Here is a 288,358-nt window from a genome sequence, read left to right as displayed (position 1 = left end):
GACTTCTATATCAAATTTCAGCCAGATGGACCAGCCAGCCCGAGCCGCCTGCACGTCCGACCCCCACCAGTCTAGTCAATAACTCAACTCTCTCCCAACACAATTTCCTTCCCAGTTCACAACTTACATTTTTTTAATTCACAAGGGAAAAATTTGGACTCAAAAGACTAAACACTGTAGTACTGTAGAGCCCTTTTATTTCCTGTCCTGTCCCAAGGGGTCACCCTGTTCTGTCCCTAGGGGTCACCCTGTCCTGTCCCTAGTGGTCACCCTGTCCTGTCCCTAGGGGTCACCCTGTCCTGTCCCTAGTGGTCACCCTGTCCTGTCCCTAGGGGTCACCCTGTCCTGTCCCTAGGGGTCACCCCGTCCTGCCCCTAGGGGTCACCCCATCCTGCCCCTAGGGGTCACCCTGTCCTGTCCCTAGAGGTCACCCCGTCCTGCCCCTAGGGGTCACCCCGTCCTGCCCCTAGGGGTCACCCTGTCCTGTCCCTAGAGGTCACCCGTCCTGCCCCTAGTGGTCCACCACCCTGCAGCACCCCAACACACTCCACTCAGATTTAGGATCTTAGTGAAACATTCATTATTGGTTTTGGATGTGTTAGGTCAAGGCCAGAGTGACAACACCCAGGACGGCAGACCCCCAGGGCCAGGACTGAGCAGCCAAGCAGGGCCAGGACGGCAGACCCCCAGGGCCAGGACGGCAGACCCCCAGGGCCAGGACGGCAGACCCCCAGGGCCAGGACTGAGCAGCCCAGCAGGGCCAGGACGGCAGACCCCCAGGGCCAGGACGGCAGACCCCCAGGGCCAGGACTGAGCAGCCCAGCAGGGCCAGGACGGCAGACCCCCAGGGCCAGGACGGCAGACCCCCAGGACCAGGACTGAGCAGCCCAGCAGCTAGGGATTGCCTAAATAGGTATCTCCCCTGACGTGGGCATGTTTTCAATACAGACTCCATAAGTTGTACTGTATTCCATATAAGGCATCCAGACCTTATGAAAGTTGCCCAGTAAACACTTAATCTTGTAATAAATCAAATCCAGTGATACATACCTTGACATTGTGGGAGGATAACCAACCTTCCAGTTCATGGCAATGCATTTCTTAGCCGCTATAAATGCTTAGTTACACAGTTTCTTCAGATAAGTCTCCAGTATCAACATTTCCAAGCAAACAAAAACCGGGAGAATCTGTAGACATGCTGAGATAAAAGAACATTCTCTATGCCAGAATTCAGCCAGCCTCCACAAGACCATAACATATGCAAATATGTCCCCTTTTGTGTTTTACATATCCAGCAGAGGAATTACATTTTTGAGTGCATGTAATTCTGTATACTTCTGGCCCTTCTTTGCACACTGTGTTAACAAACCTCCAAATGAGCTTCAATGCCATACAACACTCTTTCCGTGGCCTCCAACTGCTCTTAAATACAAGTAAAACTAAATGCATGCTCTTTAACCGATCGCTGCCCGCAACTACCCGCCCGTCTAGCATCACTACTCTGGACGGTTCTGACTTAGAATATGTGGACAACTACAAATACCTAGGTGTCTGGTTAGACTGTAAACTCTCCTGCCAGACTCACATTAATCTAGAATCGGCTTCCTATTTTGCAACAAAGCATCCTTCACTCATGCTGCCAAACCTACCCTAGTAAAACTGACTATCCTACCGATCCTTGACTTCGGCGATGTCATTTACAAAATAGCCTCCAACACTCTACTCAAATTGGATGTAGTCTATCACAGTGCCATCCGCTTTGTCACGAAAGCCCCATATACTACCCACCACTGCAACCTGTATGCTCTCACTGGCTGGCCCTCGCTTCAATTTCGTCGCCAAACCCACTGGCTCCAGGTCATCTATAAGTTTTTGCTAGGTAAAACCCTGCCTTATCTCAGCTCACTGGTCACCATAACAACACCCACCTGTAGCACGCACTCCAGCAGGTATATCTCACTGGTCATCCCCAAAGCCAACTCCTCCTTTGGCCGCCTTTCCATCCAGTTCTCTGCTGCCAATGACTGGAACTAATTGCAAAAATCACTGAAGCTGGAGACTTATATCTCCCTCACTAACTTTAAGCGTCAGCTGTCAGAGCAGCTCACAGATCACTGCACCTGTACATAGCCCATCGGTAAATAGCCCATCCAACTACCTCATCCCCATATTGTTATTGCTATATTGTTTTTTTTTCTCCTTTGCACAACAATATCTCTACTTGCACATTCATCTCCTCCACATCTATCACACCTGTGTTTAATTGCTAAATTGTAATTAATTTGCCACAATGACCTATTTATTGCCTAATCTTACTACATTTGCATACACTGTATATATACTTTTCTATTGTGTTATTGACTATACGTTTGTTTTTCCCATGTGTAACTCTATGTTGTTTGTGTCGCACTGCTTTGCTTTATCTTGGCCAGGTCGCAGTTGTAAATGAGAACTTGTTCTCAACTGGCCTACCTGGTTAAATAAAGAACTTGTTCTCAACTAGCCTACCTGGTTAAATAAATAAATATCTATTTACCTTTCTCTCCACTTCCTTACATTTTTCACCACACCCATCCATCATGTTTTCAGTGTTTCTCACTCCTGTCAACAGCAGAGAACCAGGTGTCTCTGAGGAGGTATACCCACCATTCCACTCCTCTAGTCCCTCCTCTATGGTCTTCTCCAGCCCCCCCCCCCCCCCCCCCCGTCTCCCCGTCTCCCACAGGAAGTTCCCGACCTTGAGTGCCCTTGGCTCCAGATTGAATCCACCCATAGAGAGAGAGAGACAGAGAGAGAGAGACAGAGAGAGAGAGACAGAGAGAGACAGAGAGAGAGAGAGAGAGAGAGAGAGAGAGAGAGAGACAGAGAGAGAGAGACAGAGAGAGACAGAGAGAGACAGAGACAGAGACAGAGAGAGACAGAGACAGAGAGAGAGAGAGAGAGAGAGAGAGAGAGAGAGAGAGAGAGAGAGAGAGAGAGAGAGAGAGACACAGAGAGAGAGAGAGAGACAGAGACAGAGAGAGAGAGAGAGAGACAGAGAGAGACAGAGAGAGAGAGACAGAGAGAGAGAGAGACAGAGAGAGACAGAGAGAGAGAGACCAAATAAAAAGAGAGCGACAGAGAGAGAGAGAAAACAATTATCAGATCAATCCATCAATCAATCCCTCCTCTCTCAATGCCACCTCCCTACATCGCTGCTTTCACACTCACTTTGCTGTATCACATTGAGAACCACCCATCAATAGAGATGTATGTGATAAACCAGCAAACGCCACAATGAATGATAATGTTGAGGATCATAATCAATTAAATGAAATGAAAGTGCTGAAACTAAATGAAATCCTGTTGATGATGAGCAGACTTGATCAGCTATCTAGTTTTCAACTGGAAGTCAGAGTTTGTGGGGAAAGTTTGTGCGCTTCTCTAAACAGAGATATATGTCTCCATTATCAGTCCGGTTCTCAGTGCATTTAGTCACTGTCTCCATTATCAGTCCGGTTCTCAGTGCATTTAGTCACTGTCTCCATTATCAGTCCGGTTCTCAGTGCATTTAGTCACTGTCTCCATTATCAGTCTGGTTCTCAGTGCATTTAGTCACTGTCTCCAGTATCAGTCCGGTTCTCAGTGCATTTAGTCACTGTCTCCATTATCAGTCCGGTTCTCAGTGCATTTAGTCACTGTCTCCATTATCAGTCCGGTTCTCAGTGCATTTAGTCACTGTCTCCATTATCAGTCCGGTTCTCAGTGCATTTAGTCACTGTCTCCATTATCAGTCCGGTTCTCAGTGCATTTAGTCACTGTCTCCATTATCAGTCCGGTTCTCAGTGCGTTTAGTCACTGTCTCCATTATCAGTCCGGTTCTCAGTGCGTTTAGTCACTGTCTCCATTATCAGTCCGGTTCTCAGTGCGTTTAGTCACTGTCTCCATTATCAGTCCGGTTCTCAGTGCATCTTGACGCACAGTGCCTTTAAACCTTATATTTAGAAACATAAAAAACACTTTGTTTCATTTGTTTAAAAACCAAGCATAGCCTCCCCTCCTCTTGTCATGCCCAATGCATTCGCCAAATAGTCAAGACTATCGATAAAAGGTTTGGCTCTAGAGACCGCTTTGAAATAAATCGTTTATCACCGAAGATTTATTAAAAGATCAAATTTGGCAGCAGTGAGCGGACATCCCATTTAAAAAAAAAATCTATGTAGGCTATTACATTACTTTATCCAGCTCCTGTAATTATTTTAGATGTGTGAAACAGCCCTTCGTGTGGGCTATATGCCCATCATGTGACCAGAGATGAGGTGGTGACACTCGTATTTAGAAACTTTTCCGGGAACAATTTCATGTCGACATGCTTTTGTATTCTTTACATTCCACGCAGGCCTGCAGTGCTGCATTCTGGTTATCCTAGTTATCCATCCCCATTTCCCTCTCGTCCAGTTACTAAAGACACGCTCCTTCAAACACAGCCTGTCCTATAATGCCATATCAACCGTTGGCCTAGGCTATATATTGCTTATTGAGAACGTGTCTCTATTTAATCAATCCACAATGGACTAGGAGTTGATGACAATGCAAAGACCGTCAATAACCTTGAGACAGTTGCATGCAGTGAGCTATTAATAAGCCATGGAAGGATTGGCTAGTGAGTGGACATGCCCTCGTCACGGGTACAAATGGTTTATTTGTCAAAACCCAGCCCTTTTGTGAGGCTGCAGCTATTGCACTCAGTCCATGTGTTCTACACGTCAGCACTTACGACACATAGCCAGAGACTACTAAACATAGACTACTGACATAATTAAACTGAAAATATGCTCTTCTGATCTTTTGAAATACAATTTATTAGTTGTTTAATGGTTCTTTGTGATGGTGTATAACACTCGAAGTGGTCTTGAGTGGTGTTTTGTGTTCATAAACACAACCAAATGATTATTTTTACGATAGCATATATGAAATGTATTTATTATTAGACTGTTAGAATGTATTGGCTCAGAACGGGATTGCTCCATGCCAAGCTTTTCTACTGTTAAGAGTCGGAGTAGAGAAACAGTACATTACGTATGACTCCTGGTCAAAATGTAGCTCCAGTTAAAATAAGGGCCATATGCATTTCAGATCAAATAACAAACCAATGTTCATCTCCCAGGACAAAGGATCTACCTACAGCAACCTAAATGTCCATGAATGTTTCATGTGTGTTTCGACATGCACCCAAATAAATACAGTTGGTTCACAGTTGGTTGTGAACTTTTAACCTGCAGTATCCTGATCTGTTCTGGTGTGGATGGACAAAATCAACGTTCGCCGGTGTAGTTACCATGTCAGTCACACACTCCACATACACTACAACACTGTTTGAGTTTGTGTAGACATTTTAAATAAACGTGGATGACATTTAGACTGCTGTGTTTCCCCTCTTATGGTAGACTAGGTACACACACTGGGAAACAGGCCCAATGTCTGTGACCATGAGGACGGTCTCTTTCAGGCCCGCCAGCCCAGCCACCTGTCTATTGGTAATTAATGATAATGCATTCACGTGGCCATATTTACCAACTGCCAAGACACTTGATTGTTGAGCTATCATAGGCTCTCATTTACATGGTGTGTGTGTGTGTGTGTGTGTGTGTGTGTGTGTGTGTGTGTGTGTGTGTGTGTGTGTGTGTGTGTGTGTGTGTGTGTGTGTGTGTGTGTGTGTGTGTGTGTGTGTGTGTGTGTGTGTGTGTGTGTGTGTGTGTGTGTGTGTGTGTGTGTGTGTGTGTGTGTGTGTGTGTGTGTGTGTGTGTGTGTTTATATCCCTAGCTCCCCACTAATCACACAGAGCAGAGCAGGCAACAGCAATACCTTTCTCGCATGTGCCTCTCTCTGCTCTCTTTCTGCTCTCTCTTTATCTCTCTACTCTCTCTCTCTGCTCTCTCTCTCGCTTTCTACTCTCTCTATCTGCTCTCTCTCTCTCTGCTCTCTCTGCTCTCTCTCTGCTCTCTCTCTCTCTGCTCTCTCTGCTCTCTCTCTATCTGCTCTCTCGCTCTGCTCTCTCTCTGCTCTCTCTCTCTCTCTGCTCTCTCTCTGCTCTCTCTCTCTGCTCTCTCTGCTCTCTCTCTCTCTGCTCTCTCTCTCTTTCTGCCTCTCCGCCTCTCTGCTTCTCTGCTCTCTCGCTCTCTGCTTTCTGCTCTCTCTCTTCTTTCGCTCATCCCTCACATTCATCACAAAGCACCATTAAGTGGGCACTCAATAGCCCACTCAGAGTTAACACACGAAAATGAGGAAAACGAGGGACACGGAAAGAAAGAATGGAACCGGATGAGGCTCTGTTGAGTTTCCAGTATCGCTGTAGTAGAATCTAGGTCTGATCTAATATGTCTGCTTCAGTCTTTATGTTAGAAAGGTCCTCCCTCTTAAACACACTGTATGGGCAAGGAAATGGCCCTCTTCCTTTCCTCCCCACCTCCTCCCCTTCTACCCCCAGCCCCACATCAGGAGTGTTCTACAGTACCCAACTCTCCTCCTACTCCAGAGATCTTCCATAGACATGGTGCTCCATGCTGGCTCAATCACCAGGAGAGAAAACACAGACAGGATCCATCACAGGATCAATCCCACTGATGATCTCAACACAGGAGTTTAGGGCTGTCCACTCAGACAAACCCCTGGGGGGCTACACACACACACACACACACACACACACACACACACACACACACACACACACACACACACACACACACACACACACACACACACACACACACACACACACACACACACACACACACACACACACACACACACACACACACACACACACACACAGATGCACTAAAGACATAATGCGTCTTTGACCTCATTGTTATCATCTCTGGCCCAGTGGTGTGGAGCGGTGGAGGGGAGATGAGGGGAGGTGGAGAGGTGGAGAGGTGGATGTGAGGAGAGGAGAGGAGAGGAGAGGAGAGGAGAGGAGAGGAGAGGAGAGGAGAGGAGAGGAGAGGAGAGGAGAGGAGAGGAGAGGAGAGGAGACAGGAAAAGAGGATGGGAGGTGGATGGGAGGAGAGGAGAGGAGAGAAGACAGGAGGAGAGGAGGGGAGGTGGATGGGAGGAGAGGAGAGGAGAGGGGAGAGGAGAGGAGGGGAGATGGAGAGGTGGATGGGAGGAGAGGAGAGAAGACAGGAGGAGGGGAGGTGGATGGGAGGAGAGGAGAGAAGGCAGGAGGAGAGGAGAGAAGACAGGAGGAGGGGAGGTGGATGGGAAGAGAGGAGAGGAGAGAAGAGAGGAGGAGAGGAGGAGATGTGGATGGAAGGAGAGAAGAGAAGACAGGAAGAGAGGAGGGGAGGTGGATGGGAGGAGGGGAGAGGAGGGGAGGTGGAGAGGTGGATGGGAGGAGAGGAGAGAAGACAGGAGGAGAGGAGGGGAGATGGATGGGAGGAGAGGAGAGAAGACAGGAGGAGAGGAGGGGAGGTGGAGAGGTGGATGGGAGGAGAGGAGAAGAGGTGGAGAGGAGCAGTGGAGGGGAGAGGAGAGGAGAGGAGGGGAGATGGATGGGAGGAGAGGAGAGAAGACAGGAGGAGAGGAGGGGAGGTGGAGAGGTGAGAGGAGTAGAGGAGAGAAGTGGAGGGGTGAGGAGGAGCGGGTAGATGGAGGGGAGGTGGAGGGGAGAGGAGGAAAGGAGAGGGGAGGGGACGAGAGAAGAGGAGGAAAGGTGGAAAGGAGAGGTGGAGGGGAGAGGAGGAGAGGGGAAGAGAGCAGAAGGGAGAGGTGGAAAGGAGAGATGGATGGGAGGGGAGGGGAGCAGAGGGGAGAGGGGAGAGGTGGAGGGGTGATGAGAGAGGAGAACTTTGAGCCAGGAGGGATTGACATGCATATTATTCATGTTAGCTCTCAGTGTACTATTAAGGGACAGTCGTGCTGCTCTGTTCTGGGTCAATTGTAATTTTCCTAAATTCCTCTTTGCAGCACCAGACCACATGATTGGACAGTAGTCCAGGTGTGACAAAACTAGGACCTGTCTTGTTGATAGTGTTGTTAAGAAGTAAGAAGTAAGAAGGCAGAGCAGCACTTTATTATGGACAGACTTCTCCCCATCTTAGCTGTCACGGATTCCCCCGGTGCTGTTGGTCTTTCCGTGCACCAGTTCCGGAGGTCTACGTCACCGGACTCTAGGCGTCACTGAACTGTTTCATTACGCACACCTGGTTCCCATTCCCCTGATTAGTAATTGTATATATGTGCCCTCTGTTCACCATGGTCTTGTGGATTATTGTTCCATGTCCGTTGGTCTTGTGAGTAACTGTGCTTTGTTGTTTCGGCTTTCGTGCTGCGTGTTTTGTGTACTCGTTATTACGGGTCTCGTCCCGTGTATTGTGTACTCATTATTACGGGTCTTGTCCCGTGTATTGTGTACTCATTATTACGGGTCTCGTCCCGTGTTTTGTGTACTCATTATTACGGGTCTCGTTCCGTGTATTGTGTACTCATTATTACGGGTCTCGTTCCGTGTATTGTGTACTCATTATGACGGGTCTCGTTCCGTGTATTGTGTACTCATTATTACGGGTCTCGTTCCGTGTATTGTGTACTCATTATTACGGGTCTCGTCCCGTGTTTTGTGTACTCATTATTACGGGTCTCGTTCCGTGTATTGTGTACTCATTATTACGGGTCTCGTTCCGTGTATTGTGTACTCATTATGACGGGTCTCGTTCCGTGTATTGTGTACTCATTATTACGGGTCTCGTCCCGTGTATCGTGTACTCATTATTACGGGTCTCGTCCCGTGTATTGTGTACTCATTATGACGGGTCTCGTTCCGTGTATCGTGTACTCATTATTACGGGTCTCGTCCCGTGTTTTGTGTACTCATTATTACGGGTCTCGTTCCGTGTATTGTGTACTCATTATTACGGGTCCCGTGTATTGTGTACTCATTATTACGGGTCTCGTCCCGTGTTTTGTGTACTCATTATTACGGGTCTCGTTCCGTGTATTGTGTACTCATTATTACGGGTCCCGTGTATTGTGTACTCATTATTACGGGTCTCGTTCCGTGTATTGTGTACTCATTATTACGGGTCTCGTTCCGTGTATTGTGTACTCATTATTACGGGTCCCGTGTATTGTGTACTCATTATTACGGGTCTCGTTCCGTGTATTGTGTACTCATTATTACGGGTCTCGTCCCGTGTATTGTGTACTCATTATGATGGGTCTCGTTCCGTGTATTGTGTACTCATTATTACGGGTCCCGTGTATTGTGTACTCATTATTACGGGTCTCGTTCCGTGTATTGTGTACTCATTATTACTGGTCTCGTTCCGTGTATTGTGTACTCATTATTACGGGTCCCGTGTATTGTGTACTCATTATTACGGGTCCCGTGTATTGTGTACTCATTATTACGGGTCTCGTCCCGTGTATTGTGTACTCATTATGACGGGTCTCGTTCCGTGTATCGTGTACTCATTATTACGGGTCTCGTCCCGTGTTTTGTGTACTCATTATTACGGGTCTCGTTCCGTGTATTGTGTACTCATTATTACGGGTCCCGTGTATTGTGTACTCATTATTACGGGTCTCGTTCCGTGTATTGTGTACTCATTATTACGGGTCTCATCCCGTGTATTGTGTACTCATTATTACGGGTCTCGTCCCGTGTTTTGTGTACTCATTATGACGGGTCTCGTTCCGTGTATTGTGTAAACATTATTACGGGTCTCGTCCCGTGTATCGTGTACTCATTATTACGGGTCTCGTCCCGTGTATTGTGTACTCATTATGACGGGTCTCGTTCCGTGTATCGTGTACTCATTATTACGGGTCTCGTCCCGTGTTTTGTGTACTCATTATTACGGGTCTCGTTCCGTGTATTGTGTACTCATTATTACGGGTCCCGTGTATTGTGTACTCATTATTACAGGTTTCGTTCCGTGTATTGTGTACTCATTATTACGGGTCTCGTTCCGTGTATTGTGTACTCATTATTACTGGTCCCGTGTATTGTGTACTCATTATTACGGGTCCCGTGTATTGTGTACTCATTATTACGGGTCTCGTCCCGTGTATTGTGTACTCATTATTACAGGTTTCGTTCCGTGTATTGTGTACTCATTATTACGGGTCTCGTTCCGTGTATTGTGTACTCATTATTACGGGTCTCGTTCCGTGTATTGTGTACTCATTATGACGGGTCTCGTTCCGTGTATTGTGTACTCATTATTACGGGTCTCGTCCCGTGTATCGTGTACTCATTATTACGGGTCTCGTCCCGTGTATTGTGTACTCATTATGACGGGTCTCGTTCCGTGTATCGTGTACTCATTATTACGGGTCTCGTCCCGTGTTTTGTGTACTCATTATTACGGGTCTCGTTCCGTGTATTGTGTACTCATTATTACGGGTCCCGTGTATTGTGTACTCATTATTACGGGTCTCGTCCCATGTTTTGTGTACTCATTATTACGGGTCTCGTTCCGTGTATTGTGTACTCATTATTACGGGTCCCGTGTATTGTGTACTCATTATTACGGGTCTCGTTCCGTGTATTGTGTACTCATTATTACGGGTCTCGTTCCGTGTATTGTGTACTCATTATTACGGGTCCCGTGTATTGTGTACTCATTATTACGGGTCTCGTTCCGTGTATTGTGTACTCATTATTACGGGTCTCGTCCCGTGTATTGTGTACTCATTATGATGGGTCTCGTTCCGTGTATTGTGTACTCATTATTACGGGTCCCGTGTATTGTGTACTCATTATTACGGGTCTCGTTCCGTGTATTGTGTACTCATTATTACTGGTCTCGTTCCGTGTATTGTGTACTCATTATTACGGGTCCCGTGTATTGTGTACTCATTATTACGGGTCCTGTGTATTGTGTACTCATTATTACGGGTCTCGTCCCGTGTATTGTGTACTCATTATGACGGGTCTCGTTCCGTGTATCGTGTACTCATTATTACGGGTCTCGTCCCGTGTTTTGTGTACTCATTATTACGGGTCTCGTTCCGTGTATTGTGTACTCATTATTACGGGTCCCGTGTATTGTGTACTCATTATTACGGGTCTCGTTCCGTGTATTGTGTACTCATTATTACGGGTCTCATCCCGTGTATTGTGTACTCATTATTACGGGTCTCGTCCCGTGTTTTGTGTACTCATTATGACGGGTCTCGTTCCGTGTATTGTGTAAACATTATTACGGGTCTCGTCCCGTGTATCGTGTACTCATTATTACGGGTCTCGTCCCGTGTATTGTGTACTCATTATGACGGGTCTCGTTCCGTGTATCGTGTACTCATTATTACGGGTCTCGTCCCGTGTTTTGTGTACTCATTATTACGGGTCTCGTTCCGTGTATTGTGTACTCATTATTACGGGTCCCGTGTATTGTGTACTCATTATTACAGGTTTCGTTCCGTGTATTGTGTACTCATTATTACGGGTCTCGTTCCGTGTATTGTGTACTCATTATTACAGGTCTCGTCCCGTGTATTGTTGTGTACTTGTTATTACGGGTCTCGTCCAGTGTATTTATTAGAGGTTTAACCTCGCGCCTGTTTATACAACGTGACATTAGCTACTGTTGTATCAATATGTTTTGACCATGACAGTTTACAATACAGGATAACTCCAAGCAGTTTAGTCTCCTCAACTTGCTCATTTTCAACATTATTCACTACAAGATTTAGTTGAGGTTTAGGGTTTAGTGAATGATTTGTCCCAAATATAAGGCTTTTAGTTTTTTAAATATTTAGGACTAAATGATTTGTTGCCTCCCATGCACATGAATCAAAACAAACAATACCTCACAATGATGTGGTGCAAAGAACTGAACTAAATAGTGTGTGATCATGACATACAGGTGTGTGAACAGGTGATCAGAATTCAGGTGATTGGGATCTGGAGAGTGAGCTGTGTTCAGGGGATCTATGTGTTTGAGAGTGAGTTGGAAGCAGACGTTACATGTAGAGGAATTACTTTTGCTTCCCTCCAGGCCTGAGGGAACACACTTTCCTGTAGGCATAGATCAGGGATGGGCAACTGCCCTCCTTTTATAGGCCCACAGACCAATTTCATGTATTTAAAAAATAAAATAAAACTTACTGTTGAGAGTTAGAATAGTAGAATAGACCAGATAGAATTATCCACTACCCTCTACCCCAATCAACTGAGGAAAACACTGTACATCAGGGATGGGCAACTGGCGGCCAAACTTACTGTTGAGAATTAGAATAGTAGAATAGACCAGGTAGAATTTCACAATGTGGTTGTGCATCAGCAGTTTTTCTCTTGTTATGTCAGTCACTGACAGTCACTCAATTAGCCCATGTCAGCTAAATATTTTGTTGATTGGGAAGTTAGTCTAGCCAGCTATCTAAACCTGTAGTAAGCATGGTGGAATTACGGTGGTGGTGCCCATTGATCATCCGTTATCATATTCAAAACTGCTAACATTTGCCTCCACCCCATGGCAAAATGTGTAGAATTGCAGCAAAATTGCTTTAAAATGGCAACTTGTTCTCTACGCACCATTTTTCATCCAAGTTGTCAGATCCAGGTGACTTGTAATTGTTAGACAACAATTCATTTTTCACCTCTTCCACACTCACTCATGGAATTCAAAGTTACAATGATTGTCTTTCATAATTTGGTCAGTTATGCATGGATGTGTAGGTTCAGAATTTGTTGTTGCCATGTCATGCCTAAGTTTACTAATCTTCCCAATAAAAAAAATATTTAAAAGTTGGGTTTTGATGAATGAGCAATCTGATTCAATGGAGGATGGAGTCGAGTTTGCCATTTTGGCCAAAATTTCCTATAAGGAGCTCCAAAGCTTTTTACTATCATTCTTTATATCATTATCTTTGTTTCATAGTACAGATTCTAATTATTTTTGTTTAGTTTAGTCACATGATTTCTCAATCTACGGTATAAACGGCTGTGCAGACAGACATAGTTGCCATTCCTTTTGCTTCATTTCTCTCAACCATAAAATTGTTCAATTCCTCACCAATCCACAGGGATTTAACAGTTTTTACAGTCATTGTCTTAATGGGTGTGTGCTTATTACAGTAGCAACTGGAATAAACCATTTTATAAATGTGTCAAGTGTAACATAATTTCGCTCCTCATTACACACCACAGACCAACAAATATTCTTTACATCATCAACATAGAATCACTACAGAACTTATTGAATGACCTCTTATACACTATATTAGGCCCAGCCTTTGGAACTTTGGTTTTCCTAGACTTGGCTACTATATTATGATCTCTACATCTAATGGATTGGGATACTGCTTTAGTGCAGATTTCTGCAGAATTAGTCAAAATGTGATCGTTGATTTCATTCCTATGCTGTTTGTAAACACCCTGGTAGATTGACTGATAACCTGAACCAGTTTGAAGTTTTCTCTTGAGGGGGCAGCTTGATGAAAGCCAGTCAAAATTTAGGTCACCCAGAAAATATACCTCTCTGTATCTGCTCTACCAAGCAAAAAGACAGCAACTGATCATAGTGTGGAACTGAGAAAAATGGCTTTTATTTCCCTTGGTTTCACAGTAACTTTATGCAGTTACTGCTAACATGACCCCCATTTTCTCCAAAACACAACACAATAGAGGCAGGATACTTGTCCACATGATTAAGCATGTTCTTAATGTAGCATAAATGACATTGCTCATTTGGTCGAAAATGAGTTAGTTACTTCCTTTTTGCTTGGTAGGGCAGCGTTGATATCACATCCATTATCAAGCATTATCAAGCAGTCATACTGACTGTTAGCACTTGGTGGTCCATAGAAGCTTCCCACCAGAATGGGATTTAGGTGAGGCAGATGAACCTGTAGCCATATTACTTCAACAGTATTTAACATGAGATCCTCTAATCTTTACAGGAATGTGGTTCTGAATATAAACAGCAACACCTCCACTATTGGTCTCTGCTGAAGATGTTGAACCCATGTATTGTATCATCAAAGGTATTATCTAAGTTTGTTTCAGAGATAGTCAGTATATGAATGTCATCTGTTATTAGTGAAGTATCGATTTCATCAACCTTGTTTTTAGGCTACATATGTTAATGTTGACTATTTTTATTGCTTTACTGGAAGGCTTAGAGGTAGATAGGACAGTGATATTTATGTTTGAGTTGATAGTGTAGGGTGAACTGCACACAGTGGGCTTCCTACCAGGGCAAACCACCTCAGTGCTAGTAATGTAACTCAGGTTCATAGGCTCATGATTACTGCATACAATAGATGTAGGATAGACAGGGGCATTCAGGGCAGTTAAAAGGACATAAATTAAGTTACTTACATTATGACTGCCAACGCAGGGGAAGGGGAAGGGAGAGGAGAGAGGTGGAAGGGAGAGATATGGGGAGGAGAGGGGGAGAGAATGGAGTGTTGATTTACTGGAATCTGCATCTCTCTCCCTTGTGTCCTTGTTCCTCTAGTGGATGTGTATACTGAGAGAGAGCTGAAGAAGAGGGGGTGAGAGAAGAGGATGCAGGAAGGGCTTTGTGTGTGTGTGTGTGTGTGTGTGTGTGTGTGTGTGTGTGTGTGTGTGTGTGTGTGTGTGTGTGTGTGTGTGTGTGTGTGTGTGTGTGTGTGTGTGTGTGTGTGTGTGTGTGTGTGTGTGTGTGTGTGTGTGTGTGTGTGTGCTAAAAGGAACTGATACAGGTGCAGATAGAACTCCATCACGTTAGAAGGAAGGAGGTGGAAAGAAAGGAGAGAGAGTAAGGCCATGAATACTGACCCACCCAATCAGGCTGTCTTTAAATAAAAAATGTATTCATTAACTTGGTTATATTGTCTCCTGACTAATGACAACAGTTGAAAATGCAGTAGGAGGTTCCTGGGATCTAATTGGTTATATCGTAGTCACATGATAAATCAGAAGCTCATATAGCCTACAGTCGAGGAGTGCGTTTATTGTCATGAATCTTGCCCTGGAGGCAGCACTAAGCAATTTCCCTTTAGATGGTCCAGCTTTAAAATAACAATTGTCTATGGTAAAAATTCATGAAAATCAAAATGTGCTTTTTGGTCGTAATTTAAGGTTAGGCATTAGGGTTAGCAGTGTGGCTAGGGTTACGGTTTGGGTTAGGTTTAAATTCAGATGTTATTATTTTAGTGACCACTCTGCAGAGCTGCCTCCGGGGCAAGATTCATGACAATAAATGCCAAGCTGCTCGGGCAGCCCACAATTTGCGCACAAACACAGGCTGGAAATGTGAAATAGCAGAGTTGTCGAGTTGCGGCTGTCATTGAGAAGCATCTAAATTATCCCTAGGCCTATCGCAACATTTCAAAGCTTAATTGTGGGATAAACACAAGAGTCACATATATTATGAATGATCCTTTCAAATTATTTAAGTGTGAAGTATATTGTAGTTTATTTTTCCTGTGAAGTGTAGTTAATTTTTCTTGGCTACACAAACTCCTTTCGTTCGAGTTCTCGAACGCAAACACATTATGACCGTTCTGATTGGTCCCAGAAACCAATGGGTTTGGCCAGAGCCAGAACACACGTGGGTAAAGTGGCATTTTAAACATTGGTCATTAGCTTTGATACTCTGATTGGTTAGAGATGATCCAATCGCTGATTACTTTGTTTTGTACAACACATTTTGTCAGTCTCGGACTGAAGTATGTAGCGAACATAGAGCAGTGGAATAATTCATTTAAAATCGTCAGGCAATAGTTTATTCCCATTAGTAGGCTACACCAGGACTAATCTCTTGACACTAGCGGAGAGCAGCGACCATATCCCCGGTGAGTGCACATATTCACTGTCTTTCTCATTGGGTGACTCAGTGCTACTGGAACGTTAGGACAATCATTTCCTCCTCTGGTCTAGATGGACATCATATTGCATAATATGCATCTCTCTTTTTCATAGGTCTAGATTAGATGGCTTTGTTCAAGCCTAGGACGTTTATATTGCTCTTTGTCAGTATCAGCAGACTAGGCCTAGCCAGTCATTTTTATAGTATGCCTATTATTAAAGATTCTGATAATATCTCCAGACATGTAAAGTGTTATAGAATTACTTGAAATGTGTTTATAAAAGGCACATTTTTATCGTGGATCCCCCCCAATATCCTCAAGTGTAGGAAATGTAAAAGGTGTAGTTTATTTGAGGTGTAAAAAGGCTTCTCAGATCTGCTAAGAGTCACGAATATTAGAACCGAGCATGGAAAAACGGTATTTTCATTACTCAGACCCCAGGTCTTGGAATTCCCTCCAAGTCAACCTAAAACTACAGGACCTGGTGTCCCTGGATGAGTTCAAAGGACAAATGGATGAACAGGTTGTTGAGATATGTAGACGTTTCTATTTGTCACTAGTTTGTGTTCCTTTATGTCGGAAAGCATGTTGTTTTACTGATGTTGTTTTATTATTTCACACACACACACACACACACACACACACACACACACACACACACACACACACACACACACACAGACTTTGTTTTGTGTTGTGTTTGTGCTGTTGTCGGTGTCTTCTGTCTGTGTTCCGTCCGTTTTGTCTTACATAGTTGTCTTTATTATCCCAGCCCCCGTCCACACGAGGCCTTTTGGCTCTTACCAGGCCGTCATTGTAAATAATAATTTATTCTTAATTGATTTGCCTGGTTAAAGTAACTTTCATGAAGAATATTTTGTGTTTTAGTAGTGCATCTGGCGGTTCAACTCTGCTGAAATCGTGATGCAGAGGCCCATTCTCTCCAGGGAGGGTTCGGTATGTAAAACACTCCCTTCTAGATGTGCTTGGTGGCACCACTTCAAAGTTTACCATAAAATCAGGTGACAGCGCATCTTATTTGGCAATGGTGTGTGCCAATATATTTAGCATGATGCTTCCTTGACTAGACTACTGACACTAAACAAAATTCAAAAGGCAGTAAGGCACATTTCCGCATATGACCAAATGAAACATGTTTGCTTACCGTTTCATACACATTTGTGCTTTTACAAAGAACAAAAATACATGTAGGCTATGAGGACTATACAGTACATTTCTATGTGTAGCTACATCCATCATAACAAGAAATAGATGACAATGGTGGTCATGCCAACTCCTACTTTTCCCCAACTGCTGTGACTGATTGGTGGTTCGAAGTTCAATGGTTGTGAGGTCTAATCCCACATGTGGCAGATATCTTTATTTTCTCAAATCATTTATTTACAATATTCATTCCACTCTGAAAAGTGAAAGCATACCTGTGAGAGGGGTCGCCCTGGTAGTTGTTGTAGGTTTTTATGCAGTACCCAAGACCAGTCTGTGCATTAATTTGACCATTGAAAACAGAGATACTGCAATGCAGGTTGCATTGAATTGAGCCCTTAATCTTAATTTAAGGTGATGATTGCACCTGTCTTCCCAACAAAATACCGCAATAAATGTGAGTCCACATTTCAAAGATTTTGGAGGATTTGAATTTACACCGCAAGTAGCAATAGATATCAGAAACTTGGCACCTTACCACTGTCAAATCAAATAAAAATTATTTATATAGCCCTTCTTACATCAGCTGATATATCAAAGTGCTGTACAGAAACCCAGCCTAAAACCCCAAACAGTGAGCTAACTGTCCAGAGACATACTTACTACTGTGAGCTAACTGTCCAGAGACATACTTACCACTGTGAGCTAACTGTCCAGAGACATACTTACCACTGTGAGCTAACTTTCCAGAGACATACTTACCACTGTGAGCTAACTGTCCAGAGACATACTTACCACTGTGAGCTAACTGTCCAGAGACATACTTACCACTGTGAGCTAACTGTCCAGAGACATACTTACCACTGTGAGCTAACTGTCCAGAGACATACTTACCACTGTGAGCTAACTGTCCAGAGACATACTTACCACTGTGAGCTAACTGTCCAGAGACATACTTACCACTGTGAGCTAACTGTCCAGAGACATACTTACCACTGTGAGCTAACTGTCCAGAGACATACTTACCACTGTGAGCTAACTGTCCAGAGACATACTTACCACTGTGAGCTAACTGTCCAGAGACATACTTACCACTGTGAGCTAACTGTCCAGAGACATACTTACCACTGTGAGCTAACTGTCCAGAGACATACTTACCACTGTGAGCTAACTGTCCAGAGACAGACTTGCTTGCAATGCACATCCTTCTATTATCAGAGAGTGCCAGTGGACTTTCTGGTATATATGCTTTAGTGAGAAAGTGTTGGAATCAGGTACAACTACATTTACCCACCCCCAAAATGAGCATTTATGAGCAACCCCCCCCCCCCACCCACAACTTCTCACCTGAATACATTATTTGAACGTTTTGAAGTGGGGTTGGGCAAAGGCTGAAATTGGGGTTGAGGTTTTAAGTAACAGTTTTAATAAAAATAAAGACATGTCTGTGGAGACATGCAGAGACCCCTAAAGGTTATATAAGACCTCGGCACATGACGGAGTTGTAGCAGCATGAATCAGACAACGGAGTTGTAGCAGCATGAATCAGACAACGGAGTTGTAGCAGCATGAATCAGACAACGGAGTTGTATGATAAAGTAAAATGAGATTAGATAATATAAAATGATATCAGATGAGTTTTATTGTTTAATGTAAAAAGTATTGAAACAGAAGCCCTGTAATGATCTGACACTGGGAAATATACTTTATAATGACTAAAACCAAATCAAAACTTTGTTGAAATAATAATGGACCTACATTCATACAGTATCTTGATTGTGTCCAGCTCACTAATAATCACCCAAATGAACGCTAGACAGTCAGGGACCATTTAAAATTCTAAAAACGATGGATAGAGGACACATTTTTGCACATTTTCAGTGTTGAAGATGGAATGTGTCCCCCGGTGCAAAATGAGTTTGACACCCTTGATGTGGTGTGTCAGAGTGAGCTGAGACCTAGATTCAAATAGTATTTGTAATCTTTCAAATACTTAAACTGTGCTTGATTTAAGCTTGTCTGTCGTAATGCAAACACTGGAATAGTCTTAGCAATCCAGGCAAGTTCAATCAAATGCAATCCAGGCAAGTTCAATCAAATGCAATCCAGGCAAGTTCAATCAAATGCAATCCAGGCAAGTTCAATCAAATGCAATCCAGGCAAGTTCAATTAAAGTAATTGAATGAAAACAGATATATTTGGACCCAGGTCTGAGTTGAGCATTAACGCTGGCGTACTGATGGCTCTTTCTCAGTCTGGCAGGGTTCTGTATTATTGATCAGCAGGAAATGTGAGAGTCTCTCCTCCATTCTGTCTGTAAAGGGCACAACACACACACACACACACACACACACACACAGTCACGCACATGCATGCATGCCTGCACCAGCCTTACACAGTCAAGGGATATATCAGCCACTTCAAATACCTTGATATGCAGTGCTTGACTTGGACTGAAATAGGTGCCAGTACTGTTTACATTAAGGTGCAGGAGCTCCACAATACTTTTGAACTAATATTCTACAAGAGGAACAGGGGTTCAAGCAGTAGATAATGTGAGGTGCTGGTAGTCAGCGTCGGTGAGCTCCTGTCCAAGTCAAACACTGTTGATATGGTTCGCCTGAGAAATCTGTTCTGTTTGATACTCATGAAACGGAGGTGGATAGGCAAGTGTCTCCAGATTGAACTGTAAGAGCTACATGCGTTCCTTCCCCTCTCCCCTTCCTCCCTCCTTCCCCTCCTCTCCTACTAAGCCTCGGAGGGTATGTCTTCTCATAACTTTGAGGTAAGAGAGAGAGGGGGATGAAGAGAAAAGGAGAGGGAGATGAAGAGAAAAGGAGAGCGGGAGGGAAAAGACAAAGAGACCTTGAGAGGGACCCCAAGGTTTAGTTCTGACACGTTGCAGATAAATAGGATGCTATAAGTAGATTTATAATAGAACCTGATGGTGAAAGACTTAAAGGCTGTATTCTTGTGGTCGTTTATAGATATTGAACGCAAAGGTAAAGAAAATAGAGATTATCCCTCTTTCTCCCCTCCGTGTTTGACATTTACATGTCAATACTCTCCTATAACAAAAATCTGTCTGACATAAGCCAGAAATAGTAGGCCTATTTCTGCTCCACATTCACAGAGAGAAATAGTATCCCTATTTCTGCTCCACATTCACAGAGAGAAATAGTAAGCCTATTTCTGCTCCACATTCACAGAGAAATAGTAGGCCTATTTCTGCTCCACATTCACAGAAAGAAATAGTAGGCCTATTTCCAGTCCTGTAAAAATACTTTTAAGTACTTTAAAATACTTTTACTTCACTACATTCCTTAAGAAAATAAGGTACTTTTTACTCTATACATTTGCCCTGATACCAAAAAGTACTTGTTACATTTTGAATGCTTAGCAGGACAGGAAAATGGTCAAATTTATGCATTTATCAAGAAAACATCCCTGGTCATCCCTACTGCCTCTGATCTGGTGGACTTACTAAACACACATGCTTCATTTGTAAATTAGGTCTGAGTGTTGGAGTGTGCCCCTGGCTATCTGTAAGTAAACAGAAAATAGTGCTGTCTGGTTTGCTTAATATAAGCAATTTGATATTATTTATACTTTTACTTTTGATTCCACTGCTGTTTTTCTATCTTTTATTGTATATTTAAAACCAAATACTTTTTAACTTTTACTCAAGTAACATTTTACTGGGTGACTTTCACTTTTACTTGAGTCATTTTCTATTAAGGTATCTTTACTGAAGCATGACAATACGACACTTTTTCCACCACTGCCTAGTTCTGTTCAACATTCATCGAGAGAAACAGTAGGCGCTAAGGCAACATGAAGGAGAAGAGGTGAGCCTGTAAAAGAATAAAGCCTTGCTGCTCGTCGTCATTCTGCCTTGTTCTGTTCTGGTGCCTCCATCTCACTGTGACTTGTGAGGAGTGTGGCATGTTGTGTGATGCTATAATTAGAGAGAGAGAGAGAGAGAGACAACTCCTGGACACATTGTCTTTGCCTCTCCTCCCTCATCATCCTCCTCATTTCCCCTCTCCTTTTCACATCGCTACTTGTTCTTGTGATGTCTTGCCCTCTCTCTTCACCTCGCCTGTTCTATTTCTGTCCTTTTTTTTGTCTCACTTCTCTTTCTCATTCTTTATTTTTGTCTCTCACAAAGTCAAATGTAAACGTTTGAGCATCTGTGGTAAAATGGTGGCTAAGTAGTTTTGCTAACATGTCATTAAATCTAAGAATGAGACACATACATACATACATACATACATACATACATACATACATACATACATGCAACGCTTCCACCTCCTTATGCCTTGCTCTGTCTGTCTGTGTGGTCATTCCTAGCATCACTCTGTCTGTCTGTGTGGTCATTCCTAGCATCACTCTGTCTGTCTGTGTGGTCATTCCTAGCATTACTCTGTCTGTCTGTGTGGTCATTCCTAGCATCACTCTGTCTGTCTGTGTGGTCATTCCTAGCATCACTCTGTCTGTGTGGTCATTCCTAGCATCACTCTGCTGGCTACATCCTAGGCACTGCTGTTCAGATTCCGCTGCTGTTCAGATTCCGCTGCTGTTCAGATTCCGCTGCTGTTTTCTATCTTTTATTGTTTGGCTGTTCATGTCTCTGTTACAGTTAATTGGCCACTGGTCTCATGGTTGCTTGGCAGGCAGACACACCGCTTGTTGACTTTGTCTGGTATGTGGTGTGTCCACCTGTCAGACATACCTTCACTAGCCTGATCCCATATGTTTGTGCTGCTGTCATTGTTTGGCATGACACCAAATGACAAGGAGTAGGCATGATAACACAAACATGCTGGCACCCAGGCTAGACCCATGCTAGTATGGAGTGATAGCTGTTCCACTGCCACCCATTCTGTATGATATGATAACACAGACGGATATGCCTCTCAGTTCTAATGATATCCTGTGGAGCCCTGTCATTAATACCATGCTCCCTCCCTCCCAGACAATAAAGGTATTCATGTGTGTGTGGGCAGCAAGCGGAGGCTGCAGCTCATATCCATGAATGATTCAAGGCATTCTGCTTTTAATTTGCTCGTTTATTTCCGTTAGTGTTGATCAAAAAGCGCTCCGGCACAAACAAAGCTGTCAGGCAGAAGGGTCGGAGAGTAATATAATGCCACTCCTCTGAAATGGCATCTCCAAACAATACACAAGCAACTGTTGATAAGAAAAATGACATGTCAGACATTTTCATGGGGTGGGTTTGGTTCATAAGGGTCAGGAAGAGGCAGGGAGACAGAAATGGAAAACACACATTACCAACTGGGCACACACTAGTTGACGCAATGTTATTTCAATGAAGTTGAACCAATGTGAAATAGACTTCTGTGGCCAGTGGGTCCACTTATCCCCTCCCTCCTCTCCCACCTGGCTTTGTGTCCGTCTATATAATCATCAGTTATACTGTCACATTCCTGTCACCCAACTAGCTACCCTTATATACAACAAGGCCCTGAAATGCTCATTGTTGAATAATGTGTCACAGAATTTTCTCCAACTCAGTTTACAGGAGATTACTAGAGGAGCAAACTGAATAGAGGACAATAGTCAGTCATCTTGAGATATACTGCCATTGTACTGCCATTGTACTGCCGCCTGGACTGGCTGGATATCCTTACTCTTACAGCTGATGTTTCCTCCTTTTTTCAGATGATTCATACAGACGGCAGGATACTCATCGAGCCAATTATATGCACCTTATGTCAGGACACTCAGCAGTGCTCTGCAGTATTGGGGACCTCATTTCAACAGACCTCATTTCAACAGACCTCATTTCAACAGACCTCATTTCAACAGACCTCATTTCAACAGACCTCATTTCAACAGACCTCATCGCAACAGACCTCATTTCAACAGACCTCATTTCAACAGACCTCATTTCAACAGACCTCATTTCAACAGACCTCATTTCAACAGACCTCATTTCAACAGACCTCATTTCAACAGACCTCATTTCAACAGACCTCATTTCAACAGACCTCATTTCAACAGACCTCATTTCAAGAGACCTCATCGCAACCTGTGTATTTTAGATTTAATGTAAGCAGTAGCCTGCTGCTGAAACGAGCTTATAACCCAGAAAGGTGTGTGTGTGTGCTCTCCAGGATCAGCGTCTCATTGTGTGTGTGCCAGCGTAGCAGGGCCGTGATGCTGTAGGGGATTCCGGTCCCACACTGACGCAACCATCCCGTTATCGTTACCGCCACCGCCGTTACCTGGATACCTACCGGTATGTAGGCTACCTACGTATATCCTGTCTGCACCCCACCAGATCCCTTTATTTTCCTCCTAATGATATCCGCCTTAGTTCCCCATCCCACTCTGACAAGAAGAGGAGCCTGACCCAATGCTCTTCTCGACATCGTCCATACCGACCACTTATCACAGGCATTTTGATGATTTTGTACATTACAATTAGCTCCACGATACTCTTTGTCTCTGTCTCCCCCTCTCTCTATGTCTCTCTCTCTCGCGCTCTGTCTCGCTCTCTCATATATATATATGACCCATTTTCTGTCTATGTACCAGACAGTGTAATAGATCTCAGTGTACACAGTACAGTATCGCTTCTCAGAGATTTTCCATTCATGTCAGACTCCCTACTAAACCCTATGGGGGGTTGTGTTCCTCAGTGGACTGGCAGGTCTATCATTGACTATGTCAATTCATCTGTCCTAAAATAAATAATTAAAACAGATCCAACGTACGTCCCCTCCGACCACTAATGTGTTTTAAAGTGATTGCACAGTCAGCTCTCTGGTCTCATTTCTCTGACTGGTCCATCACATGGTGTCTGTTCACATGACTGTCACTCCCGTTGGAGCAGAGTTCAGGCCACATCTCAGTAAGAATGGAGTGTCAAGAATGCTACATTCGGTATATACTGTACTCTCACCACATTCCTCACAGAGCATACTTGTCTTTGTCTATAGGTCCCTGAAGAAAGACACACCTTCCTCCACAACATCTTTACCACCCATGATCCATTGATCAATAGCACAGCTAGCCAACCATAACACTAGGGACATAATATAATACCCAGAATGGTTTAATGGCAGCCGAGCAATAACTGTCAACAGCAAGGCAGCGGTAGCAGGGAATGATGGAACCCGGGTGGGCGCCGAGGGAGATGAATTACAGTTGGGGAGTGTTCAAAACATTAAGAACACCTGCTCTTTCCATGACAGACCGACCAGGTGAAAGATATGATCCCTTACTGATGTCCCCTGTTAAATCCACTTCAGTCAGTGTAGATGAAGGGGAGGAGACAGGTTAAAGAAGGATTTTTAAGCCTTGAGACAATTAAGGCATGGATTATGTATGTGTGCCATTCAGAGAGTGAATGGGCAAGACAAAATATTTAAGTGCCTTTGAACGGGGTATGGTAGTAGGTGCCAGTCGCACCAGTTTGAGTGTGTCAAGAACTGCAACGCTGCTGGGTTTTCACTCTCCACAGTTTCCTGTGTGTGGTCACCCACCCAAAGGACATCCAGCCATCTTGACACAACTGTGGGAAGCATTAGAGTCAACATGGGCCAGCATTCCTGTGGAGCTCTTTCAACAACTTGTAGAGTCCATCCCCTGACAAATTGAAGCTGTTCTGAGGGAAAAAGGGGGTGCAACTCAATATTAGGAAGGTGTTCCTACTGTTTTGTTAGGGCTCCTGAGTGGCGTAGCGGTCTGAGGCATTGCATCTCAGTGCAAGAAGCATCACTACAGTCCCTTGTTCGAAGCCGTTTCACATCCGGCCTTGATTGGAAGTCCCATAGGGCGGCGCCCAGCGTCGTCCGGGGTAGGCCGGCATTGTAAATAAGAATGTCTTCTAAACTGACTTGCCTAGTTAAATAATATATCCTACATGTTGTTCTACAGTCGTGTTGTGGTTATAATGAATGTGACATTGGCTGTGTCCCTAACAATGATGTATACAAAAACTATGTTTTAAGTGAAATATTTACTTTTGTCTGAACGTGAAAAGGTAAAAGATAATTTGACCTATGCACAAGGCTTTTCAGCATAAGCAGCTCGACTACTGCTAGAGTACTGTAGCTATATTGATCTACTGCACTTCAATGTCACGCCTACTCTCGGTCCCTCTCTCCAGCGCTCGATGTCGCCGGTCTACTAACCACCGGCCGAGGCAACAATCATTACGCACACATGCGCCCTGTCATTACGCGCACCTGGTCATCATTATCTCCTTGATTCCTCTTTTATTTAGCCCTCAGTAGACAGCAGTCACTAGGTAGAATTGTCTTCTCTCATGTTATGTACGCTTCTCATGTTCTGTTCATCTGCATTGATTCTTTATTAAACTCATCTTCTGCACCGGCTTCCTGGCGTATTACATTACAAACAGACATACTCACATTGGGTTGGTTGATTTTTGGATTAAAACCTTCTCTCAAACCACCTAATACATACTCTTAGTGTAGGATTACCCCATTCATTAATGTACTTGGTAATGTGAACATGTTTTTTCATGTTTGAACCCTAATCAAATCATTGTATTTGTCACATGCGCCGAATACAACAGGTGTAGTAGACCTTACCATGAAATGCTTCCTTACAAGCCCTGAACCAACAATACACTTATTTTTCTTAAAACTGCAAAGTTAAAAAAAATAGAAAAGTAACAAATAATTAAAGAGCAGCAGTAAAGTAACAGTAGCGAGGCTTTAAATACAACCCATCCAATGTGAGTACGTCTGTTGTTGAAGTGCAGTCGATCGATAAAGCTAATGGCCTAATGGAATGTACTGTAATATGGGATGATGCAGACTTCAGCCCATGTGTTATTGTCAGTTAGTCTAATGTAGTGAACAGTGTTACAAGTTAATGTTGCAGACTGTATAACAGTACTTTTATTAGTCATGTATGGGATACACTGTCCAACAAAATGCTGACTTGCACTCTTCTGGACAATGCAACAACGATAAGAAATGATGAAAGATAACAACACCAACATAAAGTAAATGGCTCAGTACAATATAATAATATAATAAACAGTACAATATAATAAACATTTTAGCATAAGTATAATACAGGACGGCACAATTTATAGTCCAATATTTACACATGTTTTGGCAAAGGGGGGATTGCGGGGCAAGTGTTTTAAATTGTGCAGTATTTAGCAATTCTAATAAGAGTCTGGTAGCAGCTGTTGTGATGTGCAGGTCTACAATTTTGTTTCTGGTGTCCTTTGACAGCTCTTTGGTCTTGGCCATAGTGGAGTTTGGAGTGTGACTGTTTGAGGTTGTGGACAGGTGTCTTTTATACTGATAACAAGTTCAAACACGTGCCATTAATACAGGTAACGAGTGGAGGACAGAGGAGCCTCTTAAAGAAGAAGTTACAGGTCTGTGAGAGCCAGAAATCTTGCTTGTTTGTAGGTGACCAAATACTTATTTTCCACCATAATTTGCAAATAAATTCATTAAAAATCCTACAATGTGATTTTCTGTTTTTTTTCTTCTCATTTTGTCTGTCATAGTTAAAGTGTACCTATGATGAAAATTACAGGCCTCTCTCATCTTTTTAAGTGGGAGAACTTGCACAATTGGTGGCTGACTAAATACTTTTTTGCCCCACTGTAGGTTAGGTATGAGATCATTGCTTGGTTTTTAAAAAGTTTCAGTGTTGCAGGTAATTATGGTGACAGTCTATCATAGAGATGGGCAACTCTAGACCTTGGAAATGCAATTAGTTTAATCAGGTGAGTTAGCTGCGGCTGGGGAAACACTGTGACACCAATCAGGCCCCTGAGCGCCATGATGAGGATAACCAGATTGACATGGAACAGACTCAACACAATATGGAACAGACTCAACGCAATCTGCAGCTTGATCTGATACATGACTCTCCTGGAGTTACCCTCTTGTAGGTTTTCTCCAACCCTAATCTAGAGCATCTGATTCTAATAACTAGCTGGCTGATAAGCTACAGGAGGGTCTCCAGGATATCTGAACCTCCAGCTAGTCCCCCCACCCGTTACTCTAGTAACCTAGTCTCTCCCTCTACTATAGCTGTCTTTGGTGATTGGACTCAGAGGGATGTAACCTAGTCTCTCCCTCTACTATAGCTGTCTTTGGTGATTGGACTGAGAGGGATGTAACCTCTGTCTCTCTACTATAGCTGTCTTTTTTTTTTTATCATTTTGTTTTATCAAAGGGGTGGATCAGCTTAATATTGCAGAAAGAATGTTGCTTCCATCAATATAATTGTCTGCATCATTTCCAATCCCCCATATATTTTGGGGGTAAATATATATATATATATATATATATATATATATATATCCATACACGCATGCATACATACTTTTTTAAAAGAATATACCTTTATTATTATTCCCCGCAAACCCTACCACCGATCCCCAATTGGAGGAAACTAATAAACACTTCTGCTTTTACCTTCAATTTATACATCTTATACACATCTTACAGACACAGTCTACTTTATAATAGTTATCTCTTGTTTGTTCTTAGTCCTTCCTCTATTTCTGATGTCCATCCAGTTTGATTTCTATTTGTAACGGTGCTATTTCATAAAAGTTCCGAACCTATATACACTTTACAGATCCCGTATGTTTTACATTGGTTATCTTGTTATTAGTCCCACCCTTCAGCTCCATTCAATCCCTCCCATCTATCTCTTAACGTCATCCATTTGGGATTTCTATTTGCCATATATTATTTAACTGCTGTGATGCTTCACAAAAGAACTGAACCTTTCTATTCTCATAGCTTCTACAGATTGTAAATTAAAAATAAACAATTTTGCTAAAATAATTATTATATTATTGATTGACTATGGCTTTTCAAATCACCCAGTATTGCTATCTGTGGCGTTAGTTCTAGGTAAATGTTGCAATTCTTCAGCCATTCCTGGACCTGTGACCAAAAAAGAGCTACATATGGACAATACCAAAATAAATGATCTAATGACTCTGCCTCCTCACAGCAGAATCTGCAGAGCTGGGAAGATTGTATCCCCCATATATATAACATTCTATTAGTTGCAAGAATTTTGTATAGTCATTTAAATTGAAAAATTAGAAGTTTTCAATCCGGCGTTGTTTTGTGTATCAATTCATAAACCATGTGCCATGGAATGGGTACATCGAAAATCTCTTCCCAACTATTTTGCAATTTATATGGCACAGCTGTCAGTTTTTTGGTCCTTAAATTAAATTTATATATGTTTTTATTTATCACACTTTTCTTTTAAGTATAACTTTTGTATGACTGATGCCTTTAGTGAGACTTTAGCTGTCTTTGTATTTACATCCCTCTCAGTCCAATCACCAGACGGCTTGCAGCTACCACATTTAACAATGTGTGATTCATTTACCATTACGTCATCATCTACGATAAAGTGAATAATCTTTGTTTCATATTCTTGTTTGTGTTAAGGAAGTGGATAGTACTGATGACTGTATTACACAGTGGTGGAAAAAGTACCTTAATAGAAAATGACTCAAGTGAAAGTCACCCAGTAAAATACTACTTGAGTAAAAGTATTTGGTTTTAAATATACTTAAGGATAGAAAGTAAATGTAATTGCTAAAATATACTTAAGTATCAAAAGTAAAAGTACAAATCATTTCAAATTCCTTATATTAAGCAAACCAGGTGGCGTTTTGTTTTTTTATTTACGGAAAGTCACTCAGACATAATTGTCACGTCTGCTCCTGCTCCTCCCCTCCGGCGTATGACATCGCCAGAGTACTAACCAGTGGTTCCGGAGGAGGTATGGAACAATGTGCACGTGAGACTCCAGCGCGCCATCCATTGTCAGCAGGCAGAAAGACTGTCATCGCAGTGAGATCCCTGTGTTCTATCCTGGGGATCGTGTCTGGCTCTCTACCAGGAACCTCCCCCTCTGCCTGCCCAGCAAGAAACTGAGCACCCGGTTTGTGGGGCCGTTCAAGGTTCTCCGGAGGGTCAATGAGGTGACATACAGGTTACAATTACCCAGTCACTACCGTATCTCACCCTCTTTTCATGTCTCCCTTCTCAGGCTGGTGGTTCCTGGTCCCCTAGCTGATGCTGTCCCCCACGACACACCTCCATCCCCCCTGGACATTGAGGGGGGTCCAGCGTACGCTGTCAGATCCCTACTGGACTCCAGATGTCGTGGGGGTCGGCTCCAGTATCTGGTGGACTGGGAGGGGTATGGCCCAGAGGAGCGGTGTTGGGTTCTGGTGGAGGACATTCTGGACCCCAACATCATCCGTGATTTCCACCTTCGCCGCCCGGACCGACCCGCTCCTCATCCTCGGGGTAGTCCCCCTGTTCGGCGTCTTCCTGTGGCTATTTTCAGGTCTCTGCAGAGATGTTCAATCGGGTTCAAGTCCGGGCTCTGGCTGGGCCACTCAAGGACATTCAGAGACTTGTCCCGAAGCCACTCCTGTGTTGTCTTGGCTGTGTGCTTAGGGTCGTTGTCCTGTTGGAAGGTGAACCTTCACCTCAGTCTGAGGTCCTGAGCGCTCTGGAGCAGGTTTTCATCAAGGATCTCTCTTTACTTTGCTCCGTTCATCTTTTCCTCGATCCTGACTAGTCTCCCAGTCCCTGCCGCTGAAAAACATCCCCACAGCATGACACCACCATGCTTCACCGTAGGGAGGTGCCAGGTTTTCTCCAGATGTGATTCTTGGCATTTAGGCCAAATAGTTCAATCTTGGTTTCATCAGACCAGAGAATCTTGTTTCTCAAGTGGGCTGTCATGTGCCTTTTACAGAGGAGTCGCTTCCATCTGGCCACTCTACTATAAAGGCTTCATTGGTGGAGTGCTGCAGAGATGGTTGTCCTTCTGGAAGGTTCTCCCACTCTTGTTTTCCACCTCATTCTCTCTCTCTGCCTTTCTCTTTTTTCCCCCGCTCTTATTTTCTCTCTCTCTCTCTCTTCAACAGTAATGGAGCTGTGTTTCCTTCACACACAAAATTAGAGTTAATTTCCTGAGATGAGTCGGTTTTCGTGGGTCTCTCTGACATTCTCACAGATGAGCTGACAGCTTGTAAGAAAGAGAGAGACGAGAGAGGGAGATGGAGAGATATACAGTACCAGTCAAAAGTTTGGACACACCTACTCATTCAAGGGGTTTTCTTCATTTTTACTATTTTCTACATTGTAGAATAATAGTGAAGACATCAAAACTATGAAATAACACGTATGGAATCATGTAGTAACAAAAAAAGTGTTAATCAAATCAAAATATATTTTATATCTGAGATTCTACAATGTAGCCACCCTTTGCCCTGATGACAGCTTTGTACACTCTTGGCATTCTCTCAACCAGCATTTCAATTAACAGGTGTGCCTTAGAAAAGGGTCTGAATATTTATATAAATTAAATAGTACCCGCAAAACACCAGTCTCAACATCAACAGTGAAGAAGCGAATCCGGGATGCTGGCCTTCCAGGCAGAGTTCCTCTGTCCAGTGTCTGTGTTCTTTTGGCCATCTTAATCTTTTCTTTTTATTGGCCAGTCTGAGATATGTCTTTTTCTTTGCAACTCTGCCTAGAAGGCCAGCATCCCGGAGTTGCCTCTTCACTGTTGACGTTGAGACTGGTGTTTTGCGGATACTATTTAATGAAGCTGCCAGTTGAGGACTTGTGAGGCGTCTGTTTCTCAAACTAGACACTCTAATGTACTTGCCCTCTTTCTCAGTTGTGCACCAGGGCCTTCCACTCCTCTTTCTATTATGGTTAGAGCCAGTGTGTGCTGTTCTGTGAAGGGAGTAGTACACAGTGTTGTACGAGATCTTCAGTTTCTTGGCAATTTCTCGCATGGAATAGCCTTAATTTCTCAGAACAAGTATAGACTGACGAGTTTCAGAAGAAAGTTCTTTGTTTCTGGCCATTTTGAGCCTGTAATCAAACCCACAAATGCTGATGCTCCAGATACTCAACTAGTCTATAGAAGGCCAGTTTTATTGCTTCTTTAACCAGAACAACACTTTTCAGCTGTGCTAACATAATTGCAAAGGGTTTTCTAATGATCAATTAGTCTTTTAAAATGATAAACTTGGATTAGCTAACACAACGTGCCATTGGAACACAGGAGTGATGGTTGCTGATAATGGGCCTCTGTACGCCTATGTACTGTAGATATTCCATTAAAAATCAGCTGTTTCCAGCTACTATTGTTAATGTTGTAAATAACTATGTCAACACTGTATTTCTGATCAATTTGATGTTATTTTTATGAACAAAAAAATTGCTTTTCTTTCAAAAACAAGGAAATTACTAAGTGACCCCAAACTTTTGAACGGTAGTGTATGTATACATGAGAGAGAGAGCCAAAAGCCTGAGATACTGATAAAATTGGGAGAGAAAAGGTGTGAAGGTGTAGATAAGGTAAAGTCCGTGAAGGAGAGAGCGAGACAAGGATAGAAAGAACCAGTGTGGAAGAAAGAGAGACAGCCCAGTGGTCACATACTGGTTGAATCAACGTTATTTCCACGTCATTTCAATGAATTTAAGTTGAACCAAAGTAGAATTGACATCTGTGCCCAGTGGGAGGGTTCGGAGGATAGAAAAGCATGATATATAGAGTGAGAAATAAGGAGAGGGGTAGAGGGAAGATCTGATGAGGTGCCAGATCTGGGTGTGTGATTGGATAAAACTATCAGCAGGTGTGAACGCAATCAGAGTCGTTGGCGCTCAGCCCCACAATATGGCGTGTTGATCTGTCAAACTCTCTCTTTCTCTCACCTATCTGTCTGTCATTCTCTATCTCTCTTGCTCTCTCTCTTCCTCCTCCTCTCTCTTCGTCCTCCCCTCTCTAAATAAATGAACAGATAAATCTAGGTTGTATTTACAATGTTGTTAGTGCTCCACTTATTACCCTTTTCTCATGGCAACGGGCCACAAATCTTGCTGTTCTGATTGCACACTAGTATATTTCGCCCAACAGATATAGCAGTTTATCAATGTTTGATTTGTTTTCAAATTCTCAGTGGGTTTGTGTGATCTGAGAGACAGGCTCTCTCTCTCTCGCTGTCCCTCTCTCTCTTCTCTCTGTGCATGTATTTCTCTCTCTGTAATGTCTAAATGTAAATTCTACTTGTTTGTAATGTATTTTTAGTTCTGTGTTGGACCCCAGGAAGATTAGCTGATGTTATGGCGTAAGCTAATGGGGATCCGAATACAAATTCAAATGAAATTATTTAATGGTTCCTCCTATATATCTATCGTTTCCTGTAGCTACCATCCTTAACACGCCAAACCTGTCAATCTCATGTCTGTAACTCCCATGACCCTGAGATGGTTATCAGCCATGCAGCTAAAGTGGTTGTGGTGGGTGGTGCAGTAACTGGGTCGTGCAGTAACTATGGTAACTGCACACTTCCACACTACAAGATGAGTGACAGAAAATGGAGACTGTAGACTTAAGAAATTACCTCACTTGACCCTGGAGATCATGTGGCTTTCTGTCACTCTGTGGCCAGACAAGCTGGTAGCTAGTCTGTGGGTCTGGACAGTCTAGCTACTAGCCTTCCTCTTCTCTCCTGGGCACCAGGGTTAGTGTAATTAATGGGGCTTGATGGAGAGAAGGAGGGGCGTGAGCTGTTCTCCATCTATCCCAAGGAGAGAAAGCATTTGGGGAATGTGCCCCATGGAGTTTCTCCTGAATCATTATACAGAGGGTCTCTATTTAACCCTGAGTTAGAGCTGAAGGAATAGAGGCCCCACGCGCCTCTCTTCCTCTCCTCCCTCCTCTCCCTCCTCCCTCTCTCCTTGCCCTAACCTCCCTTCTCTCCCTCTCCTCGCCCTCTCCTCCCATCATCTCTCATCTCCCTCCTCCCTCTCTCCTCTCATCTCCCTCCTCCCTCTCTCCTTGTTGCCCTCTCCTCCCATCGCCTCTCCTCTCCTCCATCTCTCTTTTGGAGATGGCGTGATGAGAGGAAGGCTCTGTGTTTCTCATTTTCCCAGTCCTAACCCTTCCACAACCTTGGTTCTAGGATTGATGAACATTCATTTGTTCTCCTCTCATCTCCTCCACTCTATTCAGTGACACAGGCCTCTTAATGAGAGAGAGAGAGACTCAGTAAGACCAAAATGATGGTGTTCCAAAAAAGGTCCAGTCGCCGGGACCACAAATACAAATTCCATCTAGACATCGTTGCCCTAGAGCACACAAAAAACTATACATACCTTGGCCTAAATATCAGCGCCACAGGTAACTTCCACAAAGCTGTGAAAAATCTGAGCGACAAGGCAAGAAGGGCATTCTATACCATCAAAAGGAACATCAAATTCAACATACCAATTAGGGTCTGGCTAAAAATACTTGAATCAGTTATAGAACCCATGGCCCTTTATGGTTGTGAGGTCTGGGGTCCAACCAAGAATTCACAAAATGGGACAAACACCAAATTGAGAGACTGCATGAAGAATTTGCAAAAATATCCTCTGTGTACAACGTAGAACACCAAATGATGCATGCAGAGCAGAATTAGGCCGATACCCGCTAATTATCAAAATCCAGAAAAGAGCCGTTAAATTCTACAACCACCTAAAAGGAAGCGATTCCCAAACCTTCCATAACAAAGCCATCACCTACAGAGAGATGAACCTGGAGAAGAGTCTCCTAAGCAAGCTGGTCCTGGGGCTCTGTTCACAAACACACCCCACAGAGCCCCCGGACAGAAACACAATTAGACCCAACCAAATCATGAGAAAACAAAAAGATAATTATTTCCAATGTGTCAAGTAATTAACAAAAAAACAGAGCAAACTAGAATGCTATTTGGCCCTAAACAGAGAGTACACAGTGGCAGAACACCTGACCACTGTGACTGACCCAAACTTAAGGAAAGCTTTGACTATGTACAGACTCAGTGAGCATAGCCCTGCTAATGAGAAAGGCCGCTGTAGGCAGACCTGGCTCTCAAGAGAAGACAGGCTATGTGTACACTGCCCACAAAATGAGGTGGAAACTGAGCTGCACTTCCTAACCTCCTGCCCAATGTATGACCATAGAGACATATTTCCCTCAGATTACACAGATCCACAAATAACTAGAAAACAAACCCGATTTTGATAAACTCCCATATCTACTGGGTGAAATACCACAGTGTGCCATCACAGTAGCAAGATTTGTGACCTGTTGCCACAAGAAAAGGGCAACCAGTGAAGAACAAACACCATTGTAAATACAACCCATATTTATTTTCCCATTTGTACATCATTACAACACTGTGTGTATATATACACATAATATGGCATTTGTAATGTCTTTTGAAACTTGTGAGTGTAATTTTTACTGTTCATTTTTGTTTATTTCACTTATGTACTTATGTACATACAAACAAAAGCACAACACAGAAAGTGGGGAACATAACAGTGTGCGTGCAGTAGGAAAACACCTCTCTCTATAATAATGTGCTGTGCCCCGCCGCGCATGCAGCCCGTGGGGACAGACAGATGCCTTTCTAAATGCAGAAGATAATAAACATTTTTAAGACAAGATCATGCAACCATGTCAGATGAATAAAGGATGTGGGTGGGGAGGGAGGGAGGGGTGGTGGAGGGAGGTGGTGAGTGGAGGGAGGGGTGGTGGAGGGAGGTGGAGAGGAAGAAGGTGGTGGGTGGGGAGGGAGGGGTGGTGGAGGGAGGTGGTGAGTGGAGGGAGGTGGTGAGTGGAGGGAGGGGTGGTGGTGAGTGGAGGGAGGGGTGGTGGAGGGAGGGAGGGGTGGTGGAGGGAGGTGGTGAGTGGAGGGAGGGGTGGTGGAGGGAGGTGGTGGTGAGTGGAGGGAGGGGTGGTGGAGGGAGGTGGGTGAGGTGGATGGAGAGGAAGAAGGTGGTGGGTGGAGGGAGGGAAGGGGAGGGAGAGACTGGGTTAGGTGCCAAGGAGGGGGGAGAGGAGGACGTATAAGGGGCATGTTGTAGGTAACATGCATAAACTAATGGACGAAAGCACACACACACACACACACACACACACACACACACACACACACACACACACACACACACACACACACACACACACACACACACACATGGTCTACGATCCACTTAGTATACATTTCTGTTTCTACATACTGTATACACATACTGTTGAATTCCTCTGTAGCGTTAGTGACAGGCTCCTCACTCACCCCTCTGTCACGTTCTACACCACACTCTTTCTCTAAATTAGGGTTGTATCCTCCTGCATGGAATTCACCAATAAAACCTGTATCTTTGGAGCAACACACAAATACAAGTGTTGTATTTTAATCTACTATAATTCCTGATGCTTTCATTTTATCACTTCCTGAAACCTCACGTTCCAGATACTTTGAGTTGTTAGGTTGTCGGTACAACATAAATAACAAACACAGTTCAATAATAGTCGCTTTTAGGGACTTTTATGCAAGGACATGCAAAACCAGATGCGCTGGTGCTCGGTGCCAACTTTTGAATGATCCCAACCTGGCTTAGCATTCGCTATAATCAATCCGACAGACAGTAAATGGGATAGAAAATACACTGAGCCCCTATGAAGAAAATACGATCTTAATTGCTGTACACTATAAATCGTTGCAGTTCTTCCTGCTTCATTTCCTGTCTCAGCCTTGTACACTGTTTTGTGTTATTCAATGTCTTTCAGAATGATGTGGGTCTTTAGCATTCTGTTATCAGATAAAGCTTTTACTAGTGCCCTGGAGAAGCACATTCCCTTTCTTCTGAATATGGAATCTATCTCAAATACTTGTTTTTTTTAATACTGTAATTAAAATGTAAATTAATCTAAATGCACTCATTTTTTTGCCCCACAATAGTCACTATTGTTTTCACACTGTAGGCCAGAACTAGAACACATGATAATGCATACAGAATAATGTGTAGAATGTCTCTGCAGTGGAGTCACCATGAAAAATCTGTGCAACATCTTTGTGGTCAAATACAATTTTATGTTTGGCAGTAATAATCATGCTTTTCACTGGGGAACGACTGTATCCTGGGTGTGCTTAGAATAGAACAGTACAACTCTATGAGAGACGGAATAAGGAAGGCCAGATGAGATACAGTATGACAGGGTTTATTGTGCACAACTGTAACCTTCAAAGCTAGACGGAGTGATTCAGAGCGAAGATGGATTCGGACACGGATAATAAGACTGCTTTCACCTTGATAATGTGAGAGCATTATTTGATACTCTGCCCTTCGTTTCGAATGTGTGTCTTTTTTCAATCCATTTGCCATCTGCTACAAACCGATCACAACTTGGACTGGTGCATGGATATTGCACAAGCCTACATATTCTCCTTTTTATATATTGTTGACACTCTATAGGCACTGTATGCCAATCATATAGCATATCTGTCTTTATCAACAAAACAAACACAATACAACACATATTTGTATTTTACATAGGCTACAGTATTACATTAAAACATTTATCATCACATCATCATCATGACCACCATCAACATTATCACCTCCATTATCATCACCACCATCAGCATGACCGTCATCACCACCACCATTATCATCATCATCATCATCACTACCATCACCACCATCACACCTTCACCACATCTTCATCCCCACCATCACCTTCCTCACCACCATCACATCTTCATCACCCCCATCAACTTCACCGTCATCACCACCATCACATCTTCATCACCACCATCACATCTTCATCACCACCATCACCTTCATCACCACCATCACATTTTCAACACCACCACCACCACCACATCTTCATCACCACCATCATTACCACTTACCACCATCACCGTCATAACTATCACCTTCATCATCACTACCATCATCACCACCACCACCATCATCATCACCACCATCATCATCATCACCATCATCATCATCATCACCACCATCATCATCATCATCATCATCATCACCACCACCATCATCATCATCATCATCATCACCACCATCAGCATGACCGTCATCACCACCACCATTATCATCATCATCATCACTACCATCACCACCATCACACCTTCATCACCTTCACCACATCTTCATCCCCACCAACACCTTCCTCACCACCATCACATCTTCATCACCACATGTTCATCACCACCATCACCTTCACCGTCATCACCACCATCACATCTTCATCATCACCACCATCACATCTTCAACCCCACCATCACATCTTCAACACCACCACAACCATCACATCTTCATCACCACCATCATTACCACTTACCACCATCACCGTCATAACTATCACCTTCATCATCACTACCATCACACCACCACCACCATCATCATCACCACCATCATCAAGACCATCATTATTACTATCATCATCATCATCATCACTACCATCACACCACCACCACCATCATCATCACCACCATCACACCTTCATCACCATCATCAAGACCATCATTATTACTATCATCATCACTACCATCACCATGACCATCATCATCATCATTATCACCACCGTCAATACCATCACCATCATCATCACCACCATCATCATCATCACCACCACCATCATCATTATCACTATCACACCATCATCATCATCACCACCACCATCACACCTTCATCACCATCACCACTATCACACCATCACCACTACCATCACCACCACCATCACACCTTCATCACCATCATCATCACCACCAGCACACCATCATCACACCTTCATCACCATCACCACCATCATCACCACCATCAATACCATCACCACCATCATTATCACCACCACATCAATACCACCACCATCATCACTATCACCACCATCATCACTATCACCACCATCACTATCACCACCATCATCATCATCGCCATCATCTTTGTCAACATCATATTGTGTGTAGTGTACTATCTCGTGTGTTAATATGAGGGAGGGGGGTTATAATAAGGAGATGGTGGATCACAGATGGAGGGCTTTACTATGGCTTTGTGTTCTTTACACACGGACCCCCCCCCCCCCCCCCCTCCCCGCTGCATCTGTCTCTGGGATAATACAGCGCTTCATCACACACCTCTACAGTGCAGCGTAACACACTTATCTACCACAGAACATCTACAACAGCAGGCGGTGCTTCATCACACACCTCTACAGTGCAGCGTAACACACTGTTATCTACCACAGAACATCTACAACAGCAGGCGGTGCTTCATCACACACCTCTACAGTGCAGCGTAACACACTTATCTACCACAGAACATCTACAACAGCAGGCGGTGCTTCATCACACACCTCTACAGTGCAGCGTAACACACTTATCTACCACAGAACATCTACAACAGCAGGCGGTGCTTCATCACACACCTCTACAGTGCAGCGTAACACACTGTTATCTACCACAGAACATCTACAACAGCAGGCGGTGCTTCATCACACACCTCTACAGTGCAGTGTAACACACTTATCTACCACAGAACATCTACAGCAGGGGTAAATTCCAGTTGAAGTCACTCAATTCAGGAAGTTCAAAAAAGGAAACGCTTTTGAAATAAATATCTTCTCCTTTTTAGTTGATTGAGAAATTGATCAAAATGGATGCCGTTTTCTGTTTATTTCCTGAATTGACTTACTTAAATTCGAATTGACCCCAACCCTGATCTACAGGCATTTCATCTATAGACAAATACAACAGTCTATCAGGGCTGCTTCTGAAATGGCATCCTATTCCCTATAGTGTAGTACTTTTGACCAGATCCCATAGGCTAGTAGTAAAGTGGTGCAATATAGGGAATAGGGTGCCATTCCGGACGTACTCTAGGTAACCTCTTACATCCTCATCAGCCTGTGACACAGACCTGTTGGGTCAAATACGTATTGAAAATATGAAATATTTTGAGGTGCGCTTGATTTAGCTTGCCTGGTTTGAGAAGGTTACACGTCTGGGAATATTTTATTGGTTCCATTGTGCCTGACAAGCTACTGTATATCAAGCGCACCACATGTGTTTCAAATATTTGAAATACGTATTCGACCTCGGTCTGCTTTAAATACATACCGTGTCTTAGTCGCTCATCTAACTACAGTACCACCAGAAACCGTGTACTGGAGACCTTTCAAACAGCATCTATTAAGCATTTATTTCGTTTTTCATATGGTCATAGTTTATATACTGTACATCCATTTGGGCTATGTCCTCTTCTGTGAGCTGTCGGACAGACAATGTTCCCTGTAGTATTTTTCTGAATTTATATATCATACTAGTGAGGTCACCTTTCTGATGTTCCTGTACTACTCAGGGCAACTTCTTTTTTTGTACATCACATCACATCCTGGTTTCCCAGAATTCCCACTCTCTGCAATTGACATGTTCCAGGCATTTGTTTTCCTCTATTCTCCTGCACTTTCTAGTGTGTTGCTTTGAAGTGATGGAGAGTAGAGGGGCATAGACAGTCTCTAGAGAGTCTCTAGGGAGATATAGGGGGTAGAGAAGGAGATGTGGAAGATGAAAGGACCAAAGGTTTCAGAGAAAAAGGGGAGGGGGGGGGGCGATAGAAGAGAGGGCTGGGGTAGTGCTTGCTTCAGTCTCGCATCCCATCCTCTGCCGAGGGTAACCAATGGGGTTCAAGGTCATATCAACGCTCCAATCAAACGTCTCCAATCCATGCCTCTCTGGTTTAACCGGTCTGTCCTGAACTAGCATTCTGAGATCAAAAGATAACACACAGACTATCTCTCTCTCTATCAATCTTTCTTTCTCTCGCTCCCCATCTCTCCCTCTCTCTCAATTCAATTTCAATTTAAGGGCTTTATTAGCATGGGAAACATATGTTAACATTGCCAAAGCAAGTGAAGTAGATAATAAACAAAAGTGAAATAAACAATAAAAATTAACAGTAAACATGAACAAAAGTTCCAAAATAATAAAGACATTTCAAATGTCATATTATGTGCAAATAGTTAAAGTACAAAAGGTAAAATAAATAAACATAAATAATGGTTGTATTTACAATGGTGTTTGTTCTTCACTGGTTGCCCTTTTCTTGTAGCAACAGGTCACAAATCTTGCTGCTGTGATGGCACACTGGTATTTCACCCAAAAGATATGGAAGTTTATCAAAATTGGGTTTGTTTTTTCGAATTCTTTGTGTGTCTGTGTAATCTGAGGGAAATATGTGTCTCTAATATGCTCATACATTGGGCAGGAGGTTAGGAAGTGCAGCTCAGTTTCCACCTAATTTTTGGGCAGTGTACACAGCCTGTCTTCTCTTGAGAGGTTAGAAAGCCTATGCTGACTGAGTCTGTACATAGCCAAAACTTTCCTTAAGTTTAGGTCTGTCACAGTGGTCAGGTATTCTGCCACTGTGTACTCTCTGTTTAGGGCCAAATAGCATTCTAGTTTACTCAGTTGTTTTGTTAATTCTTTCCAATGTGTCAAGTAATTATCTTTTCTCATGATTTGGTTGGGTCTAATTGTGTTGCTGTCCTGGGGCTCTGTGGGGTGTGTTTGTGTTTGTGAACAGAGCCCCAGGACCTGCTTGTTTAGGAGACTCTTCTCCAGGTTCATCTCTCTGTAGGTGATGGCTTTGTTATGGAAGGTTTGGGAATCGCTTCCTTTTAGGTGGTTGTAGAATTGAATGACTCTTTTCTGGATTTTGATAATTAGCGGGTATTGGCTCTTGCATCCATTATTTTGTGTTTTACGGAGAGGATATTTTTGCAGAATTCTGCATGCAGAGTCACAATTTTGTGTTTGTCCCATTTTGTGAATTCTTGATTGGTGAGTGTATTCCAAACAACCATAAAGGGCAATGGGTTCTATAACTGATTTCAAGTATTTTTAGCCAGATCCTAATCGGTATGTTGAATTTTATGTTCCTTTTTTTGGTATAGAATGCCCTTCTTGCCTTGTCTCTCAGATCTTTCACAGCTTTGTGGAAGTTACCTGTGGCGCTGATGTTTAGGCCGAGGTATGTATAGTTTTTTGTGTGCTCTAGGGCAACGGTGTCTAGATGGAATTCGTATTTGTGTTTCTGGCAACTGGACCTTGTTGGAACACCATTATTTTTGTCTTACTGAGATTTATTGTCAGGGCCCAGGTCTGACAGAATCTGTGCAGAAGATCTATGTGCTGCTGTAGGCCCTCATTGATTGGGGAGAGAAGCACCAGATCATCAGGTAAACAGTAGACATTTGACTTCAGATTCTAGTAAATCAAATCAAATCAAATGTATTTATATAGCCCTTTGTACATCAACTGATATCTCAAAGTGCTGTACAGAAACCCAGCCTAAAACCCCTAACAGCAAGCAATGCAGGTGTAGAAGCACGGTGGCTAGGAAAAACTCCCTAGAAAGGCCAAAACCTAGGAAGAAACCTAGAGAGGAACCAGGCTATGAGGGGTGTCCTCTTCTGGCTGTGCCGGGTGGAGATTATAACAGAACATGGCCAAGATGTTCAAATGTTCATAAATGACCAGCATGGTCAAATAATAATAATCACAGTAGTTGTCGGGTGCAGCAAGTCAGCACCTCAGGAGTAAATGTCAGTTGGCTTTTCATAGCCGATCAGTCAGAGTATCTCTACCGCTCCTGCGGTCTCTAGAGAGTTGAAAACAGCAGGTCTGGGACAGGTAGCACGTCCGGTGAACAGGTCAGGGTTCCATAGCCGCAGGCAGAACAGTTGAAACTGGAGCAGTAGGGTGAGGCCGGCTCTCTCTCGTACCACATTCAGCGTTACCACAAAACAGTAGTACTCTTCTCTTTTGGTTTTTGGCTGGACTTTCAAAGTAGGCTGATATGTACTTGGAGAGTCTGTCAAACCAGTCTATTTGGTAGAACCCATTTGGCACCTGGGGGAACCATTTCATCAAAAGCGATTCTAGGATTATAGTAACACACACAGACACCACCCTCAGCGGGGGAGGTCACATCCGGAAGCATCTTGTTTCCAGGGGAAATGGAAACACACACATAGTGTATATATATATATATAAATATTTTTTTTGTCAGGACCAGAAAGAAAGAAACTCCTGCGACATTAGGGGACACACACACACACACACACACACACACACACACACACACACACACACACACACACACACACACACACACACACACACACACACACACACAGCTATGTCTTATTACACCACTTGTAAGGACTTTTTGGGGACTAACAATTGATTCCCATTTAAAATCTTATTCACCCTAAAACTAACCCTAACTCCTAACTCTTAACCCTAACTCTTAACCCTAACTCTTAACCCTAACTCTTAACCCTAACTCTTAACCCTAACTCTTAACCCTAACTCTTAACCTTAACCCCTAACTTTAACTATAAACCTAACCCCTAAGCCTAAAATAGCCTTTTTACAAGTGAAGTCCTAACTTCTCTGAATTTGAGTTTACTATTCTTTTGGACTTTTGGTACTCACAGGTATAGTACAACGTGTCCACACACACACTCCTTTAGGCGTGTAGTAACTGTCATAAGTAACTCCAATAAAAACATTAAAACATGAGGTACTGATTTCACTGCTTTACATAATCATGATCTTTACTCTGTTTCCTCTTACTGTAGGGGATCTGGAGATAGTGGTACAATCATGATCTTTACTCTGTTTCCTCTTACTGTAGGGGATCTGGAGATAGTGGTACAATCATGATCTTTACTCTGTTTCCTCTTACTGTAGGGCATCTGGAGATAGTGGTACAATCATGTTCTTTACTCTGTTTCCTCTTACTGTAGGGGATCTGGAGATAGTGGTACAATCATGATCTTTACTCTGTTTCCTCTTACTGTAGGGCATCTGGAGATAGTGGTACAATCATGATCTTTACTCTGTTTCCTCTTACTGTAGGGCATCTGGAGATAGTGGTACAATCATGATCTTTACTCTGTTTCCTCTTACTGTAGGGCATCTGGAGATAGTGGTACAATCATGATCTTTACTCTGTTTCCTCTTACTGTAGGGCATCTGGAGATAGTGGTACAATCATGTTCTTTACTCTGTTTCCTCTTACTGTAGGGGATCTGGAGATAGTGGTACAATCATGATCTTTACTCTGTTTCCTCTTACTGTAGGGCATCTGGAGATAGTGGTACAATCATGATCTTTACTCTGTTTCCTCTTACTGTAGGGCATCTGGAGATAGTGGTACAATCATGATCTTTACTCTGTTTCCTCTTACTGTAGGGCATCTGGAGATAGTGGTACAATCATGATCTTTACTCTGTTTCCTCTTACTGTAGGGCATCTGGAGATAGTGGTACAATCATGATCTTTACTCTGTTTCCTCTTACTGTAGGGCATCTGGAGATAGTGGTACAATCATGATCTTTACTCTGTTTCCTCTTACTGTAGGGGATCTGGAGATAGTGGTACAATCATGATCTTTACTCTGTTTCCTCTTACTGTAGGGCATCTGGAGATAGTGGTACAATCATGATCTTTACTCTGTTTCCTCTTACTGTAGGGGATCTGGAGATAGTGGTACAATCATGATCTTTACTCTGTTTCCTCTTACTGTAGGGGATCTGGAGATAGTGGTACAATCATGATCTTTACTCTGTTTCCTCTTACTGTAGGGCATCTGGAGATAGTGGTACAATCATGATCTTTACTCTGTTTCCTCTTACTGTAGGGGATCTGGAGATAGTGGTACAATCATGATCTTTACTCTGTTTCCTCTTACTGTAGGGGATCTGGAGATAGTGGTAATACCAGGCATAATATGGTTTCACTCTTTCAGATCAGAGCAGGCCTGTGTGGTCTGTATTAGACTGCTTAGTGGAGGGTTGACTGACAATGTCAAGTCTTAGCATTCGATGCTACTGTACTGTGGTGGTGATGGACATGTCTGTGGACTCATAATGGGATAGATGTCAAGACCAATGACATCTCTGTGTGTGACATGCTGTTGAAAAGACTAGGGCGATGTGTGTGTTTGATGGTGTCAGTAGACAGAGGGCATCATAGCGTCAGAAGACTAAACCCGACAACCGAGAAAGTGAGCTACACACACATAATTGTGTGTCTGTGTGTGTCCGTGCGTGTATGTGAGACTGAGTGTGAGGATGTGACAGAGTGCTCCCACCTTACTGTCGCTCATTACTGGTGACAGATGTTCACTAGTCAGGTTTACTCAAGCAGACAGAGCACACTGTAGGAGAGGGACAGGTGTGACTGTGTGTGGTGCTGGCAACCTGGACCACTGAACACACGACAACCTGAGAGGGCAGGGCAGGACAGGAGAGGAATGGAGAGGAATGGAGGGGAATGGAGAGGACAGGAGAGGAATGGAGAGGAGAGGACAGGAGAGGAATGGAGAGGAGAGGACAGGAGAGGAATGGAGAGGACAGGGCAGGACAGGAGAGGAATGGAGAGGACAGGAGAGGACAGGAGAGGAATGGAGAGGAGAGGACAGGAGAGGAGAGGACAGGACAGGGCAGGACAGGAGAGGAATGGAGAGGACAGGAGAGGAATGGAGAGGACAGGACAGGAGAGGACAGGTCAGATTATTTTTTTAGACTGAATAATTCAGGAAGAGTGTCTGGCCTTTATTCTCATCTTTATTCTGTACTGTCTGAAGACTCCAGTTCCTCTCTTCTATCTCAGAGAGAGACAGAGACAGACAGAGTGTGAGACAGACAGAGTGTGAGAGAGACAGAGTGTGAGAGAGACAGAGTGTGAGAGAGACAGAGTGTGAGAGAGACAGAGTGTGAGAGAGACAGAGTGTGAGAGAGACAGAGTGTGAGAGAGACAGAGTGTGAGAGAGACAGAGTGTGAGAGTCAGTGAGTGTGAGAGTCAGTGAGTGTGAGAGTCAGTGAGTGTGAGTGTGAGACACAGTGTGTGTGAGAGAGACAGTGTGTGTGTGTGTGTGAGAGACAGTGTGAGTCAGTGAGTGTGAGAGGGAGACCGAGAGTGTGAGTCAGTGAGTGTGAGAGGGAGACCGAGAGTGTGAGTCAGTGAGAGGGAGACACAGCGAGAGAGGGGGGGAGAGAGACGGAGAGAGGGGGGAGAGAGACGGAGAGAGGGGGGAGAGAGACGGAGAGAGAGACGGAGAGCGAGCAAGAGCGAGCCAGAGAGCGAGAGAGCCAGAGAGCGAGAGAGCCGGGGAGAGCGAGAGAGCCGGGGAGAGCGAGAGAGCCGGGGAGAGCGAGAGAGCCGGGGAGAGCGAGAGAGGGGGGGAGAGTGAGAGAGCGGGAGAGAAAGAGAGAATGTGAGAGAGACAACGAGAGAGAGCGGGAGAGAAAGAGAGACAGACAGAGAGAGGGAGACAGAGAGGGGGGAGAGGGAGACAAAGGGGGGAGAGAGAGACATAGAGAGAGGGGGAGACAGAGACATAGAGAGAGGGGGAGACAGAGACAGAGACAAAGAGTATCGTGGAGCTAATTGTAATGTACAAAATCATCAAAATGCCTGTGATAAGTGGTCGGTATGTACGATGTCGAGAAGAGCATTGGGTCAGGCTCCTCTTCCTGTCAGAGTGGGATGGGGAACTAATGCGGATATATTTACATTGCATACGTTAACATTAGGGCTGCCAGAGTTAATCAGTTAACGCGAGTAAAATTGTGACATTTTAGTGCACACATTTTTTTATTGTCTGAAAGCATTCAAAATACATCATCTATACCTGATTTTACTAACTGTTACTTTGGACAAAATCAACACATCAATATTTTTGTTCTGCTTTTTGTACAAAAACAATTAAATTACAGCTCAATTTGAGCAAATTCTGAATTTGTGATTAATTGTGATTAGTCACAGCAAATGCTGTGATGAACTTGAAGAAACGTTTTAATTGTTTGACAGCCCTTGTTATTAACATACGTCCAGGTGACATACATACAGTATACTGTATATAACACATCCTATCACATGTTATAAAAACTGGACAAAAAATACTTAAATAAACATAAGCTGACTGACAAACATGCTTAGGCATACAAACGAAATGTACATAAATGTTAATACTGTATGTGTCATGTAAACATACAGAAATGGGGAGCAGAAAAAGCCATGGTTTCAAGATACCTAAATGTTATATCTGTCTCAGTAAGAACACATGTCATTTTCATTCACAGCTGTTGCCTCTTTATGCGACGTTATTTCCTTTCTTAAACGAAAGGTTTAGCTGATTGTTGATAACTGCCAGACCTTCCTCAATGTGCTTCTCATTCCGGACAAATCTGAGGAGGAAAAGGGTCTGTTTCTGCCAAAAACTACACGTCTCTATGTATCACAAACTGTAGCATAAATAACACAAAAAATGAAATAGATTTACAGTAGTGAATAGACAGTGACAGCAGTATTCTTCACTGAGACCTGGTTCTCTGAGATCAGCATCTGCAGCCCACATGCAATCTAAAATTATACTTCCAGCAGCCGACAGTACAGCAGCCATTGACTGTAGCTCCGCTGTGGTCTCTATGGCTGCGGTCTCTATGGCTGCGGTCTCTATGGCTGCGGTCTCTATGGCTGCGTCCTCTATGGCTGCGTCCTCTATGGCTGCGTCCTCTATGGCTGCGTCCTCTATGGCACCTTATTCCCTATATAATGCACAACCTATGGTCCCTGGTCAGAAGTAGTGTACTGCGTAGGGTTGGGTGCTATTTGGGAAACACACATCCTATGTGACCAGGAGGTGGACAGAGGAGCAGGAGAGTGGTGAGGAGTGTTACTGGCGTCTGGTGCTTTTAATAGACTAACCGACCAACCTACGTGTCAACCACAGCGTGGGCTAGGAACCACAGGTACTGCAGATGGCAAATGAAAAGGTACCGAATAAAATTACAATTTACAAACAAATGTTAACACACTGTGGTCACAAGTAGTGGGTTAATATGTATTAGAGGATAATATAAGGGCAGTTATTGAGTGTAAAATGTGACAGACTGTTCTAGACCAGTATATATGCCTCTGTGTGAAGTATGATTTTGTTCTAGACCAGTATATATGCCTCTGTGTGAAGTATGATTTTGTTCTAGACCAGTATATATGCCTCTGTGTGAAGTATGATTTTGTTCTAGACCAGTATATATGCCTCTGTGTGAAGTATGATTTTGTTCTAGACCAGTATATATGCCTCTGTGTGAAGTCTGATTTTGTAAAAGAGAAAGGGGAAAGGGTATGCATGCAAATTATGTTTTTGTAAAAGAGAAAGTACATGAATGCAAAGTATTTTTTTGTAAAAAATGTGTGAGTGCACTCGTCTGTGTGTTTGTGTGAGTGTGCTCGTCTGTGTTTGTAGGCCTGTGTGTGTGTGTGTGTGTGTGTGTGTGTGTGTAGGCCTGTGTGTGTGTGTGTAGCCTACTGTGTAATAAAAGTGCAATTATTGCGTGTCAAATGTTTTTGTAAAAGAGAAAGGACACAGTGTGCACTGTGCCTGTGTGTAGACTACTGTGTGTATATCTTAGGTATGCTGTTCCACAGGAGAGACCAGACCAGACAGACCAGAGTGCTGTGCTGCATGCCTGAAGTGGGGCCTGAAGAGTCACACCCAGCTGTAAAACGGTTCCTGTAACTACTCCTGCAACTGTAGTATTTGTCAACACTCAAATGTTCCTCAGAAGCCTGTTTAAAGAGCCTTTCTGTTTTCCTCCTGTCTATTCTGTGGGGGGGGGGGAGTAATTTTTATGGGTTGTTTATTTAATTATATAGAGATTGTATAGTGTAATATCTGATGTAATGTGAACCTTGAAAAGTGGTGCTTGTGTGGGAGCATAATAGGTTTCCTTGTACATAAAAACGTTGCTGTAGCATCCCCCGGCCTCACAGCAGGCTTCTCTGTCATAGTGTCGCAGTAATATACATGGATAGTGAGACATTTTTTTTATAGCGTCCCAAACGATTCGCCCCCTTCACCATGCTTCCTCCTTCACCAGGCAATGCACTAAAGTCAAGTTACATACTACTTACTCACTATACAGTGGGCTCAGCTGGTAACGGTATTATGACCGAGTTTGCTGTTTCCATCCGTCAATCGTCCTGCTAGGCTGAACAGGTGCGGAGAGGAAGGGGGCAATGGCAGTTTCAGCGAATCCTGGTCCTCCAATTAGGAAAAGCACACATTACCACGTGAACAAAGCCGTTGTCTGAGTGATATGGGGACAGGCAGCTCGAAGAGCAGGGGAACGCACATTTAACTGGAAGTAGGCTAAAGGTACCGGGCGGGGACTGAAACCAAGCTATTACGGTAATTGATTTATCATCACACATTTGTGCTGCCGTTATGTGGATGCGGTCGGAATGGTCAGCGGTTGGTTGTTGCCACTGTGATTTTTGTTAGGCTACAAGCGGGCATAGTGAATTCTGATCCAAAGAACGAACATCGCTAGCACAGGCATTGTAGGCTATTAGGCAACGGTACTGTGGGACTTGCTATGCTCCTCAATCAAGCGTCATAAACTATTGATAGATAACACAGCCTCGTAATCCCACCTCTGAGCCCTCTCCGAACCATTGAATTCAAGTATGCTAATTGAACTTTATCCTATCATTTAATTTGACGCCCCTGCTATTGTGAGAATAGTCTATTTGTTGGTGCAGCTAGGCAGGCTGCTATAACCTACTTGAATTATTTATTAGACTGTGTGGCTGGAAGAAATCAATGCTCAATTTGAATGGAGACACAAATAGCCTGGAAATGAGACATATCTTGCACAAAATAAACTTTTTATTTATCCAAAAAGAATGTTCCCATACAAATGCCACAGAGCAGTAATTGAAGTCCCCGTAATAAGTTTGTGTCTTAATCAATATTCTGTGTGTAAATGTGAATAGTGCAGCTCTTACTACACATTTACCAAGTAAATGCATAGACATGTTATTTATAGTAGTTTATATGGCTGTGATATATTTCAGCTTGATGTTTTGCTCTCCGTGCACCATGCCACTGTCTACCCATCCTGTCAGTATACCCAATGCTGCCGCTTTCTCAGCGCTCATAATCAACTGATCCTGTCCACGCCTGCGCAGTTACCATTCATCTTTGAATTCCGTGCAAGAAAGAAACTAGCAGGCGGTTCGTGCTGGTGTCAAACGTGCGAGCTCTTTCGCTGAACGTCGGCACTTGGTTTTTGGTCCTACCAGCGAGTGTCAGAACTGTGCCTGTTATCAACCAACGTATGTTTGGATATCTTTCCCCACTTCAGTAACACACCGTAAGTAGTCAGCATATCTTTTTTTACATCGAACCCTTTTTGTTCGGGGATAAAGTAGTCACACAGCTTGCGGGCGAGAAACAAATGTGGGCTCCGGTCTGTAGCAAGCTCGCTCGATCTCTCGACGGAGTGGCATGCAGGGTCACCGGGACCTGTGTGTCGGTGTAGCTGTTGTAGCTAGCTAACTTTGTAACAACTGTGTAACTAATTGTTCTAGACAACTAAGGAAAATATACTGTTTTGTGAATTGGTACATTGTTGCTAATTTAATCAACTCTAATGGTAAATGTAAATAACCAACAAATAACTTTTTTGACTATCAAGCAAACTAGCCAAAAGCAAATGATATACTCACTCGCTATACGTCGATGTTTTCACCACCTGTGCTGTTGGACGTGTATTTCTATAGGACTGACTAATCCATTTGTCACCTTTTTGACACTAGTAACTATTCATATACATGTGAATATTTGTTTGCTCAGAAAAGCAGCCATCAATAGACGGTGTTATAACATCGTATGTGTTGTTCATCACCTACTGGAGCAGGTGTCGGAACTTCCGCAGTGAATAGGCTATTAAGAGGAGTGTTTAGGCTAGTAGCTAGTACTATTATGGCTAAATCGTATCAACACTAAACAGTCAGCATTTGCTTCATACTATATAGCAATTTTAAATGAATCGTTATCAAAATTAGTACTAGAAATTGTTTAAATGAATGCATTGTGTTTGTGGCGTGTCTTGGAAATGTATTTGGAAATGGTTGTAGATTTTACTTCTGGTTTTGCTGTTTTGACTGTGCTCTGCGCTCTGCGCTCTTTCTCGTGTCTGGAAGCAATACTCGAGTAAACAAATCGAGGTCTAAAGTAAACAAACCAGTATGTTGCTTTATTGTCATGGTTTCACAGTTTCATTGCCATGTTCTCTGTGAAACTCTCCAACATGAGTGTCTGGGAACAAAGAGAAAAACACTGGGGCTTATTTCCTCATTGAGGTTTGTGTCCCTCATCTCTTCCTCATATGTGTGTGTGTGTGCAAGCAAGTGTGAGTTTAGCGTAATGCTCCGCATATGGCTCGAAATTGCTCTTTTTGCTGGCAGAAATAGCAAATAGTTTGTGGGCATAGATGTGTGGTGCCAAAATGTTTTGTTTATTGAATATGATTAGAATTTGTTATGTAAAGGTACAGAATGACAGATTAGAAATATTGGGCAATATGCTTACATGTAGCTTCTTCCAACCTACCTGCTTTTTCAAGTGTCACAAATGAGCATGTTTTGGTGCTGCAGTGGACTCCAATGTATGGCCATCTGAATAGAGCGAGAGAGGGTGTGTTCCCATGGGGTAAAGGTTAAAGTTCAGAGCTTTGTCACTTTAGAAAGACCCTCTGTCACATTTACTGCCACTCTGATGACTCCATGGCCTTTTTGTTTTCTCCTATTGAGTGCCCAGTGGGAGATGTGTATGATGCTTAGTTCATATATTGCAGAGATGTCTGGTCAAGTGGTTGTCACTTGGGGAATGTTATGTTTACGAGAGAAAATTACAGTGACCAGCCACATAAAAATACCTTTTATCTCGAATGCAATCAAGTTTTAGTGTTATTTCTGTTGGTAAAGAGGAAGCTGTGGTCAGAAAAATGTGTGAATTCACTGCACAGTTAGAATGGAGAACACCCTGTTTTTCAGTTCACAATCACCACATAATGGAACTGTCCTCGTCTAAGGACTCCTGTGGGCTTGATAAACATAATCCGAGAAGATGTCAAGTCTCACACAGAATATACAGTGTGTAACTGTTCACCCGTCCTATGAGCTCAATAAACGGCCAGCAGTTGTCATCATTAAAAGGGGAATACAGCGGCGCTCCTCTCCTATACAGCACCATACAGTTTCAGTTGTCATTGCCGTGGATACAGAGAGGTGATTGGATGACTCTTGGTATTGGCTTATCTTCCATTAATAGAATTTACGTTGACCCTGGACTAGATGTTGGAGTCAATGTGATTTATGGGACACACACACACACACACACACACACATTTAGACTTTAAAAGCAGTTTTTACTATGGAGAACTCAGCCTTGTGTTTGTTTGTAGGCATACTGCATGTGTTCTTTATGCAGGTTTACCTAATAGATGAAAAGGGATCATTTTCCTCAGTCACTCTTGATGTGACTGAGATCTATGTGGGTCTCTCTCTCTTTCTCTCTCTCTCTCAATTAAATGTTCAATTTCATTTTAAGGGCTTTATTGTCTTGGGAAACATATGTTTACATTGCCAAAGCAAGTGAAATAGATAATAAACAAAGTGAAATAAACAATAAAAAATGTAACAGTAAACATTACACTTACAAACGTTCCAAAAGAATAAAGACTATTTAAATGTCAAATCATTTGCAAATAGTTAAAGTACAAAAGGGATAGTAAATAAACATAAATATGGGTTGTATTTACAATGGTGTTTGTTCTTCACTGGTTGCCCTTTTTCTTGTGGCAACAGGTCACACATCTTGCTGCTGTGATGGTACACTGTGGAATTTCACCCAGTAGATATGGGAGTTTATCAAAATTGGGTTTGTTTTTTAATTATTTGTGTGTCTGTGTAATCTGAAGGAAATATGTCTCTAATTTGGTCATACATTGGGCAGGAGGTTAGGAAGTGCAGCTCAGTTTCCACCTCATTTTGTGGGCAGTGTGCACAGAGCCTGTCTTCTCTTGAGAGCCAGGTCTGTCTACGGTGTCCTTTCTCAATTCTCTCTCTCCCTTCTGTCTCTCAATTCAATTCAAAGGGCTTTATTGGCATGCGACATTTTTTACATTTCCAAAGCAAATGGAATAGACAATAAACAAAAGGGAAATAAACAATCAGTAAACATTACTCACAAAAGTTTTAAAAGAATATAGACATTTCAAATGTTATATTATTGGCTATATACAGTGTGCAAATAGTTGAAGTTTAAATGGGAAAATAAATAAACAGATACATATAGGTGTAGGATATGCACGATATATCGGTGAACATATTGGAATCGGACAATATTAGCTAAAAATGCCAACATTGGTATCGGCCGATGTTTAGTTTAACGCCGATGTTAAAAACCGATGTCAAAGCTAACGTGCATACCTATATAACGTAGGTACATGACGTAGTAACGCCACTTCAAATGTTGCGCTACACGTGCAACACAGTATTCCTCACCTAGCCCACAATGTCTGCTGTGTGGATCGAGCAGTCAACAAGTCGAGCAGGCATTTGAAAGAGTAAGACAATTTCAGCGAGACAACTCAAAGGCGAAATCCATTAACACCAAGATAATGGAATTCATAGCCCTTGACAATCAACCGTTCTCTGTCGTGGGTGATGTTGGCTTTCGCCGACTGGTCGAACACCGGTGCACACTACCAAGTGTGCTATTTTTCAGATGTTGCCCTACCGGAGTTACACAGGAATAGCGTCACTGCTATTAGCTTCACGACTATGGGTCGTTCCATGTCCATAAAGATACAGTAGCACTGTCAAAGCTGTGCATAAAATTCTGCAAACAAGCAAACCATGGACACGAACGATGTGTTTACAATACCGCGTAGGTAATAAAGCATCACTTGTTCGATCGCAACTTCTGGGGTAGCTAGCTTTAGCTTAGTATCTAGCTAGCACCAATACAACCAGCCTGAAAACAATGACCAGTAGAAACTGCAGTCATTTTCATTATTCTTAGCAATGATTTAGGAATCCTTGTGAGTAAGTATTAGCTAGATAGACACTTGTTGTTCTCCTATTGAAATTGAACTTTGGTTCAAGAAAATAAATAGGTGCCTAACCCTGTTGCCCAAAGCTAATGTTATAAGCAGCCAGCTAGCTTCATCTGGCTACTGAGGCTCGACCGGAGAGGGTTATGTGTTGTGACGCTAGCCACAATAAGAATTAGGCACAATAGTGGAATTTGCGGTTTTCCTTCAAAATAAAAGTATGTCATTGACAGTGATGCAAATTAATACAAATAGTAGAATTATTCCATACTTTTATTTTGAAGGCTAACTGCAAAGTCCACAATTGTGGCTAATCCTTATTGTGGCTAGCTTCACATAGATGGGTCCGACCACCATTAATAAAATAAGAACTGTCTTATAAATTAGGGTTATTTTAGATGACAGCTAGCTATAGTATACAGACCGCTGCGTCCATGTGTGTGTGTTAACTATTTAACTGTACTAGAATGCTTAAAAGACGGCTAAAATGTTAAATATCGGTTATCGGTATCAGGTTTTTTGGCAAGGAAAATATCGGATATCGGTATCAGGTTTTTTGGCAAGGAAAATATCGGATATCGGTATCGGCCAAAAATGTCATCAGTGCATCACTAATGTTGTATTTACAATGTTGTCTGTGCTCCACTTGCTGCCCTTTTCTCATGACAACGGCCCACACATTTTGCTGCTGTGCTTGCAGATCTGTGGCAATTATCTCTAATGTGGTCATACATTGGACATACTTCACTATCTCGCTCGCTCTCTCTCTCTCTCCCTTCTATCACTCTCTCTCTACTCTCTCTCTTCTACCCTCACTCTCTTCTCGCTCTCTCCCTTCCCCTTCTCCCTACTCTCACCCATCTCTCTCTCTCTCTCTCTCTCTCTCTCTCTCTCTCTCTCTCTCTCTCTCTCTCTCCTTCTCTCTCTCTTTTTCTCTCCCTTCTCCTTCTCTCTACTCTCTCACCCATTTTCTCTCTCTCTCTCTGCATCTCTCTCCCTACTATTTCTCTCTGCATATCTTTTTTCTCTCTCTCTCCCTCTCTCTCCTTACTATCTCTGTCCTTTCTCTCTCCCTCCCTCTCTTCTCTCCCTACTATCTCTCTCCCTACTATTTTTCTCTCTGCATATCTTTTTTCCCTCTCTCTCTCCTTACTATCTCTCTCCTTTCTCTCTCCCTCCCTCTCTTCTCTCTCCCTACTATCTCTCTCCCTACTATTTATCTCTCTGCATATCTTTTTTCTCTCTCTCTCCTTTCTCTCTCTCCCTCTCCCCCCCCCTCTCTTCTCTTTCTCCCTTTTCTATCTCTCTCTCTCTCTCTCTCTCTCTCTGCATCTCTCACTCTTGCTCCGTGTCTTCACCTTCCTACTGATTGGAGCTATTCCTGCATTCCATGCAGAGGTGATAGGAAATGTGAACGGCGGTAGTGAATATGAGCTTTTTCCCTCTGTCAGTCTCCAGGCCAGGGCAGTTAAGGTCTGTGTGCTTCTTCTTTCTCTCCTGAGGTTGGTCAGCAGAAACTGTCTGAAACTGAAAAGCATCGCAGCCATTGTTCTCTGGCCAGTCGGGAAGATCAGACGTTATATTATTTGTTGTATTTTTTTTGCATGACACAAACATTTTTTCTTCTCTTGTGTATGGATGCAGTCAGATGGAGAAGGGTGGAGAATAGGTGTGTGTGTGTCTGTTTGTGAGGTTAAGAGAGATAGCATCACCGAGTCAGCAGGTTTTAGCCAGGCTGGCCCTTTTTATTGCTAAGAGCAGGGAGATTCTAAACAGCTCTTTTAAGAGCTGAAGGCCAGGTCAGTATCCTCCCTGGGGTTGTGTCTGTGCGCGTGTGTGTCAGAGTTTGGCGCCAGACATTTGACCAGCAGCATTTTAAATTACAGGACATTGTGAGAAATTTACCGGTCCCCGTTAACCGGTAACTGCCGGCTTTTGTCCCCCCCCCCCCCCAAAAAGAAGCCAATAAGTAAAGAGAAAGAACAAAAAAATCCTATTGTGACATAATGCATTTTAGCCTTGTCTCTGATGGAAATACCAGTCGATGTAAATGTATTTGACTGGTTTATGCTTATTGGCTATAGGTTCATTTGCATAATTCAGTGTTCCGAGTTCCCATCAAACGACAACAGGCTTCATCAGCACGTCACACACCACTTAAAAAAAAAAACATAAACGTAATTGTTTGAAACCTAAACTTTTTAATGTTTCTTATCTTGCTTCAAAGTAGCCTATTAGATCTCCTCTCCTAAATTTCTAACTGATATTTTCATCTCTGTCACATGAAACCGCTCACATGTGCAGTGCCCTTTTGACAACAGTGTTTTCCCGCAAACAACATTCACACGTAGCCTACTGCCTTGTGCGCGTTGCTGCGCTTATAATGTGATGACATCATAGTTTAGCTATTGCTTTTTAACGTTTTTTCTCTCTTACACCGCACATGCGAGCTGGTTCATATAACAGATGAAAATATCAGTTCAAAATTTAGAAAGATGGGAGATATAAAGATGCAACAACTAGCATGGGTTGCTAATTTGACTAGGATTGTCAACAACTAGCATGGGTTGCTATTATGACTAGGATTGTCAACAACTAGCATGGGTTGCTAATATGACTAGGATTGTGCCTTTGGCTACTGGACAATGAAATAAAGTTGATTTGAAAACCAATACAACAGGAGAGAAATAGGCTACTTATTTCAATGCATATGGAAGTCTTTATAAAATAAGGTGTTGTTTCCTACCTTCACCATCTGGGAGCAGACCTGGAGGCAGTATACCATATACTGGTATCAATGAATGGGCAAAACAGTTTTATTTTGAAATGGGATTTTTTTCTTCGAACGGACTATTTTATTTATTCGGCTTTTCCATCAAAAGTCAGCAATTACTGGGTAAAGGAAACCCTGGTGTGTGTTTGTGCGCACGTCCCTGAAGAATCTCTGAAGAATCTCCCGCACAGCACCAACGGGAATTCTGCTTTCTGCACATTTCCATATTCTGTTTATTGGACAGTTGGTAGCCAGCAGGGTCTGGGCCAATTCTAGGGTATTTTACTAAACCTCCAGTGCTCCAGCCAACTGGATTTAGAGAAATATTCAATTCAAATGTGCTGTTGGGATCTGCGTAAATCAATAAAACCCCTTTACATGAATAGGTAGGTAAGGACGTGGTAACAGACATCAGCTGATAGCCTTCACCTATCGCTCTAGCACTAACACACGTTTGCATACTGTGTGTGTGTGTGTGTGTGTGTTTTGCCCATGCATGTCTGTGTGTGTGTGAGGCCAGTGGAAACAAAGCTTCTGTTCTGTGTTGCTGTAATTGGGTTGTATAATAGTCGAAGAAGATGACAGTAGTGAGCAGAGCCAGTAAGGTAGCGGAAACAGATAGTTGCCAGCAGTATACCACCCTGCTAGCAGTATACCACCCTGCCAGCAGTATACCACCCTGCCAGCAGTATACCACCCTGCCAGCAGTATACCACCCTGCCAGCAGTATACCACCCTGCCAGCAGTATACCACCCTGCCAGCAGTATACCACCCTGCCAGCAGTATACCACCCTGCCAGCAATATACCACCCTGCCAGCAGTATACCACCCTGCCAGCAGTATACCACCCTGCCAGCAGTATACCACCCTGCCAGCAATATACCACCCTGCCAGCAGTATACCACCCTGCCAGCAGTATACCACCCTGCCAGCAGTATACCACCCTGCCAGCAGTATACCACCCTGCCAGCAGTATACCACCCTGCCAGCAGTATACCACCCTGCCAGCAGTATACCACCCTGCCAGTAGTATACCACCCTGCCAGTAGTATACCACCCTGCTAGCAGTATACCACCCTGCCAGCAGTATACCACCCTGCCAGCAGTATACCACCCTGCCAGCAGTATACCACCCTGCCAGCAGTATACCACCCTGCCAGCAATATACCACCCTGCCAGCAGTATACCACCCTGCCAGCAGTATACCACCCTGCCAGCAGTATACCAGCAGTATACCACCCTGCCAGCAGTATACCACCCTGCCAGCAGTATACCACCCTGCCAGCAGTATACCACCCTGCCAGCAGTATACCACCCTGCATCTCACTGCTGCCTTGCCTCTGAAGCTAAGCAGGGTTGGTCCTGGATGGGAGACCAGATGCTGCTGGAAGTGGTGTTGGAGGGCCAGTAAGAGGCACTCTTTCCTTTGGTCTAAAAATGTTTTCCCAATTCCCCAGGGCAGTGAATGGGGACATTGCCCTGGGTAGGGTGCTGTCTTTCAGATGTGATGTTAAACGGGTGTCCTGACTCTCTGTGGTCACTAAATGATCCCATGGCACTTATCTTAAGAGTAGGGGTGTTAACCCCGGTGTCCTGGCTACATTCCCAATCTGACCCTCATACCATCACGGTCACCTAATCATCCCCAGCTTCCAATTGGCTCATTCATCCCCCTCTCCCCTGTAACTATTCCCCAGGTCGTTGCTGTAAATGAGAATGTGTTCTCAGTCAACGTACCTGGTTAAATAAACAAAAAATATATAGACAAGTGCTTCCCAAATGGCTCCCGATATAGTGCACTATTTTTGACATGGACCTGGGCAAAAGTAGTGCACTATGTAGCGGATAGGTTGCCATTTGGGACACAGATACAGAGATGTGCTACAGCAGTCAGAAACTAGAGCTTAACCAGGCAGAGTGAGGCATGGATAGGAATGGCCATGTAAGGCATCCTGTACAAGGTAGAGGGGAGTAGATGAACCATGGGAGGCGTACACACACAAGTACATGCGTGCCAACACGCCCCACACACACACACACACACACGTACATGCCTGCATACACACACACACACACACACACATGTACATGCGTGCCAACACGCCCCACACACACACACACGTACATGCCTGCACACACACACACACACACACACACACACACACACGTACATGCGTGCCAACACGCCCCACACACACACACACACACACACACACATGGGAGATAAAGGGGAAACAAAGTAAACACTGCTATCTGTCTCTGTAGCTTACTAAACGTGACCAATTAAAAGTGTTATCCTTGAATGAAAGAAAATAAATAAAGCGTTTTAGCAAAGTCACCGAGTGACTTAATTTGTAGCAGTATTAGTATGACTCGGATGTAAACCAATTTCTGCACAAAATTTGAAAGAAATACGCTTTTTGTGCGTGTGGAAAATTGCTGGGATCTTTTATTTCAGCTCATGAAACATGGGACCAACACTTTACATGTTGCATTTTTTTTGTTCATTATAGTATAAATCCGAGTAGTTTAACATGCTAAGTAGATGCAAAGTATCAAAAAGTTGCTAATATGCTAAAGTTGTCCACGATGAGATTCGAACTCGCAACCTTTGGGTTGGTAGACGTAACGTATCATAGTAATTTGAGGGTTCCGGATTTACATTTACTATGTTATGTCTAGTCTATGAGACCAGGCTGGGATGATAAACACCTGCAGTGCATTCGAAAGTATTCAGACCTCTTCACTTTTTCCACATTTTTATACATTACAGCCTTATTCTAAAATTGATTAAATAGTTTTTTCCCCTCATCAATCTACACACAATACCCCATAATGGTAAGGCAAAAACAGGTTTTTGGAAATGTATATATATTAAAAAAATGAAATATTACATTTACATAAGTATTCAGACCGTTTACTAAATACTTTGTTGAAGCACCTTTGGCAGCGATTACAGCATTGAGTCTTCTTGGGTATGACTCTACAAGCTTGACACACCTGTATTTGGGGAATTTCTCCCATTCTTCTCTGCAGATCCTCTCAAGCTCTGTCAGGTTGGATAGGGAGTGTTGCTGCACAGCTATTTTCAGGTCTCTCCAGAGATGTTTGATCGGGTTCAAGTCCGGCCTCTGGCTGGGTCATTCAAGGGCATTCAGAGACTTGTCCTGAAGACACTCCTTGGTTGTCTTGGCTGTGTGCTTAGGGTCGTTGTCCTGTTGGAAGGTGAACCTTCGCCCCAGTCTGAAGTCCTGAGCACACTGGAGCAGGTTTTCATCAAGGTTCTCTCTGTACTTTGCTCTGTTCATCTTTCCCTTGATCCTGACTAGTCTCCCAGTCCCTGCTGCTGAAAAACATCCCCACATCATGATGCTGCCACCACCATGCTTCACCGTAGAGATGGTATTGGCCAGGTGATGAGTGGTGCCTGGTTTCCTCCAGACGTGACACTTGGCATTCAGGGCAAAGAGTTCAATCTTGGTTTCATCAGACCAGAGAATCTTTTTTCTCATCGTCTGAGAGTTCTTTAGGTGCCTTTTGGCAAACTCCAAGCGGGCTGTCATGTGGCTTTTACTGAGAAGTGGCTTCCGTCTGGTCACTCTACCATAAAGGCCTGATTGATGGAGTGCTGCAGAGATGGTTGTCCTTCTGGAAGGTTCTCCCATCTCCACAGAAGAACTCTAGAGCTCTGTCAGAGTGACCATCGGGTTCTTGGTCACCTCCCTGACCAAGGCCCTTCTCCCCTGATTGCTCAGTATGTCCGTGCGGCCAGCTCTAGGAAGAGTCTTGGTGGTTCCAATTTTCTTCCATTTAAGAATGATGGAGGCCACTGTGTTTTTGGGGACCTTCAATGCTGCAGAGATGTTTTGGTACCCTTCCCCAGATCTGTGCCTCGAAACAATCCTGTCTCTGAGCTCTACGGACAGTTTCTTCGACCTCATTGCTTGGTTTTTGCTCTGACGTTCACTGTCATCTGTGCAACCTTATATAGACAGGTGTGTGTCTTTCCAAACCATGTCCAATCAATTGAATTTACCACAGGTGGACACCAATCAATCTGTAGAAACATCTCAAGGTTGATCAATGGTAACAGGATGCACCTGTGCTCAATTTCGAGTCTCATAGCAAAGAGTCTGAATTGTTATGTAAATACATATTATTAAATTTGATTATTTTTTTGTAAATATTTCTAAAACCTGTTTTCACTGTCATTATGGGGTATTGTGTGTAGATTGATGAGGAAAATGTTTATTCATCGATTTTAGAATAAGGCTGTAACGTAACAAAATGTTGAAAAAGTGAAGGGGTCTGAATACTTTCACATAGGTAATAGAGTGATATTTATTATATATATATATTTTTAACTAGGCAAGTCAGTTAAGAACAAATTCTTATTTACAATGACTGCCTACCCTGGCCAAACCTTGAACAATTGTGCGCCGCCCTATGGGACTCCCAATCACGGCCGGTTGTGATACAGCCTGGAATCAAACCAGGATCTGTAGTGATGCCTCTGGCACTGAAATGCAGTGCCTTAGACCGCTGCGCCACTCGGGAGCCCTATTAAGGATGCACACTGAGCCTGAGCCTCATCCTCCATCATTGAAATAGTGTGACAGTGAAACCCATATCTGGTCCTCCGTGGATCACTGGCCGGTGTCTTCTATTCTTTCAGTGCCACTTCCTCCTTTTACCAGGGATGAAGTGTGGAGCTTCGCTTGCTGTCAGGTCACACTGGCCATTCCTGCTCTCATTCTGTCTCTCTCTCTGTCTCTGTCTCTGTCTCTGTCTCTCTCTCTCTCTCTCTCTCTCTCTGTCTCTCTCTCTCTCTCTCTCTCTCTCTCTCTCTCTCTCTCTCTTTGTCTCTCTGCCTTTGTCTCTTTGTCTTTGTCTCTCTGTCTCTCTGTCTTTGTCTCTCTCTCTTTGTCTCTCTCTCTTTGTCTCTCTGTCTTTGTCTCTCTGTCTTTGTCTCTCTGTCTTTGTCTCTTTGTCTCTCTCTCTCTTTGTCTCTCTCTTTGTCTCTGTCTCTCTTTGTCTCTGTCTCTCTTTGTCTCTGCCTCTGTTGCTGTCGTGATCTTAGTCTTAGTAAATTCAAAATAAATACTAAAAATATTTATAATCATGAAATCACAAGTGAAATATACCAAAATACAGCTTAGCTTGTTGTTAATCCACCTATTGTGTCAGATTTTGAAAATATGCTTTACAGCGAAAGCAATCCAAGCGTTTGTGAGTTTATCAATCACTCGACAAAACAGTAAGAACAGCTAGCCTCAAATTAGCTTGGTCACGAAAGTCAGAAAAGCAATAAAATTAATCGCTTACCTTTGATAATCTTCGGATGTTTGCACTCACGAGACTCCCAGTTACACAATAAATGTTATTTTTGTTCGATAAAGATTAGTTTTATAACCACCGGACGGTAACCTATTCAATACTACGGAGAAGGAAAATGTCGAGCTACATCTCTCGCGCGCAGGAACTAATCAAAGGACACCTGACGCGTTTTGAAAAATCTCGCTCATTTTTCAAAATAAAAGCTTGAAACTATGTCTAAAGCCTGGTCACAGCCTGAGGAAGCCATTGGAAAAGGAATCTGGTTGATACCCCTTTAAATGGAGGAGGGGCAGGCAACGGAACAGGAATTTTTCCAAATAAAAGGCACTTCCGGGTTCCAGTTTTGGAAACTTTAGAGTGTTTTCTATCCTAATCTGTCAATTATATGCATATTCTAGCATCTGGATGTCAGAAATAGTCCGTTTACCTTGGGAACGTTATTTTTCCAAACATAAAAATTCTGCCCCCTAGCTGACAGAAGTTAAACACACATTCTAGTTTTCTCCTTTTGTTAGAGAAAGGATTCAAAATATGTAGGCTATTAACCTGAAAATATTTCTAAATGTAAAAGATGAAATCGCTACCTGACTATCCATATTGATGTGCGTGTTGTTTAGTGAAGTACGTTAACCCCGTTGACCATTTATAAAATATGAATTGGTGGGCTTTTTATGTTAAACGGTAGCATATCATAATCACTGCAGTAGATAATCAGTTAGATGCTGTGCTGTTTTAGTGCTCTATCTGATTACACTAGCTTTATTTAATAAAGAGCTGCATCTGTTTGGCCCGCTCTGATATGGCTATGGCTGATTTAGAAGAGAGATGGGAGCGATTTAAGAGGGGGGGCGATGGAGGGATGAGAGAGTGGTTCGCTTTGTTTGACTGGATATTAGCCACCCCCTAAGAGAATGAACCAATTAGAGCATGATTTTCTGATTGCAGCTCGCTCAGCGGTTGAACTATTACAGCTGTATGGTCAGGACTAGGAGACAGACACCTGTATGGTCAGGACTAGGAGACACCTGTATGGTCAGGACTAGGAGACACCTGTATGGTCAGGACTAGGAGACACCTGTATGGTCAGGACTAGGAGACACCTGTATGGTCAGGACTAGGAGACTCCTGTATGGTCAGGACTAGGAGACACCTGTATGGTCAGGACTAGGAGACGTCTGTATGGTCAGGACTAGGAGGGAGACGTCTGTATGGTCAGGACTAGGAGGGAGACGTCTGTATGGTCAGGACTAGGAGGGAGACGTCTGTATGGTCAGGACTAGGATGGGTCCTGGGAACCCAATGAATCAGAGCACAGCAACAGATAACACTACAGTTAGAAGACTTGTGGAGAGGGGGCAGCCATCCTCACTCCGTCCCCACAGGGATATGGTTGTCCCAGCGAGCCAGGTGTGAACACGTGATGGGGGATTCTTTTTAATGATATACGTGACTCGTTTCGGGAAGCTAGGTGAATGTCGCACGTCACTACATCACAGGAGAGGCATTTGAACATATTAAATGCATATTTTGGGGCAGAAATGCCTTCTGGAACATGTGAACTTTTATATGCTGTAATAGCAAACTGCAATTGTTAAATTACGGACCTAGTTGGTTTATCCATGGAAAAAGAGAGGAACCTTCCACTAGCCTTGATTGGCCAAGATAATGGGTGGGCTGGACATGCTGAGAGATGAGTTCGGATTGGTCTGCCATGTAGCACTCTTCTGTCTATACCACGAGCTGCTCAGTATGTGTAGGTGATCCTTTCTCACGCTGATTTTTTGAAAGATATAATGTAAGATATAAAATGACACAGGACGTCTTATTTAGTTAAAATGGTTCCAGTCGGCCTGAAGCATTCATCCATGTATATGGGAAAAAGTCTTGCTACATTTTCAGATATTACACGTCTAATTTAGTCAGTAAATTGTTTTCATTGCAAGTTAAAGCATACTGTTAGCTAGCTACCGAACGTTACCATTTTCATTGATAGTTATAGCCTAATGCTAGCTAACATTGAACCTAGTTGGTTAGCTTTAGCCACCTGCAGATTCATACTACAGCATTTCATGCATGGTGGCTAGCTATGACAATCCGTTTATATTGCTAGTACTGTATGGGTTGGTATTATGGTTCATTGTTTAGCTAGCTAGCTACATGTCTAAACAAAAGACTCCACTTTGTCAGATGATTACGTGACCCATCAAGTTAGCCAGGTGTGTGTGGGTGGGATTAAAGTAATCTATTGTATATGTCTAGACAATAAAGACCCCTCCACTTAGCTAGATGTGGCTGGAGGGTAGTTATAACATTTCTTTCACATGACCCATCAATTTAGACAAGTGTGTCTGATTATAACATATTTATTACGGACACTTTTTATTTTTGATATTGCTACTATGCAAATATACACGTAACTAATTCATTGTACCTGTGCATGTGACAAATAAACGCAAATTTTATATGAATTAGTGTGTGTTTACCAGAGATGGTAATGTGAAGAACAACATGACCTGCACCAAAGTCAGATTAGCATATAGGCCAATGACTAGATAAAGTGTATTTTTACCTGGACTTTTCCTTATTGTAGGCTACTACTTTCACCACTTTTAGTCTTGAAAATGTGTTGTTTACTTCACTACCTTACTCATTCTGTTTAGCACATGGTCTCACATGTGAATCCTTAAAGAGATGGGTGGGGCTAAGGCTTAAGAGCTTGTGAACGATGCTGAATGGCTGTAGACAAAGAAGAGCTCTCCAGTAAGTGTGCCAAAACATTCAAGGGACATTTTCTGAAAAGTTTATTCACTTTCAAAGCAGAATTACTTTCCAATTGTTCATCAACTGCAGTCTATCATTTACCCTTTTGTAGATCTGAGACTCTACTTTTATTCAGTGTAAAAACACACAATTTCATTTTGCTACATAAGACCGAATCGAGGTGGTCGGTCACATATCGTAACATTTTGACAATATCGGAATATAATTTTTTCGCTAGTTGGCTGTACCTGCACCAAAACTCTTCATAGCTTGTTCTCCATCTTCTTTTTAAGTAGGGAGCCAATTTGTTTCAGCACTTTTTATTTCCATGACTGATCACAACTCATTTTGTCATGTCTCTCTCTTGTCCCTCTGCAGCAGACATATGGTGAGAAATATGTTTGGAACATCGCAATAAAATCACAGTATCGAATCGTAAAACATATTGTATTGGCACTCCGGTATCGTGATAATATTGAGGTCCCTGGTAATTCCCGGCCCTAAGCTTTACATTCTGCCAACACCGAGGCTATTGGACCCCTATCAGAACCTGACACTTGTTGTTCTGAACATGTTGATGTGTATGTCAAAGGCAAATAGGATAGACAGGGTTCCAGTCTAGTCTAGCCAGAACCTCTGGGCTCAACAGCAGCTGGAAAGTCAGTCATATTTCTCTAGAGATCTCAGGCGGAGAAACAGCCTAGCTGTCAGTGTCGCTCCAGTAGACACATGACTGACAGGCAGCATCCCTCACGCGTACCCTGAGAAGACAAGCACCAGCCGACCGGCCGCTGCTCTGCTCTCTGCCTACTTAACATCTTGTCAAGGAATTATTTCATGTTTTCTCGGTCTCGTTGTAAGATCATTTGTCTTTTTTGTGTGTGTGTCAACTGTAAGCTACTGTATAAACAGACTGAAGCAGGCAGCTCTTTTGTCTGGGCTGTAAATTGAACTGTGTCTGTGCATACGTGCGCGTACGTGTGTGTACACGCGAGACAATTAGGATCTATCCAAATCGTTTTGCAAAGTGTGGAAGTAACGAAGGCAGACGGACATATGGAGTCGTCTCTCTCTTGCCTTGCGTGTTGCATCACTACCAATGTCTATCAAATGACAGCTGTGTGAGTTTAGTATTATAGTCTTGCCTCCATGTCTAACATTCCAAAGCCCTGCCAAGTCCACAGGTAAACAGGGTAAATATGGTCACGTGTGGCAGAGCATTTAGATCTGGTTAATGACCTGTGTTAACTAACAACGTATTTGGCCTGGTGTCACTATACAGAACAAGAATGTAAATGCAACATTAAAATTGTTGCCCCCCCCCTGAAATAAAAGATCCCAGAAATGTTCCATACACACAAAAAGCTTATTTCTCTCAAATGTTGTGCACAAATTAGTTTACATCCCTGTTAGTGAGTATTTCTCCTTTACCAAGACAATTCATCCACCTGACAGGTGTGGCATATCAAGAAGCTGATTGAACAGCATGACCATTACACAGGTGCCCCTTGAGCTGGGGACAGGAAATGGCCCCTCTAAAATGTGCGGTTTTGTCACACAACACAATGCCACAGATGTCTAAAATTGAGGGAGTGTCCAAATTGGCATGCTGACTGCAGGAATGTCCAACAGAGCTGTTTCCAGAGAACTGAATGTTAATTTGTCTACCATAAGCCGACCTCCAACGTCGTTTTAGAGAATTTGGTAGTACGTCCAACCGGCCCAACAACCGCAGACCACGTGAGTCCAGGACCCCCACATCAGACTTCTTCACCTGTGGGATAATTTAAGAAGGGGGGGGTTCTTCACCTGTGGGATAATTGAAGAAGGGGGGGGTTCTTCACCTGTGGGATAATTGAAGAACGGGGGGTTCTTCACCTGTGGGATAATTGAAGAAGGGGGGGGGGTTCTTCACCTGTGGGATAATTGAAGAAGGGGGGGGTTCTTCCCCTGTGGGATAATTTAAGAAGGGGGGGGGGTTCTTCACCTGTGGGATAATTTAAGAAGGGGGGGGGGGTTCTTCACCTGTGGGATAATTTAAGAAGGGGGGGGGGGGGGTTCTTCACCTGTGGGATAATTTAAGAAGGGGGGGGGGTTCTTCGATGAACTGTAACTCAGCAAAATCTTAGAAATTGTTCTATGTTACGTTTATATTTTTGTTCAGTATACATGTTTTGGCTTTGAAATGTGATTCTGATAATGAAAAAATAAGCCCTCCTGGTACGCACACACACACATTTGTTTTACTATCCTTGTGGGGACCAAACAATTGATTCCCATTCAAAATCATATTTTCCCTAACCCCAAAACCCCATTCCTTCCAGGGATCACTCCTCGCAGCAATAGCAGCACTATAAGCCCTTAAGGCTGGTGTGTAATTGGAAGTATCCCAGGCTCTTCTGAGGAAACCTCCAGCTGCATATCCATCCCTCATTTCTCACTTCCATAAATCCTCAGGATGTGACCCTGTGCCAGCCAACGGAGCACGCTCCCTCCCTCCCTCCCTCTTTCCCCCTGGAGCAAGTATAGACCAATTTATACATTGAGAACGAAATGCAGGATCGTCAAATTTCCGTAGCTAATTGTAGTTCTTTTGTTGTGTATTTTGTAAGGTGGGAATTAGGCTTAATTCCATGACGGGGGGGTCAGGGGAGGTGCGTATGGCGACGGGTCGTCAGGGGAGGTGTGTACGGTGAAACCTGGTGCTGGGGATGTTTCTAGGACAGGCCAAGGTGAGCTGAGATGCCAGAGGACAGAGGAAAATATGCAGCCAGGTGTCTCAAGGTGTGTTTGCTTTGTGTGTGTGTGGTTTGTCAAGGTGTGTGTGTGTGTACTCGCTCACCTTGTGTGTTGATTCAGATGGTGAGACACACATACACACCAGGGTGTCCATTAGGAAAATGTGGCGCCGGACATTTGCATTTTAATTTCCTAGACATTTGCCAGACCCATATGCATTGGGTGCATAACCTGATTAGGGTGTAGATTATGGTAATTCATATTACCAGAACATGCAAGTCAAGGATCTGCAGTCCTTCTTACTGAATTCTGATCTGCACTTTGAAGATGTTAAAACAACTGTCCACATTTACTTTTCCTCAGCCAACAAGATGAGTAACGAACAGCTAAATCACTAGCCTGTCAATCTACTATCCCCCATAGTTACAAAGTTGATTGGTCAGCTTGTTGAGAAAAGAAAAAGCCTATTCCAAACAGACTCTGTGACAGTTGTGAGACGATATATCCCAAATTCATACAACTAGTTGGCCTGGGCTACATAAAATAAATGAATGAGTCTGATGCAACGGATCAGAGCATTTTATCTTAATGTTGATAAAGTATTACTTCTTCACCTGCACAAGGCAGTAGGCTAAGCGTGAACGTTAGTTCCGTAATGCAGTTAGCGGGAAAACACTGTTGTCAAAAGGGCACCGTACATGTGAGTGGTTTCATGTGACCGAGTTGAAAATATCCGTTAGAAATGTATAAAGATGGGAGATCTAATATGCAACAACTAGCACGGATTGCTAATATGACTAAGATTATCATCAACTAGCACGGATTGCTAATATGACTAAGATTATCATCAACTAGCACGGATTGCTAATATGACTAAGATTATCATCAACTAGCACGGATTGCTAATATGACTAAGATTATCATCAACTAGCACGGATTGCTAATATGACTAAGATTATCATCAACTAGCACGGATTGCTAATATGACTAAGATTATCATCAACTAGCACGGATTGCTAATATGACTAAGATTATCATCAACTAGCACGGATTGCTAATATGACAAAGATTATCATCAACTAGCACGGATTGCTAATATGACTAAGATTATCATCAACTAGCACGGATTGCTAATATGACTAAGATTATCATCAACTAGCACGGATTGCTAATATGACTAAGATTATCATCAACTAGCACGGATTGCTAATATGACTAAGATTATCATCAACTAGCACGGATTGCTAATATGACTAAGATTATCATCAACTAGCACGGATTGCTAATATGACTAAGATTATCATCAACTAGCACGGATTGCTAATATGACTAAGATTATGCCTTTAGCTACTGGGCAAGAAAATTTATATAAAATAATTGCCTCGATGGATACGGTCTGACTTTGGCTTGGCTCCTTTGAAGGAAGGAAAGAAAAACATGCCGTAATATGTAGTCAAACGTTCAGGTTTCAAACAATTAAGTATATGTTTTCAAAATGCATACTGCTTCCAGCTCAAAGTGGTGTGTGACATGCTGGTGGTTTGCTTGTTCACCATTAATGGTCTAACCGTAACTAATCCAGACCACACAACAAGGGGGCCATTTCCTGGGCACAGATTAAGCGTAAAAGGACAAACTGAATTACTTTCATGGAAGACTGGCTTAAATTGTGAGGTTTTGTTTTCATCATGAGCTGAATGTATTGTTTTTCTACCTAAAGTTGCAAAGGAATTGTTGTGATTTGATTTAATAAACACAAGAGACCAGCAAAATGGATAAAAGAGTGTGGCGGTATTGCAGGAACAGCGACATCTAGTGGTCAAAACCAGGTACTTTCGTACTACTTCATGGTGAATAATGCAAGTGATGTCATTACTAATTTCTCTGAACCGGGGAAACAAAACATCACCAGATTCACAGGGAATGCATTACATAGTATGGAAACGCAATACTCTAAGCCGCAGCTTCTTACGGCTTGTCATAGGGAACTGATATTATATACTGGTTGTTGGATTGGAGTGGGGGGTCTGTGTGTGGCTTTTGATACTTTTTGGGGATTGGTAGGAATATGTTTGGTCCAAATCGAATGTTTGGTACTATATTTAGTGTAGTTTATAATGCATTTCGGGAGGAGAGCTTCAGACGATACAGCTAATCCACAGCAGGAACTTCCATATATTGGAATGCAGCCACAGCCGGAAATCCTTATATGGACACATCCTTTTCATATTGGCCCGAAGCAGGAACTCCATACATGGGTACAGCCACTCATATTGAAACACGTCCCTGGAGCAGAAACTCCATATACGGTACCAGACACCCATTTTGGAACGTGGCCTATTAGCAAGGAACTGTGACCATGCCAACTTGCTCACCTGCATCCAATCTTCATTAGCCACAAGCTGCCGGGAGGCTTGCTACCAACTTCGGTCCACGACTGGGGGCCGGCCTCCCCATAAATCTCAACCTCCATAGACAAACATTGGCAGTAGAATGGCCTTACTGAAGAGCTCAGTGACTTTCAACGTGGCACCGTCATTGGATACCACCTTTCCTACATGTCAGTTCGTCAAAATTTCTGCCCTGCTAGAGCTGCCCCGGTCAACTGGAAGTGCTGTTATTGTGAAGTGGAAACGTCTAGAACCAACAACGGCTCAGCCACGAAGTGGTAGGACACACAAGCTAACAGAACAGGAAAGTGCTGAAGAGCGTTGCGCGTTAAAATCATCTGTCCTTGGTTGCAATACTCACTACCAAGTTCCAAACTGCCCCTGGAAGCAACGTCAGCACAAGAACTGTTTGTCAGGAGCTTCATGAAATGGTTTTCCATGGCCGAGCAGCCACACACAAGCCTAAGATCACCATGCTCAATGCCAAGTGTTGGCTGGTGTGGTGTAAAGCTCGCTGCCATTGGACTCTGGAGCAGTGGAAACGCGCTCTCTGGAATGATGAATCACGCTTCACCATCTGGCAGTCCGACGAACGATTCTGGGTTTGGCGGATGACAGGGGGACGCTACCTGCCTGAATGCACAGTGCCAACTGTAAAGTTTGGTGGAGGAGGAATAATGGTCTGTGGCTGTTTTTCATGGTTCGGTCTAGGCCCCTTAGTTCAAGTGAAGGGAAATCTTAACACTACAGCATGCAATTATATTCTAGACAATTCTGTACTTCCAACTTTGTGGCAACAGTTTGGGCATGGCCCTTTCCTGTTTCAGCATGACGATGCCCCCGTGCACAGAGCGAGGTCCATACAGAAATGGTTTGTTGAGATCGGTGTGGAAGAACTTGACTGGCCTGCACAGAGCCCTGACCTAAATCCCATCGAACACCTTTGGGGTGGATTGGAACGCCGACTGAGAGCCAGGCCTAACCGCCCAACATCAGTGCCCAACCTCAGTAATGCTCTTGTGGCTGAATGGAAAAAAGTCCCTGCAGCAATGTTCCAACATCTAGTGGAAAGCCTTCCCAGAAGAGTGGAGGCTGTTATATAGCAGCAATGTTCCGACATCTAGTGGAAAGCCTTCCCAGAAGAGTGGAGGCTGTTATAGCAGCAAAAGGGCATCAACTCCATATTAAGGCCCATTATTTTGGAATGAGATGTTCGACGAGCATACTTACATATGGCCATGTCGTGTATCTGCGTCTGTTTCCTTGGCTCTGGCTTCACCCACCCTAATACAGCCGATCAGAGTTGAATTGGCAAAGCCTGCTTCTGTGTCTCCTGTGGCACCGGTATTATATCATGCACTTAGTCTCCAGGGTATTGTAGTCATATCTAGACTACTGGAAAACAGATATGTTATCATGTAGGAGACAATTTAACTCACATCATTTAGATGTTCTCTTGTCAGTTCTACTTACCATAGGAAAACAACTGCAACATTTACCTGTCTCCCGTTCCTCATATAGAGTTTAGTTTGTTATCTCTATCTGAAATGTAACTGTTTTTTAATATAGAGTAGGGTCATCTCAGAACAAAAACAGATTTAACCCTCCATTCCAAGGCCTGTATTCAGGAAGTGTCTCAGAGTAGGAGTGCTGGTGTAGGATCAGTTTAGATCATAATGATTACGATTATATGGACAGAGGGGAGCTGATCTTAGATCAACACTGCTACTCTGAGATGCTTTATGGGGCCAGGTTCTGCAGGCCAGGTTCTGCAGGCCAGGTTCTGCAGGCCAGGTTCTGCTGGCCAGGTTCTGCAGGCCAGGTGGGGTGACTGGCACAGCTCTGGATCGCGCTGCAACGTTAAAAAGACTTGGCACACTGCAATCTATGATCTTATGTGATTTATTGACAATATTTTGATCCTTAGGTCTTCACCAGGCTGGTTCTGTGAATAGAGTTGCCTGGTTAGTGCAATGTTGCACAATCCTGCATGATTCTATATGTGTTATTTCATAGTTTTGATGTCTTCACTATTATTCTACAATGTAGAAAATAGTCAAAATAAAGAAAAACCCTTGAATGAGTAGGTGTGTCCAAACTTTTGACTGGTACTGTATATATATATTTTCCTTAAGTATATATTTTTTTAGATTACTATTGTTACCATCCCCAATACAATAAACAAATACTTGCAAACATGTAAATTTGTTCTTGAAACATTTAAATGAAATACTATAGAATTCCATTCATTCCTATGGAGGACTGCTACTTATGGGGAGTGCCAATATGGCCGACCGGTGGCATCAAAGCCTCTCAATGGCCAATACATAGCATCAGCAATCCAGGGTTTATATACATCATTGGGCTATACTCAGACTGCGCTAGATTACATAAACCTCACTTTGTTTAGTGCTAGTCCTTGTTAATCTCTTTACAGAAAAACCTGGAGTTACCTGTTGTCCTGGAGTAGTAGTAGGTTAAACCAATTAGCTAGCGACTCTCTCTCTCTCTCTCTCTCTCTCTCTCTCTCTCTCTCTCTCTCTCTCTCTCTCGCTCTCTTAATTCATTTAAATTCAAAGGGGTGTACTGGCATGGGAAACATATATGTTTACATTGCCAAAGCAAGTTAAATAGACACCCTCTCTGATTATTTATTATCTCTCTCACCTCTATATCTCTCTCCAATTCAATCTTCTCTCAATTTTCAATTAAATTCTAAGGGCTTTATTGGCATGGGAAACATATGTTAACATTGCCAAAGCAAGACAAATAGATCATAAACAAAAGTGAAATTAACAATAACTAATGAACAGTAAACATTACACTCACATCTTTTTGTTTTCTCATGATTTGGTTGGGTCTAATTGTGTTGCTGTCCTGGGGCTCTTTAGGGTCTGTTTGTGTTTGAACAAAGCCCCAGGACCAGCTTGCTTAGGAGACTCTTCTCCAGGTTCATCTCTCTGTAGGTGATGGCTTTGTTATGGAAGGTTTGAGAATCGATTCCTTCTAGGAGGTTGTAGAATTTAATGGCTCTTTTCTGGATTTTGATAATTAGCGGGTATTGGCCTAATTCTGCTCTACATCCATTATTTGGTGTTTACATTGTAAACAGAGGATCTTTTTTGTAGAATTCTCCATACGGAGTCTCAATTTAGTGTTTGTCCCATTTTGTGAATTCTTGATTGGTGAGCGGTCCCCAGACCTCACAACCGTAAAGGGGCAATGGGTTCTATAACTGATTCAAGTATTTTTTAGCTGAATACTAATTGTCATGTTGAATTTTATGTTCCTTTTGATGGCATAGAAGACCCTTCTTACCTCGTCTCTCAGATCGTTCACAGCTTTGTATTTGTGGTCCTGGCAACTGGACCTTTTTTGTAACACTATTATTTTGTATTACTGAGAGTTACTCAGGGCCCAGGTCCAACCAGAATCTGTGCAGAAGATCTAGGTGTTGCTGTAGGCCCTCCTTGGTTGGGTACAGAAGCATCAGATCATCAGCAAACAGTAGAGATTTGACTTCAGATTCTAGTAAGGTGAGGCCGGGTGCTGCAGACTGTTCTAGTGCCCGCGCCAATTCATTGATTTATATGTTGAAGAGGGTGGGGCTCAAGCTGCATCCCTGTCTCACCCCACGGCCCGTGGAAAGAAATGTGTTTTTCTTTGGATAATTTTTACCTCACACTTTTTGTTTGTCTACATGTATTTTATAGTGTTGTATGTTTTGGGTGTTTAGTCCTTGGTTCAAAATATTGGGGAAGATGCCAGAGCTGAGGGTGATGTTAATAAGTTTAAGTATATACCCAATTGGAATTTGTGGTCTGTATTTTTTATAATTTCACTTAGGATACCATCAACACCACAGGACTTTTTGGATTAGAGGATTTGTATTTTGTTCTGTAGTTCAGTCAATGTAATTGGAGAATCCAGTGGGTTCTGGCAGTCTGTAATAGTCGATTGTAAGATTTGTATTTGGTCGTGTATATACAGTGGGGAGAACAAGTATTTGATACACTGCCGATTTTGCAGGTTTTCCTACTTACAAAGCATGTAGAGGTCTGTAATTTTTATCATAGGTACACTTCAACTGTGAGAGACGGAATCTAAAACAAAAATCCAGAAAATCACATTGTATGATTTTTAAGTAATTCATTTGCATTTTATTGCATGACATAAGTATTTGATCACCTACCAACCAGTAAGAATTCCGTCTCTCACAGACCTGTTTTTCTTTATTACCTGTATTAACTGCACCTGTTAGAACTCGTTACCTGTATAAAAGACACCTGTCCACACACTCAATCAAACAGACTCCAACCTCTCCACAATGGCCAAGACCAGAGAGCTGTGTAAGGACATCAGGGATAAAATTGTAGACCTGCACAAGGCTGGGGTGGGCTACAGGACAATAGGCAAGCAGCTTGGTGAGAAGGCAACAACTGTTGGCGCAATTATTAGAAAATGGAAGATGTTCAAGATGACGGTCAATCACCCTCGGTCTGGGGCTCCATGCAAGATCTCACCTCGTGGGGCATCAATGATCATGAGAAAGGTGAGGGATCAGCCCAGAACTACACGGCAGGACCTGGTCAATGACCTGAAGAGAGCTGGGACCACAGTCTCAAAGAAAACCATTAGTAACACACTACGCCGTCATGAATTAAAATCCTGCAGTGCACGCAAGGTCCCCCTGCTCAAGCCAGCGCATGTCCAGGCCCGTCTGAAGTTTGCCAATGACCATCTGGATGATCCAGAGGAGGAATGGGAGAAGGTCATGTGGTCTGATGAGACAAAAATAGAGCTTTTTGGTCTAAACTCCACTCGCCGTGTTTGGAGGAAGAAGAAGGATGAGTACAACCCCAAGAACACCATCCCAACCGTGAAGCATGGAAGTGGAAACATCATTCTTTGGGGAGGCTTTTCTGCAAAGGGGACAGGACGACTACACCGTATTGAGGGGAGGATGGATGGGGCCATGTATCGCGAGATCTTGGCCAACAACCTCCTTCCCTCAGTAAGAGCATTGAAGATGGGTCGTGGCTGGGTCTTCCAGCATGACAACGACCCGAAACACACAGCCAGGGCAACTAAGGAGTGGCGCCGTAAGAAGCATCTCAAGGTCCTGGAGTGGCCTAGCCAGTCTCCAGACCTGAATCCAATAGAAAATCTTTGGAGGGAGCTGAAAATTTTGCCCAGCGACAGCCCCGAAACCTGAAGGATCTGGAGAAGGTCTGTATGGAGGAGTGGTCCAAAATCCCTGCTGCAGTGTGTGCAAACCTGATCAAGAACTACAGGAAACGTATGATCTCTGTAATTGCAAACAAAGGTTTCTGTACCAAATATTAAGTTCTGCTTTTCTGATGTATCAAATACTTACGTCATGCAATAAAATGCAAATTAATTACTTAAAAATCATACAATGTGATTTTCTGGATTTTTGATTCCGTCTCTCACAGTTGAAGTGTACCTATGATAAAAATGACAGACCTCTAAATGCTTTGTAAGTAGGAAACACTGCCAATTTTGCAGGTTATCAAATACTTGTTCTCCCCACTGTATGTTTTTGCTGTTTGTCTTCTATTTCCTTCTTAGGTTTTTGCATTCAAAACCTAAGAAAGGAATTGAGAAATCTATCCAACCAATAATATAGAGAACCTGAAAACCTGAGACTTCACTATGGTGAATCACTAAAACAATACAGAAATACACTACGGAAAAATAATGAACAGCACGTCAGAACTCGGCTAAATGTAAAATTCCAACACACTAAACAAACACAGTTATCTATCCAAAACGGAGATGTGTGGATAAACCACTTCTCCAATCTCATTGGCTCTAGAACAAAGAACAACGAACAAACAACAAAAACATATACATGATCAAAAGGTTGTCTGCTTGACATTTTTTGATTTGATAGGGAAGCTGAGATTGCCATGGGAAACATGTTTAGATTGATAGGGAAGCTGAGATTGCCATGGGAAACATGTTTAGATTGATAGGGAAGCTGAGATTGCCATGGGAAACATGTTTAGATTGATAGGGAAGCTGAGATTGCCATGGGAAACATGTTTAGATTGATAGGGAAGCTGAGATTGCCATGGGAAACATGTTTAGATTGATAGGGAAGCTGAGATTGCCATGGGAAACATGTTTAGATTGATAGGGAAGCTGAGATTGCCATGGGAAACATGTTTAGATTGATAGGGAAGCTGAGATTGCCATGGGAAACATGTTTAGATTGATAGGGAAGCTGAGATTGCCATGGGAAACATGTTTAGATTGATAGGGAAGCTGAGATTGCCATGGGAAACATGTTTAGATTGATAGGGAAGCTGAGATTGCCATGGGAAACATGTTTAGATTGATAGGGAAGCTGAGATTGGCATGGGAAACATATGTTTACATTGATAGGGAAGCTGAGATTGGCATGGGAAACATATGTTTACATTGCCAAAGCAAGTGAAATGGATAATAAACAAAAGTGAAATAAACAATAAAAATGAACAGTAAACATTACACTCACAAAAGGTTCAGTGGAATGAAGACATTTCAGATGTCATATTTTGGCTATGAACAGTGTTGTAAGGATGTGCAAATAGTTAAATTAAAGTACAAAAGGGAAAATAAATAAACATAAATATGGGTTGTATTTACGATGGTGTTTTTTCTTCACTGGTTGCCCTTTTCTTGTGGCAACAGGTCAGAAATATATCTGCTGTGATGGCACAGTGGTATTTTCTCTCTCTCTTGGTGTCTCTTACCTCCCTCTCTCTCTTGGTGTCTCTTACCTCCCTCTCTCTCTTGGTGTCTCTTACCTCCCTCTCTCTCTTGGTGTCTCTTACCTCCCTCTCTCTCGCTCTCTGGGTTGAATTTCTCCAGGACCAGATGGTCAGGTTATGCCGTAGTCAGCTCCTACTATGTCTGACCTCCAGAACCCTGCCTGCTGCCTATTTAAGGCTACCATGATATCTGAACCTGACCTGAGCAGGTTAATCCAGATGGTAAATTAATGAATTAAACCAAGTAGAGGGAAAAAAATATTATAGTAAATTAGACTATCCACCAAAATGCACCCACGTTTTAATATTAAGCTATTTAAGATTCATTTTTAAAACAACATGCATTTGTCTCTTGACTTAGGGTAAGTGACCATTAGTCACAGTATAGACCTTGGTTTACTACAGTGTTTCATAGCTTGATCCAGTCAGAATTGGATACACATTAGACGATTTAAACAGAACAGAACAGTAAATGTTTGAGTCTGACTGGTTCAGTAATGTAAGGGGCCACGTTAGCTTTCTGAAATCTTCATTTTCAAAACGCTGACATCCCAAAATTTGCATTTTAAACAATTTCATCTGCGTTTTTATATTGAAAGGCAACACTGTTTTTTTGCTTCAGTAAAGTGATAATTGGCTTGCAAATCTAGTTTTTAATCACACAAAATAAATTAATGCAAAACATTCGCCATAAAATATATTTGGCTAAAGTGCAGTACAGTGCTAATTTGCTAGCAGCCATACATAAGTAAATTGGCTTACAATGAAAGAGCAAGGTATTTTTTGCAAATACGATGCATGGCCATCAGATTTCTTATGTTTAACATAAAAAATTATGTAACCAGCTACATTTCCTAATGTTTTGCTTGAAGTTAATCTTGCATTTTAACTTGCTTAAACGACCAGAGAAAAGTAACCATCACCTCTTCCTGTCTGCCATCAGTCAGAGTGCTGTCTGCTGATCGAATGCCCGTTCGTGAAAAACTCCCAACTGATTTACATAAGTATTCAGACCCTTTACTCAGTACTTTGTTGAAGCAGCTTTGGCAGCGCTTACAGCATCAAGTCTTCTTGGGTATGACGCTACAAGCTTGTCACACCTCTATTTGTTGAGTTTCTCCCATTCTTCCCTGCACATCCTCTCCGGCTCTGTCAGGTTGGATGAGGAGCGTCTCTGCACAGCTATTTTCAGGTCTCTCCAGAGATGTTCAATCGGGTTCAAGTCCGGGCTCTGGCTGAGCCACTCAAGGACATTCAGAGACTTGTCCCGAAGCCACTCCTGCATTGTCTTGGCTGTGTGCTTAGGGTTGTTGTCCTGTTGGAAGGTGAATCTTCGCCCCAGTCTGAGGTCCTGAGTGCTCTGGAGTAGGTTTTCATCAAGGATCTCTCTGTACTTTGCTCTGTTCATCTTTCTCTCAATCCCGACTAGTCTCCCAGTCCCTGACTCTGAAAAACATCCCCACATCATGATGCTGCCACCACCATGCTTCACCGTAGGGATGAGCCAGGTGCCCTCCAGATGTGACGCTTGGCATTCAGGCCAAAGAGTTCAATCTTGGTTTCATCAGACCAGAGAATCTTGTTAAATATTGGAACCACTATATTTAAGTGATAATGCCCGAGAAGCCCGTGTTTGGAAGATATATTGGCACGTGTGTGGCTAGGCCCAACCACTTAAGTGTTTGGAGAGGAAGAATTTGAGGACCTCCATCATTCTGGAATATTGGTGTATAGCAGTGAGACATTTAGAGTGACTAGCCAATCTTCTTCACTAATAGTCATTCAGTCTTAATGTTCTATTGCCATACCGGCTGACAACGTTATTATCCCTTGTTTGCTAGCTAGTCAACTACGGCTAACTTTCAGTCACTTCAGACAGTGCAGCCAGAATAACAGCAAAGTAGCTGTATTTGCATTTGTTTAACTTCTCTGCGCTACGGATCCCTTTAGCGGGATCATTTTCTTAAACAATCGCTGAATTGCAGGGCGCACAATAAATAAAAAATGACCGGTTTGGCGGTGGGTCAGTCATGGTGTGGGGTGGCATTTCTTTGTGGGGCCGCACAGCCCTCCATGTGCTCGCCAGAGGTAGCCTGACTGCCATTAGGTACCGAGATGAGATCCTCAGAGCCCTTGTGAGACCATATGCTGACACATGCACATTTGTGGCCTGCTGGAGGTCATTTTGCAGGGCTCTGGCAGTGCTCCTCCTTGCACAAAGGCGGAGGTAGCGGTCCTGCTGCTGGGTTGTTGCTCTCTTACGGCCTCCTCCACGTCTCCTGATGTACTGGCCTGTCTCCTGGTAGCGCCTCCATGCTCTGGACACTACGCTGACAGACACAGCAAACCTTCTTGCCACAGCTCGCGTTGATGTGCCATCCTGGATGAGCTGCACTACCTGAGCCACTTGTGTGGGTTGTAGACTCCGTCTCATGCTACCACTAGAGTGAAAGCACCGCCAGCATTCAAAAGTGACCAAAACATCAGCCAGGAAGCATAGGAACTGAGAAGTGGTCTGTGGTCACCACCTGCAGAATCACTCCTTTATTGGGGGTGTCTTGCTAATTGCCTATAATTTCCACCTTTTGTCTATTCCATTTGCACAACAGCATGTGAAATTTATTGTCAATCAGTGTTGCTTCCTAAGTGGACAGTTTGATTTCACAGAAGTGTGATTGACTTGGAGTTACATTGTGTTGTTTAAGTGTTCCCTTTATTTTTTTGAGCAGTGTATATTAAGCAAACCAGACGGCACAATTTTGTAGATTTTTATTTATTTACTGATAACCAGGGGCACACTCCAACACTAAGACGTCTTTTACAAACAAAGAATTTGTGTTTAGCTAGTCCGCCAGATCAGAGGCAGTAGGGATGACCAGGGATGTTCTCTTGATAAGTGTGTGAATTTAACCATTATTTGTCCTGCTAAGCATTCAAAATGCAACGAGTACTTTCGGGTGTCATGGAAAATGTATGGAGTAACAAGTACATTATTTTCTTTACGAATATAGTGAAGTAAAAGTAGTCAAAAATATAAATTAGTAAAGTACAGATACCCCCAAAAACGACTTAAGCAATACTTTAAAGTATTTTTACTTAAGTACTTTACACCATTGTATTTCTTAGATGTACTTGTTAAGTACTACAGTTCACAGAAACCCTACAGATAAAAATACTGACATCTGATAGTTATCACCCTCTCCCTGTACAAAGAGTTTACCAGTCAGCCAACTTCATAGACTGCGTTGCATCTGTGACACAGATGATAGCCAATCAAATGATCTCCTTGAGCGTTTCCCGCTAGAGAGGATTCCCCGATACCTGTCTTGATAAAGCTAAAGAACAAGTTAACCTTGAACAGAAACCAGTTACTTAAGAATAAACAGTTTTCTGTAAACTATATACTTCATTTCAATGATAGCTGTAATGGCATCAAGTCTATTGTCAATAAACACTGGCATATACTATCATCAGACTCCTCTTTATCATCAGACTCCTCTTTAAATTCTGCCTCCCAGAATCCACCTTTTATTCACCTTTTATTCACCTATAAACGATCCAGAAAATTCCATCAAACATATTGGTTGAGTCAGATGTCAGAGAGAAAGGAGGCCTTCATTGAAGGATGTAGATCATGGAGCACCATACGGAAATGTTCTAAATTCATGTATTATTCATGTACAACTTGCGCTACTAAAGGACTTATTTATATGCTACAGTGTTGTAATAAGATTTATAGTGGAAAAACATCCCGCGCCTTGAAAGTACGCCTTGGAGAACATAAATCCACTGTCAGACGTGAAGATATCACCTCGCCAGTTGCGAGACACTTTTTAGAACAAAATCATTCTATTATTGAATTGCGATACGTTGGAAAAATTCTGGCAACAAATTACTCTTAAGAGAAGACGTGGATATATAAATTAAATTCTGTATCCACACACGGTTTTCACCTCCTTCCTATTGGCCAAATTTAGACTTATACAACAGCACTGTCCATATCAGTTTGCATATCATTTATGAGTTAGCCCCACATATTTATCAACTGCTGAGCCTGATGTCCTTTGTGGTAAGCTAGCTCATGAATTGAGATAATGTATCCAAGTGAGCAGACACCTAAGGCAATTGATTCATGAATGGTTCAGGGCCGATACTCCCATAATTCTGCATTTCTCAAGTGCCGCTTTGCTGTTTTATTTTAAAACTAAGACGCTTGATTGCATTTCAAATCATGAATGACTCGTATGCTGTGTGATGACATGAATGAATGATGTAATTCTGTATTTCTTTGTGACTAAATTGTATAAAGGTAGACCAGAGAAGCCACATCTCTGATTGGCAGATGAGTGGCAACCCTAATTAGAAGCACCTGCTAGTCATGGGTTGCTCACCTGTGTTCCCTATAGATGCTGTTTTGAATTAAAACGATTTGTAGCTACACACTGAAGAAGGCTGTAAAGCCAAAACGTCTGTGTAACCGGTCCCTGATGCAGTGAAATTAATACAAAAATGGGGAAATTAAGTAAGCTTTATGCGACATCTTTTTGAGTGTGTCCCCATCACACCTTTTTGTTTGTTTGAATTCACAGGTTTTACAAGCCAGCCAAGCTTCTGGGAGAGTGTGATGGTCCCTTTTTTGATTTGCTCCTCCCGTGCCCCTGTTGTTCAGAGCCTTACCAAAACGGGCTCCATCTAGAGCCCACAGGCTGCTTTCACAGTGTAGCGTCCAGTGTTCCAAATGTTAGAGCTGAATAGATTGATCTTGATGCATAATGGGAATAGCCAAGTTGTTGTTTGTTTAGGAAACTTTAGTTCTGATCTTTTTTTAGAGAGATTTAGACAGGCAGAGATTTAGACAGGCAGACAGACAGTGCAGAGACCCCAGGTGCCTGAATCCCAGCCCAGCAGCATGGAGGGGGATGAGAGAAGCTTCCTCCTCCACCACATGGCTGGCTGGCTGGGGCGGTGAATTTCACTTTCTAAAACACAAGATGGTGAAATCACAAGAGGTGTAGGCTGTAACCATGGCAACCCGGAGACTAAGTGAAATAATTGGGTCTGGGCTGGCCCAGATTGTGTTAAAAAAGAAGGTAGAAAGATTAAACCCTTCTTCTTCTTCGTTGGTGTTGTTCCCAAACCTTGGCCTTGTTTAACAGTGTCTTCTGGGCTGGGTTGAGCTGTCTGGGTTGTTGGTACTAGCTAGGTCAGGATGATGGATGAATTGGCCAGTTACAGTCCTCAGTGTCCTACATACCTGAATTACAGACCTAGTGGGTTCACATAGTGGCCTATTTGTTCTTTTACAAAATCTTTTAGCATATTATTGAGCATGTATGGAGAATCAGATGGGCGAGGTTTGCACTTTTGTGACTTCCATTCAGTCAAGCACAGATAAAGTATTTTGGATGAAAACAAATATTATATAATTTTTTTTAACCAGATCTTCTAGATTACTGATTTTAAATCTCTCCACTCCACAGGCTTGACAGGCTTGACAGGCTTGACAGGCTTGACAGGCTTGACAGGCTTGGCTGGCTGGCAGGCAGGCAGGCAGGCAGGCAGACAGACAGACAGACAGACAGACAGACAGGTACCTGAGTTATTATTCCATTGTTCAGATTTAGACCTAGTGATTATATTATGATGAACATTTTGGGACAATAATGGAAATGAACGAAGTACTTGAAATAAATCCCCCTCTTAATCTCTGATGTTATGTTGCCTGCCTTTCTCTTTGCCATCTAACATAGAGTGCTTTTAGTACAGATCACTGAATGGCATGATATGATACAACCGACGGACAAGCTAGAGTATATACAGTGCCTTCGGAAAGTATTCAGACCCCTTGACTTTTTCCACATTTTGTTACGTTACAGCCTTATTCTAAAAGGCATTCGCGTGAAACTGAAAGCGCGAACCACTGCTTTTAACCAGGGCAAGGTGACCGGAAGCATGACCGAATACAAACAGTGTAGCTATTCTCTCCGCAAGGCAATCAAACAGGCTAAGTCCCAGTACAGAGACAAAATCGAGTCGCAATTCAACAGCTCAGACACAAGAGGTATGTGGCAGGGTCTACAGTCAATCACGGATTACAAAAAGAAAACCAGCCCCGTCGCGGACCAGGATGTCTTGCTCCCAGACAGGCTAAACAACTTTTTTGCCCGCTTTGAGGACAATACAGTGCCACTGACACGGCCCCCTACCAAAACCTGCGGGCTCTCCTTCACTGCAGCCGAGGTGAGTAAAACATTTAAACGTGTTAACCCTCGCAAGGCTGCAGGCCCAGACGGCATTCCCAGCCGCGTCCTCAGAGCATGCGCAGACCAGCTGGCTGGTGTGTTTACGGACATATTCAATCAATCCTTATCCCAGTCTGCTGTTCCCACATGCTTCAAGAGGGCCACCATTGTTCCTGTTCCCAAGAAAGCTAAGGTAACTGAGCTAAACGACTACCGCCCCGTAGCACTCACTTCCGTCATCATGAAGTGCTTTGAGAGACTAGTCAAGGACCATATCACCTCCACCCTACCGGACACCCTAGACCCACTCCAATTTGCTTACCGACCCAATAGGTCCACAGACGACGCAATCGCAACCACACTGCACACTGCCCTAACCCATCTGGACAAGAGGAATACCCATGTGAGAATGCTGTTCATCGATTACAGCTCAGCATTTAACACCATAGTACCCTCCAAACTCGTCATCAAGCTCGAGACCCTGGGTCTCGACCCCGCCCTGTGCAACTGGGTCCTGGACTTCCTGACGGGCCGCCCCCAGGTGGTGAGGGTAGGTAACAACATCTCCACCCCGCTGATCCTCAACACTGGGGCCCCACAAGGGTGCGTTCTGAGCCCTCTCCTGTACTCCCTGTTCACCCACGACTGCGTGGCCATGCACGCCTCCAACTCAATCATCAAGTTTGCGGATGACACTACAGTGGTAGGCTTGATTACCAACAACGACGAGACGGCCTACAGGGAGGAGGTGAGGGCCCTCGGAGTGTGGTGTCAGGAAAATAACCTCACACTCAACGTCAACAAAACAAAGGAGATGATTGTGGACTTCAGGAAACAGCAGAGGGAGCACCCCCCTATCCACATCGACGGGTCAGTAGTGGAGAAGGTGGAAAGTTTTAAGTTCCTCGGTGTACACATCACGGACAAACTGAATTGGTCCACCCACACAGACAGCGTTGTGAAGAAGGCGCAGCAGCGCCTCAGGAGGCTGAAGAAATTCGGCTTGTCACCAAAAGCACTCACAAACTTCTACAGATGCACAATCGAGAGCATCCTGTCGGGCTGTATCACCGCCTGGTACGGCAACTGCTCCGCCCACAACCGTAAGGCTCTCCAGAGGGTAGTGAGGTCTGCAGAACGCATCACCGGGGGCAAACTACCTGCCCTCCAGGACACCTACACCACCCAATGTCACAGGAAGGCCATAAAGATCATCAAGGACAACAACCACCCAAGCCACTGCCTGTTCACCCCGCTATCATCCAGAAGGCGAGGTCAGTACAGGTGCATCAAAGCAGGGACCGAGAGACTGAAAAACAGCTTCTATCTCAAGGCCATCAGACTGTTAAACAGCCACCACTAACATTTAGCGGCCGCTGCCAACATACTGACTCAACTCCAGCCACTTTAAAAATGGGAATTGATGGAAATTATGTAAAAATGTACCACTAGCCACTTTAAACAATGCCACTTAATATAATGTTTACATACCCTACATTACCCATCTCATATGTATATACTGTACTCTATATCATCTACTGCATCTTGCCATCTTTATGTAATACATGTACCACTAGCCACTTTAAACTATGCCACTTTATGTTTACATACCCTACAGTACTCATCTCATATGTATATACCGTACTCTATACCATCTACTGCATCTGCCATGCCGTTCTGTACCACCACTCATTCATATATCTTTATGTACATATTCTTTATCCCTTTACACTTGTGTGTGTAAGGTAGTAGTTGTGGAATTGTTAGGTTAGATTACTTGTTGGTTATTACTGCATTGTCGGAACTAGAAGCACAAGCATTTCGCTACACTCGCATTAACATCTGCTAACCATGTGTATGTGACTAATAAAATTTGATTTGATTTGAACAAAAAATCCCCTCATCAATCTACACACAATACACCATAATTACAAAGCAAAAACAGGTTGTTGTCCTGTTGGAAGGTGAACCTTCGCCCCAGTCTGAGATCCTGAGCGCTCTGTGGAAGGTTTTCATCAAGGATCTCTCTTTACTTTGCGCCGTTCAACTTTCACCTTGATCCCGACTAGTCTCCCAGTCCCTGCTGCTGAAAAACATCCCCACATCATGATGCTGCCACCACCATGCTTCAACGTAGGGATGGTGCCAGGTTCCCTCTAGATGTGACACTTGGCATTCAGGCCAAAGAGTTCAATCTTGGGCTGTCATGTGCCTTTTACTGAGGAGTGGCTTCCATCTGGCCACTCTACCATAAAGGCCTGATTTGGTGGAGTGCTGCAGAGATGGTTGTCCTTCTGGAAGGTTTTCCCATCTCTACAGAGGTACTCTAGAGCTCTGTCAGAGTCACCTCCCTGACCAAGGCCCTTCTCCCCCGATTGTTTGGCTGGGCGGACAGCTCTAAGAAGAGTCTTGGTGGTTCCAAACTTCTTCCATCTAAGAATAATGGAGGCTATTGTGTTCTTGGGGACCTTTAATGCTGCAGACATTTTCTGGTACCCTTCCCCAGATCTGTGCTTCGACACAATCCTGTCTCTGAGCTCTACGGACAATTTCTTCGGCCTCATGGCTTGGCTTTTGTTCTGACATGCACTGTCAACTGTGGGACCTTATATAGACTAGAGGTCGACCTGGCCGATTTAATTAGGGCCGATTTCAAGCTTTCATTTTGGACGCCGATTAAATTGCAATCCATGAGGAAGCTGCGTGGCAGGCTGTCCACCTGTTACGTGAGTGCAGCGTCAACAGGACCTTGTGGCTGCAATGAGCCAAGGTAAGTTGCAAGCTAGCATTAAACTTATCTTATAAAAAACAATCGATCTTCACTAGAGGTCGACCGATTTATTAAAAAAAAAAAATATTTTTTTAAATATATATATATATATCATACACACACACACATTTTTGTAATAATGACAATTGCAACAATACTGAATGAACAATGAACACTTATTTTAACTTAATATAATACATAAATATACACACGCACACAGCTCTGAAGTGACAATGATACTGAAGAGTCTGCTTAGGAGACAAATACTCTCAACTGTTTGAATAAAAATAGAGTTTAAGTTACCTGTGATGAATGTTGAAAACAAAAACTTTAATTTCTATATGCAGGACATCCTATTTTAATAATGGGCATGGTAAGAATTGACAACCAAAGTGCGAGTCATAATTCCCATGACACCTAGCAAAATCTGAAAAGCGGTTCCTTCATTTATTCCATAGGATATTTTTAGATTCACTTAAAATAAGGTCTGTGTTTCGTGTAGGCTTACATCACCGTGCCAATTTTATAACTGTGTAGATATCCATAGGACAAGGTAACTCTGATCAATATTGGCTAAATATAAGCGAAGATAAAAAAAATTGTAGAGTGGATTTATGAAAATATGTTGACAAACGTTAGCTTATCCTAGTGAGATTTACACGTATCAAAACGTCGAGGCGGTTTAAGCCTGCACGAAACACAGACCTTATTTGAAATAGATCAAGACATTCTCTATGGAAGACATGAACGGTAAAATAATGAAGGAACCCCTTTCAAATTCAGCCGCAAGTTATTACAGGAATTATAACGTGTCGACTATTTCTCTCTAAACCATATACCTTTGACTAATCCGGAAACTATCACCTCGAAACAAAACGTTTATTCCGTTCCGTATTTTATCTAACGGGTGGCATCCATGAGTCTAAATATTCCTGTTACATTGCACAACCTTCAATGTTGTCATAATTACGTAAAGTTCTGGCAAATTAGTTCACAAAAAGCCAGGCGGCCCAAACGGTTGCATATACCCTGACTCTGCGTGCAATGAACGCAAGAGAAATGACACAATTTTACCTGGTTAATATTACCTGCTAACCTGTATTTCTTTTAGCTAAATATGCAGGTTTAAAAATATATACTTGTGTATTGATTTTAAGAAAGGCATTGATGTTTATGGTTAAGTACACATTGGAGCAATGACAGTCATTGATTGATTGTTTTTTATAAGATAAGTTTAATGCTAGCTAGCAACTTACCTTAGCTTACTGCATTCGCTAACAGGCAGGCTCCTCGTGGAGTGCAATGTAGTCAATGCAAGATTGAATCCCCCGAGCCGACAAGGTTAAAAATCTGTTCCTAGGCCGTCATTGAAAATAAGAATGTGTTCTTAACTGACTTAACAAGACATTTGTGGAGTGGTTGAAAAACGAGTTTTAATGACTCCAACCTAAGTGTATGTAAACTTACAACTTTTTAAAACTTTTATTTATGAGCAGGGTCCACCTCTCTGGATGACCCCCCCCCCCCCCCACCTCCAGTCCTCCAGCTCTGGTACTTTATGGGGAGCAAAGGGGTCGTGTTTGTGTTTTCTCCAGACCAACACAGAGGAGTCTTTGTGGGGGGGTGACAGTTCACACTCCTACTATCCAGAGACTGCAGCACTGTGTGTGTGTATCAATGGCTCCCTGCAGTAGGCCCATTTCAGAGCCCCAAACTTAACCTTTTATTTGGATAATTGGTTTACTGCTGAGGTGGCTGGGTGTTGGTTCCTGGGAATGTTAAAATCAAGTTAATTGTTTGTTTTTGTTTATGCTAGATTATCTTTACTTATTGATATTTTGATCTGTCTTCTGCTGGTTTAGAGAGAGTTGAAATACTTCCTGATTGATCACGTTCAGAGATTTAACCTAACATTACAGATGGTCAAGCCACAATATAGCTGTATACAAAGTTTTTTTAATTTCGAGTAACAGCCCATGCCTTCCATTAACAGCTATATTATGCAGAGTACATTTAATTGGTTGCACAATACAAGCAAAACATTGGCAGGCATGGTGCTTGTTGCCTGCTGTGGAGTGTGAATAATTGAGTTGAATGGCATTTTAAAGGGCCGGTTCTGTGACTCATACCAATGACTAGCGAATAGCAGCGATGCTCGGAAACTCCTTGAACCATCCCACGTCACTCATTTCCTGATTGGAATTCTGTGGAAGTCAAAGATCTCTAGAGGGATGTGGTGACGTTCCGTTGTGTCTGGAGCAGGGCAAGAGGAGGAAGGATCTATGAAGCCCGTCTGCTCCTCTCGCTCTGTATGCGTGTGTGTTTGCGCTGTGTATGTGCTATTGCGTTTGTGTGTGTACTATGTCATTCAGAATGCTGCTCGGGAATTCAGAGTCTCGTACGTCTTGTGGTCTCTGGGTTGTATGTAAGGAATTTTCTACAATTCCTCTCCAACAATATCCGTTTTGACAGCTCCCTATCCTAAAGAGTCTCCCGAAAGCTCTGAGATTAAGCGTCAATGTTTGACGACTATATTGTCGGTGATCTTACGTTTCGATTTAAAGGGATACTTTGGGATTTTGGAAGCCCTTTGTCTACTTCCTGAGTCAGATGAACTCATGGATACCATTTTTATGTCTCTGCATCCAGTATGAAGGAAGTTTGATTTCGTTTTACGATCCAATGCTAACTAGTGTTAGCACAAAGACTGGAAGTCTATGGTATCTACTAGCATGCTAGCAGTTACCATAGACTTCCAGTCATTACGTTAACACCAGTTAGCAATTGTGCTAATGCCAGTTAGCAACTTACTTCAAACTTAAGGCCGACCCCATTTAGTCGACTGGTTGATTCTTTGGTCGACAGGTTGTTGGTTGACCGAGATTTCTTTAGTAGCACATTTTTTAATAATAATCATGGGGTACAAGACACCTGTCTGATTGGCTCCTGTCTGTGTGGACTGATCCATTGTGGAGGCTGTGGGCATGGAACAGTCCATCACCAAGACACCTGTCTGATTGGTGCCTGTCTGAGTGGACTGATCCATTGTGGAGGCTGTGGGGATGGAACAGTCCATTACTAAGACATGTGCTACTGAAATTGTATATGGTTATATTATGTAAGAACAGTTGTGCAACACTAATAAAAATTATATTATTTTATAACAAATGAGCTTTCTCCCGCATTGGATAGCGGTATCAGTCTGCGGTTCTGAAAGACATCAGTGTGCTGTTGAATTGGCACCTTTTCCTAGAGACCATGTTGCTATGTGCATAATAGTAAAGTTAATCAGCATATTGGTGTTGAGAACAATGCAGTGTAGGCAGCAGCAGAATGAGGAGATGAGAAAACAGCCTTTTCCTTAATTGTCTAAGAAAAGTGAGGACAGAGGAAACTAGAGGTCGACCGATTATGATTTTTCAACGCCGATACCGATTATTGGAGGGCCACAAAAAAACGATACCGATTAATCGGCCAATTTTTAAAAATGTATTTGTAATAATGACAATTACAACAATCTAATGCATTATTCTCCTACATTATTTCCCCATTTCCACAAACTTCATAGTGTTTCCTTTAAAATGGTATCAAGAATATGCATATCCTTGCTTCAGGTCCTGATCTACAGGCAGTTAGATTTGGGTATGTCATTTTAGACAAAAATTTGAAAAAAAGGGGCAGATCCTTAAGAGGTTTTTAAACAAACCCACCTGTCCTCTCGACAGCCACTGTGATTAAACAAACCACCTGTCCTCAAGAACTCTATAGGCTAACTTTGACTGTGAAGGGATGAAAGGCAGTGCCTATTTGCACCCTCAAAGAAAGTTGAGTGACTTCTCTCTGATACTTTTAGCTGCAGGGATGAGACAAGGGGAGTGGGTGGCATCGCTGTGGGATGCGTCTGTCTCAGTGTCTGGCTGTCCCCAAATGGCAACCTATTCCCTTTTATAGTGCACTACTTTTGACCAGAGCCCTATGGCAACCTATTCCCTTTATAGTGCACTACTTTTGACCAGGGCTCATAGGGTATTAAACAAAGGGCTATGGTCAGAGTAGTGCCCTATTTAAGGAATATGGTGACGTTTGGGACGTACTCTGTCTGGTCCCGTAGGCACGACAGGATAGATGGTTCTAGACATCAGAGGATAGTGAAGTTTTGTTTTATTCTCAGAGGAGCAGAATGTGTTTTCATCATTAGTACCGAGACTGCTGCTGTTATGTCTGAGGCCAGACAGCACCACTCTGACCTTTTAGTGATGGGCTGACTGACTGGGCTGACGGACAGACAAGGTGATAGGTGTGACAGTGCCCATTTGCACCTTTAAAGATGAAATCTGCAGTAGGAGTTAACCGCGTGCATGCGCCCGGGCCGCCACAAGGAGTTGCTAGAGCATGATGGGACAAGGACGTCCCGGCCGGCCAAACCCTCCCCTAACACGGACAATGCTGGGCCAATTGTGCACCACCTCATGGGTCTCCAGATCACAGCCAGGGGTTGAACCCGGATCTCTAGTGACGCGTCTAGCACTGCAGTGCCTTAGACCGCTGCGCTAGACAAGGAAAGTCTAGTGACTTCTCTCTGATACCACTAGCTAATTGGTATCTGTGCTCTGCATCTCTATCAGTGAGGCAAGGTTCAAATGACAAAACATTAGGGCAAGAACTTTTGTTCCAATAGACTATTTAGAGATCGAGCCATTCTAACAAGAAACGGGTTAAAATGTCATAGCCTAATTGCTGAAGACAATAACCCCAATGCACCACTTTGTGGCTGCTGTATGATGTCGCTGTGCCTGGGCTGCATTAAGGTGCAGTTGATCATTGTTAGTAGCTTGGTGAGTTGTGGTGTATTGTATTACACCACCTAAGGCTTCCAGAAGCCGTGCTTTAACATTTTGGAGACCTGCTGGGTCCTGTGAGCTGTGGAAACTGTTGAACCATTTTTTCTTAGTAGAGTTTCTCAGCCTTGTCCTTTCTCTCAACATTAAAGCCAGTTGCTAATTCTGTCAAGGGTAACAATTGATCTGAATCAAGGTTTTTATGCCTCTTGTAGCTTACAGCGGTAAGCAGTACAGTACAAACAGTATACAGCGGTAGGCCTGCGGTATACAGCGGGAGGTCCTGCGGTATACAGCGGGAGGTCCTGCGGTATACAGCGGGAGGTCCTGCGGTATACAGCGGGAGGTCCTGCGGTATACAGCGGGAGGTCCTGCGGTATACAGCGGGAGGTCCTGCGGTATACAGCGGGAGGCCTGCGGTATACAGCGGGAGGCCTGCGGTATACAGCGGGAGGCCTGCGGTATACAGCGGGAGGCCTGCGGTAGACAGCGGGAGGCCTGCGGTAGACAGCGGGAGGCCTGCGGTATACAGCGGGAGGCCTGCGGTATACAGCGGGAGGCCTGCGGTAGACAGCGGGAGGCCTGCGGTAGACAGCGGGAGGCCTGCGGTAGACAGCGGGAGGCCTGCGGTATACAGCGGGAGGCCTGCGGTATACAGCGGGAGGCCTACGGTATACAGCGGGAGGCCTACGGTATACAGCGGGAGGCCTGCGGTATACAGCGGGAGGCCTGCGGTATACAGCGGGAGGCCTGCGGTAGACAGCGGGAGGCCTACGGTAGACAGCGGGAGGCCTACGGTAGACAGCGGGAGGCCTACGGTAGACAGCGGGAGGCCTACGGTAGACAGCGGGAGGCCTACGGTAGACAGCGGGAGGCCTACGGTAGACAGCGGGAGGCCTACGGTAGACAGCGGGAGGCCTGCGGTAGACAGCGGGAGGCCTACGGTAGACAGCGGGAGGTCCTGCGGTAGACAGCGGGAGGCCTACGGTATACAGCGGGAGGCCTGCGGTATACAGCGGGAGTCCTGCGGTAGGCAGCGGGAGGCCTACGGTAGACAGCGGGAGGTCCTGCGGTAGACAGCGGGAGGTCCTGCGGTAGACAGCGGGAGGCCTGCGGTAGACAGCGGGAGGTCCTGCGGTAGACAGCGGGAGGCCTGCGGTAGACAGCGGGAGGCCTGCGGTAGACAGCGGGAGGCCTGCGGTAGACAGCTGGAGGCCTACGGTATACAGCGGTAGGCCTGCGGTAGACAGCGGGAGGCCTGCGGTAGACAGCTGGAGGCCTACGGTATACAGCGGTAGGCCTGCGGTAGACAGCGGGAGGCCTGCGGTAGACAGCTGGAGGCCTACGGTATACAGCGGGAGGCCTGCGGTAGACAGCGGGAGGCCTGCGGTAGACAGCTGGAGGCCTACGGTATACAGCGGTAGGCCTGCGGTATACAGCGGGAGGCCTATTTGTTAACCATTTTTCATCTCATATTCATCATCACTGGTCATTGTTTTTCAGACTCCTCAGGGTTTAGAGGTCACAGCACAACCAATCAGAAGTCTGCTCTCTCTACTCTTGTCCTGTCTTGTTAGGCCTATATGTTATAGACCTTCATCTGCTAAATTGAATCCATATTTGCCGGCGGTTAACCTGTGTCTCGGTCTGTGTACAGTTGAACTGTATCTGTCTCATTCTTGTTTTGGTTCTTCTCCCCAAGTGATGATGTGCCTGGCGGTGGTGTGAACTAGGGCTGGTAACATGTGATGCTTCAGTGGACTTGCCTCAATCATATTGTCTGTGTCTGTCAAGCAACGATTTGGGTTCATTTGGTGTATCAATTCAAAATGTGGTTTATTTTTTACCTTACTTTATCTAGGGACAACTTTGCAGTCTCTGCATAGATTGAGTTATTATGAGGCCTCATCCTGGCATAGGCCTAACCTAAAGCTATGGCATTCCCTGCTAACTCACTTTTTAGTATGGAACAAATGCCCATTTCCTGTTTGACAAGAAAATGGGCCTACAGGAAGGCGCTCTAGCTTATTGACAGTGGTGGTATGGGGGTTTCCCAAATGACACACCATTTCCTATAAAGTAGAAATATTTTTGTTAGTTAGTTTTTTATTAGGATCCCCAATAGCTGTCGGTCATGCAGCAGCTACTCTTCCTGGGGTCCACATTAAACACAACATAATACAAAACATTGATAGATAGGAAAGCGCTACATACATTTAAATTCAAATAAAAAGTCCTGTACCGACAGAACACTAAGGCCTATCTACAGTATTCACTGTCAGTGATATACACGCCCATATAAATATAAGCAATCATATCCACGTATATCATACATGTCAACATCTAAACAAGTTATCTGGTGAGATAGAGGTGTTGTGTCATGAGGTACTGTTTTATTATTATTATTTTTTAACAAATTGCACTGTTTTTCTGGAGTAAGTGAAGCTGCAAGGGAGTTCCGTGTAACCGTGGCTCTAACCGTGTAACCGTGGCTCTAACCGTGTAACCGTGGCTCTAACCGTGTAACCGTGGCTCTAACCGTATAACCGTGGCTCTAACCGTGTAACCGTGGCTCTAACCGTGTAACCGTGGCTCTAACCGTGTAACCGTGGCTCTAACCGTGTAACCGTGGCTCTAACCGTATAACCGTGGCTCTAACCGTGTAACCGTGGCTCTAACCGTGTAACCGTGGCTCTAACCGTGTAACCGTGGCTCTAACCGTGTAACCGTGGCTCTAACCGTGTAACCGTGGCTCTAACCGTATAACCGTGGCTCTAACCGTGTAACCGTGGCTCTAACCGTGTAACCGTGGCTCTAACCGTGTAACCGTGGCTCTAACCGTGTAACCGTGGCTCTAACCGTGTAACCGTGGCTCTAACCGTGTAACCGTGGCTCTAACCGTGTAACCGTGGCTCTAACCGTGTAACCGTGGCTCTAACCGTGTAACCGTGGCTCTAACCGTGTAACCGTGGCTCTAACCGTGTAACCGTGGCTCTAACCGTGTAACCGTGGCTCTAACCGTGTAACCGTGGCTCTAACCGTGTAACCGTGGCTCTAACCGCGTAACCGTGGCTCTAACCGTGTAACCGTGGCTCTAACCGTGTAACCGTGGCTCTAACCGTGTAACCGTGGCTCTAACCGTATAACCGTGGCTCTAACCGTATAACCGTGGCTCTAACCGTGTAACCGTGGCTCTAACCGTGTAACCGTGGCTCTAACCGTGTAACCGTGGCTCTAACCGTGTAACCGTGGCTCTAACCGTATAACCGTGGCTCTAACCGTGTAACCGTGGCTCTAACCGTGTAACCGTGGCTCTAACCGTGTAACCGTGGCTCTAACCGTATAACCGTGGCTCTAACCGTGTAACCGTGGCTCTAACCGTGTAACCGTGGCTCTAACCGTATAACCGTGGCTCTAACCGTGTAACCGTGGCTCTAACCGTATAACCGTGGCTCTAACCGTATAACCGTGGCTCTAACCGTGTAACCGTGGCTCTAACCGTGCAACCGTGGCTCTATATAACACTGTATGTTGCCTTAGAATTGTTTTGGATTTGGGGACTGTGAAGAGACCCCTGGTCACATGTCTGGTGGGGTAAGTGTGTCTTTCTGAATTGAGTTGTTTATACAAACAATTTGGGATTTTCAACACAGTGATATTTCTCAGAATTGTCCAGAGCCTGGTCTAAAGTAGTGCACTAATATAGGGAATAGGGCTCTGGTCTAAAGTAGTGCACTATATAGGGAATAGTGTCATATTTAGGACACAACTCTGGGTGAAGAGTAAACAGGTTCATCCTGTGTGGCCACATAGGCTCAGATCCCTGCTGCCTCCACCCACTTCAGTAATGCAATGTGTCAACGCAATGAAACGCAATGTGTCAACGCAATGAAACGCAATGAAACGCAATGTGTCAACACAATGTGTCAACGCAATGAAACGCAATGTGTCAACGCAATGAAACGCAATGTGTCACCGCAATGAAACGCAATGTGTCAACGCAATGAAACGCAATGTGTCAACACAATGTGTCAAGCAATGAAACGCAATGAAACGCAATGTGTCAACGCAATGAAACGCAATGTGTCAACACAATGAAACGCAATGTGTCAACGCAATGAAACGCAATGAAACGCAATGTGTCAACGCAATGAAACGCAATGTGTCAACGCAATGAAACGCAATGTGTCAACGCAATGAAACGCAATGTGTCAACGCAATGTGTCAATTCAATGAAACGCAATGTGTCAATTCAATGAAACGCAATGTGTCAACGCAATGAAACGCAATGTGTCAACGCAATGAAACGCAATGTGTCAACGCAATGAGACGCAATGTGTCAACGCAATGAAACGTAATGTGTCAACGCAATGAAACGTAATGTGTCAACGCAATGAGATGCAATGTGTCAACGCAATGAAACGTAATGTGTCAACGCAATGAAACGTAATGTGTCAACGCAATGAAACGCAATGTGTCAACGCAATGAAACGCAATGAAACGCAATGTGTCAACGCAATGAAACGCAATGAAACACAATGTGTCAACGCAATGAAACGCAATGTGTCAACGCAATGAAACGTAATGTGTCAACGCAATGTGTCAACGCAATGAAACGCAATGTGTCAACGCAATGAAACGCAATGAAACGCAATGTGTCAACGCAATGAAACGCAATGAAACACAATGTGTCAACGCAATGAAACGCAATGTGTCAACGCAATGAAACGCAATGTGTCAACGCAATGTGTCAACGCAATGTGTCAACACAATGTGTCAACGCAATGAAACGCAATGAAACGCAATGTGTCAACGCAATGAAACGCAATGTGTCAATTCAATGAAATGCAATGTGTCAACGCAATGTGTCAACGCAATGTGTCAACGCAATGAAACGCAATGTGTCAACACAATGAGTCAACGCAATGAAACGTAATGTGGCAACGCAATGAAACGTAATGTGGCAACGCAATGAAACGTAATGTGTCAACGCAATGAAACGCAATGTGTCAACGCAATGAGTCAACGCAATGAAACGTAATGTGGCAACGCAATGAAACGCAATGTGTCAACGCAATGAAACGCAATGTGTCAATACAATGAAACGCAATGTGTCAATACAATGAAACGCAATGTGTCAACGCAATGAAACGCAATGTGTCAATACAATGAAACGCAATGTGGCAACACAATGTGGCACTTATTTCCCTATTGAACACATCACACAATGAATGTAGCCTCCTCTACAGTACAGCGGTGATTCTGGAAGCATGGTATACACCCTGTTTTACTCACCTAGTTTCTCAACATTTTGGTCAATCTTTTCCAATGTATCATATCTAGGCTATTTCTTTACCCACATGTGTCCTTAAAAAGGGTCAAAGTGCAATACAAGGCCAGACTGAGTATTGTAGGAAACTTGACTGTAGTGTAATGTCTTCGGTCTCTTTGCTTTGCAGTGTAATCAAGGTTTCTTCAGGACATTGATATAGTCACAATTAACGTATCTACAGTTTGTAATGAGAGTCCTGCTAGAGCCTGACCAATCAATGCCCACGTAGCAGCAGCTCTACGAGCCTTTTAGCTGATACAGCACAGACCTTTAAAGTCCCTTTTCATCATCTAGTAAGTAGCTTTGCTAGACTACACTATAGAAATAGCCTAGAAGTACACTCACCATGGCCGCCGGCCTGGCCCACATGTCACGAAACATTGACTTGAGTGAGAATGACCCTTCTGGAAATTCTATTTCTATGACCTCACACCAAGTTAGAATCTATCTTAGAATCTCAGAATGCTATCTCCCTCTGTGCCGTTGATGAATGGAACACATTCCAATCATCTGAGTAATGTTAATGGAGGAATCAGCAGTGTGGTGTTAATAGGATCTAGTAATGTTGATATGCATTCTGTTGGCAGCCAGGGCTCTTTCTGTGTGAGCCATGTTGACAAGTCATATAAGGCTAGTTAATGCTCTAGTCTGCACACACAGAAACCTGACGTTGCATTTATGCAGCAGAAGCCAGTCAGAAGACTGGTCAATCTTTTACTAATTCATAAACGTCCCATTGCTCAGATCCCTTGTAAAAAGCTGTGGAAGCAGTTTGTAGTGATCCTGATTGTGTTGCTATTGTATTGAAACCGTGCAAAGCTGCTTGTGCTTCTCAGTGTTAACAGTGTTTCTACCAGACTCCTCTGTGTGCTTCATAAAGCTCTGTTTTGAAATGCCCACATCCCAGGCAGGCATTTATTCTTCCTCTCGCTTTCTCTATTTCTGTTTCTCTCTTTCTCTATTTCTGTCTCTTTCTCTATTTCTCTATTTCTGTCTCTTTCTCTATTTCTCTATTTCTGTCTCTTTCTCTATTTCTCTATTTCTGTCTCTTTCTCTATTTCTCTATTTCTGTCTCTTTCTCTATTTCTCTATTTCTGTCTCTCTCTCTCTTTATTTCTCTCTCTCTATTTTTCTCTTTCTCTATTTCTGTCTCTCTCTTTCTCTCTTTCTCTAATTCTGTCTCTTTCTCTATTTCTGTCTCCCGCTCTCTCTCTCTCTCTCTCAAAATTCAATTCAAAGGGCTTTATTGGCATGGGAAGCACATGTTTATATTGCCAAAGCAAGTGAAATAGACAATAAACAAAAGTGAAAAACTTTTTTTTTTTAATAAACAATATTTACAGTGGTGTTTGTTCTTCACTGGTTGACCTTTCTTGTGGCAACAGGTCACAAATCTTGCTACTGTGATGGCACACTGTGGTATTTCACCCAATAGATATGGGAGTTTATCAAAATTGGGTTTGTTTTCTAGTTCTTTGTGGATCTGTGTAATCTGAGGGAAATATGTGTCTCTAAGGTCATACATTTGGCAGGAGGTTAGGAAGTGCAGCTCAGTTTCCACCTCATTTTGTGGGCAGTGTACACATAGCCTGTCTTCTCTTGAGAGCCATGTCTGCCTACAGCGGCCTTTCTCAATAGCAAGGCTATGCTCACTGAGTCTGTACATAGTCAAAGCTTTCCTTAAGTTTGGGTCCGTCACAGTGGTCAGGTATTCTGCCACTGTGTACTCTCTGTTCAGGGCCAAATAGCATTCTAGTTTGCTCTGTTTTTTTGTTAATTACTTGACACATTGGAAAGAATGATCTTTTTGTTTTCTCATGATTTGCTTGGGTCTAATTGTGCTGCTGTCATGCTCCTTCGCTCATGAGTATTTTTAGTTTTTCCTCTGTTTTAATAAGTTAAAATTTGGAATGGATTTAGGCTTTCCTGTGAATAATGAACCTCTTGGTGAGGAATATTTATCACTCTCTCTCTGTCTCTCGATTCAATTCAAGGGGCTTTATTAGCATGGGAAACATATGTTAACATTGCCAAAGAAAGTGAGGTAGATAATATACAAAAGTGAAATAAAAAATATAAATTAACAGTAAACATTTAACAAACAGAAGTTTCAAAAGAATAAAGACACTACACATATTATGTATATATACAGTGTCTCTCTGTCTCTGTCTCTGTCTCTCTCTCTGTCTCTTCTCTCTGTCTATGTCTTTCTCTCTCTCTGTCTCTCTCTCTCTCTCTCATTCTCTCAAATTCAAGTTCCAGCTGCTTTATTGACATGTAAAACATTATGTCAATATTGCCAAAGCAACAATGTATACAATATACATTGTTATAAAATAATACAGAATAACACATAATAATTTAAAATGGTAGTAAATAATAATAATACACATTTTAAATGACAACAATAAAATGGTAACTGTCAATAGTAGAAATATAACAAATATAAATATTTAAACATGTAAAATGAAACTATAACTAACTTATAACTAAATAACAGGCATCTTCACCATTACATTAGTACTACAACTACTATCATCATTACTACTTCTACCACCACCATCACTAGACTGTTATCATTACCATCATCACTACTACTACTACCATCACTAGACTGTTATCATTACCATCATCACTACTACTACTACTACTACTACCACCATCACTACTACTATCCATTACATTAGTACTACTACTACTACTACTACTACTACTACTACCACCACCATCACTAGACTGTTATCATTACCATCATCACTACTACTACTACTACTACTACTACCATCACTAAACTGTTATCATTATCATTACCATCATCACTACTACTACCACCACCATCACTAGACTGTTATCATTATTATCATCACTACTACTACCACCACCATCACTAGACTGTTATCATTACCATCATCACTACTACTACCACCACCATCACTAGACTGTTATCATTATTATCATCACTACTACTACTACCACCACCATCACTAGACTGTTATCATTATTATCATCACTACTACTACTACCACCATCACTAGACTGTTATCATTATCATCATCACTACTACTACTACCACCACCATCACTAAACTGTTATCATTTCCATCATCATCACTACTACTACTACTACCACCATCACTAAACTGTTATCATCACTACTACTACCACCACCATCACTAAACTGTTATCATTTCCATCACTACTACTACTACTACCACCATCACCAGACTGTTATCATTTCCATCACTACTATCACCACCATCACTAAACTGTTATCATTTCCATCGCTACTACTACTACTACTACTACTACCACCACCATCACTAGACTGTTATCATTACCATCACTACTACTACTACTACTACTACTACTACTACCACCACCATCACTAGACTGTTATCATTTCCATCACTACTACTACTACCACCATCACTAAACTGTTATCATTTCCATCACTACTACTACTACTACCATCACTAGACTGTTATCATTTCCATCACTACTACTACCACCACCATCACTAAACTGTTATAATTTCCATCACTACTACTACTACTACTACCACCATCACTAAACTGTTATCATTACCATCACTACTACTACTACTACTACCACCATCACTAGACTGTTATCATTTCCATCACTACTACTACTACTACTACCATCACTAGACTGTTATCATTACCATCACTACTACTACTACTACTACCACCATCACTAAACTGTTATCATTTCCATCACTACTACTACTACTACTACCACCACCATCACTAGACTGTTATCATTTCCATCACTACTACTACTACTAGTACTACTACTACTACCACCACCATCACTAAACTGTTATCATTTCCATCATCACTACTACCACCACCATCACTAGACTGTTATCATTACCATCACTACTACCACTACTACCATCACTAGACTGTTATCATTACCATCACTACTACTACTACTACCATCACTAGACTGTTATCATTACCATCACTACTACCACTACTACCATCACTAGACTGTTATCATTACCATCACTACTACTACCATCACTAGACTGTTATCATTACCATCACTACTACTACTACCACCATCACTAGACTGTTATCATTACCATCACTACTACTACTACTACTACCACCACCATCACTAGACTGTTATCATTTCCATCACTACTACTACTACTACTACTACTACTACTACTACCACCACCATCACTAAACTGTTATCATTTCCATCATCACTACTACCACCACCATCACTAGACTGTTATCATTTCCATCACTACTACTACTACTACTACTACTACCACCACCATCACTAGACTGTTATCATTTCCATCACTACTACTACTACTACTACTACTACTACTACCACCACCATCACTAAACTGTTATCATTTCCATCATCACTACTACCACCACCATCACTAAACTGTTATCATTTCCATCATCACTACTACCACCACCATCACTAAACTGTTATCATTTCCATCACTACTACTACTACCACCATCACTAGACTGTTATCATTTCCATCACTACTACTACTACTACTACTACCACCACCATCACTAAACTGTTACCATTTCCATCATCACTACTACCACCACCATCACTAAACTGTTATCATTTCCATCATCACTACTACCACCACCATCACTAAACTGTTATCATTTCCATCACTACTACTACTACCACCATCACTAGACTGTTATCATTTCCATCACTACTACTACTACTACTACCACCACCATCACTAAACTGTTATCATTTCCATCATCACTACTACTACTACCACCACCATCACTAAACTGTTATCATTACCATCATCACTACTACTACTACCACCACCATCACTAAACTGTTATCATTTCCATCACTACTACTACTACCACCATCACTAGACTGTTATCATTTCCATCACTACTACTACTACTACTACTACCACCACCATCACTAAACTGTTATCATTTCCATCATCACTACTACCACCACCATCACTAAACTGTTATCATTACCATCATCACTACTACTACTACCACCACCATCACTAAACTGTTATCATTACCATCATCACTACTACTACTACCACCACCATCACTAGACTGTTATCATTACCATCATCACTACTACTACTACCACCACCATCACTAAACTGTTATCATTACCATCATCACTACTACTACCACCATCACTAGACTGTTATCATTTCCATCACTACTACTACTACTACTACCATCACTAGACTGTTATCATTACCATCACTACTACTACTACTACTACCACCATCACTAAACTGTTATCATTTCCATCACTACTACTACTACCACCACCATCACTAGACTGTTATCATTTCCATCACTACTACTACTACTAGTACTACTACTACTACCACCACCATCACTAAACTGTTATCATTTCCATCATCACTACTACCACCACCATCACTAGACTGTTATCATTACCATCACTACTACCACTACTACCATCACTAGACTGTTATCATTACCATCACTACTACTACTACTACCATCACTAGACTGTTATCATTACCATCACTACTACCACTACTACCATCACTAGACTGTTATCATTACCATCACTACTACTACCATCACTAGACTGTTATCATTACCATCACTACTGTTACCATTTCCATCATCACTACTACCACCACCATCACTAAACTGTTATCATTTCCATCATCACTACTACCACCACCATCACTAAACTGTTATCATTTCCATCACTACTACTACTACCACCATCACTAGACTGTTATCATTTCCATCACTACTACTACTACTACTACTACCACCACCATCACTAAACTGTTATCATTTCCATCATCACTACTACTACTACCACCACCATCACTAAACTGTTATCATTACCATCATCACTACTACTACTACCACCACCATCACTAAACTGTTATCATTTCCATCACTACTACTACTACCACCATCACTAGACTGTTATCATTTCCATCACTACTACTACTACTACTACTACCACCACCATCACTAAACTGTTATCATTTCCATCATCACTACTACCACCACCATCACTAAACTGTTATCATTTCCATCATCACTACTACTACCACCACCATCACTAAACTGTTATCATTTCCATCATCACTACTACCACCACCATCACTAAACTGTTATCATTTCCATCACTACTACTACTACCACCATCACTAGACTGTTATCATTTCCATCACTACTACTACTACTACTACCACCACCATCACTAAACTGTTATCATTTCCATCATCACTACTACTACTACCACCACCATCACTAAACTGTTATCATTACCATCATCACTACTACTACTACCACCACCATCACTAAACTGTTATCATTTCCATCACTACTACTACTACCACCATCACTAGACTGTTATCATTTCCATCACTACTACTACTACTACTACTACCACCACCATCACTAAACTGTTATCATTTCCATCATCACTACTACCACCACCATCACTAAACTGTTATCATTTCCATCATCACTACTACTACCACCACCATCACTAAACTGTTATCATTACCATCATCACTACTACTACTACCACCACCATCACTAAACTGTTATCATTACCATCATCACTACTACTACTACCACCACCATCACTAGACTGTTATCATTACCATCATCACTACTACTACTACCACCACCATCACTAAACTGTTATCATTACCATCATCACTACTACTACTACCACCACCATCACTAGACTGTTATCATTACCATCATCACTACTACCACCACCATCACTAAACTGTTATCATTACCATCATCACTACTACTACCACCACCATCACTAAACTGTTATCATTTCCATCATCACTACTACTACCACCACCATCACTAAACTGTTATCATTACCATCATCACTACTACTACTACCACCATCACTCGACTGTTATCATTACCATCATCATCACCACTACTATTTGGAATGATAAACAACAATAATAATAGTCATAACAATAACAGTAATAATAAGTAAGTTACTGTTTACTATGCAGATGTTATTATTCAGTGTCTCTCAGGCTATGGCAGGCAAATACATATTTTGCTTCAAGAGGAGCCATTGCTCCTTCGCCCATATGAGTATTTTTAGTTTTTCATCTGGTTAAATAAGTTAAAATGTGGACTAAATGTAGTCGTTTCTGTGAATAATGAATCTCTTGGCTGAGGAATATTTCTCACAGTAAAGGAGAAAGTGCATCTCTGTCTCTACCTCCCCTGTCAGGCAGTGACCACATACACACTCCTCTTTGGGTAGCCATGTCTTTTTATGTCTGCCGGTTTCTATTGCCAATCGGTCACTCAGCCTGTACTTGGTAAGGATCTGTCCCTCTCGGTCCCTCTCTGTCTCTCTCTCTCTCTCTCTCTCTCTGTCCCTCTCTGTCCCTCTCTGTCCCTCTCTGTCCCTCTCTGTCTCTGTCCCTCTCTCTCTGTCCCTCTCTCTCTGTCCCTCTCTCTCTGTCCCTCTCTGTCTCTCTCTGTATCTCTCTGTCTCTCTCTTTTCCATGGATAGAAGATGATGGTGGGTCATAAACGCAGCAGTAAATTATATGCAAATTAATTCATTCTATATTGTAAAGATACCACTGACTGTTTCTGCCTTGTTCATCATCAAACTATTTCCAGACTCCCAGGAAGGCAGGATGGCAGGCAGGCAGGATGGCAGGCAGGATGGCAGGCAGGAAGACAGGCAGGATGGCAGGAAGACAGGCAGGATGGCAGGAAGACAGGATGGCAGGCAGGATGGTAGGATGGCAGGCAGGCAGGATGGCAGGCAGGCAGGAAGACAGGCAGGATGGCAGGAAGACAGGCAGGATGGCAGGCAGGCGGGATGGCAGGATGGCAGGCCTGCTGAATGATAGGAGAGGGAGTGGTGCTGTAGAGATGTGCTGTAGAGGAGATGTGGTGGAGAGGAGTGGTGGTGCTGTAGGGGAGAGGAGTGGTGGTGCTGTAGAGGAGAGGAGTGGTGGTGCTGTAGAGGAGAGGAGTGGTGGTGCTGTAGAGGAGAGGAGTGGTGGTGCTGTAGAGGAGTGGTGGTGCTGTAGAGGAGTGGTGGTGCTGTAGAGGAGTGGTGGTGCTGTAGAGGAGTGGTGGTGCTGTAGAGGAGTGGTGGTGCTGGAGAGGAGTGGTGGTGCTGTAGAGGAGTGGTGGTGCTGTAGAGGAGTGGTGGTGCTGTAGAGGAGTGGTGGTGCTGGAGAGGAGTGGTGCTGCTGTAGAGGAGTGGTGGTGCTGTAGAGGAGTGGTGGTGCTGTAGAGGAGTGGTGCTGCTGGAGAGGAGTGGTGGTGGAGAGGAGTGGTGGTGGAGAGGAGTGGTGGTGGAGAGGAGAGGAGTGGTGGTGGAGAGGAGAGGAGTGGTGGTGGAGAGGAGAGGAGTGGTGGTGGAGAGGAGAGGAGTGGTGGTGGAGAGGAGAGGAGTGGTGGTGTAGAGGAGAGGAGTGGTGGTGTAGAGGAGAGGAGTGGTGCTGTAGAGGAGTGGTGCTGTAGAGGAGAGGAGTGGTGCTGTAGAGGAGAGGAGTGGTGCTGTAGAGGAGTGGTGCTGTAGAGGAGTGGTGCTGTAGAGGAGTGGTGCTGTAGAGGAGAGGAGTGGTGCTGTAGAGGAGAGGAGTGGTGGTGTAGAGGAGAGGAGTGGTGGTGGAGAGGAGTGGTGCTGTAGAGGAGTGGTGGTGGAGAGGAGAGGGCATTAAAAATAAAGGAAGACCTACACCCTGGTTGGCACATTGCTGGTTATCATGGTTGTTAGTTAAGGTGTGACTGAAGCCCCTCATGCTGGACCTCAGGGGACATGAGAGGGATTAGAAGTTAAGGGTTTAGGTTGGACCGTTATGTTCTGTAACACTGGCCGTTGACAGTTATTACACATGGAAAACTATTTGCCGTGTGTCTGTGTTTGTCTCTGTCTGATTACCTGCTGGACGTTGTGGGGTAAATGGTTGTCTCTCCATCACACTAACTCTTGTGAACGGAGCCGCTAGCTGTGTGTGTGTGTGTGTGTGTGTGTGTGTGTGTGTGTGTGTGTGTGTGTGTGTGTGTGTGTGTGTGTGTGTGTGTGTGTGTGTGTGTGTGTGTGTGTGTGTGTGTGTGTGTGTGTGTGTGTGTGTGTGTGTGTGTGTGTGTGTGTTGGCAGCTGTGATCAGTCAGTAGTGGAGCTAACAGACCAGAGTCTGTTCTGCTTCTCTCTGCTGTTGACTCTCCACACAGCAGAGGCAGAGTGGACACCTGGTGTTGACTCTCCACACAGCAGAGGTAGAGTGGACACCTGGTGTTGACTCTCCACACAGCAGAGGCAGAGTGGCCAACTGGTGTTGACTCTCCACACAGCAGAGGCAGAGGGGACAACTGGTGTTGATTCTCCACACAGCAGAGGCAGAGTGGCCAACTGGTGTTGATTCTCCACACAGCAGAGGCAGAGTGGACACCTGGTGTTGACTCTCCACACAGCAGAGGCAGAGTGGCCAACTGGTGTTGATTCTCCACACAGCAGAGGCAGAGTGGCCAACTGGTGTTGATTCTCCACACAGCAGAGGCAGAGGGGACAACTGGTGTTGACTCTCCACACAGCAGAGGCAGAGGGGACACCTGGTGTTGACTCTCCACACAGCAGAGGCAGAGTGGCCAACTGGTATTGACTCTCCACACAGCAGAGGCAGAGTGGCCAACTGGTGTTGACTCTCCACACAGCAGAGGCAGAGTGGCCAACTGGTGTTGACTCTCCACACAGCAGAGGCAGAGTGGCCAACTGGTGTTGACTCTCCACACAGCAGAGGCAGAGGGGACACCTGGTGTTGACTCTCCACACAGCAGAGGCAGAGGGGACAACTGGTGTTGACTCTCCACACAGCAGAGGCAGAGGGGACACCTGGTGTTGACTCTCCACACAGCAGAGGCAGAGTGGCCAACTGGTGTTGATTCTCCACACAGCAGAGGCAGAGGGGACAACTGGTGTTGACTCTCCACACAGCAGAGGCAGAGGGGACACCTGGTGTTGACTCTCCACACAGCAGAGGCAGAGTGGCCAACTGGTATTGACTCTCCACACAGCAGAGGCAGAGTGGCCAACTGGTGTTGACTCTCCACACAGCAGAGGCAGAGTGGCCAACTGGTGTTGACTCTCCACACAGCAGAGGCAGAGTGGACAACTGGTGTTGACTCTCCACACAGCAGAGGCAGAGGGGACACCTGGTGTTGACTCTCCACACAGCAGAGGCAGAGGGGACAACTGGTGTTGACTCTCCACACAGCAGAGGCAGAGGGGACACCTGGTGTTGACTCTCCACACAGCAGAGGCAGAGTGGCCAACTGGTGTTGATTCTCCACACAGCAGAGGCAGAGGGGACAACTGGTGTTGACTCTCCACACAGCAGAGGCAGAGGGGACACCTGGTATTGACTCTCCACACAGCAGAGGCAGAGTGGCCAACTGGTGTTGACTCTCCACACAGCAGAGGCAGAGTGGCCAACTGGTGTTGACTCTCCACACAGCAGAGGCAGAGTGGCCAACTGGTGTTGACTCTCCACACAGCAGAGGCAGAGTGGACAACTGGTGTTGACTCTCCACACAGCAGAGGCAGAGTGGACAACTGGTGTTGATTCTCCACACAGCAGAGGCAGAGTGGCCAACTGGTGTTGACTCTCCACACAGCAGAGGCAGAGTGGACAACTGGTGTTGACTCTCCACACAGCAGAGGCAGAGTGGACACCTGGTGTTGACTCTCCACACAGCAGAGGCAGAGGGGACACCTGGTGTTGACTCTCCACACAGCAGAGGCAGAGGGGACACCTGGTGTTGACTCTCCACACAGCAGAGGCAGAGTGGACAACTGGTGTTGACTCTCCACACAGCAGAGGCAGAGGGGACACCTGGTGTTGACTCTCCACACAGCAGAGGCAGAGTGGCCAACTGGTGTTGACTCTCCACACAGCAGAGGCAGAGTGGACAACTGGTGTGTCACAACTGTGGCGTTTTTCTCAGCTCAGGCCTTGGGGTGCAGGAGATCTCGCTCTGTCAACTAAATGACATAAATGAGTCCTTTTGATTATTGGATGGAATAGGCTATTATACAGTGGGGAGAACAAGTATTTGATACACTGCCGATTTTGCAGGTTTTCCTACTTACAAAGCATGTAGAGGTCTGTAATTTTTATCATAGGTACACTTCAACTATGAGAGACGGAATCTAAAACAAAAATCCAGAAAATCACATTGTATGATTTTTAAGTAATTAATTTGCATTTTATTGCATGACATAAGTATTTGATACATCAGAAAAGCAGAACTTAATATTTGGTACAGAAACCTTTGTTTGCAATTACAGAGATCATACGTTTCCTGTAGTTCTTGACTAGGTTTGCACACACTGCAGCAGGGATTTTGGCCCACTCCTCCCTACAGATCTTCTCCAGATCCTTCAGGTTTCGGGGCTGTTGCTGGGCAATACGGACGTTCAGCTCCCTCCAAAGATTTTCTATTGGGTTCAGGTCTGGAGACTGGCTAGGCCACTCCAGGACCTTGAGATGCTTCTTACGGAGCCACTCCTTAGTTGCCCTGGCTGTGTGTTTCGGGTCGTTGTCATGCTGGAAGACCCAGCCACGACCCATCTTCAATGCACTTACTGAGGGAAGGAGGTTGTTGGCCAAGATCTCGCGATACATGGCCCCATCCATCCTCCCCTCAATACGGTGCAGTCGTCCTGTCCCCTTTGCAGAAAAGCATCCCCAAAGAATGATGTTTCCACCTTCATGCTTCACGGTTGGGATGGTGTTCTTGGGGTTGTACTCATACTTCTTCTTCCTCCAAACACGGTGAGTGGAGTTAGACCAAAAAGCTCTATTTTTGTCTCATCAGACCACATGACCTTCTCCCATTCCTCCTCTGGATCATCCAGATGGTCATTGGCAAACTTCAGACAGGCCTGGACATGCACTGGCTTAAGCAGGGGGACCTTGCGTGCGCTGCAGGATTTTAATCCATGACGGCGTAGTGTGTTACTAATGGTTTTCTTTGAGACTGTGGTCCCAGCTCTCTTCAGGTCATTGACCAGGTCCTGCCGTGTAGTTCTGGGCTGATCCCTCACCTTCCTCATGATCATTGATGCCCCACGAGGTGAAATCTTGCATGGAGCCCCAGACCGAGGGTGATTGACCGTCATCTTGAACTTCTTCCATTTTCTAATAATTGCGCCAACAGTTGTTTCCTTCTCACCAAGCTGCTTGCCTATTGTCCTGTAGCCCATCCCAGCCTTGTGCAGGTCTACAATTTTATCCCTGATGTCCTTACACAGCTCTCTGGTCTTGGCCATTGTGGAGAGGTTGGAATCTGTTTGATTGAGTGTGTGGACAGGTGTCTTTTATACAGGTAACGAGTTCAAACAGGTGCAGTTAATACAGGTAATGAGTGGAGAACAGGAGGGCTTCTTAAAGAAAAACTAACAGGTCTGTGAGAGCCGGAATTCTTACTGGTTGGTAGGTGATCAAATACTTATGTCATGCAATAAAATGCAAATTAATTATTTAAAAATCATACAATGTGATTTTCTGGATTTTTGTTTTAGATTCCGTCTCTCACAGTTGAAGTGTACCTATGATAAAAATTACAGACCTCTACATGCTTTGTAAGTAGGAAAACCTGCAAAATCGGCAGTGTATCAAATACTTGTTCTCCCCACTGTAAGAGTATTTTCTACAACACAATGGAAGGTGTTGATGACTGAACTTTGACCTCTTTGTGTTTCCAGGTAGAGATTCCCCACACATCCTGAGACTATTACTGTGACCCTGAGCTGCAGAGGGACAGGAGGACAGTGCAGCACAAGGTAATGATCACGTGACAGGGTCACTATGCTGCCCTGACTACTGTAACTAGGCTAGTAACACAGTGTACTGGATAACCCCATTGGACAGCAGCTCTGTGTCAGATGGGACCTAGTCCGCTGGTCCTGGTCGGGATCGGTGTTACGTTACCCGGAGCATGGAGATGGACTGAATGTGCTTGACATTTAATGGGAATTGGTTTCTTGTCATTTTTTATATTTTACTCTGAACAAAAATATAAACCCAACATTCAACAATTCCAAAGATTTTGCTAAATTACATATAATATAAGGAAATCCTTCAATTGATATAAATGAATTGGGCCCTAATCTATGGATTTCACATGACTGGGAAAACAGATGTGCATCTGGTCACAGATACCTTAAAAAAGGTAGGGGTGTGGATCAGAACCAGTCAGTATCTGGTGTGACCTCCGTTTGCCTCATGCAGCGCGACACATCTCCTTCACATAGAGTTGATCAGGCTGTTGATTGTGGCCTGGCGCTGTGCATTATCATGCTGAAACATGAGGTGATGGTGGTGGATGAATGGCACGACAACGGGCCTCAGGATCTCCTCACGGTATCGCTGTGCATTCAAATTGCCATCGATAAAATTACATTGTGTTCATTGTCAGTAGCTTATGTCTGCCCATCCCATAACCCCACCTCCACCATGGGGCTCTCTGTTCACAACGTTGACATCAGCAAACCGCTCGCCTACACAACGGGAAGCATCCATGAAGAGCACCATGAGGAGCACCAGTGAAGAGCACCATGAAGAGCACCAGTGAAGAGCACCATGAGGAGCACCAGTGAAGGGCACCAGTGAAGGGCACCATGAGGAGCACCAGTGAAGGGCACCAGTGAAGGGCACCATGAGGAGCACCAGTGAAGGGCACCATGAGGAGCACCAGTGAAGGGCACCATGAGGAGCACCAGTGAAGAGCACCAGTGAAGGGCACCAGTGAAGGGCACCATGAGGAGCACCAGTGAAGAGCACCATGAGGAGCACCAGTGAAGAGCACCAGTGAAGAGCACCATGAGGAGCACCATGAGGAGCACCAGTGAAGAGCACCATGAGGAGCACCAGTGAAGAGCACCAGTGAAGAGCACCATGAGGAGCACCAGTGAAGGGCACCAGTGAAGAGCACCAGTGAAGAGCACCATGAGGAGCACCAGTGAAGGGCACCATGAGGAGCACCAGTGAAGAGCACCAGTGAAGAGCACCAGTGAAGAGCACCATGAGGAGCACCATGAGGAGCACCAGTGAAGAGCACCAGTGAAGGGCACCATGAGGAGCACCATGAGGAGCACCATGAGGAGCACCATGAGGAGCACCAGTGAAGAGCACCAGTGAGGAGCACCATGAGGAGCACCAGTGAAGAGCACCAGTGAAGAGCACCAGTGAAGAGCACCATGAGGAGCACCATGAGGAGCACCAGTGAAGAGCACCAGTGAAGAGCACCAGTGAAGAGCACCAGTGAAGAGCACCAGTGGCCATCGAAGGTGATCATTTTCCCACTGAAGTCGTTTTAGACACCGAACTGCAGTCAGGTCAAGACCCTGGTGAGGACGACAAGCACGCAGACTAGCTTCCCTGAGACGGTTTCTGACAGCTGGTGCTGAAATTATTCAGTTGTGCAAACCCACAATTTCATCAGCTATCCGGGTGGCTGGACTCAAACGATCCCGCAGGTGAAGAAGCCAGATGTGGAGGTCCTGGGTTGGCGTGGTTACATGTGGTCTGCGGTCGTGAGGCCGGTTGGACGTACTTCCAAATTCTCTAAAACGACGTTGGAGGCGGCTTTTGGTACAGAAATGAACATTCAATTCTCTGGCAACAGCTCTGATTGACATTCCTGCGGTCAGCATGCCAATTGCCAGCTCCCTCAAAACATGAGACATCTGTGGTGTTGTGTGTGTGTGACAAAAATGCACATTTTAGAGGGGCCTTTTATTGTCCCCAGCACAAGGTGCACCTGTGTAATGATCATGCTGTTTAATCAGATTCTTGATATGCCACACCTGTCAGGTGGATGGATTATCTTGGCACAGGAGAAATGCTCACTAACAGGGATGTCAACACATTTCTACACAAAGTTTGAGAAATAAGCTTTTTGTGTGTAATGGAACATTTCTGGGATCTTTTATTTCAGCTCATGAAACATGGGACCAACACTTTACATGTTGTGTTTATATTTATGTTCAGTGTAGATCAATAACCCTGTGAATCTACAGTGTATATGAAACCAATGTACCAGGCGGTGTTATAGCTAGCAAGATGAGAGGCAGGCAGACCGGGAGACCATCAGGAGGGGTGAGGGAAACTGGGACGTCAACCAGGAGGGAGTCCCCTCAGTGTGGTGCATAATGCTGGGGGCTGGGAACACCGAGTGGCTCACTGGGAGTCTTGCGGAAAACAAGCAGCACCCCTGTGTGTGTGTGTGTGTGAGCTTTCATGTTCTACCTCTGACTCAGCAGCAAGGCCACTGACCTTTCTGACCCCACCAGTCACACACACACACACACACACACACACACACACACACACACACACACACACACACACTGAGTGGATAAGACGTGTGTATATGTGTGGTCCTTAATTGACCATATTAGATTAGATAGCCTATTTTACTCTACAAGAAAATTAGACTGTCAATTGAGCTCTAACGTAACACGCAGCCATTTATTGTTTTGTCATTTAGGCGATGCTCTTATCCAGAGCAGCTTGCAGTAGTGAGAGCATACATTTTCATTCGTACTGGTCCCCCGTGGGAATTAAACCCACAACCCTGGCATTGCAAGTGCCATGCTCTACCAACTGAGCCACACGGGACCCATTAGTCACTTTCATGAGATGTAGCCCAAAATGCATTATGTTTTAACATAGCCTTCTGTAGTCCCCCAATAAGGATGCAGTTTCTATATTAAATGATGCACCGGTCTGTGACATGTTTATGCTTCTCAGGAACAAATGAGTTTTGTTCTCCGTGGTTCGTGTTTACCAAGCAGTGTGTCAGTCAGTCAGAGCAGCAGCCTCGGAGTGCGTCTGCTGATGATGACCTAGCAGTAAGGGCATTGGGCCAGTAACCGAAGGTCGCTGGTTCGAATTCTCCCCCTAAAAATCTGTCTGTGCCATTGAGCAAGGTGCTTAACCCTAATTGCGCCTGTATGTCACTCTGTATCAGAATGTCTGCTAAAATTTGTAAATGTTTATGTCTTGTACAGTAGCCAAAGAAAAGTTTGAAAACCTGAGTGTGGTAGGTAATACTGTGTAACTAAGTATTACACTTTAATAACATAACAGCATGGGATCCATTTTGGATATCTCTGAGCTTTGGGCTGCGTCTCAAATGACACCCCAATCACACTATGTAGGGACATTTTTGACCAGACCACATAAGGCGCTGGTCAATAGACCTCATAGGGCGCTGGTCAATAGACCTTATAGGGCCCTGGTCAATAGACCTCATAGGGCCCTGGTCAATAGACCTCATAGGGCCCTGGTCAATAGACCTCATGGGGAGCTGGTCAATAGACCTCATGGGGAGCTGGTCAATAGACCTCATAGGGCCCTGGTCAATAGACCTCATAGGGCCCTGGTCAATAGACCTCATGGGGAGCTGGTCAATAGACCTCATAGGGCCCTGGTCAATAGACCTCATAGGGCCCTGGTCAATAGACCTCATAGGGCCCTGGTCAATAGACCTCATAGGGCCCTGGTCAATAGACCTCATAGGGCGCTGGTCAATAGACCTCATAGGGCGCTGGTCAATAGACCTCATAGGGCCCTGGTCAATAGACCTCATAGGGCCCTGGTCAATAGACCTCATAGGGCCCTGGTCAATAGACCTCATAGGGCGCTGGTCAATAGACCTCATAGGGCCCTGGTCAATAGACCTCATAGGGCCCTGGTCAATAGACCTCATAGGGCCCTGGTCAATAGACCTCATAGGGCCCTGGTCAATAGACCTCATAGGGCGCTGGTCAATAGACCTCATAGGGCCCTGGTCAATAGACCTCATAGGGCGCTGGTCAATAGACCTCATAGGGCGCTGGTCAATAGACCTCGTAGGGCCCTGGTCAATAGACCTCATAGGGCCCTGGTCAATAGACCTCATAGGGCCCTGGTCAATAGACCTCGTAGGGCCCTGGTCAATAGACCTCATAGGGCCCTGGTCAATAGACCTCATAAGGCGCTGGTCAATAGACCTCATAGGGCCCTGGTCAATAGACCTCATAGGGCCCTGGTCAATAGACCTCATAGGGCGCTGGTCAATAGACCTCATAGGGCCCTGGTCAATAGACCTCATAGGGCCCTGGTCAATAGACCTCATAGGGCGCTGGTCAATAGACCTCATAGGGCGCTGGTCAATAGACCTCGTAGGGCCCTGGTCAATAGACCTCATAGGGCCCTGGTCAATAGACCTCATAGGGCGCTGGTCAAAAGTTGTGCACTATAGGAAATGAAGTGTCATATGGGATCTAAGTTTGGTGTGTCGACCTGCAACTTGTCCCCTCGCTGAACCTGGATATTTACCCCTCACCCTCTCCAAAGGCTGTCTGTCTCTGAACATAAAGACAGGAAAGGCTGAACAGGTTGCCTGGCTACGTAAACTCCTTGCTTCGGACAAACGCTACGCCACGCCCACAGACAATCGTTTCTTCTCCGCAATGAGTCTGGATCTGAGTACCTCCCCTACGATTTCTAGAACACAAAGTCGCAAACACATTCTAACAGTTCTGATTGGTCCCAGGAACTGATGGACCTTATTCTAAAATGTATGAAATCAATCTACACACAACACTCCATAATGACAAAGCAAAAACAGTTTTTTTTTAATTCTTTGCAGGTGTATTAAAAATTAAAATTGATATTACATTTACATAAGTATTCAGACCCGTTACTCAGTACTTTGTTGAAGCACCTTTGGCAGCGATTACAGCATCAAGTCTTCTTGGGTATGATGCTACAATCTTGGCACACCTGATCAATGGAAATTGGATGCACCTGAACTCAATTTCGAGTTTCGTAGCAAAGGGTCTGAAAAGTTATGTAAATAAGGTATTTCTGTTTATAATTGTTTATAAATTAGCAAAAGTTTAAAAACACTCTTTTCGCTTTGTCAGTATGGGATATTGTGTGTAGATTGCTGAATATTTGTTTATTTATTTAATCCCTTTTAGAATAATGCTGTAACGTAACAAAATGTGGTTAAAGTCAAGGGGTCTGAATACTTTCTGAAGGCTCTGTATAGTGAACGATAGAGCAGCGGAAGAATTCAGTTTGAGTTGTCAGGCAACTGAACAGGTGCTGCTCATGATTTAAGTCTTCTTCTGGCAAAAGGAAGAGCTGTAGCACAGGTCCTGCTGGGTTCAATAGTATTTGTTCTCTTTCAAATACTTTGAACGTTTGCTTGAGCCTGCCTCGAGACGGAGTGCCACATGGGCAGGGTTTGCGCTTTTGGGACTATTCCATTGTTTCCCTTGTGCCAGAGCCAAGCAAGCGCAATCAAGCACAGCTAAAGTATTTAAAAGAAAATAAATAGGGCCTGGTATTTGAACCTAGGTCTCCCCCAGCCAGGACAGAGCTGAAGCAGAGGGAGGATAGACCAGACTCTGTCTAGCTCTCTTTGTCTCTGTATAGCTCTCTCTGTCTCTGTCTAGCTCTCTCTGTCTCTGTCTAGCTCTCTCTGTCTCTGTCTAGCTCTCTCTGTCTCTGTATAGCTCTCTCTGTCTCTGTCTAGCTCTCTCTCTCTGTCTAGCTCTCTTTGTCTCTGTATAGCTCTCTCTGTCTCTGTATAGCTCTCTCTGTCTCTGTATAGCTCTCTCTGTCTCTGTATAGCTCTCTCTGTCTCTGTATAGCTTTCTCTGTCTAGCTCTCTCTGTCTCTGTCTAGCTCTCTCTGTCTGTCTCTGTATAGCTCTCTCTGTCTAGCTCTCTCTGTCTCTGTCTAGCTCTCTCTGTCTGTCTCTGTATAGCTCTCTCTGTCTCTGTATAGCTCTCTCTGTCTAGCTCTCCCTGTCTCTGTATAGCTCTCTTTGTCTCTGTATAGCTGTCTCTGTATAGCTGTCTCTGTATAGCTCTCTCTGTCTCTGTATAGCTCTCTCTGTCTCTGTATAGCTCTTTCTGTCTCTGTATAGCTCTCTCTGTCTATCTATAGCTCCTTCTGTATAGCTCTTTCTGTATAGCTCTCTCTGTATAGCTCTCTCTGTCTCTGTCTAGCTCTCTCTGTGTAGCTCTCTTTGTCTCTGTATAGCTCCCTTTGTCTCTGTCTAGCTCTCTCTGTCTGTCTCTGTATAGCTCTCTCTGTCTCTGTATAGCTCTCTCTGTCTAGCTCTCCCTGTCTCTGTATAGCTCTCTTTGTCTCTGTATAGCTGTCTCTGTATAGCTGTCTCTGTATAGCTCTCTCTGTCTCTGTATAGCTCTCTCTGTCTCTGTATAGCTCTTTCTGTCTCTGTATAGCTCTCTCTGTCTATCTATAGCTCCTTCTGTATAGCTCTTTCTGTATAGCTCTCTCTGTATAGCTCTCTCTGTCTCTGTCTAGCTCTCTCTGTGTAGCTCTCTTTGTCTCTGTATAGCTCTCTTTGTCTCTGTCTAGCTCTCTCTGTCTATCTATAGCTATTTCTGTATAGTTCTCTTTGTCTCTGTATAGCTCTCTTTGTCTCTGTATAGCTCTCTCTCTGTATAGCTCTCTTTGTCTCTGTATAGCTCTCCTTGTCTCTGTATAGCTCTCTGTCTCTGTATAACTTCCTTTGTCTCTGTATGGCTCTCTTTGTCTCTGTATAGCTCGCTTGTCTCTGTATAGCTCTCTTTGTCTCTGTATAGCTCTCTCTGTATAGCTCTCTCTGTCTCTCTATAGCGCTCTCTGTCTCTGTATATCTCTTTCTGTATAGTTCTCTCTGCCCCTGTATAGCTATCTCTGCCCCTGTATAGCTCTCTCTGTCTCTGTGTAGCTCTCTTTGTCTCTGTATAGCTGTCGTTGTCGATCTAGCTGTCTTTGTCTATCTCTGTATATCTCTCTCTTTGTCTGTATAGCTCTCTCTGTCTCTGTGTAGCTGTCTAGCTGTCTTTGTCTAGTTCTGTCTAGCTGTCGTTGTCTGTCTCTGTCTAGCTGTCTTTGTCTCTAGCTGTCTTTGATATCTTTGTCTCTAGCTGTCTTTGATATCTTTGTCTCTAGCTGTCTTTGTCTCTATCTCTGTCTAGCTCTCTCTGTCTCTGTCTAGCTCTCTCTGTCTCTGTATAGCTCTCTCTGTATAGCTCTCTGTCTAGCTGTCTTTGTCTGTCTAGCTGTCTTTGTCTGTCTCTGTCTAGCTGTCTTTGTCTCTAGCTGTCTTTGATATTTCTGTCTAGCTGTCTTTGTCTATCTCTGTCTAGCTCTCTCTCTCTCTGTCTAGCTCTCTCTGTCTCTGTATAGCTCTCTCTGTATAGCTCTCTGTCTAGCCGTCTTTGTCTGTCTAGCTGTCGTTGTCTGTCTCTGTCTAGCTGTCTTTGTCTGTCTCTGTCTAGCTGTCTTTGTCTCTAGCTGTCTTTGATATCTCTGTCTAGCTGTCTTTGTCTGTCTCTCTCTAGCTGTCCTTGTCTGTCTCTCTCTAGCTGTCTTTGTCTGTCTCTGTCTAGCTGTCTTTGTCTGTCTCTATCTAGCTGCTCCTGATGTGTTGCAGATGTGGCAGCAGTGTTTGTGTGGCAGCCAGGGTTCTCATCCCAACACGGCTGTGATTTACAGCCCAGGACACAGAGCAATGCTTTCAACCATCGGGACAGCGTAAACAACAGTGTGGTGTGTGTAGACATGGTGACCGGGGTGTGCTGGCCTGCCTGGTTGGTTAGTCTGTGTCTGACTGTCTGACCTGAGGTTTGGCTCCCAACCACAGAGTTGGCTGGCAGGATTCTTGCTCCTTGGTCAGCTCTGTTGCCCAGGCTCGCTTTCATCTTGCCACTGTCAGCCACAGACCGAACTCTATTAGTTAGTTACAGACTGAACTCTATTAGTTAGTGACAGACTGAACTCTGTTAGTTAGTGACAGACTGAACTCTGTTAGTTAGTGACAGACTGAACTCTGTTAGTTAGTGACAGACTGAACTCTGTTAGTTAGTGACAGACTGAACCCTGTTAGTTAGTGACAGACTGAACTCTGTTAGTTAGTGACAGACTGAACTCTGTTAGTTAGTGACAGACTGAACTCTTTTAGTTAGTGACAGACTGAACTCTATTAGTTAGTGACAGGCTGAACTCTATTAGTTAGTGACAGGCTGAACTCTATTAGTTAGTGACAGGCTGAACTCTGTTAGATAGTGACAGGCTGAACTCTTTTAGTTAGTGACAGGCTGAACTCTATTAGTTAGTGACAGACCGAACTCTATTAGTTAGTGACAGGCTGAACTCTATTAGTTAGTGACAGACCGAACTCTATTAGTTAGTGACAGACTGAACTCTGTTAGTTAGTGACAGACTGAACTCTGTTAGTTAGTGACAGGCTGAACTCTTTTAGTTAGTGACAGACTGAACTCTATTAGTTAGTGATAGGCTGAACTCTATTAGTTAGTGACAGACCGAACTCTATTAGTTAGTGACAGACTGAACTCTGTTAGTTAGTGACGGACTGAACTCTATTAGTTAGTGACAGACTGAACTCTATTAGTTAGTGACAGACTGAACTCTATTAGTTAGTTACAGACTGAACTCTGTTAGTTAGTGACAGACTGAACTCTGTTAGTTAGTGACAGACTGAACTCTGTTAGTTAGTGACAGACTGAACTCTGTTAGTTAGTGACAGACTGAACTCTATTAGTTAGTGACAGGCTGAACTCTATTAGTTAGTGACAGACTGAACTCTGTTAGTTAGTGACGGACTGAACTCTGTTAGTTAGTGACGGACTGAACTCTGTTAGTTAGTGACAGACTGAACTCTATTAGTTAGTGACAGACTGAACTCTATTAGTTAGTGACAGACTGAACTCTATTAGTTAGTGACAGACTGAACTCTGTTAGTTAGTGACAGACTGAACTCTGTTAGTTAGTGACGGACTGAACTCTGTTAGTTAGTGACGGACTGAACTCTGTTAGTTAGTGACGGACTGAACTCTATTAGTTAGTGACAGACTGAACTCTATTAGTTAGTGACAGACTGAACTCTATTAGTTAGTGACAGACTGAACTCTATTAGTTAGTGACAGACCGAACTCTATTAGTTAGTGACAGACTGAACTCTATTAGTTAGTGACAGACTGAACTCTATTAGTTAGTGACAGACTGAACTCTGTTAGTTAGTGACAGACTGAACTCTGTTAGTTAGTGACAGACCGAACTCTATTAGTTAGTGACAGACTGAACTCTATTAGTTAGTGACAGACTGAACTCTGTTAGTTAGTGACAGACCGAACTCTGTTAGTTAGTGACAGATCTGGAATTCTCTGATCTTTGATAAATATTACACAATAGTGCTGTGGTCCAGTAGTGCTGTGGTCCAGTAGCGCTGTCTCAGTTTGTTCCCGTTGGTGTCTGTTCTGTCTATTGATGACGTTGTTTTGATCACCAACAATCAACATCTGTGCTCCTCGTACTTAAGTACAACTTGGAGTGCGCTGTTGGACATCAGCTGTGTGTGTGTGTGTGTGTGTGTGTGTGTGTGTGTGTGTGTGTGTGTGTGTGTGTGTGTGTGTGTGTGTGTGTGTGTGTGTGTGTGTGTGTGTGTGTGTGTGTGTGTGTGTGTGTGTGTGTGTGTGTGTGTGTGTGAGCATCTAATTGATTGCTCATGGTGTTTTGGGGATGACTAAAAACTTGCACCACCCTCCTTTACCAGCACAGAACTTCCCAGTCTTTTCTTGTCATGATCAGTTGGTTTTCTGGCAGCTTGCTACCGTTTTAGCGTTCAACTCTAAGTTGAGTTTCTGCTCATTACTTTGAGCCGTCTGTCTGCCTCTCTCTCTCTTTCTCTCTCGCCGCAGAGTCCTTGATGAAGCAATGACTTTGCCAGTGGGTTGTTTCTGCCTCTTTCCGTCAGTCTCTCTTTCCGTCAGTCTCTCTTTCCGTCAGTCTCTCTTTCCGTCAGTCTCTCTTTCCGTCAGTCTCTCTTTCCGTCAGTCTCTCTTTCCGTCAGTCTCTCTTTCCGTCAGTCTCTCTTTCCGTCAGTCTCTCATTCCGTCAGTCTCTCTTTCCGTCAGTCTCTCATTCCGTCAGTCTCTCTTTCCGTCAGTCTCTCTTTCCGTCAGTCTCTCTTTCCGTCAGTCTCTCTTTCCGTCAGTCTCTCTTTCCGTCAGTCTCTCATTCCGTCAGTCTCTCTTTCCGTCAGTCTCTCTTTCCGTCAGTCTCTCTTTCCGTCAGTCTCTCTTTCCGTCAGTCTCTCTTTCCGTCAGTCTCGCTTTCCGTCAGTCTCTCTTTCCGTCAGTCTCTCTTTCCGTCAGTCTCTCATTCCGTCAGTCTCTCATTCCGTCAGTCTCTCATTCCGTCAGTCTCTCTTTCCGTCAGTCTCTCTTTCCGTCAGTCTCTCTTTCCGTCAGTCTCTCTTTCCGTCAGTCTCTCTTTCCGTCAGTCTCTCTTTCCGTCAGTCTCTCACTCTCCAGGTAGCAGCACCCTATTCCCTACAAAGTGCACTATTTTTAACCAGATCCCTATGGGCCCTAGTGCACTTAATAGTGAATAGGGTGCCATTTGAGAGGCCTTGCTGAATGGGTTTATGTTGATATTATTCAGATATTGACGGATTGAAACATCAGAGCTCAGCTCCCTCTTACAGCTCCACAATATCCCATAATATCTAACGTGACCTGTGTGTGTGTGGACGTTAACATTGCATTGAAAGCACAATCACACAATCACTAGCCTCATCTCAGACTCGGATCGTTAAGCTTGCTTTGTCACAGTTTTCCACCGACTCAATTTAAAATATTAATTGGTCAGTTCGAATGGAGCCTAGGTCAATTATCTATGTGTAAGACGATACTCCTCCAGTCTCTGTCCTCTCTTGTCCTTTTTTCCGTTGGATCGGATGTCCGTCCGTAGGTTGCTAGTTGCTTTGCCCATACGTGTCCTGTATGTTGCTCCTTTGTGATCCCTCAGCTGTCATGGAGAAGGACTGTTCATGCTTGAAGACTTTGTCACCCAGGACCTGTCTCTTTATTACGGTAATACACCTGTAGTCTACAGCTCCCTGGACCAGATTGTTACACCCTAGGTGGTTCCACTACGTTGTCCTACAGTGTTTAGGCATCTACACATGTCTTATCACTGGCTAGTCACCTTTATATTACTGCCATATTGCTCTGTAAGGAGATTCTCAGACCCTGTTGTCCCTGGCTTACTTTCTGTGCTCTGTTTTCGTCTGCAAGATGGTCGGTTCACCCGAGTCCAGCCCAATACGATATGATTTCATCACCATTACAGCAGTATCTCTGCTATGCGTTGTTTTGTCTTCCCTAGTTAGTTTCCATTATTCTACCTCTCCAGTTCCCACGAATACAGTCTGTTGTTTTCTTCATTCTGCTGGAGTATCTTATGGAAAAAAGCCCTAAACTCACTCAGTATAGCCTAGTGTCAGCCAGTGGCATGTCCAGCACATGTTGAATGTGGTGGCCAAGGTGAGGCACAGACCCAGTTTAGGGGAGCCATAACATTTTGAACCTTAATCAATGCGAGGTGTATTTTTTCAGTATAATTATGATGGTTCAACCCGTTCAATGCTTCAGCTCAGGTTTGGTACATTTCCTGTTTAGATAAATCATCAATCAATTACAAACGTCTTGTAACAGTGTTTGCAGCGTTCAAGGGTTTGAAATACGGCTATTAGCGTAGAGCAGTGAATCCCCTGGTTTTGTACTGTAACCCACCAACTCAGCCAGTTGAAGATCACTCAAAATGGAGCTCTCGTTCTACTTTCCGCCGTAGTTTTAGGAAGGAACGATGCCTTCAATTAGTCTCAACCAGTAATAATGGACAGAGGCTTTCGTGACCATAACTCTATAGGTGAGTATAGCCTACATCGTTTTACAAGTTAGGTTAGGGCTGCTACAGTAGTTTTAGAGTCATCCTTAGAAATACTGATTTTGGCAATGGCTAAGTAATGATTTATTTAACTTAATTTATTAAACAAGTTATACATAACAAAATGTAATAACAACTGCTTTGTTTCTCCTCTTACGCTCTGGGAATGGGAATTGGCCTAAATGGATGGGGCTACATTGAAATGTTACTTACAGAATAAATATGAAAAGCATATGCATAAGCATGGTAACAATTAAAAGGGAGCATTTAGGAGATTATGGGAAAATGATTAGACCAAAGTTAAAGACAACAGTTCACCGGACACTGAATCAAAAACATTACACTGTTGATTTTATGTGCATTTTACATTTACTGTACTTTCCTCTGCATTTGTTGACAATGAAATCTGAAAATAGTCTGGATACATTCAGTATGATAAGAATATTCCTGTAAAATATGGTGTCGGTGCAACATCAAATAAAGTGTGAGTGTTTGAGTGAGAGGACTAACTGGTGTCTCCAAGTGGTCACACACCTCTCCAAAGTGTTCGCACTTCTGAACAAATGTACATGCACATTTATGACTCAAAGAAGAGTCTTCAACTATAAAGTGTTTTTTAAACTCTCCTATCTGTGTCGTTGAGGAACTAGAGTGAACACACTTGTAGTTGTTTGGTTTGGAACACAGCCCTGCATCCCTGCCATCACACAATTACTGTTGTTCTCTAGGCAATCCAAAAAACAGTCCATTATAAATTGCATTCTGGGTCAGGTGGGCATGATTTAAAAGAGAAGCAGATGTTGGTGTGTGTAGAATGGAGTCAGGACTGCATTCAGATGCGTGGTCCGCGTCAAATCTTCTCCACAACTGGGCTGGCCAATCACATTTCAGACGGCATGTCCTTATATGATACCAAAGTACACAACGGTTTTGGCTTGCACGTGAAGAAAACATGGAGAATACCTTCCTTGAATTTTATTATGTATTGTCTTTTTATGTTTTATGTACTTTTGTCTTTTTTAAGTACATAACCAAATGAATTTCTACCTGGTGGGATGATAAAGTTGCTCTAGTCTTGACCAGGACTGCCCCGAGAGGCCAGGCCTCAATTACAGCCTAGTTGCAGCAGATACTTTTGTTACAGAAGAATTTGAGAATGTCTTCCCACGGTCCATGACAAACAACATATCTAATACAACACCACACAGATGTTATGACGTGTGCCTTCCTTAGATATTCCATGTGACCTGACTTGTACTGCGAGGTCGGGGCGTATGAAACGCATGTTAACAACCGTCTGCTATCACAAAGCAGCACATCAGGTTCCACTAGGTTTTACACGGGGTGTGTGTGTGTGTTGCTTCAGGCAGGGAATGCTAGGTGGTAGGAGGAGTGTGTTAAATGCTTGACGTGTTAACGGATGACAGTTTGTTTTCTCCACAGCAGTCAGTGTATCTGTTCTAGTGTTTACCCAGAGCAATCTATGAACACTGTTTTTCATACTTAGCTACTGCCCTTAGCTTACACTACACTAACACCTGGCTGCTGGACACCTTTCCCATTCATCTCTCTTCTTCACTTCCTTTTGAATCTCTTTTCTGTCCCACCATCTTGCAGTAAGGAATATGTAGAGAGACAGTGAATGAGTATAGTCGTTGTATGACGAGCGATATAGAGGTGTGGCCTGATGTCCCTCCAATATATGTGTGTCACCTCAGTGTTGTGTGTGTGTGTGTGGGAGAGAGAGTGTGTCACATCCACACTCTCTTAGGTCAGCTCCCTGAACGGTAGCCTGGTTAAAAATTCAGGACATTGCTGAGGCTTGCCCTCTTTCTGCAAGCACACACAGACACGCTTAACATAACATAATATCCTCTTCAACCGGTTGGTATCTCTGCAGTCCTGGATTGTGACAGTGAGTGTTACTGAACCCCTGAGGAGCTGTGGCTCTAAGAGAGAGAAGAAAGAGAGAAGAGGAGGGAGGGAGGGAGGGAGGGAGGGAGACCTTCTCTTTCACAGCAGCAGGGTATATTCATCTCATCTCTCAGGAGCCGCCCGCATCAACTGGTCAGAATGCTTGTTCTGCTGTGCGTGTTGCTATTCCTTTTGGTATATAAACACACCTTTGTCTACACTCCCTCAAGGCCCTTCTCTTAGTCGTTCAGCTGAGAGATGAAGATCAGACCAGGAGAAAAAAAAGGTCTCAAGAAGGAGATCATCTGGTGTTAAAGGTGTTGCTGCAGGATACTATGTATCACTCCTCCTGGGTTAGCTCGGCCCAGAACGGTTTGGGGCTGCTGAAATATTAATTCTTCACATTATGTGGGAGCGGCAGCAGGGTTGGTTCTGTCACTGCGGACGGTTTTAGACTGACTGAAATAGAGCTGTACATGGAGGAGATGGATGGAGAGAGAGAGGCATGACCCTGGACTGACTGGCTGTGAAATATTAATCCTACCACTGTGTCATAACGGCAGTCATTCAACCATTCAGCTATTCAACCTCACCTGATCCTCAGGAAGCTTAGCTATAGGGCTAGCTGTGTATGGTACACACACACACACACACACACACACACACACACACACACACACACACACACACACACAGGGCTGTGTACAGTATGGATTCATATAATTTTGTTTGGACTTCGTTGAATGATGCGTCTTGCCATAGAGATCCGTCTTTACAAAAATACACTGATTGGCCAGATGGTGGCGCTATAACAAAAGATTGAAAATGAAAAGTTTGAAAGGTCACGCCCCTTACCCCATTTGACCTAAAGTCATGAAATTTGGTACACAGGTCCCCCTCCTCACGAGGAACACATTTACCTCAGGGACCCATACTGCTCTACCAAGCAAAAAGGCACTAACTGCTCATAGCTTGGAACTGAGAAAAATGGCTTTTATTTCCCTTGGTTTCACAGTAACTTTATGCAGTTGCTGCTACATGACCCCGATTTTCTCCAAAACACAATAGAATAGAGGCGGGATACTTGTCCACATGATTAAGCATGTTCTTAATGTAGCATAAATGACATTTACTCATTTTCGACCAAATGAGAAGTTTCTGCCTTTTTGCTCGGTAGGGCAGCATAAGGTGATGATGGATGTTCCGCCATACATGAATTTTGTGAAAAACACTTAAAATTAAATTATTCTGGCACCGAATGACCGATCTGCATGAACCGTGATATGTGGCATCTATGGACGTCTCTCAACACAATATTTTCCAGATTAGTACTTAAAACAACATGGCTACTATTGACCAATAGACATTCATGTGGGCGTGGTCTGGCACATAAATGCATATAAATAAGTCGAGGATATTCGTATTGTAACACAATTTGGTACACATGTTGCAAACACTGCCAAGACTCAACATATGCGAGAACATTCCTATGGACCACACGGCGGTGCTATTACAGGCACATGTTTATATCTCTTCATCTGTTTGTCTCAGAGTGATGACATTTGGCACACATTCTCAGGGAAATGAGTCTAGCTAACCCACTGACCCGATTTTGACAACTTGGGTGAATGATGCGTCTTGCCATAGAGATCCGTCATTTACAAAATTACACTGATTGGTCCAAGGGGGACGCTGCATTTTTCTTGTTTATGAATCAAGCTAATTGATTACTAATTGATTCACACTTATTGATTGGACTCACTAGTCTGTGCACATAAGTGTTTTAACTGCTGTACCAACACTTCCCCATTTATTTCTGAGAGAGAGACAGTGTTTTTCTGTGATTCTGGTGGTGTCTGGCTCTCCGTCTCTGGCAGTGACAGATCCCAGGATTTGGTTAATGATTGCTGTTGTCGAGCAGAGTGCCCAAATTGACCTGGAATGAATGGATTCACTGATCTGCTCCGACTTGGCACAGTGAGAGTGAGGGGTACTGCAGCAGTGGCATACACACACACTAATCTAAACACAAACACACACACACACTAATCTAAACACAAACACACACACACAGTAATTTAAACACACACCTGCTTCCGCATCTATTCTCTGACTCTGAATTGCCTTTTCTATCGCTTGTCCAAATACACAATTCCATTTACCTTCTCAGTCGCTATTTAACTCTCGCTCTCTCCTCCATCTCTTTTTCTCCCTCTCTCTCTCTACTCTCCCTCCCTCCCTCCCTCTTTCTCGTGCTCTCTCTCTCTCTCTCTCTTTCTGACTCACATCCACAGAGGCTCTGATCCTGCGTAGTGTAGAGGTAGTGGGTAGAGGCCCTAGCTCTAGAATTAGATGGCTGGCTGTGCTGGTTTCAGCAGGAACAGATGGCACTGCAAGGTCCTGAGAAACTGCTGCTGTACAACACAGCACAAGGTTGGCCTGCAGTGCCTCAGTGCCTGCACTGGGCTCTATATTACAATGGGAGAAGCAGCCTATGCCAATCTGCCTATCCATCCACTATAGTTTCAGTGTGAGGGGAGGCGGAGGAGTCCTGTCATGCATGCCAATCTCCCCTTTAACCCCCAGCCTCAGACCTTCCAATTCCAGGTGTATTTAACTCCCAGCCTCATACACCTTCCAATTCCAGGTGTATTTAACCCCCAGCCTCAGACCTTCCAATTCCAGGTGTATTTAACCCCCAGCCTCAGACCTTCCAATTCCAGGTGTATTTAACCCCCAGCCTCATAGACCTTCCAATTCCAGGTGTATTTAACCCCCAGCCTCAGACCTTCCAATTCCAGGTGTATTTAACCCCCAGCCTCATAGACCTTCCAATTCCAGGTGTATTTAACCCCCAGCCTCAGACCTTCCAATTCCAGGTGTATTTAACCCCCAGCCTCATACACCTTCCAATTCCAGGTGTATTTAACCCCCAGCCTCAGACCTTCCAATTCCAGGTGTATTTAACCCCCAGCCCCATAGACCTTCCAATTCCAGGTGTATTTAACCCCCAGCCCCATAGACCTTCCAATCCCAGGTGTATTTAACCCCCAGCCTCAGACCTTCCAATTCCAGGTGTATTTAACCCCCAGCCCCATAGACCTTCCAATCCCAGGTGTATTTAACCCCCAGCCTCAGACCTTCCAATTCCAGGTGTATTTAACCCCCAGCCTCACTAGGATCAGGGAGAAAATGAAAGAGAAAAGTGAGAGAGAATCAGAGAGAGGTAAGGAGAGAAAGCGATGGAGTGAGAGGGAAATGGAGAGTACAGGGAGAGAATCAGAGAGAGGTAAGGAGAGAAAGGTGGAGTGAGAGGAACATAGGGAGTACAGGGAGAGAATCAGAGAGAGGTAAGGAGAGAAAGATGGAGTGAGGCAGAGAGGAGGGAGTACAGGGAGAGAATCAGAGAGAGGTAAGGAGAGAAAGATGGAGTGAGGCAGAGAGGAGGGAGTACAGGGAGAGAATCAGAGAGAGGTAAGGAGAGAAAGCGATGGAGTGAGAGGGAAATAGAGAGTACAGGGAGAGAATCAGAGAGAGGTAAGGAGAGAAATATGGAGTGAGAGGGAAATAGAGAGTACAGGGAGAGAATCAGAGAGAGGTAAGGAGAGAAAGATGGAGTGAGGCAGAGAGGAGGGAGTTTTCTCCCCACCTCACCTGATGGTCTGCATCCTGCCTTCTCCACACTCTGAGCTCTCAGGCAGCGCTGCATCTAGAAGCCCTCGGCTCCGCCCCCCCCAGGAAACACATTGATTTACCCACTGCCTGGATGCAAAACACAACTTGCTTTATTCGGCTCTGGACACACACACACACACACACACACACACACACACACACACACACACACACACTTCCTGCTGCTGCTCTTCCTTTCCCCTCCCTCTCTCTCTCGCTTCCTTTCCTCCTTTCTCTCTCTCCTTTAATAACAGCAGCTGAATGACTAACCAGACAGACCGCCCGACTTACCAGGCAGGGAATGACAGACAGACAGAAGGACTATCCAGGCAGGGACATGCAGACAGACAGACAGAAAGACTATCCAGGCAGGGACAGACAGACAGACAGACAGACAGACAGACAGACAGACAGAAAGACTATCCAGGCAGAGACAGACAGACAGAAAGACTATCCAGGCAGGGACAGACAGACAGAAAGACTATCCAGGCAGGGACAGACAGACAGAAAGACTATCCAGGCAGGGACAGACAGACAGAAAGACTATCCAGGCAGGGACAGACAGACAGAAAGACTATCCAGGCAGGGACAGACAGAGAGACTAACCAGGCAGGGACAGACAGAAAGACTAACCAGGCAGGGACAGACAGAAAGACTAACCAGGCAGGGACAGACAGAAAGACTATCCAGGCAGGGACAGACAGAAAGACTAACCAGGCAGGGACAGACAGAAAGACTAACCAGGCAGGGACAGACAGAAAGACTAACCAGGCAGGGACAGACAGAGAGACTAACCAGGCAGGGACAGACAGAGAGACTAACCAGGCAGGGACAGACAGAGAGACTAACCAGGCAGGGAAATAGAAAGACAGAGACAGACAGAGACAGACAGAGAAAGACGGACAGACAGAAAGACTATCCAGGCAGGGACAGACAGACAGAAAGACTATCCAGGCAGGGACAGACAGACAGAAATACTAACCAGGCAGGGAAACAGACACACAGACAGAGAGACTAACCAGGCAGGGACAGACAGAGAGACTAACCAGGCAGGGACAGACAGAGAGACTAACCAGGCAGGGAAATAGAAAGACAGAGACAGACAGAGAAAGACAGACAGAAAGACTATCCAGGCAGGGACAGACAGACAGAAAGACTATCCAGGCAGGGACAGACAGACAGAAAGACTAACCAGGCAGGGAAACAGACACACAGACAGAGAGACTAACCAGGCAGGGACAGACAGAGAGACTAACCAGGCAGGGACAGACAGAGAGACTAACCAGGCAGGGAAATAGAAAGACACAGACAGACACAGACAGAGACAGACAGAGACAGACAGACAGAGAAAGACAGAGACAGACAGACAGAAAGACTATCCAGGCAGGGACAGACAGACAGAAAGACTATCCAGGCAGGGACAGACAGAAAGACTATCCAGGCAGGGACAGACAGAAAGACTATCCAGGCAGGGACAGACAGAAAGACTATCCAGGCAGGGACAGACAGAAAGACTATCCAGGCAGGGACAGACAGAAAGACTATCCAGGCAGGGACAGACAGAAAGACTAACCAGGCAGGGACAGACAGAAAGACTATCCAGGCAGGGACAGACAGAAAGACTATCCAGGCAGGGACAGACAGAAAGACTAACCAGGCAGGGACAGACAGAGAGACTATCCAGGCAGGGACAGACAGAGAGACTATCCAGGCAGGGACAGACAGAGAGACTAACCAGGCAGGGACAGACAGAGAGACTAACCAGGCAGGGACAGACAGAAAGACTAACCAGGCAGGGACAGACAGAAAGACTAACCAGGCAGGGACAGACAGAAAGACTAACCAGGCAGGGACAGACAGAAAGACTAACCAGGCAGGGACAGACAGAGAGACTAACCAGGCAGGGACAGACAGAAAGACTAACCAGGCAGGGACAGACAGAGAGACTAACCAGGCAGGGAAATAGAAAGACAGAGACAGACAGAGACAGACAGAGAAAGACAGACGTAATATTGTCCTGACTCCTGTTACTACACTGTCTGTTCCTCAACCCTCCCTGGTCTTTATCCCACTTCTCTGCTGTTCCTCAACCCTCCCTGGTCTTTATCCCACTTCTCTGCTGTTCCTCAACCCTCCCTGGTCTTTATCCCACTTCTCTGCTGTTCCTCAGCCTCCCCTCAACTCTCCCTGGTCTTTATCCCACTTCTGTGCTGTTCCTCAGCCCCTCCTCAACCCTCCCTGGTCTTTATCCCACTTCTCTGCTGTTCCTCAACCTCCCCTCAACCCTCCCTGGTCTTTATCCCACTTCTCTGCTGTTCCTCAGCCTCCCCTCAACCCTCCCTGGTCTTTATCCCACTTTTCTGCTGTTCCTCAGCCTCCCCTCAACCCTCCCTGGTCTTTATCCCACTTCTCTGCTGTTCCTCAACCTCCCCTCAACCCTCCCTGGTCTTTATCCCACTTCTCTGCTGTTCCTCAGCCACCCCTCAACTCTCCCTGGTCTTTATCCCACTTCTCTGCTGTTCCTCAGCCCTCCCTGGTCTTTATCCCACTTCTCTGCTGTTCCTCAGCCCTCCCTGGTCTTTATCCCACTTCTCTGCTGTTCCTCAGCCTCCCCTCAACCCTCCCTGGTCTTTATCCCACTTCTCTGCTGTTCCTCAGCCACCCCTCAACTCTCCCTGGTCTTTATCCCACTTCTGTGCTCCATTAACACTTTACTAAGCAGCCTAAAGCAGGCTAAAAGCCCCTCCCTCTTCACACTGATGGTTAGGAGCACAGGAAGGCTCCTCTGAGTAGATCACTTTTCATCAGGACATAATGAATGTAGGGAAAAATGAACTTCACCCTGTCACACCCATTTCAGCGAACAGGTAGTAAAGTAACCTGCTCTTTATAAGCAAGCTAAATCCGGAAGTTGTCCATGAATTGACCAATGTGTTGAGCTTACTACAGATGGCTGGACCTCCAGGGCTACAGAGAGATACTTCACAGTGACCGCACATCACGTTACCCTGAACTGACCGCACATCACGTTACCCTGAACTGACCGCACATCACGTTACCCTGAACTGACCGCACATCACGTTACCCTGGACTGACCGCACATCACGTTACCCTGAACTGACCGCACATCACGTTACCCTGAACTGACCGCACATCACGTTACCCTGGACTGACCGCACATCACGTTACCCTGAACTGACCGCACATCACGTTACCCTGAACTGACCGCACATCACGTTACCCTGGACTGGCCGCACATCACGTTACCCTGAACTGACCGCACATCACGTTACCCTGAACTGACCGCACATCACGTTACCCTGGACTGACCGCACATCACGTTACCCTGGACTGACCGCACATCACGTTACCCTGGACTGACCGCACATCACGTTACCCTGAACTGGGAAATTACAAGTACTGTGTTACAGACACGCCCCCTTTATGAGAGTCTAGAGATTAAAACAACATGTTTTATTGTCACATACACCGGGTAGGTGCAGTGAAATGTGTGTTTTCTTTTTTTACAGGGTCAGCCATAGTAGTACGGCGCCCCTGGAGCAAATTAGAGCACATCGGCAGATTTTCATCTGGTCGGCTCAGGTATTCTAACCTGCAACACCTACCGAACCGTGACCGCAACACCTACCGAACCATGACCCCTAAACCGCAACACCTACCGAACCGTGACGCCAAAACCGCAACACCTACCGAACCGTGACGCCAAAACCGCAACACCTACCGAACCGTAACCCCAACACCGCAACACCTACCGAACCGTGACCCCAAAACCGCAACACCTACCGAACCGTAACCCCAACACCGCAACACCTACCGAACCGTAACCCCAACACCGCAACACCTACCGAACCGTGACCCCAAAACCCCAACACCTACCAAACCGTGACCCCTAAACCGCAACACCTACCGAACCGTGACGCCAAAACCGCAACACCTACCGAACCGTGACCCCAAAACCCCAACACCTACCAAACCGTGACCCCTAAACCGCAACACCTACCGAACCGTGACGCCAAAACCGCAACACCTACCGAACCGTGACCCCAACACCGCAACACCTACCGAACCGTGACCACAAAACCGCAACACCTACCGAACCGTAACCCCAACACCGCAACACCTACCGAACCGTGACCCCAAAACCGCAACACCTACCAAACCGTGACCCCTAAACCGCAACACCTACCGAACCGTGACGCCAACACCGCAACACCTACCGAACCGTGACCCCTAAACCGCAACACCTACCGAACCGTGACCCCAAAACCGCAACACCTACCGAACAGTGACGCCAAAACCGCAACACCTACCGAACCGTGACCCCAACACCGCAACACCTACCGAACCGTGACGCCAAAACCGCAACACCTACCGAACCATGACGCCAAAACCGCAACACCTACCGAACCGTGACGCCAAAACCGCAACACCTACCAAACCGTGACCCCAAAACCGCAACACCTACCAAACCGTGGGTATGGTGAACCTTTATACCCATAATATAGGAAGTAGGGTGCGATTTGAGGCGGCACCTAAGAGACGAACGGTGTTTTGGCTGGGGTACTGGGGACATTTTTATTTGGACGGCCAAACAGCTCAGTTAGTTTGTTTATTGCGCTGTTCATCAGGTAAACGCAGACCCAAATGGCACACTATTCCCTATTTAGTACACTACTTTTGACCAGGGCCCAAAGGGATCTGGTCAAATGTAGTGCACTATATAGGGAATAGGGTGGGATCAAGCCTAGTAGAGAGTAGAGACAGAAGAGTGGTGTTTAGGCCGGGTCCCTTTGTTGTTTTGGATGGTCACTTTGTTTGTTAACTACTACACTTTACTGTGATGTCACAACAAGGACAGATGGAGTAGCTTCCAAGAAAGCAATCAAACAGATTAATCCTTTTGTATAGAGAATTCTGTGATTCATCGAGCACATTTAGGGGAGTTGAGCATCATGCGCATTTAGGGGAGTTGAGCATCGTGCACATTTAGGGGAGTTGAGCATCGTGCGCATTTAGGGGAGTTGAGCATCGTGCGCATTTAGGGGAGTTGAGCATCGTGCGCATTTAGGGGAGTTGAGCATCGTGCTCATTTAGGGGAGTTGAGCATCGTGCACATTTAGGGGAGTTGAGCATCGTGCGCATTTAGGGGAGTTGAGCATCGTGCGCATTTAGGGGAGTTGAGCATCGTGCGCATTTAGGGGAGTTGAGCATCGTGCGCATTTAGGGGAGTTGAGCATCGTGCGCATTTAGGGGAGTTGAGCATCGTGCGCATTTAGGGGAGTTGAGCATCGTGCGCATTTAGGGGAGTTGAGCATCGTGCGCATTTAGGGGAGTTGAGCATCGTGCGCATTTAGGGGAGTTGAGCATCGTGCGCATTTAGGGGAGTTGAGCATCGTGCGCATTTAGGGGAGTTGAGCATCGTGCGCATTTAGGGGAGTTGAGCATCGTGCGCATTTAGGGGAGTTGAGCATCGTGCGCATTTAGGGGAGTTGAGCATCGTGCGCATTTAGGTGAAATTTTTATGGTTCATATACAGAGGCGGTCCAGACGTAAGTTGGTTCCGACGTCATATACTGTACAGCAGCAGCTGAGTCATGGTTAGTATTTTGTTCATGTGTTTGATATTGGTGTACAGCAGCTGAGTCATGGTTAGTATTTTGTTGATGTGTTTTATATTGGTGTACAGCAGGGTTCCCCAATTGGCAGACCCCCAGGTTTTATTTATGACATTTTTTATTGTTGGACATAAAAGACTGTAGAAAAACCAGCAAATCAACTCCAAGTGATTTTAATTTTGGAAATTGGTTCCAAAGTATTCCAACATATAATAGAGAGAAACTGTATGTGTGATCGTATATGACTGTAAGCAAGGTAGGGCTGACCCCCTTAGTTGACTGGTCGATTGATTGGTTGACAGGCTGTTGGTCGACCAAGATTTCTGTAGTCGAGCAGTAGCAAAAAAATATAATGGTTTGCAAGACACCCGTCTGATTGGCTCCTGTCTGTGTGGACTGATCCATTTTGGAGGCCGTAGGGGATGGAACAGTCCATCACTAAGACATGTCCTACTGAAATTGTATATGGTTATATTATGTAAGAACAGTTGTGCAACACTAATAAAAATGATATTATTTTATAACAAATGAGCTTTCTCCCGCATTGGATAGCGGTATCTGTCTGCGGTTCTGAAACACATCAGTGTGCTGTTGAATTGGCACCTTTTCCTAGAGACCATGTTGCTTTGTGCATAATAGTAAAGTTAATCAGCATATTGGTGTTGAGAACAATGCACTGGAGGCAGCAGCAGAATGAGGAGATGAGAAAACAGGAGAGTGAGGAGAGAGGAAACCCCAACTTAATTAGGTCTATAATCAACATGCTAACTGTTAAATGTGATGGCTTTATAAATCATTCATATATATCTACAGAAATAAGACAGATCCTGCTTCTGATGCTTGTTTGAGTGTTTGTTTAATAGCCTCCTGATTCCATGAGCACCAAGCTTCACGCAACGACATGTCAAATAAACTATTTCACAAATTCACCTGTTTTTTTATATTTGCTTTGCTGTAGTAAAAGCTTATACTTTTTTTTGTTAGAACAGTCTCTATGGTATTATTTATAATTTATTTAGTGTTGTCTACACTGCTCCAAATGTCCCCAAAAATTATATTTATAATAATAACGCTGATCATCCGCTCAAGAACAAAATCGTCCCGCAGCTGAATCTAGTTGATGATCCCAGGTGTACAGTGTAAACCTCAGGGCCTTCCTCCTGTAGATGATCCCAGGTGTACAGTGTAAACCTCAGGGCCTTCCTCCTGTAGATGATCCCAGGTGTACAGTGTAAACCTCAGGGCCTTCCTCCTGTAGATGATCCCAGGTGTACAGTGTAAACCTCAGGGCCTTCCTCCTGTAGATGATCCCAGGTGTACAGTGTAAACCTCAGGGCATTCCTCCTGTAGATGATCCCAGGTGTACAGTGTAAACCTCAGGGCCTTCCTCCTGTAGATGATCCCAGGTGTACAGTGTAAACCTCAGGGCCTTCCTCCTGTAGATGATCCCAGGTGTACAGTGTAAACCTCAGGGCCTTCCTCCTGTAGATGATCCCAGGTGTACAGTGTAAACCTCAGGGCCTTCCTCCTGTAGATGATCCCAGGTGTACAGTGTAAACCTCAGGGCCTTCCTCCTGTAGATGATTCCAGGTGTACAGTGTAAACCTCAGGGCCTTCCTCCTGTAGATGATCCCAGGTGTACAGTGTAAACCTCAGGGCCTTCCTCCTGTAGATGATTCCAGGTGTACAGTGTAAACCTCAGGGCCTTCCTCCTGTAGATGATCCCAGGTGTACAGTGTAAACCTCAGGGCCTTCCTCCTGTAGATGATTCCAGGTGTACAGTGTAAACCTCAGGGCCTTCCTCCTGTAGATGATCCCAGGTGTACAGTGTAAACCTCAGGGCCTTCCTCCTGTAGATGATCCCAGGTGTACAGTGTAAACCTCAGGGCCTTCCTCCTGTAGATGATCCCAGGTGTACAGTGTAAACCTCAGGGCCTTCCTCCTGTAGATGATCCCAGGTGTACAGTGTAAACCTCAGTGCCTTCCTCCTGTAGATGATCCCAGGTGTACAGTGTAAACCTCAGGGCCTTCCTCCTGTAGATGATCCCAGGTGTACAGTGTAAACCTCAGGGCCTTCCTCCTACAGAGACGGATGTACAGATGTCGCCCAGAGAAACGGTTCTAAAAACAAAGCATTCTTGTAATTTATGCTGCTGATTGTTGTTGTTTTAAGCTTGGGTGAGAAAAGGGAAGATATTAAATATAATATAGACTAATAAAAACAACAACAAAGCTGTAATAAAAAGCTCTCTGTGCTAATCTGTGGAGTTAAGTTAAAATCCCTTTGCTGGGATGTGTGTGTGTGTGTGTGTGTGTGTGTGTGTGTGTGTGTGTGTGTGTGTGTGTGTGTGTGTGTGTGTGTGTGTGTGTGTGTGTGTGTGTGTGTGTGTGTGTGTGTGTGTGTGTGTGTGAGCCCTCTTGTCCCGTGTCCAGCTGTGTCCTCATTCCCTAATGGGTATATCCGTCTGTCATAGAACACGCTTCCCCAACCCACCATCAAATAAATATGGTTTTATTAATAACACTATTGCTCTCACGTCTGTACTGGTTTGACAATTAAATCATTTGATTGGCAGATGAAGAGAGAGTTGGATGGGTAGAGGAACTTAATCCAATAGTTGAACCATCCAGATAAGAGAGATCATAGTCCAACTACTTTCACAGAACTAAAGCATCAGTGGAATGTTGGACCAGAGACGGGCGGAATGGGTGTGTGTGTGTCACTCACTCACAATCTGGACATGTGCTCTTCTCTGCGTTACCCTGATTAGCCCAGATGGGTTCTGTAAACTTCTTTACCCTGATTAGCCCAGATGGGTTCTGTAAACTTCTTTACCCTGATTAGCCCAGATGGGTTCTGTAAACTTCTTTACTGTGATTAGCCCAGATGGGGTTTGTAACATCCTTTACCCTGATTAGCCCAGATGGGTTTTGAATTGAACTTAACTTAACCGTCCACTCAACATCATTGTGTGTGGGTGTCCTGTCTGAAATGTCCTTGTGGAACAGGGAGGCACAAATAACACTGTATATATTACTGTCAGCACACACCACTGGACGGACTCCGGGATGCTGGCCTTCTAGGCAGAGTTCCTCTGTCCAGTGTCTGTGTTCTTTTGCCCATCTTAATATTTTCTTTTAATTAGCCAGTCTGAGATATGGCTTTTTCTTTGCAACTCTGCCTAGAAGGCCAGCATCCCGGAGTCGCCTCTTCACTGTTGACGTTGAGACTGGTGTTTTGTGGGTACTATTTAATGAAGCTGTCAGTTGAGGACTTGTAAGGCGTCTGTTTCTCAAACTAGACACTAATGTACTTGTCCTCTTGCTCAGTTGTGCACCGGGGCCTCCCACTCTTTCTATTCTGGTTAGAGATAGTTTACTCTGTTCTGTGAAGGGTAGTAGGACACAGCGTTGTATGAGATCTTCAGTTTCTTGGCAATTTCTGGCATGGAATAGCCTTAATTTCTCAGAACAAGAATAGACTGACGAATTTCAGAAGAAAGTGCTTTGTTTCTGGCCATTTTGAGCCTGTAATCAAACCCACAAATGCTGATGCCTCAGATACTCAACTAGTCTAAAGAAGGCCAGTTTTTATTGCTTCTTTAATCAGAACAACAGTTTTCAACTGTGCTAACATAATTGCAAAAGGGTTTTATAATGATCAATTAGTCTTTTAAAATGATACACTTGGATTAGCTAACACAACGTGCCATTGGAACACATGAGTGATGATTGCTGATAATGGGCCTCTGTATACCTAAAAAATCATCAGTTTCCAGCTACAGTAGTCATTTACAACATTAACAATGTCTACACTGTAATTTTGATCAATTTGATGTTATTTTAATGTTTTCTTTCAAAAACAAGAATGTTTCTAAGTGACTCCAAACCTTTGAACGGTCGTGTATATGTTTTCAAAAAGCATACTGCCTCCAGCTCAAAGTGGTGTGTGATGCGCTGAAGCCTGCCTAGTTGCCTGCGCACTTGAATGGCGAATGGGAAGTGCACTTCAATTACCAATTGAGAAGTAAAAATAGTAGCTCTTTTTAATCGTGGCCATCGAAACAGTTTTTAACACGCGGTTGCATTGAATTGTTGCGCAATGATTTGGGCTCATAAAAGCACATTTCACTCCAGCAGCAAGGAAAGAGCTGTTTGATGAGCTGCAGTAGCAGCTCTCGCGCTACATCGACTGATATTTCAATCATTGAATAGGCTAAAATGCATTTTCACAATGGGATTTCTTTTTCTTCTCCAGGACAATTGGGGGCTTTTCATTTATATTTTGGGGCCAGAATTCGGCTGTTTACCGGCTAACGGAAACCTTGACACACACACACACACACACACACACACACATGCTGATACCCCTCTGATATGTCATGCATTTGCCTGACCCTCCAAAGACACCATCAGCAGTCTCCACACACCATCAATGCTGTCTATCTGACCTATGTGTCACAAAGTTGCTTTCTGTCTTTCTCTTTTTAAAGAAAGGGGCGGGTTAGTGCATGTAACGTCATTGTCAGAGTCTAAAGCAGAGCTCCACTAGGCTTGAGGTCTATACTGGATGCTGACACTTCATACACCATGTTGCCTTGTTGTATTCATCTTTATTGTCATTGTTGTTGTTGTGTCATTGTTGTTCATGCAGAGTGGTAAAATGTATGACTACGCTTTAGAATAGACAGTACCCAGAGTAGGAGGCATAGCACAGAGAGGTCAGGCTGATTTCCAGAGCCTGTGTACTATACTTTATAAACTGGGCAGGATAATGCAGCACCCACCTCCTGTGGCTCAGTATGACTGTCTGGCTGATGGCTCCATTCTACAGAGCAGCATCATGATGATCCTTCTATTCCCCTGGTGTCCTTCCTTTGTTCTATAGAACACAGCACTCCTCATAAACATACTGGTACATCTAGCTGCTGCATTCTGCTACTGCGTTCTACTAATGCATTCTGCTACTACGTTCTACTGCTGCATTCTGCTACTGCGTTCTACTACTGCATTCTGCTACCACGTTCTACTACTGTCTTCTGCTACTGCGTTCTACTACTGCATTCTACTGCTGCATTCTGCTACCGGGTTCTGCTACCGCGTTCTACTGCTGCATTCTGCTACCGGGTTCTGCTACCACGTTCTACTTCTGCATTCTGCTACTGCGTTCTACTGCTGCATTCTACTACTACATTCTGCTACTGCATTCTACTGCTGCATTCTGCTACCGGGTTCTGCTACCATGTTCTACTGCTGCATTCTGCTACCACGTTCTACTGCTGCATTCCGCTTTCCGCGTTCTACTGCTCCATTCTGCTACTGTGTTCTACTACAGCATTCTGCTACGGCGTCTACTACTGCATTCTGCTACTGCGTTCTACTGCTGCATTCTGCTACCGCGTTCTACTGCTGCATTCTGCTACCGCGTTCTACTACTGTGTTCTGCTACTGCGTTCTACTACTGCATTCTGCTACAGCGTTCTACTACTGCATTCTGCTACCGCATTCTACTGCTGTGTTCTGCTACTGCGTTCTACTGCTGCATTCTGCTACTGCATTCTACTGCTGCATTCTGCTACCGGGTTCTGCTACCGCGTTCTACTGCTGCATTCTGCTACCGGGTTCTGCTACCACGTTCTACTGCTGCATTCTGCTACTGCGTTCTACTGCTGCATTCTGCTACTGCGTTCTACTACTACATTCTGCTACTGCATTCTACTGCTGCATTCTGCTACCGGGTTCTACTGCTGCATTCTGCTTTCCGCGTTCTACTGCTCCATTCTGCTACTGCGTTCTACTACTGCATTCTGCTACTGCGTTCTACTACTGCATTCTGCTACTGCGTTCTACTACTGCATTCTGCTACCGCGTTCTACTGCTGCATTCTGCTACAGCGTTCTACTACTGCATTCTGCTACCGCATTCTACAGCTGTGTTCTGCTACCGTGTTCTACTGCTGCATTCTGCTACCACGTTCTACTGCTGCATTCTGCTTTCCGCGTTCTACTGCTCCATTCTGCTACTGCGTTCTACTACAGCATTCTGCTACGGCGTCTACTACTGCATTCTGCTACCGCGTTCTACTGCTGCATTCTGCTACCGCGTTCTACTACTGCCTTCTGCTACAGCGTTCTACTACTGCATTCTGCTACCGCATTCTACTGCTGCGTTCTGCTACTGCGTTCTACTACTGCATTCTGCTACTGCGTTCTACTGCTGCATTCTGCTACTGCATTCTACTGCTGCATTCTGCTACCGGGTTCTGCTACCGCATTCTACTGCTGCATTCTGCTACCGGGTTCTGCTACCACGTTCTACTGCTGCATTCTGCTACTGCGTTCTACTGCTGCATTCTGCTACTGCGTTCTACTACTACATTCTGCTACTGCATTCTACTGCTGCATTCTGCTACCGGGTTCTACTGCTGCATTCTGCTTTCCGCGTTCTACTGCTCCATTCTGCTACTGCGTTCTACTACTGCATTCTGCTACTGCGTTCTACTACTGCATTCTGCTACTGCGTTCTACTACTGCATTCTGCTACCGCGTTCTACTGCTGCATTCTGCTACAGCGTTCTACTACTGCATTCTGCTACCGCATTCTACAGCTGTGTTCTGCTACCGTGTTCTACTGCTGCATTCTGCTACTGCGTTCTACTGCTGCATTCTGCTTCCGCGTTCTACTACTGCATTCTGCTACTGCGTTCTACTACTGCATTCTGCTACTGCGTTCTACTGCTGCCTCTGCTACAGCGTTCTACTACTGCATTCTGCTACCGCATTGTACTGCTGTGTTCTACTGCTGCATTCTACTGCTGCATTCTGCTACTGCGTTCTACTGCTGTGTTCTACTCCTGCATTCTGCTACCGTGTCCTACTGCTGCATTCTACTGCTGCATTCTGCTACTGCGTTCTACTGCTGTGTTCTACTCCTGCATTCTGCTACCGTGTTCTACTGCTGCATTCTACCGCTGCATTCTGCTACCGCGTTCTACCGCTGTATTCTGCTACCGTGTTCTACTGCTGCATTCTGCTACCGCGTTCTACCGCTGTATTCTGCTACTGCGTTCTACTGCTTCATTCCGGAACCCTACTGGGTTCTAATGAGAAGATCTTTGCTCAAAACCCCTATAGGTCTTGAACTTAAACAATGATATGTATTGCTGTTGTAGAGTAGGCCTAATTAGCCAAGCAGTTCAGCAGCATTCAAAGTGGTTTAGGGTCTACTATACTTATTTTATGCAGATGTAGGAGAGGATGAAGTGCTCTGAAGTCTGCTTGCTTGGCTCTTCCACTGTTCTCTTTCTGCCTCTGGTCAACACAGAAGTGTTGATGAGAGAAAAGTTGTTTTAGCCATACTGTGTGTGTGTTATGTGTGGTGCGTGCTGAAGACAGAGAAGTTGTTAGTTTCCTCTTTCTCCAGTCATTAAAACAATGTGAGCTTGTCATCTCTCTGCAGCGGTTCTGGGCTCAGGAGACTCTGTAATTACACACAGATTACCTCAAGTCCCTATAAACCCATGTTTAGACGTTGTTCTATTTATTTTTAAAGACTGTGAAAGGGGATAGTATTGTGTTTCAGCTGAAAGGCCTATAAGGTTTTTAGAGAATTGAAGTGAAATGTTAAATAAATGACCATTATTAAAAAAACGTTTTTCCCCAGAAATTATAAAATAGTTTGACAACCCTGTTTGTAAGCTTGTAAATGATTTCATTTCCAGTGATGAAGACATGGATGTCTCATGGTATGGTGGGGTATGCAAAATGGGTCAACTTTAGGGACATTTATCTCTTGAATGTTTTCTCTCTTCTAGAATTGGCAAACATGTATGGAAGGTTTCGTTCAAATCAAAAGGGGTGCTGTCAAAAAGAGATTGAATTCAAACGAATAGACCCCTATTTCTCTGTTCTCCATCAGGGAGAGGCTGTGCTGTCTCCACTCTCAGACAGATCCTTGCAGAGAGAGAAGCAGAAACACAGACCAGCCAGGCAGCAGTCCAATCAACTAGCAGATGTTTACATAAGAGAATGCATCTCGTCTTCAGGGCATGGATAGAATGGAGTAGGGGGTACACACACACACACGCTCACACACACACACACTCACAAACACGCTCACATGAACATATGCACGCACACGTGTACACACCCGTGTACACACATAGCAACAGCATCCGTTTTGACAGATGGTTGGTGAGACCTAGATGTCAACACATGGTGCCAGAAATAAAGTAGCAATAACATGAATTTATAGACAGAGGTTAGGATTAATATGATCGGCACACACACAGACATTCAGGTGAGCTGCTACAGTATCTTAGCAGCATTGGCCTAATGAACAAGAAATAGCATTGAAATATCACACACACACAGACCTGGTTGGTTCCTCTATAATATCTTCCTTTTTTGCACTGATGGTTATCAGGGTCGCTTTGAATTCAATTGGTCGCTTGGGGCATCCTTTGTAAATTCCATTTAATTCCTTCCCCTCTTTCCATGTGTGCATCCTAAATGTAACACTATTCCCTTTATAATAGAGCTGGGAATGGCAGGGATCTCACGATACCATATTATCACGATACCATACCATATTATCACGATACCATATTATCACGATACCATATTATCACGATACCATACCATATTATCACGATACCATATTATCACGATACCATATTATCACGATACCATACCATATTATCACGATACCATATTATCACGATACCATACCATATTATCACGATACCATATTATCACGATACCATACCATATTATCACGATACTAAGGTGCCGATTCGATATGTATTGGGATTCTATATGTATTGCGATGTCATCTGCAGAGGGACAAGAGAGAGCCATGTGAATGTTTTTTTGATCAGTAGAAGTAGAAGTGCTGAAAACAAATTGGCTCCCAATTTAAAAAGAAGATGGAGAACAATCTATGAAGGAAGAATACTGCAGGTACAGCCAACGAGCGCAAAAATAATATTGTGATATTTAACTTTATCCATTTTTCCCCCCCATCACAACTGTATAGTGTACTTCTTTGTGACTAGGTCCCATAATGCACTAGAGTGCCATTTGGAACGCAAACTATCTAATGCTATTGTCCTCTACAGGGAAAACTGTGTGTGTGTGTGTGTGTGTGTGTGTGTGTGTGTGTGTGTGTGTGTGTGTGTGTGTGTGTGTGTGTGTGTGTGTGTGTGTGTGTGTGTGTGTGTGTGTGTGTGTGTGTGTGTGTGTGTGTGTGTGTGTAAAAGTCTATGCTGGCCCCGAGGCCCCTGCTTGTCCTCCTGAGAGAACCACACAATTAGCTAGTAATGAGAAATCTCAACATTATTATGTTATGATGGAAAAGAGAAAACGAGGGAAGAAGAAGAGATGAAAGGGTATCAACGAAGAAAATCCCTGCTATGAGTAGGTGTGTCCAAACCTTTGACTGGTTCTGTATATGTAATATATATTTTTAGACTGTTTGAAAAAAACGCTTAGGTGGCCTGGCCTGCCCAATGATTTTAATGGCAGAAAATTCCCTGTCTGTGACAGGCAGTGTGCTGGGCTGCTGTAGTCTCTCATTATTTAGGTTGAATACCTAGCGTGTGGGTCTAGGTCTGCAGTGTTTCAGGCTGCGGTGTTCTGGGCCGTGCTGGGCTGCTGTAGTCTCTCATTATTTAGGTTGAATACCTAGTGTGTGGGTCTAGGTCTGCAGTGTTTCAGGCTGCGGTGTGCTAGGCCGTGCTGGGCTGTTGTAGTCTCTTGGTGAGGGAAGCAGGTCCTGGCTTCACTGTAGACCTAATGAGTGATTACCCCGGAGAGGAGACCAGAACCACTGGCTGATGAAAGGAAGAGAGGGGTAGGAGGGATGGTGGAAGAGCAAGGGATAGAGGGGAAGTAGAGAGAGTGTTTGTAATTAGTCACTTTGAGCCATGGGTAGCGAGGGACACTTGTGTATTCATGACACACAGACACAGGAAGAAAAACACCAACGGTTTCCTTAGCTACTCTTCCTTATCACAGTGGGAGGACAAAATATGTCTTCTTATATGACTTACACTGTAATACTAGATTACAGACAATCTAATACTAATACTTGATCATTTTCTAATGTTACTAACCCGTACTACTGGATCACGTTCAAATACTACCAGTAATATCCGTACTACTGGATCACGTTCTAATACTACCAGTAATATCCGTACTACTGGATCACGTTCTAATACTACAAGTAATATCCGTACTACTGGATCACGTTCTAATACTACCAGTAATATCCGTACTACTGGATCACGTTCTAATACTACAAGTAATATCCGTACTACTGGATCACGTTCTAATACTACCAGTAATATCCGTACTACTGGATCACGTTCTAATACTACCAGTAATATCCGTACTACTGGATCACGTTCTAATACTACCAGTAATATCCGTACTACTGGATCACGTTCTAATACTACCAGTAATATCCGTACTACTGGATCACGTTCTAATACTACCAGTAATATCCGTACTACTGGATCACGTTCTAATACTACCAGTAATATCCGTACTACTGGATCACGTTCTAATACTACAAGTAATATCCGTACTACTGGATCACGTTCTAATACTACCAGTAATATCCGTACTACTGGATCACGTTCTAATACTACCAGTAATATCCGTACTACTGGATCACGTTCTAATACTACCAGTAATATCCGTACTACTGGATCACGTTCTAATACTACCAGTAATATCCGTACTACTGGATCACGTTCTAATACTACCAGTAATATCCGTACTACTGGATCACGTTCTAATACTACCAGTAATATCCGTACTACTGGATCACGTTCTAATACTACCAGTAATATCCGTACTACTGGATCACGTTCTAATACTACCAGTAATATCCGTACTACTGGATCACGTTCTAATACTACCAGTAATATCCGTACTACTGGATCACGTTCTAATACTACCAGTAATATCCGTACTACTGGATCACGTTCTAATACTACCAGTAATATCCGTACTACTGGATCACGTTCTAATACTACCAGTAATATCCGTACTACTGGATCACGTTCTAATACTACCAGTAATATCCGTACTACTGGATCACGTTCTAATACTACCAGTAATATCCGTACTACTGGATCACGTTCTAATACTACCAGTAATATCCGTACTACTGGGTCACGTTCTAATACTACCAGTAATATCCGTACTACTGGATCACGTTCTAATACTACCAGTAATATCCGTACTACTGGATCACGTTCTAATACTACCAGTAATATCCGTACTACTGGATCACGTTCTAATACTACCAGTAATATCCGTACTACTGGATCACGTTCTAATACTACCAGTAATATCCGTACTACTGGATCACGTTCTAATACTACCAGTAATATCCGTACTACTGGGTCACGTTCTAATACTACCAGTAATATCCGTACTACTGGATCACGTTCTAATACTACCAGTAATATCCGTACTACTGGATCACGTTCTAATACTACCAGTAATATCCGTACTACTGGATCACGTTCTAATACTACCAGTAATATCCGTACTACTGGATCACGTTCTAATACTACCAGTAATATCCGTACTACTGGATCACGTTCTAATACTACCAGTAATATCCGTACTACTGGATCACGTTCTAATACTACCAGTAATATCCGTACTACTGGATCACGTTCTAATACTACCAGTAATATCCGTACTACTGGATCACGTTCTAATACTACCAGTAATATCCGTACTACTGGATCACGTTCTAATACTACCAGTAATATCTGTACTACTGGATCACGTTCTAATACTACCAGTAATACTAGATGACTCTTTTCCCAACCTTTGTTTCCAGTCAAACAAAAAGTTGTTGTTTTTGTTTGTAATAAACCCTTGTCTGTAATGAGCTAATAAGGAAAATGGCAGTTAGGATTAAGTGAGTGTTCAGCTGCTGCGCAGAGAGGAGTGTCGTGCCACGGTGCCAGTGATTACATTCTAACTGGCAATGAGGAGTGTCGTGCCACGGTGCCAGTGATTACGTTCTAACTGGCAATGAGGAGTGTCGTGCCACGGTGCCAGTGATTACGTTCTAACTGGCAATGAGGAGTGTCGTGCCACGGTGCCAGTGATTACGTTCTAACTGGCAATGAGGAGTGTCGTGCCACGGTGCCAGTGATTACATTCTAACTGGCAATGAGGAGTGTCGTGCCACGGTGCCAGTGATTACATTCTAACTGGCAATGAGGAGTGTCGTGCCACGGTGCCAGTGATTACGTTCTAACTGGCAATGAGGAGTGTCGTGCCACGGTGCCAGTGATTACATTCTAACTGGCAATGAGGAGTGTTGTGCCACGGTGCCAGTGATTACATTCTAACTGGCAATGAGGAGTGTCGTGCCACGGTGCCAGTGATTACATTCTAACTGGCAATGAGGAGTGTCGTGCCACGGTGCCAGTGATTACATTCTAACTGGCAATGAGGAGTGTCGTGCCACGGTGCCAGTGATTACATTCTAACTGGCAATGAGGAGTGTCGTGCCACGGTGCCAGTGATTACGTTCTAACTGGCAATGAGGAGTGTGTGTGTGAGTGGTGCCAGTGATTACATTCTAACTGGCAATGAGAAGTGTGAGTGTGAGTGGTGCCAGTGATTACATTCTAACTGGCAATGAGAAGTGAGTGTGAGTGGTGCCAGTGATTACATTCTAACTGGCAATGAGAAGTGTGAGTGTGAGTGGTGCCAGTGATTACATTCTAACTGGCAATGAGAAGTGTGTGTGAGTGTGAGTGGTGCCAGTGATTGCATTGTAAGTGGCAATGAGAAGTGTGTGTGAGTGTGAGTGGTGCCAGTGTTTGCATTGTAAGTGGCAATGAGAAGTGTGTGAGTGGTGCCAGTGTTTGCATTGTAAGTGGCAATGAGAAGTGTGTGTGAGTGGTGCCATGTTTACATTCTAAGTGGCAGTACCCTGTTAGTGAATGCGTATCCCCCTCCAGCTAGGTAGGAAAATTGTCTGCCATGTTCCTCTCAGTGGCAGGTGAGGATGTAATTGTTTGCAGCGGTAGGACTGTAGCCTGAGGCACTGTGCACAGAGCCAGCTCCTCTTTGACTGACAGATCCTACTCTTTCTCTCAATCTCTCTCTCCTTTTACATTTACATGCGAGTCATTAATCAGGGGAGTGCTAGTTGGAGCCTCACAGCCACCAGCTCTTCATTCCTTGTTAATGATCCTGTCGTGGAGGGCCAGAGAGGGGGATGAGGTGAGGAAAGGAGAGAGGAATAGATGGCCTGCTGTCGAGGTGTTGGCAGCATTACCGCTCTGTGTTAAGACGTCTGGCGGCTGAAGTAAACACAGACGTGAAAGTGGAACTGAACTAAATTCTTTAAATGTTTGGGAAGGACGTATAGTAAAGCATTTGTGAAAATTCTATAGCAATATAGAGTGGGAAAGTAGCCGTGCGTTTGGACAATTACAAAACCCAGAAATAAAACATCTGTCTCGTCCAGGACCGTAGTCTATGCAGACTGGTACACCATAGCCAATCAGAGCCACAGTAGGCCCTCATACAAACAAGCCTGTTGCCACAGAGGCTCACCATCATTCACTTTGAACTAGACTGTGTGTTTACAGGCAGTAGCAACAGCGCGACTTTACATCATTAGAACGCATTTGCCTAAAGCCACAAAATACACCTGAATGGATTTCTGTAAATATCTAAATACCACACGAGAGTCCTCTTACATTTGGGAACTTTACAGTCTTATTGATCAAACAACCATGAAAATGTATGCTCTCCCTCAGTTATGCACATCAACAACAAAATCAACAACTAATGCTAGCCAGAGCAAGATGAGCTAAAATATAACGAAGGAACATTAGATAAACCCTCTCAAACCTTTTCAGCTAGTTGGCCGTCAAAATTGCACTGATAAACGATAGGGAAGTGTAGCCTACTTGTCCTTTTGCAGCTTGCCTGCCTGGCTAAAGTTGGCTAGGTTGCTAGCTACTGGCTTGTGAAAGTATTCACATTTTATTTTGTTGCCTTAACCTGGAATTAAGATAGATCTTTTGGGGCGGTTTGTGTCACGCTTCCCTGTGGGGATGGTGTTCTTGGGGTGATGAGAGGTGTTGGGTTTGCGCCAGACATATTGTTTTCCTTGATGGCCAAAAAGCTCAATTTTAGTCTCATCTGACCAGAGTACCTTTTTCAATATGTTTGGGGAGTCTCCCATATGCCTTTTGGCGAACACCAAACATGTTTGCTTATTTTTTACTTTAAGCAATGGCTTTTTTCTGGCCACTCTTCTGTAAAGCCCAGCTCTGTGGAGTGTCCGGCTTAAAGTGGTCCAATGGACAGATATCCCAATCTCTGCTGTGGAGCTTTGCAGCTCCTTCAGGGTTATCTTTGGTCTCTTTGTTGCCTCTCTGATTAATGCCCTCCTTGCCTTGTCCGTGAGTTCTGGTGGGCAGCCCTCTCTTGGCAGGTTTGTTAATGTGCCATATTCTTTCCATTTTTTAATAATGGATTTAATGGTGCTCTGTGGAATCTTTTTTATATAACCCAACCATGATCTGTACTTCTCCACAACTTTGTCCCTGACCTGTTTGGAGAGCTCCTTGGTCTTCATGGTGCCGCTTGTGTCACGGCCGTTGTAAGGAGGAGACCAAGGCCCAGCGTCGTATGCGTACATTCTTATTTATTTTAACGAATGAACACTGAACAAAATAACAAAACTAACCGTGAAGTTATATGGATAGTGCAGACAGGCAACTAAACATAGAACAAGAACCCACAAACACCAAAGGGAAAGTGGCTACCTAAATATGATCCCCAATCAGAGACAACGATAAACAGCTGCCTCTGATTGGGAACCATATCAGGCCACCATAGACATACAAAACACCTAGAGCTACAACAACCCTCGTCATACAAAAACTGAGGACCGAAAACTGGAGCAGCAGCAGGTGGACTGGGGACAGCAAGGAGTCATCAGGTCAGGTAGTCCTGAGGCATGGTCAGAGGGCTCAGGTCCTCCGAGGGAAGAGAGAAAAGAGAAAGAGAGAGCGAGAGAGAGAGTTAGACGGAGCATATTTAAATTCACACAGGACACTGGATGAGACAGGAGCAAACTCCAGATATAACAGACTGAACCTAGCCCCCCGACACAAACTATTGCAGCATAAATACTGGAGGCTGAGACAGGAGGGGTCGGGAGACACTGTGACCCCATCCGATGATACCCCCGGATAGGGCCAAACAGGCAGTATATAACCCCACCCACTTTGCCAAAGCACAGACCCCAAACCACTAGAGGGATATCTTCAACCACCAACTTACCATCCTGAGACAAGGCCGAGTATAGCCCACGAAGATCTCCCCCACGGCACGAACTTGAGGGGGGCGCCAACCCGGACAGGAAGATCAGTGACTCAACCCACTCAAGTGACGCTCCCCTCCTAGGGACGGCATGGAAGAGCACCAGTAAGCCAGTGACTCAGCCCCCGCAATAGGGTTTGAGGCAGAGAATCCCAGTGGAGAGAGGGGAACCGGCCAGGCAGAGACAGCAAGGGCGGTTCGTTGCTCCAGTGCCTTTCCGTTCACCTTCACACACCTGGGCCAGACTACACTCAATCATAGGACCTACTGGAGAGATGAGTCTTCAATAAAGACTTAAAGGTCGAGACCGAGTCTGCGTCTCTCACATGGTAGGCAGACCATTCCATAAAAATGGAGCTCTATAGGAGAAAGCCCTGCCTCCAGCTGTTTGCTTAGAAATTCTAGGGACAATAAGGAGGACTGCGTCTTGTGACCGTAGCGTACGTGCAGGCATGTACGGCAGGACAAAATCGGAAAGATAGGTAGGAGTAAGCACATGTAATGCTTTGTAGGTTAGCAGTAAAACCTTGAAATCAGCCCTAGCCTTAACAGAGTGATCATCGGGTTCTTGGTCACCTCCCTGACCAAGGCCCTTCTCCCCCGATTGCTCAGTTTGGCCGGGCGGCCAGCTCTAGGAAGAGTCTTGTGGGTTCTAAACTTCTTCCATTTAAGAATGATGGAGGCCACTGTGTTCTTGGGGACCCTCAATGCTGCAGAAATCTTTTGGTACCCCAGATCTGTGTCTCGACACAATCCTGTCTCAGACAATTCCTTCGACCTCATGGCTTGGTTTTTGCTCTGATATGCACTGTCAACTGTGGAATATTATGTAGACAGGTGTGTGCCTTTCCAAATCATATCCAATCAGTTAAATTTACCACAGGTGGGCTCCAATCAATTTGATCAATGAATGATCAATGAAAACAGGATGCACCTGAGATCAATTTCGAGTCTCATAGCAAAGGGTCTGAATACTTATAAGGTATTTCTGTTTTTTTATTTTTCATAATTTTGCTAATGAGAGGAGTGAGAAGAGGTGAGGAGAGAATAAATAGGATGGCGGAGTGGAGAGAGGATGGAGAATGGAAAGGAGGAGAGGAAAGCATAAGTGAAGAGTTGGAGGTAGAACTAGGAGAGGAAAGGAAAGCATAAGTGAAGAGTTGGAGGTAGAACTAGGAGAGGAGAGGAGAGGAAAGCATAAGTGAAGAGTTGGAGGTAGAACTAGGAGAGGAGGATAGACGAGAGTGCCTGTTTTTCGGAGAGGGTTGGTCCCAGCCGGCCTCTGTCTTTTTAAACCCTCTCCTCTACACAGCAAGACTTTACTGTGTCCGTGTTCACAACCAGAAAGTACTAGGTGAAATACAGCCTCACATCTCACTGCTCATGTTAATGGCTCCTCTCCTCCTCTCCTCTCCCAGCTAACCAATGCTCTGCTCTACAATGTTCTACAATGCTCTACAATGCTCTACAATGCTCTACAATGTTCTACAATGCTCTACAATGCTCTACAATGTTCTACAATGCTCTACAATGTTCTACACTGTTCTACAATGCTCTACAATGTTCTACACTGTTCTACAATGCTCTACAATGTTCTACAATATTCTACGATGCTCTGCTCTACAATACTCTGCTCTGCTCTATGATGCTCTGCTATACAATACTCTGCTCTGCTCTACAACACGCTGCCCTGCTATACAATACTCTGCTCTGCTCTACAATACTCTGCTCTGCTCTGCTCTACAATACGTTGCTCTGCTCTACGATGCTCTGCTCTGCTCTACAATGCTCTGCTCTGCTCTACAATGCTCTGCTCTACAATACTCTGCTCTGCTCTACAATAGGTTGCTCTGCTCGACAATGTTCTACTTTACACTTCTCTGTCTCTATGCTGCCTGGCCTTGTAAGATGATTAATGGGGAGTGAGGCCAAACAAATCATTCTTGTCTTATTTAGTTATAGTGACTGGTGTTGATGTGATGAAATAGAACCAACCCAACCACGCTCTGTGTGTGTGTGTGTGTGTGTGTGTGTGTGTGTGTGTGTGTGTGTGTGTGTGTGTGTGTGTGTGTGTGTGTGTGTGTGTGTGTGTGTGTGTGTGTGTGTGTGTGCTGTTCTGAGGTGCTGCATTTGTTATCTCTCCTGTCTATTGTGTGTTTAGTGAGGTTAATTGAGTTGTTTTAGATCACTGGGTGGGTGGCTTGCTGCCCTGTGGGTGCATCCTTATCAGTAAAGACTCATCCTATACAGCACACTGTACATGATGGGTTCTATGGTTTCTCAATGTATTCATACAACAGGTGGGTCTAATCCTGAATGCTGATTGGTTAAAAGCGAAAAAAGGTCAACCGAAACGAAGTGCAGTTAGTTTGCAGTCTTTCCAGCTTCAGTTTGAAGTGATTGTGTTAGCTGTGTAGTTGGCTAGCTCCTCTGAACAACAGTGTCCTGATGAGAGAGCACATTTTCTATGCCAGGCGAAATCGTGACTCATTAGCTCATTGTTATGGATGTATCCAAATAAATGTCACAAAAAAACAGCTTTAACAATTGCAGCTACTGGCTGCACTGTTTGACTTGACTGTAAGTTAGCCGTAGTTGGCTAGCTAGCAAGCAAAGGATAAGAATGTTGCCAGCCAGTATGGCAATGGAACATTTAGAACAAACGACTGGGTCGCGTCCATAGATACAGAAGAAAAAGACTGAACGACTGGGTCGCGTCCATAGATACAGAAGAAAAAGACTGAACGACTGGGTTGCGTCCATAGATACAGAACAATAAGACTGAACGACTGGGTCGCGTCCATAGATACAGAAGAAAAAGACTGAACGACTGGGTCGCGTCCATAGATACAGAACAATAAGACTGAACGACTGGGTCGCGTCCATAGATACAGAAGAAAAAGACTGAACCGCTGGGTCGCGTCCATAGATACAGAACAATAAGACTGAACGACTGGGTCGCGTCCATAGATACAGAACAATAAGACTGAACGACTGGGTCGCGTCCATAGATACAGAAGAAAAAGACTGAACCGCTGGGTCGCGTCCATAGATACAGAACAAAAAGACTGAACGACTGGGTCGCGTCCATAGATACAGAACAAAAAGACTGAACGACTGGGTCGCGTCCATAGATACAGAACAAAAAGACTGAACGACTGGGTCGCGTCCATAGATACAGAACAAAAAGACTGAACGACTGGGTCGCGTCCATAGATACAGAACAAAAAGACTGAACGACTGGGTCGCGTCCATAGATACAGAAGAAAAAGACTGAACGACTGGGTCGCGTCCATAGATACAGAACAAAAAGACTGAACGACTGGGTCGCGTCCATAGATGCAGAACAAAAAGACTGAACGACTGGGTCGCGTCCATAGATACAGAACAAAAAGACTGAACGACTGGGTCGCGTCTCTGGCAACCAAACCATCAGAACGAACGACTGGGTCGCGTCTCTGGCAACCAAACCATCAGAACGAACGACTGGGTCGCGTCTCTGGCAACCAAACCATCAGAACGAACGACTGGGTCGCATCTCTGGCAACCAAACCATCAGAACGAACGACTGGGTCGCATCTCTGGCAACCAAACCATCAGAACGAACGACTGGGTCGCGTCTCTGGCAACCAAACCATCAGAACGAACGACTGGGTCGCATCTCTGGCAACCAAACCATCAGAACGAACGACTGGGTCGCATCTCTGGCAACCAAACCATCAGAACGAACGACTGGGTCGCATCTCTGGCAACCAAACCATCAGAACGAACGACTGGGTCGCATCTCTGGCAACCAAACCTTCAGAACGAACGACTGCTTGGGAAGCAACCCTATATTTGTTTTAGAACTATATATTGTGGAAGGATGAAATAGTGTGCATAAATTCATCAAAATAACGTTTTTAATGAAAATATGTCAATCATTATTTTAATATGTTGGTAACCCGTTGTATAAAAGTGATAATGCCCTGGAAGCCGGTGTTTAGAGGATACATTGGCTAGTCACGAACTGTCTAGTACACAGCCTAACAACACCCGTGCCAATATTTCCTCCAAACCCCGGCTCCGAGGGCGTTATCACTTAAAGAACAGACTGTCAGTGATCAACACTAGCCCCATGCTGCAAGGACGTGCACGTGGAACAGTGTCTGTCAAAGCAACTGTCCAGTGAAAATCTCACTTTTAAAAGTTAATATTCTGTTAACTCATAGCCAAATAATGTTGACTCGTCCTATACTCGTATTTGTGGCCAAAGCATAAATTGGAGAAAATATATATATTTTTTAAACTCAACCTCAAAGTTGTATCTCAAACAGACAGTTAAAAAAAAAAAAAATGCTATTTCCTCATAGATGATGATGTCATCCCTCCTAAGGAGGATGTGCTGGCCAATCAGCGGTCTACTTGCATTAATATTTGTAGTGACCGGTATACACCCAAACCATTCTATTGTTGGGGTACGCCCATACCATTCCAACACAGGAAATATGCTTTTTAACTTAATTACAATTCTTTGGAAGGAAAACAATTTCACTCATATTGCAATTAATTATAGGTCATATTTCATAGAAATGTGGAAACACTGGACATTTACTTGTAGATTATTAGCCTACAGTGGAGCAGCATAGATGGAGACTCTTACAGAGGACACAACTGGCCGTGTGTGTGAAAGGTCACTGCTGTCATACACAGAGCAGATGAAGGGATTCAGCTGTGGGATGGTTTTGTCATCGGATGGTCGGGGGACTGGAACATAATTATAATTATTTGTACAATGCAAATTGACCACAACTAAGCCCAAAAATAGATTGTATTTGAAAAGAAAAATATTGTCATTACCTTGATTACATTGAAACACAATGACGTCTTTTTTTTCAGGAAATACTTGGTGAACAGATTTCCTATTTATTTATTGTTTTGGCTACATTCCCAGTGATTTTTCATTTTTTTTGAACAAAAACTACCCCCCCACCCTTCCCGACCCCCTAAAAACGGTTTTGGGGGGCAAAAAAAGTGCTTTTTTAACCCTTTATTTAACTAGGCAAGTCAGTTAAGAACGAATTCTTATTTACAATGACGGCCTAGGAACAGTGGGTTAACTGCCTTGTTCAGGGGCAGAACGAGAGATTTTTACCTTGCCAGCTCGGGGATTTGATCTAGCAACCTTTCGGTTACTAGCCCAACGCTCTAACCACTAGGCTACCTGCGGGTCGGTTTAGGGGTCGTGGGGGGAAACTGCTGCCCTAAATGGTCCTTATGTTATTAACTGTTAGGAGTCAACCTTCACTGACAGACCCAGCTGTTCTCCCTGTCTAGTGGCTTGATCTACCAGGCTAAACACCCTGGAAACTAGACCAATCAAGGGAGTGTGTGTGTGTTTACAGTAGGTGTATGCGTGTATGTCTGTAAGAAACAAAACAATTAGAAGGAGCAAACAGGAGAAAGGGAGTCAATACCACAATGTGACTTGTTCTCTTGTCAGATAGAGAGGCTAGCTACATACTGCTGGCTCTTTGATTGCTGTGTGGTTTTCATCTTGGTGGAGTCATTTCCATGGTTAAGTGCCTGTCAGGCCCAGTTCATTTTCTTCCCCTCTGTAGGGCTAATGAGTTCACTACCGGCAGCGGAGGACAGGACATACTGCATGGGGCTCAATGCTGCAAGAGAGCCATTTGTATCACATTCAAAGGAAGACACACACATACACACACACACACACCCACACACACTGGAGCTTTCTGCAATTTGTATCACAATTAAAGGCAGGCAGGACTCTGTCACAGTGGTGTACAGCTCTGCTCTCATTGCTGACTAGACGAAGGGTAGCTGGAGTCTAAATATTTTGCATCTGACTTGGGGGAAAATTGTCAGTGCGCTCTCTCTTTCAATCACAGTTTCCACAGGAGTGAATATGAGGCCCAGTCTTGTGTCGCTGCAAAGTCACTTCCTCCCTGAAATTTAGAAATGTCATCATACTGGTTACAACGTCTCACTCTCTCTCCAGATGATTTGGTGTTTTGCCAAACTAGTAGGTTTCCTGTTTGGCAACTTCTGTTCTTTATATAACTACATTTCCCTTTATGAATACTGGTTCACTGTGTTTCAAATGAACAGGTAAGGTGATACCCAACCTCTCCATTCTCAACTGAAAGTTGTTACCACACACATCTCTCATCCCCCGTTGTTGTTGACTTGCAGACTAGTTTACATCCTGGTTTGGTTTTGCATAATGGTTCCTGAGAGGGCAAGGTCACTTCCTGTTGTGAGACTGTGACATGGCATATCTGCCCAGTATCACTCTGGGTTGAACGTAAACACTGAGATTTTTCCCAAATTATAGCCAATTCAGCCTGGACCCAGATCTGTTTGTGCTGACTTGCAAACTGCTATGGTCACAATGACTGTTCACAACGACCATAGGAGTTGGCCATACAGCACAAACAGACCTGGGACTAGGCTAGAGCCATTACCGTTGATAGAAAACTGAACCAACCACCATGTGTGACTGTAAACCAATGGTGTTTTGTGTTACAACAATCCTTAACGACAGTCTGGAAAGCTCCTCCATACAGCTCTCGGTGGTGTGGTGTTGTTTTAGAAGAGCTCTCGGTGGTGTGGTGTTGTTTTAGAAGAGCTCTCGGTGGTGTTGTTTTAGTAGAGCTCTCGGTGGTGTGGTGTTGTTTTAGAAGAGCTCTCGGTGGTGTGGTGTTTTAGAAGAGCTCTCGGTGGTGTGGTGTTGTTTTAGTAGAGCTCTCGGTGGTGTGGTGTTGTTTTAGAAGAGCTCTCGGTGGTGTGGTGTTGTTTTAGTAGAGCTCTCAGTGGTGTGATGTTGTTTTAGAAGAGCTCTCGGTGGTGTGGTGTTGTTGTAGTAGAGCTCTCGGTGGTGTGGTGTTGTTTTAGTAGAGCTCTCGGTGGTGTGGTGTTGCTTTACTGTTCTGTTCCATGATAATGGGGTTGATTGGTAGCGTTGCATGTGGCTGGTGGCTAGTTAAACCCAGTCATATATTTAAATACATGGCTCTTGTCAAACCCAATCCAAGTGTCCCTGTGGCCTCACTGGCATAGCAGTGGTATGGGGTGGTTTTATCTATAGCAAAGCAGCAGTCAGTCAGTCAGTCACACTGCAGTCAGAGCAGCTAGAGACCAGAGCAAGCTGGGAGGATATACTGCTGGTTGGGGTACCTCCTCCTCTACTGGGATGTGTCTATAGCACCCAGTCAGTCACACTGCAGTCAGAGAGGGCAGGTTCTGGTAGGGCAGCAACGGCAGGTTCAGGGAGAGAGTGTCAGCCTCTTATTTGATGCGTATGTTTTGAGAGGCGGGGGACCTTTACGGCATTCCATACAGGACAGGGTGGAGAAGTTTAGCCTGGCTGACGCAAGTCTGTCACTTTAGCCAGGCAAGGAGAGGTACGGTTACATCACAGCTATACCGCTGCTGTTTGGGATGAGAGGTCCCGAATGTACGTGCCCTCTGACACACTGGTGTGTGTGTGTGTTCCTGCCTGCGTCCTGTCCACCTCTGGTTCTTCTACCTGCCCAGTTGACCTAATCCATGGGAATGGAGATTGTTTTCCAGGGAAACCACAACCACCGGACTTAACACGTCAAACTTTCCACCGTTTGACACTCCCCTTGTTAATCTGTGATACATGATGAATGATGATTGTGAGTTATTATTCTGCCAGGCTAAATCCCCCATTAACATAGTGAGAGGAGCAGACAAGGTGAGAGAGAAACGAGTTGAGAGGAGTAGACGAGGTGAGAGGGAGACGAGGTGAGAGGGAGACGAGGTGAGAGGGAGACGAGGTGAGAGGGAGACGAGGTGAGAGGGAGACGAGGTGAGAGGTGAGAGGAGCAGACGAGGTGAGAGGAGCAGACGAGGTGAGAGGAGCAGACGAGGTGAGAGGGAGACGAGGTGAGAGGGAGACGAGGTGAGAGGGAGACGAGGTGAGAGGGAGACGAGGTGAGAGGAGCAGACGAGGTGAGAGGAGCAGACGAGGTGAGAGGGAGACGAGGTGAGAGGGAGACGAGGTGAGAGGAGAGGAGCAAACAAAGTGAGAGGGATACGAGGTGAGAGGAGCAGACGAAGTGAGAGAGACGAGGTGAGAGGGAGACGAGGTGAGAGGGAGAGCTGACAGACAGATAGGCTAGGCTCGAGTGGGCAGCAGAATCATTTAGGCTAGATAAATCACAGAAACTGGAGCAGGCCGTTTTTGAAAATGCATGTCTCTGTAAGTGTTGGTGTATCTGTCTGTCAGTATGTCTGTGTAACTGTCAATGTGTCTGTGTAACTGTCAGTATGTGTGTGTGTGTCTGTTAGTGTGTGTGTGTGTGTGTAACTGTCAGTGTGTGTGTGTACATAACTGCAGATAAAAACAAGCTTCACATCAGTGGTTTTTCCACAGCTCTCCTCCCAGATCATGAAATATGAATAAGGCTGGACTGTCTCGTCTTCAGCTTAGCAATGCATTCTCCTCTCTCTACCTGCAGACAAAGACTAGGCCATAACCCTGCTGAGGTGTGTGTGTGGTCTAAAGTAGGAAAGGGGGTGAGGAGCGGTCATGTATTGTAGCTGTAGGATCATTATTAAGGAGGGTTTTGGTAGATAATATACTATTGTCTGGTTACATTGACTGATCAGTATTTTCCTTTCTCTCTCTCTGTCTCTCTCTCCCTGTCTCTCTCTCTCTCCCCTGTCTCTCTCTCTCCCCCTGTCTCTCTGTCTCTGTGTCTCTCTCTCTCTCCCCCGTCTCTCTCTCTCTCCCTGTCTCTCCCTTGTCTCTCTCTCTCTCCCTTGTCTCTCTCTCTGTCTCTCTCTCTCTCTCTCCCTGTCTCTCTGTCTTGTCTCTCTCTCTCTCCCTGTCTCTCTCTCTCTGTCTCTGTCTCTTTCTCTCTCTCTATCTATCAATCTCTCTGTCTCTTTCTATCTATCCATCCATCCATCCTTCTTTCTCTCTCCATTTCTCTCTCCCTCCAGGTGAGACAGAGAAAGTCCGGTCTGTAGTCTGGGGGGTTCGGTCAGAGGGGAGCGTATGAGGAGTCAGAGAGCAGAGGAAATCCCTGACCTGTCCTGATAACACAGAGCCACACCGGCAACGCACCCGGCAACACACCCGGCAACGCACCCGGGTCACAAAAGGAGACAAACAAGGAGCCCCCACTCCTCCTGCAGGCATGGTAAGTAGTGTGTATGTGTGTTTTTATGTTTGTGTGTTTCTGCTTGTGCAAGTGCTTCCTGTCAGAATGTGTATGATGAGTGAGGAGTATCAATATGTTAATCTATTCTGTTAGACAGTGAAAGCTGCTGACTATTTTCTACAGTAGACATACAGCTCAATACAGTTATTGAGTTATTGTTCAGCGGAGATACTTGTTTAGTAGATAACAACCTGGGAAGTCTGCAGCATAGATGCTTTTTATTTGTTATTTATTTAACATATTTTACTAGGCAGTTCAGTTGAAAACAAAGTCTTATTTACAACAAGGGCCTGGAAAGAGGCAAAAGGCCAGCATAGATGGTCCCTAGATTGTGTTACTAATGTCAGTGTGAAGACAGAGTTGAAGTAGGTGGATGGTGAGGTGTGTAATATTACTCTGATCAGTAAGACAACAGTGCACCTAGACTTGGGCCATGACTTGGTTCATCAAAAAAAAAAATGTTTTCTTTTTTTCTTTTTTCTTTTTTTTTATCCGTTATTTTACCAGGTAAGTTGACTGAGAACACGTTCTCATTTGCAGCAACGACCTGGGGAATAGTTACAGGGGAGAGGAGGGGGATGAATGAGCCAATTGTATACTGGGGATTATTAGGTGACCGTGATGGTTGAAGGCCAGATTGGGAATTTAGCCAGGACACCGGGGTTAACACCCCTACTCTTACGATAAGTGCCATGGGATCTTTAATGACCTCAGAGAGTCAGGACACCCGTTTAACGTCCCATCCGAAAGACGGCACCCTACACAGAGCAGTGTCCCCAATCACTGCCCTGGGGCATTGGGATCTTTGTTTAGACCAGAGGAAAGAGTGCCTCCTACTGGCCCTCCAACACCACTTCCAGCAGCATCTGGTCTCCCATCCAGGGACTGACCAGGACCAACCCTGCTTAGCTTCAGAAGCAAGCCAGCAGTGGTATGCAGGGTGGTATGCTGCTGGATAAACTGTATGCTGGGGGGAGAGAGGAGCTCCAAATTCCTCTCAATGGGGGGAGAGAGGAGAAATAGAGATAGTAGAGGAAATGAGCGAGAGAGGACTTCAGGAACACGTTGGATAGAGGAGAGGAAGAGCGAAATGGAGAGAACCTTAGAGGAGAAAACGAGCGAGGTAGGGAGAGAGAATGAGAAAGGAGAGGAAGAGAACAAGGGACGGAGAGTGGTGGAGGAAGAGAGAGAGTGGTGGAGGAAGAGAGAGAGTGGTGGAGGAAGAGAGAGAGTGGTGGAGGAAGAGAGAGAGAGAGTGGAGGAAGAGAGAGAGAGAGTGGAGGAAGAGAGAGAGAGAGTGGAGGAAGAGAGAGAGAGAGTGGAGGAAGAGAGAGAGAGAGTGGAGGAAGAGAGAGAGAGAGTGGAGGAAGAGAGAGAGAGAGAGAGAGAGTGGAGGAAGAGAGAGAGAGAGAGTGGAGGAAGAGAGAGAGAGATAGGTGGAGGAATAGAGAGAGAGAGAGTGGAGGAAGAGAGAGAGAGAGAGTGGAGGAAGAGAGAGAGAGAGAGTGGAGGAAGAGAGAGAGAGAGTGGAGGAAGAGAGAGAGAGAGAGATCAGGGACTGATTAATGGTTCTTACCACTGACTCTGAAGTTGAGCCCCAGGGGAGCGCAGACAGCACCATGAATTATTAAAAGGGGGGAGGGGAGGAGGGCAGAAGGGGAGGGTGGAGGGAGGGGGGAGGTGTATAGGGGGCGTTCATAAATAACCCTGGATAATGAGGGCTGTGCTCACCATAGCTAGGCTGTTTAGGAAACACACACACACACACAGATAAATGTGCACACACACACACGCACGCACACACACACAACCACAACCCCACCACATACGACACCACGCCACACCACATAATAGGGTTGGGCGGTATCCAGAGTTCTATACCTTCATACTGTGCCATCCCAGGATATACGGTATTACCAGTAGTGCACACAAGGGGCTCTATATACAGTGGGGCAAAAAAGTATTTAGTCAGCCACCAATTGTGCAAGTTCTCCCACTTAAAAAGATGAGAGAGGCCTGTAATTTTCATCATAGGTACACTTCAACTATGACAGACAAAATGAGAAAAAAAATTACAGAAAATCACATTGTAGGATTTTTTATGAATTTATTTGCAAATTATGGTGGAAAATAAGTATTTGGTCAATAACAAAAGTTTATCTCAATACTTTGTTATATACCCTTTGTTGGCATTGACAGAGGTCAAACGTTTTCTGTAAGTCTTCACAAGGTTTTCACACACTGTTGCTGGTATTTTGGCCCATTCCTCCATGCAGATCTCCTCTAGAGCAGTGATGTTTTGGGGCTGTTGCTGGGCAACACGGACTTTCAACTCCCTCCAAAGATTTTCTATGGGGTTGAGATCTGGAGACTGGCTAGGCCACTCCAGGACCTTGAAATGCTTCTTACGAAGCCACTCCTTCGTTGCCCGGGCGGTGTGTTTGGAATCATTGTCATGCTGAAAGACCCAGCCACGTTTCATCTTCAATGCCCTTGCTGATGGAAGGAGGTTTTCACTCAAAATCTCACGATACATGGCCCCATTCATTCTTTCCTTTACACGGATCAGTCGTCCTGGTCCCTTTGCAGAAAAACAGCCCCAAAGCATGATGTTTCCACCCCCATGCTTCACAGTAGGTATGGTGTTCTTTGGATGCAACTCAGCATTCTTTGTCCTCCAAACACAACGAGTTGAGTTTTTACCAAAAAGTTATATTTTGGTTTCATCTGACCATATGACATTCTCCCAATCTTCTTCTGGATCATCCAAATGCTCTCTAGCAAACTTCAGACGGGCCTGGACATGTACTGGCTTAAGCAGGGGGACACGTCTGGCACTGCAGGATTGAGTCTCTGGCGGCGTAGTGTGTTACTGATGGTAGGCTTTGTTACTTTGGTCCCAGCTCTCTGCAGGTCATTCACTAGGTCCCCCCGTGTGGTTCTGGGATTTTTGCTCACCGTTCTTGTGATCATTTTGACCCCACAGGGTGAGATCTTGCGTGGAGCCCCAGACCGAGGGAGATTATCAGTGGTCTTGTATGTCTTCCATTTCCTAATAATTGCTCCCACAGTTGATTTCTTCAAACCAAGCTGCTTACCTATTGCAGATTCAGTCTTCCCAGCCTGGTGCAGGTCTACAATTTTGTTTCTGGTGTCCTTTGACAGCTCTTTGGTCTTGGCCATAGTGGAGTTTGGAGTGTGACTGTTTGAGGTTGTGGACAGGTGTCTTTTATACTGATAACAAGTTCAAACAGGTGCCATTAATACAGGTAACGAGTGGAGGACAGAGGAGCCTCTTAAAGAAGAAGTTACAGGTCTGTGAGAGCCAGAAATCTTGCTTGTTTGTAGGTGACCAAATACTTATTTTCCACCATAATTTGCAAATAAATTCATAAAAAATCCTACAATGTGATTTTTTGGATTTTTTTTTCTCATTTTGTCTGTCATAGTTGAAGTTTACCTATGATGAAAATTACAGGCCTCTCTCATCTTTTTAAGTGGGAGAACTTGCACAATTGGTGGCTGACTAAATACTTTTTTGCCCCACTGTATATATTTTTTTTTACTAAAAAATACCCCCAAAAACGCCACTTACCAGAATGCTAACAAAATGCTAACAAGTACTAAGGATGTATCATAGCGGATGCTAGGTAAATGCTAACGATCGCATGAAAACATTTATTACTAGGACAGACAACCCAGCTCATAAAGTTATGCAAGTATCTGAAAACGCAGTTTGTAGCACGAACAAAACAAATATTATCTTCATCCAGGATGGGATTGTCTCTGATGCTGCTACCAAGAAGCTTGATCTTGCAAACTAACGTAAGATATTAAGCTGTAATGTAGTACATATAGTACTACATTAGTAGTGAATTTCGTACAAGTGTAACTTGATCACCTCACTTAAGTTAGCTGCATAGATGACTCACCTCACGAAGCTCCCATTTTGCTCTTTGTTGCTTCTTTGTAAACAAACACACGTGACTGGCTCAAACCGCTGTTTTGGGAAACGAGTGCCAGTTTTGGGGCGGCAGGTAGCCTAGTGGTTAGAGCGTTGTGCCAGTAACTGAAAGGTTGCTAGATCGAATCCCCGAACTGACAAGGTAAAAAATCTGTCGTTCTGCCCCTGAACAAGGCAGTTTTATTTCACCTTTATTTAACCAGGTAAGCTAGTTGAGAACAAGTTCTCATTTACAACTGCGACCTGGCCAAGATAAAGCAAAGCAGTGCGACACAAACAACAACACAGAGTTACACATGGAATAAACAAGCGTACAGTCAATAACACAATAGAAAAAAATAAAGTCTATATACAGTGTGTGCAAATGGCGTGAGAAGTTAGGCAATAAATAGGCCATAGTAGCAAAGGAATTACAATTTATCAGATTAACACTGGAGTGATACATTAGCAGATGGTGATGTGCAAGTAATGAAACTGGTGTGCAAAAGAGCAGAAAAGTAAATAAAAACAATATGGGGATGAGGTAGGTAGATTGGGTGGGCTATTTACAGATGGACTATGTACAGCTGCAGCGATCGGTTAGCTGCTCAGATAGCTGATGTTTAAAGTTAGTGAGGCAAATGGAAGTCTCCAGCTTCAGCAAATTTTGCAATTCGTTCCAGTCATTGGCAGCAGAGAACTGGAAGGAAAGGCAGCCAAAGTAGGTGCTGGCTTTGGGGATGACCAGTGAGATATACCTACTGGAGCGCGTGCTACGGGTGGGTGTTGTTATCGTGACCAGTGAGCTGAGATAAGGCAGAGCTTTACCTAGCATAGACTTATAGATGACCTGGAGCCAGTGGGTCTGGCGACGAATATGTAGCGAGGGCCAGCCGACTAGAGCATACAGGTCGCAGTGGTGGGTGGTATAAGGGGCTTTGGTAACAAAACGGATGGCACTGTGATAGACTGCATCCAGTTTGCTGAGTAGAGTATTGGAAGCTATTTTGTAGATGACATCGCCAAAGTCGAGGATCGGTAGGATAGTCAGTTTTACTAGGGTAAGTTGGGTGGCGTGAGTGAAGGAGGCTTTGTTGCGAAATAGGAAGCCGATTCTAGATTTGATTTTGGATTGGAGATGATATGAGTCTGGAAGGAGAGTTTGCAGTCTAACCAGACACCTAGGTATTTGTAGTTGTCCACTTATTCTAGGTCAGAACCGTCCAGAGTAGTGATGCTAGTCGGGCGGGTGGGTGCAGGCAGCGAACGGTTGAAAAGCGTGCATTTAGTTTTACTAGCGTTTAAGAGCAATTGGAGGCCACGGAAGGAGTGTTGTATGTCATTGAAGCTCGTTTGGAGGTAATTTAACACAGTGTCCAAAGAAGGGCCAGATGTATACAGAATTGTGTCGTCTGTGTAGAGTTGGATCAGGGAATCACCCGCAGCAAGAGCGACATCGTTGATATATATAGAGAAAAGAGTCGGCCCGAGAATTGAACCCTGTGGTACCCCCATAGAGACTGCCAGAGGTCCGGACAACAGGCCCTCCGATTTGACACACTGAACTCTGTCTGAGAAGTAGTTGGTGAACCATGCGAGGCAGTCATTTGAGAAACCAAGGCTATTGAGTTTCTCAATGCACAATACTGTCTTTTATCGATGGCGGTTATGATATCGTTAACAATTCACGCTGGGTATTGTAGTGTTTATGGTAGAAGTGTGTAAAATGGCAGTTGCTGTCAGGACCTCAAACAGAGCTAGGACTTACTGATTGATTTTGTGTGTGTGTGTGTGTGTGTGTGTGTGTGTGTGTGTGTGTGTGTGTGTGTGTGTGTGTGTGTGTGTGTGTGTGTGTGTGTGTGTGTGTGTGTGTGTGTGTGTGTGTGTGTGTGTGTGTGTGTGTGTGTGTACAGTATACTGGATCTCTCATTGTCTCTCTCTATACCAGATTTATAGTGGTTGACTGACCCCATTCGCTGAGACTAAGTAATTGGGAAAAGGATCCGGCTTTCCAGCCGTGCTGTGTGTGTGTGTGTGTGTGTGTGTGTGGTAATTTGAAAGGTTGTTAAAACCACAATAAAACGGGGCCATCTTTTGTGCAGGAGCTACCAAGCGTTGTGCTGATAAATCACAGGCTGAATTTTTTATGCAATCTGCCCGGGGCTGGTCCTCTCCCTCTCCTCTCTCCTCCATTTCACTCTGCTGACCTGCCCTTCCACGACCCTGGATACATTCATCACACACAGCATCACTCTGTTCACCCAACACTCACTATGGCCATGTGACACACACACTGTCCACAGGTGTGAAAAAACACAAGTGTGCGAAACACTCCACATGGCACACACACACAAACACACACACACACACAAAAAATCCGCACACACGATACATACCTCTACATTTTACACTCACAATAGGAATGGTACACACACATCACTGAACAGTATGTGCATTGTTCCCTAGAGAGCAACTCTCTCTCTCTCTGCTTTCACTACACACTAGTTATTGTATACAAAACGTTAAAATGAAGTTAGGATCCTTAACGTTCCTATGACATCATCTTTATTATATAACCTGATGTAAAATGTATTATGATCAGTACTCTCGAGAATAAACGCTATTGATTGATTGATTTTAAGACTGGTATCTGTCCATTTTATGCAGATAATTATCTTACAAATTCTTATTTATGGGCAGAGTGTTTTAATTGAATTGGTTAATAAACAGGAATCAAAATTCCTTTAACAAAATCCCTTATGGGAAAACGTATTTTATTTTTTTATACAATATTAAAATCACAGTGCAGCTGGCCGGCCTGCTCTTTCTCTTAGCTAATAATGCGAGAGTGCATTCAGTCTTCGGTCTATTGCATGTAGAATATCCTAGCCTGTTGATGTTTTTGGTTTTCTAGACTATTCTTTGATATGCCCTGTTTTACATAAGTTGCGAGACATTGCAACATGTGTCCCTTCCTTCTCTTTCCGTCCTTCGCTTGCTCACTATGAAAGATGCATGTGTTTGTTTTCGGGAGTACTTCAACTAATCAGTCTTCTCCATTCCAAAAATCCTGAACCTTAGGAGTCGATTCCTGGCAGAAGATGTTTTCTTTCTAGTAAACGTCTTGGTAAGTCACGGTATTTAACAAACTTTAAAGTACTTTCTTAGGAGAGAGTGGTCTCTAGATTATTTGATTGACAGTTCTGGTCGCCTATTGATGGACGTTAGTCCCGCTGCAGAAGCGGCATTCCTTTACAGACAAGTAAAATGCCCGTTTAGTTGCGCTTCGGAATTTTCTCCAGAGAAGGTTTCGTGTCGGCATTTAAAAGCCGTAGTGTACCCTTCCAGACAGACATGCCGTAGCCGAGGCGCTTTCAAGGGTATATGACTGCGGTAGATAGAACCTTTTTAACTTCATTTTAACTTCGTTTTAACAGAAAAAAATGGCTGTTTAAACATTAATCAAAATGTTCCATTTGTCACATTCCTAACCGCACACAATCTCTTGACCTTGACACCTGGTCAGCCAGTTTAAGGGGGAATAGCGAGGGTGTGTGTCTGTATGTGTGTGGGAACAGGGCTTTGCGTGCTAACAGACCAGTAAGGGGTTAGCGTGCTAACAGACCAGTAAGGGGTTAGCGTGCTAACAGACCAGTAAGGGGTTAGCGTGCTAACAGACCAGTAAGGGGTTAGCGTGCTAACAGACCAGTAAGGGGTTAGCGTGCTAACAGACCAGTAAGGGGTTAGCGTGCTAACAGACCAGTAAGGGGTTAGCGTGCTAACAGACCAGTAAGTGGTTAGCGTGCTAACAGACCAGTAAGGTGTTAGCGTGCGAACAGACCAGGAAGTGGTTAGCGTGCTAACAGACCAGTAAATGGCTGGACTGAAGATATTATTATTGGAGGGCAGTGCTGCACATTCACTACACAGCACAGCTCCACATGTATTACACCATCTAATGTGTTTATGTAATGTGGCTGACTGGCTTCAGCCTCAGTGGAGCGGTAAATGTCTGGTGTAATTGGTTTGGTGTAAAAGCAAGCATAGAGCAAAGGTAAATACAACACTCTTGGCAGTTGGAACACACACACACACACACACACACACACACACACACACACACACACACACACACACACTCGCTTCGCAGAGTCTGCTGTGTAAACACAAAAACACAGACACAGTACACACATCCATTTCATCTCACAATTATTAAATACAGTAGTCAAATAAATGTTAGTAATTACAGGTACTTTCAAATGAAATCAAATCAAAGTTTATTTGTCACGTGCGCCGAATACAACGTTTACTTACAGGCTCTAACCAATAGTGCAAAAAAGGTGTTAGGTGAACAATAGGTAAGTAAAGAAATAAAACAACAGTAAAAAGACAGGCGAGGCTACATACAGACACTGGTTAGTCAGGCTGATTGAGGTAGTATGTACATGTAGATATGGTTAAAGTGACTATGCATATATGATGAACAGAGAGTAGCAGTAGCGTTAAAGAGGGGTTGGCGGGTGGTGGGTGGTGGGACACAATGCAGATAGCCCGGTTAGCCAATGTGCGGGATTACTGGTTGGTCGGAACATTTGAGGTAGTATGTACAGAGAGTAGCAGCAGCGTAAAAAAAGGGGTTGGGGGGGGGCGGGGCACACAATGCAAATAGTTTGGGTAGCCATTTGATTACCTACCTGTTCAGGAGTCTTATGACTTGGGGGTAAAAACTGTTGAGAAGCCTTTTTGTCCTAGACTTGGCACTCCGGTATTGCTTGCCATGCGGTAGTAGAGAGAACAGTCTATGACTGGGGTGGCTGGGGTCTTTGACAATTTTTAGGGCCTTCCTCTGACACCGCCTGGTGTAGAGGTCCTGGATGGCAGGCAGCTTAGCCCCAGTGATGTACTGGGCTGTATGTTTGGACCATTCTAGTTTGCTGTTGATGTGGATACCAAGGAACTTGAAGCTCTCAACCTGCTCCACTACAGCCCCATCTATGAGAATGGAGGCGTGCTCGGTCCTCCTTTTCCTGCAGTCCACAATCATCTCCTTAGTCTTGGTTATGTTGAGGGATAGGTTGTTATTCTGGCACCACTCGGCCAGGTCTCTGACCTCCTCCGTATAGGCTGTCTCGTCGTTGTCGGTGATCAGGTCTGTTGTGTCGTCTGCAAACGTAATGATGGTGTTGGAGTCGTGCCTGGCCATGCAGTCGTGGGTGAACAGGGAGTACAGGAAGGGACTGAGCACGCACCCCTAGGGAGCTCCAGTGTTGAGGATCAGCGTGGCGGATGTGTTGTTACCTACCCTCACCACTTGGGGGCGGCCCATCAGGAAGTCCAGAATCCAGTTGCAGAGGGAGGTTTATAGTCCCAGGATACTTAGCTTAGTGATGAGCTTTGAGGGTACTATGGTGTTGAACGCTGAGCTGTAGTCAATTAATAGCATTCTCACATAAGTGTTCCTTTTGTCCAGTTGGGAAAGGGCAGTGTGGAGTGCAATAGAGATTGCATCATCTGTGGATCTGTTTGGGCGGTATGCAAATTGGAGTGGGTCTAGGGTTTCTGGGATAATGGTGTTGATGTGAGCCATTACCAACCTTTCAAAGCACTTCATGGCTACGGACGTGAGTGCTACGGGTCTGTAGTCATTTAGGCAGGTTGCCTTTGTGTTCTTGGGCACAGGGACTATGGTGGTCTGCTTGAAACATGTTGGTATTACAGACTCAATCAGGGACATGTTGAAAATGTCAGTGAAGACACCTGCCAGTTGGTCAGCGCATACCCGGAGCACACGTCCTGGTAATCCGTCTGGCCCCGCAGCCTTGTGAATATTGACCTGTTTAAAGGTCTTACTCACGTCGGCTACGGAGAGCGTGATCACACAGTCATCCGGAACAGCTGATGGTCTCATGCATGCCTCAGTGTTGCTTGCCTCGAAGCGAGCATAGAAGTGATTTAGCTCGTCTGGTAGGCTTCTGTCACTGGGCAGCTCGCGGCTGTGCTTCCCTTTGTAGTCTGTAATAGTTTGCCAGCCCTGCCACATAAGACGAGCGTCGGAGCCAGTGTAGTATGATTCAATCTTAGCCCTGTATTGACGCTTTGCCTGTTTGATGGTTCGTCGCAGAGCATAGCAGGATTTCTTGTAAGCTTCCGGGTTAGAGTCCCGCACCTTGAAAGCGGCAGCTCTACCCTTTAGCTCAGTGTGAATGTTGCCTGTAATCCATGGCTTCTGGTTGGGGTATGTACGTACAGTCACTGTGGGGACGACGTCCTCGATGCACTTATTGATAAAGCCAGTGACTGATGTGGTGAACTCAATGCCATCGGAAGAATCCCGGAACATGTTCCAGTCTGTGATAGCAAAACAGTCCTGTAGTTTAGCATCTGCTTCATCTGACCACTTTTTTATAGACCGAGTCACTGGTGCTTCCTGCTTTAAATTTTGCTTGTAAGCAGGAATCAGGAGGATAGAGTTGTGGTCGGATTTACCAAATGGAGGGCGAGGGAGAGCTTTGTACGCGTCTCTGTGTGTGGAGTACAGGTGATCTAGAATTCTTTTCCCTCTGGCTGCACATTTAACATGTTGATAGAAATTTGGTAGAACTGATTTATAAATCTGTTAAAATAAACAGCCACAAAATAAACAGCCACAAAAAGTATAGCTGAAAACTCTCTAGGCATAGCTGAAGACTCTCTAAACTCTCTCAAGTAGTGTGGCCTGCAATTTATCACAATATACTCTACTTCAGGTCTCTCCAGAGATGTTCGATCGGGTTCAAGTCCAGGCTCTGGCTGGGCCACTCAAGGACATTCAGAGACTTGTCCCGAAGCCACTCCTGCATGTCTTTGCTGTGTACTTAGGGTTGTTGTCCTGTTGGAAGGTGAACCTTCACCCCAGTCTGAGGTCCTGAGTGCAGTCTTCGATTACATTAATTACATTAACACAAACACAGTAGGTCATACATTGGTTACTAACATGATACAATGAAAATGTCCCTAGTTGACGGAACCGATATGACAGCTTGTTAGACAAAGGAAAGGGGTGGGGACAGCTCAAGAGCGGGAAACTCAGAGTGGACCCACTAATACAGTTGATAACAACACTTATGGAAATGCTAATACTTTGAACATGAACAGCCACTCATTTGAAAATAAATTGCAATTGACATATTCACGAGTGTATGCCTCTCTTTGATCGCCGGTCCGTCTGATGGATAATAGTTCATCAGAGAGTCTTTGGTTGCTTTCCCCAGAAGTCCCAAGGTCTTTCGTGGTTGTAGTTTTATCAGCGGGCTCTGGATAGTGTCTGTTGTAATGGGTACATCAGATGTACCATTCTCCTAGAGTTGATCTGTTAGAATAGATGCTTCCGCGGTTGTCGGTATCCTCGTCCTACATATCCGCACATTTTCAGCTGCAGACTGGTAAAAGAGCGTCTAGGATTTGCTCCTTCTGTAGCAATCTATTGGTCTCTATTGTCTTAACATTCGTGACGTCCAGTTCACACCGTCCGTCTCTTTGGTTTGTAGAGATTTAAATTCCAACCATTTCAACATGTGGCTACCGCTTCATGCTTTCTGGTCTAATGTAACTTTTGTCGGAAGTGGGTTTTATACTTTAGTAGAAAAGGGGGCGTTCCATGACGCCGTGTAATGTCTGTGCTTACAGGGGCATGGCCACTGACTGAGCATGAATTACTATGAAAAACTATTCTCATTTAGAAGAGTAAGATCACATTGTTATTTTTCCAAAAGTATTCTTATACTCAATCATTCATTTTATACAGCATTCAGATGCAAACCCCATAATTGAGAAGTGTATACAAACAAAGATACAGTAATGTGTCTCTTGTCCCTCATGAGGTCACCTAATGAAACAAACTCGACATGACTGTTCCTTAAGTGTCCACGGACCACTCCAACTGCTTGGAATACAGAAATACTGTTCAATTATTCACCCTTTTTATGTGACTGCTCCTGTGTGTAGATAGTTGACAGTGCAGCCGAACCTCGTGGCGTGTGACCGAGTGGTGACAACTCCCAGAGGACTTCTATTTCAACACGGTGTTAAAAGGCCATTAAACATGTCTACTGTATAGGATCTGTTATTGATAATATTACTGTATGTGCCGTGTTGGTGATTCAGGCTCTTCTTCAAGTCTCCTTATACTTAAAACCTCTAGCTACTTAACCTTTCTAGGACACACGTTCCGCTAGCGGAACCCCCCCACAACATTCCGCTGAAAAGGCAGCGCGGGAAATTCAAAAATATTTTTTTGAAATATGGAACTTTCACACATTAACAAGTCCAATACAGCAAATGAAAGATAAACATCTTGTTAATCTACCCATCTTGTCCGATTTAAAAAATGCTTTACAGTGAAAACACAACATATGATTACGTTAGATCACCGCCAAATCCAAAAAACACAGCCATTTTCCCAGCCAAAGATAGGAGTCACAAAAAGCAGAAATAGAGATAAAATTAATCACTAACCTTTGATGATCTTCATCAGATGACACTCTTAGGACATCATTTTACACAATACATGTATGTTTTGTTCGATTATGTGCATATTTATATCCAAAAATCTTAGTTTACATTGGCGCCATGTTCAGAAATGCCTCCAAAATATCCGGAGAAATTGCAGAGCCACAACTAATAACAGAAATACTCATCATACACTGTGATGAAAGATACATGTTTTACATAGAATTAAAGATACACTTGTTCTTAATGCAACTGCTGTGTCAGATTTAAAAAAAACTTTACGTAAAAAGCACACCATGCAATAATCTGAGACGGCGCTCAAATATAAAAAAAAAACATTTCTCCGCCATGTTGGAGTCAACAGAAATACGAAATTACATAAATATTCCCTTACCTTTGATGATCTTCATCAGAATGCTCTCCCAGGAATCCTAGTTCCACAATAAATTGTTGTTTTGTTCGATAATGTCAATTATTTATGTCTAAGTAGCTACTTTTGCTAGCATGTGTAGTATACGTGTCCAAACGCTCGCGCAGATCCATGCGAACTCGGACAAAAACTTCAAAAAGTAATATTACAGGTCGAATAAACTGGTCAAACTAAGTAGAGAATCAATCTTCGGGATGTTGTTATCATACATATCCAATAACGTTCCAACCGGAGAATTCCTTTGTGTCTCTAGAAGTTATGGAAAGCAAGACGATGTCATTTGGAATGCGCGTGACCAGGAACTGGCAATCTGCCAGACCACTGACTCAAACAGCTGCCATCCGGCCCCACATCACAGTACAGGCTTCATTCAACGTTCTACAGACTGTTGACATCTAGTGGAAGGCGTAGGAAGTGAAAACAAATCCATATCTTACTGGGATTTGAATAAGCGATGAGTTGAAAATCAACCAGCCTCAGAATTTCCACTTCCTGTTTGGAAGTTTGCCTGCCATATGAGTTCTGTTATACTCAGACATAATTCAAACAGTTTTAGAAACTTCAGAGTGTTTTCTATCCAATACTACTAATAATATGCATATATTAGCATCTGGGACAGAGTAGGAGGCAGTTCACTCTGGGCACGCTATTCATCCAAAGTGAAAATGCTGCCCCCTATCCTTATACTTTATTTATGTCATATCTATATAGTGCAAGAACATAGAATGTTTGTTTGTTTAAAGTTTACTTTTTAAATTCAGAATTATTTAAGTTTTAGTACGATAAAATTCCTATATTTCAGCTTATTCTCTCGTCTGAGGTGGTGTGTTATCAGGAGGTGTGTTATCAGGTGGTGTGTTGTCAGGTGGTGTGTTGTCAGGTGGTGCGTTGTCAGGAGGTGCGTTATCAGATATTTTGATATATATTTAATGTTACCTAGCTAACGTTTTGGTGCCCTGTTACTGTACAACAATGAGCAATGAGGAAGTGATTGATTTGTCTTGCTTCTCAAAATCAAGCCAAATCACAGAAAAAGTGTCTGGATCCTTCTATAACATGCCATTTACTTCAAAAATAGAGATTTACTTCAGAAATAGGAAAATTCTCCTTTGAGGCAAAAACGAGGGTGGTTGATCTGCATGGAAGGACAGGCATATAACGCGAATGTCTAGCAACCCAAAAGTTGAGTGAATCTCATCATGGACAACTTTTTAGCTACTTTGCAACTGCTTAGCATGTTAGCTATCTCTTCCTTTAACCCTAATCTTAACCCTTTAATATAACTCCTAACCTTAACCCTGAGCCTAGCTAATGTTAGCCACAACAAATTGAATCAGGTTGCAGCCTGCTTGCAGTAGCGTGCAGTCAAAAGAAAAGGAAATGCTTGTTAACTACGTGATTAAATGAGTCTGTTTTCAACAAATCAACTGTTTTAGACTATTGTATTTTAACCAAGCAAGAGAAATAAACTTGCATTCACAACTGAGTGAATTACCAAAATAATTTTGTAACAAACACTTCCAGACATTTAAATGGTCTGTCGGAAGTCAATGAGTTAAGAACAGGATTCATAGTGTAATGATTAAAGTTACCGCTTGTGGATCAGAACATTGTTGTTTCTCCCTCCTGGAAGAAATACTTTGACCATTCTTTTGTTTATAGTTTTGACAGTCCCCTCCTGACACACACACACACACACACACACACACACACACACACACACACACACACACACACACACACAAACACACACTCATTATAATTTATAAGGTGGAGCCTTTGGGTTCGTGGAGTGGCTGGCAAGTGGCAGTGAGTGTGTTGGTGTGTACTACTGTGTGCGTCTTGCTACAACGGAGGAGAGATCAGCTCTCAGACTCTCAAGGAAAAGGTTGTTTCCCTCATCTGTGAGATGCACGCCATCCCTGTGGGGGGATGTGTGTATGGGAGAACGTGCCTTAGACTTTTATTGTGTTACTATGGGGGTGAGTTCATTGTGTTCTTTACTCTCCCCCTTCCCCACAGAGGTCCTTCCGTTCGTTCGGTAATGATGACCGTCACGTCATGGCCAAGCACTCCTCCGTCTACCCATCATCGTCTGAACTGGAGGCGGTCCAGACCCTGGTGTCCACCGTGGAGGGTGCCCTCAAACACGTCTCTGATTGGATAGACCAGAGCAACGTTCAATCAGTGCAGAGCAACAGCCAGACAGACGCAGCAGTCGGCCAGACAGACGGTCAGTCCGACGCAGCAGTCGGCCAGCCCAACCCCACAGACAGCCCGGTGCCAAAGGATGGTAGCTGTGACCATAACGATAACCTTAACGACGACCCCATTCTTAGTCCCAGAGCCAGCCCAGATGACTCCACAGACGGCGGCAGCAGGTGGGCATCTGGTTCTAACCGATGCATGCTGGGATATAAGGGGCTGTCTGGTGACTGCTGGTTAGACTAACATTTTTGGTCTTCAGGTCCTGACATATTTTTATGATCTTGTTGATTTGATGAGGTTTTTGGGATGATCTAGGTCTAATAGGTGGTTTAAATGTTTAGAGTGTAAATCTGTCTGTTATCCTCAGTGAGCCCAGTGGAGGTGTTCTGTGTGGCGTGATGAGAATCGGCCTGGTGGCTAAAGGTCTGCTCATCAAACAGGACATGGACCTGGAGCTGGTGCTGATGTGTAGAGAGAAACCTACAGAGACACTGCTGTGTACTGTCTGTGATAACCTGCCGCTGCAGATACAGGTAAGAGAGAGTGAGACACACACACACACACACACACTCACACACTGTGGCACATTCGGCTCATGTATTCTCCTTCTGTTGGTAATAAACACTCAACACCTGTGTGCAAAAGGTAGATGGACTTTTGTAATGTAGTAAATACTGGCCCAGCATCCTGTAAGAAGTCAGTCAGTCCTCCTTACCCCAGCATCATCCATCCTCTAAGAAGTCAGTCAGTCCTCCTTACCCCAGCATCATCCATCCTGTTAGAAGTCAGTCAGTCCTCCTTACCCCAGCATCATCCATCCTGTAAGAAGTCAGTCAGTCCTCCTTACCCCAGCATCATCCATCCTGTAAGAAGTCAGTCAGTCCTCCTTACCCCAGCATCATCCATCCTGTTAGAAGTCCGTCAGTCCTCCTTAACCCAGCATCATCCATCCTGTAAGAAGTCAGTCAGTCCTCCTTACCCCAGCATCATCCATCCTGTAAGAAGTCAGTCAGTCCTCCTTACCCCAGCATCATCCATCCTGTAAGAAGTCAGTCAGTCCTCCTTACCCCAGCATCATCCATCCTGTTAGAAGTCCGTCAGTCCTCCTTAACCCAGCATCATCCATCCTGTAAGAAGTCAGTCAGTCCTCCTTACCCCAGCATCATCCATCCTGTAAGAAGTCAGTCAGTCCTCCTTACCCCAGCATCATCCATCCTGTAAGAAGTCAGTCTGTCCTCCTTACCCCAGCATCATCCATCCTGTAAGAAGTCAGTCAGTCCTCCTTACCCCAGCATCATCCATCCTGTAAGAAGTCAGTCTGTCCTCCTTACCCCACCACCCAGCACCATCCATCCTGTAAAAGTGTGTGCTCTGTAAAGTCACAATGGGCAGGGCAGAATCAGAGAGTAGGCTAGGGGCAGAATCAGAGAGTAGGCTAGGGGCAGAATCAGAGAGTAGGCTAGAGGCAGAATCCGAGAGTAGGCTAGGGGAAGAATCAGAGAGTAGGCTAGGGGCAGAATCAGAGAGTAGGCTAGGGGCAGAATCCGAGAGTAGTATAGGGGAAGAATCAGAGAGTAGGCTAGGGGCAGAATCAGAGAGTAGGCTAGAGGCAGAATCAGAGAGTAGGCTAGGGGCAGAATCAGAGAGTAGGCTAGGGGCAGAATCAGAGAGTAGGCTAGAGGCAGAATCAGAGAGTAGGCTAGGGGCAGAATCAGAGAGTAGGCTAGGGGCAGAATCAGAGAGTAGGCTAGAGGCAGAATCAGAGAGTAGGCTAGAGGCAGAATCAGAGAGTAGGCTAGAGGCAGAATCAGAGAGTAGGCTAGAGGCAGAATCAGAGAGTAGGCTAGAGGCAGAATCAGAGAGTAGGCTAGGGGCAGAATCAGAGAGTAGGCTAGAGGCAGAATCAGAGAGTAGGCTAGAGGCAGAATCAGAGAGTAGGCTAGGGGCAGAATCAGAGAGTAGGCTAGGGGCAGAATCAGAGAGTAGGCTAGAGGCAGAATCAGAGAGTAGGCTAGAGGCAGAATCAGAGAGTAGGCTAGGGGCAGAATCAGAGAGTAGGCTAGGGGCAGAATCAGAGAGTAGGCTAGGGGCAGAATCAGAGAGTAGGCTAGAGGCAGAATCAGAGAGTAGGCTAGGGGCAGAATCAGAGAGTAGGCTAGAGGCAGAATCAGAGAGTAGGCTAGGGGAATACGTCGTGGAGAGGGCAGAAGCAGAGAGAGTAGAAGTTACTGTTGTATTAATACACTGCTAGCATGTGTAATTAATATAGAAGTGTCAGCCAGGAGATTTCCTAATTAGTAAAACACATGCACGGCAGGAACAGAAAACACACACGCTCGCGTACGTGCACATATGTAGTTAAGGTTATACTTACTTAGCTACATAGACAGGTATACCTGTCTTATAGGAACTGTCTTATAAGCCCTGTTTTATACGGAACTGTCTTATAGGCTCTGTCTTATAGGCTCTGTCTTATAGGCTCTGTCTTATAGGCTCTGTCTTATAGGCTCTGTCTTATAGGCTCTGTCTTATAGGCTCTGTCTTATAGGAACTGTCTTATAGGCTCTGTCTTATAGGCTCTGTCTTATAGGCTCTGTCTTATAGGATCTGTCTTATAGGAACTGTCTTATAGGAACTGTCTTTTAGGAAATGTCTTATAGGCCCTGTCTGTGGCACACTGCACTAGCTTTGAATAGTCCCCGCGATATGCAACTTGTCAGGAACCAATATACACAGTCAGCTAGGAAAGCAAAGGCTAGCTTTTTCAAACAGAAATTTGCATCCTGCATCACTAATTCCAAAAAGTTTTGGGACACTGTAAAGTCCATGGAGAATAAGAGCAGCCCCTCTCAGCTGCCCACTGCACTGAGGCTAGGAAACACTGTCACCACTGACAAATCTACGATAATTGAGAATTTCAATAAGTATTTCTCTATGGCTGGCCACGCTTTCCACCTGGCTACCCCAACCCCGACCAACAGCTGGCCCAAGCCCCTGCGCTTCTCCTTCACCCAAATCCAGACAGCTGATGTCCTGAAAGAGCTGCAGAATCTGGATTCCTACAAATCAGCTGGGCTTGACAATCTGGACCCTCTCTTCCTAAAATTATCCGCCGCCATTGTCGCAACCCCTATTAGTAGTCTGTTCAACCTCTCTTTCGTATCGTCTGAGATACCTAAAGATTGGGAAGCTGCCGCGGTCATCCCCCTCTTCAAAGGGGGACACACTCCAGACCCAAACTGTTACAGACCTATATCCATGCTGCCTTTCTAAAGTCTTCGAAAGCCAAGTGAACAAACAGATCACCGACCATCTCGAATCCCACCGTACCTTCTCAGCTATGCAATCTGGTTTCCGAGCTGGTCACGGGTGTAACTCAGCCACGCTCAAGGTCCTAAACGATATCATAACCACCATCGATTAAAAACAGTACTGTGCAGCCATCTTCTTCGACCTGGCCATCGACTCGGTCAATCACCATACTCAACAGCCATGGTTTCTCTAATGACTGCCTCGCCTGGTTCACAAACTACTTCTCAGATAGAGTCCAGTGTGTCAAATCGGAGGGCCTGTTGTCCGGACCTCTGGCAGTCTCTATGGGGGTGCCACAGGGTTCAATTCTCAGGCTGACTCTTTTCTCTGTATATATCAATGATATCGCTTTTGCTGCGGGTGATTCTTTGATCCACCTCTACGCAGATGACACCATTCTGTATACATCTGGCCCTTCTTTGAACACTGTGTTAACAAACCTCCAAACGAGCTTCGATGCCATACAACACTCCTTCTGTGGCCTCCAACTGCTCTTAAACGCTAGTAAAACTAAATGCATGCTCTTCAACCGATCGCTTTCCGCACCTGCTCGCCCGCCTAGCATCACTACTCTGGACAGTTCTGACTTAGAATATGTGGACAACTACAAATACCTAGGTGTCTGGCTAGACTGTAAACTCTCCTTCCAGACTCATATTAAGCATCTCCAATCCAAAATCAAATCTAGAATCGGCTTCCTATTTCGCAAACAAAGCCTCCTTCACTCATGCTGCTAAATATACCCTCGTAAAACTGACTATCCTACCGATCCTTGACTTCGGCGATGTCATTTACAAAATAGCCTCCAACACTCTACTCAGCAAATTGGATGCAGTCTATCACAGTGCCATCAGTTTTGTCACCAAAGCCCCATATACCACCCACCACTGCGACCTGTATGCCAAGTCAGCTGGCCCTCGCGTCATATTCGCCGCCAAACCCACTGGCTCCAGGTCATCTATAAGTCTTTGCTAGGTAAAGCTCCGCCTTATCTCAGCTCACTGGTCACGATAACAACACCCACCCGTAGCACGCGCTCCAGCAGGTATATCTCACTGGTCATCCCCAAAGCCAACACCTGCTTTGGCCGCCTTTCTTTCCAGTTCTCTGCTGCCAATGACTGGAACGAATTGCAAAAATCACTGAAGCTGGAGACTTATATCTCCCTCACTAACTTCAAGCATCGGCTGTCAGAGCAGCTTACCGATCGATGCAGCTGTACATAATCCATCTGTAAATAGCCCATCCAACCTACGACCTACCTCATCCCCATATTTGTTTTTTCTGCTCTTTTGCACCCCAGTATTTCTACTTGCACATCATCTTCTGCACATCTATCACTCCAGTGTTAATTACTAAATTGTAATTACTTCGCCACTACGGCCTATTTATTGCCCATTTCCATCTCCTCTCTCATTGCCCTCTGTCCTCTCCCCTCTGTCCTCTCCCCTCTGTCCTCTCCCCTCTGTCCTCTCCCCTCTGTCCTCTCCCCTGGCATGTTAACTGACCAGTCAAAGAGGCAGTCAGGCAGTCTCAGCCGGGTTAAAGAGGCAGTGTCATGCATGGTGATCCTGTGTCTCAGGACAGTGTCATGCATGGTGATCCTGTGTCTCAGGACAGTGTCATGCATGGTGATCCTGTGTCTCAGGACAGTGTCATGCATGGTGATCCTGTGTCTCAGGACAGTGTCATGCATGGTGATCCTGTGTCTCAGGACAGTGTCATGCATGGTGATCCTGTGTCTCAGGACAGTGTCATGCATGGTGATCCTGTGTCTCAGGACAGTGTCATGCATGGTGATCCTGTGTCTCAGGACAGTGTCATGCATGGTGATCCTGTGTCTCAGGACAGTGTCATGCATGGTGATCCTGTGTCTCAGGACAGTGTCATGCATGGTGATCCTGTGTCTCAGGACAGTGTCATGCATGGTGATCCTGTGTCTCAGGACAGTGTCATGCATGGTGATCCTGTGTCTCAGGACAGTGTCATGCATGGTGATCCTGTGTCTCAGGACAGTGTCATGCATGGTGATCCTGTGTCTCAGTGCCCCGAGATCCCTGTGCTTTAGATCACAGTTTCATGGAATGCAGATTGGTCCTTTGTGGCTCGCTGCACAGTTCAACAACCACACCATGTCAGCCTCCAACTGAATGCACGAGGATACAGCATAAAGAGAGAAAGACTGAATAGACTAGGATACAGCATAAAGAGAGACTGAATACACTAGGGTACAGCCTAGAGAGAGACTGAATACACTAGAATACAGCATAAAGAGAGAAAGACTGAATACACTAGGGTACAGCCTAGAGAGAGACTGAATACACTAGGATACAGCCTAGAGAGAGACTGAATACACTAGGATACAGCATAAAGTGAGAGAGACTGAATACACTAGGATACAGCCTAGAGAGAGAGACTGAATACACTAGAATACAGCCTAGAGAGAGACTGAATACACTAGGATACAGCCTAGAGAGAGACTGAATACACTAGGATACAGCCTAGAGAGAGAGACTGAATACACTAGGATACAGCCTAGAGAGAGACTGAATACACTAGGATACAGCATAAAGAGAGAGACTGAATGCACTAGGATACAGCCTAGAGAGAGACTGAATACACTAGGATACAGCCTAGAGAGAGAGACTGAATACACTAGGATACAGCCTAGAGAGAGAGACTGAATACACTAGGATACAGCCTAGAGAGAGACTGAATACACTAGGATACAGCATAAAGAGAGAAACTGAATGCACTAGGATACAGCCTAGAGAGAAACTGAATGCACTAGGATACATCCTAGAGAGAGACTGAATACACTAGGATACAGCCTAAAGAGAGAGACTGAATGCACTAGGATACAGCCTAGAGAGAGACTGAATACACTAGGATACAGCCTAGAGAGAGAGACTGAATACACTAGGATACAGCCTATAGAGAGAGACTGAATACACTAGGATACAGCCTAGAGAGAGACTGAATACACTAGGATACAGCATAAAGAGAGACTGAATACACTAGGATACAGCCTAGAGAGACTGAATACACTAGGATACAGCCTAGAGAGAGACTGAATACACTAGGATACAGCATAAAGAGAGACTGAATACACTAGGATACAGCCTTGAGAGACTGAATACACTAGGATACAGCCTATAGAGAGAGACTGAATACACTAGGATACAGCATAAAGAGAGACTGAATACACTAGGATACAGCCTAGAGAGACTGAATACACTAGGATACAGCCTAAAGAGAGAGACTGGCTGTGTATCCTTGTGTGTGTCTGCTTTTATGTATTGTTGGTAGTGTGTGCGTGTATTTATGACAGTGCACTCGTTTATGTGTGTGTGTGTGTGTGTGTGTGTGTGTGTGTGTGTGTGTGTGTGTGTGTGTGTGTGTGTGTGTGTGTGTATCCATGTGTTTGTGGCTGTCTGAGTGCTGCTGACACTCTAAAATTCATAATCTGATCTTAAGCCGGATCACTGGGGCCAGCGGTAATTTATTTCCCTTATATGAGGAGAGACTTAATAAAAAGGACTGGCGCTCACATCTTAACTGTGTGTGAGTGTGTATTAGTGTGTGTATTAGTGTGTGTATTAGGGAAGATGCATAAATAGGAGACACACATCGTAACTGTGTGTGAGGAATTAATAGCGATAGAACTAGCATTGAGCCTCCACACCAGAACTAGCTTTGAGCCTCCACACCAGAACTAGCTTTGAGCCTCCACACCTGAACTAGCTTTGAGCCTCCACACCAGAACTAGCTTTGAGCCTCCACACCAGAACTAGCTTTGAGCCTCCACACCAGAACTAGCTTTGAGCCTCCACACCAGAACTAGCTTTGAGCCTCCACACCAGAACTAGCTTTGAGCCTCCACACCAGAACTAGCTTTGAGCCTCCACACCAGAACTAGCTTTGAGCCTCCACACCTGAACTAGCTTTGAGCCTCCACACCTGAACTAGCTTTGAGCCTCCACACCAGAATTAGCTTTGAGCCTCCACACCAGAACTAGCTTTGAGCCTCCACACCAGAACTAGCTTTGAGCCTCCACACCAGAACTAGCTTTGAGCCTCCACACCAGAACTAGCTTTGAGCCTCCACACCAGAACTAGCTTTGAGCCTCCACACCAGAACTAGCTTTGAGCCTCCACACCAGAACTAGCTTTGAGCCTCCACACCTGAACTAGCTTTGAGCCTCCACACCAGAACTAGCTTTGAGCCTCCACACCTGAACTAGCTTTGAGCCTCCACACCAGAACTAGCTTTGAGCCTCCACACCAGAACTAGCTTTGAGCCTCCACACCAGAACTAGCTTTGAGCCTCCACACCAGAACTAGCTTTGAGCCTCCACGTCAGAACTAGCTTTGAGCCTCCACGTCAGAACTAGCTTTGAGCCTCCACACCAGAACTAGCTTTGAGCCTCCACGTCAGATCTAGCTTTCAGCCTCCACGTCAGAACTAGCTTTCAGCCTCCACGTCAGAACTAGCTTTCAGCCTCCACGTCAGAACTAGCTTTCAGCCTCCACGTCAGAACTAGCTTTCAGCCTCTACATCAATCACATTTTTTTCTTTCTCTTTTGTTCTCCCCCACTCTTCTTATAATCTGTTTTGTAAATGCATTGTCTGTGAGTGGATGTGTGTGTGTGTGCGTGTAAGTGTCTGTACGTAGTATGTGAGTGCACGCACAAGTGCTTGTGTGTGTAATGTAGTGTTGGTGTAATGTAGTGTTGCTCTTAACGGCTTTAACAGCCTGGACTGAGACCAGCTGAGAACGTAATGACCCAGTCAACGTTCAAGTACAGTTTATCCTGGCTATGACCTTTAACCCTTGACCTCTGTGATTGAACTCTGACCCCTAATAGAAGCTAACAGAGGAGAAGTACGAGGTGCACCGATGCGTGCCAGAGGCGGCCATCTTGGTGTGTAGCACGACGGAGCCCAAACTCACCCTGAAGGTCACCCTCAGCTCACCACAGATGAGAGAAGACAGCGACACGGATGAACAAAGTACCACGGATGAACAAGGTACCACACGCACGTCTGAGTAAAACCTAGCTGCTGTTTTCCTGTTTATGTTTGTCTGTTGTCTCTTCCCCCCTCCAACTGAGGTGGTGAAATGGGGGTAGGGGGAAGAGGAATACAAAGGGGTGTCGAGCAGCAACAGTGTTGTTAGCAGCACTCCTCTGGGACACGGTAAGCTTGATCAGTGAATATATCCATGTTCCCTGCTCCTCCCTGAGCCTGTATTCCTCCACCTTGGGGAGACAATACATGCATAAGACAATACTTCTTGTTCAAACCAAATAGACAGGCACAGGCACACAGTCTGGGCCATATAAGGCTCATGTAGTCCCAAATCGGTATTGACATGTCTTCCTGCAAGCCAAAAGAAAAGTGGTAGATGTTTAGTGGCGGCTATAGTGATTCTTCACCCTACTATGCTGCCTCAGCTGCCCTGTAGCATGTAATGTTGTCAACAGCATGGCTACATTGGCCTGTAAAACATCCTTGGCCCTCTATGTCAGGGCTAACTAAACACAGCTGCAGGGCTAACTAAACACAGCTGCAGGGCTAACTAAACACAGCTGCAGGGCTAACTAAACACAGCTGCAGGGCTAACTAAACACAGCTGCAGGGCTAACTAAACACAGCTGCAGGGCTAACTAAACACAGCTGCAGGGCTAACTAAACACAGCTGCAGGGCTAACTAAACACAGCTGCAGGGCTAACTAAACACAGCTGCAGGGCTAACTAAACACAGCTGCAGGGCTAACTAAACACAGCTGCAGGGCTAACTAAACACAGCTGCAGGGCTAACTAAACACAGCTGCAGGGCTAACTAAACACAGCTGCAGGGCTAACTAAACAGCTACAGGGCTAACTAAACAGCTGCAGGGCTAACTAAACACAGCTACAGGGCTAACTAAACACAGCTGCAGGGCTAACTAAACACAGCTGCAGGGCTAACTAAACACAGCTGCAGGGCTAACTAAACACAGCTGCAGGGCTAACTAAACACAGCTGCAGGGCTAACTAAACACAGCTGCAGGGCTAACTAAACACAGCTGCAGGGCTAACTAAACACAGCTGCAGGGCTAACTAAGCACAGCTGCAGGGCTAACTAAGCACAGCTGCAGGGCTAACTAAGCACAGCTGCAGGGCTAACTAAGCACAGCTGCAGGGCTAACTAAACACAGCTGCAGGGCTAACTAAACACAGCTGCAGGGTTAACTAAATAACTGCAGGGCTAACTAAACAGCTGCAGGGCTAACTAAACACAGCTGCATGGCTAACTAAATAACTGTACGGCTAACTAAACACAGCTGCAGGGCTAATTAAACAGCTGCAGGGCTAACTAAACAGCTGCAGGGCTAATTAAACAGGTACAGGGCTAATTAAACAGGTACAGGGCTAACTAAACAGCTGCAGGGCTAACTAAACAGCTACAGGGTTAACTAAATAGCTGCAGGGCTAATTAAACAGCTATGAGGTTAACTAAATAACTGCAGGGCTAACTAAACACAGCTGCAGGGCTAATTAAACAGCTGCAGGGCTAACTAAACAGCTGCAGGGCTAATTAAACAGGTACAGGGCTAATTAAACAGCTGCAGGGCTAACTAAACAGCTGCAGGGCTAACTAAACAGCTGCAGGGCTAACTAAACAGCTGCATGGCTAACTAAACAGCTGCATGGCTAACTAAATAGCTACAGGGCTAACTAAACAGCTACAGGGCTAACTAAATAACTGCAGGGCTAACTAAATAGCTGCAGGGTTAACTAAACAGCTGCAGGGTTAACTAAACAGCTGCAGGGCTAATTAAACAGCTACAGGGCTAACTAAACAGCTGCAGGGCTAATTAAACAGCTACAGGGCTAACTAAACAGCTACAGGGCTAACTAAACAGCTACAGGGCTAACTAAACAGCTACAGGGCTAACTAAACAGCTACAGGGCTAACTAAACAGCTACAGGGCTAACTAAATAGCTGCAGGGTTAACTAAACAGCTGCAGGGCTAATTAAACAGCTACAGGGCTAACTAAACAGCTACAGGGCTAACTAAACAGCTACAGGGCTAACTAAACAGCTACAGGGCTAACTAAACAGCTACAGGGCTAACTAAACACAGCTGTAGGGCTAGTTAAACACAGCTATAGGGCTAGTTAAACACAGCTGCAGGGCTAGTTAAACACAGCTGCAGGCCTAGTTAAACACAGCTGCAGGGCTAACTAAACAGCTACAGGGCTAACTAAACAGCTGCAGGGCTAACTAAACAGCTGCAGGGCTAACTAAACAGCTGCAGGGCTAACTAAACACAGCTGCAGGGCTAACTAAACAGCTGCAGGGCTAACTAAACAGCTGCAGGGTCAAGGACCCTGTCCCAGTGAGGAACGGCTCAATATTACACAGCAACTCATTGGCAACGGGAACTCATCACATCAATTGGTATGAACCCAGGCTGCATTTGTCTGGGGTGGCTGTCTGTACACAGTGTGTCTTCAGTGTACACAGATGAAAGAACACAGACATTTCCAGGGTCGAATACCGTTGCATCGATTAGAAAGTGAGGCACGATTGATATGAAGATGGAAACAATGTGATTGGTATGGTCTCAACAGACATTTAGCTCTAAGGGTGTAAAATCGCCTGCCTTGCCACTTTGGATGGTAATGTCTATGAACTGACCATCAGTCCTAGTTCTGTCTGTACTCAGCTGAAAGAACATAATCATTTCAAGGGTTTAATGTTGCCCACTCTGGATGACACACCTGCATTGAGAGCCACTCCATTTAAATAGAATGATAGATATGAATGCACTTCTGCTTTAAATTCTATTAGATAGGGGCAATACCATGAATACATGTTGCCTATGTAGCTTGTTTCTGGTCACAGGTTCAGGAATTCACTTAAAACAAAAGCCATAGTCAGTCAATAAATAATATAACACTAGTTATATTGACTCATAATCTGTGGATAATTTTTTTTTAAGATACTGTTGAAGTCAGAAGTTTATATACACTTAGGTTGGAGTCATTAAAACTCGTTTTTCAACCACTCCACAAATTTCTTGTTAACAAACAATAGTTTTGGCAAGTTGGTTAGGACATCTACTTTGTGCGTAACAAGTAATTTTTCCAACAATTGTTTACAGACAGATTATTTAACTTATAATTCACTGTATCACAATTCCAGTGGGTCAGAGTTTACATACACTACGTTGACTTTGCCGTTAAACAGCTTGGAAAATTCCAGAAAATTATGTCATGGCTTTAAGAAGCTTCTGATAGGCTAATTGACCTCATTTGAGTCAATTGGAGGTGTACCTGTGGATGTATTTCAAGGCCTACCTTCAAACTCAGTGCCTCTTCGCTTGACATCATGGGAAAATCAAAGGCCTCAAAAATAAATTGTAGACCTACACAAGTCTGGTTCATCCTTGGGAGCAATATCCAAACGCCTGAAGGTACCACGTTCATCTGTACAAACAATAGTACCCAAGTATAAACACTATGGGACCATGCAGCCATCATACCGCTCAGGAAGGAGACACGTTCTGTCTCCTAGAGATGAACGTACTCTGGTGCGAAAAGTGCAAATCAATCCCAGAACAACAGCAAAGGACCTTGTGAAGATGCTGGAGGAAACAGGTACAAAAGTATCTATCCACATTTAAACAAGTCCTATATCGACATAACCTGAAAGGCCTCTCAGCAAGGAAGAAGGCACTGCTCCAAAACCGCCATACAATAGCCAGACTACGGTTTGCAACTGCACATGGGGACAAAGATCATACTTTTTGGAGAAATGTCCTCTGGTCTGATGAAACAAAAATAGAACTGTTTGGCCATAATGACCATCATTATGTTTGGATGAAAAGGGGGGAGGATTGCAAGCCGAAGAACACCATACCAACCGTGAAGCACGGGGGTGACAGCATCATGTTGTGGGGGTGCTTTGCTGCAGGAGGGCCTGGTGCACTTCACAAAATAGATGGCATCATGAGGAAGGAAAATGATGTGGATATATTGAAGCAACATCTCAAGACATCAGTCAGGAAGCTTCATTAAATAGTACCCGCAAAACACGAGTCTCTTCGTCAACAGTGAAGAGGCGACTCCGGAATGCTGGCCTTCTAGGCAGAGTTGCAAAGAAAACGCCATATCTCAGACTGGCCAATAAAAATTAAAGATTAAGATTGGCAAAAGAACACAGACACTGGACAGAGGAACTCTGCCTAGAAGGCCAGTATCCCAGAGTTGCCTCTTCACTGTTGACGTTGAGACAGTTTTTTTGCGGGTACTATTTAATGAAGCTGCCAGTTAAAGAATTGTTAGGCATCTGTTTATCAAACTAGACACTCTAATGTACTTGCCCTCTTGCTCAGTTGTGCACCGGGGCCTCCCACTCCTCTTTCTATTCTGGTTAGAGGCAGTTTTAGCTGTTCTGTGAAGGGAGTAGTACACATTGTTGTACGAGATCTTCAGTTTCTTGGCAATTTCTTGCATGGAATAGCCTTCATTTCTCAGAACAAGAATAGACTGATGAGTTTCTTCTGAAAATTATTTGTTTCTGGCCATTTTGAGCCTGTAATCAAACCCACAAATGCTGATGCTCCAGATACTCAACTAGTCTAAAGAAGGCCAGTTTTATTGCTTCTTTAATCAGAACAACCGTTTTCAGCTGTGCTAACATAATTGCAAAAGGGTTTTCTAATGATCAATTAGGCTTTTAAAATGATCAACTTGGATTAGCTAACACAACGTGCCATTAGAAGACAGGAGTGATGGTTGCTGATAATGGGCCTCTGTACGCCTATGTAGATAATCCATAAAGAATCTGCCATTTCCAGCTACTATAGTCATTTACAACATTAACAATGTCTACACTGTATTTCTGATGAATTTGATGTTATTTTAATGGACCAAAATGTGCTTTTCTATCAAAAACAAGGACATTTCTAAGTGACCCCAAACTTTTGAGCGGTAGTGTGTACAGTATATAAATATATATCCCATTCTTATTTCACCAGTGGAGGGTGTTGAGCTGTCCGACCCTGCAGACATGCTGGACAGGCACAGATGTCTGTTGGCCCTGGCGGCTCTGCGACATGCCAAATGGTTCCAGGTTGGCTCTCAGTTCTACTTAACCTCTCCGTTGTTATTGTAGCCTTATGATCATAGGAACATGAATGAATCAAAATAATCTAATTAATCAATCAAATGAATCAAAATATAGAATTTATTTGAAATGGCAGCTATCTGCAAACTATAATTGAAAACATTCTTATGATAAAACAATCAATTTCTCTCATACAAAAATGACTAATTAATTTAATCTCTCAATCGTGCACTGTGTAGTACATTAGCCGAGAGAGAGAGAGAGAGAATTGTAAGGCTACAAAAGCAATTGTTTCTTTTGGCTATTCTGAAACCTTCCTGACTGACAAAATATGCTAAAACAATGAATTTCTCTCATACAAAAATGACTCATTCATTTAATCTCTCAATTGTGCTCTGTCAATGCTTACCTTTCTTTTGGCTGTCATGAAACCTTCCTGACTACCATAAATGTCAATGCTTACCTTTCTTTTGGCTGTCATGAAACCTTCCTGACTACCATAAATGTCAATGCTTACCTTTCATTTGGCTGTTCTGAAACCTGCCTGACTGTCATAATTGTAAACCTTTTTTCTACCACTCTCAACTCAACAAAGCAACAAAAACCACAACTTAGTTTCAGGCTATTCGGCTCCATTTACTAACGTTTCATTTACTGACATTATACAGTAGTACTCATATCGTTGTTACCGCCTCTCCCTCTCCTCTCAGGCCAGAGTAAACGGCTTGAAGTCATGTGTCATCATCCTCAGGATCCTGAGAGACATGAGCAATAGACTGCCAGCCTGGGAGCCACTCAAAGGATGGGTGAGTTTGTCTGTATGTAACAGTATAACTTTAGTACGTCCCCTCGCCCCGACACGGGCGCGAACCAGGGACCCTCTGCACACATCAACAACTGACACCCACGAAGCGTCGTTACCCATCGCTCCACAAAAGCCGCGGCCCTTGCAGAGCAAGGGGAAACCCTACTTAAGTCTCAGAGCAAGTGACGTAACTGATTGAAATGCTAGTAGCGCGTACCCGCTAACTAGCTAGCCATTTCAGATCCGTTACACTCACCCCCCTTTCAACCTCCTCCTTTTCCGCAGCAACCAGTGATCCGGGTCACGGCACCAATGTAACAGTATAACTTTAAACCGTCCCCTCGCCCCGACACGGGCGCGACCCAGGGACCTTCTGCACACATCAACGGTCGCCCACGAAGCATCGTTACCCATCGCTCCACAAAAGCCGCGGCCCTTGCAGAGCAAGGGGAAACCCTACTTAAGTCTCAGAGCAAGTGACGTAACTGATTGAAATGCTAGTAGCGCGTACCCGCTAACTAGCTAGCCATTTCAGATCCGTTACATGTACACAGTCTGTCACAGTTGAAAGGGGTACAACCCACAACTGCCTGACTACATGTGAAAATCTGAGGCCTGCGCCCGACCCTAACCAGCAAATATAGAAAATGCGCTGTAGGCGAGTCAGAGACGGCGGAACGATTTTCTGAGGGGGGGGGGGGTGCAGGATTTTTTTTGCCTGATTTAGATATGTTTCTGGTTATAATGTCCGACATTTTGGTAGACTATTTGTTAGTCAACTTGTGTTTAATTAGATACTGTAGATGCAGTGTCTCTTCTGTCATTATATGTTGACCTAGAAGACTAAATAAATGTTTACTCACCAGAATAATGTCATAAATGATAGAATGAATGTTTCAATCTAGTTGACATTGGTAAGGTTTTCCCTGTCATCTCTGCTTCTTTCTCGGAGCAAAGACGTTTATGAAACGGAGGAGAAAATGCACCCTAAAAAAACTGGAAAGATTTTCTCTACAGAATTAGAAAAATGACAAGATTTCAGTTCTGCTTGAATGCATATTTAATGTGGTTGAAATACTATCAGCTTTTATGATGCTGATAAATATAGCACCTCTACAGATGGTATCTAACTGATCATTCACATTCTCTCAAGATGGGGAGTCCCATGGGGACTGCGGGTTATGAGTCAACCCGCCTATATAACCATGGGGACTGCGGGTTATGAGTCAACCCGCCTATATAACCGTGGGGACTGCGGGTTATGAGTAAACCCGCTGATATAACCATGGGGACTGCGGGCTATGATTCAACCCACCTATATAACCGTGGGGACTGCGGGTTATGAGTCAACCCGCCTATATAACCGTGGGGACTGCGGGTTATGAGTCAACCCGCCTATATAACCGTGGGGACTGCGGGTTATGAGTCAACCCGCCTATATAACCGTGGGGACTGCGGGTTATGAGTCAACCCGCCTATATAACCGTGGGGACTGCGGGTTATGAGTAAACCCGCTGATATAACCATGGGGACTGCGGGCTATGATTCAACCCACCTATATAACCGTGGGGACTGCGGGTTATGAGTCAACCCGCCTATATAACCGTGGGGACTGCGGGTTATGAGTCAACCCGCCTATATAACCGTGGGGACTGCGGGTTATGAGTCAACCCGCCTATATAACCGTGGGGACTGCGGGTTATGAGTCAACCCGCCTATATAACCGTGGGGACTGCGGGTTATGAGTCAACCCGCCTATATAACCGTGGGGACTGCGGGTTATGAGTCAACCCGCCTATATAACCGTGGGGACTGCGGGTTATGAGTCAACCCGCCTATATAACCGTGGGGACTGCGGGTTATGATTCAACCCGCCTATATAACCGTGGGGACTGCGGGCTATGAGTCAACCCACCTATATAACCATGGGGACTGCGGGTTATGAGTCAACCCGCCTATATAACCGTGGGGACTGCGGGTTGTGAGTCAACCCGCCTATATAACTGTGGGGACTGCGGGTTATGAGTCAACCCGCTGATATAACTGTGGGGACTGCGGGTTATGAGTCAACCCGCTGATATAACCGTGGGGACTGCAGGTTATGAGTCAACCCGCCTATATAACCGTGGGGACTGCGGGTTGTGAGTCAACCCGCCTATATAACTGTGGGGACTGCGGGTTATGAGTCAACCCGCTGATATAACCATGGGGACTGCGGGTTATGAGTCAACCCGCTGATATAACTGTGGGGACTGCGGGTTATGAGTCAACCCGCTGATATAACCGTGGGGACTGCAGGTTATGAGTCAACCCGCCTATATAACTGTGGGGACTGCGGGTTATGAGTCAACCCGCTGATATAACCATGGGGACTGCGGGTTATGAGTCAACCCGCTGATATAACCATGGGGACTGCAGGTTATGAGTCAACCCGCACATCACTAGTGTACAGGTGTAGTTTGCACATCCAGCATATTCCCAGTCGCAAGGAGAAAATAATAAACTGCATTTGAAAAATAAAGAAACTCCAGCATATAGGTATTCTTCAATGTGTCCATTAACAAAGATCTCTCCGAACAAAAGTGGGTTGTGTGTCACTAACAGCTGTTCTGATCTCTCTGTCCTTACTTGAACGTAATCCTGAACTTAACCTTGATCTCTCTCCTTCTCATCCCAAGCCCCTGGAGCTGATTTGTGAGAAGGCCATAGCCACGTGTAACCGGCCGCTGGGTGCAGGGGAAGCCCTACGTAGAGTCATGGAGTGTCTCGCCTCGGGAATCCTGCTTCCAGGTACATTACCTACCAATCTCTCTCTCTCCCTCTAGCTCTTCTAGGTTTTCTGTCTCTCTTTTCCTGTTCTTTCTCTCGCTCGCTCTGTCTCGTTCTATCTATCTGTCTCTACTCTCTCTCTCTCTTCCCCGTTAGAAACAGAAATGGGAAAACAACAATCCTGTTAATGCTTTCTGATGATCAGATTGATGATCAGATTGATGATCAGGTTGATGATATTTTACGATATTGATATTTTAATACTAACTCATTAGTATTGAATGATGTAGGAATCAGAGGCTCATTCAGTTCACCTGGGCGAACAGTCAATAAGGAGAAGGAGGGGGAGGTCTGTATGAAATAAGGAGGAGGAGGGGGGAGGTCTGTATGAAATAAGGAGGAGGAGGGGGGAGGTCTGTATGAAATAAGGAGGAGGAGGGGGAGGTCTGTATGAAATAAGGAGGAGGAGGGGGGAGGTCTGTATGAAATAAGGAGGAGGAGGAGGGGGGAGGTCTGTATGAAATAAGGAGGAGGAGGAGGGGGGAGGTCTGTATGAAATGAGGAGAAGGGGGAGGTCTGTAGGAAATGAGGAGGAGAAGGGGGAGGTCTGTAGGAAATGAGGAGAAGGGGGAGGTCTGTAGGAAATAAGGTGGAGGTCTGTTGGAAATAAGGAGGAGGAGGGGGGAGGTCTGTATGAAATAAGGAGGAGGAGGAGGGGGGAGGTCTGTATGAAATAAGGAGGAGGAGGGGGAGGTCTGTATGAAATAAGGAGGAGGAGGAGGGGGGAGGTCTGTATGAAATAAGGAGGAGGAGGGGGAGGTCTGTATGAAATAAGGAGGAGGAGGAGGGGGGAGGTCTGTATGAAATGAGGAGAAGGGGGAGGTCTGTAGGAAATGAGGAGGAGAAGGGGGAGGTCTGTAGGAAATGAGGAGGGGGAGGTCTGTAGGAAATAAGGTGGAGGTCTGTTGGAAATAAGGAGGGGGGAGGTCTGTATGAAATAAGGAGGAGGAGGGGGGAGGTCTGTATGAAATAAGGAGGGGGAGGTCTGTATGAAATAAGGAGGAGGAGGGGGGAGGTCTGTATGAAATAAGGAGGAGGGGGGAGGTCTGTATGAAATAAGGAGGAGGAGGGGGGAGGTCTGTTGGAAATAAGGAGGAGGAGGGGGAGGTCTGTAGGAAAGGAGGAGGGGGAGGTCTATGAAATGAGGAGGGGGGAAGTCTGTATGAAATAAGGAGGGGGAGATCTGTATGAAATAAGGAGGGGGAGGTCTGTATGAAATAAGGAGGAGGGGGAGGTCTGTATGAAATAAGGAGGGGGAGGTCTGTATGAAATAAGGAGGAGGAGGGGGGAGGTCTGTATGAAATGAGGAGGAGGGGGAGGGGGGAGGTCTGTATGAAATAAGGAGGGGGGGGTCTGTATGAAATAAGGAGGGGGAGGTCTGTATGAAATAAGGAGGGGGAGGTCTGTATGAAATAAGGAGGAGGAGGTCTGTATGAAATAAGGAGGAGGAGGAGGGGGAGGTCTGTATGAAATGAGGAGGAGAAGGGGGAGGTCTGTAGGAAATGAGAAGGGGGAGGTCTGTAGGAATTGAGGAAGGGGGGGGTATATGAAATGAGGAGGAGGGGGAGATCTGTATGAAATAAGGAGGGGGAGGTCTATGAAATGAGGAGGAGGGGGGAGGTATGTATGAAATAAGGAGGAGGAGGAGGGGGATCTGTAGTTTTGAAAGCACAGGAAGGGATGGAACGTTATGATACTCTATTGATATTGTAAGGAAAGACCAGAATATGATGATGTCACATTGATGATGCCACTTTTGAATAAAGTCTTCTTCCGACCCCCAGGAGGACCAGGGTTACACGACCCATGTGAGAAGGAGCTGACCAACACCCTGACGGCCATGACAGACGAGGAGGCTGAGGCCATCACCTACAATGCACAGGTAACATCTCACTTCACACCTGTGGAACTTGTCACTTATAACTCGTGGGATAAATAACCTTGCCTGAGACCTGATGCCCTGTGCTAATGCCCCAAGGCTTTAGCTCAGTGGGCTAACACAGTCTTGTGGCATGCAGGAGACCTAGGTTTCAACCCAATCGGTCATTACCCATAGCGTCCAGGTAGAGTCCTCGGTGTAGTTGTCTGCAGTGAGTGTTTAGTTTTGAGAGCAGCTGGCCAGTGGGGCGCCATCCTCTTATCTCTTCTGTAGCCTGGAGATTAGACTCCTGTCAGACAGGGGAGAGCCCTTAAAGATGCTCTGCTCAGCTACCTACTCTTATCTGGGCTCTGGGCTGTGGTGAGTGGAGTGGGACCGCACCGACACACATGCGTGCGTGCACACAAACACACACACACCTTATCCATCCAGCCTCACCGCCTCCCACCCAGGATCTGAACCCTAATGATGAGCATGGAAAACCACTGCCTTGGCCACCGATCAATCCTGCCTCATTACCCCTGGGATATGTGTGAGAGCCCGTATTTATGTGTATTTACAGTACATTCGGAAAGTATTCAGACCAATCTACACACAATAATGACAAAGCAAAAATTGGTTTTTAGAAATTGTTGCTAATTTATTTTAAAAATAAAAATAAAAAACTGAAATATCACATTTACGTAAGAATTCAGACCCTTTACTCAGTACTTTATTGAAGCACCTTTGGCAGTGATTACAGCCTTGAGTCTTCTTGGGTATGACGCTACAAGCTTGGTAAACCTGTATGACTGCAACACCTGTATATATCTTCTCTGCAGATCCTCAAGCTCTGTCAGGTTGGATGGGGAGCATCGCTGCACAGCTATTTTCAGGTCTCTCCAGAGATGTTAGATCTCTGTGTGTGCGTGTGTCTGTGCCAATGTTTGTGTTGCTTCACAGTCCCCGCTGTTCCATAAGGTTTTTTAAATTAAATTTTACTGCTGTCATGTGCTTATTACTGAGGAGTGGCTTCCGTCTGGTCACTCTACAATAAAGGCCTGATTGGTGGAGTGTTGCAGCGATGGTTGTCCTTCTGGAAGGTTCTCCCATCTCCACAGAGGAACTCTGGAGCTCTGTCAGAGTGACCATCAGGTTCTTGGTCACCTCCCTGACCAAGGCCCTTCTCCCCCGTTTGCTCAGTTTGGCCGGGCGGCCAGCTCTAGGAGGATTCTTGGTGGTTCCAAACATTTTCCATTTAAGAATGATGGAGGCCACTGTTCTTGAGGATCTTCAATGCTGCAGAATTGTTTTGGTACCGTTCCTCAGATCTGTGCCTCGACACAATCCTGTCTCGGAGCTCTACGAATAATTCCTTAGACCTCATGGCTTGGTTTTTGCTCTGACATGCACTGTCAACTGTGGGATGTTATATAGACAGTTTTTTGCTTTTTCAAATGCCCAATCAATTGAATTTACCACAGGTGGATCAATGAAAACAGGATGCACTTGAGCTCAATTTCGAGTCTCCTAGCAAAGGGGTCTGAATACTTATGCATCTGTTTATTTATTTTTATATAAAAAAATTACAAATCTAAAAACCTGTTTTTGCTCTGTCATTATGGGTTATTGTGTGTAGATTGATGATGGAACATTTTTACTTAAACCATTTTAGAATAAGGCTGTAACGTAACAAAATGTATGGAGAGAGAGGATATAGAGAGGATGGAGAGAGGATATAGAGAGGAGGATATAGAGAGGAGGATAGAGAGAGATGAGGATAGAGAGAGAGAGATGAGGATAGAGAGAGAGAGATGAGGATAGAGAGAGAGAGAGATGAGGATAGAGAGAGAGAGAGATGAGGATAGAGAGAGAGAGAGATGAGGATAGAGAGAGAGAGAGATGAGGATAGAGAGAGAGAGAGATGAGTATAGAGAGAGAGAGAGAGAGATGAGGATATAGAGAGAGAGAGAGATGAGGATAGAGAGAGAGATGAGGATAGAGAGAGAGAGAGATGAGGATAGAGAGAGAGAGAGAGAGAGAGAGAGATGAGGATAGAGAGAGAGAGATGAGGATAGAGAGAGAGAGATGAGGAGAGAGAGAGAGAGATGATAGAGAGAGATGATAGAGAGAGATGATAGAGAGAGATGATAGAGAGAGATGATAGAGAGAGTGGATAGCGAGAGAGGAGAAAGAAGAGAAAGGATAAAGAGAGGATAGGAGACGGAGAGAGTGGATGGAGAGAGGATAGAGAGAGGATGGAGAGAGGATAGAGAGTGGATGGAGAGGAAGGATGGAGACGTGTTTCTCTGTGTGTGTGTGTGTGTGTGTGTGTTTCTGTGTGTGTGTTTCTCTGTGTGTGTGTGTGTTTCTGTGTGTGTGTGTTTCTCTGTGTGTGTGTGTGTTTCTGTGTGTGTGTGTTTCTGTGTGTGTGTGTTTCTCTGTGTGTGTGTGTTTCTGTGTGTGTGTGTTTCTGTGTGTGTGTGTTTCTCTGTGTGTGTGTGTTTCTGTGTGTGTGTGTTTCTGTGTGTGTGTGTGTTTCTCTGTGTGTGTGTTTCTGTGTGTGTGTGTTTCTGTGTGTGTGTTTCTGTGTGTGTGTCTCTGTGTGTGTGTGTTTCTGTGTGTGTGTGTTTCTCTGTGTGTGTGTGTTTCTCTGTGTGTGTGTGTGTGTTTCTCTGTGTGTGTGTGTTTCTCTGTGTGTGTGTTTCTGTGTGTTTCTGTGTGTGTGTGTTTCTCTGTGTGTGTGTTTGTGTGCGTTTAGCCCCAAAGGCATCGATTTTATCTTAGGTAAGTCTGTGCTGCTTCTCCTTTCATCATCCTCTCAGTGAAGAACAGGTGGTGTTAAACTGCCAATCACGATATCCACAATATATTTCCCTGCAGACATAGTCATAGATATAGTGCACCATGAAGACCCAATGACTTCTCTATGTCACTAGTCTCAGCCACAGCAAAGTGCTGCTCAAATGATCTGCTTGTATTGTTTACCTGGAGTTAGTACTGGAGCCACTGTTGCTAAGTAAACCCAGTGACGCCTGGCAACTGTGATGGCAGTTGTTGCTGAAGAGGTAAAAACAAACAACAGTAAAACAATTTGGTTTATTTAAATGTATTTCTACTGTCTGTTTTAGACAGTAGACAGTTGAGGGGCTTTGACCTGTCTTTCTACTGTCTGTTTTAGACTGTAGACTGTTGAGGGGCTTTGTCAGATTGGCCGATACAATGCTCGAACCCCCATCGCCGGGGGGGAGATGTGTGGTCCGGAGTTGGCAGCTTTACCACTAGACTACACTCCAGTTGTCCTGTTTTTCTCTTTGTGTCTGTCCTCCTGCCTGTCTCTTTCCTCCTTCGTCTGTTGTTAAGTCTTTCCGTCTCTCTCTCTCTCTCTCTCTCTCTCTCTCTCTCTCTCTCTCTCTCTCTCTCTCTCTCTCTCTCTCTCTCTCAGCACTCTCTGAGACTGATGGCGTTTGGTCAGATCTACAAGGTGCTGGAGATGGACCCTCTACCCTCTAGTAAACCCCAGAAGTACCCCTGGTCAGACAGGGAGGGCTCCGGGCTAAAGAGGCCTTATGAGGACGGGCCCACGGACGACAAAGACCTCATCAAGAAAATGAAGAGGAACCTGAGGAAAGGTCAGCTCTGCCCCTGACCTTGCTCAGTCATTTGACCTGGGCCATGTGATAATATAAGATAAACTTAATTGTCCACAGACATTTTTCTTGGACAATTACGGCCAGTAGTTTCTCTAGTTGGCTATACAGAATAAACAGATCTAGGACCAGGCTGTAATAAACTTATCTGGGACCAGGCTATAATAAACTGATCTGGGAACAGGCTGTAATAATCTGATCTGGCACCAGGCTGTAATAAACTGATCTGGGACCAGGCTGTAATAAACTGAGCTGGAACCAGGCTGTAATGAACTGATCTGGGACCAGGCTGTAATAAACTGATCTGGGACCAGGCTGTAATAAACTGATCTGGGACCAGGCTGTAATAAACTGATCTGGGACCAGGCTGTAATAAACGGATCTGGGACCAGGCTGTAATAAACGGATCTGGGACCAGGCTGTAATAAACGGATCTGGGACCAGGCTGTAATAAACTGATCTGGGACCAGGCTGTAATGAACTGATCTGGGACCAGGCTGTAATAAACTGATCTGGGACCAGGCTGTAATAAACTGATCTGGGACCAGGCTTTCCTTTCCCCGTCTCTATCTCTAGTTCTTTCGCTGAAGGCAGATACAACACAACCCACCTGGAAATCAATCATTATTGATTTCTATATTTTCTCTAAGCCATCCAGCTGTCCCTTATCCTGTCTTCCCAGTTAGAGGAAAAGAGATTGGTTAGAAGGAAACAGATTTAGCAATGAGCTTCTGGAATAGAATAGTCAGAATGTGAAGCTGTTGCCTGAGGATTCTATCAAACTGTTTTTGTGTTTTGAGATGGTAGTTGGGTAGTGCTACTATGTTAGAATTAGGCAGAAATGATGGTCTTTGGAATAGGGGGCGATATGGCCAAAATATCATATAATGTGAGTGATCCTAGGGTGCTTTATGAGTAGTGAGTAGTGATCCCAGGGTGCTTTATGAGTAGTGAGTGATCCTAGGGTGCTTTATGAGTAGTGAGTAGTGATCCTAGGGTGCTTTATGAGTAGTGAGTGATCCTAGGGTGCTTTATGAGTAGTGAGTAGTGATCCTAGGGTGCTTTATGAGTAGTGAGTGATCCTAGGGTGCTTTATGAGTAGTGAGTGATCCTAGGGTGCTTTATGAGTAGTGAGTGATCCTAGGGTGCTTTATGAGTAGTGAGTGATCCTAGGGTGCTTTATGAGTAGTGAGTGATCCTAGGGTGCTTTATGAGTAGTGAGTGATCCTAGGGTGCTTTATGAGTAGTGAGTGATCCTAGGGTGCTTTATGAGTAGTGAGTGATCCTAGGGTGCTTTATGAGTAGTGATCCTAGGGTGGCAACACATATATTCTAAGTGATTTCAATGAGTCTTTCTCCATTCTGATTGTTTTATACTGTTCAATTCAACTTCAACCAAAAATAATTTCCTGCATTTTCATAAATTTCTGCATTTCCTGCACTAATTTGAGATCATTTCCACACTGCCACGATATGGGCAAAAATACTAGGCCTTATTTTTAACCAAATGTAGCAATTGGGAATGAGATCAAAACCCTTGGGAGAACGTTTGGAATCATGGAAATAGAATGTTGTTTATAATTCTATAGTTAGAATATAAACAATAGTGGGCACTTTGAATACAGTGTTGTTTGACATGACAACGAATGAAAATGCCATGGATGAGTTAGTGTGACAGGAAACAAAGTGATGTTCCGTGTTTCCTCGGGGACCCTATAATCATTGGCTACATTACATTTTTATTCATATAGCCAACATGTTCATGCTTCACCTATTCCTCTTTGATTTAAAAGATACTATTGCACAAACAACATGCGGATTTAGGCCTACACCAGCACTGGTATCAGGCTGTATTAGCTACGTTTGCTCTGACTCAGTACTGAGTCTGGCCAGCTAACTAGCGATTAGCATTGGTGGCTAACACGATTTAGTTTAACTTGCTAAGAAAATACAAACTAGCTGTTTGCAGATGTAAGAAACACAAACTAATATTGTAATTATAGAACGCTTGTGGATGTATATTAAAATCAAAGTGTAAACAGCATTGTTGTCATCAACATTGTTGTATGTACTGCACTGACCATGCAGACTGAACGCAAGTGTCTCGTGGTCAAGCAACAACAAATGCTCTCCTTGAGTGACGGGGTGTGACCAGGTCTGTGTGGAAAGGGGCGTGGAGTGAGAGGAGAGGGATGACTCAAGTAACGGAGTAAACTATAAAAATAGACGTTACACACAGCTTTTCACATTTAACAAACCAAACATTCAAGTACCGTTAGAGAAGGTGAAGTAAAAACCCAAACCGGTCCGTAAATCAATACCAGTATATAGTAAAATACGGTATACCGCCCAGCTCTACTTTGGAAGCAAGGGTCCCCTTTTGTAATATTCAAAAACACAATACAAAGCTCCAAGGCAACTTCTCATGTACAGTGTTCTGTCAATAAGCATTTATAATATCACCATGTATTTAAGACTGTTGATTGAACAACAATCACTCTTATTTTGTTTACCCTCTCTTGTATCTCTCTCCCTATCTCTCTCTATCACTCTCTGTCTTCCTTTCTCTCTCGCTGTCTCCCTTTCTCTCTCTCCCCCCTTCTCTCTATCTCTCGCTGTCTCCCTTTCTCTATCGCTCCCTTTCTCTCTCTCTCTTTCGTTGTCTCTCCTTTACTCTTTCTCTACTCCACCTATCCTCCAGTCCTCGACAGCAAAGCAATAGACACCAACCAACCAATGAATGCTCTGATGCGTCTGAATCAGATACGTCCAGGTCTGCAGTACAAGCTGCTGTCCCAGTCCGGCCCGGTCCACGCTCCTGTCTTCACCATGTCTGTAGACGTAGACAGCACTGTGCACGAAGCCTCAGGCTCCTCCAAGAAAACCGCCAAGCTGCATGTTGCTGTGAAGGTAAAAGATCCCTATATGCCAGGTCACTGAGAAGAGGTGGATACATGTTGGGAAGGGGAGGTAAATAAAAAGTGTGCGTCGAGGGGGGAATGGGCTAAATAAAGGGCAAGTACCCCTGGTCAACTGAGATGGCGCTGCAGTGGATAGCAGCCGTTTGATAGGCTCCTGATCAATTCTACTATTTAAAAAAAATAATAATAATAATGAAGCTGATCTTAACTTTTTTTGTACATAATGTCTCAGCCATTAATTTCCAATGACTGAAAATCACTTCTGGAGATCAGAAGAGCGATCAATAACCTCGGATTACAATTTCTACTTCGAGTCGGCAGCTCTGGACATTCTGCTTACTCCGGACCAGGATCTAATGCCCGGGATTCAAAAGAGGAAGTGACCGCGCAAAAGAGGCAGACGAGCCGGCATCCTGTTAGCAAACTTAATCACTAGAGAACAAACTTGACGTTCTGTTCAACATTATCCTACCAACGGGACCTGAAGAACTGTAATATTCTATGTTTGACGGCGTCGTGGCTGAACAAGGACATGGGTAATTTACATCTCGCTGGCTTTTCCATGCATCGTCAAGAACGGTCGGCAGCCTTGGGTAAGATGAGGGGGGAGGAGTGTGTCTCTCTGTTAGCAACAGCTGGTGCTCAATCTCTAATATTAAGGAAGTCTTGAGTTTTTGCTTGCCTGAGTTAGAATACCTCATGATAAGCTGTAGACCATACTATATATATCAAGAGTTTTCATCTATATTTTTCGTAGCTGTCTATTTACCACCACAAACTGATGCTGGCACTAAAACCGCACTCAACGAGCTGCAGAGGGCCAGAGGGCCAGAGGGCCAGAAGAGGGCCAGAAGGCCAGAGGGCCATAATCAAACAAGAAAACACACACTCAGAGGCGGCACTTCTCGTGGCCAGGGATTTTAATGCAGGAAAAAAAAATTACCAGCATGTCACCTGTGCAACTAGATGACCTTTACTCCACTCACAGAAACGTATACATGGCTCTTCCTTGCCCTCTGACCATAACTCTATCCTCCTGATCCCTCCTTACAAGAAAAAACTCAAACTGGAAGTACCAGTGGTCCGATGAAGCGGATTCTAAGCTACAGTACTGTTTTGCTAGTACATACTGGAATATGTTCCGGGATTTGTCCGATGGCATTGAAGAGTTTAATAAGTGCATCGACGACGTCGTCCCCACAGTGACCGGACGTACATACGTATCCCAACAACCTCCCCCTCAACGTCAGCAATAGATAGGAGCTGATCCTGGACTACAGGAAACAGAATGCCAAGCACGCCCCATCCACATCGACAGGGCTGTAGCGGAGCGTGTTCGAGAGCTTCTAGTTCCTCTGTGTCCACATCAGTACTGAATTGACATGGTCCAGACACATCAAGACAGTCGTGAAGAAGGCACGACACTGCCTCTTCCCCATCAGGAGGCTGAAAAGGTTTGGCACGGGTCCTCAGATCCTCAATAAGTTCCACAGCTGCACCATTGAGAGCATCTTGACTGGCTGCATCACTTGGTATGGCAACTGCTTGGAATCCGACCGCAAGGCACTACAGAGGGTGGCGCGTACGGCCGAGTACATCACTGAGGCCGAGCTCCCTACCATCCAGTTCCTCTATACCAGGCGGTGTCAGAGGAAGGCCTAAACATTTCTCAAAGATTCCAGCCACCCAATTCATAGACTGTTCTCTCTGCTACCGCACGGTAGGTAGTAACGATGCACCAAGTCTGGAACCAACAGGACCCTGAACAGCTTCTAACCCCCAAGCCATAAGACTGATAAATAGTTAGTCAGAGTAGATATTGATGAACTATTTAACTATCTGCATTGACCCGTTTTGCACTAACTCTTTTGTCTCATCAAACGCTGCTGCTACTGTTTATTATCTATCCTGTTGCTTAGTCATTTGACCCCTACTGTACCTATATGTACATATCTACCTCAATGACCTCGTACCCCTGCACATTGACTCAGTACTGGTACCCAGTGTATATAACTAAGTTATCATTACTCATCGTGTTATTATTATTCTACCTTTCTCTGTAATGTTGGGAAGGTCCCGTATGTAAGCATGTCACTAATGGTCCACACCTGTTGTTTTCGAAGCATGTGACAAATAACATTTGATATGATTTGATTTGTGAGTGTGTTTTACAATGCAGTGTACAGTGTGGGAGTGTTGCAGGCTGTACTTGGCCTACACATTCACCATAGTAGATGGAGCGGTGCTAGAAAGGACTGTGAAACTAAACATCTGGGTCGGTTCAGGTCGGGTCGGTGTGATAGAACTACTAGATAGTACTAATAGTTGTATAGCAGCAACAGCATGGGGGCATTAGTGTTTGTACACAGGGTTACAGTCTAGACAGACAGATAGGTAATATTATTGTATAAGATATAAGTAAGTTAGTAGGCCAGAGACACATCTGTTATGTTGTGTGAGGAGAGGAGTATGTGATTCAGACACATGTGTTGTGTTGTGTTGTGTTGTGTTGTGTTAGCAGAGGAGAGCAGAGGAGAGCAGAGGAGAGCAGAGGAGAGCAGAGGAGAGCAGAGGAGAGCAGAGGTGCAAGTGTCGGTCATGTTGTGTTGTTGGGCTCCGGTTGTGGTCACACAGGGATGACTCTAACCCCCCCGCACCCCTACTGGATACTGTGGGGTAAGGCGGCCAAATCCGTCGAATCCCAAAGTCGTTGTGAACAAAGAGACTCTCCCAAGCATAGAGCTGGGATGATCCTCTATCCTCTAACGATTGCCATAAAAGGTCCTGATGCTACTCTGCTGCTCTCTGCTTCTCCGCTGCTTTGATCTGGCGCCCCGGGGACGCACGCGCAGGGACGCACGCGCAGGGACGCACGCGCAGGGACGTAGCTGAGGACACCGAGGTCCGGACTTTTGTAATGTTTTCGAAAAACTGTTGAGAGTTGAAATGTTTTGAACTTGATTGTGCATCAGCAGTGTTCCTCTTGTAATATGTCACTCAGTTCGGAGGCAGGTAGCCTAGCGGTTAGAGCGTTGGGCCAGTAACTGAAAGGTTGCTGTTTCGAATCCCCGAGCCGACAAGGCTCTGTCGATGTGCCCTTGAGCAAGGCACTCAACCCTAAGTGGTCCTGTAAGTGGCTCTGGATAAGAGGTCTGATAATGACTAGTATAAATCAGCCCATGTCAGTACTACTTTGTTTTATTGGTAAATTAGTCTTGTTAGTCTAGCCAGCTATCTAAACTTGTAATAATCATGGCCGAATTACTGACCTAGCACGCAGGGCACCTCAAGGGGGGCCCACGTTGATTTCTCACTCAAATACAATATGAACAAGGAATACGTCATGCAAAATGTTTAGAATTACAGGAAATTAGCTGTAAAACTGCAACAACAAGAAAGTTCTGTAAAGCAAACATATTTGTTTACCTTTTGTTAATAAAATCCATGTTCTGCTAACAGGTTCCTCTGAGTTCATGTGTAGAGGCTAAGTGTATAGCTAATAGGCTATGTGTTTGTAGATGGACTTCACTAAAACTCAGACCCTGGTAATGGCCCTGTGCGCGCGACTCTGTGTGTATACATGTCTACGTGTGTGCGTGTGTGCGTGTGCGTGTGTGTCCAGCTGCAGCACAATCACCAATTTGGGTCAGACACAAAGGGTGTTCCTGTTCCATCCACACAGAGAAAGGTACCGGTCCACTGACTACAGAAGCCCCAACGGTACTGTGCTGCTGCTGGTGAATTAGCCTGTAGGGAACCTGGTATTATAGTAATACAGTGTTGGAGATTAAACTCAGTCACTCAGAACTGGAATTCAGGACCGACAGTAGTATTGTTAAGAAGTGAATGAACATTGGGATAGTTTTAGAGGAAGGAATCAGAAGTGGTTGGATATGGATTTGTGCCTGACTTGCTTTCATTCCTCTTCATCTCCTCTTCCTCCATCTATTCCTCCCCACTTTCTCACTTCCACCTCTCCTCCTCTTTCTCTTCTAATCCTCCTCCACTTCCCTCTATCGCTCTTCTGCCTCTCCTCCTCTTTCTCTTCTAATCCTCCTCCACTTCCCTCTATCGCTCTTCTGCCTCTCCTCCTCTTTCTCTTCTAATCCTCCTCCACTTCCCTCTATCGCTCTTCTGCCTCTCCTCCTCTTTCTCTTCTAATCCTCCTCCACTTCCCTCTATCGCTCTTCTGCCTCTCCTCCTCTCTTCCTCTTTCTCTTCTAATCCTCCTCCACTTCCCTCTATCGCTCTTCTGCCTATCCTCCTCTCCTCCTCTGTCTAGGTCCTTCAGGCGATGGGTTACCCTACAGGGTTTGATACGGACCTGGACTGCAGTGCAGACGAGAAGTCAGACGGAGAGGGGAGAAGTGAATCGTCCACACACAGCAATAACACAACACACTCAGACAGCTCAAATACACTGGAGGTACACTACACACACACACACACACACACACACACACACACACACACACACACACACACACACACACACACACACACACACACACACACACACACACACACACACTTTACATACTTTATTTGAATCCACCAATCAAATGTATAAGAAAAGGATCCAAACATTTCAAAGGTCCCTGTATGCGTGGCACTCAAGGGTACAGAAAGCATCTCCTTCTCCACACAGCTAGGCTGCCCACGACAGCTGAAACAGAGCAGTACCTAGCCAATTGCTTTGCCCTAGTTTTTGTCTGACCCGCAATCTGGAGGCCACACCCTGCAAGCCTATGTACCTTGCCGAGACTGCCAAATATCAGCGCCACCAGCTTGCACCTACACCCGAGGCATCCCAGCATGCCACGGGGGGCTGGTATTAAGCAGCTTCTTGGCATCCTTCTATGAACAGCAGCCATTTACAACATGGGCAATGGACTCCATTACATTTGACTCATGTAGAATACAAAATGGATCATGGTTTGCAGGGTACCAGAGTGCTAGGTTGTATTTTGTTGACAGTACTTGCAGCCTTAACAGTGAAGGTGAGAATGTCCTTACCAATGGCAGCATTCTGGTACATGGAGACAGAGTGGTTGATTGTCTTTGATGAGCATAACATATCTACATGTATGTGGGTATCCATAATAAATGAACAATGAAAATGTCCCTGTCTCGTAACGGGCACACACACACACACACACACACACACACACACACGCAAGGCCACCAGAAGCAATATACACTACATGACCAAAAGTATGTGGACACCTGCTCGTGGAACATCTCATTCCAAAATCATGGGCATTAATATGGAGTTGGTCCCCCCTTTTTGTTTCTATAACAGCCTCCACTCTTCTGGGAAGGCTTTCCACTAGATGTTGGAACATTGCTGCAGGGACTTTTTTTCCATTCAGCCACAAGAGCATTAGTGAGGTTGGGCACTGATGTTGGGTGGTTAGGCCTGGCTCTCAGTCGGCGTTCCAATTCATCCCAAAGGTGTTCAATGGGGTTGAGGTCAGGGCTCTATGCAGGCCAGTCAAGTTCTTCCACACCGATCTAGTCAAAACATTTCTGTATGGACCTCACTTTGTGCATGGGGGCATTGTCATGGTAAAACAGGAAAGGGCCTTCCCACTGGAAGCATAGATGCCATTGTATTCTGTAGCATTAAGATTTCCATTCACTGGAACTAAGGGGCTTAGACCAAACCATGAAAAACAGCGCCATTATTCCTCCGCCACCAAACTTTACAGTTGGCACAATACATTCGGGCAAGTAGCGTTCTCCTAGCATCCGCCAAACCCAGATTCGTCCATCGGACTGCCATATGGTGAAGCGTGATTCATCACTCCAGAGAACTCGTTTCCACTGTTCCAGAGTCCAATGGTGGCGAGCTTTACACCACTCCAGCCAACGCTTGGCATTGCGCATGGTGATCTTAGGCTTGTGTGCGGCTGCTCGGCCATGGAAACCCATTGTTTGTCTATGGAGAATGCATGGCTGTGTGCTCGATTTTAAACACCTGTCAGCAACAGGTGTGGCTGAAATAGCCAAATCCACTAATTTGAAGGGGTGTCCACATACTTTTGTATATATAGTGTACATTCTCTGGTGATCCAGTGTTGCTGGTTATGTTATCTGTCTGTAATCACATGTTTATTCTGTTCGTGTGGTCTCGCAGGTCCGAACTCAGGGTCCTATTCTGACGGCCAGCGGTAAAAACCCTGTCATGGAGCTCAATGAGAAACGCAGAGGTCTGAAGTACGAGCTCATATCAGAGAGCGGGGGCAGCCATGACAAACGCTTCGCCATGGAGGTGAGGAATGCACCGGCCGTTTCTCCACTGGAACAGTTTATAAGACACACACACACACTGACTCTCTAAGAACTTTGATACAATTCAATGGAGGTTGGTGCACACTAGCTGGCCAGCTCATCAGATACTACATCAGTCCATCAGTCTTTCCCAGAGTAGTGTTGTGTTGTCCCATCCTGTCATTCCTCCCTCCAGAGTAGTGTAGTGTTGTCCCATCCAGTCATTCCTCCCTCCAGAGTAGTGTTGTGTTGTCCCATCCAGTCATTCCTCCCTCCAGAGTAGTGTAGTGTTGTCCCATCCAGTCATTCCTCCCTCCAGAGTAGTGTAGTGTTGTCCCATCCAGTCATTCCTCCCTCCCTCCAGAGTAGTGTAGTGTTGTCCCATCCAGTCATTCCTCCCTCCAGAGTAGTGTAGTGTTGTCCCATCCAGTCATTCCTCCCTCCAGAGTAGTGTTGTGTTGTCCCATCCAGTCATTCCTCCCTCCAGAGTAGTGTAGTGTTGTCCCATCCAGTCATTCCTCCCTCCCTCCAGAGTAGTGTTGTGTTGTCCCATCCAGTCATTCCTCCCTCCAGAGTAGTGTAGTGTTGTCCCATCCAGTCATTCCTCCCTCCAGAGTAGTGTAGTGTTGTCCCATCCAGTCATTCCTCCCTCCAGAGTAGTGTAGTGTTGTCCCATCCAGTCATTCCTCCCTCCAGAGTAGTGTAGTGTTGTCCCATCCAGTCATTCCTCCCTCCCTCCAGAGTAGTGTTGTGTTGTCCCATCCAGTCATTCCTCCCTCCAGAGTAGTGTAGTGTTGTCCCATCCAGTCATTCCCCTCTCCAGAGTAGTGTAGTGTTGTCCCATCCAGTCATTCCTCCCTCCAGAGTAGTGTAGTGTTGTCCCATCCAGTCATTCCTCCCTCCAGAGTAGTGTTGTGTTGTCCCATCCAGTCATTCCTCCCTCCAGAGTAGTGTTGTGTTGTCCCATCCAGTCATTCCTCCCTCCAGAGTAGTGTAGTGTTGTCCCATCCAGTCATTCCTCCCTCCAGAGTAGTGTAGTGTTGTCCCATCCAGTCATTCCTCCCTCCAGAGTAGTGTAGTGTTGTCCCATCCAGTCATTCCTCCCTCCAGAGTAGTGTAGTGTTGTCCCATCCAGTCATTCCTCCCTCCCTCCAGAGTAGTGTTGTGTTGTCCCATCCAGTCATTCCTCCCTCCAGAGTAGTGTAGTGTTGTCCCATCCAGTCATTCCCCTCTCCAGAGTAGTGTAGTGTTGTCCCATCCAGTCATTCCTCCCTCCAGAGTAGTGTAGTGTTGTCCCATCCAGTCATTCCTCCCTCCAGAGTAGTGTAGTGTTGTCCCATCCAGTCATTCCTCCCTCCAGAGTAGTGTAGTGTTGTCCCATCCAGTCATTCCTCCCTCCCTCCAGAGTAGTGTTGTGTTGTCCCATCCAGTCATTCCTCCCTCCAGAGTAGTGTAGTGTTGTCCCATCCAGTCATTCCCCTCTCCAGAGTAGTGTAGTGTTGTCCCATCCAGTCATTCCTCCCTCCAGAGTAGTGTAGTGTTGTCCCATCCAGTCATTCCTCCCTCCAGAGTAGTGTTGTGTTGTCCCATCCAGTCATTCCTCCCTCCAGAGTAGTGTTGTGTTGTCCCATCCAGTCATTCCTCCCTCCAGAGTAGTGTAGTGTTGTCCCATCCAGTCATTCCTCCCTCCAGAGTAGTGTAGTGTTGTCCCATCCAGTCATTCCTCCCTCCAGAGTAGTGTAGTGTTGTCCCATCCAGTCATTCCTCCCTCCAGAGTAGTGTAGTGTTGTCCCATCCAGTCATTCCTCCCTCCCTCCAGAGTAGTGTTGTGTTGTCCCATCCAGTCATTCCTCCCTCCAGAGTAGTGTAGTGTTGTCCCATCCAGTCATTCCCCTCTCCAGAGTAGTGTAGTGTTGTCCCATCCAGTCATTCCTCCCTCCAGAGTAGTGTAGTGTTGTCCCATCCAGTCATTCCTCCCTCCAGAGTAGTGTTGTGTTGTCCCATCCAGTCATTCCTCCCTCCAGAGTAGTGTAGTGTTGTCCCATCCAGTCATTCCTCCCTCCAGAGTAGTGTTGTGTTGTCCCATCCAGTCATTCCTCCCTCCAGAGTAGTGTAGTGTTGTCCCATCCAGTCATTCCTCCCTCCAGAGTAGTGTAGTGTTGTCCCATCCAGTCATTCCTCCCTCCAGAGTAGTGTAGTGTTGTCCCATCCAGTCATTCCTCCCTCCAGAGTAGTGTAGTGTTGTCCCATCCAGTCATTCCTCCCTCCAGAGTAGTGTAGTGTTGTCCCATCCATTCCTCCCTCCCTCCAGAGTAGTGTAGTGTTGTCCCATCCAGTCATTCCTCCCTCCAGAGTAGTGTAGTGTTGTCCCATCCAGTCATTCCTCCCTCCAGAGTAGTGTTGTGTTGTCCCATCCAGTCATTCCTCCCTCTCTCCAGAGTAGTGTAGTCCCATCCAGTCATTCCTCCCTCCAGAGTAGTGTAGTGTTGTCCCATCCAGTCATTCCTCCCTCCAGAGTAGTGTAGTGTAGTGTTGTCCCATCCAGTCATTCCTCCCTCCAGAGTAGTGTTGTGTTGTCCCATCCAGTCATTCCTCCCTCCAGAGTAGTGTAGTGTTGTCCCATCCAGTCATTCCTCCCTCCAGAGTAGTGTAGTGTTGTCCCATCCAGTCATTCCTCCCTCCAGAGTAGTGTTGTGTTGTCCCATCCAGTCATTCCTCCCTCTCTCCAGAGTAGTGTAGTCCCATCCAGTCATTCCTCCCTCTCTCCAGAGTAGTGTAGTCCCATCCAGTCATTCCTCCCTCCAGAGTAGTGTAGTGTTGTCCCATCCAGTCATTCCTCCCTCCAGAGTAGTGTAGTGTAGTGTTGTCCCATCCAGTCATTCCTCCCTCCAGAGTAGTGTAGTGTTGTCCCATCCAGTCATTCCTCCCTCCAGAGTAGTGTTGTGTTGTCCCATCCAGTCATTCCTCCCTCCAGAGTAGTGTAGTGTTGTCCCATCCAGTCATTCCTCCCTCCAGAGTAGTGTAGTGTTGTCCCATCCATTCCTCCCTCCCTCCAGAGTAGTGTAGTGTTGTCCCATCCAGTCATTCCTCCCTCCAGAGTAGTGTAGTGTTGTCCCATCCAGTCATTCCTCCCTCCAGAGTAGTGTAGTGTTGTCCCATCCAGTCATTCCTCCCTCCAGAGTAGTGCTGTGTTGTCCCATCCAGTCATTCCTCCCTCCAGAGTAGTGTTGTGTTGTCCCATCCAGTCATTCCTCCCTCTCTCCAGAGTAGTGTAGTCCCATCCAGTCATTCCTCCCTCCAGAGTAGTGTAGTGTTGTCCCATCCAGTCATTCCTCCCTCCAGAGTAGTGTAGTGTAGTGTTGTCCCATCCAGTCATTCCTCCCTCCAGAGTAGTGTTGTGTTGTCCCATCCAGTCATTCCGCCCTCCAGAGTAGTGTAGTGTTGTCCCATCCAGTCATTCCTCCCTCCAGAGTAGTGTAGTGTTGTCCCATCCAGTCATTCCTCCCTCCAGAGTAGTGTAGTGTTGTCCCATCCAGGCATTCCTCCCTCCAGAGTAGTGTAGTGTTGTCCCATCCAGTCATTCCTCCCTCCAGAGTAGTGTAGTGTTGTCCCATCCAGTCATTCCTCCCTCCAGAGTAGTGTTGTGTTGTCCCATCCAGTCATTCCTCCCTCCAGAGTAGTGTAGTGTTGTCCCATCCAGTCATTCCTCCCTCCCTCCAGAGTAGTGTAGTGTTGTCCCATCCAGTCATTCCTCCCTCCAGAGTAGTGTTGTGTTGTCCCATCCAGTCATTCCTCCCTCCAGAGTAGTGTAGTGTTGTCCCATCCAGTCATCCCTCCCTCCAGAGTAGTGTAGTGTTGTCCCATCCAGTCATTCCTCCCTCCAGAGTAGTGCTGTGTTGTCCCATCCAGTCATTCCTCCCTCCAGAGTAGTGTTGTGTTGTCCCATCCAGTCATTCCTCCCTCTCTCCAGAGTAGTGTAGTCCCATCCAGTCATTCCTCCCTCCAGAGTAGTGTAGTGTTGTCCCATCCAGTCATTCCTCCCTCCAGAGTAGTGTAGTGTAGTGTTGTCCCATCCAGTCATTCCTCCCTCCAGAGTAGTGTTGTGTTGTCCCATCCAGTCATTCCGCCCTCCAGAGTAGTGTAGTGTTGTCCCATCCAGTCATTCCTCCCTCCAGAGTAGTGTAGTGTTGTCCCATCCAGTCATTCCTCCCTCCAGAGTAGTGTAGTGTTGTCCCATCCAGGCATTCCTCCCTCCAGAGTAGTGTAGTGTTGTCCCATCCAGTCATTCCTCCCTCCAGAGTAGTGTAGTGTTGTCCCATCCAGTCATTCCTCCCTCCAGAGTAGTGTTGTGTTGTCCCATCCAGTCATTCCTCCCTCCAGAGTAGTGTAGTGTTGTCCCATCCAGTCATTCCTCCCTCCCTCCAGAGTAGTGTAGTGTTGTCCCATCCAGTCATTCCTCCCTCCAGAGTAGTGTTGTGTTGTCCCATCCAGTCATTCCTCCCTCCAGAGTAGTGTAGTGTTGTCCCATCCAGTCATTCCTCCCTCCCTCCAGAGTAGTGTAGTGTTGTCCCATCCAGTCATTCCTCCCTCCCTCCAGAGTAGAGTAGTGTTGTCCCATCCAGTCATTCCTCCCTCCAGAGTAGTGTTGTGTTGTCCCATCCAGTCATTCCTCCCTCCAGAGTAGTGTAGTGTTGTCCCATCCAGTCATTCCTCCCTCCAGAGTAGTGTAGTGTTGTCCCATCCAGTCATTCCTCCCTCCAGAGTAGTGTTGTGTTGTCCCATCCAGTCATTCCTCCCTCCAGAGTAGTGTAGTGTTGTCCCATCCAGTCATTCCTCCCTCCCTCCAGAGTAGTGTAGTGTTGTCCCATCCAGTCATTCCTCCCTCCAGAGTAGTGTTGTGTTGTCCCATCCAGTCATTCCTCCCTCCAGAGTAGTGTTGTGTTGTCCCATCCAGTCATTCCCCTCTCCAGAGTAGTGTAGTGTTGTCCCATCCAGTCATTCCTCCCTCCAGAGTAGTGTAGTGTTGTCCCATCCAGTCATTCCTCCCTCCAGAGTAGTGTTGTGTTGTCCCATCCAGTCATTCCTCCCTCCAGAGTAGTGTAGTGTTGTCCCATCCAGTCATTCCTCCCTCCAGAGTAGTGTAGTGTTGTCCCATCCAGTCATTCCTCCCTCCAGAGTAGTGTTGTGTTGTCCCATCCAGTCATTCCTCCCTCCAGAGTAGTGTAGTGTTGTCCCATCCAGTCATTCCTCCCTCCCTCCAGAGTAGTGTAGTGTTGTCCCATCCAGTCATTCCTCCCTCCAGAGTAGTGTTGTGTTGTCCCATCCAGTCATTCCTCCCTCCAGAGTAGTGTAGTGTTGTCCCATCCAGTCATTCCTCCCTCCCTCCAGAGTAGTGTAGTGTTGTCCCATCCAGTCATTCCTCCCTCCCTCCAGAGTAGAGTAGTGTTGTCCCATCCAGTCATTCCTCCCTCCAGAGTAGTGTTGTGTTGTCCCATCCAGTCATTCCTCCCTCCAGAGTAGTGTAGTGTTGTCCCATCCAGTCATTCCTCCCTCCAGAGTAGTGTAGTGTTGTCCCATCCAGTCATTCCTCCCTCCAGAGTAGTGTTGTGTTGTCCCATCCAGTCATTCCTCCCTCCAGAGTAGTGTAGTGTTGTCCCATCCAGTCATTCCTCCCTCCCTCCAGAGTAGTGTAGTGTTGTCCCATCCAGTCATTCCTCCCTCCAGAGTAGTGTTGTGTTGTCCCATCCAGTCATTCCTCCCTCCAGAGTAGTGTAGTGTTGTCCCATCCAGTCATTCCTCCCTCCCTCCAGAGTAGTGTAGTGTTGTCCCATCCAGTCATTCCTCCCTCCCTCCAGAGTAGAGTAGTGTTGTCCCATCCAGTCATTCCTCCCTCCAGAGTAGTGTTGTGTTGTCCCATCCAGTCATTCCCCTCTCCAGAGTAGTGTAGTGTTGTCCCATCCAGTCATTCCTCCCTCCAGAGTAGTGTAGTGTTGTCCCATCCAGTCATTCCTCCCTCCAGAGTAGTGTTGTGTTGTCCCATCCAGTCATTCCTCCCTCCAGAGTAGTGTAGTGTTGTCCCATCCAGTCATTCCTCCCTCCAGAGTAGTGTTGTGTTGTCCCATCCAGTCATTCCTCCCTCCAGAGTAGTGTAGTGTTGTCCCATCCAGTCATTCCTCCCTCCAGAGTAGTGTAGTGTTGTCCCATCCAGTCATTCCTCCCTCCAGAGTAGTGTAGTGTTGTCCCATCCAGTCATTCCTCCCTCCAGAGTAGTGTAGTGTTGTCCCATCCAGTCATTCCTCCCTCCAGAGTAGTGTAGTGTTGTCCCATCCAGTCATTCCTCCCTCCAGAGTAGTGTAGTGTTGTCCCATCCATTCCTCCCTCCCTCCAGAGTAGTGTAGTGTTGTCCCATCCAGTCATTCCTCCCTCCAGAGTAGTGTTGTGTTGTCCCATCCAGTCATTCCTCCCTCCAGAGTAGTGTTGTGTTGTCCCATCCAGTCATTCCTCCCTCCAGAGTAGTGTTGTGTTGTCCCATCCAGTCATTCCTCCCTCTCTCCAGAGTAGTGTAGTCCCATCCAGTCATTCCTCCCTCTCTCCAGAGTAGTGTAGTCCCATCCAGTCATTCCTCCCTCCAGAGTAGTGTAGTGTTGTCCCATCCAGTCATTCCTCCCTCCAGAGTAGTGTAGTGTAGTGTTGTCCCATCCAGTCATTCCTCCCTCCAGAGTAGTGTAGTGTTGTCCCATCCAGTCATTCCTCCCTCCAGAGTAGTGTTGTGTTGTCCCATCCAGGCATTCCTCCCTCCAGAGTAGTGTAGTGTTGTCCCATCCAGTCATTCCTCCCTCCAGAGTAGTGTAGTGTTGTCCCATCCAGTCATTCCTCCCTCCAGAGTAGTGTTGTGTTGTCCCATCGTCATTCCTCCCTCCAGAGTAGTGTAGTGTTGTCCCATCCAGTCATTCCTCCCTCCCTCCAGAGTAGAGTAGTGTTGTCCCATCCAGTCATTCCTCCCTCCAGAGTAGTGTTGTGTTGTCCCATCCAGTCATTCCCCTCTCCAGAGTAGTGTAGTGTTGTCCCATCCAGTCATTCCTCCCTCCAGAGTAGTGTAGTGTTGTCCCATCCAGTCATTCCTCCCTCCAGAGTAGTGTTGTGTTGTCCCATCCAGTCATTCCTCCCTCCAGAGTAGTGTAGTGTTGTCCCATCCAGTCATTCCTCCCTCCAGAGTAGTGTTGTGTTGTCCCATCCAGTCATTCCTCCCTCCAGAGTAGTGTAGTGTTGTCCCATCCAGTCATTCCTCCCTCCAGAGTAGTGTAGTGTTGTCCCATCCAGTCATTCCTCCCTCCAGAGTAGTGTAGTGTTGTCCCATCCAGTCATTCCTCCCTCCAGAGTAGTGTAGTGTTGTCCCATCCAGTCATTCCTCCCTCCAGAGTAGTGTAGTGTTGTCCCATCCAGTCATTCCTCCCTCCAGAGTAGTGTAGTGTTGTCCCATCCATTCCTCCCTCCCTCCAGAGTAGTGTAGTGTTGTCCCATCCAGTCATTCCTCCCTCCAGAGTAGTGTTGTGTTGTCCCATCCAGTCATTCCTCCCTCCAGAGTAGTGTTGTGTTGTCCCATCCAGTCATTCCTCCCTCCAGAGTAGTGTTGTGTTGTCCCATCCAGTCATTCCTCCCTCTCTCCAGAGTAGTGTAGTCCCATCCAGTCATTCCTCCCTCTCTCCAGAGTAGTGTAGTCCCATCCAGTCATTCCTCCCTCCAGAGTAGTGTAGTGTTGTCCCATCCAGTCATTCCTCCCTCCAGAGTAGTGTAGTGTAGTGTTGTCCCATCCAGTCATTCCTCCCTCCAGAGTAGTGTAGTGTTGTCCCATCCAGTCATTCCTCCCTCCAGAGTAGTGTTGTGTTGTCCCATCCAGGCATTCCTCCCTCCAGAGTAGTGTAGTGTTGTCCCATCCAGTCATTCCTCCCTCCAGAGTAGTGTAGTGTTGTCCCATCCAGTCATTCCTCCCTCCAGAGTAGTGTTGTGTTGTCCCATCGTCATTCCTCCCTCCAGAGTAGTGTAGTGTTGTCCCATCCAGTCATTCCTCCCTCCAGAGTAGTGTAGTGTTGTCCCATCCAGTCATTCCTCCCTCCAGAGTAGTGTAGTGTTGTCCCATCCAGTCATTCCTCCCTCCAGAGTAGTGTAGTGTTGTCCCATCCAGTCATTCCTCCCTCCAGAGTAGTGTAGTGTTGTCCCATCCAGTCATTCCTCCCTCCAGAGTAGTGTAGTCCCATCCAGTCATTCCTCCCTCCAGAGTAGTGTTGTGTTGTCCCATCCAGTCATTCCTCCCTCTCTCCAGAGTAGTGTTGTGTTGTCCCATCCAGTCATTCCTCCCTCTCTCCAGAGTAGTGTAGTGTTGTCCCATCCAGTCATTCCCCTCTCCAGAGTAGTGTAGTGTTGTCCCATCCAGTCATTCCTCCCTCCAGAGTAGTGTAGTGTTGTCCCATCCAGTCATTCCTCCCTCCAGAGTAGTGTTGTGTTGTCCCATCCAGTCATTCCTCCATCCAGAGTAGTGTTGTGTTGTCCCATCCAGTCATTCCTCCCTCCAGAGTAGTGTAGTGTTGTCCCATCCAGTCATTCCTCCCTCCAGAGTAGTGTAGTGTTGTCCCATCCAGTCATTCCTCCCTCCAGAGTAGTGTAGTGTTGTCCCATCCAGTCATTCCTCCCTCCAGAGTAGTGTAGTGTTGTCCCATCCAGTCATTCCTCCCTCCCTCCAGAGTAGTGTTGTGTTGTCCCATCCAGTCATTCCTCCCTCCAGAGTAGTGTAGTGTTGTCCCATCCAGTCATTCCCCTCTCCAGAGTAGTGTAGTGTTGTCCCATCCAGTCATTCCTCCCTCCAGAGTAGTGTTGTGTTGTCCCATCCAGTCATTCCTCCCTCTCTCCAGAGTAGTGTAGTCCCATCCAGTCATTCCTCCCTCCAGAGTAGTGTAGTGTTGTCCCATCCAGTCATTCCTCCCTCCAGAGTAGTGTTGTGTTGTCCCATCCAGTCATTCCTCCCTCCAGAGTAGTGTAGTGTTGTCCCATCCAGTCATTCCTCCCTCCAGAGTAGTGTAGTGTTGTCCCATCCAGTCATTCCTCCCTCCAGAGTAGTGTAGTGTTGTCCCATCCAGTCATTCCTCCCTCCAGAGTAGTGTAGTGTTGTCCCATCCAGTCATTCCTCCCTCCCTCCAGAGTAGTGTTGTGTTGTCCCATCCAGTCATTCCTCCCTCCAGAGTAGTGTAGTGTTGTCCCATCCAGTCATTCCCCTCTCCAGAGTAGTGTAGTGTTGTCCCATCCAGTCATTCCTCCCTCCAGAGTAGTGTAGTGTTGTCCCATCCAGTCATTCCTCCCTCCAGAGTAGTGTTGTGTTGTCCCATCCAGTCATTCCTCCCTCCAGAGTAGTGTTGTGTTGTCCCATCCAGTCATTCCTCCCTCCAGAGTAGTGTAGTGTTGTCCCATCCAGTCATTCCTCCCTCCAGAGTAGTGTAGTGTTGTCCCATCCAGTCATTCCTCCCTCCAGAGTAGTGTAGTGTTGTCCCATCCAGTCATTCCTCCCTCCAGAGTAGTGTAGTGTTGTCCCATCCAGTCATTCCTCCCTCCCTCCAGAGTAGTGTTGTGTTGTCCCATCCAGTCATTCCTCCCTCCAGAGTAGTGTAGTGTTGTCCCATCCAGTCATTCCCCTCTCCAGAGTAGTGTAGTGTTGTCCCATCCAGTCATTCCTCCCTCCAGAGTAGTGTAGTGTTGTCCCATCCAGTCATTCCTCCCTCCAGAGTAGTGTTGTGTTGTCCCATCCAGTCATTCCTCCCTCCAGAGTAGTGTAGTGTTGTCCCATCCAGTCATTCCTCCCTCCAGAGTAGTGTAGTGTTGTCCCATCCAGTCATTCCTCCCTCCAGAGTAGTGTTGTGTTGTCCCATCCAGTCATTCCTCCCTCCAGAGTAGTGTAGTGTTGTCCCATCCAGTCATTCCTCCCTCCAGAGTAGTGTAGTGTTGTCCCATCCAGTCATTCCTCCCTCCAGAGTAGTGTAGTGTTGTCCCATCCAGTCATTCCTCCCTCCAGAGTAGTGTAGTGTTGTCCCATCCAGTCATTCCTCCCTCCAGAGTAGTGTAGTGTTGTCCCATCCATTCCTCCCTCCCTCCAGAGTAGTGTAGTGTTGTCCCATCCAGTCATTCCTCCCTCCAGAGTAGTGTAGTGTTGTCCCATCCAGTCATTCCTCCCTCCAGAGTAGTGTTGTGTTGTCCCATCCAGTCATTCCTCCCTCTCTCCAGAGTAGTGTAGTCCCATCCAGTCATTCCTCCCTCCAGAGTAGTGTAGTGTTGTCCCATCCAGTCATTCCTCCCTCCAGAGTAGTGTAGTGTAGTGTTGTCCCATCCAGTCATTCCTCCCTCTCTCCAGAGTAGTGTAGTCCCATCCAGTCATTCCTCCCTCCAGAGTAGTGTAGTGTTGTCCCATCCAGTCATTCCTCCCTCCAGAGTAGTGTAGTGTTGTGTTGTCCCATCCAGTCATTCCTCCCTCCAGAGTAGTGTAGTGTTGTCCCATCCAGTCATTCCTCCCTCCAGAGTAGTGTAGTGTTGTCCCATCCAGTCATTCCTCCCTCCAGAGTAGTGTTGTGTTGTCCCATCCAGTCATTCCTCCCTCTCTCCAGAGTAGTGTAGTCCCATCCAGTCATTCCTCCCTCCAGAGTAGTGTAGTGTTGTCCCATCCAGTCATTCCTCCCTCCAGAGTAGTGTAGTGTAGTGTTGTCCCATCCAGTCATTCCTCCCTCCAGAGTAGTGTAGTGTTGTCCCATCCAGTCATTCCTCCCTCCAGAGTAGTGTTGTGTTGTCCCATCCAGTCATTCCTCCCTCCAGAGTAGTGTAGTGTTGTCCCATCCAGTCATTCCTCCCTCCAGAGTAGTGTAGTGTTGTCCCATCCATTCCTCCCTCCCTCCAGAGTAGTGTAGTGTTGTCCCATCCAGTCATTCCTCCCTCCAGAGTAGTGTAGTGTTGTCCCATCCAGTCATTCCTCCCTCCAGAGTAGTGTAGTGTTGTCCCATCCAGTCATTCCTCCCTCCAGAGTAGTGTAGTGTTGTCCCATCCAGTCATTCCTCCCTCCAGAGTAGTGCTGTGTTGTCCCATCCAGTCATTCCTCCCTCCAGAGTAGTGTTGTGTTGTCCCATCCAGTCATTCCTCCCTCTCTCCAGAGTAGTGTAGTCCCATCCAGTCATTCCTCCCTCCAGAGTAGTGTAGTGTTGTCCCATCCAGTCATTCCTCCCTCCAGAGTAGTGTAGTGTAGTGTTGTCCCATCCAGTCATTCCTCCCTCCAGAGTAGTGTTGTGTTGTCCCATCCAGTCATTCCTCCCTCCAGAGTAGTGTTGTGTTGTCCCATCCAGTCATTCCTCCCTCCAGAGTAGTGTAGTGTTGTCCCATCCAGTCATTCCTCCCTCCAGAGTAGTGTAGTGTTGTCCCATCCAGTCATTCCTCCCTCCAGAGTAGTGTAGTGTTGTCCCATCCAGTCATTCCTCCCTCCAGAGTAGTGTAGTGTTGTCCCATCCAGTCATTCCTCCCTCCAGAGTAGTGTAGTGTTGTCCCATCCAGTCATTCCTCCCTCCAGAGTAGTGTTGTGTTGTCCCATCCAGTCATTCCTCCCTCCAGAGTAGTGTAGTGTTGTCCCATCCAGTCATTCCTCCCTCCCTCCAGAGTAGTGTAGTGTTGTCCCATCCAGTCATTCCTCCCTCCAGAGTAGTGTTGTGTTGTCCCATCCAGTCATTCCTCCCTCCAGAGTAGTGTAGTGTTGTCCCATCCAGTCATTCCTCCCTCCCTCCAGAGTAGTGTAGTGTTGTCCCATCCAGTCATTCCTCCCTCCCTCCAGAGTAGAGTAGTGTTGTCCCATCCAGTCATTCCTCCCTCCAGAGTAGTGTTGTGTTGTCCCATCCAGTCATTCCTCCCTCCAGAGTAGTGTAGTGTTGTCCCATCCAGTCATTCCTCCCTCCAGAGTAGTGTAGTGTTGTCCCATCCAGTCATTCCTCCCTCCAGAGTAGTGTTGTGTTGTCCCATCCAGTCATTCCTCCCTCCAGAGTAGTGTAGTGTTGTCCCATCCAGTCATTCCTCCCTCCCTCCAGAGTAGTGTAGTGTTGTCCCATCCAGTCATTCCTCCCTCCAGAGTAGTGTTGTGTTGTCCCATCCAGTCATTCCTCCCTCCAGAGTAGTGTAGTGTTGTCCCATCCAGTCATTCCTCCCTCCCTCCAGAGTAGTGTAGTGTTGTCCCATCCAGTCATTCCTCCCTCCCTCCAGAGTAGAGTAGTGTTGTCCCATCCAGTCATTCCTCCCTCCAGAGTAGTGTTGTGTTGTCCCATCCAGTCATTCCCCTCTCCAGAGTAGTGTAGTGTTGTCCCATCCAGTCATTCCTCCCTCCAGAGTAGTGTAGTGTTGTCCCATCCAGTCATTCCTCCCTCCAGAGTAGTGTTGTGTTGTCCCATCCAGTCATTCCTCCCTCCAGAGTAGTGTAGTGTTGTCCCATCCAGTCATTCCTCCCTCCAGAGTAGTGTTGTGTTGTCCCATCCAGTCATTCCTCCCTCCAGAGTAGTGTAGTGTTGTCCCATCCAGTCATTCCTCCCTCCAGAGTAGTGTAGTGTTGTCCCATCCAGTCATTCCTCCCTCCAGAGTAGTGTAGTGTTGTCCCATCCAGTCATTCCTCCCTCCAGAGTAGTGTAGTGTTGTCCCATCCAGTCATTCCTCCCTCCAGAGTAGTGTAGTGTTGTCCCATCCAGTCATTCCTCCCTCCAGAGTAGTGTAGTGTTGTCCCATCCATTCCTCCCTCCCTCCAGAGTAGTGTAGTGTTGTCCCATCCAGTCATTCCTCCCTCCAGAGTAGTGTTGTGTTGTCCCATCCAGTCATTCCTCCCTCCAGAGTAGTGTTGTGTTGTCCCATCCAGTCATTCCTCCCTCTCTCCAGAGTAGTGTAGTCCCATCCAGTCATTCCTCCCTCTCTCCAGAGTAGTGTAGTCCCATCCAGTCATTCCTCCCTCCAGAGTAGTGTAGTGTTGTCCCATCCAGTCATTCCTCCCTCCAGAGTAGTGTAGTGTTGTCCCATCCAGTCATTCCTCCCTCCAGAGTAGTGTAGTGTAGTGTTGTCCCATCCAGTCATTCCTCCCTCCAGAGTAGTGTAGTGTTGTCCCATCCAGTCATTCCTCCCTCCAGAGTAGTGTTGTGTTGTCCCATCCAGGCATTCCCCCCTCCAGAGTAGTGTAGTGTTGTCCCATCCAGTCATTCCTCCCTCCAGAGTAGTGTAGTGTTGTCCCATCCAGTCATTCCTCCCTCCAGAGTAGTGTTGTGTTGTCCCATCGTCATTCCACCCTCCAGAGTAGTGTAGTGTTGTCCCATCCAGTCATTCCTCCCTCCAGAGTAGTGTAGTGTTGTCCCATCCAGTCATTCCTCCCTCCAGAGTAGTGTAGTGTTGTCCCATCCAGTCATTCCTCCCTCCAGAGTAGTGTAGTGTTGTCCCATCCAGTCATTCCTCCCTCCAGAGTAGTGTAGTGTTGTCCCATCCAGTCATTCCTCCCTCCAGAGTAGTGTAGTGTTGTCCCATCCAGTCATTCCTCCCTCCAGAGTAGTGTAGTCCCATCCAGTCATTCCTCCCTCCAGAGTAGTGTTGTGTTGTCCCATCCAGTCATTCCTCCCTCTCTCCAGAGTAGTGTTGTGTTGTCCCATCCAGTCATTCCTCCCTCTCTCCAGAGTAGTGTAGTGTTGTCCCATCCAGTCATTCCTCCCTCTCTCCAGAGTAGTGTAGTGTTGTCCCATCCAGTCATTCCTCCCCCCAGAGTAGTGTAGTGTTGTCCCATCCAGTCATTCCTCCCTCCAGAGTAGTGTTGTGTTGTCCCATCCAGTCATTCCTCCCTCCAGAGTAGTGTTGTGTTGTCCCATCCAGTCATTCCTCCCTCCCTCCAGAGTAGTGTAGTGTTGTCCCATCCAGTCATTCCTCCCTCCAGAGTAGTGTAGTGTTGTCCCATCCAGTCATTCCTCCCTCCAGAGTAGTGTTGTGTTGTCCCATCCAGTCATTCCTCCCTCCCTCCAGAGTAGTGTAGTGTTGTCCCATCCAGTCATTCCTCCCTCCCTCCAGAGTAGTGTAGTGTTGTCCCATCCAGTCATTCCTCCCTCCAGAGTAGTGTAGTGTTGTCCCATCCAGTCATTCCTCCCTCCAGAGTAGTGTAGTGTTGTCCCATCCAGTCATTCCTCCCTCCAGAGTAGTGTAGTGTTGTCCCATCCAGTCATTCCTCCCTCCCTCCAGAGTAGTGTTGTGTTGTCCCTTCCAGTCATTCCTCCCTCCAGAGTAGTGTTGTGTTGTCCCATCCAGTCATTCCTCCCTCCAGAGTAGTGTAGTGTTGTCCCATCCAGTCATTCCTCCCTCCAGAGTAGTGTAGTGTTGTCCCATCCAGTCATTCCTCCCTCCCTCCAGAGTAGTGTAGTGTTGTCCCATCCAGTCATTCCTCCCTCCAGAGTAGTGTTGTGTTGTCCCATCCAGTCATTCCTCCCTCCAGAGTAGTGTTGTGTTGTCCCATCCAGTCATTCCTCCCTCTCTCCAGAGTAGTGTAGTCCCATCCAGTCATTCCTCCCTCTCTCCAGAGTAGTGTAGTCCCATCCAGTCATTCCTCCCTCCAGAGTAGTGTAGTGTTGTCCCATCCAGTCATTCCTCCCTCCAGAGTAGTGTAGTGTTGTCCCATCCAGTCATTCCTCCCTCCAGAGTAGTGTAGTGTAGTGTTGTCCCATCCAGTCATTCCTCCCTCCAGAGTAGTGTAGTGTTGTCCCATCCAGTCATTCCTCCCTCCAGAGTAGTGTTGTGTTGTCCCATCCAGGCATTCCTCCCTCCAGAGTAGTGTAGTGTTGTCCCATCCAGTCATTCCTCCCTCCAGAGTAGTGTAGTGTTGTCCCATCCAGTCATTCCTCCCTCCAGAGTAGTGTTGTGTTGTCCCATCGTCATTCCTCCCTCCAGAGTAGTGTAGTGTTGTCCCATCCAGTCATTCCTCCCTCCAGAGTAGTGTAGTGTTGTCCCATCCAGTCATTCCTCCCTCCAGAGTAGTGTAGTGTTGTCCCATCCAGTCATTCCTCCCTCCAGAGTAGTGTAGTGTTGTCCCATCCAGTCATTCCTCCCTCCAGAGTAGTGTAGTGTTGTCCCATCCAGTCATTCCTCCCTCCAGAGTAGTGTAGTGTTGTCCCATCCAGTCATTCCTCCCTCCAGAGTAGTGTAGTCCCATCCAGTCATTCCTCCCTCCAGAGTAGTGTTGTGTTGTCCCATCCAGTCATTCCTCCCTCTCTCCAGAGTAGTGTTGTGTTGTCCCATCCAGTCATTCCTCCCTCTCTCCAGAGTAGTGTAGTGTTGTCCCATCCAGTCATTCCCCTCTCCAGAGTAGTGTAGTGTTGTCCCATCCAGTCATTCCTCCCTCCAGAGTAGTGTAGTGTTGTCCCATCCAGTCATTCCTCCCTCCAGAGTAGTGTTGTGTTGTCCCATCCAGTCATTCCTCCCTCCAGAGTAGTGTTGTGTTGTCCCATCCAGTCATTCCTCCCTCCAGAGTAGTGTAGTGTTGTCCCATCCAGTCATTCCTCCCTCCAGAGTAGTGTAGTGTTGTCCCATCCAGTCATTCCTCCCTCCAGAGTAGTGTAGTGTTGTCCCATCCAGTCATTCCTCCCTCCAGAGTAGTGTAGTGTTGTCCCATCCAGTCATTCCTCCCTCCCTCCAGAGTAGTGTTGTGTTGTCCCATCCAGTCATTCCTCCCTCCAGAGTAGTGTAGTGTTGTCCCATCCAGTCATTCCCCTCTCCAGAGTAGTGTAGTGTTGTCCCATCCAGTCATTCCTCCCTCCAGAGTAGTGTAGTGTTGTCCCATCCAGTCATTCCTCCCTCCAGAGTAGTGTTGTGTTGTCCCATCCAGTCATTCCTCCCTCCAGAGTAGTGTAGTGTTGTCCCATCCAGTCATTCCTCCCTCCAGAGTAGTGTTGTGTTGTCCCATCCAGTCATTCCTCCCTCCAGAGTAGTGTAGTGTTGTCCCATCCAGTCATTCCTCCCTCCAGAGTAGTGTAGTGTTGTCCCATCCAGTCATTCCTCCCTCCAGAGTAGTGTAGTGTTGTCCCATCCAGTCATTCCTCCCTCCAGAGTAGTGTAGTGTTGTCCCATCCAGTCATTCCTCCCTCCAGAGTAGTGTAGTGTTGTCCCATCCATTCCTCCCTCCCTCCAGAGTAGTGTAGTGTTGTCCCATCCAGTCATTCCTCCCTCCAGAGTAGTGTAGTGTTGTCCCATCCAGTCATTCCTCCCTCCAGAGTAGTGTTGTGTTGTCCCATCCAGTCATTCCTCCCTCTCTCCAGAGTAGTGTAGTCCCATCCAGTCATTCCTCCCTCCAGAGTAGTGTAGTGTTGTCCCATCCAGTCATTCCTCCCTCCAGAGTAGTGTAGTGTAGTGTTGTCCCATCCAGTCATTCCTCCCTCCAGAGTAGTGTTGTGTTGTCCCATCCAGTCATTCCTCCCTCCAGAGTAGTGTAGTGTTGTCCCATCCAGTCATTCCTCCCTCCAGAGTAGTGTAGTGTTGTCCCATCCAGTCATTCCTCCCTCCAGAGTAGTGTAGTGTTGTCCCATCCAGTCATTCCTCCCTCCAGAGTAGTGTAGTGTTGTCCCATCCAGTCATTCCTCCCTCCAGAGTAGTGTAGTGTTGTCCCATCCAGTCATTCCTCCCTCCCTCCAGAGTAGTGTTGTGTTGTCCCATCCAGTCATTCCTCCCTCCAGAGTAGTGTAGTGTTGTCCCATCCAGTCATTCCCCTCTCCAGAGTAGTGTAGTGTTGTCCCATCCAGTCATTCCTCCCTCCAGAGTAGTGTAGTGTTGTCCCATCCAGTCATTCCTCCCTCCAGAGTAGTGTTGTGTTGTCCCATCCAGTCATTCCTCCCTCCAGAGTAGTGTTGTGTTGTCCCATCCAGTCATTCCTCCCTCCAGAGTAGTGTAGTGTTGTCCCATCCAGTCATTCCTCCCTCCAGAGTAGTGTAGTGTTGTCCCATCCAGTCATTCCTCCCTCCAGAGTAGTGTAGTGTTGTCCCATCCAGTCATTCCTCCCTCCAGAGTAGTGTAGTGTTGTCCCATCCAGTCATTCCTCCCTCCCTCCAGAGTAGTGTTGTGTTGTCCCATCCAGTCATTCCTCCCTCCAGAGTAGTGTAGTGTTGTCCCATCCAGTCATTCCCCTCTCCAGAGTAGTGTTGTGTTGTCCCATCCAGTCATTCCTCCCTCCAGAGTAGTGTAGTGTTGTCCCATCCAGTCATTCCTCCCTCCAGAGTAGTGTAGTGTTGTCCCATCCAGTCATTCCTCCCTCCAGAGTAGTGTTGTGTTGTCCCATCCAGTCATTCCTCCCTCCAGAGTAGTGTAGTGTTGTCCCATCCAGTCATTCCTCCCTCCAGAGTAGTGTAGTGTTGTCCCATCCAGTCATTCCTCCCTCCAGAGTAGTGTAGTGTTGTCCCATCCAGTCATTCCTCCCTCCAGAGTAGTGTAGTGTTGTCCCATCCAGTCATTCCTCCCTCCAGAGTAGTGTAGTGTTGTCCCATCCATTCCTCCCTCCCTCCAGAGTAGTGTAGTGTTGTCCCATCCAGTCATTCCTCCCTCCAGAGTAGTGTAGTGTTGTCCCATCCAGTCATTCCTCCCTCCAGAGTAGTGTTGTGTTGTCCCATCCAGTCATTCCTCCCTCTCTCCAGAGTAGTGTAGTCCCATCCAGTCATTCCTCCCTCCAGAGTAGTGTAGTGTTGTCCCATCCAGTCATTCCTCCCTCCAGAGTAGTGTAGTGTAGTGTTGTCCCATCCAGTCATTCCTCCCTCCAGAGTAGTGTTGTGTTGTCCCATCCAGTCATTCCTCCCTCCAGAGTAGTGTAGTGTTGTCCCATCCAGTCATTCCTCCCTCCAGAGTAGTGTAGTGTTGTCCCATCCAGTCATTCCTCCCTCCAGAGTAGTGTTGTGTTGTCCCATCCAGTCATTCCTCCCTCTCTCCAGAGTAGTGTAGTCCCATCCAGTCATTCCTCCCTCCAGAGTAGTGTAGTGTTGTCCCATCCAGTCATTCCTCCCTCCAGAGTAGTGTAGTGTAGTGTTGTCCCATCCAGTCATTCCTCCCTCCAGAGTAGTGTAGTGTTGTCCCATCCAGTCATTCCTCCCTCCAGAGTAGTGTTGTGTTGTCCCATCCAGTCATTCCTCCCTCCAGAGTAGTGTAGTGTTGTCCCATCCAGTCATTCCTCCCTCCAGAGTAGTGTAGTGTTGTCCCATCCATTCCTCCCTCCCTCCAGAGTAGTGTAGTGTTGTCCCATCCAGTCATTCCTCCCTCCAGAGTAGTGTAGTGTTGTCCCATCCAGTCATTCCTCCCTCCAGAGTAGTGTAGTGTTGTCCCATCCAGTCATTCCTCCCTCCAGAGTAGTGCTGTGTTGTCCCATCCAGTCATTCCTCCCTCCAGAGTAGTGTTGTGTTGTCCCATCCAGTCATTCCTCCCTCTCTCCAGAGTAGTGTAGTCCCATCCAGTCATTCCTCCCTCCAGAGTAGTGTAGTGTTGTCCCATCCAGTCATTCCTCCCTCCAGAGTAGTGTAGTGTAGTGTTGTCCCATCCAGTCATTCCTCCCTCCAGAGTAGTGTTGTGTTGTCCCATCCAGTCATTCCTCCCTCCAGAGTAGTGTTGTGTGTTTTCCCATCCAGTCATTCCTCCCTCCAGAGTAGTGTTGTGTTGTCCCATCCAGGCATTCCTCCCTCCAGAGTAGTGTAGTGTTGTCCCATCCAGTCATTCCTCCCTCCAGAGTAGTGTAGTGTTGTCCCATCCAGTCATTCCTCCCTCCAGAGTAGTGTTGTGTTGTCCCATCGTCATTCCTCCCTCCAGAGTAGTGTAGTGTTGTCCCATCCAGTCATTCCTCCCTCCAGAGTAGTGTAGTGTTGTCCCATCCAGTCATTCCTCCCTCCAGAGTAGTGTAGTGTTGTCCCATCCAGTCATTCCTCCCTCCAGAGTAGTGTAGTGTTGTCCCATCCAGTCATTCCTCCCTCCAGAGTAGTGTAGTGTTGTCCCATCCAGTCATTCCTCCCTCCAGAGTAGTGTAGTGTTGTCCCATCCAGTCATTCCTCCCTCCAGAGTAGTGTAGTCCCATCCAGTCATTCCTCCCTCCAGAGTAGTGTTGTGTTGTCCCATCCAGTCATTCCTCCCTCTCTCCAGAGTAGTGTTGTGTTGTCCCATCCAGTCATTCCTCCCTCTCTCCAGAGTAGTGTAGTGTTGTCCCATCCAGTCATTCCCCTCTCCAGAGTAGTGTAGTGTTGTCCCATCCAGTCATTCCTCCCTCCAGAGTAGTGTAGTGTTGTCCCATCCAGTCATTCCTCCCTCCAGAGTAGTGTTGTGTTGTCCCATCCAGTCATTCCTCCCTCCAGAGTAGTGTTGTGTTGTCCCATCCAGTCATTCCTCCCTCCAGAGTAGTGTAGTGTTGTCCCATCCAGTCATTCCTCCCTCCAGAGTAGTGTAGTGTTGTCCCATCCAGTCATTCCTCCCTCCAGAGTAGTGTAGTGTTGTCCCATCCAGTCATTCCTCCCTCCAGAGTAGTGTAGTGTTGTCCCATCCAGTCATTCCTCCCTCCCTCCAGAGTAGTGTTGTGTTGTCCCATCCAGTCATTCCTCCCTCCAGAGTAGTGTAGTGTTGTCCCATCCAGTCATTCCCCTCTCCAGAGTAGTGTAGTGTTGTCCCATCCAGTCATTCCTCCCTCCAGAGTAGTGTAGTGTTGTCCCATCCAGTCATTCCTCCCTCCAGAGTAGTGTTGTGTTGTCCCATCCAGTCATTCCTCCCTCCAGAGTAGTGTAGTGTTGTCCCATCCAGTCATTCCTCCCTCCAGAGTAGTGTTGTGTTGTCCCATCCAGTCATTCCTCCCTCCAGAGTAGTGTAGTGTTGTCCCATCCAGTCATTCCTCCCTCCAGAGTAGTGTAGTGTTGTCCCATCCAGTCATTCCTCCCTCCAGAGTAGTGTAGTGTTGTCCCATCCAGTCATTCCTCCCTCCAGAGTAGTGTAGTGTTGTCCCATCCAGTCATTCCTCCCTCCAGAGTAGTGTAGTGTTGTCCCATCCATTCCTCCCTCCCTCCAGAGTAGTGTAGTGTTGTCCCATCCAGTCATTCCTCCCTCCAGAGTAGTGTAGTGTTGTCCCATCCAGTCATTCCTCCCTCCAGAGTAGTGTTGTGTTGTCCCATCCAGTCATTCCTCCCTCTCTCCAGAGTAGTGTAGTCCCATCCAGTCATTCCTCCCTCCAGAGTAGTGTAGTGTTGTCCCATCCAGTCATTCCTCCCTCCAGAGTAGTGTAGTGTAGTGTTGTCCCATCCAGTCATTCCTCCCTCCAGAGTAGTGTTGTGTTGTCCCATCCAGTCATTCCTCCCTCCAGAGTAGTGTAGTGTTGTCCCATCCAGTCATTCCTCCCTCCAGAGTAGTGTAGTGTTGTCCCATCCAGTCATTCCTCCCTCCAGAGTAGTGTTGTGTTGTCCCATCCAGTCATTCCTCCCTCTCTCCAGAGTAGTGTAGTCCCATCCAGTCATTCCTCCCTCCAGAGTAGTGTAGTGTTGTCCCATCCAGTCATTCCTCCCTCCAGAGTAGTGTAGTGTAGTGTTGTCCCATCCAGTCATTCCTCCCTCCAGAGTAGTGTAGTGTTGTCCCATCCAGTCATTCCTCCCTCCAGAGTAGTGTTGTGTTGTCCCATCCAGTCATTCCTCCCTCCAGAGTAGTGTAGTGTTGTCCCATCCAGTCATTCCTCCCTCCAGAGTAGTGTAGTGTTGTCCCATCCATTCCTCCCTCCCTCCAGAGTAGTGTAGTGTTGTCCCATCCAGTCATTCCTCCCTCCAGAGTAGTGTAGTGTTGTCCCATCCAGTCATTCCTCCCTCCAGAGTAGTGTAGTGTTGTCCCATCCAGTCATTCCTCCCTCCAGAGTAGTGCTGTGTTGTCCCATCCAGTCATTCCTCCCTCCAGAGTAGTGTTGTGTTGTCCCATCCAGTCATTCCTCCCTCTCTCCAGAGTAGTGTAGTCCCATCCAGTCATTCCTCCCTCCAGAGTAGTGTAGTGTTGTCCCATCCAGTCATTCCTCCCTCCAGAGTAGTGTAGTGTAGTGTTGTCCCATCCAGTCATTCCTCCCTCCAGAGTAGTGTTGTGTTGTCCCATCCAGTCATTCCTCCCTCCAGAGTAGTGTTGTGTGTTTTCCCATCCAGTCATTCCTCCCTCCAGAGTAGTGTTGTGTTGTCCCATCCAGGCATTCCTCCCTCCAGAGTAGTGTAGTGTTGTCCCATCCAGTCATTCCTCCCTCCAGAGTAGTGTAGTGTTGTCCCATCCAGTCATTCCTCCCTCCAGAGTAGTGTTGTGTTGTCCCATCGTCATTCCTCCCTCCAGAGTAGTGTAGTGTTGTCCCATCCAGTCATTCCTCCCTCCAGAGTAGTGTAGTGTTGTCCCATCCAGTCATTCCTCCCTCCAGAGTAGTGTAGTGTTGTCCCATCCAGTCATTCCTCCCTCCAGAGTAGTGTAGTGTTGTCCCATCCAGTCATTCCTCCCTCCAGAGTAGTGTAGTGTTGTCCCATCCAGTCATTCCTCCCTCCAGAGTAGTGTAGTGTTGTCCCATCCAGTCATTCCTCCCTCCAGAGTAGTGTAGTCCCATCCAGTCATTCCTCCCTCCAGAGTAGTGTTGTGTTGTCCCATCCAGTCATTCCTCCCTCTCTCCAGAGTAGTGTTGTGTTGTCCCATCCAGTCATTCCTCCCTCCAGAGTAGTGTAGTGTTGTCCCATCCAGTCATTCCTCCCTCCAGAGTAGTGTTGTGTTGTCCCATCCAGTCATTCCTCCCTCCAGAGTAGTGTAGTGTTGTCCCATCCAGTCATTCCTCCCTCCAGAGTAGTGTAGTGTTGTCCCATCCAGTCATTCCTCCCTCCAGAGTAGTGTAGTGTTGTCCCATCCAGTCATTCCTCCCTCCAGAGTAGTGTAGTGTTGTCCCATCCAGTCATTCCTCCCTCCAGAGTAGTGTAGTGTTGTCCCATCCATTCCTCCCTCCCTCCAGAGTAGTGTAGTGTTGTCCCATCCAGTCATTCCTCCCTCCAGAGTAGTGTAGTGTTGTCCCATCCAGTCATTCCTCCCTCCAGAGTAGTGTTGTGTTGTCCCATCCAGTCATTCCTCCCTCTCTCCAGAGTAGTGTAGTCCCATCCAGTCATTCCTCCCTCCAGAGTAGTGTAGTGTTGTCCCATCCAGTCATTCCTCCCTCCAGAGTAGTGTAGTGTAGTGTTGTCCCATCCAGTCATTCCTCCCTCCAGAGTAGTGTTGTGTTGTCCCATCCAGTCATTCCTCCCTCCAGAGTAGTGTTGTGTTGTCCCATCCAGTCATTCCTCCCTCCAGAGTAGTGTTGTGTTGTCCCATCCAGTCATTCCTCCCTCCAGAGTAGTGTAGTGTTGTCCCATCCAGTCATTCCTCCCTCCAGAGTAGTGTAGTGTTGTCCCATCCAGTCATTCCTCCCTCCAGAGTAGTGTAGTGTTGTCCCATCCAGTCATTCCTCCCTCCAGAGTAGTGTAGTGTTGTCCCATCCAGTCATTCCTCCCTCCCTCCAGAGTAGTGTTGTGTTGTCCCATCCAGTCATTCCTCCCTCCAGAGTAGTGTAGTGTTGTCCCATCCAGTCATTCCCCTCTCCAGAGTAGTGTAGTGTTGTCCCATCCAGTCATTCCTCCCTCCAGAGTAGTGTAGTGTTGTCCCATCCAGTCATTCCTCCCTCCAGAGTAGTGTTGTGTTGTCCCATCCAGTCATTCCTCCCTCCAGAGTAGTGTAGTGTTGTCCCATCCAGTCATTCCTCCCTCCAGAGTAGTGTTGTGTTGTCCCATCCAGTCATTCCTCCCTCCAGAGTAGTGTAGTGTTGTCCCATCCAGTCATTCCTCCCTCCAGAGTAGTGTAGTGTTGTCCCATCCAGTCATTCCTCCCTCCAGAGTAGTGTAGTGTTGTCCCATCCAGTCATTCCTCCCTCCAGAGTAGTGTAGTGTTGTCCCATCCAGTCATTCCTCCCTCCAGAGTAGTGTAGTGTTGTCCCATCCATTCCTCCCTCCCTCCAGAGTAGTGTAGTGTTGTCCCATCCAGTCATTCCTCCCTCCAGAGTAGTGTAGTGTTGTCCCATCCAGTCATTCCTCCCTCCAGAGTAGTGTTGTGTTGTCCCATCCAGTCATTCCTCCCTCTCTCCAGAGTAGTGTAGTCCCATCCAGTCATTCCTCCCTCCAGAGTAGTGTAGTGTTGTCCCATCCAGTCATTCCTCCCTCCAGAGTAGTGTAGTGTAGTGTTGTCCCATCCAGTCATTCCTCCCTCCAGAGTAGTGTTGTGTTGTCCCATCCAGTCATTCCTCCCTCCAGAGTAGTGTAGTGTTGTCCCATCCAGTCATTCCTCCCTCCAGAGTAGTGTAGTGTTGTCCCATCCAGTCATTCCTCCCTCCAGAGTAGTGTAGTGTTGTCCCATCCAGTCATTCCTCCCTCCAGAGTAGTGTTGTGTTGTCCCATCCAGTCATTCCTCCCTCTCTCCAGAGTAGTGTAGTCCCATCCAGTCATTCCTCCCTCCAGAGTAGTGTAGTGTAGTGTTGTCCCATCCAGTCATTCCTCCCTCCAGAGTAGTGTAGTGTAGTGTTGTCCCATCCAGTCATTCCTCCCTCCAGAGTAGTGTTGTGTTGTCCCATCCAGTCATTCCTCCCTCCAGAGTAGTGTTGTGTTGTCCCATCCAGTCATTCCTCCCTCCAGAGTAGTGTTGTGTTGTCCCATCCAGTCATTCCTCCCTCCAGAGTAGTGTAGTGTTGTCCCATCCAGTCATTCCTCCCTCCAGAGTAGTGTAGTGTTGTCCCATCCAGTCATTCCTCCCTCCAGAGTAGTGTAGTGTTGTCCCATCCAGTCATTCCTCCCTCCAGAGTAGTGTAGTGTTGTCCCATCCAGTCATTCCTCCCTCCCTCCAGAGTAGTGTTGTGTTGTCCCATCCAGTCATTCCTCCCTCCAGAGTAGTGTAGTGTTGTCCCATCCAGTCATTCCCCTCTCCAGAGTAGTGTAGTGTTGTCCCATCCAGTCATTCCTCCCTCCAGAGTAGTGTAGTGTTGTCCCATCCAGTCATTCCTCCCTCCAGAGTAGTGTTGTGTTGTCCCATCCAGTCATTCCTCCCTCCAGAGTAGTGTAGTGTTGTCCCATCCAGTCATTCCTCCCTCCAGAGTAGTGTTGTGTTGTCCCATCCAGTCATTCCTCCCTCCAGAGTAGTGTAGTGTTGTCCCATCCAGTCATTCCTCCCTCCAGAGTAGTGTAGTGTTGTCCCATCCAGTCATTCCTCCCTCCAGAGTAGTGTAGTGTTGTCCCATCCAGTCATTCCTCCCTCCAGAGTAGTGTAGTGTTGTCCCATCCAGTCATTCCTCCCTCCAGAGTAGTGTAGTGTTGTCCCATCCATTCCTCCCTCCCTCCAGAGTAGTGTAGTGTTGTCCCATCCAGTCATTCCTCCCTCCAGAGTAGTGTAGTGTTGTCCCATCCAGTCATTCCTCCCTCCAGAGTAGTGTTGTGTTGTCCCATCCAGTCATTCCTCCCTCTCTCCAGAGTAGTGTAGTCCCATCCAGTCATTCCTCCCTCCAGAGTAGTGTAGTGTTGTCCCATCCAGTCATTCCTCCCTCCAGAGTAGTGTAGTGTAGTGTTGTCCCATCCAGTCATTCCTCCCTCCAGAGTAGTGTTGTGTTGTCCCATCCAGTCATTCCTCCCTCCAGAGTAGTGTAGTGTTGTCCCATCCAGTCATTCCTCCCTCCAGAGTAGTGTAGTGTTGTCCCATCCAGTCATTCCTCCCTCCAGAGTAGTGTTGTGTTGTCCCATCCAGTCATTCCTCCCTCTCTCCAGAGTAGTGTAGTCCCATCCAGTCATTCCTCCCTCCAGAGTAGTGTAGTGTTGTCCCATCCAGTCATTCCTCCCTCCAGAGTAGTGTAGTGTAGTGTTGTCCCATCCAGTCATTCCTCCCTCCAGAGTAGTGTAGTGTTGTCCCATCCAGTCATTCCTCCCTCCAGAGTAGTGTTGTGTTGTCCCATCCAGTCATTCCTCCCTCCAGAGTAGTGTAGTGTTGTCCCATCCAGTCATTCCTCCCTCCAGAGTAGTGTAGTGTTGTCCCATCCAGTCATTCCTCCCTCCAGAGTAGTGCTGTGTTGTCCCATCCAGTCATTCCTCCCTCCAGAGTAGTGTTGTGTTGTCCCATCCAGTCATTCCTCCCTCTCTCCAGAGTAGTGTAGTCCCATCCAGTCATTCCTCCCTCCAGAGTAGTGTAGTGTTGTCCCATCCAGTCATTCCTCCCTCCAGAGTAGTGTAGTGTAGTGTTGTCCCATCCAGTCATTCCTCCCTCCAGAGTAGTGTTGTGTTGTCCCATCCAGTCATTCCTCCCTCCAGAGTAGTGTTGTGTGTTTTCCCATCCAGTCATTCCTCCCTCCAGAGTAGTGTAGTGTTGTCCCATCCAGTCATTCCTCCCTCCAGAGTAGTGTAGTGTTGTCCCATCCAGTCATTCCTCCCTCCAGAGTAGTGTTGTGTTGTCCCATCCAGTCATTCCTCCCTCCAGAGTAGTGTAGTGTTGTCCCATCCAGTCATTCCTCCCTCCAGAGTAGTGTTGTGTTGTCCCATCCAGTCATTCCTCCCTCCAGAGTAGTGTAGTGTTGTCCCATCCAGTCATTCCTCCCTCCAGAGTAGTGTAGTGTTGTCCCATCCAGTCATTCCTCCCTCCAGAGTAGTGTAGTGTTGTCCCATCCAGTCATTCCTCCCTCCAGAGTAGTGTAGTGTTGTCCCATCCAGTCATTCCTCCCTCCAGAGTAGTGTAGTGTTGTCCCATCCATTCCTCCCTCCCTCCAGAGTAGTGTAGTGTTGTCCCATCCAGTCATTCCTCCCTCCAGAGTAGTGTAGTGTTGTCCCATCCAGTCATTCCTCCCTCCAGAGTAGTGTTGTGTTGTCCCATCCAGTCATTCCTCCCTCTCTCCAGAGTAGTGTAGTCCCATCCAGTCATTCCTCCCTCCAGAGTAGTGTAGTGTTGTCCCATCCAGTCATTCCTCCCTCCAGAGTAGTGTAGTGTAGTGTTGTCCCATCCAGTCATTCCTCCCTCCAGAGTAGTGTTGTGTTGTCCCATCCAGTCATTCCTCCCTCCAGAGTAGTGTAGTGTTGTCCCATCCAGTCATTCCTCCCTCCAGAGTAGTGTAGTGTTGTCCCATCCAGTCATTCCTCCCTCCAGAGTAGTGTTGTGTTGTCCCATCCAGTCATTCCTCCCTCTCTCCAGAGTAGTGTAGTCCCATCCAGTCATTCCTCCCTCCAGAGTAGTGTAGTGTTGTCCCATCCAGTCATTCCTCCCTCCAGAGTAGTGTAGTGTAGTGTTGTCCCATCCAGTCATTCCTCCCTCCAGAGTAGTGTAGTGTTGTCCCATCCAGTCATTCCTCCCTCCAGAGTAGTGTTGTGTTGTCCCATCCAGTCATTCCTCCCTCCAGAGTAGTGTAGTGTTGTCCCATCCAGTCATTCCTCCCTCCAGAGTAGTGTAGTGTTGTCCCATCCATTCCTCCCTCCCTCCAGAGTAGTGTAGTGTTGTCCCATCCAGTCATTCCTCCCTCCAGAGTAGTGTAGTGTTGTCCCATCCAGTCATTCCTCCCTCCAGAGTAGTGTAGTGTTGTCCCATCCAGTCATTCCTCCCTCCAGAGTAGTGCTGTGTTGTCCCATCCAGTCATTCCTCCCTCCAGAGTAGTGTTGTGTTGTCCCATCCAGTCATTCCTCCCTCTCTCCAGAGTAGTGTAGTCCCATCCAGTCATTCCTCCCTCCAGAGTAGTGTAGTGTTGTCCCATCCAGTCATTCCTCCCTCCAGAGTAGTGTAGTGTAGTGTTGTCCCATCCAGTCATTCCTCCCTCCAGAGTAGTGTTGTGTTGTCCCATCCAGTCATTCCTCCCTCCAGAGTAGTGTTGTGTGTTTTCCCATCCAGTCATTCCTCCCTCCAGAGTAGTGTAGTGTTGTCCCATCCAGTCATTCCTCCCTCCAGAGTAGTGTAGTGTTGTCCCATCCAGTCATTCCTCCCTCCAGAGTAGTGTAGTGTTGTCCCATCCAGTCATTCCTCCCTCCAGAGTAGTGTAGTGTTGTCCCATCCAGTCATTCCTCCCTCCAGAGTAGTGTTGTGTTGTCCCATCCAGTCATTCCTCCCTCCAGAGTAGTGTAGTGTTGTCCCATCCAGTCATTCCTCCCTCCCTCCAGAGTAGTGTAGTGTTGTCCCATCCAGTCATTCCTCCCTCCAGAGTAGTGTTGTGTTGTCCCATCCAGTCATTCCTCCCTCCAGAGTAGTGTAGTGTTGTCCCATCCAGTCATTCCTCCCTCCCTCCAGAGTAGTGTAGTGTTGTCCCATCCAGTCATTCCTCCCTCCCTCCAGAGTAGAGTAGTGTTGTCCCATCCAGTCATTCCTCCCTCCAGAGTAGTGTTGTGTTGTCCCATCCAGTCATTCCTCCCACCAGAGTAGTGTAGTGTTGTCCCATCCAGTCATTCCTCCCTCCAGAGTAGTGTAGTGTTGTCCCATCCAGTCATTCCTCCCTCCAGAGTAGTGTTGTGTTGTCCCATCCAGTCATTCCTCCCTCCAGAGTAGTGTAGTGTTGTCCCATCCAGTCATTCCTCCCTCCCTCCAGAGTAGTGTAGTGTTGTCCCATCCAGTCATTCCTCCCTCCAGAGTAGTGTTGTGTTGTCCCATCCAGTCATTCCTCCCTCCAGAGTAGTGTAGTGTTGTCCCATCCAGTCATTCCTCCCTCCCTCCAGAGTAGTGTAGTGTTGTCCCATCCAGTCATTCCTCCCTCCCTCCAGAGTAGAGTAGTGTTGTCCCATCCAGTCATTCCTCCCTCCAGAGTAGTGTTGTGTTGTCCCATCCAGTCATTCCCCTCTCCAGAGTAGTGTAGTGTTGTCCCATCCAGTCATTCCTCCCTCCAGAGTAGTGTAGTGTTGTCCCATCCAGTCATTCCTCCCTCCAGAGTAGTGTTGTGTTGTCCCATCCAGTCATTCCTCCCTCCAGAGTAGTGTAGTGTTGTCCCATCCAGTCATTCCTCCCTCCAGAGTAGTGTTGTGTTGTCCCATCCAGTCATTCCTCCCTCCAGAGTAGTGTAGTGTTGTCCCATCCAGTCATTCCTCCCTCCAGAGTAGTGTAGTGTTGTCCCATCCAGTCATTCCTCCCTCCAGAGTAGTGTAGTGTTGTCCCATCCAGTCATTCCTCCCTCCAGAGTAGTGTAGTGTTGTCCCATCCAGTCATTCCTCCCTCCAGAGTAGTGTAGTGTTGTCCCATCCAGTCATTCCTCCCTCCAGAGTAGTGTAGTGTTGTCCCATCCATTCCTCCCTCCCTCCAGAGTAGTGTAGTGTTGTCCCATCCAGTCATTCCTCCCTCCAGAGTAGTGTTGTGTTGTCCCATCCAGTCATTCCTCCCTCCAGAGTAGTGTTGTGTTGTCCCATCCAGTCATTCCTCCCTCTCTCCAGAGTAGTGTAGTCCCATCCAGTCATTCCTCCCTCTCTCCAGAGTAGTGTAGTCCCATCCAGTCATTCCTCCCTCCAGAGTAGTGTAGTGTTGTCCCATCCAGTCATTCCTCCCTCCAGAGTAGTGTAGTGTTGTCCCATCCAGTCATTCCTCCCTCCAGAGTAGTGTAGTGTAGTGTTGTCCCATCCAGTCATTCCTCCCTCCAGAGTAGTGTAGTGTTGTCCCATCCAGTCATTCCTCCCTCCAGAGTAGTGTTGTGTTGTCCCATCCAGGCATTCCTCCCTCCAGAGTAGTGTAGTGTTGTCCCATCCAGTCATTCCTCCCTCCAGAGTAGTGTAGTGTTGTCCCATCCAGTCATTCCTCCCTCCAGAGTAGTGTTGTGTTGTCCCATCGTCATTCCTCCCTCCAGAGTAGTGTAGTGTTGTCCCATCCAGTCATTCCTCCCTCCAGAGTAGTGTAGTGTTGTCCCATCCAGTCATTCCTCCCTCCAGAGTAGTGTAGTGTTGTCCCATCCAGTCATTCCTCCCTCCAGAGTAGTGTAGTGTTGTCCCATCCAGTCATTCCTCCCTCCAGAGTAGTGTAGTGTTGTCCCATCCAGTCATTCCTCCCTCCAGAGTAGTGTAGTGTTGTCCCATCCAGTCATTCCTCCCTCCAGAGTAGTGTAGTCCCATCCAGTCATTCCTCCCTCCAGAGTAGTGTTGTGTTGTCCCATCCAGTCATTCCTCCCTCTCTCCAGAGTAGTGTTGTGTTGTCCCATCCAGTCATTCCTCCCTCTCTCCAGAGTAGTGTAGTGTTGTCCCATCCAGTCATTCCTCCCTCTCTCCAGAGTAGTGTAGTGTTGTCCCATCCAGTCATTCCTCCCCCCAGAGTAGTGTAGTGTTGTCCCATCCAGTCATTCCTCCCTCCAGAGTAGTGTTGTGTTGTCCCATCCAGTCATTCCTCCCTCCAGAGTAGTGTTGTGTTGTCCCATCCAGTCATTCCTCCCTCCCTCCAGAGTAGTGTAGTGTTGTCCCATCCAGTCATTCCTCCCTCCAGAGTAGTGTAGTGTTGTCCCATCCAGTCATTCCTCCCTCCAGAGTAGTGTTGTGTTGTCCCATCCAGTCATTCCTCCCTCCCTCCAGAGTAGTGTAGTGTTGTCCCATCCAGTCATTCCTCCCTCCCTCCAGAGTAGTGTAGTGTTGTCCCATCCAGTCATTCCTCCCTCCAGAGTAGTGTAGTGTTGTCCCATCCAGTCATTCCTCCCTCCAGAGTAGTGTAGTGTTGTCCCATCCAGTCATTCCTCCCTCCAGAGTAGTGTAGTGTTGTCCCATCCAGTCATTCCTCCCTCCCTCCAGAGTAGTGTTGTGTTGTCCCATCCAGTCATTCCTCCCTCCAGAGTAGTGTTGTGTTGTCCCATCCAGTCATTCCTCCCTCCAGAGTAGTGTAGTGTTGTCCCATCCAGTCATTCCTCCCTCCAGAGTAGTGTAGTGTTGTCCCATCCAGTCATTCCTCCCTCCCTCCAGAGTAGTGTAGTGATGTCCCATCCAGTCATTCCTCCCTCCAGAGTAGTGTTGTGTAGTGTTGTCCCATCCAGTCATTCCTCCCTCCAGAGTAGTGTAGTGTTGTCCCATCCAGTCATTCCTCCCTCCAGAGTAGTGTAGTGTTGTCCCATCCAGTCATTCCTCCCTCCGTAGAGCAGCATCTAACAGGTAATATCTAACAACTACACAACAAAACCTAATATCTAACAAATTACACAACAAAACCTAATATGTAACAATAACACAACAAAACCTAATACACACAATCTAGTAAAGGAATGGGATGAGAATATATAAGTATAAAATATATGGATGAGCAGTGACAGAGCGGCTAAGATGCAATAGATAGTGAAGAATAGATAGTGAAGTATACAGTATACGTTACAGTGATCCCTCGCCACTTCGCGGTTCACTTATCGCGGATTCGCTATTTCGCGGATTTTCATAATGCATTTTTTTTTTTTTTTTTGTGCATTGTGCTCTGCATTCTGATTCGCTAAAAACTCACTCCCGCTTCTTGTATCAAAACATGCTACGAATTGTGCTATCATTTTGTCGTCTCGTGCAGTTATGTGTACGTACATAAAACAGCTTGGCAAATTTACATTAAGTTGGCCAGGAAGGAAGGAAGGACTAACGCTTGGTCGCTTAGCAACCATGGTGCGAATGGCCACTGAACTTAAGCGAGTAGCTGAGGAATGGGACCCTTTGATGAGCCGTTCATTACAGTTCTCCAACGTAATCGATGGTGGCATGTCGGTGTACAAGGATCTTTTTGCAAAGAAGAAAAAAGAGCGACAACAGCTGCCTATCACTATGTTCTTCTCCCGAACAAACACACCTGCACCGCGGGCTTCAGAAGAAGAGAACACTGCAGAGCGCAGTCAGGATGCAGCGGCCCAGTCTGAAGAGCAGTGAAACGGCCTACACGTGAGTCACTGTATTTGTATACATGTAATAGTTGCTAATTGTAAAAAAAAAAAAAGTTTTCTATTTCGCGGATTTCACTTATCGCGGGTCATTTTCGGAACGTAACCCCCGCGATAAACGAGGGATTACTGTATATACCTTTTAGATGAGTAAATAAAATACAAATCCTTATCGATGCAAACTCAAGACACATCTGATCAGCTCTTCTTTACCAAACACAATCTTACTTGAATCTACTTGTGTGTGTGTGTCTCCCTCTCTCTCCAGGTGGAGGTGGATGGTCAGAAGTTCCGGGGGGCGGGGCCTAATAAGAAGGTAGCGAAGGCATCCGCTGCATTGGCTGCTCTGGAGAAACTGTTCTCTGGTCCCAACGCCACCGCTATCAAGAAGAAGAAGATCATCCCTCAACACGCTGTACGTTATCAATACTGTCTCTCTGATCAGCTATCAATACTTTCTGTTTACAGTCTTGAGTGGTCAGTTATCAATACTGTCTCTCTGATCAGCTATCAATACTTTCTGTTTACAGTCTGTTTACAGTCTGAGTGGTCAGTTATCAATACTGTCTCTGATCAGCTATCAATACTTTCTGTTTACAGTCTGTTTACAGTCTGAGTGGTCAGTTATCAATACTGTCTCTGATCAGCTATCAATACTTTCTGTTTACAGTCTGTTTACAGTCTGAGTGGTCAGTTATCAATACTGTCTCTGATCAGCTATCAATACTTTTTGTTTACAGTCTGTTTACAGTCTGAGTGGTCAGTTATCAATACTGTCTCTGATCAGCTATCAATACTTTCTGTTTACAGTCTGAGTGGTCAGTTAGCAATTTCAATCTTTTAGAGCAGGGCTCTCCAGCACTGTTCCTGGAGAGTTACCGTCCTGTAGGGTTTCTCTCCAGCCCTGTTCCTGGAGAGTTACCGTCCTGTAGGGTTTCACTCCAGCCCTGTTCCTGGAGAGTTACCGTCCTGTAGGGTTTCTCTCCAGCCCTGTTCCTGGAGAGTTACCGTTCTGTAGGGTTTCACTCCAGCCCTGTTCCTGCAGAGTTACCGTCCTGTAGGGTTTCTCTCCAGCCCTGTTCCTGGAGAGTTACCGTCCTGTAGGGTTTCACTCCAACCCTGTTCCTGGAGAGTTACCGTCCTGTAGGGTTTCACTCCAACCCTGTTCCTGGAGAGTTACCGTCCTGTAGGGTTTCACTCCAACCCTGTTCCTGGAGAGTTACCGTCCTGTAGGGTTTCACTCCAACCCTGTTCCTGGAGAGTTACCGTCCTGTAGGGTTTCACTCCAACCCTGTTCCTGGAGAGTTACCGTCCTGTAGGGTTTCACTCCAACCCTGTTCCTGGAGAGTTACCGTCCTGTAGGGTTTCACTCCAACCCTGTTCCTGGAGAGTTACCGTCCTGTAGGGTTTCTCTCCAGCCCTGTTCCTGGAGAGTTACCGTCCTGTAGGGTTTCACTCCAACCCTGTTCCTGGAGAGTTACCGTCCTGTAGGGTTTCTCTCCAGCCCTGTTCCTGGAGAGTTACCGTCCTGTAGGGTTTCACTCCAGCCCTGTTCCTGGAGAGTTACCGTCCTGTAGGGTTTCACTCCAGCCCTGTTCCTGGAGAGTTACCGTCCTGTAGGGTTTCACTCCAACCCTGTTCCTGGAGAGTTACCGTCCTGTAGGGTTTCACTCCAACCCTGTTCCTGGAGAGTTACCGTCCTGTAGGGTTTCATTCCAACCCTGTTCCTGGAGAGTTACCGTCCTGATCAGTAATCAATACTGCTTGTTTACATTTACATTTAGCAGACGCTCTTATCCAGAGCAATTTACAGGAGCAATTAGGGTTAAGTGCCTTGTTCAAGGCCCCGATGCTCGTAACCGCTAGGCTACCTGAAGAATCTTATCAGGTATCAATACTTCCTCTCTGACCTTCTCAACCTGAGACAGTCTCGAATAGAGATCCTTTCCAAACTATCAATACAGCCTGTTTACAGGGTAGTCTGGTCAGTCATCAATACGGCCTGTTTACAGGGTAGTCTGGTCAGTCATCAGTACAGCCTGTTTACAGGGTAGTCTGGTCACTCATCAGTACAGCCTGTTTACAGGGTAGTCTGGTCAGTCATCAATACAGCCTGTTTACAGGGTAGGCTGGTCAGTCATCAGTACAGCCTGTTTACAGGGTAGTCTGGTCAGTCATCAATACGGCCTGTTTACAGGGTAGTCTGGTCAGTCATCAGTACAGCCTGTTTACAGGGTAGTCTGGTCAGTCATCAATACAGCCTGTTTACAGGGTAGTCTGGTCAGTCATCAGTACAGCCTGTTTACAGGGTAGTCTGGTCAGTCATCAGTACAGCCTATTTACAGGGTAGTCTGGCCAGTCATCAATACAGCCTGTTTACAGGGTAGGCTGGTCAGTCATCAGTACAGCCTGTTTACAGGGTAGTCTGGTCAGTCATCAATACGGCCTGTTTACAGGGTAGTCTGGTCAGTCATCAGTACAGCCTGTTTACAGGGTAGTCTGGTCAGTCATCAGTACAGCCTGTTTACAGGGTAGTCTGGTCAGTCATCAGTACAGCCTGTTTACAGGGTAGGCTGGTCAGTCATCAGTACAGCCTGTTTACAGGGTAGTCTGGTCAGTCATCAATACAGCCTGTTTACAGGGTAGGCTGGTCAGTCATCAGTACAGCCTGTTTACAGGGTAGTCTGGTCAGTCATCAATACGGCCTGTTTACAGGGTAGTCTGGTCAGTCATCAGTACAGCCTGTTTACAGGGTAGTCTGGTCACTCATCAGTACAGCCTGTTTACAGGGTAGGCTGGTCAGTCATCAGTACAGCCTGTTTGCAGGGTAGTCTGGTCAGTCATCAGTACAGCCTGTTTACAGGGTAGTCTGGTCAGTCATCAATACAGCCTGTTTACAGGGTAGGCTGGTCAGTCATCAGTACAGCCTGTTTACAGGGTAGTCTGGTCACTCATCAGTACAGCCTGTTTACAGGGTAGTCTGGTCAGTCATCAGTGCAGCCTGTTTACAGGGTAGGCTGGTCAGTCATCAGTACAGCCTGTTTACAGGGTAGTCTGGTCAGTCCTCAGGGTAGTCTGGTCAGTCATCAGTACAGCCTGTTTACAGGGTAGTCTGGTCAGTCATCAGGGTAGTCTGTTTACAGGGTAGTCTGGTCAGTCATCAATACAGCCTGTTTACAGGGTAGTCTGGTCAGTCATCAGTACAGCCTGTTTACAGGGTAGTCTGGTCAGTCATCAGTACAGCCTGTTTACAGGGTAGTCTGGTCAGTCATCAGTACAGCCTGTTTACAGGGTAGTCTGGTCAGTCATCAGTACAGCCTGTTTACAGGGTAGTCTGGTCAGTCATCAGTACAGCCTGTTTACAGGGTAGTCTGGTCAGTCATCAGGGTAGTCTCATCAGTACAGCCTGTTTACAGGGTAGTCTGGTCAGTCATCAGTACAGCCTGTTTACAGTACTGTTTCTGTGTCCCTGTAGATGAAAGGTTCCCTAGCTGCAGCAGTGGCAGCCTCAGCAGTAGCAGCCCAGGTGGCCAGGGGGAGAGGTAGAGCAGCAGCCCTGACCAGTGGAGCCTTCATTACCACAGCCGCTGCACCAGGATACACACAGATACCAGGTACATGGAAGTATGTGGGTGATCTTTTGTGTGTGTTTTGTCTCTGTCTGTCCTGTCCAGTTCCCTGCCATAATGCTCTGTGTGTGTGTGTGTGTGTGTGTGTGTGTGTGTGTGTGTGTGTGTGTGTGTGTGTGTGTGTGTGTGTGTGTGTGTGTGTGTGTTATCATTATGTCCAGTCGACCAGCGATACTAATAGTCTACATGGCTTTAACATGTGTGACAGGCTTCGGGACTCCATATGGATACAGTGCTGCAGCCGCCCCAGCCTATGGTAAGTCTGTAGGGTTAACACCTACCTCACTATTCTTTTCCTTCCTACACCTGTTGGAGGCCCTACTGGAAAACAACACTGTATATTCCCATTGAATCTGAGTTACATATAGAGGTTGAAACTGAAGAATTGGGCGAATTTAAAAGCTAAATTAAAAGTGGAACTGATCATAACCTTTTGGTTCTTTCTGTGGTTGGAGCAAGCCTTGCTGCGCTTCTTCGCCCGCCTGAGTGTCCAGACTGCTGCTTGTTCTGCCCTTCTGCTTGTCCGTCCGTCCGTCCGTCTGCCCATCCTGACTCTCTGGACATCTCTCTCCTCTCCTCAGTGTAACCCCCCTGCTCTCTATCCACAGCCAGATAGCCCATTCAAAGCTGCCCAGCCCAGGCAGAGACCGATGCCACCAACACACACAAGGACCGTCTATATGGGTTATACCCACTAACACTACGTCTGTAGACTAGCTTCTAACCAAAGCTAGCTCTACTGTAATGCAGTACAATACACACAGTCACACACAACCTCTTCCAACCTTTGTATCTCAAAGCTCTACTATATCCTTATAAACAAGGGATACATTAACAGCGGAACTGTTTAATTCACTCTACACTAGGACTGTCCCCGACAAAAAAAAAGTGTTTATGTCGACCGAGAGTATCGTCGCAAATGTTCCCTCAAATTATTTGTGTCACTGAGCAAATTCCAGGTCTGCTGGGCGCAAACTTGAACGTTGTGAAAATTCTGTGCAACTTCCAGCGCGTGTTTACTGTGAACACTGAGGCTGTACCCACTTTAAGTTTTACTGTGAACACTGAGGCTGTACCCACTTTAAGTTACAGTTTTACTGTGAACACTGAGGCTGTACCTGCTTTAAGTTACAGTTTTAACAGTGGTCAAGTATGCTACTGTGGCTATTTGATCATAATGTAGACCTACCAGAGTGGCCTGCCATCAAAAACTATGGTGAAAATGCATCCCCTTACATGCTGACCAGACCAGACACATCGCGTGCGCGAGCGTCACATGTTATTCAATTATTGCACCCACACTGCTCACGAGCGTCTGCGATGCCAAGGGCTAAAATAGAACTCCTTTCTATTTCTGAAGCAGATCGCGCTGCAAGTCCTGCCTCTCCCATCTCCTCATTGGTTTATAGAAGCAGGTACCCACGTGCCATCTCCTCATTGGTTATACCCACGTGGGTGATTGAAAGACGAAATGTTTTGCCTGTTGTCGTGGTAATACTATGAAAGTGTAGATGCCAATCACCATATAAATTCAAAGATGAAAAAGCCTGGAAGGAGGAGAGATGACTAGAAACGATTCTCTTGGCCGTCTTGTGTGTGGATTAGTTGTCGGAGTAGAGGACCTTGTGCATTTCAGGTAAAATAACAACCCAATGTTTATATCCCAGGACAGATTAGCTAGCAACAGCAAGCTAGCTAAATAGGACAAATTAGCTAGCAAGTGCAAACTAACTAGCTAAATTGCCATACATGTTTAATGCTTTTCGACCTGTCCCCAAATTAATGTCATTGGTTCAGAGTTTGTTTTGATATTTTAACCTGCGTGTCGTGATCGCGTTTGGTGTAGGGGGACAAAATACATTTATGCACGATAGCGCACGATGTCACATGCGCGCAGCCGGTTTGGGTTCCGTGTAACATTTTAACATGGAAATAGCTATCATTCAATCTACAGTAGCAGCCAATGTGTGGTGTTCAATGAATGCCTACAATACATAATGCTTTTTTTTTTTAAACATGCAGGGCTTGACATTAACCTGTTTATTTTTTATTTATTCATTTTATTTAACCTTTATTTAACTAGGCAAGTCAGTTAAGAACAAATTCTTATTTACAATGACGGCCTACCAAAAGGCCTCCTGCGGGGACGGGGGCTGGGATTAAACATTTTAATAACACAAAACACGCATCACGACAAGAGAGACAACACTACATAGAGACCTAAGACAACAACACAGCATAGCAGCAACACATGAAAACACAGCAACACAACATGATAATAACATGGTAGCAACACAACATGGCAGCAGCACAACGTAGTAGCAACACAACATGGTAGCAGCACAAAACAGGGTACAAACATTGTTGGGCACAGACAACATCACAAAGGGCAAGAAGGTAGAGACAACATTACATCACGCAACGCAGCCACAACTGTCAGTAAGAGTGTTTATCCACTTGTCCTTCAGACAAGGAGGTGACTGAAAATGTTGCTGTGTTGTTTGATGCAAGAAAAAACTTTAAAAAATAAAATGCATTATTATTCCAATACCATTATTACAGACAATCAGACATATTATGCTACCCTCTGCCTATTGGCTACTTAGCTTATTCAAGCCTGTCTCAAAATACAATGGTGGCTAATATTGGCCTCCCGAGTGGCGCACCGGTCTAAGGCATCACTAGAGACCCGCGTTCGATCCCGGTCTGTATCACAACCAGCTGGGAGTCCAATAGGGCGGCGCACAATTGGCCCAGGAGGCTTTACTTGGCTCCTCGCGCTCTAGCGACTCCTTGTGGTGGGCTGGGTGTGTGCGGGCTGACCTCGGTTGTCAGGTGACCGGTGTTTCCTCCGACACATTGGTGCGGCTGGCTTCCGGGTTAAGCTCGCAGGTGCATTTTGGCGGGTCATGTTTGGGAGGACGCATGACTTGACCTTGGCCTCCCGAGACCGTTGGGGAGTTGCAGCGATGAGACAAGATAACAATTGGGGAGAAAAGAAAGAAAGAAAGTGTGTAATATTGCGTTGATTTGATCACCATTCCCACAGTAAAGGGAAACGTTGACTTGATAGTGTTAACGAACAGGGAAACCTCTAAAAAGTTGAGTAAAGTTCAATCTCGTGCACCTCTCCGTGGGCAGATTTTTGTTATGCGCACTGCGAGGCAGTCTCGGGTCTACTGCGCGCCCGCACAACTCTTAGAGGGAACATTGGTCATCTGTTCTGATAAAATCATTATCATGTGGTTAATCAAAATTCTAAAAGTAACTTTTATTGCCAACTATGTAAAAATAGCCTACATAAAGCTAACAAATAACAACATTGAAGCCTGCAGGTAGAAAATATCCTGATAATAATAAATATCCTATAAATCACATTGGCTACACACTGAATGCAAGGAACTTGAAACATTGTATCAACTATCAACTTGGTACGGTCTTGAATTTCACGCTAGGCAAACTTGCATAAAATATTCTGCGCCAGTGAGCTTCGGACAGACACAGCTGTAGACGATTTGTGAAAAGAGATTTGAAGTTATCAATAAGGCCTATTTTCCACCAGATAAGAGCAGGACATATTTTTCCCCTTTCACACCGAGTGGTCAAAAGAGAGAGTTTTTTCCAATAGGCTACGTTGAGGAACTATTGTCATTCTCAATGGATGGAAAAACAGACTTTGTTTACTTGCTGTTTGAGGTGAAGAAAACATTACTTTGAGAACCTGTGGTGGTGGTGAGTTAAGACAATCAGAAACACTATCAGATCCCCAGATGGGCACATTTATATGCCTACATGTGCACGCTGGCCAGGTAGCCTAGACCTACTTCTATGGATAATCAGGTGCGCGTGCGCTCTCACTCAACCAGAACACAACAAATAAGATAGAGGAATACTGGTGGTACTGGTGTACCATCCCACGGCCTACGCAATGGATTAGTCTACTGAGACATGCGTGAATCAGACGGGTGTCTCGTGTGCCATACATTTTATAGATATTTGCTACTGCTCGACTAAAAAAATATTGCTCGACCAACAGCCTATCGACCAAACAATCGACCAGTCAACTAAATGGGATCAGCCCTACTGTCCACATAGTGTAGGCTTCCCACTCCTAGATTAGACTGGCTGGTCCTCTGGCTGGTCCTCTGGCTAGACTGGCTGGTCCTCTGGCTAGACTGGCTGGTCGGTCAGTCAGCTGTGGCCTGCTCAGTCTCTGCCAGGCAGCCAGTAGCTTGTCTAAGATCTCTGGAGGGTTTGAATATCTCCCATAGTCTCTTTCATCGCTACAAAACTAGATCAGATTCAATGTGCTCTGCTCTCCTCCACTCCTCTCCCCTCCCCTCCTCTCCCCTCCCCTCCCCTTTCACTCTCTCAGCATAATTCAATATAGCACTTAGCGGTTTGAGGACAGCAACACTCACGATGCTCAATCACTCACACCCACTTTGTCTTACAGATTTATACACTCAAAAACATATGATAATGTAAAAAAAGATATACATCCCTCCCTCCCTCCCTCCCTCCCTCCCTCCCTCCCTCCCCCCCTCCCTCCCTCCCTCCCTCCCTCCCTCCCTCCCTCCCTCCCTCCCTGCCTCCCTCCCTCCCTCCCTCCCTGCCTCCCTCCCTCCCTCCCTCTCCCCCTCTCTCTCTCCATCACACAAACCCTAATCTTAGAACAAACTGGTCCTTGTGTGTTGTTGCGTGGCATTGGGGGGCCCCTCCCCTCTTTCACAGAGAGAGCTGCCTGTTTCTGGTTCTGGGGGCTTTGAATGAATCTTATGTTCCGGATGGGAGACTGGACCGGGCTGGTTACAGGGTAGACACAACATATTCTAAAAGGAACCGCCAGAGAACCATGGGTTCGTATTCACAAAGAGTCTCAGTGTAGGAGTGCTGATATAGGATCAGTTTTGCCTTTGACAGGTGGGACCTGTCCATATAGAGCTCAGCACTCCTGCTCTGATATACTTTTTGAATATGGGCCTTAGCCTAGCATGGGGCTGGACTCCAGGCTCCATATTCCTTTATTTAGACTGGAGTGGAGTGCTGTACGTTTGGTATTATCCAGTTATACAGTGGGTATCATAAACATTCACCCCGTTGGATCTTTCCACATTTTGTTGCGTTACAAAGTGGGATTGAAGCAGATGTAATTGTTATTGTTTTGTCATTGATCTACACCAAGTACTCCATAATGTCAAAGTAAAAATAAAATTCTACATATTTTTACAAATTAATACATTTTTCCCATAACTAAAATATTGTTGTTGCAAAAGTATTCATCCCCTTTTTTCAGAGGGTGAATCACATAAGTCACATGGACTCACTCTGTGTGAAATAATAGTGGTTTATTTGAAGAAAGGACAGACCTGCACTCACTGAAATATTCTTTAAGATTTCATGTATTTTGTCAGAACAAACAGACAGCAGCTTTTGGAGAACAATAGTCATCCACCCACATTTATAGATGACAACACATTGCCATACTGTTATTATTTACATCCATTAAATAACTGTTCAAAAAGAAAGACGCTGTACTGAAATGTGTTTGTTCTCCAAATGCTGACGAAGGACGGACGCCGAAACGCGTCCATTTGTTAAGACTGCTGCTGCTCAAAATATATATTAAAAGTTCAAGAATATTTCAGTGAGTGCAGGTTGTTTCCTTTCTTCAAGTATATGTCTTTTGAACCCGGCACCCAAATACTTTTGTTACTACTACAAGAATTTGATCTGAGCACGCCAGTTTCTCTTTTTGAAATAATAGAGATTGACATGATTTTTGAATGACTTCCCCTTCCTCTGTCCCCCAAACATACAACATCTAAGGTCCCTCAGTCCGGTATTCCATTTCAAACACAGATTCAAATATCAGGGACCTTTTTTTGAAAGCCTCATAGAGAAGGGCAGTGATTGGTAGATGGGTAACAATAACAAATCAGACATTTGAATATCTCTTTAAGCATGGTCAAGTTAATAATTATGCTATGGATGATGTATTAACCACCTAGACACATCGAAGATGCAGTCGTCCTTCGGAACTGAGCTGCATCATGTATGCAACAAGGCACTAAAGTAATACCTTAAAAAAACATGACAAAGGAACACACTTTTTGGCCTTAATGCAAAGCCTTATGTTTGGTGCAACACCACACATCACTGAGTAACTGTCTCCTTATTTTAAAGCATGGTGTTGGCTGCATCATGGTATTGGTATGCTTGACATCGGCAAAGACTGGGTAATTTTTCCAGGATAAAAGCAAACGCAATGGCGCTAAGCAAAGGTAAAATCCTAGAGGAAAACCTGATTCAGTCTTCTGTCCATCAGTAACTGGAGGATGAATTCACCTTTCAGCAGGACAATAACCTAAAACACAAGGACAAATCTACACTGGAGTTGCTTACCAAGAAGACAGTGAATGTTCCTGAGTGGCCAAGTTACTGTTGTGACTTAAATCTGCTTGATGATCGATGGTAAGACTTGAAAGTTGCTCTCTAGCCATGATCCCCAACACCTTGACATCTTGAAATTAATAATGGGCAAATATTGCACAATCCAGGTGTGCAAAGCTCTTAAGCCTTGTTCACACTGCCTGCCTTAATACATTCAACTAATTAGCTAGGTAGCTATTTAGCTATTAGCTAGGTAGCTATTTAGCTTTCTAGCACATTCAGTAATTTGTTTGTAAAATAAATAAATAAATAACAACCACATGTTCTTGTCAAACTGTCAACAGAGTAGCTAGCAAGCAACAAGTTATGCCAAGTAACAGTCTAAAACCACTTGAGGGTAAGTATATCAGATTTCACAGTTTAGACACAAGTCACATGCCCAGGAATCAAATTTGTATCGGACTTCAAACCACCTACGAAGGTTTGAAATGTGGACTTGAGTCACTTCAAACTGCCAATGTGAACAAGGCTTTAGAGACTTGCCTAATAAGACTCACAGCTGTAATCACTGCCAAAGGTGTATCTTACATGTATTGACTGAGGGGGGTGAATACTTATCTAATCAGGATATTAATGTTTTCTTTTTCATTCATCTTTAAAAATGTTCGAATATTTCTTCCACTTTGACATTACAGAATATTTTGTGTAGATCGTTGACCAAAAATTATAATTACATCCATTTTAATCCCATTTTGTAACACAATAAAATGTGAAGAAATCCAAGTGGGTGAATACTTATGATAGTCTATGGGCCAGGACCGTAAGGTCTAAAATACCCAATTTAACCCTTGTGGCTCGGCCCGACCCAGCCTGGTCTCTGCCTGCTATATTACCAGTGTTCCTTTAGTACCCGCCCAGTCGTTTCAGTCATGGCATTATTGAAGTCCTGGTATTGGCTGCTGTGAGATCAGATAACATATCCTGTCCACTACCCCCCCAGTCCCCATCAGTGCTTCTGAGATGCTGTTGCATGCTGGTTAATTGTCCCCACTATAGTCTATCTATCTATCTGACTCTCACTGGTGTGTGGCGCTCAGCCTCGTGTTGCTGCTTTGGGATTTCTATATGGGTTCAAGACTGTGAGAAACACACACTCAAGAACACACACTCAAGAACACAATAATATCCTTTCCATATTACAGTACCTATAAACAAAGACACAAAGAAACCAGCCAACCAACCACAGCCCTGCATTGTTCACCACCATTGACATGTTGGTCTTCCTTCCTCCTCCTCTCTCACACATTGCCCCTCTGTGTTCTACTGTATAGCTCTGCACACAGGGTCTGTCTAGGGCCTAGACCATAGAAATTAAATGAATAGAGCAATGCTGCTTTGACGATAGCATTTAAAAAATGGATAACCTGGTATTCTATTGATTCTAGTTCTGTGGCCTAGACTCTGGGTATAGTAGCTAGTAGATCAGAACAGAAGCGTTTGTTTTTCTTTTGCCCTGCCTGCCGTGGACTCATGTGGAGTATTTTCTGTTTTCATGTCTCCCCTCAAGGTTTCTCCCCCAACAGAATGCTTCTGTTGCCTGTTATGAAAATACCCACCTACCCCATCCCCCACTACTCCTTCTTTTAGAACAGGGACCCCAAAACACCCCACTAGAAGGGATTCTGAGTCTTTTTATTTGTCCTACATATGGAGGGAGAAGTGAACAAAAGGACTTGAGCAGAAGATGATTTGTAAAAGAAGTGTATTTTGCTGATAAAGATTTCTAAAAAATGAAATAAAAATAAAACTTGAAGGATTTGTACTGTGAATTGTTACCTCATTCTTTTGAATCTAAATTATATCAGACTTTTTTGTTATTCGTTGTTTCTGTTCTTAAGTAGGAAAGATTTAGGCCTTGCAATTTGACACAGAACACATTCTCTGTAACCCTGAGCTGTGTGAAGGATGCATAGCAATTATAATGGAACTATTGTGGACAAATAAAACCTTTACCGGTATATATCCTACAACAATCTGAGCACTGCCTGTTGTCTAACTGAAACAAGGGACAGTAATAGTATATACAGCCTTATGGGCTACGCTATTGTAGCACTCTCTATTTGGCTAGAGAAGCTATTTCCTGGTTGGAACAGGAAGTTACATGGTGGTGGCATGGGAGCAGAGATTTTAGCAGTGTAGTGATTCAGTACCAGAGGTCAACATAATTATAATAATTTGTACACTGTAAATTGACCACAAAATATATTGTATTTGAAAATAGATATTCTAATAGTTCGAAGCTCAGACCTACTGCTGTCATTTCATTACATTTCAATTCAGTTTATTTAGGGAGAATTCCGATTATAATTTCAGTTTAAATCCTGAATTGACTGAATGAAATGGAATTGACCCTGGTCATGGATATCTTGATGAAATCATCACCTGTCCTGTTCTGTCCTGTCATAACCCTGAGTCTGACCCCTCATAACCCTGAGTCTGACCCCTCACAACCCTGAGTCTGACCCCTCATAACCCTGAGTCTGACCCCTCATAACCCTGAGTCTGACCCCTCAGAACCCTCACAACCCTGAGTCTGGCCCCTCATAACCCTGAGTCTGACCCCTCATAACCCTGAGTCTGACCCCTCATAACCCGGAGTCTGACCCCTCACAACCCTGAGTCTGACCCCTCAGAACCCTCACAACCCTGAGTCTGACCCCTCAGAACCCTGAGTCTGACCCCTCAGAACCCTGAGTCTGACCCCTCATAACCCGGAGTCTGACCCCTCACAACCCTGAGTCTGACCCCTCAGAACCCTCACAACCCTGAGTCTGACCCCTCACAACCCTGAGTCTGGCCCCTCAGAACCCTCACAACCCTGAGTCTGACCCCTCAGAACCCTCACAACCCTGAGTCTGACCCCTCAGAACCCTCACAACCCTGAGTCTGACCCCTCACAACCCTGAGTCTGGCCCCTCAGAACCCTCACAACCCTGAGTCTGACCCCTCAGAACCCTCACAACCCTGAGTCTGACCCCTCAGAACCCTCACAACCCTGAGTCTGACCCCTCACAACCCTGAGTCTGGCCCCTCAGAACCCTCACAACCCTGAGTCTGGCCCCTCAGAACCCTCATAACCCTGAGTCTGGCCCCTCAGAACCCTCACAACCCTGAGTCTGGCCCCTCAGAACCCTCATAACCCTGAGTCTGGCCCCTCAGAACCCTCATAACCCTGAGTCTGGCCCCTCAGAACCCTCATAACCCTGAGTCTGGCCCCTCAGAACCCTCATAACCCTGAGTCTGGCCCCTCAGAACCCTCACAACCCTGAGTCTGGCCCCTCAGAACCCTCATAACCCTGAGTCTGGCCCCTCAGAACCCTCACAACCCTGAGTCTGGCCCCTCAGAACCCTCATAACCCTGAGTCTGGCCCCTCAGAACCCTCATAACCCTGAGTCTGGCCCCTCAGAACCCTCACAACCCTGAGTCTGACCCCTCACAACCCTCACCGAACCCATCCCGTGAACACCATTCACAGTTCACACAGCAATCTGATATGGCTGCTTAGTTGGCTGGTTCCCCTGAGTCCTATCGAATACACCCACAGCACAGCACAGCACTGGACACATGGAAATATGGAACCACAGCTACACACTGGAGAATGGAAAGCAGCAACAAGGGACCCTATCCAACCAATGGAGACTGCTATGTAATTTGTCCTGGGCCCGGTTTCCCGATAGCGATATAATTTACGAGTGTTTAACGATGCATCTTTCCTACAACGGACGAAGATGTAACATGTTTCCCTAAACACCAAGCAGAGAGAACAGTGGCTAGGTGCGTCGTTGGAGCATGTCGATACTGATAGGATTGAAAGGAGCGCTGCTCTCGGATCAGCTTTCTCCATGAAAACCTTTCCTAAACATTACAATTATTTCACAATACTGACAACGGATCAGCTACTAGAGAGATTTTACCGCCTACGGCTGCAAATATATAGCCGGCTTATTCTAATGCTTACCCAATTAAATGCACTAAATCACAGATTTGGCAAATCGTTGTGCACATGTTACGCTACACATCATGAAATATATTGAGACAAATTACAGACAGTAGCCTACAAGTAGCCAAATAGAACTCAGTTGATTGAACATGAAATGTATTTCAACATGATTGAAACAGGTCTATAGTTTACTGTTTATAATTTCATGCAGTCATCTGGTTTTTCATTTGAACCATCTTTGTATATGTCACTTTTTGTGTCAATTGCAAAGACATTGGCCAATTTGTATTTGTAGTCAACTTTGTTCTGAAGTTATCAGTGGTCACAAAGAGACGAATAAACCATGTGATTCTATGTTTAGAGGCGATCTTCTGTGTATAAAGTGACGCGGGAGGGCAAAAACGCATCTAACGACGCACTTAGCTGAGGCAGGCGTTAGATTACAAGTGTTTTTAAGTGCACCGTTAATAACGATGCTTTTGGGATACCGGGCCCTGGTTCATTTCTGTGGTTGTTTGACTTTTTCATTTGTTTTATTGGTGAGTGCATCAGTGTGACTCAGCTGTCAGTCGTCTCCCCGGGCTACCGGAGTTTAACCAGTTCAGTCACAACGCTGCTCCCTACCTGGTCTGATGGCTCACTACACAACAACACACTGTTCTGTATACAAAACAGTGAAGTCCAAATTTGGAATTCATTGAGCATCCATCTATATTTTTACCCAAATATAGATTTTCTGTTAAACCCTAAAAGTGATCTTATATTGACTCCTAAAATATATCTAATATGAGGATATTTGGGTCAATCTGAGAAGGTTGTGTGTCCGTGCTGGCCCGTGGCTGAGAGGATGTGGTCCCTATCACCATTGAGAGAAAAGCCCCTTGGGTTACGGTCCATTTAGGACTGCCATCTCCATGGTTATCGCTATGAGGCCCAGCCATAGACCAGAGGTCCCAGTGTCCTCTCCAATGGTTGGTTGAAACCAAGCTCAGTGACAGCCAGGCGAAGCCCATTCTGTGTCTGATCCCAACCCCCCTACCATGGGCTCCCTCTCGCTTCATCTCCCATGGGCTCCCCATCTCTCTCTCTCCTTCTCTCTCTCCTCCTCTCTCCCTTTCCCATGGGCTCCCTCTCGCTTCATCTCCCATGGGCTCCCCATCTCTCTCTCTCCTTCTCTCTCTCCTCCTCTCTCCCTTTCCCATGGGCTCCCTCTCGCTTCATCTCCCATGGGCTCCCCATCTCTCTCTCTCCTTCTCTCTCTCCTCCTCTCTCCCTTTCCCATGGGCTCCCTCTCGCTTCATCTCCCATGGGCTCTCCTCTCTCTCCTCTCTCCCTCTCCCATGGTCTCTCTCTCCTTCTCTCTTTCCTCCTCTCTCCATCTCCCATGGGCTCTCGCTCTCCTCTCTCTCCTCCTCTCCCTTTCCCATGGGCTCCCTCTCGCTTCATCTCCCATGGGCTCCCTCGCTTCATCTCCCATGGGCTCTCCTTCTCTCTCTCCTCCTCTCTCCCTCTCCCATGGGCTCTCGCTCTCCTCTCTCTCCTCTCCCTTTCCCATGGGCTCCCTCTCGCTTCATCTCCCATGGGCTCCCTCGCTTCATCTCCCATGGGCTCTCCTTCTCTCTCTCCTCCTCTCTCCATCTCCCATGGGCTCTCTCTCTCCTCTCTCTCCTCCTCTCTCCCTTTCCCATGGGCTCCCTCTCGCTTCATCTCCCATGGGCTCCCCATCTCTCTCTCTCCTTCTCTCTCTCCTCCTCTCTCCATCTCCCATGGGCTCTCTCTCTCCTCCTCTCTCCCTTTCCCATGGGCTCCCTCTCGCTTCATCTCCCATGGGCTCCCCATCTCGCTCTCTCTTCCTCATTTCCTCTCTCCCTTTCCCATGGGCTCCCCCTCTCTCCCTTTCCCATGGGCTCTCTCCTCCTCTCTCCTTTTCCCATGGGCTCCCCCTCTCTCCCATGGGCTCTCCCTCTCTTCCTCTCCCCCTCTCTTCCATGGGCTCCCCCTCTCGCTTCATTTCCCACGGGCTCTCCATCTCTCTCTCCCTATCTTCCTCTCTCTCTATCTTCCTCCCTCTCTCTCCCTCTCCCACGGGCTCTCCATCTCTCTCTCCATATCTTCCTCCCTCTCCCACGGGCTCTCCATCTCTCTCTCCATATCTTCCTCTCTCTCTCTATCTTCCTCCCTCTCCCTCTCTCTCCCTCTCCCATGGGCTCTCCCTCTCTTGTCGTGATGGCAGCCATCCTACTATACTCTCTCCAAAATCACATTGGATTTGATTTGTCAGAGTTATGTACTAATCACATTGTCTTAAAAAAAAAAAATGTTAAAGCTGCTACATGTCTTCTCACATCTCTCTGCTTTAATATTTTTAATGAATGAGCTCCAAAGTTTGTTTGTTTTTAAATGTCCAATAGTTTTCCGTTTTAATTTTAGTTGGATTGATTTTGTCAGAAAGTGTTAACCGTTGCAACTTAAGTTGTTGATGTCTTTATTAACCTGACCCGCCCCAGTGCAATGAAAACCCCACGTACAGTACAGCCAGACAGAGCAGAGATGACAACCTATGGAGAGAGTAAGATATGCTGCCTCCTACAGGGCCACCACAGTAATTACACTATCTGTCTCTGCTCTTCTCCTCACTGTAGGTGGTCTTTTCATTGACAATCCCTTTTACCAGCCTCGGACCATCGCACCATTTATTATTCAGTTGGGTCCTCAAGATCTCTTCTCTGACTTCTAGAACCATCAGGTTGTGTTGCTTCTAAACTATCTGACTACAGTGCTGCTCTAGGCTTGCCCTTTGACCCAGCAGGCTGTCTGTCTGTCTCCCACCATCATTTACAGAGCCAGCGAGTGGTCAAACTGAACTCCTCTCACTCTGTTCTGTCTCCTCACGACCCAAATCAAAAGAAACAAACCTAAAAAAAAAAAAAGCAATATTTGATTGGACTTTTTTGAATCTCAGCTGCGTCAAAACTAAAAGCTGAGGACCTTGATCTTTGGGTCTTTTTCTTATATAGCAATACGACACCTGAACTGTTTTGGCTTCAAGCTTACTTGAGATGATGTGAATGTTCCATTGAGTCTTACCCAAGCACAGCATTGCAATATATCACTATATTCACTGAGTGTATGTGTGCCTATACCATGGAATATATGCATTTATATGTCTGGTATAAGTTTCTATAAATATGTATTACATGTGTTGATACTCTTTATGATGTACATATGTAAATATATGATATACTTATTGTTGGTATAAATTATTTTAGAAAGTTATATGTAATCACAATCCCACAATATAGCTTTCTTTCTTCTTGCCGTTTTATACACTGAGAAATGGACTTGACTCTAGTACTGGACATGCAATATAAACCTGTTTCTTAATTCACCTGTGCTTATAGAATAGCTTATAGATTTTTCATTCCTTTCACCTCGATGTCTTCTCGTCTGAGCCTTTCGCTAGCACGGCCTGGTCAGACGAGAGGCACTCGCTCACTCAACCTTGCAAACCGACCGCCCTCTCAACCACACATACACACGCACTTCCTGTGTGACACTACAAACACACAACCTCCTGTTTACTTCCTGTCAGAAAGCACACTTTTCTCAGTGGAACATTTCTGACTGCGCCACTGTCTCTCTGCTCACAGGGTATCCTGTACTGCACCGTACGCTTTGTCCTTTTAATAAGCTGGCTGTGTTGGGCAGCTAGGGTAACACAGAAACCCCTCCTAGACAGGACCAACCACGGTCCTCTGTCTCAATCATGCCTACAGCATGAACGTGGGACCAAAAGCACAGTTCACAGTTTGTCAGCTTGTAAAGGTGATGGGTGGCCCAGTTACTTTAAGTTAGCATGCTACTCAGACAAACCAACACACAGAGCTTATTACTGTCAACTCAGTCGCAGGCCAACCAGCCACCATGCAACAGTCCAACCACACATTGATTAATGGCTACATCTAATTATAATGTATACTCTGACATTATGTACATTACATCTCTACTGTATAAAGACAGTCAGGACCCAGTCATTTCATAACCCCCAGCTTTACATGGGTTGTTGTCTGTGTCACACAGCTTTGCTTTATCTTGGCCAGGTCGCAGTTGCAAATGAGAACTTGTTCTCAACTAGCCTACCTGGTTAAATAAAGGTGAAATAAAATTAAAACATGACCCTCTCTAGTTGATATATTTATATACTATATACACTACTGGTCAAAAGTTTTAGAACACCTTCTCATTCAAGGGTTTTTCTTTATTTTTTACTATTTTCTACATTGTAGAATAATAGTGAAGACATCAAAACTATGAGATAGCACATATGGAATCATGTAGTAACCAAAAAAGTGTTAAACAAATCAAAATATATTTTATATTTGAGATTCTTCAAATAGCCACCCTTTGCCTTGATGACAGCCTTTGCACACTCTTGGCATTTTCTCAACCAGCTTCACCTGGAAAGCTTTTCCAACAGTCTTGAAGGAGTTCCCACATATACTGAGCACTTGTTGGCTGCCTTTCCTTCACTCTGCAGTCTGACTCATCCCAAACCATCTCAATTTGGTTGAGGTCGGGTGATTGTGGAGGCCAGGTCATCTGATGCAGCACTCCATCACTCTCCTTCTTGGTCAAATAGCCTTTACACAGCCTGGAGGTGTGTTGGGTCATTGTCCTGTTGAAAAACAAATGATAGTCCCACTAAGGCCAAACCAGATGGGATGGCGTATCACTGCAGAATGCTGTGGTAGCCATGCTGGTTAAGTGTGCCTTGAATTCTAAATAAATCACAGACAGTGTCACCAGCAAAGCACCTCCTCCTCCATGCTTCACGGTGGGAAATATACATGCGCAGATCATCCTTTCACCCATACCGCATCTCACAAAGACACTGCGGTTGGAACCAAAAATCTCAAATTTGGACTCCAGACCGAAGAACACTTTTCCACCGGTCTAATGTCCATTGCTTGTGTTTCTTAGCTCAAGCAAGTCTCTTCTTATTATTGGTGTCCTTTAGTAGTGGTTTCTTTGCAGCAATCGACCATGAAGGCCTGATTCACGCAGTCTCCTCTGAACAGTTGATGTTGAGATGTGTCTGTTACTTGAACTCTGTGAAGCATTTATTTGGGCTGCAATTTCTGAGACTGGTAACTCTAATGAACTTATCCTCTGCAACAGAGGTAACTGTGGCTCTTCCTGTCCTATGGCGGTCCTCATGAGAGACAGTTTCATCATGGCACTTGATGGTTTTTGCGACTGCCGTTGAAGAAACTTTAAAAGTTCTTGAAATGTTCTGTATTGACTGACCTTCACATCTTGAAGTAATGATGGACTGTCGTTTCTCTTTGCTTATTTGAGCTGTTCTTGCCATAATATGGACTTGGTCTTTTACCAAAAAGGCCTCTCTTCTGTATACCCCCCCCTTATCACAACACAACTGATTGGCTCAAACGCATTAAGAAGGAAAGAAATTCCACAAATGAATGTTTAACAAGGCACACCTGTTAATTGAAATGCATTCCAGGTAACTACCTCGTGAAGCTGGTTGAGAGAATGCCAAGCTGTCATCAAGGCAAAGGGTGGCTAGTTGAAGAATCTGAAATATAAAATATATTTTGATTTGTTTAACACTTTTTTGCTTGGTACATTCCATATCTGTTATTTCATAGTTCTGATGTCTTCACTATTATTCTACAATGTAGAAAATAGTACAAATAATGAAAAACCCTTGAATGAGAAGGTGTTCTAAAACTTTTGACCGGTTGTGTAGTATACTACACTACATTGATATGTTATATCTAACTGATCAGGTGAAACCATAGTAACTGTAGTTGATATGAGTTTGTGTGGGGTTAAGTTAGTGTATGGTGGTGATGGTGGTGAACTACAGTGCCCAGCAAGATTACCAACTCAGCATCAAGGCCATATTCCCTGGTCTTGAATAAGTGGGCATCCTACTGTGTAACAGGATAAATCACTACATTCGTCCTAGATCAAGATTAATTACAAACTATAGGATCAGATAAGGTATATTGTTGTTTTTTTATCTTATTTATATAAAAGCTGCTAACAATGTTTAATCAACCGCAAATCAACATTTCGCGATTACATTCTGTAATATCACTTTGTTATCCTTAAAGTTGCACTATGCAGAAATCGCTCCTCCATTTCCTGGTTGCTAAAACTCTAATATGTCGCCTAATTTAACTCTAATAGTTCACCTAATTTCAGTTTATGTGACAAAATAAGATAGTATAGAGAATCATTGTACCATCTAAACTGCTGTGAAATCTATTTTCCAGAATAAAAAATATTGTTGTTTCAGCTGTTTGAAGCTGGTGTACAAAACCGAAAGTAAAATACACAACTTAAGAACAGGAAGCATAGAAATAGCCCACATAGAACAGATCTACTGCTTCTTAGACTTGCTTTCAAGTAGAATGATAGATCTATGTCTCACATTTCTATGTGAATTTGGTGGGGTTGCCCAAAAATGTACATATTGCCACTTTAAAGTAAATGCACTAGACTGATACGGATATATCCATAACTAAATGATCTGACAACTGGCTACTGCCTAGACAATACACATCCTCTAGAAGTTATGTTTGTCTTAGAATTAAAAAATCAGGCTTTACGGTCAGAAAGTCATGGGGGGGGGAACAACCCCATTAACACAACATTCTGTTCTCTCTCTGAGGACTGTGTGTTGTTGAGACATGCTCTGGCCAGATGGCCTTCGTGAATAATAGACAACTGGATGTCAACTGAGTGTTGGTTGGCTTTAAATGTCTCCCTCTGATCGTCGGGGTCTTTTGACCCATGCCTCTGCTTCCTAAGGGGGCACACAATGCAAAGCAATGTTTTTCAGTAGCATACACTGGGTTCAAAAACTATTTTACATCATTTAATATACTTCAACTGGGCTTGAGCTTGCCTGGTGCAATGGAACCAGTAGAATAGTCGCAAAAGTGCAAACCCAGGCCATCTGGCACTCCAGACAGGATACAGTTAAAAGTATTTAAAAAATATTTCAAATAGTATTTGTAGTACATTGTAATCTGTAGTGTAGTGGAGAGGCGAGCCTCAGTTACTGCTTCTCAATGGGTAGATTGTACTACTGCGCACACAGCTCTATATTCTAGCATATATTACGAGATCCACGTGATGAGAAGACCAGGCACAATATATAAATGGCTTGAAATACACTACATGACCAAAAGTATGTGGACACCTGCTTGTCGAGCATCTCGTTCCAAAATCATGGGCATTAATATGGAGTTGGTACCCCCTTTGGTGCTATAACAGCCTCCACTCTTCTGGGAAGGCTTTCCACTAGATGTTGGGGACTTGCTTCCATTAAGCCACAAGAGCATTGGTGAGGTCAGGCACTGATGTTGTGCGATTAGTCCTGGCTCGCAATCGGTGTTCCAATTCATCCCAAAGGTGTTCGATGGGATTAAGGTCAGGGCTCTGTGCAGGCCAGTCAAGTTCTTCCACACCGATCTTGACAAACCATTTCTGTATAGACCTTGCTTTGTGCACTGGGGCACTGTCATGCTGAAACAGGAAAGGTCCTTCCCCAAACTGCTGCCACAAAGTTGGAAGCACTAGAATGTAATTGTAGGCTGTAGCGTTACGATTTCCCTTCACTGGAACTAAGGGCCCTAGCCCGAACCATGAAAAACAGCCCCAGACCATTAGTCCTCCTCCACCAAACTTTACAGTTGGCACTATGCATTGGGACAGGCAGGTAGTGTTCTCCTGGCATCCGCCAAACCCAGATTCGACCGTTGGACTGCTAGATGGTGAAGCATGATTCATCCCTCCAGAGAACACATTTCCACTGCTCGGCCATGGAAACCAATTTATGAAGCTCCTGATGAATAGTTATTGTGCTGACGTTGATTCCAGAGGCAGTTTGGAACTCGGTAGTGAGGGTTGAAACTGAGGACAGATGATTGTTACGCGCTATGCGCTTCTGCACTCGGCGATCCCGTTCTGTGAGCTTGTGTGGCCTACCACTTCACGGCTGAGCCGTTGTTGCTCTTAGACGTTTCTACTTCACAATAACAGCACTTACAGTTGACCGGGGCAGCTCTAGCAGAGCAGAAATTTGACAATGTGGCATCCTATGACGGTGCCACGTTGAAAGTCACTGAGCTTCAGTAAGGCTATTCTACTGCCAATGTTTGTCTATGGAGATTGCATGGCGGTGTGCTCGATTTTATACACCTGTCAGCAACTGGTGTGGCTGAATTAGCAAAATCCACTAATTTGAAGGGTTGTCCACATACTTTTGTATAAATAGTGTATATTGCAATAATGAGGATGTCTTTTAGTTTGGATACTAAGGAATATCACAGCCCTGGTTAATTGGCTTGTTGGTGATGAACAATGATTATGTTTGTTTGAATGATATTGTTTGATTTGTGTGATGGATTGTACATTACAATCTGTACATTACAATCCGGGTTGTTAGAGCCCTGAATGCTGATTGGCTGAAAGCCGTGGTATATCAGACCGTATACCACGGGTGTGACAATTTTTTTTTTTTACTGTTTTAATTACATTGGTAACCAGTTTATAATAGCAATAAGGCATCTCAGGGGTTTGTGATATATGGCCAATATACCACGGCTATGGGCTGTATCCAGGCACTCCGTGTTGCGTCATGCTTAAGAACAGCCATATACCACAAACCCCATAGGTGCCTTATTGCTGAAATATAACCTTGTCCCTCCCGATGTCCCCTAAACTGTCCCTATGATAGGTCCTCCTGCCTGACATGGGATACAACAAGCACAAAACCACATTAGCAATATTCTACCACCTCCTACTCAGGGCCCACCGGACACACACACGCACGCACACACACTGTAGCCGGAGTTATTCCAGCCCACCTCACAATCACCCACCCTCATCATCCTCCTCGTCGCGCACATCCTCAGTACTATAACACACAGTGTAGACTCTTCTCCTATGGGGCTCTACAACTCCAGCTCAACGATTGTATTTCGGGTAAGCCACAGGCTGTTACTGAAGATATACTACGGGAATGGAGCCATTTGTTCCAGAGGAATGACTTCCACCCCCCATAAACATGTACCTTGGTGCTTTACAATGGGCTGTAGCTGTGTATAGACTTCTTGTAAAGTGGTTTACTTGTGTTTTGTTTATATGTGGAAATCTTCCTACAGCTATCATGATTCACTGAGAGAGAGGGAGACTAGTGTGTGGGACGAGGACAAAGTAGAATGCCGGGAATTCAATTTTGTGATCCAGCCTGCAGCAGTTCTGAAATATGATTCAGATCTGGTTTTGGCCTATGAGAGCGAGGTTTCGCAAAATGAAAATGCTGAACTGAACGTTTTCTTCATGTCTGTCCGTGCTCTAAATAGCCGCAGCACATAGTTCAGGGTTAAGTCTCTCACAGTATGGGAGATAGTCTGTCACAAGTGGAAAACCCATCCCATGTGCAATATTACAATGTTCCAATATCCTGACTGTCGATCGAAACGCTTTGGTTTGGAATGTATACTGTTGTAGAGTAGAATGTATGGCCATAGCAGAGCTACAGTAATTGCATTTTTGTAAAGACATATATAGACAGAATATATATGATAAACATATATACATCTATACATCTTTTTGAAACTACTTGTGTGAGTCATTTGGGCACTTCCTGCCTGGTTTGTGTTTACATTTCTAATTATTATTCTCTTATTTATTTACAATGTTTTTTGAGCGTGGCGTCTTCTGAGCGATGGACTCGTCCCTCCATCTTTCTGTATATAGAATACTCCATTTTAGTTTTATTATTCTGACCGAGAGGAAACTGTGGAATTACGTTTGCGCCAATAAAATCAAGTAAAAGTTTATGATTTTTTTGCCACAAAAGTAACTCCATAGAAATCATCCCGACTTGTCAGAGTTGTGCGTTTCATACTTTTTATTATAATCATGTGGCATAAAATAATAAAGTATATAAATTTGAACTATAAAGTTATAATCAACAAGGTAATCCAATGTGAAGTGGTGTTTGTGCACAAACCTCTGTGAGCGAGCTGTGCTTAAATATAGAAGCTATTCATTCGAAATGACGGCAGTAGATGTTTGCTAGCTGTGGTATTAAATTATTAGTAGCAAAGTCACCATGGTGATATGTTTGTCACTGTGTTTGCCATCATTTATGCTTGAGAAAAAAAAATTGCTGAATATTATTTAAAGTGTCAAAACGTTTTTATATTACCATGAAATAAATTAAGCCTATAAACCATTTTTTTGCTGTGTGGTGTATTATTTTACTATCCTTGTCTCTTTTCCTTCAGAAGCAGAGATTGAATGTTTTATAGCTAGTTTGATGGAAGTGATGATAATGGAGACCGAACAGTATATTATAATAGAATATAAAAGGTTGTATATAAGGCTGATTATTAAAGTCTGATTATATACAGTCCATTCGGAAAGTATTCAGACCCCTTGACTTGTTCCACATTTTGTTACGTTACGGCCTTATTCTAAAATTGATTAAATAACTTTTTCCCCCTCATCAATCTACACCCAATACCCCATAATGACAAAGCAAAAACAGGTTTTTAGACATTTTTGTAAAAATTTGGTCTTTGAATGACCTTGAGTGGCCCAGAGAGAGTCTGGAAAATAGAGTTTGAGAGGATCTGTAGAACATAATAATACTCTCTCCAAATACAGGTGTGCCAAGCTTGTAGCGTCAGACTCAAGGCTGTAATCGCTGCCAAAAGTGTTTCAACAAAGTACTGAGTAAAGCGTTTGAATACTTATGTAAATTCCGTTTTTTATATTTAATACATTTGCAAAAAAAAATAAAAATCTGTTTTTGCTTTGTCATTATGGGGTGTAGATTGATGCGTAAAAACACTTTAAAAACGGGCTAGTTCGAGCCATGAATGCTGATTGGCTGACAGCTGTGGTATATCAGACCATATGCTGAGTAGGCTGAGTATATAAATGTATTTATTTTTACATTTAATTAGGCAAGTAAGTTAAGAATAAATTCTTATTTACTATGATGGCCTACTGGGGAACAGTAGGTTAACTGCCTTGTTCAGGGGCAGAATGACAGATTTTTACCTTGTCAGCTCATGGATTCAATCCAGCAACCTTTTGGTTACTGGCCCAACACTCTAACCACTAGGCTACCTGCCTTCTAAAAGAGTAGAAGAATATACTAGGGCTACTAGTGTTTTTTCTCAGTAGAGATTGAAGATCTTACATCTAATATTGAACAAAAATATGAACGCAACATGTAAAGTATTGGTTCCATGTTTCATGAGCTGAAATAAAAAGATCTCAGAAATGTTCCATATGCACAAAAAACGTATTTCTCTCAAATGTTGTGCATGAATTTGTTTACCTCCCTGTTAGTGAGGATTTCTCCTTTGCCGAGATAATCTATCCACTTGATAGGTGTGGCATATCAACAAGTTGATTAAACCGCATGATCATTACACAGGTGCACCTTGTGCTGGGGACAACACAATGCCACAGATGTCTTAAGTTTTGAGGGAGCGGGCAGTTGGTATGCTGACGGCAGGAATGTCCGCCAGAGCTTGTTTCCAGAGAATTGAACGTTCATTTCTCTACCATAAGCTGCCTCCTACGTCATTTTAAAATATTTGGCAGTACGTCCAACCAGCCTCACAACCGCAGACCACATGTAACCACAGCAGCCCAGGTCTTCCACATCCAGCTTCTTCACCCGTGGGATCGTCTGAGACCAGCCACCTGGACAGCTGATGAAACTGAGGAGTATTTCTGTCTGTAATAAAGCCCTTTTGTGGGGAAAAACTCATTCTGGTTGGCTGGGCGCCCCTGCTCAGTCGTGAAATCCTTAGATTAGAGCCTAATTTATTTATTTAAATTGACTGATTTCCTTTTATGAAATTGTTGCATGTTGCGTTTATATGTTTAGTTCAGTATAGTTCGATGCAAGTCACGATGATAGTGTCCAAGGAAAAGGCTGAACAACATACCAGGGATTGTAGGTATTTTTTCTCAGAAGTAAAGATTGAATCTTGTTTTACAGTTAGTTTGATGATAATTGGGGCGGATGAGGAGGCTAAAGAGTCTATTAGGCCTGGGGTAGTTGAGGAAAACAATTTACATCTTAAGTCATATCATGGCTGTGATAGTGGGGACCGATGTGAAGGCCGAGTAATGAACTAGGGGGTAGTTGTGCAAAACAGCTGTCAATCACACGCAGAGCAGCATAGCTTCTGAGTGAGTCAACGTATTACATGACATCTCTAATGACATCTCCAATTTTCATCGCTAGGGGGGGGGGGGGGTCTGTAAACGATCATCTTGAGTCATTACATACACGCACGCACACACACGGCTAGAACCTCAGATGACTGTTAGTATGCACTTCAATTAAAATGTATTCTGAGCATCACTCAGTCTGTTATCCTTTCTCTTCTCACTCTAACATCTCCCATAAAGCTCCTGTCATATTTTGAGCACTGTGTTACAAATCAGGCGGTTACAAGATATTAGTTGTATAAATAACTGTCACATATTCCTGATATTAGCCCTTGTGTGTGAGGCCCTGTTTGTCCATCAGAACCGGGTTCAAATACTATTGCAACTCTCCTATTTGTTTCATTGCACCTGTTAAACTAAATCAAGCCCAGCTAAAGCATTTAAAATGATTTGAAAAAGTATTTGAACCCAGGTCTGCTGTCCATGCTGAAATTAGTTTCTGTTTGGTAAGATGACACCAGTCCATCAGCACAGTAATCTGAGGCTTGTTGCATTATAAATGGACACAACCTGATCCTCCAAGATTCTGCAGATACACTGAGTGTACAAATCATTAGGAACACCTTCCTAATATTGACTTGAACCCCCTTTAGCCCTCAGAATAGCCTCAATTCATCGGTGCATGTACTCTACAAGGCATGTACTCTACAAGGCATGTACTCTACAAGGCATGTACTCTACAAAGCGTTGAAAGCGTTTCACAGGGATACTGGCCCATGTTAAATCCAATGGTTCCCACAGTTTCAATTTGGCTGGATGTCCTTTGGGTGGAGAACCATTCTTGATACACACGGGAAACTGTTGAGCATGAAAAACCCAGCAGCGTTGCAGTTCTTGACACAAACCGGTGCACCTGGCACCTACGCCGTTCACAGGAACGTAAATATTTTGTCTTGCCCATTCACCCTCTGAATGGCACACATACACAATCCATGTCTCAGTTGTCTCAAGGCGTAAAAATCTTTATTTTACCTGTCTCCTCCCCTTCATCTACACTGACTGAAGTGGATTTAACAAGTGACATAAATAAGGGATCATAGTTTTCACCTGGATTGACCTGGTCAGTCTATGTCATGGAAAGAGCAGGTGTTTTGTACACTCAGTGTAGATTAGATTACACCTCACAGGCCTTCTGACTCTGACCCAACACTCCTGACAAGGCCAGATCCCTCCAACTCTGACCCAACACTCCTGACAAGGCCAGATCCCTCCAACTCTGACCCAACAGTCCTGCCAAGGCCAGATCCCTCCAACTCTGACCCAACACACCTGACAAGGCCAGATCTCTCCAACTCTGACCTAACTTAGCCCAACGGACAGGGCCAGATCCTTCCAACTCTGACCTCTTACCTAACATAAGCTAATTGACAAGGCCAGATCTCTCCAACTCTGACCTCTTACCTAACATAAGCTAATTGACAAGGCCAGATCTCTCCAACTCTGACCTCTTACCTAACATAAGCTAACTGACAGGGCCAGATTGACTGGAGCCCTATTCTCAATTTGTGATTAATCTCGTCTTCTCCCTCCCCTCATCCAATAAATTTTGAGAAGGAGGTGAGGAGAGAGCAAACGAGGAATCAAGGAAAGACACATTGAGAAAGGAAAAGTATAGGACCACCCAACATCTACACTGACAGATGGAACACTGACGAGGAAGGAAGAGGTGTAGAGAACTTGATTTGCACTGTAGGAAGATGCTAATAGGGTCTGATTTAGCTGCTGCACTGGGTAAATATCTCCCTCCCTGTTCAGCAGTGTGGATGTAGGAGACCAGAGCTGTTTATCAGAGACTCCGTCCATCTGGGAAAGTAATCAGGAACAGCGGGAGGGTTTTGGTATAACTCTCTCACACACACACACACACACACACACACACACACACACACACACACACACACACACACACACACACACACACACACACACACACACACACACACACACACACACACACACACACACACACACACACACACACACACACACACACACACACACACACACACACACACACACACACACACACACACACACACACGCACACACACGCTCACACACACACACACTCGCTCACACACACACTCGCTCGCTCACACACGCTCACACAAACACACAGAGAGAGCAGCTCCGTGACCAGGCCCAGGATGCTCCTATTTTAGACTCTGGAGACTGCCACATGTATTAAGCAGAGGTGATAAAGTGTCTGAGCTGGAGGTAGGAGGGATGGAGTGGGGTTGGGGGTGGAGGGAGGGTGGTGTCTCTCTGAGGCCAAACCGGTGTAACTTGTCTGGACCCCCTGGTCCCTCTAGACTCCCAAATCACAGCGATGCTGCCTCACTGCCTGCCTCAGTAGCTTTCTGCAACTCAACCCCATAAACATCTTGCCCATACTCCACTCTCTGCTGCCAGCTGGTTGGCTGTATTTCTAGCGAGGTAAGTAGCGAATGGGGGAAAGGAGGGGGTTTTTCGGTGTCAGATTGCATAATTCCCAACGCTCGTTACTCACTGCCTGTAGTAGGTTTTCCACGCCTCGCAAGTAGAAACCTCAGTCCGGTGATAACTTTATGGGGTCCCCAAAGTTATAAACACTCTTAAACGATATAAGAAAGCTGCCACAATCCATACACACCATACACTCTGTACATTTAAACTCAGGGACAACTGAGGGGAGTAATGTTTCATGTTAAAAATAGCTCATTCATTACTGAAAACCAGTGGTGCAACTTTGGTTTTAGAAGTGGGGGGGACATATTATATACACTGCTCAAAAAAATAAAGGGAACACTTAAACAACACAATGTAAATCCAAGTCAATCACACTTCTGTGAAATCAAACTGTCCACTTAGGAAGCAACACTGATTGACAATACATTTCACATGCTGTTGTGCAAATGGACAGCTCGCATTGATGTGCCATCCTGGATGAGCTGCACTACCTGAGCCACTTGTGTGGGTCGTAGACTCCGTCTCATGCTACCACTAGAATGAAAGCACCGCCAGCATTCAAAAGTGACCAAAACATCAGCCAGGAAGCATAGGAACTGAGAAGTGGTCTGTGGTCACCACCTGCAGAACCACTCCTTTATTGGGGGTGTCTTGCTAATTGCCTATAATTTCCACCTTTTGTCTATTCCATTTGCACAACAGCATGTGAAATTTATTGTCAATCAGTGTTGCTTCCTAAGTGGACAGTTTGATTTCACAGAAGTGTGATTGACTTGGACTTACATTGTGTTGTTTAAGTGTTCCCTTTATTCTTTTGAGCAGTGTGTATATATATATATATATATATTTGTTTTATACAGTCAGATAAAATCTCTAAATAGCCTACCCAACTGCTCAGAAGCGTGCGACCACATGGTCCTAAAGCACACTGTTGCCTTGTTTTGTATCACACTCCAATGATAAAACTGGGGGGGACAAAAATGCAAATTCAGGGGGACATGCCCACCCCATCCCCAGTGAAAGTTGTGCCTCTGCTGAAAACAAAACAACATATCAAACCGCCAGTCAAACGAGAGTCAGGGTATGAGTTGTCTGACAGGGAGTCAGGATATGAGTTGTCTGACAGGGAGTCAGGGTATGAGTTGTCTGACAGGGAGTCAGGATATGAGTTGTCTGACAGGGAGACAGGATATGAGTTGTCTGACAGGGAGTCAGGGTATGAGTTGTCTGACAGGGAGTCAGGATATGAGTTGTCTGACAGGGAGACAGGATATGAGTTGTCTGACAGGGAGTCAGGGTATGAGTTGTCTGACAGGGAGTCAGGATATGAGTTGTCTGACAGGGAGACAGGATATGAGTTGTCTGACAGGGAGACAGGATATGAGTTGTCTGACAGGGAGACAGGATATGAGTTGTCTGACAGGGAGACTGTTTTCAGAACTACAGAATAAATTACGTAGAGAAAACATAAAACACGGAGAGCTTTTCATATTACAATCTTCTGTGATTTCCCTCTCCCTAAACAACAGTTCTCAAGAGATTATTTTGTATGAAGGTTTTGTTTATTTGGAAAGAGAAATATGTCTTTTGATACAATCTGCTTTGTAACATTCTCTAGATATAAATTAAATTATATTGCTGAGACGCCAAAAGCCTTTGGAAATAAATGTAAACAACATCCCCCCTTTTATCACCGCTTTCCAGTCAGACCTCAGAGAGAGAAACCCCATTACATCTGTCCAGTCAGACCACAGAGAGAGAAACCCCATTACATCTGTCCAGTCAGACCTCAGAGAGAGAAACCCCATTACATCTGTCCAGTAAGACCACAGAGAGAGAAACCCCATTACATCTGTCCAGTCAGACCTCAGAGAGAGAAACCCCATTACATCTGTCCAGTCAGACCACAGAGAGAGAAACCCCATTACATCTGTCCAGTCAGACCACAGAGAGAGAAACCCCATTACATCTGTCCAGTCAGACCACAGAGAGAGAAACCCCATTACATCTGTCCAGTCAGACCTCAGAGAGAGAAACCCCATTACATCTGTCCAGTCAGACCACAGAGAGAGAAACCCCATTACATCTGTCCAGTCAGACCACAGAGAGAGAAACCCCATTACATCTGTCCAGTCAGACCACAGAGAGAGAAACCCCATTACATCTGTCCAGTCAGACCACAGAGAGAGAAACCCCATTACATCTGTCCAGTCAGACCACAGAGAGAGAACCCCATTACATCTGTCCAGTCAGACCACAGAGAGAGAAACCCCATTACATCTGTCCAGTCAGACCACAGAGAGAGAAACCCCATTACATCTGTCCAGTCAGACCTCAGAGAGAGAAACCCCATTACATCTGTCCAGTCAGACCACAGAGAGAGAACCCCATTACATCTGTCCAGTCAGACCACAGAGAGAGAACCCCATTACATCTGTCCAGTCAGACCACAGAGAGAGAAACCCCATTACATCTGTCCAGTCAGACCTCAGAGAGAGAAACCCCATTACATCTGTCCAGTCAGACCACAGAGAGAGAACCCCATTACATCTGTCCAGTCAGACCACAGAGAGAGAACCCCATTACATCTGTCCAGTCAGACCACAGAGAGAGAAACCCCATTACATCTGTCCAGTCAGACCTCAGAGAGAGAAACCCCATTACATCTGTCCAGTCAGACCACAGAGAGAGAACCCCATTACATCTGTCCAGTCAGACCACAGAGAGAGAACCCCATTACATCTGTCCAGTCAGACCACAGAGAGAGAAACCCCATTACATCTGTCCAGTCAGACCTCAGAGAGAGAAACCCCATTACATCTGTCCAGTCAGACCACAGAGAGAGAACCCCATTACATCTGTCCAGTCAGACCACAGAGAGAGAACCCCATTACATCTGTCCAGTCAGACCTCAGGGAGAGAAACCCCATTACATCTGTCCAGTCAGACCTCAGAGAGAGAAACCCCATTACATCTGTCCAGTCAGACCACAGAGAGAGAAACCCCATTACATCTGTCCAGTCAGACCACAGAGAGAGAAACCCCATTACATCTGTCCAGTCAGACCTCAGAGAGAGAAACCCCATTACACCTGTCCAGTCAGACCACAGAGAGAGAACCCCATTACATCTGTCCAGTCAGACCACAGAGAGAGAAACCCCATTACATCTGTCCAGTCAGACCTCAGAGAGAGAAACCCCATTACATCTGTCCAGTTAGACCACAGAGAGAGAACCCCATTACATCTGTCCAGTCAGACCTCAGAGAGAGAAACCCCATTACATCTGTCCAGTCAGACCACAGAGAGAGAAACTCCATCTACCTGTCCAGTTAGACCACAGAGAAACCCCATCTACCTGTCCAGTTAGACCTCAGAGAGAGAAACCCCATCTACCTGTCCAGTTAGACCTCAGAGAAACCCCATCTACCTGTCCAGTTAGACCACAGAGAAACCCCATCTACCTGTCCAGTTAGACCACAGAGAGAGACCCCATCTACCTGTCCAGTCAGACCACAGAGAGAGAAACCCCATCTACCTGTCCAGTTAGACCTCAGAGAGAGAAACCCCATCTACCTGTCCAGTTAGACCACAGAGAGAAACCCCATCTACCTGTCCAGTTAGACCACAGAGAGAGAAACCCCATCTACCTGTCCAGTTAGACCACAGAGAGAGAAACCCCATCTACCTGTCCAGTCAGACCTCAGAGAGAGAAACCCCATCTACCTGTCCAGTTAGACCTCAGAGAGAGAAACCCCATCTACCTGTCCAGTTAGACCACAGAGAGAGAAACCCCATTACATCTGTCCAGTCAGACCTCAGAGAGAGAAACCCCATTACATCTGTCCAGTCAGACCACAGAGAGAGAACCCCATTACATCTGTCCAGTCAGACCTCAGAGAGAGAAACCCCATTACATCTGTCCAGTTAGACCACAGAGAGAGAACCCCATTACATCTGTCCAGTCAGACCTTAGAGAGAGAAACCCCATTACATCTGTCCAGTCAGACCACAGAGAGAGAAACCCCATTACATCTGTCCAGTCAGACCACAGAGAGAGAAACTCCATCTACCTGTCCAGTTAGACCACAGAGAGAGAAACCCCATCTACCTGTCCAGTCAGACCACAGAGAGAGAAACCCCATTACATCTGTCCAGTCAGACCTCAGAGAGAGAAACCCCATTACATCTGTCCAGTAAGACCACAGAGAGAGAAACCCCATTACATCTGTCCAGTCAGACCACAGAGAGAGAAACCCCATCTACCTGTCCAGTCAGACCACAGAGAGAGAAACCCCATTACATCTGTCCAGTCAGACCACAGAGAGAGAAACCCCATCTACCTGTCCAGTCAGACCACAGAGAGAGAAACCCCATTACATCTGTCCAGTAAGACCACAGAGAGAGAAACCCCATTACATCTGTCCAGTCAGACCACAGAGAGAGAAACCCCATTACATCTGTCCAGTCAGACCACAGAGAGAGAAACCCCATTACATCTGTCCAGTCAGACCTCAGAGAGAGAAACCCCATTACATCTGTCCAGTCAGACCACAGAGAGAGAACCCCATTACATCTGTCCAGTCAGACCACAGAGAGAGAAACTCCATCTACCTGTCCAGTTAGACCACAGAGAGAGAACCCCATTACATCTGTCCAGTCAGACCACAGAGAGAGAAACTCCATCTACCTGTCCAGTTAGACCACAGAGAGAGAAACCCCATTACATCTGTCCAGTCAGACCACAGAGAGAGAAACCCCATCTACCTGTCCAGTTAGACCTCAGAGAGAGAAACCCCATCTACCTGTCCAGTCAGACCACAGAGAGAGAAACCCCATCTACCTGTCCAGTTAGACCACAGAGAAACCCCATCTACCTGTCCAGTTAGACCTCAGAGAGAGAAACCCCATCTACCTGTCCAGTTAGACCTCAGAGAAACCCCATCTACCTGTCCAGTTAGACCACAGAGAAACCCCATCTACCTGTCCAGTTAGACCACAGAGAGAGACCCCATCTACCTGTCCAGTCAGACCACAGAGAGAGAAACCCCATCTACCTGTCCAGTTAGACCTCAGAGAGAGAAACCCCATCTACCTGTCCAGTTAGACCACAGAGAGAAACCCCATCTACCTGTCCAGTTAGACCACAGAGAGAGAAACCCCATCTACCTGTCCAGTTAGACCTCAGAGAGAGAAACCCCATCTACCTGTCCAGTCAGACCTCAGAGAGAGAAACCCCATCTACCTATCCAGTTAGACCACAGAGAAACCCCATCTACCTGTCCAGTTAGACCACAGAGAGAGAAACCCCATCTACCTGTCCAGTTAGACCACAGAGAGAGAAACCCCATCTACCTATCCAGTTAGACCAGAGAGAAACCCCATCTACCTGTCCAGTTAGACCACAGAGAGAGAAACCCCATGTACCTGTCCAGTTAGACCACAGAGAGAGAAACCCCATCTACCTGTCCAGTTAGACCACAGAGAGAGAAACCCCATCTACCTGTCCAGTTAGACCACAGAGAGAGAAACCCCATCTACCTGTCCAGTTAGACCTCAGAGAGAGAAACCCCATGTACCTGTCCAGTTAGACCACAGAGAGAGAAACCCCATCTACCTGTCCAGTTAGACCACAGAGAGAAACACCATCTACCTGTCCAGTTAGACCACAGAGAGAGAAACCCCATCTACCTGTCCAGTTAGACCAGAGAGAGAAACCCCATCTACCTGTCCAGTTAGACCAGAGAGAGAGAAACCCCATCTACCTGTCCAGTTAGACCAGAGAGAGAAACCCCATCTACCTGTCCAGTTAGACCTCAGAGAGAGAAACCCCATCTACCTGTCCAGTTAGACCAGAGAGAGAAACCCCATCTACCTGTCCAATTAGACCAGAGAGAAACCCCATCTACCTGTCCAGTTAGACCACAGAGAGAGAAACCCCATCTACCTGTCCAGTTAGACCACAGAGAGAGAAACCCCATCTACCTGTCCAGTTAGACCAGAGAGAAACCCCATCTACCTGTCCAGTTAGACCACAGAGAAACCCCATCTACCTGTCCAGTTAGACCTCAGAGAAACCCCATCTACCTGTCCAGTTAGACCTCAGAGAGAGAAACCCCATGTACCTGTCCAGTTAGACCTCAGAGAAACCCCATCTACCTGTCCAGTTAGACCTCAGAGAAACCCCATCTACCTGTCCAGTTAGACCTCAGAGAAACCCCATCTACCTGTCCAGTCAGACCACAGAGAGAAACCCCATCTACCTGTCCAGTTAGACCTCAGAGAGAGAAACCCCATCTACCTGTCCAGTTAAACCACAGAGAGAGAAACGCCAGCTACCTGTCCAGTTAGACCAGAGAGAGAAACCCCATCACTGCACAATGTCTTTACAGCAGGGTTACAACTACCTGGTTACCATGACACCCACCTGTCTGTCGGTGTCTGTAGTCCCCTTCACAGGCTTTTCTCTGTAACAAATTAGAAAGGGGTGGGAGGGAAGTAAGGATAAAAAGAGGTAGGGAGGGTGTCACTGGGCCCCTGAGTTATGACCGCTATTCATCAACAGACAGAGGGAGAGAGGGAGGGAAGGTGTCACTGGGCCCCTGAGTTATGACCGCTATTCATCAACAGACAGAGGGAGAGAGGGAGGGAAGGTGTCACTGGGCCCCTGAGTTATGACCGCTATTCATCAACAGACAGAGAGAGAGAAGGGAGAGAGGGAGGGAAGGTGTCACTGGGCCCCTGAGTTATGACCGCTATTCATCAACAGAGAGAGAAGGGAAAGAGGGAGGGAAGGTGCCACTGGGCCCCTGAGTTATGACCGCTATTCATCAACAGAGAGAGAAGGGAAAGAGGGAGGGTAGGTGCCACTGGGCCCCTGAGTTATGACCGCTATTCATCTACAGAGAGAGAAGGGAAAGAGGGAGGGAAGGTGCCACTGGGCCCCTGAGTTATGACCGCTATTCATCAACAGAGAGAGAGAAGGGAAAGAGGGAGGGAAGGTGCCACTGGGCCCCTGAGTTATGACCGCTATTCATCAACAGAGAGAGAGAAGGGAAAGAGGGAGGGAAGGTGCCACTGGGCCCCTGAGTTATGACCGCTATTCATCAACAGAGAGAGAGAAGGGAAAGAGGGAGGGAAGGTGCCACTGGGCCCCTGAGTTATGACCGCTATTCATCAACAGAGAGAGAGAAGGGAAAGAGGGAGGGAAGGTGCCACTGGGCCCCTGAGTTATGACCGCTATTCATCAACAGAGAGAGAGAAGGGAAAGAGGGAGGGAAGGTGCCACTGGGCCCCTGAGTTATGACCGCTATTCATCAACAGAGAGAGAGAAGGGAAAGAGGGAGGGAAGGTGCCACTGGGCCCCTGAGTTATGACCGCTATTCATCAACAGAGAGAGAGAAGGGAAAGAGGGAGGGAAGGTGCCACTGGGCCCCTGAGTTATGACCGCTATTCATCAACAGAGAGAGAGAAGGGAAAGAGGGAGGGAAGGTGCCACTGGGCCCCTGAGTTATGACCGCTATTCATCAACAGAGAGAGAGAAGGGAAAGAGGGAGGGAAGGTGCCACTGGGCCCCTGAGTTATGACCGCTATTCATCAACAGAGAGAGAGAAGGGAAAGAGGGAGGGAAGGTGCCACTGGGCCCCTGAGTTATGACCGCTATTCATCAACAGAGAGAGAGAAGGGAAAGAGGGAGGGAAGGTGCCACTGGGCCCCTGAGTTATGACCGCTATTCATCAACAGAGAGAGAGAAGGGAAAGAGGGAGGGAAGGTGCCACTGGGCCCCTGAGTTATGACCGCTATTCATCAACAGAGAGAGAGAAGGGAAAGAGGGAGGGAAGGTGCCACTGGGCCCCTGAGTTATGACCGCTATTCATCAACAGAGAGAGAGAAGGGAAAGAGGGAGGGAAGGTGCCACTGGGCCCCTGAGTTATGACCGCTATTCATCAACAGAGAGAGAGAAGGGAAAGAGGGAGGGAAGGTGCCACTGGGCCCCTGAGTTATGACCGCTATTCATCAACAGAGAGACAGAAGGGAAAGAGGGAGGGAAGGTGCCACTGGGCCCCTGAGTTATGACCGCTATTCATCAACAGAGAGAGAGAAGGGAAAGAGGGAGGGAAGGTGCCACTGGGCCCCTGAGTTATGACCGCTATTCATCAACAGAGAGAGAGAAGGGAGAGAGGGAGGGAAGGTGCCACTGGGCCCCTGAGTTATGACCGCTATTCATCAACAGAGAGAGAGAAGGGAAAGAGGGAGGGAAGGTGCCACTGGGCCCCTGAGTTATGACCGCTATTCATCAACAGAGAGAGAGAAGGGAAAGAGGGAGGGAAGGTGCCACTGGGCCCCTGAGTTATGACCGCTATTCATCAACAGAGAGAGAGAAGGGAAAGAGGGAGGGAAGGTGCCACTGGGCCCCTGAGTTATGACCGCTATTCATCAACAGAGAGAGAGAAGGGAGAGAGGGAGGGATATAAAAAGAGTCTGAAAAGAGGACAAAAGGGAGACCTAGATGTATTAAAGGTGTTTCAAGGTCTTTTCAGTGGAGCAGGATAGGAGGTTTCTATCCCAAATGGCACCCTCGTCCCTATATAGTGCACTACTTTTCACCAGAGTGGTCCCTGGTTAAAGTATTTTTTGGGATACATCCCAGGATTTGTCCCAGGCAGACAGAGACAGAGAGACATCAAAATATCTGCTTCACTATGACCAGAGGCAGCATTTAAGCAACTTTTGGTAATTGAAAAGCGCTATATACACTTTAAAAAAATAACCGCAACATGTAAAGTGTTGGTCCCATGTTAAATGAGCTGAAGAAAAAAAAATCTGACATTTTCCATACACACAAAAAGCTTGTTTCTCTCAATTTTTGTACACAAATTTGTGTACATCCCTGTTAGTGAGAATTTCTCCTTTGCCAAGATAATCCATCCACCTGACAGGTGTGGCATATCAAGAAGCGGATTAAACAGAATAATCATTACACAGGTGCACCTTGTGCTGGGGACAATAAAAGGCCACTCTAAAATGTGCAGTTTTGTCACACAACAAACACAATGCCACAAATGTCTCAAGTTTTTAGGGAGCGTGCATTTGGAATGCTGACTGCAGGAATGTTCACCAGAGCTGTTGCCAGAGCATTTAATGTTAATTTCTCTACCATAAACTGCCTCCGTCGTTTAAGAGAATTTGGCAGAACGTCCAACCGGCTTCACAATCGCAGACCACGTGTAACCACGCCAACCCAGGACCTCCACATCTGGCTTCTTCACCTACGGGATCATCTGAGGGGGGTGTGGGGGTGCTGAGGAGTATTTCTGGCTGTAATAAAGCCCTTTTGTGGAGAAAAACACATTCTGATTGGCTGGGCCAGGCTCCATAGTGGGTGGTTCTGGCTGCCAAGTGGGTGGGCCAATGCCCTCCACGGCTCACCCATGGCTGCACCCCTGTCCAGTCATGCGAAATCCATAGATTGGGGCCTAATGAATTTATTTAAATTAACTGATTTCCTTATATGAACAGTAACTCAGTAAAATCTTTGAAATTGTTGCATGTTGCATTTATATTTTTGTTCAGTATAAGTCCCATGTATTATTACTATTATTATTATTAATACTATTATTACTACTATTATTATGACTAATATTATTATTACTACTAATATTATTATTATTACTATTAATACTATTATTATAGCAACAGGAATCTGATATTCCTTCTATTGATAATGGAGCAGGTCATAAGAGATGCTATAATTGCTATAAGATGCTATAAGAACTCTATGGAACAGGCAACACGCAGGGACGCGAGGAAATATAGACTGACCTCTAAAGTGTACGATCCACGCATACATTAGGATGAGAATAGGAATGAAACAAACAACAAAGTGGTCTGAGTTCACAGGTTTATATTAAAATGCATTAAGTATAGACAATAATGTAACACACTCTACAATGTTCCTCACGTTCAGAAATGTTGGATGAATGAAGGTACATTTTGTCACGTAATGGATGAGACAGCAGTTTGTCTGACGTTTAAGACGGAAAGCTTTTGAGCAAAAGAACATACAGTACCAGTCAAAGGTTTGGACACACCTACTCATTCCAGGGTTTTTCTTTATTTTGACTATTTTCTAGAAATATGTGGGAACTCCTTTAAGACTGTTGTAAAAGCTTTCCAGGTGAAGCTGGTTGAGAGAATGCCAAGAGTGTGCAAAGCTGTCATCAAGGTAAAGGGTGGCTACTTTGAAGAATCTCAAATATAAAATACATTTTGACTTGTTTAACACTTTTTTGGTTACTACATGATTCCATATGTGTTATTTCATAGTGTTGATGTCTTCACTATTATTCTACAATGTAGAAAATAATAAAAACAAAGAAAAACCCTGGAATAAGTAGGTGTCCAAATTGTTGACTGGTACTGTATGTAGGTCATGATCATCATTAATCTGTAACACAGTACAATAATACATTGTTATTATAGGCAACATTATTATTTAGTTCAGTTACAGCAGTAGAAATACAAAATTAAAAACGTAATCATTATCATCATTCTAATGCTTCTTATATACAACCCAGTGCCTTACAGAAGGACCTCTTTGTTCTCAGTACATTACACAGGCCTTCCTTCCACTGGCATCAACACAGACTTAAAGGAAAAATACACTGCAAAACGCATTGATGATGTGGCAAGTGACTCTTGAATGCTGACATGCAAAACATTTTGAGACTGTATCAAGAGTGGACTAGTGAAAAAAAAAAAAAAAATGGTTTTGAGTGAATTTTTCCCTTTAAGCAAGATTAGAAAGATACCATACATTATAAATATGAATGTTAAGGTGCAAAGTCCCCACCCCGACCACACACACACACACACTGTCAGTAGAGAGTAGGGCCTTCCCCAATATGGACAGAGACCTCTAACGGAGATTCAGACAGAAATATATTATATAGAACAACAAACATCTCTCTTACATGTAGAATGAGGAATCATGACTGCTCTATTCATAACATTCAACAATGTGCACCTGACTCTTTCAGAGAGAATGCCAGCTTGACCTCTGACAAACCCTGACCCCTGACTCATTCTGCCACATAAGAGTGTACACATAAGCACACAGCCTGTGATTGACGACCAGACAATACCTGTGTGCCATTTCTCTCCCTGTCAGTAGTGTAGGTCGGTAGGTGGCTGGCTGTGACGCGTATCTGTCTATGTCTATGTTGGGAGAGTGGTGTCCGTGACTAGGATAACATGGCATAAACTTGACTGATGAGGTCAGAGGTCATGAAGGGTCTTCTAGTACAGAAGCCAGAGGAACAGCTGGTCTTAGAGAGGAGGACGGAACCCTAGTCCCTATATAGTAGGATACTTTTGATAGGAGACCAGTAGGATGCCATTTTGGACGCAGCCATGGGGGGAGGAGTCCCAAAGGGGGAGGTTCTGTTCTACGTCTGTGGGTGGAGTCTGAGGCAAGGGAGGGCCACACCCATATCTGTCTCTGCAATTCCAGCCACTGAGCTCCCATGCTTTGAGCCCAGCCACGCTCGGACAGCCCAGAAAGCGCACTGTGAGAACAGCGCCAGGACCAACCACTAGTGGCCCCTGTCTACTACTACACCAAGCAACCGGACAGACCCCAGGCTGCTGCTTATATATCTACTGTTACCCTGTACATAATGTTTACCATGTTCCCCTCAACCTGAAAATCAAGGCTTCATCGGTAAGATACTCTTCCTCATATAACTCCCCCCTCAGCCCACTATATAGCACCTAGCTCCTATCCTGCTAAACTTCACAGGAAGACCACACCCAGAAACATCATCAGTCATACAGGTAACTGCCAAAATAAAGGAAATGGCAACATAAAGTGTCTTCATAGAGCGCTGGGACGAGCCAGAACGACTTCAACGTACCCAGGGCATAGATTCTACAAGTGAAATTCCATCATTTGGTGTTTTGTTGATGGAAAACACCATCTCTGGCTCCGCTCCAGAATCTCCCATAAGTGTTCAATTGGGTTGAGATCTGGTGACTGAGACGGTCATTGAATATGGTTTACATCATTTTCATGCTCATCAAACCATTCAGTGGCCACTCGTGTCCTGTGGATGGGGGTCTTGTCATCCTATAGGGGGTATAGCCATGGAAGCCAAAATAATGGTCTGTCCAGCATTTTAATACATGGCCCTAAGCATGATGGGATGTTAATTACTTAATTAACTCAGGAACCACACCTGTGTGGAGGCACCTGCTTTCTAAATACTTTCTATCCCTCATTTAATCGCTTCCATTATTTTGGCAGTTACCTGTACATGCACACAAACATACGTACTCATGCACACGTACACACACATTAACACTCACACACACATTAACACTCACACACACATTAACACTCACATTAACACTCACACACACATTAACACTCACACACACATTAACACTCACATTAACACTCACACACACATTAACACTCACACACACATTAACACTCACACTCACACACACATTAACACTCCCCTTAACACTCACACACACATTAACACACACACTCACACACACACACACATTAACACTCACACACACATTAACACACACACTCACACACACATACACATTAACACTCACACACACATTAATAAACACACCCATACATACACTCTGGTGTGCTCAGTTTTCACTCATCATGTTTATTCATAAGCATGTTCAGAATCACGCATATATAGAAAAAGAAAGGTATCATAGAACAGAAATGAGAAAAGCTCAGTTTGAAAAGGAGGAGGCTGTTAGTTAGCTCTGGTAGTACCTAGATTACAGTTGGAGTTGTTGTTGGTGCAAGTAGTCTGGAGAGAGGACAGTAAAATGGAGTGTTGTATTTCCCATGTCTGGAGAGAGGACAGTAAAATGGAGAGCTGTATTTCCCATGTCTGGAGAGAGGACAGTAAAATGGAGCGCTGGATTTCCCATGTCTGGAGAGAGGACAGTAAAATGGAGTGTTGTATTTCCCATGTCCGGAGAGAGGACAGTAAAATGGAGCGCTGGATTTCCCATGTCTGGAGAGAGGACAGTAAAATGGAGTGTTGTATTTCCCATGCCTGGAGAGAGGACAGTAAAATGGAGAGCTGTATTTCCCATGTCTGGAGAGAGGACAGTAAAATGGAGTGTTGTATTTCCCATGCCTGGAGAGAGGACAGTAAAATGGAGTGTTGTATTTCCCATGTCTGGAGAGAGGACAGTAAAATGGAGAGCTGTATTTCCCATGTCTGGAGAGAGGACAGTAAAATGGAGTGTTGTATTTCCCATGTCTGGAGAGAGGACAGTAAAATGAAGTGTTGTATTTCCCATGTCTGGAGAGAGGATAGTAAAATGGAGCGCTGGATTTCCCATGTCTGGAGAGAGGACAGTAAAATGGAGTGTTGTATTTCCCATGTCTGGAGAGAGGACAGTAAAATGAAGTGTTGTATTTCCCATGTCCGGAGAGAGGACAGTAAAATGGAGCGCTGGATTTCCCATGTCTGGAGAGAGGACAGTAAAATGGAGTGTTGTATTTCCCATGTCTGGAGAGAGGACAGTAAAATGGAGTGTTGTATTTCCCATGTCCGGAGAGAGGACAGTAAAATGGAGTGTTGTATTTCCCATGTCTGGAGAGACGACAGTAAAATGGAGTGTTGTATTTCCCATGTCTGGAGAGAGGACATTAAAATGGAGTGTTGTATTTCCCATGTCTGGAGAGAGGACAGTAAAATGGAGTGTTGTATTTCCCATGTCTGGAGAGAGGACAGTAAAATGGAGTGTTGTATTTCCCATGTCTGGAGAGAGGACAGTAAAATGGAGTGTTGTATTTCCCATGTCTGGAGAGAGGACAGTAAAATGGAGTGTTGTATTTCCCATGTCTGGAGAGAGGACAGTAAAATGGAGTGTTGTATTTCCCATGTCTGGAGAGAGGACAGTAAAATGGAGTGTTGTATTTCCCATGTCTGGAGAGAGGACAGTAAAATGGAGTGTTGTATTTCCCATGTCTGGAGAGAGGACAGTAAAATGGAGTGTTGTATTTCCCATGTCTGGAGAGAGGACAGTAAAATGGAGTGTTGTATTTCCCATGTCTGGAGAGAGGACAGTAAAATGGAGTGTTGTATTTCCCATGTCTGGAGAGAGGACAGTAAAATGGAGTGTTGTATTTCCCATGTCTGGAGAGAGGACAGTAAAATGGAGTGTTGTATTTCCCATGTCTGGAGAGAGGACAGTAAAATGGAGTGTTGTATTTCCCATGTCTGGAGAGAGGACAGTAAAATGGAGTGTTGTATTTCCCATGTCTGGAGAGAGGACAGTAAAATGGAGTGTTGTATTTCCCATGTCTGGAGAGAGGACAGTAAAATGGAGTGTTGTATTTCCCATGTCTGGAGAGAGGACAGTAAAATGGAGTGTTGTATTTCCCATGTCTGGAGAGAGGACAGTTCAGGTAACTCTCTACAACTCCTTCCTGACCTGTTAAATATCAGTAGTATAAAGACTAATGTTGAAGACTCTTTTCTTTTCTGTTTCTGTTTTAATTAAGTATATCATTTAGTTTGGGGCAGTGAGCTCAGTCCTTATTTAAAACTCCTGTTGTGGTTTGGTTCGCTCCGGTCAAGTTAGTGGCTGGTACCCCTGACCAGGGGGAGGAGGGGGGGAGGCTGGGAGAGGAACGGGTCGAGGTTTGGGAGCAGCAGGGAACGGTCTGTGGTCGAGGAGGAGAGGAGGGGGGTCTCAGGTTAGGTAGTCTCCTTCCCCTGTGCTCCCGTCACGGTCTTGATGGAGGTTAAGGTTCTGTTGAACCAGGTCTTCTTGGCTGCCTGGACCTCGTTCAGGGCCAGACCCAGGGTGTGCTCCAAGTCCTGCAGGGAAGAAAACATACAGGAAGGAGGTTCGGCAAGGGGCAGCATAGCTAGCCTGGGGTAATGGGACAGGAGACAGACTAGAAATCATTCAAACTTGTAGTGCCTCAAATTCCCTTCAGGAATTAATTCATGAATTGTTAGAATATAGTAGCTGAATTTAAATTAAGTGATATCAGTAGACATCAGTTGCTATAGCCAGGTGAGTTCTGGGGTAGGGTCAGAGGTCAGTACCTGTATCATTGGTCTGGGTCAGGGTTAGAGATCAGTACATGTATCATTGGTCAGAGTCAGTACCTGTATCATTGGTCAGGGGTCAGTACCTGTATCATTGGTCTGGGTTAGGGTTAGGGTCAGTACCTGTATCATTGGTCTGGGTTAGGGTCAGTACCTGTATCATTGGTCTGGGTTAGGATTTGTACCTGTATCATTGGTCTGGGTCAGGGTCAGTACCTGTATCATTGGTCTGGGTTAGGGTGAGTACCTGTATCATTGGTCTGGGTTAGGGTCAGTACCTGTATCATTGGTCTGGGTTAGGATCAGTACCTGTATCATTGGTCTGGGTTAGGATCAGTACCTGTATCATTGGTCTGGGTCAGAGTCAGTACCGGTATTATTGGTCTGGGTTAGGACCAGTACCTGTATCATTGGTCTGGGTCAGAGTCAGTACCTGTATCCTTGGTCTGGGTTAGGATCAGTACCTGTATCATTGCTCTGGGTTAGGATCAGTACCTGTATCATTGGTCTGGGTCAGAGTCAGTACCTGTATCATTGGTCTGGGTCAGAGTCAGTACCTGTATCATTGGTCAGAGTCAGTACCTGTATCATTGGTCTGGGTTAGGGTCAATACCTGTATCATTGGTCTGGGTTAGGATCAGTACCTGTATCATTGGTCTGGTCTGGGTTAGGGTCAGTACCTGTATCATTGGTCAAGGTCAGTACCTGTATCATTGGTCAGAGTCAGTACCTGTATCATTGGTCAGGGTCAGTACCTGTATCATTGGTCAGAGTCAGTACCTGTATCATTGGTCAGAGTCAGTACCTGTATCATTGGTCAGGGTCAGTACCTGTATCATTGGTCAGAGTCAGTACCTGTATCATTGGTCAGGGTCAGTACCTGTATCATTGGTCAGAGTCAGTACCTGTATCATTGGTCAGGGTCAGTACCTGTATCATTGGTCAGGTTCAGTACCTGTATCATTGGTCAGGGTCAGTACCTGTATCATTGGTCAGAGTCAGTACCTGTATCATTGGTCAGGGTCAGTACCTGTATCATTGGTCAGGGTCAGTACCTGTATCATTGGTCTGGGTCAGAGTCAGTACCTGTATCATTGGTCAGAGTCAGTACCTGTATCATTGGTCAGGGTCAGTACCTGTATCATTGGTCAGGGTCAGTACCTGTATCATTGGTCTGGGTCAGAGTCAGTACCTGTATCATTGGTCAGAGTCAGTACCTGTATCATTGGTCAGAGTCAGTACCTGTATCATTGGTCAGAGTCAGTACCTGTATCATTGGTCAGGGTCAGTACCTGTATCATTGGTCAGAGTCAGTACCTGTATCATTGGTCAGGGTCAGTACCTGTATCATTGGTCAGGTTCAGTACCTGTATCATTGGTCAGAGTCAGTACCTGTATCATTGGTCAGGGTCAGTACCTGTATCATTGGTCAGAGTCAGTACCTGTATCATTGGTCAGGGTCAGTACCTGTATCATTGGTCAGGTTCAGTACCTGTATCATTGGTCAGGGTCAGTACCTGTATCATTGGTCAGAGTCAGTACCTGTATCATTGGTCAGGGTCAGTACCTGTATCATTGGTCAGGGTCAGTACCTGTATCATTGGTCTGGGTCAGAGTCAGTACCTGTATCATTGGTCAGAGTCAGTACCTGTATCATTGGTCAGGGTCAGTACCTGTATCATTGGTCAGGGTCAGTACCTGTATCATTGGTCTGGGTCAGAGTCAGTACCTGTATCATTGGTCAGAGTCAGTACCTGTATCATTGGTCAGAGTCAGTACCTGTATCATTGGTCAGAGTCAGTACCTGTATCATTGGTCAGGGTCAGTACCTGTATCATTGGTCAGGGTCAGTACCTGTATCATTGGTCAGAGTCAGTACCTGTATCATTGGTCAGAGTCAGTACCTGTATCATTGGTCAGAGTCAGTACCTGTATCATTGGTCAGAGTCAGTACCTGTATCATTGGTCAGAGTCAGTACCTGTATCATTGGTCAGAGTCAGTACCTGTATCATTGGTCAGAGTCAGTACCTGTATCATTGGTCAGAGTCAGTACCTGTATCATTGGTCAGGGTCAGTACCTGTATCATTGGTCAGAGTCAGTACCTGTATCATTGGTCAGAGTCAGTACCTGTATCATTGGTCAGAGTCAGTACCTGTATCATTGGTCAGGGTCAGTACCTGTATCATTGGTCAGAGTCAGTACCTGTATCATTGGTCAGGGTCAGTACCTGTATCATTGGTCAGAGTCAGTACCTGTATCATTGGTCAGAGTCAGTACCTGTATCATTGGTCAGGGTCAGTACCTGTATCATTGGTCAGAGTCAGTACCTGTATCATTGGTCAGAGTCAGTACCTGTATCATTGGTCAGAGTCAGTACCTGTATCATTGGTCAGGGTCAGTACCTGTATCATTGGTCAGAGTCAGTACCTGTATCATTGGTCAGGGTCAGTACCTGTATCATTGGTCAGGGTCAGTACCTGTATCATTGGTCAGAGTCAGTACCTGTATCATTGGTCAGGGTCAGTACCTGTATCATTGGTCAGGGTCAGTACCTGTATCATTGGTCAGAGTCAGTACCTGTATCATTGGTCAGGGTCAGTACCTGTATCATTGGTCAGAGTCAGTACCTGTATCATTGGTCAGGGTCAGTACCTGTATCATTGGTCAGAGTCAGTACCTGTATCATTGGTCAGAGTCAGTACCTGTATCATTGGTCAGGGTCAGTACCTGTATCATTGGTCAGGGTCAGTACCTGTATCATTGGTCAGGGTCAGTACCTGTATCATTGGTCAGAGTCAGTACCTGTATCATTGGTCAGAGTCAGTACCTGTATCATTGGTCAGGGTCAGTACCTGTATCATTGGTCAGGGTCAGTACCTGTATCATTGGTCAGGGTCAGTACCTGTATCATTGGTCAGGGTCAGTACCTGTATCATTGGTCTGGGTCAGAGTCAGTACCTGTATCATTGGTCAGAGTCAGTACCTGTATCATTGGTCAGGGTCAGTACCTGTATCATTGGTCAGGGTCAGTACCTGTATCATTGGTCTGGGTCAGTACCTGTATCATTGGTCTGGGTCAGTACCTGTATCATTGGTCTGGGTCAGTACCTGTATCATTGGTCAGGGTCAGTACCTGTATCATTGGTCAGAGTCAGTACCTGTATCATTGGTCAGGGTCAGTACCTGTATCATTGGTCAGGGTCAGTACCTGTATCATTGGTCAGAGTCAGTACCTGTATCATTGGTCAGAGTCAGTACCTGTATCATTGGTCAGGGTCAGTACCTGTATCATTGGTCTGGGTCAGAGTCAGTACCTGTATCATTGGTCTGGGTCAGAGTCAGTACCTGTATCATTGGTCAGAGTCAGTACCTGTATCATTGGTCAGGGTCAGTACCTGTATCATTGGTCAGGGTCAGTACCTGTATCATTGGTCTGGGTCAGTACCTGTATCATTGGTCTGGGTCAGTACCTGTATCATTGGTCTGGGTCAGTACCTGTATCATTGGTCAGGGTCAGTACCTGTATCATTGGTCAGGATCAGTACCTGTATCATTGGTCAGGGTCAGTACCTGTATCATTGGTCAGAGTCAGTACCTGTATCATTGGTCAGGGTCAGTACCTGTATCATTGGTCAGAGTCAGTACCTGTATCTTGCACTCTGCCTCCACCAGTTGTAGTTTGGTCTGGGCCAGTTCCAGCTCCATCTCTCTGAGCTGGTTCTTCAGACCCTCCTTCTCCTCATCCGTCTCTTCCTCGCTGCCCTCCATCTTCTTCACTGCCTTTAGACGACCCTCCTTGTTGAAGAGGACAGAGCACTTCTCACAGCCCTCCACCTTCAGCTGGGGGAGAGAGAGACATCATAGGCCAGGTTACAACATTGCATCTCTAACCCTAACCTTATCCCATTAGAGATGACCCTACTTGTTAAGGAGGACTCTGTACTTCTCACAGCCTTCTACGGGTTAGACCCGTAGAAGGCACAGGTTATTCCACTACACTATATAAACCAGGTACAGGTTATAACACTACACCACATAAATCAGGTACAGGTTATAACACTACACTATATAAATCAGGTACAGGTTATAACACTACACTATATAAATCAGGTACAGGTTATAACACTACACCACATAAATCAGGTACAGGTTATTCCACTACACTACACTATATAAACCAGGTACAGGTTATAACACTACACTATATAAATCAGGTACAGGTTATAACAATACACTATATAAATCAGGTACAGGTTATAAAACTACACTATATAAACCATGTACAGGTTATAACACTACATACATCAGGTACAGGTTATAACACTACACCACATAAATCAGGTACAGGTTATTCCACTACACTACATAAATCAGGTACAGATTATACCACTACACTATATAAACCAGGTACAGGTTATAACACTATATAAACCAGGTACAGGTTATAACACTACATAAATCAGGTACAGGTTATAACACTACATAAATCAGGTACAGGTTATAACACTACACTATATAAATCAGGTACAGGTTATAACACTACACTATATAAATCAGGTACAGGTTATAACACTACACCATATAAATCAGGTACAGGTTATAACACTACACCACATAAATCAGGTACAGGTTGTAACACTACAACATATAAATCAGGTACAGGTAATAACACTACATAAATCAGGTACAGGTTATAACACTACATAAATCAGGTACAGGTTATAACACTACATAAATCAGGTACAGGTTATAACACTATATAAATCAGGTACAGGTTATAACACTATATAAATCAGGTACAGGTTATAACACTATATAAATCAGGTACAGGTTATAACACTATATAAATCAGGTACAGGTTATAACACTACACTATATAAATCAGGTACAGGTTATAACACTATACTATATAAATCAGGTACAGGTTATAACACTATCCTATATAAATCAGGTACAGGTTATAACACTATATAAATCAGGTACAGGTTATAACACTATATAAATCAGGTACAGGTTATAACACTATACTATATAAATCAGGTACAGGTTATAACACTACACTATATAAATCAGGTACAGGTTATAACACTATACTATATAAATCAGGCACAGGTTATAACACTATACTATATAAATCAGGTACAGGTTATAACACTACACCACAGAGCATCTAAAGGCGTCCGCATGCTTCCCTGCTGAAACAGTTCGGTATAGTTTGTGTATATATTATGAAGACATTTTGTGATGTTTTGGACTTCGGTTAGCGTTTTTTCGGCTGTTTGGGCACACACATTTTTTTCCTGGAGGTAAGCCGAAGTCTACACCCCTTCGTCGGTGATTGGTCAACAGGAGTGATACTTCAATAAAATCTTAGTTGTCATTCAATGCTCGTTTTAATTTTTTAACTGAAAGAAATATGAGTTAGATGTAAAATTGCATGACTAAGATTTCTTTGGCAAAAACGTCAAAATAAATGACATATCTTGAATTATCTTAGATTAAAGCTGGCTATTTTGAGGAAGCGTATACTGGCTACGGCGTTTCAAAATGGACAAACAGTACTATTGGCAATCTTTTAAGGGAGTATATAAGCCCCCCGGGCGGTGTGGGATTGAGTAAGTACAGGCTGCTGCTGCTGTAATGGACAGTGTGGTTGTAAGGAAGCTAGCAAGGGGATGAGAAGAGGTTTTAAGTGTCAGGCTGAGTGTCAAGGTCAGGGTGAGGGTGAGGGTCAGGGTGAGTGTCAGGGTGAGTGTCAGGGTGAGTGTCAGGGTGAGTGTCAGGGTGAGGGTCAGGGTGAGTGTCAGGGTGAGTGTCAGGGTGAGGGTCAGGGTGAGGGTCAGGGTGAGGGTCAGGGTGAGGGTCAGGGTGAGTGTCAGGGTGAGTGTCAGGGTGAGGGTCAGGGTGAGGGTCAGGGTGAGGGTCAGGGTGAGTGTCAGGGTGAGTGTCAGGGTGAGGGTCAGGGTGAGTGTCAGGGTGAGTGTCTCTCCTCCACTGGCGAGACAGTCCTCAGCTGCTTCAAGAGCCTTCTCTTCCGCCCCATCACCACGCCTAGCCTGGACATGAGAAACCATACAGCCCTGGCTGTACTTGCCATCCACTATCACTGTTCACAAACAAAGAACTGGGCTACTCTGTCTGTGTCATCAAAAGGGATTCGCAATGGATTCTTTATCATAATCCTCATATTAGACTACTGTTTGCATATAATTACACTAAGGCTATAATCATGTTTGTTGATACTACACACTTGCCATTCTACATGAGACTAACCTGTATACATAAACAGTCCATACATCAACAGAGTTAACATACGTTAACTCGCTAAGCACAACTACAAAAACTCACACAGCCACACAGACAGAGCATCAACATTTGAATACAGTACTCTGTCATGTTACGTGATTGCGTGTCATGTGATTGATTGTGTGTCTTGCCCGTCATTTGTGTGTGTGACGTCACGTGTTTTAATACAGTGGTCTGTCATATCTGTCATGTGATTGTCGTGATTGTTTGATGTGATTGCGGTCTGTCATGTGATCGTGTGTCAGGTCATGTGATGATGGGGACTCACCCGGATCTTCTCCACCTCTTCCTTGTTGGCGATCTGCTGTTTCTCCAGACGCTCACTGAGCTGAGAGCAGATCTACAGGGGTCAACACAGAGGTCAAAGGTCAAACAGAGCACTGAGGTCAACTCTACACAGACAGACAAAACTTGTGGGGACGTATTGGACTGTGTGGGGGAGTCAAAGGTCTGAGGGTGTAGGGGTGGGGGGGGAGGCAAAGGTCGGAGGGTGTAGGGGTTGGGGGAGGCAAAGGTCGGAGGGTGTAGGGGTGGGGGGGAGGCAAAGGTCGGAGGGTGTAGGGGTGGGGGGAGGCAAAGGTCGGAGGGTGTAGGGGTGGGGGGTGGGGCAAAGGTCGGAGGGTGGGGGGGCGCAAAGGTCGGAGGGTGCAACTGGGTACTGGACTTCCTGACGGGCCGCCCCCAGGTGGTGAGGGTAGGTAACAACATCTCCACCCCGCTGATCCTCAACACTGGGGCCCCACAAGGGTGCGTTCTGAGCCCTCTCCTGTACTCCCTGTTCACCCACGACTGTGTGGCCATGCACGCCTCCAACTCAATCATCAAGTTTGCGGACGACACTACAGTGGTAGGCTTGATTACCAACAACGACGAGACTGCCTACAGGGAGGAGGTGAGGGCCCTCGGAGTGTGGTGTCAGGAAAATAACCTCACACTCAACGTCAACAAAACAAAGGAGATGATTGTGGACTTCAGGAAACAGCAGAGGGGGCACCACCCTATCCACATCGACGGGACAGTAGTGGAGAGGGCAGTAAGTTTTAAGTTCCTCGGCGTACACATCACGGACAAACTGAATTGGTCCACCCACACAGACAGCGTTGTGAAGAAGGCGCAGCAGCGCCTCTTCAACCTCAGGAGGCTGAAGAAATTTGGCTTGTCACCAAAAGCACTCACAAACTTCTACAGATGCACAATCGAGAGCATCCTGTCGGGCTGTATCACCGCCTGGTACGGCAACTGCTCTGCACACAACCGTAAGGCTCTCCAGACGGTAGTGAGGTCTGCACAACGCATCACCGGGGGCAAACTACCTGCCCTCCAGGACACCTACACCACCCGATGTCACAGGAAGGCCATAAAGATCATCAAGGACAACAACCACCGAGTCAATGCCTGTTCACCCCGCTATCATCCAGAAGGCGAGGTCAGTACAGGTGCATCAAAGCGGGGACCGAGAGACTGAAAAACAGCTTCTATCTCAAGGCCATCAGACTGTTAAACAGCCATCACTAACATTGAGTGGCTGCTGCCAACATACTGACTCAACTGTCTGTCTGTCTGTCTGTCTGTCTGTCTGTCTGTCTGTCTGTCTGTCTGTCTGTCTGTCTGTCTGTCTGTCTGTCTGTCTGTGTCTGTCTGTGTGTCTGCCTGTGTCTGTCTGTCTGCCTGTGTCTGTCTGTCTGTCTGTCTGTCTGTCTGTCTGTCTGTCTGTCTGTCTGTCTGTGTGTGTATGTGTGTGTCTGTCTGCAGTGCCTTAGACCGCTGCGCCACTCGAGAGGCCCTGTGATCAAAACATAGTGTAGACAAATTACCTAGATGGCTAATTTACATCCACAGTCCCTAGGTAAGTAATAAATATGTCACTATGTAGAATACAATTTTAAACTACTTTATATACGTAGAACAAAAGTAAAAATCGTATATCTCCTGTCAGCTTACCTGTTTGTACTCTCCTATGATGGAACCATTCTTCTTTATCTCAGACTCTGATTTACCCAGCTCCCGTCTGCACATCTCTTTCAGCTGTGGACGCACACGCAGACGCACACGCACACGCAGACGCACACGCAGACGCACACGCAGACACACACGCAGACGCACACGCACACGCAGACACACACGCACACATAGACGCACACACAGACGCAGACGCACACGCAGACGCAGACACACACGCAGACACACACATTGATATTATACACTGAATGAATGATACTCATGGCTGCCTACTGTGACCTACATGATAACCTCCTGTCAGTCAGCAGTCAACTGTCCTTGGGCCTGTATAAACTACCTACAGTAGTGACACACTCAACGAGGAGTGTAATGTAGTCATGAAGAGGACAGCAACAGATGTCCCTTGAGAGACTGTTTCTCCCGTAAGTGGATGTCATGAGAAATAACATAGAGAAAGCAGGTATTGGCAGGTCCTGTGTTGGACCAAAGTCCTGGAACACAGGCAGTGGCCACAGTGCACAGACATCATCCCCCTCTGTCTTAAAGAGACAGAAACAGAGAAACAACACTGCTCTCCAATCAAGGTGCATCAACAGACGAGCAATCTGAAGATGGACAAAACATTCAGCGACTCTCCAAAGGACAATGGTATATTTATGGATCAAACCAATACATCAATGTCCATTGTCAGTGGACCTCCATTCTCTTTTCCAATACTAAAGGAATCTTTATTTTATTTTAAATAGACAGCCAACCAGACAGACAGACAGCCAGCTAGCCAAACAGACAGTCAGCCAGACAGCTAGCCAAACAGACAGTCAGCCAGACAGCTAGCCAGCCGGACATACAGCTAGCCAGACAGTCAGCCAGACAGACAGCCAGCCAGACAGCCAGCCGGACAGACAGCCAGACAGACAGCTAGACTGCCAGACAGACAGCCAGACAGCTAGCCAGCCGGACAGACAGCTAGCCAGACAGACAGCCAGACAGCTAGCCAGCTGGACAGATAGCTAGCCAGACAGACAGCCAGACAGCTAGCCAGCCGGACAGACAGCTAGCCAGACAGACAGCCAGACAGCTAGCCAGCTGGACAGATAGCTAGCCAGACAGACAGCCAGACAGCTAGCCAGACAGACAGCTAGCCAGACAGACAGCCAGCTAGCCAGACAGACAGACAGCTAGCCAGACAGCTAGCCAGCCGGACAGACAGCTAGCCAGACAGACAGCTAGCCAGACAGCCAACCAGACAGCTAGCCAGACAGACAGCTAGCCAGCCAGACAGCTAGCCAGCTATCCAGACAGACAGCCAGCTATCCAGACAGTCAGACAGACAGCCAGCTATCCAGACAGTCAGACAGACAGCTAGCTATCCAGACAGCCAGACAGTTAGACAGCCAGCCAGCCAGTCAGACCTGTGCAGACTCCTCCTCTAGTCGTCTCTTCTCGTCCTCTGAATCCACCAGCTTCTGTTTGGTCATCAACAGCTCCTTGTTCAGAGCGTCTACTTTCTCCTCAGCCTGAGGGACAGACAGACAGACATGGGTACGGTGTACAGGTCTACTTAGAGCGTCTGCTTTCTCCTCAGCCTAAGGGACAGACAGACAGACAGACAGACGGGTACAGTCTACAGGTCTACTCAGAGCGTCTGCTTTCTCCTCAGCCTAAGGGACAGACAGACAGACAGACAGACAGACAGACAGACAGACAGACAGACAGACAGACGGGTACAGTGTACAGGTCTACTCAGAGCGTCTACTTTCTCCTCAGCCTGAGGGACAGACAGACAGACAGACGGGTACAGTCTACAGGTCTACTCAGAGCGTCTGCTTTCTCCTCAGCCTAAGGGACAGACAGACAGACAGACGGGTACAGTCTACAGGTCTACTCAGAGCGTCTGCTTTCTCCTCAGCCTAAGGGACAGACAGACAGACAGACAGACAGACAGACAGACAGACAGACAGACAGACAGACAGACAGACAGACAGACGGGTACAGTGTACAGGTCTACTCAGAGCGTCTACTTTCTCCTCAGCCTGAGGGACAGACAGACACATGGGTACGGTGACCAGGTCAACTGTCATTAGCTAATGCCAAATGACAAGAAAAACCTAGCAGAGTATTAGAAAATGTATAAACACACACATACACATTTACAGACTTGCACAGGTAAAACAGGATACATGTGGGATGTGTCTTACGTTGTCCAGGTCTTTGCGCAGAGCGATCTTGCTGCTGACCAGTTCATGGGCCAGGTCATCATTCTCCTGCTCCAGACGCATGTTAGCCTCCTGGAGACGACGGTTCTCCCTCTACAGCGGAGGAGACGAGGAAGGTAAGAGTGAGTGAGTGAGTGAGTGAGTGAATGAGTGAGTGAGTGAGTGAGTCAGTGAGTGAGTGAGTGAGTGAGTGAGTGAGTGAGTCAGTGAGTGAGTGAGTGGAGAAGAGAGGAAAAGGGGGAGAAAGTAGAGATATTGGGAGAGAAAGTTAAGAGGAGTCAGTGAGATGAAGAGTGGAAAGAGTAAAGAAGAGAGAGAGAGGAGATAAAAGCCTGTTGCTGAAAGACGAGAGAGAGAGAGAGAGAGAGCCTGTTGCTGAAAGATGAGAGAGAGAGTAGCCTGTTGCTGAAAGACGAGAGAGAGAGAGAGAGAGAGAGAGAGAGAGAGAGAGAGAGAGAGAGAGAGAGAGAGAGAGAGAGAGAGAGAGAGAGAGAGAGAGAGAGAGAGAGAGAGAGAGAGAGAGAGAGAGAGAGAGAGAGAGAGAGAGAGAGAGAGAGAGAGCTCTACTGAAAATCGTCAGATCGTCTTCCTGTTTCAGTGGACTGGTGACATATATAATGTTACACTATTCTTGTAAATAACAACCTCTGAGAACCTTGATAAAAAAAATGGACCTGTCTGCAGTACACAAATTCACCTGCACTGCAGACATGAATGGCATTACAACTAGCTAATGGATTCCACTGGGCTGGGATTGGATATGTGTACAAGTAGGTGCATGTGTCCACAGTCTATTTCAGAGATGAACTGGACTCCCTGGATCACTGAAATGTTCTG

General features: G+C 45.4%; 2 protein-coding genes across 9 annotated transcripts in view; one reads left to right on the top strand and one right to left on the bottom strand.

Annotated features, from left to right (window-relative positions):
• The first annotated feature begins 47,948 nt into the window (after positions 1-47,948).
• LOC139538222 (spermatid perinuclear RNA-binding protein-like) lies at positions 47,949-250,106 on the top strand. 5 transcript variants are annotated; one of them, XM_071340087.1, is made up of 18 exons: positions 47,949-48,087; positions 107,538-107,615; positions 155,186-155,385; positions 170,289-170,647; positions 170,842-171,007; positions 178,656-178,818; positions 183,822-183,916; positions 184,621-184,716; positions 187,394-187,505; positions 189,329-189,426; positions 192,848-193,034; positions 195,754-195,962; positions 200,256-200,399; positions 202,113-202,247; positions 233,422-233,568; positions 236,629-236,769; positions 236,984-237,038; positions 249,819-250,045. In XM_071340087.1, exons 3-18 carry the CDS (start codon positions 155,383-155,385, stop codon positions 249,911-249,913), a joined length of 2,205 nt encoding a protein of 734 aa, XP_071196188.1. In that variant the 5' UTR covers positions 47,949-48,087; positions 107,538-107,615; positions 155,186-155,382; the 3' UTR covers positions 249,914-250,045. The 5 variants fall into 5 exon arrangements, with proteins under 5 accessions (XP_071196188.1, XP_071196195.1, XP_071196185.1 ...); XM_071340094.1 differs by lacking the exon at positions 47,949-48,087 and adding an exon at positions 48,917-49,054 and having other exon boundaries at positions 236,629-236,767; positions 236,991-237,038; positions 249,819-250,106; XM_071340084.1 differs by lacking the exon at positions 47,949-48,087 and adding an exon at positions 48,917-49,054.
• A 21,706-nt stretch (positions 250,107-271,812) lies between these two features.
• The window catches only part of LOC139538258 (rab GTPase-activating protein 1-like), a 175,538-nt gene continuing 158,992 nt past the window's right edge, over positions 271,813-288,358 (bottom strand). For 3 of the 4 annotated variants that reach the window (XM_071340109.1, XM_071340116.1, XM_071340129.1), the window contains 6 exons: positions 287,504-287,614; positions 286,718-286,822; positions 285,288-285,371; positions 283,615-283,686; positions 280,686-280,880; positions 271,813-276,801 (listed from right to left, as the gene is read on the bottom strand). In XM_071340109.1, coding sequence (XP_071196210.1) covers positions 276,679-276,801; positions 280,686-280,880; positions 283,615-283,686; positions 285,288-285,371; positions 286,718-286,822; positions 287,504-287,614 — 690 coding nt within the window. In that variant the 3' untranslated portion in view covers positions 271,813-276,678. Of the gene's footprint in view, positions 276,802-280,685; positions 280,881-283,614; positions 283,687-285,287; positions 285,372-286,717; positions 287,339-287,503; positions 287,615-288,358 lie in introns of those variants that run through there. The other variant, XM_071340122.1, reaches the window with a different exon arrangement.

The sequence above is a fragment of the Salvelinus alpinus genome, chromosome 1, assembly GCF_045679555.1.
Source record: "Salvelinus alpinus chromosome 1, SLU_Salpinus.1, whole genome shotgun sequence".
NCBI lineage: Eukaryota > Metazoa > Chordata > Actinopteri > Salmoniformes > Salmonidae > Salvelinus > Salvelinus alpinus.
This window is presented reverse-complemented; position numbering and strand designations above follow the sequence as displayed.

Coding starts and splice junctions, on each gene's coding strand:
- LOC139538222 (XM_071340087.1), top strand. Junction 183,917..184,620: donor GACATGCCAAATGGTTCCAG/GTTGGCTCTCAG, acceptor CTCTCCTCTCAG/GCCAGAGTAAACGGCTTGAA. Junction 237,039..249,818: donor TGCAGCCGCCCCAGCCTATG/GTAAGTCTGTAG, acceptor TCCTCACTGTAG/GTGGTCTTTTCATTGACAAT.